Source organism: Galendromus occidentalis, unplaced genomic scaffold (assembly GCF_000255335.2).
Source record: "Galendromus occidentalis unplaced genomic scaffold, Mocc_1.1 scf7180000077533, whole genome shotgun sequence".
NCBI lineage: Eukaryota > Metazoa > Arthropoda > Arachnida > Mesostigmata > Phytoseiidae > Galendromus > Galendromus occidentalis.
Window position 1 is genome coordinate 325,036 of NW_003805521.1, and position 286,658 is coordinate 611,693.

At 51.8% G+C, this 286,658-nt stretch overlaps 9 protein-coding genes across 9 annotated transcripts; 3 read left to right on the forward strand and 6 right to left on the reverse strand.

Moving 5' to 3' along the window:
* The first annotated feature begins 7,289 nt into the window (after window positions 1–7,289).
* On the forward strand, window positions 7,290–25,562 carry LOC100903292 (GRAM domain-containing protein 4). The gene is made up of 10 exons (XM_029112902.1): window positions 7,290–7,359; window positions 7,856–8,044; window positions 15,643–15,865; window positions 17,106–17,299; window positions 17,415–17,542; window positions 17,763–17,788; window positions 18,468–18,766; window positions 19,415–19,679; window positions 24,919–25,195; window positions 25,322–25,562. Exons 2-10 carry the CDS (start codon window positions 7,907–7,909, stop codon window positions 25,560–25,562), a joined length of 1,791 nt encoding a protein of 596 aa, XP_028968735.1. The 5' UTR covers window positions 7,290–7,359; window positions 7,856–7,906.
* Window positions 25,563–26,272: 710 nt separating this feature from the next.
* LOC100898438 (angiotensin-converting enzyme) lies at window positions 26,273–31,637 on the reverse strand. The gene is made up of 6 exons (XM_003748499.2): window positions 31,517–31,637; window positions 29,410–29,577; window positions 28,841–29,269; window positions 28,463–28,649; window positions 27,225–27,858; window positions 26,273–27,106 (listed from the first exon to the last, which is right to left on the reverse strand). The coding sequence occupies exons 1-6, from the start codon at window positions 31,625–31,627 to the stop codon at window positions 26,689–26,691; spliced, it is 1,947 nt and encodes a 648-aa protein (XP_003748547.1). The 5' UTR covers window positions 31,628–31,637; the 3' UTR covers window positions 26,273–26,688.
* Window positions 31,638–35,959: 4,322 nt separating this feature from the next.
* Window positions 35,960–39,578, reverse strand: LOC100903435 (ecdysone 20-monooxygenase). The gene is made up of 7 exons (XM_003748529.2): window positions 39,295–39,578; window positions 39,004–39,178; window positions 38,729–38,846; window positions 37,660–37,849; window positions 37,005–37,263; window positions 36,687–36,830; window positions 35,960–36,519 (listed from the first exon to the last, which is right to left on the reverse strand). The coding sequence occupies exons 1-7, from the start codon at window positions 39,576–39,578 to the stop codon at window positions 36,241–36,243; spliced, it is 1,449 nt and encodes a 482-aa protein (XP_003748577.1). The 3' UTR covers window positions 35,960–36,240.
* An 807-nt stretch (window positions 39,579–40,385) lies between these two features.
* Window positions 40,386–42,812, reverse strand: LOC100903578 (52 kDa repressor of the inhibitor of the protein kinase-like). The gene has a single exon (XM_003748530.2). It carries the CDS (start codon window positions 42,810–42,812, stop codon window positions 40,386–40,388), a length of 2,427 nt encoding a protein of 808 aa, XP_003748578.1.
* A 5,265-nt stretch (window positions 42,813–48,077) lies between these two features.
* Window positions 48,078–49,230, forward strand: Smn (survival motor neuron). Its single transcript, XM_003748531.2, has one exon. The coding sequence runs from the start codon at window positions 48,190–48,192 to the stop codon at window positions 49,066–49,068; it is 879 nt and encodes a 292-aa protein (XP_003748579.1). The 5' UTR covers window positions 48,078–48,189; the 3' UTR covers window positions 49,069–49,230.
* Window positions 49,231–49,617: 387 nt separating this feature from the next.
* LOC100898578 (cuticle protein 10.9) lies at window positions 49,618–51,310 on the reverse strand. The gene is made up of 3 exons (XM_003748500.1): window positions 51,241–51,310; window positions 50,102–50,351; window positions 49,618–49,858 (listed from the first exon to the last, which is right to left on the reverse strand). Exons 1-3 carry the CDS (start codon window positions 51,247–51,249, stop codon window positions 49,722–49,724), a joined length of 396 nt encoding a protein of 131 aa, XP_003748548.1. The 5' UTR covers window positions 51,250–51,310; the 3' UTR covers window positions 49,618–49,721.
* A 9,526-nt stretch (window positions 51,311–60,836) lies between these two features.
* Window positions 60,837–153,014, reverse strand: KCNQ (KCNQ potassium channel). The gene is made up of 11 exons (XM_029112903.1): window positions 152,743–153,014; window positions 89,611–89,828; window positions 86,700–86,903; window positions 76,668–76,883; window positions 76,007–76,181; window positions 74,395–74,466; window positions 73,220–73,446; window positions 68,032–68,196; window positions 66,325–66,768; window positions 65,990–66,054; window positions 60,837–61,193 (listed from the first exon to the last, which is right to left on the reverse strand). Exons 1-11 carry the CDS (start codon window positions 153,012–153,014, stop codon window positions 60,837–60,839), a joined length of 2,415 nt encoding a protein of 804 aa, XP_028968736.1.
* Window positions 153,015–180,200: 27,186 nt separating this feature from the next.
* Window positions 180,201–186,433, reverse strand: LOC100904010 (allatostatin-A receptor-like). The gene is made up of 6 exons (XM_029112904.1): window positions 186,226–186,433; window positions 183,308–183,535; window positions 182,150–182,226; window positions 181,873–182,058; window positions 180,594–180,751; window positions 180,201–180,366 (listed from the first exon to the last, which is right to left on the reverse strand). The coding sequence occupies exons 1-6, from the start codon at window positions 186,323–186,325 to the stop codon at window positions 180,201–180,203; spliced, it is 915 nt and encodes a 304-aa protein (XP_028968737.1). The 5' UTR covers window positions 186,326–186,433.
* An 89,870-nt stretch (window positions 186,434–276,303) lies between these two features.
* Window positions 276,304–278,589, forward strand: LOC100898721 (uncharacterized). Its single transcript, XM_003748501.1, has 7 exons — window positions 276,304–276,390; window positions 276,514–276,696; window positions 276,912–277,001; window positions 277,129–277,227; window positions 277,330–277,430; window positions 277,527–277,739; window positions 277,850–278,589. The coding sequence occupies exons 1-7, from the start codon at window positions 276,366–276,368 to the stop codon at window positions 278,147–278,149; spliced, it is 1,011 nt and encodes a 336-aa protein (XP_003748549.1). The 5' UTR covers window positions 276,304–276,365; the 3' UTR covers window positions 278,150–278,589.
* Window positions 278,590–286,658: the final 8,069 nt, after the last annotated feature.

Consider the following 286,658-nt stretch of genomic DNA (forward strand, 5'->3'; position numbering starts at 1 on the left):
AACCACAGTTCGCCAGTCACCTGGACGGTCGGTCGACCGAGTGTGCAACAAACGGACGTCACACGGTTTCTTCTCAAATGACGTGGTTCTGCCGCCGCCGCCGCCGCTGCTGCGGCTCTTGATGGAACGAAGCAGCGAGCGACTTGCAGATAGAGGCAGCGGCATATAATCTGCGAGAAATTCTCCCGACCACAGCCGAATCCCGCCTCGCACTGACGTAAGCGAACGATATCAAATTGATCGACCGAGAGATTTAGGACAAAATAAGAATATACCAGAGGCTTGACTCGCTTTGAAGAAGCGCGTCGGCAGTCAGACTCCACGATCATGCCGACCCGCGCGCGGGAACTCATGGGAATCCGAATCCTCGGATATGAATCGCGTGCTCGGTAGAAAGAGGAAATAAATTTTGCATGGCCAATCTTCTGAAAACTGAAACCACAGCGGACTCTCGCTGATGTTGTCTTTTCTGGGATAGAGCGTTGCTTCCCGTCTTGCGCTATCGTCGACGCTGTCACCAGGTCTCAAGATAAGTTCGCAGCAGCCCCCGAAGTGAAGAAATCGAGAATCGCCATTCTCTCCGTGGATTTCTTTCAACAATGGGAGGAGCAATCCACATGATCCGGTTTCGAGTTTTTTTGAAGAGTACGGGGAGCAGACGAGTATCTTGTGATGATCCAGAATCGATGGCAGCCATGGATGATCTTTCGAATCGCTCAGTCGGCTCACCCCTGGTCCGGCAGGGGAGATTCCTCCGGGTAAACATACTACTATCATGCATTCATCGTCGGTCGAAGTTGCCCACGGTGGGCTGGTCAACCACGTAGGTAGAGATGGAAAACACGATAAATGACCCGTTTCGTGTGTTGTGTAATAGGCAACATGCTGGACATCCGCTGTCTTGACTGAAAAATTCACCCCGCTCGCTCGTTCATTCGGATTGGGTGATCGACGTCGCTCACGAGGGCTGGGGTTAAAGTGCCAAATGCATCTGAATTCAGCAGGACCCAGCAGAAAACTAAATGAATGACATGCGGCGCAGATCTCGGTCGATTCTCGATGGACTAGAATTCTACTGTTGCGCTGACCTTCCACTCGAGGAAGAACGTTATCGCCAATCCTTATCTACTGTCAACGTTCGGCGGCATCTAGCACTCTCTGACGGAATATTTTGGCTCCGAGCGGTTGCCTCGTATCAGGCTCCACGGCCACATCCGGCCGTTCGGTAATTCCGTCCGCAGCTACTCTTCAGAGGAGCCCCATCGGGAATATACAATCCCACAATTTCGCTACGACTTCATTTATTGATCTAGTCCCAGTTTATCTCGTTTCCGATCGGAAGTAGTTTCCCGACCTCCTATCTGAATGTTTCAGGATTATCAATGCTTTACCAAGCACAATCACCGGAGTTCAAGTTTATAAGTCCTCACCGCATGTTGGGTTCCTCCAAGATGAGATGCTTGCGTGTGGATGGTTTCCAAATGAGGATGACTAGCGGAAGATTCAGGATCGTAGACGTGTATCGGATCGTGTGCAATGCAACCCAGACGGTATTTTCCCTCAGACTGAAACTGAGCGAGTGTGCGTGGCTTCCGTACGGCGATTCAGTCGAATCAGTCCGGCAGGAATAGTAGTTTCAGTTCTCGATTTTTAAGCGATCGAGATCAGTGCGCGGTCATCCGCCCGCCTCGCCCTACCGGAGGTTCATTTAGGAATTCTAAGTGCGCTCTTGGCATCGCTTCGAGAGCAATGCTTCTCAGCCTCAAACCTGACATCAAGGTCCCGTTGCACAATGAAAACAATCTACGCTGATATCTCAAGAAGGATGCTTGGCCAGAAGAATCGGCACTCAGCATTGACGACCAACGCCGGGAAGATATTGAGTCCGCCTGTATACACGCGGAGATGGAACAACGAACTTATTGAGGCTGAGCCTCCCGCAATGGAGTATCTCTCTCGCCTTGATAGAGCTCAACTTACGAAAAAGGAGATCTCGTTCCATTTTGGCAGCTCGTCTTTTCGTTCAGGCTCTTGATGTTTTTCTCTGAGGCTACCCGGCGACAATTCTTGGCGCGCGACTCTATATTTGTCTGAGCTCGCTTCAAAAATAGAAACTGTCGCACAAACTATCTTGAAACACACTCGCTGATGGATATCGTACTGTGTTTTCTCAGCCGATGACGAGCCGCGGGTCACGTAGACTGATCGTATTCACGGATTGTTGCCTCGATGAGGCTCGCGAACGGAACGCCGTTCTTCTGTGGTGCGCAATTGATCTCAACCCGGTCCGCGGCGGCTGCAGCAGCGTCGCGCTGCGTCGATGGCAGATCCCGTCGATCTTCGTGAACGACAGCGTGTATGTTTCTGCGAGCGAGAATGGAGAAGACGTCGGGAGAAATTCGCTGGAATCGAATGGTGGGAGTTCTAAGCGTCGCAGGGTTCAGTCGGCCGCCGGTCTTCGGGGCCAGAGCTCCACTCACGAAGATCGTTTTCGAGGGAAGCATCTGCTCCTAAGGGAGCAGATCACTACGCGGTGCTTCTTCAGAAAGAATTAGGGCTATTTTCGACTTTTGACGCTGGAATACACTACTTGAGCCCCGCGCTGCGTAGTGATTGTCCGGTCAGAAATCAAGGATCTGTGTGGGAAGTCCACTCGCTTGTCTGCATCGATTAGAAACTGTGGGTGTATCATTCGCAGCGTTAAGACTGAAACTCTCCGGCAGGAATCGATCCGGATCCAGCAGGGAGCATGTATGCAAATTTTGAGTTTGAATTCGAGATGGTTCATTGGTTACGGAACGTAGCGGCGCCGCCGGAGACGATGTGCGGCAATCGTCCGGTGGAGATGGAACAAAGATTCAACTTCTATGTCTAGGTCACTGAAGGTCAGACGACATCAAGGATCACGGCTGAAGATCCTACGGCGGAACCGACAGAATCGGTGGGAGACGCTTTCAGGGCTTTCTTAGTACCGGCTGGAGATCTTCTTGTTTCGTGTTGCACAGAATTGTAATTGATCTACGAGTAATATTACCAAGAGAGTGCTCGCTGTCGGTTCTGTACGGGACACGTTTTCGAGCTCTTTTCTTTGGACGTCTCGCATTAGACCCGGTTAGGTTCCCGTCCCTCAACGTGTCTCCGACCAGATTACTCATCGAATATAAGCGACAATTCTTCCGGAATGTGCGTCGATAAGTGCAGGATATCCTTTCTCGTCGGAGAGGGCCTCCTCCGCGAGAAGCAGGAAATCCGAGATGTTGCTTTTCGTCAGTCCGATCGGAAATCGGCACCGCCGAAGTTTCCGGGACAGAAGTCAATGACTCGACGCAGACTGCCAGCTTTCCAGATATACATACATCGGAGCTCAGATATGAATTAATCAAAAACAATTTGCTCAGGGAATCAAGGCTCCCGGATCTGTCCAACAAGGCTCGGGTCTCGTGACTGACATCACCTCCGATTCTGGGCGGAAAAAATCCCAAAAAAAACAGAATTGATCTTGTCCCGTGTGGGGCGCATCATATACACCGGAATCGTACTTGAGCTTGTGAACTCAGAAATTCGAACACGAAAATTGGTCAAGAAGTAGGACAAGTGGAAGCGCTTCACCACGTAACGTTTTTCGTGAGGGCGCGGGTCACTCCGCGGGATACCCGGCCCCGTGGTACCTCGGTGACTGCTTCGACACTTCTCTTCTCCGCATCGAAGCGGATGGAACGTCCTTGCGTGCCGAGCTACGAGTACAAGGTTTAGTTCCGGAAAACCTTTTGCGGGAACTTGAGAAGTTCAAACGTACGATGATTCATGATCCGACAGATAATTTGACACTGACGCCCCTGCCCCCACGGGTTCCCTCACGTGATTTACGCCCTCTCACACTCACGATCCGAAGTTTTCGACACCGTGTACAATGAGACGTATGAACTGCGGACGCGCCGTGTACAAGTGCAGTTCTCAAACCAGAAAGCGTGATTCGTGATTTGCCAACATTCAGTGTTTCTGTTGATGGCAGAGAGATTCTTTTTTCCGGATTTATACCCTCCCAGTGAAAGAGACACATCATGGAAGAAATTCCGTGCCAAAATTTACAAATCTTGGATCAAATTTTGCGGACTTCGGGTATGTACCGACTCTCGGCAATAATCCGCCATAGCATCAACATGGGCTCTGATCGGTTCGGTCCTCGTTCCGATGATTGAGAGTTCAGCCTGCTGAGACTGGAAGCACGCATCCGTTTGCAAGAGCGTCGCTCGCCCGAGAGGGCTACTTTGGCATCTAAGGTCTCGTCGCACTTGCCGATTATATCCTGTTGCTCACGCGGCGAAACCGTGCATCTACCTTGATGAGCGAGTACATGAGGGACATTCCCTCAAGGTCTGATTGATCCTTGGAGCTCCGAATAACCTCATCAGGCCCGTTTGGGCTGGATGAGATAATTCGATATTGATATTCCCCTCGGGGGGAGGGGGGGGCACGCAAAAGATCCCCGGAAGTCTGCAGATGGCTGTGCTTCCAACTATGAGTTCTTAAACCAAGAGTCTGCTGCGGAGACAAAGATCGCTGAGTTCCAACATCGGATTCCGTGGAAGCTACTGACGTCCGCGAATCCCGCGGTAGGGAGAACGCGTTGATGCACTTGACCTTCCATGTATCAAGAGTGCGATCCGACTTCACGCGAAAACGGCCGATCACCCCTGTGGAATTCTATGTTCGACCGAGTAGTAATCTTCCGCCATTGTCAATTTCGCGAGACAGCTTTATTCATGAGTCGGTTACATTCATTGGATACATACACATATCGAGCGTGAAGTCTCCGCGCCGCATAATCTATGCCGAAAAGATGGATTCCACAAAAAGAAAAAACGGGGAGAATGTTGTGTTGCGGCTCGCTCGGAGTTTTGAACTGCTCGGTGCAGACACTCGTCCCGTCGCTCGCCATATACCAAAAATAAAATCGCTTCCCGAGTTTTAGATCTCTAATGACGCGGATTTCTGTAAATCGGGTAGCAGAAAGCTAGCGGAACGGATCTTCGGATGCGTCTTCGCCCGTTACGCAATGAGTGTACAGATATACCTCCACATCCGAACAGAAAAACAAGCAAATGCCATAATTACCTCCACGATCGAAAGCGCTTCGCAGCACCGCATCACGTACTGGTGATGGCTAAATACGTAAGGTATTCTCTCTCAGGTTCTAGCCGTCAGTCTACTGGTAACGCGTGGTGAGGACCTCTTCAGAGATCGTGATTATGCATACCTGACCTGGGTTTCGACTTGGGCCGCTCTGTGACGACACAGGTTCTCCTCAAGGCCGCACTCCGTCGGTCTGAGTCAGTCGCCTTCGTGCCTGATTTGCATCCTCCATGTTCTATCTTTTCGGCTTCATTCGCCCTCTCCTAGGTCAGTGTAGACACTTCGCTTCTCTTCTGAAGTCTCCAAGAGCGATAGCGACCGTTGATCCAGCAGAAGTCTACGTCTTTGTGGGAGATCCCGACGGAAGGAGGAAAACCGAACAAGCGTCACCGAAGGGAGTGATTCACCGTTTTTACGCGGTCATGAAATTCACGGACAGACGCGAAGTCTCCCGTGAGGCTTGGTCCCTGGGGCCTCCGTCTACAGTACGAGTCGACCATCAATCATATCTTATTTCTATCCTTAAAACGATCAATCGCCTTTCCTGATGATCGACAAACTCTGTCACCATTGGGCCTCTGCGGGTCAATCGCTTCGTTGACTCAGAGACAATCATTCCAGGGAACGCAAGTCCCATTCAGAGATCACTCCCCCTCGGTCTCGACGAATGTGATTGAGCAAATTCAGATGATTCCCCCATCAATATACGATACTATTGAAATCGCGTCTGCTGCCACCGTGTTTCTTCCGCAGACGGGCATGGAATCCCCTCCGTAAACGGGACGATTCACTGGGGACGCCTGGTCAGCGGCGATCCATGATTAAAGAAAAGATCCATCTTCGTTTTCCGTGCTTTTTCGGCTATGAGTCTCGAGCCACAATGACGTCGCCAGGTATGATGATGTCGGTGTGGTTCTGAAAAATTTCTGTGTCGAATGAAGCGTGATCCGGGCTCTTACCAGAAGATCAACTTTCCTCAGCATCACTGTAACCGATATCCTCGCGCACTTAAGGCTAATTCTTCTAGCTGGTCGTTGTTTCAAAAATTATGTTCCTCCTGATTCCATGGTAGGCCTGCCCAGCAACAGAGCGCTTCTGCCGCCACCCTGAACTGCCTGTTCCGACTTAATTAATTTCTTGAACCTCGCTCCGAAGGGTCGTAGGAGGCTGATGAACTGCGACATACGAGTTTGTGTAAAAATCAAGAGCATCCTGTTTCCTGTTCCTCCGAGAGAACGCAGACTCTGCTTGTGGAGATCAATTTCTGCTTCCGCTCTCGAGGAGTGTATATTCCCACCGACCTGAGGGAAAGAGCACTCGATTATGCGCTTTCCCGGACTGACTTCATGGGATGATTCCTACACCAAACATCCGGACCCTCTTTGAATAGATGAGGGAATCGCGCAGTGTGGCTAAGGGATCTCGATCCAAGACTCTCGAACGAAAAAAATCACAATGGGGTATATCGGGTCAACTCTGGGATAAGCGAATCCGGTGCATCTGGGTATATGACATATTTATATACATATATGGTGCTCAGTGTGTCAACAGCGTAATTTCGGCATGCCTTGGCAACGGGTTGGTGGCTCCAGCGGAACCGACGATTCCCTAGATGAACCCCTCATGCAGGTCACCTGCAGACTGAGTCCGTCGCTATCTCGCGACCTCAGCTGACTCCTTGACGCCTCCCACGAGGCACCTGATACGGAAGATAAGACGGAAAAGGCGACGGAGAGTGACGTTCCCTGGTTTGGGTAGGGGAAATATACCGTCGGCTCACAGAGTACCAAAGGAAGGGAACAAGGATACAACAAAAAATACGGGAATCGGACCAGAAACGAGGAAAACCGAAACCGCGCTTTCCCCATTGACCAGACGATGCATCGCCATCGCTATCGAACACTCACCACTCTTTGTCCCTCCCAGTCAATTTCACGCAGGTTTTTACGCACGTGCGACATACTCAGAAGTGCAGAAGTTCTCCGAAGCTAGAGACCCAGTCCGATCTCGTCCGGAGGCTCGTGCGTTTACTTGCGATGTTCTAGTATCGAATGAGGCAAGGAGTGGGAGTCGCTGAAATTCGACGAGAGTCGAGGAGACTCGGACTGCTGTGAATCAATCATTATCTGACTTTCGTAATCCGAGTACAGTCGGTGTTCCACCGCGACGAATGAGTCACCCGAGCCACCATTGCCTGTGCGGACCAGATTCAGCTTATCGCTGCCGGTAAGAATTTCGTTCGATCGAATCGCCTCTCAGAATCGTTGACGGGTCTCTGACAGAGTTGTATCTGATAGATTTGTGGGTCCCGAAATTTCTAGAGAGGCCGAAGGGTGCGGCGGATCAAGGCGACCCTCGGTCATCCTCCATATCATGTTCCCTCTCATACCATCTTATTGGCATAGGCGGATTTTCTGGAGACTTAGTCAAAACTCGGTGTGTGTTCCATCACGTTGGCGTTTCGTCAAGGGGAACCGTGATGAATTCATGCATCTTCTGTTGGGGTTGGGAGATGATCATCTCCGAGAGGTCCGAAAACGGCGCTCCGAGTCTACCGCAATCTATCAGTGCTGATGGTCCTTTATGGAAGCGTTCTGTAGGATGTATAGGGCCAGGGAGGGACTTGATGTATCGTTTCTCAGACGCCCGACCGGCTCTGAAAGAGTGAGCCTTCTACGCTTCTTCATTCATTCCAAGTCAAGCTAAATAATTCTGATTGCAGTCGAGTCCAATAATTCACACGAGATTCTTCACGTAATCGGGGGCAATACTGATGTACTCAATCATGGAGGATCGTAGAAGATTGAACAACGAGCCAACGCGCAGTGAGGCCGAATCGCGTTCCGGGGGGGAATGTGTCCGTGCGGGATATCGATTCCCTTTCAAAATATCGTCTTCTTTCGGAACTCAGGTAACATGAGACTTGAGCCGTCTTTCTAACAATATCTGTTAGTAATGGCGACAGCGTCGCGCCACGCCTCCTCTACGGAGCCGGAAGTGGACGAAAAGCTTCCGAGGGTCTCCGATTCTCGACTCGACAACCTCGAGCTGATTGCGCGGAAGAAAATTTAGTGAGCCATCTCAGTGAAGGCCAGACGATCTTGTAAGTTTTTTCCTTCGATTACTTTTGCTTTCGGACCATATTCCGGTTGAAACGGTCGATTCCTCGACTCTCGGGTCGAAGTTAGGCCGCAAATGAGTGTGAGTTGTCTTGCTTCGAGTCCACGATATTCGAAAAATAGCCCCTGTCGTTGGAGCATTGAGACCTGGATTATCCTCTGCAAAATTACCGGCACCCGGATTTTCCCGCTTCTCAGATAGGAAATCCTGGATCCAAGAAATCGAAACATGACGCTTCCGAGTTTTCTTATGAATTCTGTTGCTTTGGATTCCCCGGCGACATCATGAGCGTTCATGATTACGTTCTATCCGTTTCTGTACAATGACACATATGAATATAGTTCGCAGCGGAATCAGATAAACTTCGGAGCGTGGCGAACGCTAAACCAGATAAAGAGCCTGATTGATGTATAGTACAGCAGCGCCTCCGTTTCGTTCCGGGAATCTTGAGGTCGATGTCGGGATTTCTCATAATAAGTCTGACTCACTGACACATAGCATCGAGCTCTTCGTACGGAGTTCGAAAGGTCCTGTTCGCAGAAATTGTTGTTGAGCCAGGAATCAACAGACCGAGAAAGCCCTCTCGAGCCATTTCCCTTTGCTTCGCGTCGAGGAGTAGCGACTTCATGGGCGTCAAAAAATTCGAGCGAGATCTATTCGATGTCAGCAGAATCTGCTCATGCAGGTGCCTAGCAGCAGCTTTCTCGCTTATTCCCTGAGGGAGTCAGAAAGGGCGAGAACAGGTCCCCGTTCGAGCCCATGGGATGCTTGGGTCGGTGTCACTCGATTCATGGGATGCCGCAAAGTAGGGCTCAGGTACTCTGGGGGCAAGATGTCCGAACCTCGAGACGGAGCCGATTCGACACACAGCAAGAAATGTCCCCCGCCTCTATCAGCCCTCGAGAGCGTCTGTGGAGGGAACATCTGGAATAAGCGGCAAGGGGAGAGAATCCGCGTGTCAAAAGAAATCAGGCTCTGGAAAAGATCGTTTTCGGTCGCACGTCAGAAGCGACATGGAGCCTCTGAGAAGCACAAACAAGTCGAAAACACGGGATCGGGTTGAGAGCAAGAAGAAACCGTGAGCCGATAAGTCAGAGAGATAATGATGCACATCGATCCAGCGGGCGAGTCAGACGAAGTCAAGCAATTCGAGGATGCTCAGAACAGCACCGAAGTCGGCGCCGATCGCTATGACGTCGGCATAGACGTGGATCGGTCGTGGACGAGTTCCAGCGGCGTCCGTTTCTGTGGCTTCCGATGATTTTCTGCGGACTTCATCTGTTGAGCAAATCTGTCTGCTCTTTCGCCCGCTTCCCTGCATGCCTTCTTGTTCACTCGCTCCTCCGCTCGCTCACTTGCTCGCACAAATCCATCGGCGGGAGAAAAATCGAAGAACAAGACGAAGAAGACGAAATCGAGGTAGGAGAGAATCCATCAGAAGATTTTTAGAAACACGCACATCCAGTGCTCACAATCACTGGAGCCGACTCATTCACTCCACATCGCGCACAGCTGGCCGGCTCGTGAGCGCGCGGTAGTGTACGGCAGAGTGCTCGACTGGGATTTGTGTGCTGTGCTTTCGGTCATTCGTTCGTCGTCCGTGCGTCGGTGTGTATGATTCTTCGCGCTGGATGCGCTCTCTTCTGCCCTTGTGAGTTCAGCCAGAAGTGAACTGTGAGTCTGACGGCTGGAACGAGTGGACATCGACAGCGGTAGCCCTCCACTGCCGTCAAACACCATGCATTTCGTGAGAAGCGTCATGTCGTAGGAGGATCTAGACAGCGAGCCGATGATTTGTTGACACCGAATCCGGCAAACGTCCATCGAGGAAAGAACTTGAGGATACTCTCTGAAGGATTAAGGTGACACACGCTGTCCGCGAGATGTTCGAAGCCGCGCGGAAGAAGCCGAATGTTAGGAAAATGCCGAGAGGTCGGAGGGATTCTCAACCGGTGCTGGAGCTCCACCCTCAACGTCAAGCGGCGGAAACACTGGTGAGCTTTAGGAACGAAGAAAAAATTCTATCAGACTCGACATGCCTGCTTCGTAGGCTCCGTTCGGTCTCTGACGCCGAAGGAACTTGAAATGCACTCCGGTGTTTTTTCGCTTTTCGGTCCCGCATGAGAAAAATCATCCACTATCGTGTTTTTTTTGCGGCTGGATGTCTGCGAAAAAAATTGATGGGCTCGAAAAACTTCTTCCTCTCATCTTGCACTCTCATATTGAAATTGCACCTCTGACGCATGATGTCAGTGGCGGCGTATCGTCCGGAAGACGGCGCTGATGGGATCGTACGCTGCCGGATCGTCTCCCGAAGCGATTCGCGATTCATCTAAGTAAGATTTATCTCTATTTATTTATCTCGGCTCAAAGTGTTTTTTTTCCTCTATGAAGCTTGAGAAAGCGTGATAATTAATCGCATCGGGCGGAAACGCGTACAGGTACTCAGAGGGCGAATCAAAAAATTTAATCTGAGTAGTCTCCCCTGAGAACACACTCAAGTGACCGAGAAGGTTTCACGGCGCAAGGCTCCCAATTTCGGACATATCTCCAGTAATCTCAGCTCACGCAATACACGTGAAGATTAGGATGTCGCCAGAATCGTGGGCGATCAACACGCAGGTCTTCCACTGTTCCAAATCGCGTCCGTCGACTCCAGAATTGTTTGCGACTGGATCGAACGTACGATGGAGGGCAGGATACGACTAACAAAGTTGCGGCAACGATCGGACCATTGCAGAGCTCGACGATTCTCGTTCGGACAACAGAAACGGATTAGGCTGATCATGAGATATGCGGAGAATAATGTTTTGTCGGAACACAGACGGGCGGCGCAGAGAGGTTGTGACGAAGCAGACAACGAAACAGCGTCTGAAGTTCAATTGTGCATATTATCTTCCATCCGAGAAGCATCGCTCCCATGCGCGCTGATTATGGAGCTGATAAAGTTCCAGGTGTTCTCCGCGCTTCTTGATGAGCATGACGTGCATCATCGTCGTTTTTCCAGAATGGGCTTCGGTTCTCCCATCACAAGCTCCGCGCTGTGACTCAGCTCTAATTCTCGTAAATACACATCCGTTCCATGAGAACCGGTTTTTGCGATTCTGGACCTGTTTTCTGATCCCAGTCAGACGGTTCGGAAAAAAACCGCTGAAGAGTACCGATTTACTGAACCCCTGAATGTCGTTCTTGGCCGGAGATCGTCGCCACACTTCACCCGGAGCGCCGGTGTTTACAGCGCGGAGCGCAGTCGATGCTCGCTGAATCAGGGAATTCCTCAACATTTTCGGATAATGGTGGAACGGAAGAAGATATACCCCGCGTGAAGTCCAGGGAATACCGTATTTCGGTCACATACTTCCAGGTCACAGCAGTGCGTACTGTCCCGAATCGCTCGGTCCTGTCCGGCCGCGAGAGGGATGAAACTGGAAGGGGTCGAAAAATTTCTCGGTGCAGGGATTCCCCCACCAGAATTTTCATTAAGAAGTCCTCACCGCATTTTCTCGATCAGAGCTTGCCCAGAAGTCAGAAGGAGAAGACCAAGAATCGGGGAGAGATACAACTTGCAGCAGAGTGGAACCGTCAAGCTTCTGGATCTTTTCCTTGAATGGAGAATCATCTCGTAAGCTCGGCATTCAATTAAGGGGCCGTTCTCCCCTTCCAGAGCTAGGGAACTAGTGGTGTGAAGTTCCAATATGTCGCTGACCGGGTGGCTTGAGGACACAACGCTCTCGACCGGGCGAGTGCGTTCCGTTTCCGCCGGATGACCTTACGAATGACCCGAATTTTGTGAGAGGTCGCGGAGCTTCCCGTGTGCCCATTGTATATTTCTTCAGTCCACCGGACGAATGACTCGCCCATTTCCAAGCAGGATGCAGCTTTCAGAAAGACGGTAATTGCGGCCTCGGTCTTCTTACAGAGGAGGAAAACTCTCTGTACGAAAGACTGGGTTCTTCATCTGACATCATCTCGGATGAGATGCTGCAAAGTCTCGTCCGATTTGACATCGTCGGATGGATCATCGCAGGCTCTGTCGCTCTCAGTTTCTCCATCGCGCTCCTCCTGTAAGATTTGAGGGTTTCGCGGTCGGCCACAACGGCAAGTAAATATTCTTCCATCCTTTCCTCTCACCGAGGAATGACGCGTGCATAAGTTTCTGCCTATCGACTCCGTTTTGGCGACTCAGCCAACCAGTAGGTAGTTCGGCTATCGGGCTGGTCCCCTTCCCCCCTATAGTCGACTCGGTTTGTTATAGCTGAGAGAGTGAGTACTGGAAACTTTAAGGTTATATTAAGTGAAGTGTCCTGGGTTCCTCCGAATAGAGCTGAGACCGGCACTACGAGCAGTATGTGGAGCCGATCCGCCGACGAACTCGATATTTTCGTGACAGTTTTGTGGAAGTGCTTGTCAGACGCGTCTTAGAGACGAACAGAATTTCAATACAGGCCACCCAGCTCCCTCGAAGCTACGATGAGACGCTAAAGTCGCTCTCCGATGGAAAACCGGTAATTAACCACAAATTCCTTATGGATCAACACTTCAATAGAGTAATTTCGTGCCTAAGTAGCTATGAGGTTTCATGCGAGACGAGGTCCGCGGCCCCTGCATAGCGCGCGACAGCGGAGATTGACAAGCGGAACGATCACAGCATGAGCAGGAACGTGTGCGGGACGAACGCGCTCAGTGAAGGCGCCAATAAGAGCAGCGTTCACGAATGTGAGCGGATAATCGTTTCCTGTAGACCATTAGTCGTATAGAGTCTCGAGAGCTTCCGATCATCCACCAGAGATGTTGAGTAACTCTCAGGTCTGGCCGCTCAGCCGACGAAATGCCTTCCGCAGATAAGCGGTGTCGTGATCACATACCAACGTATACGCCTGATGCCAATAAGACCGTTGATCCACCTCGGATTCGATTCGCTGAATTTCTGGCTACCTGAATGTCGCAGCTCGCTTATTCATGAGCTTCAGTCACTCGACGGGTTCAGATATACTGCAAGATTTCCGTCTCTCTAGAAATTCAGACACCGTGTCTCTATGCAGCTACCGAGCGAGCGTGTTTATTTAGATCGGCTCCATGTTTTATTTTTGAAAATGGCTGCCGGAAAACTGTATTACGATACGTTACGTAGACTCATCGACGTCGTCGGCAGACCTTGATGCCAGGCCGTCGACAACGACCACGACGACACAATCGCGACGGACGGGTTCGCCGACGGAAAACGTCTTTTGATCCGAAGCCCGCTTCCGTTGTTGTGAATTCGCCGCCAGCCCATTGCAGAAGAATATTCTAAGGGAGCAATTGGAAGATGTTCCCGAAGCTCATTAAAATGACGAATGATTGCGTCGTCAACGAGAATAGTCTCGGTGACGTAGATTCTATGGAAAAAGTCTTTTGGAGACGCATCATTGGAAAATACCTCAAACCCTCCTCAGGAATTTCCGATAGGGCTCAATCGCCGACAATCGTTTTCAACCCCAGAACGAATCGGATCGAAATGGATCCATTGTTCCATTCATTGGTCCTAGCTTTGATCGCTCCGCGAGAATGACCTAACAAGCTCCACTGAGGAAGTTTTTTTGTGAAATTATGCGCGCAACTTACGTTCAGAAAACTTGATCGGCTGAAAAATACTGGACGTACCGGACTGAAGACAAATGCAAGGCATTCGCTATGGTTGATCTGTCGTGGGAAATTCCGCTCGACCATTGGCTGTCATACATAAGTGATAGATCCATTCCGGGATGGAAAATCATGGCAGTTTTAGACAGCATTCAGGTAATCGTTCATCGATTCTACAGGAGAGACTATGTCGTCGAGAACTCCTCCCATGAAGGCACGCGAATGTCGAAAGATGCATCGTTCGAATTGCGATAAATTGGTCATTCTCCCAAATAATTCCCAGAGTCGGGCCCTAAGGATCGGTGATGGATAGAATCTCTATTTCGTTCGATCGACGACTTGATCGTTGGGCGAAATCGTCCGATTCGTTGGCAAGCGAGATTGAGCCTCACAGTACTCGATGCTTGAGTTCAAGCATGCTCCGTGTCTGGGGCTGACTGAGTGAATGAATGCCTACACGAGGGATTGAACATGGGCGGAATATTCATCGTTTTTCCGTTCCGTGCTCTCATGATTCGCTGCTCTCTGTGCGGATACGCTGGATTCATGCCGCGCTAATATTCCAATGCGGGTTTATAATCGCCTTGAACGACACCTGTATGTCAATACGGCGTCCATCGATGGGAATCGGAAAGTCACTCGGTCGAGGAAAATGGTTTCACTCGAACCCCGACTTACGAGCTCAAATAATTTGAGCGGACCTTAAGTAAATCGAATCGGAATTCACTTCAGAAACCCTAGCTAAGGATGATACCTAATCCGTTCCGAACAAAGAGAGGCCCCGCCGGAATCGATGCAATGTCGATGATACACGGCTTAATCCGTTCAGGGTTTCTCGCTTCGAATCAGGAAATCCATCCGAACCTACAAATGCTATCATACATGCTTGCCGGTTTTGTTTTCCGATTATCGCTCGCAAAGAATTCGATGGGCCGATTCCACTGAATGTACCTTCCATACTTTCTCTGATAGAAATCCCTGACCGAGCAGAAAAAGGTTCGCAGGTCTCCATCAATTTACCATAAATACCTATGGCCGCCCTTTCGACGCTTTCCCATCGAAAGTACCTATTTAGGTTGTTCCGCGCCTAAGTAGCCTTTCTGAGCCACCTAGAAGCTGAATTCCGGGGAAATTTAGGGTCTACGAACGGATTCGGCGAAGAATAGGGTCGGCGAATCCATGCTCTAGGAGCACATCTTGCTCCTGATAGAATCCGACACTCCGCCTAGACGTCAATTTTTTTCCTCGATAATGCTACCTACCAGACCGGCCTCGATCACTAACCGATGGGACTCCGGAAGACCACGTAGATTCCTCATCAAACGGCACTGGCGAACGGTTTGACGCGGCGTTTGACCTGCCTATCACGCCTGTGTCGCCTAGTTTCGGCGCCCATTCCAGGGTATTTCAGTGTCTCTTCGTCTGCCACTTTCGGCATTTTTCAGTGCCTGATCTCCCGAGCTCTAAACATAACATAACATAACATAACATAACATAACATAACATAACATAACATAACATAACATAACATAACATAACATAACATAACATAACATAACATAACATAACATAACATAACATAACATAACATAACATAACATAACATAACATAACATAACATAACATAACGTAAATGGTCAAATGCTCAAATAAATCTATATATATAAGGCCTGGCTTGACTGTTTCGAGAGGCGGAAGACCGGAGTATTACCTCAAAGCCAAGACGAGATGCGGAATCGATATAACTTAGATTTTCTTCTTCCACAGCTGGCCGTGCCTCTCCTCATCGGAAGAAATGTGTCGTGCCCTGACCTCACTCAGGAGTTCGAGAAGGAACTCCAGCTCGAGGAAATGAATAAATTGGCGAACACTAGGCATTTGCAACCCCCGACGCTGAACACAGACTTCGGCTCGATGGAAAGTTTCATCAACTCGGATGATGAAACTATTTCATCCTTCTCCATAAAGGACTTCAGCAGAAGCTCTTCCGGTGAGTTCTCACGGAAGGATCATGGCTAGGCTAGTCGTTGCGATCAGAAGCTAGGAATTGAGCTCGAGATATCTGTTCTCGGCCATGCCGTTTAGATAGATGCTTCCCGCCGATTCCTCCTGGAGTAAGTCGGAGACACGAGCTGATTCCGCAATCTCCTTCCCGAAAAATTCCAATTAGCTTGAAACGAAAAGTCTTTAGCGGAGATCCTAAAGTCCCATTGCCGGGGTGACACGCCTTCACACTCGAGCAAGGTCGAGGTGCTCAGTGGGTAAGCCAGTGAGAGGAGAGAGTCTCCGAGTATTACTCATCCCTGTCGCGGCCAAACGGAAGCACACTTTTCGCCGATTCAAAAACGGCTCCGCGAATCGTGATGACGACGGTGGGATGCAGTCCAATGGATACATACATTTGCGTCAAGCTCGTAAGTTATTTCGAAAAGGCCTTTCTTGATCGGCGACGAACGACTCCCGGAGCTCCGCGAACATCAGGAACATTTTTGATGGCGAAGCCTGGTGTTTGGGAACCTCCTGGAATCGAGCCCCAACGTCGGATAGCCCCGAGGGCCATCCCATGCTTCCGCGGAGCGATGAGCACTTTCTCAGCGCGAACATCACCGGGATCGACTCGTTCCCGATGTATTGTTTCTCGAAGAGCCTGGTTTGGGCAATATTAGGACCCGCGAATGTATTTCTCAAGCTGCGGCGTAAATCGGCGCCCGAGGCGAAAATCGGGGATTGCGCTCCTTCTCAAGATTTGCATCTCTGAGTTTCATTTCACATGCGCATCCCTCTAGAAACGTGCTGTTATCCACATGGTCGGGTTGGGCTTATCAATCCCCATATTCTGACGGTTGCTTCATCGACAGTCCTCTTGAGGTAATCGCCTCTCGACGATAATCGAGGAGAAAGTTCAACGCTATGTAGCGTCGGATGTCCGCTAAGCTCAATTAAGGCTGGCGATGCTCTTGAATCAGCCAAGTTTATGTAGTTGAGTGAGTTTTCCGGGTTGAGTCGCGCAGATTTTGCGGACGGGCCACATCGCATAAGATTTCTGTTTTTCGTCAGGCGGTCGTTCGTCACGGCTGTCGCGTAGATATTCACACACTTTCCGTCATTCGGCGTAATGGAAGGCGATGTAGAGATCGTTTAGAAATGCCTCGAAACTATGTCGGATACAGAATCATCGAGCATGAAAGCAAATACCGAAGCCTCGTCTTGAGATTGTGGCTTTCTTACAGAGTTAAGTATCCGCAAACTCGGCAATGAGAACGCTGCTCTTAGAACGTCCTTCCGCGGGCGGCGAGGTTCGCAGCCAAACGCGATTCCTCAACAGTCATCACCACCGAGGATTACCGTCAGCGATCACTCAGTTTTCCACAATGAGCGGGGCATTGATATCATCGACACGAACTCGGCGAACCATGCAAAGCTCGTAAGTACCACAGTTTCAGAGGTGTACGTCCCGGGCCCTCCGTCCACACATCATTTGGGGTCCATACGGAGAAACCGATAGTAAATCCCCCGTCAACTCTCGTTTCGACCTCTAGCTTTGGAAGCTCAGCAAGCTCGCGAAGAGATGGTTCAATCAGCTCAAAGAAGACTTCTCCGAAATCAGACCCTTCGAGATCAAGGATCGACCTCTGTTCGAGTACGAAGACTCGTTTTCGATCAAATAGTGAGTCCTCGCCTCTCATTGGAAGTTTTCATTGGGAGATGTTCCTTACGAAATTCTGTGGGGCTCACAATGCATCTTCCACCGGCCGCTTTTCCCCGCTGAGAAAAACAATGCATCACGAGTATCCGCTGGAGCTTCTGATTTGTGGGAAAGAAAAGCAGGGATTCGAGACGACGCGATCGCGACTGGTTTGAATTATTGTCTGAATTTGACTTTTCAGCACAACGGACGCACTCAACCGTTTCGGTAAGTGGCCTTGGATCACGTCAGGACGAAACAGAATAGTCTCTCTCTCACACTGCGCTACCACTACACCACGAAGCGACGTACGGCTGTACGAGACCACAACCCCGCCTAAACGGGATTCCTGGCTGTAACGGGAGCCAGCAGGCCATTCTCCTATAGAGACGATTTCTTCACTTTTCGGGATTACCAATCAATCTTTGAAGTATGATTCGAATGCTCCGATGCTGAATCTGACCTCCCGGCCTTGACAGAGGACGCGGGGACAGTAAAGACCCGTAGAATCACTGCGCACATGGTTGCACCCAATAACCTTGGGGTTTCGATCCCCAAGGCCTGACCTAGGACGTACGGCTCTCACGTCTGATGAATGCTCTATCGCGTTCATTCGTGGACCTTCCCACTCCTATGCTCTCTCAGCAACATTATGTCGATAGTGGATGGAGGCCACCACTGAAAGAATCCCTGAGTACCTGGAAAGGATGAGTCGGATGCCGAGAAAACGAGCTCGCTGGTCAGAAAATCGGTTTTCTGGGAGAGGATTCCCAATATGGGATTTGGGTCCTGACGTTGGGGAAGCCTCGGTCGGAATCATCACGAGCGGAGATGCTCAGCGGATCACTGAGGACCAACGTTGACAATATCGGAGACGAAAACTGTGAAGCTCCTCGTTTTGTTTCAGATGATATTTTTGCTGCGCTCGTCGACGGCCCCTTGAGAGATGGCTACAACGAGTATTTAAAGATCACGCAGTGGGTGCTGCCCATCCAGACGATGTTGACGCTCCTCGTTCTGCTGCACTCGCTCTGGACGGAATACATAGTCACACTGATTCTAATCGCCGTAGCCGTATCGTTGATACGGAACTATCTCATTGAAAAGGGTTGGATCTTCGAGAAGGACCGACTCAGCTTCGAGGCCAGGCGGCGGCCGAATGCCGTTCGCTTGACAAATCTTCTCCAGCTAAATATGAGGGTTACAGTAAGTAAAAAATAATCAAGCCTATTCGAACTCCGGGATGAAAACTGACAATCGGGGAGCGTGGCAAAATGGGCGGATCGATTCACCATGCAGAAACCTTTGGATGTTCGTTCGTATACAGAAGTTTTGGAGGATGGAGATGATCGTATTAGCAAGAAAAGTAGAAAAAGCGCTCCACGGAATTTCGAGCAGCCGTCGTAGAAGTTTCCCGAGAATTGAGTTTTCATTCCGATTATATGCTTATGCCTCAGGGGATCTGTTTGCCTCGACAACCTGTCTCATGGAGTTCCTGACCTCCTGACAGCGAGACGGGGATCATCCAGCATCGAACGGCTACTAGACTGACCCGATTTTCTTTTCTAAATATAGAGGTCTATTGATTCGTTCGTTGGTCGGCCCATCTTCTCTACCTGTCCTCCAGACTTCCATCTGTGTCTGGGCATCTCCATGAAGCATATCATTTTCTGATAATCACCTCCGATCAGGGCGCTCCTGGCATGAAATTCGGCAGGATTGCTAGCACAAATCGGCGGCCGTTCCCGTCGAAATTCTTGCTCCCCGATGCGTTAGAAATGCTCCCGCGACTCAGAATACGAAACCGAAATGAGACCCAGAGGCTAACTGGAACTTCTCCTTCTCAATACTCAGGTGTCTCTACACATGCTAACGGACTGTATGGACAAGGTTTTGGCTTTATGGACCTGGAAGCGACCCACGATAACGGCTAGCCTCTTACTCGTATTGACGTTGAGCAGCGCGGTTTCGGTGTTCGTTCCAGCAGCGTTCCTCTGTAAATTCGCTGGAACGGCTCTCATCTTGAAGATCTTCATCCTAGATTACATATTCTTCCGTTTCCCGAGGGTTCGAGCGAAGTACGACCTGCTTTACATATGGTACAACGAGCTTCCCACAGGTGAGTGCTAGATGAGCTCCGAAATTTCCCATCACCACCAGATTCACGACATCGACCCTGCACGATGTGCAATATTAGGAGATGGAGAGATATCACAGATCTCGCTGATCGCGGGTCTGAATCCATGCTCCTGGTTCTGTCAGCCCGAAAGACTAGGCAGGAGATGTTTCTCCCCCCTCCCGTGAATATGAGGAACATGACTCCCAAGTATCAGGAAACGTCAGCGGACGTTCTTTACATGTACGGCTCATCGCCATCCAGCTCGGCTACCCTAATGAATCACCGAGACGTTCCAACTGCAATTATCTAGGACAGCATGTGGTGAGCATTGGACAGGCACGACGACCGATCACAAGCGGACTTAATGATGTAGTGATCGGTTCGATCTTGAGCATGGGATGTTTTTATTCTCATGTCCATTACTCGTCAAGAGATATCTGGAATCATTCCTGACATTCGGGTCTGTACAATTATATGTGTACATGCATCGGAATTCTTTATACATACGCATGCGCAGTGGCGTACTGTGGCAAAGTGGCGCCCGGGGCGGATCTCGAGAATGGCACTTCTTGTCGAGAATTCCCTCCCCGAATTCCTCCTGAAGCGGAATCCTCCTGGAAACTTGCGTGTGCCCGCTTGCCCCGAGCGGGAACGGCACCCAGAAGATTGCGTCCTCGAATCCTATTTAGAAGGCGATTAATATACGGGAGCTCCGGGAGTTTTGTCGTTGCCACCACCGAAAACGGCGCCCCTGAGATTGGTTGGTTGTGCCGCTGCGCATGCGGAGGCAATAGAACCTTTCAGCGTGTAACATTCTGAGGGAACAAGTGCGCAGAGATCGAAAATCAACAGAGTAGTATCTTGTTCACAGGGAACGTTGTTTTTCCTGCCAGAACTTCGTAACGAACTCGATTCTTGTAAATGTCCGCAGCTATCCGATTGGTTTTCTTCCTTTTCTCCAAGCTGTTCTGCTTCTTGGGCTTCTGTTTCTTCCGGCCATTGCTGCAGTGGCGACCGCCGTCCGAGCCGAGCAGGATCTTGCTCTTGTCTAATTTGAGCTTCTGGTGCGGCGGTAACAGACTGACATACTGCTCGAAAATTTTATCCCGATCGTAACGTTGCGTCTTGATGTGAGCAACTTTTTCGAGTCGCGATCTGGATCGTCTCTTGACGCCCTTACAATGAACGTCAAAAGCCTCTTGCAGGGTCATGTGGTGTCGAGGTTGTGCGCTGTTCAAAAGAATTTCCCAAGCGATTCCGCGTTCCTCCGAACGCGATCGTGGGATTGGCGCGACGTTCTGGTCCGAAACTGTCGTTTCGCGATCGGGTCTGTCTTCTTTCCCGAACTTCAGGACTTCTGTCAGAGGCTCGTCATGCCCGACGCCTTTGTCGCTCGTGTCGGGCATGGAATCTTCCGAAGAGTAGTCCATGGTGTTATCCTCGAGAGAGCCGCCTCGTGGTCGACGTCTGAACTGTTTAAAAATATTCGTTCGCTGCTCTGCTGTCCTACACTCGGCGAAAAGCGGAACGGTGCGACTCGGGAACTGCGAAGCCATTTCCCACAGAACCCCAATGGGCTCGATGCGGAACATCGTCTGACTCTGAGAGTCCCTAAATAAAGGACCGGACACTTCGGAAACGACTTCCCTCTTCGAGCTGGTGTGAGAATTTATGTCGTTACAGCTCCAGCTCATTTTGAGAGCTTCCACCGGAGAAGCTCTTTTCAGCTTCAGAGAAGCCCCGTACAGCGATTGAGTCATTTCTGATGGCGGAGAGGAGCCGAGTCCGAGTGTTCTGGGTACTCGACGGCGCGAGCTCTGAACCTTCGTTTCCACCTCGGTCTCTGAGATCCTATTCAGTTCCTGCTTCGAGTTTTCCTGCGTAATTCCATTTGATGAGCCCTGGAATTCTCCTTCTGAAGATCTTCCGCTCACTTCGGCCAGGGCAGAAGGTCTTGCTTGATTGAGACGCGGAAGTTCTAGGAGGTTTCCATTCGGCTCTGAAGCCTCCGGCTCTGATTTCCGCGTATCTGAGGAGACGCCCGCTCGCAGTCCTCCATCCACCGCTGATTCCGTTGGATCAGTCGAACCTTCGAAACTCACGCTACTGAGGGCTTTGATAATTTCGTTGATGACTTTGGCCTTCGACTGGGCCGAACCGAGTTCACGACACGAGCTGGAGCTGATGGACGACACGCTGTCACTGCGAGTTAAACTATTCGGAGAGTTCAGTCCACTGGAGTCCCTCGCCGAGTCCACGCGTTCGGCCCGAATCTCAAAACACAGATGACAATTGGTGGGCACAATAATTTCCTCGTCCACACTGCTCTCAATCAGTTTGGTCGCTGCACATGACTCTCCCTCATTTGCATTGAGCTTGTCGAGGTTGTCCGGGATGATGTCCGTCGTTATCATGCTCGTTGCCGTCATGACGATTTCCTCGCTCGGAGAGAAAGTCATCGCGGACTTCAGGAGATTCACCTTCGTTTCCCGCTGCAGGGCGGATGCGGATTCAACTTCGGTACTGATGTCGTGAACGCTCTTGGATCTCCCGACAAGGGGCTTCTGATCTAGACGTCTGCGTCCTCTTGCCGTACCGATCGGCCGAACTTTCTGTTGGTAACAGATATTCTTGCTGAACAGTCTAGTCGGGAGCGATCTCACCCGACCAGGAATCGCACTGTCATCTCGAGTGATCTTCTCGATTCGATTCGGCGGCATGACTCGAGCTCGGATACTGCCATTGAGAATTTCACCAACTTCGAATATAGGTCGCTTGTATCTCTCCAGTCTGACGTCGTGATCCAAGCTCATCCAGTGGACAGAGGTGTCGTTCAACGGCGTCTGCGTAACGTTGTGAGACAGATCGTCGTCTGTTCTATCGTTGTCCATATTTGCCGAAGATTCTGCTTCCGTAAAGATCCAACTCGCTCACTTCCTGCGGCTGTCACTGGCTTGTTCGATTGGTGGACCAAGGGATTGTTCGGAAACTCCGAATTGTCACTTGCTCGGAATCATTGGCTGCTAGGTACTTCGACCAGAGTCCCCTCCAGAGCTGGACTGAGACCTCAGCCAGTCAGTCGACAAACTGGTCTCTAGTAAACACGAGCCCTCCGCTCAGAGCCCGCTGGCCTCTCTCAGCACGACAGTGCGTAAGTCGCGGCACCGCAGTCACTGTTCTGGGTTTATTTTTACCCTGAGTTCATCCTTACCAAACGGAAACGCAGACAGCTGGACACGGACGACAACGATAGCTCTCCCCGAGGATCCTTTGTCCGACCGTTATACTCTCTCGGCCTTCCAGGGAGGGAGATTCAGGCATAAATTCGAGAGTAGGCGAGCCCGCTCGCTCGAGCGAATCGTTTCGAAACGAGATATAAACCACCGAGCGGAGCTGCATTCGGAAAGAAACGAGAATGGGTACTCCGATCCCGTCAGTCCAGAACGTTCCGCCACGCGCAATTCCTTATAGAGGAAGAGTGCCTTCAGGAACCATATCCTGAGAAAACCAGGAAATTTGTCCAGACATCGAATTTCATGCGAAAAGAAGGTCGTCCAGTCAATGAGAGTGCATGCCGAGGATCATAATCTCGATCGGTACGCTTACGCCTGTTTTCTTCGAGCACCCAGGGCGTGAGGCGGTGAGGACGTTTGGAAAGGGTCGTGACACGAATCCTGTACTCAGTCAACGAGTCCACATAGCTTTGGTCGAGTTGAAACATCTACGGTGGTCGTAAGGGTTCTTTCACTGCGGAATTCCGCCATGAGAGTGAATTCACTGATTCCATCTTATCGGAACGAATGACGAACGAATTCCAGAACTTTTTCGGAACGAGTCGAATTATTCTCTCTGCAAAAAATCTTTCCAAGGAGCGATTCCAATCCGTCGCAATCGATTATTCATTATTGCTTGAATGGAATCAGTGGGAGCAGACCAATTCCCGGAAATCTCTCGACTCGAGAGCCTGGGCTATGGCATTGATGGCTACTCCGGTCTGACTTGATATCAAAAATCAGTCGGTTCCGACACTCGTCTATTCAATTGATTCCCCGAATCTCATAGTTCTGTCCTCGGGGCCCCGATTCTCGAGCCCAGGGTCGTCAAGCAGAAGCTAACCCTTGAGCAGGCCATCATGGATCTCTCATCGCATATAGGGGGCTCGGGAGAAAGGATCGCTTGCCAACATGTCCTCGACGAAGATACGTTAGTTTCGAGGTCGGAGGCGCTCTCGAGGTCGTCACGCGGCATCATACAGCTCTGTCAAGGTTTTCCCAAGGCCACATTCAGGACACAATCCGTGACTCTTTTTTTCCGTGGAGTGCTCATTGTCAACACCGATTCCGCATTCGCGCATACGTGGGGCGTGACACGAGCCATAAATCAGGGCCCTGACAGGATGTAATAGGTTCTCTACATGACGAAGCTCGATGGTTCGAGAGGAAGGGATGGGTAGTCGCCGACGACATGGAGGATCTCGGGTCAAGATCACGGCTTGTCTGATTCCTTTACCCGATCTGGCATCGCCTTCGTGTGCAACTACCCCACGATCGGGCGTACAAGATTCATGAGCTGTCCGCTGAAAGATGAATCCCAGGTTTCCCTCGCACCGACGGGTGGTCGAGTGGTTAGCGCGTTCGTCACTACTCGTGCAAACGTGCGTTTCACTTCGTGAAATGCCGCAACGACGCCGCTCGCGCGGGAGGCGGTGTGGGTTCGATCCCTGCTGCCGGAAAAATATGCAGGTACTCGTTAAACCTTGGCTGTGTGGATCAGCCCGAAAACGGGTTCCCTCGCAGGCAGAGGCGCGCACAGGCGTGGGGGGGGCAAGGGGGCCATGGCCCCTACCAAAATTCTTCGGTTTCAATGCTGAAGTATGGACCCCGAGAAGGCGCGTCATCATTTTTGGTCGTCTGGCCCCCTCCAAAACTCCAGTTGCCCCCCCCGGAAAAAAATCCTGTGCGCGCCCCTGCTCGCAGGTACCCTCCTCCGCCGTTACTGTTGTGGTAACGAGAAAAATCAGGGATTCGAGACTTCCATTACTCATCCTAAATTACTCGATTACCTATTTCTTCCGCCACGCTTAACGTGGCTAACAATGACACACATCCACCTCCGTGAGCGACTTGTCCCCTTCTGATCCCACGGCTGGCGAATGCGAGTGAAAGAGATCCGCGAGTGGTCGGAGTGTGGCGTCCGATCCGTGATGGAAATAATCCTAAGCCATGTCTTCCCCCTGCAGGCAAAGATCTGGAGCGTCAACAGAAGTTCCACAACTCATTGAAGCTCTCGAAAAGTTCCAACGATCTCAGTTCGATCCGATCATCCTTCGATCCATCGGTCCTCAGAAAGTTGGAAGAGAAACTGAGCAATCTTTTCGAGTTGAGTCATATTGAAAGGCTCGTGACCGGTTGGGAGCTCGGGAAGAGATGCACCATGATCAACAAGGAGAAGGCTCTCACCGGCGCGTTCAAGAGCGGAAGGATATTCCTAACGGAACAGCACTTGCTATTCATGAGGTTCGTATGAGGGAACACCGTCTGCATCCCGGATTCCTTTGGCGCTTCTTCCCTCGTCTCTCCCGACTCTGATCCCGGAGCATGCCCGGAATGAGCCGATCGTCTCATTGCGTTTTTTCTGAACAGGTACAAAACGCATTCGCCGAAGAACGTCGCCATCGCGTTCGAGCACATCCTCCGAGTGGAAAAATCCAAGCACTCTGGCTGGTTACCAGGCGACGCGCAAACGCTACAAATTTTCACCGATAATGGCGGCGTGTACACCCTCGGCGCCCTCGGTGACAGGGACGAGGTGTACCGTGAAATCTCCGAGCACGCCGCGCAGCATTCCTACAAACGAAAATTACGGCAACGCGCCGGGACCTGAAAGGATCGGAGACGTCGATGCTATATATGTAGGACCGTGCCGGGGTTCGACAGTCAGATGCCCATGCGCGGGCTGCATCAAGTCACCGGGCGATTTGTGAATATTTAGAATGTGATAGGTAACGATACATTTACTTCGAGCGAATCACTGTATTTGCAACAACTCTCAAATCTAGGTCTGTGATCAAGCGTCTGTAACCGGCCCTGTATCCGTCCCGGATGTGCCGTCGATGTAAATACACGATCCATATATCCATGGATTACAGCGATGAATTGAGTTTTTTCTTCGTTATCCAAAGGCTCTTATCATGATGAAAATTCTTGAACGTGAGGTGAGAATGCCTCCGAATGAGTTCCGGGGGCTCCAAGACCCATGGAAATCTGAAATTCTGACACCTTGGTTTCGGAGCGTCGAGCTTCTCAATAGCTGATGTAGTGAGGGAGAGACCGATTACTGAAGCCGCGGACGCATTCCGAGCTTTCCTAGAGGCGCTGGTTTTGATGTTCCGTCGATTCGAGGAAAATATCGGGTACATTTGTCGGAGAGGACAATGGAATGCAGACCTTGAGGTCCCAGGAGCTCAAGGCCAAGCTGGAGAGCGGATAGGGAAGACAATTTGGCGAGTAGCACAGGATCCGGCAGCCAGAAGATTGAGCAGGCGATGGAAGAAACTACGAGAGATTCGAGTAAACGCATGACGCAGTCGGCTCAAACCATGTTACCGAACGGCACCTTTATTAGAACTCGTTGACATTCATCTGATTCGATTTTGCTGCGAAAACACTCATCCGCAGACTCCGGTTTCCCGTCTCTAGTGAAAACGCCCACCAGGTCAGATTGAATCCCTCAATGATATGGAACTTCAATCGACCCACACCTTTTAGGTTCGCAGAGCAAACCTACGGATATTTCGTAATTTTAATCTATTTCGAAAAGTTTTCTTTCACGGTCAGCGTCCTCTTTCCCTATGAGCTCTCTCCCGCCGAATTGAGATTTCTAGTTCCCAGTCGGTTGCGAAGACGCCAACTGGGTCCTTGAGGTCGCTAATCACGAATCGCCATTCACTGATGTTCAGGGAGACTGCATCGACTATCACAAGCCCCTATGTACAGACAAGTCGTGCGACTCACGGAGTCGGACAGACCGTGGCATCATTCGACTTCCAACCCACGAAATTGTTCGCGTTGTATTTGACCAGCCAGTCATGGAGCGGTTGGAAATACCTCATAATGGGACGAGCGTCCATTTTGCCGGTTCTGCCCCCGGTAATGGCTCTGAGCGCTTCAGGCCAAGGACGAGACGAGCCCAATTTGAGCATATCACCCATGAGGGCTCCGGCTTTTTTCGACCGGTAAAAATCGCATTCGTGGAGGGGACCCCGATGGCCGGAAGCGTCACAGAGAGCTTCGTAGAACTGGAATTGCAGGATGTTTGCGACGAAATATCGGATGTAGGGAGTGCCTGAAGAGATGTGGTACTTCGAAGCAGGGTCGAAGTCCTCGTTGGTGCGACGGACTCCCGGACAGTATCCCGCGTACTCGAGGCTGTGAATAAATTCGCTCGATGTCAGGAGTTCCCTCATTCTTTCAAATTCTTAATCCTCGGAAGTTATCTATGTATACGTATATATCGATCGCTCGAAGCAACCGCGTTCATACTCACTGTAATTTCCACCATTCGTCGTTGAGTTTGGTTTTGTCGTACTTTCCACGATAGACGTTCCATCTGAAAAGGTCGAAGAAGTACGCCGACGGCAAAATCGCGATCTTGTCGGTGGCGATTTTCAGCAGATAATTGATCGTATCTTCCTCGGTCATCTCGCTTTCCTCGAGGAATCCGATGGCACGGAGATGTTTTGGCGTTGACACCGACAGTGCGAGTGTATCACCGACAGCCTCATGGAAGCCGGGATTGGCTCCGGCTTGGAAGTACGAGGGTTGCTCTCGGTACTGTAAATAGTACTCAACGTGGCCCATTTCGTGATGGGCGACGATCATGTCGCTCATTTTGATTGCGGTGCATTGCTTGATTCTGACGAGATCGGTTCCGCAGCCGTCCCAGGCGCTCGCATGACAAACGAGCTCGCGACCATCGTTAGGCTTCTCGAGTATGGATCGATTCCAAAACTCCTGAGGCATCGGTTTCAGTCCCAGTGAGGTGAAGAACTCTTCGGAGAGCTTGAAGATGTCCCTCGCCGTCATGTTTCTTTTGACCATTTTCTCGGTCACGTCCAATGTTGGTCGACCCTTGTATGGCTCAATGTTTTTGATCGCGATATGCTGTGCGTGGATATGGCCTGAAATCGGAGAGTGGTGATTTCGTTTTGCGTGATTCCGGCAGGGCGCCCGGCAAGAGTCGTAAACGCTTGCGAATCAAAATCGCTGGGAAAAGTTGCTGTCCTGCTCCCCAACCGCGCAAGGCCGCGAGGAGGGGCTGAAACATTCTTGGAACGCGGTGGTCGAATTTACTGACAGCAGTGGAACGGGCAACCGTCAACAATAGGGTTCTTTTTTCAGAGCACTGTGAGCAGGAACTATTAACGAAAATCCCGATAGGAATGCTCGGAGCGTGTCGCTACCTCCTGTACAGAAGATACCGATCGATATTTGTGGCTTCTATTCCCTGGACGAGAGTTTCCTCAGAATCCTCCGTCCCCGGTCCTACACCACTTTTTTGAGCATGTATTACGCTAAAAACATCGATCGACGTCTTCTCGACTCGACGCAGGAGCTTAGCGACGAATCCGAGGGAGGGCGATTCGCTGCCGCTCCTCTTTTGGCCTATTGCGATCGATCGAGTAGGAGATACGGCCCCTAAATCGCAAGAGTCTCCGAGAAACCGGAGCATTACTTCGTCTGGCGTGTGGATGGCGAGTTTCTGCCACTTATCATGGGACTCACCCAGAAGATGCGCGGGAATGGGGCCGTCCGGTCTAATTTTGCCGGGGTACTTTTCGATGAGTTTTGATCTGACGTATGCATGGAGTTGTTGATAGAGAGGAGTGAGAGTCCGCCACAGTTCCTCGAGGTCTTTCTCGAAATCAGGGGATTCCTCGGTGTATATGTCCAACAAGTCCTCAGTGAAGTCCTGTACACGCGGAGAAGCGGAAAAATCGCTGACTTAGAATCAGTCTCAGTTCTTCTCGATTCATGGCGTGCTTCCGTCGCATATCATTGCACCCTACCGGGCAAGCGTATCGACTGTCACCGGATTGACCGATGCGAGTATTCATATTCCCCGCGGGAATCGCTAGATTTATTCAGCAGAAAGATTCTCACTTTCAACCCGTTCGCACGAGATGCCTCATTGAGCATGTCGACCGATCGGATCCATTTTTCTTTGACAGGTTTTCCGGCCTTCTCTCGAAATTGCGACCAGACGTGGAGGAGCTCATCGTAATTGTTCGAGTTCTCGAGGATATTCTTGATCTCAGGCTCGAGACTCAGAGTGCAATCTTCAGGCTTGATATCGGCTTTGCCCGAGGCGTCGTACGGACAGACTTTTGCTTTCGCGTGATTGGCTTCCATCTCTTGGCGGAGCTGAATCAGTTCCGCCGCTTTCTCCTTGGGGAGAGCAGCGACACCAAGATTGGTGAGCTGTTTGAACACTCGGCGGAGATTCGCGTCGCGGAAATCCTTCCATTTGAACTTCAAAGCTTCACGACCTTTCTTGCCTCCGAACTCGACCTGCTTCTCCGCCCACTCAGCCTGGAACGACGAACGAAACCTTTCAATGATGCGAGGAAATTACAGGAAAATCGATGGGGCCTCATTGTGAACGAGCTCCCTTGACGAGAGAAGCGGAGGCTGACATCTCCGATTGCCTGTGAGACGCTCGGATTATTTACCGCTTTCTTGGCGTTGTAGTCGGTGATGTTACTCGCTTGGTTCCAGGCAGCCTCGGTGTTTGCCAAACACAGAGGCAGCTGATCGCGCTCATAAGCCTCTAACCATTGACGGGCCGATTCTTCGTCGGAGTTCCGGGTATCGTTGTTTTGTCCATTTTCACAGTCAGGCTGGGGAAAGAATATTCATTTTGAATTATTTTATCATTCATGACTTATTTTATTATTCCGTTTCGGATGAGTCGAGGATCTCTCCATTTCATCATCATGTACTGGAAGACGCTCATTGCGCACGAGGGATCCACGGAATAAGTAATTCAATCTCTCAGAAGGCTACGCGGCGAAATAGGTCGTGTGTCGCGTTCAGGCCGGGATCCATGTACGCGTCGTTTATAGAGATCGTTATGCTTATTCACCATCGTCCGACAAGAATGGACATGTTCGAATGGTCACGAAACTATAGTTCGAGATCAGAGATTAGCACCTAGTCGTTTGTCTTCCACGACCGTAACTGAGCGCGGTCTCGGAGCGACCGAACTTATGCAGCATGTCCGTCGGTGTGAATCGATTAGTCAGGTGATCGCAGGTCCGAATCATAATTCCCTTCCATCTATCCCATCCTTCTCGACTATTCATGAGAGCATCGGACGAACTAAGAGGAATAAATTCAGAAGTTTGAATTTCTTTCGCGGAGAGACCCACTCAATTCGACTCGAATCGCGCTGGATCGTGCGAAACCTCCACCGCGTTCCTCCTCAGGAGTTGATCTCTAAGCCTATCCCCCAGAGTCATTCCCCTGCCCAGTCCGCGAGGAACGTGATATCTAGTGCGAGCAATTATATTATCGGTCTCTGCGCGGAAATCCAATCTCACCTCCTACGGACTCATTGAGAAGCTCCGTCGAGTCTCGTTGTCAGAGGATTCGGCGGTCTTCAATCGACAAATCTGACATATATGTTCGCGCTCCTTTCATCTCCCCAAGGCAGAGGATGGATTCTTCCGCTCAGCGGACGCGAAGCTCCGAGGCCGGTGCTCCGTTCCGGTGCTCCCCTACGAAACCGAAATCCGGCATTCTGGTGACATTCTCGAACTGGACTCCTGTCGTTCATTGTCGTTCGATTCTTGTCCGATTATTATGCATCGTGTGTCAAGTGCAATGCATTTGATTATAATCGATGAAAACTACAGATCGTCGTCAGCGTCAATTGAGAGCTTCCAGTCGATTGAGGAATCGCTCGAGGTCGGCACCGTCGCTGATGAAAATGTCCGGGAGTTGGCGAACGGTGAAACCTCTTGCGTAAGAGAGACTACCCGCCAGCCAGCTACTCTCACTGTCGGACATCAATGACAAGATTCACTTGGCCGTTCATTCAGCTGTTCGCGTGACTTTCCGCCGGTTGCATCGCGCGGCCCTTTGTTGATTGCACGTCATGCCCAACCGCGTACCGCGCTTTTACGGAGCCAGAAAGCCATAGAAACAGGACTGGCCACGAGCGATCTCTAGATTATGGCCTCCTAAACAATCGAGTACTAATTTCGCTTCCTCACATGATCCAGTGAAGCTGGTCCAGCTCCAGACGCTCTCGAGAGGAATCCGACCCAATGCAAGAATCCCGACTCCAAGAACGTCGAGAAGAAGAGATTTACACGATATCCCGAATCGGGAGTCATCTGCGGAGTATTCCGGCTTCTCTCAACGTGCGTAGACACAGAAGAATGAGATTCATCTCGTGCTCCCTCGAGGAAGGATGATCGGGTTAGACCCCGCGAACCGACTCTGTGGCTCATCAAATAGGGAAGCTGACAGCTTCTGGAGTTTTTCTGTCACAGCAGGACTCCACAAGGAAGAGATCCTCTTTTTGAACACACCACAGGAGAGATCCGATCAATCAACGAGTCCGATCGGAATTTAGGATCCTGGCGCCGATGTTCATATGTACCTATCGATGTGTACCGAGAAAGATTGAGACAACTCATAAACGAAGTGTTCAACTCCGACAGCCTCACTGTTCCGTTACTCTGAACAGTACAACTTATCCATTTCCGACCCCTCGACTGGCAGATGATTAGAGTCTAACAGCCGAGACGGTCGTCGAGGGGATTCACTCACATTTGTCGAGGCTTTCTGCTCACGGATGCGGTTTCCTGAAGCACAAGTTCCCAACACAAGTACCACCAAGACGACGAACCGGCGACTCGTAGGCGCCAATGAGCAGCGCATCTCGAAACATTGGATTCGACGATCGTGTTCTGGTGTGGCTTTATAGACGGCGCCTCGGGGAGAGGGGAAAGGAACACTCGTCGCTGGTCGCGTCGAGCGATGCAAACGAAAGCAGCTTCAAACAAATAAATGCTCCGATCCGGATAAATAGACGGTGTTTGCTTGCTAGCTTTCCCACCGAAGTTTGTCTTGCTCGTTCGATCACTCCCGTGCGAGATGTTTTGTATAACATCGTGTTCCGCGTGACAAAATCCGGGCATTGCACCGTTGCATCCGTGTGGTCTATCTCTCCGGAACAATGATACTCAAGTTGCACATTCCAAGCGCAAGCGTCGAGATCGAGTGAGCTAGGGGTGATCGGAAGCTTTCCCTGACGCGGAAGATGTTCCCGAACAGTTTTTTCCCCCAGGGCTCCCTCTTGGTGGAGCTCCGAGAAATTAAGATTGTCCGGACTGCATCGGTCAGCCCAGGAGATTCAGTCATCATCGAAGAAGTATTGTACACGAACTCACCTGAGGCCTCTTCGGCCGAATCCAGGATATTCCGAGGTCAGAGGCTGCACATTATGTCGCTAAACGAGAGCGTATACTTAATCCATCATTCGCTCCAACCGCGCCTAAGCAGAAGTCAACCTCTCCAACTCGTGCACGGAAACTTGGACGCGCCTACGGCTTGACCATGCCACCGACAAGGCTCGACTTGAGGCCATCCGTCGATGCCGTCAACTGAAGCATCGCACTTTCGGACGCTGATCTGGACGAGTCGAAGGCAGACAGACCTCGCTGGAAAACATGAGGACACCTGCTCAGGAGTCTTGACGAAAGTTCAGTATTACGTTCTCTCGCGTCGATTCGAAGAAACTTGTCGAATGATCGGAGCGCTCATGGAAGATGAATGTGGTCTCGAGGGAATTCATCTGCGAAACGTCAGAAGAATCGCGGGGCCATCAAGACATTTCAGATAGTCCGGGGCTCCCCTCATAAACTCCTTGTGGAACCCCCAATGATAGCGAGTTGTAGCGAGCAGTGAAAAAACTGAAATCTACTACAATGCACCTGAGTTCCGCGAGGAGTATTGTCGATGACGGAGGGTCGCAGGCGGATGATCCCGGAGAGCCCAATGAGGAGGGATGCGAACATCAGGTGTCAACGAGAGGAAGGAGCTAGTGGAGTTCTGATACGCGTAAGCATGCGGATGATTGGCTTCCCGAGCGAGTATGATCTGGAGGCGAAGAAGCGGATCGAGGAGCTAGACCCGCGCTTTAGGTTTGCTGTGGGTCAATAAACTATCAAACACGAGGCACAAGGCTTTGTTGAAAGAAGCATTCGGATATGTATACCTTCTTCAGCAGAAGGATCTTTGAGAATGACGGAGCACCAACTGATCGCATGAGCAGGGGAATTATGCAATCGAAAAATAATATCCCGTGAGACCTGGAACCTTTAACAAGCACGTCTCGTCAGAAGGTCGCTCATGCTTCCTTCGACTCATATTTGCTTGGGGTCAACGCTCGAGCTATTCGTATCTAGACCCAACCCCAGGCTTCTGCTCGTCCCGGGGCTAAGCCTTTGGATGCAGCAGAAAAAATATCGGACTGTCGAAAATCTGTGGCATGAATCCTCGGCACGTCATATCCTGATGACATAAGTCCTTAGATTTCTCGCCTTCCACAGAACTCGGGAGCCGGAGCTCGCGATTCCATGGCAGCTCTGGCCTCATCCTGTCGCTGACAGCGATTCGAGACGGATAATAAAGAAAAAAATTCTCCTGAGCCTGTTTTGCCGTCATTGTCGAACCGGATCCGTTGTTTCATTCATCGGAACGAGTTCATTGACTTTTGCAAGAGCTTTCTCTTCCTCGTGAAGACCCGTTCTTCGCAGATACCGTCCGATGGGGGCGTTCGTTCCCTGGAAACCTGCCTCCTACACCTGTGGAACTATCTGTCCGCGACTTCCAAGCGTCGTCCGACTCCCGCCGTGCTTCCATCCAAATTTCGGATGGTAAAGATTTCCACATGATCTGACCAGACGATGGCTTTCATTCCCCAACACAGAACCGATCCCACTCGTTAGCTGCAGATGACTGAGATTCTCACCAGAACGCTTCTGCCAGAACCGGCTGGCAGGACACACAAAATATAAAAACACAGGATGATGACCCTTCCCTCCATGGATGAGAATGACGCTTGCATCTACACGTTGAAAGGGCTCTGTTATCCATGCAGGAGCCGGGCTCCGGAGAGTGGTGGAAAAACGAAGAAGCAACCGTTCCAACGAAAACCCGTGAGAATGTTCCACTTCTACGTATTCATCGAATAAATGGACTTGTTACTTCAGCGCGAGGAGGCTTCTCTAATCTGATCATGCTTCCATGGCTGACCAGAGTCGGATTCCCTGTAATGGAACACGAGGGCGACCAGCAGGTCATTTCTCGTTCAATTCTCGTGAAGAGCAGTCTCAAAAGTTTCCTCCGAAATCGAATCAGTGGCAAGTCACGCCAGCCATGCCCTGGAATGAAGACCGACAGCCTTATCGGGGAAAATTTCCTCGTCTAGAAAGGCCTTCTTCGAGGTTCTCAACTTTGATGATTAGAGTTTTCAGAATTCATCTGAACCATCGGATGTATTCTGATGTACGTCGATCATTCGATCGCGGTTCGTGTTCTTGACACAATGAGGCTACGACGATGTGCAAAATCAGTTTTCCTCTTGCGAAGCTCCCGCTTCGATCTGCTGATTGCTTAATACAACCAAGAAGCGCCGAATTTTCCACGATCAGTCTCTGTCTGAACAAGCACATTTCAATAAGATCGTATCACGAAAGTCGCTGACAGGGCTCAATTCTCGCATCCATTTAATTATTCACTCACGCATGCGAGGTCGGATCGCCTTAGTCGCTTCGGAATCACATCCTGAGTGGAACTCAAGTTTTTTTTTCTGGCAAGATACCGGAAGTCATTTGAATGAATTCGCATTCGACATCGGTTACGAGTCCTTTGGCATCCAAATCATATCGACGAGTACGGCGGATCCGTTTCTGACAGTCCTATGCGGAATCAAATTCCGATGGATTGTTTCCGTAGTTCGAGATCGTTCGACAGTGACGTCACAGTCGGCGTCAGCAGCCGCTGACCGAGAGGACTATGTGCACAAGAGATAAGAGATTGGGCCGAAAGGTGAGCGATGGACGCTTTTCTCCGACAGGATCTTCCCCCTCGAAATGTTGTGACTGATGGCTGATGAGTTGATGAGGATGAGCTTTCGATCTGCGCTACTGATATACTCCGGATCACCGATTCGTTTGCACTTCCTGGCGTCAGGATCCGTTTCTTGCGAAATTCATCGGCTTGGAAAGTCCTATTCTATCTGACGACCGCTTACAGACTTCGGAGGTATACTCCTGCCGGGGTCACTACTTCCCCATGGAACATTCGTACGGTTTCTCTCCCCTGTGCAGCCCCTCATGAGGAACGTGCGAGCACTCGGCAGTCGTCCCCAATAATTCGTCAAAGCGGGAAGCTTCCTTCCAGTATGTTCTGGCTGAAAAATCACTGGGACTTCGCTTGGAGCAGAGAATCACTTGGATTTTCTACAAGCATGACGTCTCCGTCTTGCGTGGGATGGTGCGTGGCTCAAGAGATGACTCTCCCTCTTGAATGTGGAAGATCTTTTTTCGAAGACTGAGTGTCGGAGCAGTTAGAGAACTGGCGGGAGCCGTGGAACATGCTTGAGGTTCTCTTCCGCTACCAAGTGTGGAGATGCGTCTCCAGACAACTCGCTGCGATAATCTTCCGTCATAAACCGATACGCGGACTTCTCCATATGTTCTTGTCGGATGGTGGGGGAAACGGGCCGTGCCATTGCCAACGCGAGGGTTCATTCATTCCCGAGCTCCCATTTGACCATTGGCACGGATTTATCCTTCCACGGCGATACAGAGAGCGAACAAATGCACCTACCGCTAGTTCCGGGCTCGATTTCTGGCTTTGACTTGAGTTCGAGCGCTCATAAGCAAGCTCGGTAGCGATCTCCGCTAGGCTGGGATGGCGCAAGGGACGGCTGCGTTCGAGAGCTTCCCACCCCATACGTCTATTTGTCTCCATTTTCTAGTTGTTTTTAAGTTCAAGAACACATTCTTCTTCTTACAGCGACGACGGGACTCAGAGGCAGCGGTCGACGGATGGAGAGTGGGGTTATTTGCAAATATCCAGTGTGAGATGCTTCGCTCACGACTTACCACACCTCAGAGTTCTTCACGACGCTACGAGCTTCCATGCCCTGGGAGAGGAATATTTATTGTATAAGGTCTCCACCGAGGAAAAATTGAGCAAGTCTTGAAAGTGACCCTTGTTCTGGTCGATCAGAATCAACTCGTCAGTGAGAAATGCGCTTCAACAAAATGTTGTACGTTTGATCGTTGGGCTTCCAAATACATCCGAGAAATGCATGGACTGGATTCATAGCAAGCTGGACGTATCTCGGGAGCTCCTCCGACTAGTTGCGCGTCAGCCCAAGCTCAAGTCCGGCTATTCTCAGAACGCTATCCGGAGACGGAAATACGATTGAGAGACCTTGGCGGAGCAACAGTGGGGAGACTCTCGAGTAACGATCCGCTTCAATCAGGACCATCGTTGCCGCGGGGTTGGATTTCGATTGGTACTTCTCCTTCAGGGGCTATGACGAAAATACATTTCACCGGGATTTGTTCCATGGGACTGGATATTTCGAATTTCTTGAGGAGTGATGCGACAGCAGAACACATCTCCAGCTCAGCGAAGTGGCGGCCTGGGCACATCCTAGCTCCGAAGCCGAACGGCAGGAGTGCGAAGGGGAACTGCGGTCTTCCGTCGAGCCAACGCTCCGGTATGAACTCTGACGCTCGATGGAACGTTTCCTAGAAGAGATCACGTTTATTGGTCTTGTTCTCGACTTTTTTTGCAAACAGCTCGAGTCGGTCAGATCACCATGTTCCTTGAATTCCGTAGGAATTGTGTTTCAATCGGATTCAAGCTCCTCAACTAGTCCGCCTCGTAGAAGGGGCACGATGCCCATGAGACTCACCTCGTTTCTACACGCTATCAAAGAATTGGCGAACACAGCTGTCCCCGCGGGCACATGGTAATCACAGAGCACGGTGTCTTCTGGTAGTACTCTCATCACTCCAGGCACCGTTGGCGAGATACGGAAGGTCTCCTTCATACACGCCTATCGGTTCAAAGAGCCTTCAATCATTTCCATTGCGAACGTTTTTGACAAGAAATCGAGAGTGATCAAGCAAGGAGAAGTCCGGAGCTATCGGCTCGACGGAGTTCCTCCCCGGTCTCACGAAAGCGAACAGATACGGTTCTACCGTGGGATACCAAGGATTTGGATGCTGACCTTCAGGTAGGGATCCGTTGCAGGAATCGGCGCGTTCCGGAGCGTCCGCACCAACTTGTCTTGGACCCTCTTATTTATTGCGATTTGGTGGATGAGGAAAGCCATCGACTGGGTTATCGTGAAAACACCCCCGACAATGAAATCCATTGCCGTCAACTGGACATCCTTCCAATCAAAATTCGGCAAAGTTGTCAGGGCTCTTAGAACACGGCTCTGTGATTCAGTTGCCGAAGCCTCTCTCAGAAAATCCTCGGTGATCCTGCAAGGGAAAAACAATGACATATATGAATGAATTGATCCCCGGGAGAGTATAAGTGTCACGTCTCCACTGCGCTGTCGACCCTCCGTAACTCCAGTAGCACCTGAGGGCGACTCTGTCCTCCGGAGGGTGGGGATTAGGGAGGTATCGGAATCGGGATTGCGATAAGGCTCAAAGTACAGCAAAATTATGGTATCCGCCAATCTCGTGGGTGGTGGAGAGAAATCTCTTGGAGATTTCCAGCATGATTCAATCGACTCAGGGAGCTTTCTGAAGGAGACAGTTATCCGATCACCTCCCGGGTTACTTAACCAGGAAACGGGGAGTCGGCAAGAGCATCACAATGGTTTCGACCAATCGGAAATGGATCGAAACTAATCAATCGCGTCATCTTACCTATAGACCGTTTCTTCCGCCTTGCAAAAATCGAGGTATGGTTTTGTTGGGACTTTTTTCCATAAGGGACTTCCATAGTATAACTTTTGATAACACTCGAAGAGGTCCTTGGTTGCCTGGACCATTTCTCTGGCTCGCGGATTACCTTCGAAGCATCCTAATCGCTTCTCCAGGCAAAGCGCGAATATCGCTGTGGAGGTAATGGAGAGCTTGTTTAGAAGAAGGACTAAGAACTCGGGCTCTCAGGGCCCTTTTCGTCCTCATTATACGAGATTGAGGTCAGGATTGACACGTTCCGAGTCTTTCAGACTCTTGGGTCAGAAGCCTCCCTGCAGAAACACGGTGCTCTCGCTCTGCGAAGCCATTCGGCTTGGTCTGTGAAGATGAAACGCCGCGGTATGGTTCTGTATCGTCAGTGCCCCCCGTTTTCCCCGCCGAGTGGTCTGGAAAATCTACTTGGTAGCCCTGCCTGTCGTTCTTCATGGATACAGCAGTTCGTTTCCGAGCTTAATTCCACAGCCGGCTTGCGGCGAAAGACAGCTTAAAGCACACGCGCAGTTTCCGCCATTGCATGATATTCGTCGGGGGAAGGTATCTGCAGGAATATTCCAATTAAGGCTGACCTTGATTGAACTTCCTGGAAGCCGAGGAGTAGCCCTCTGAGGGAAGGATATCCGCAGCTTTTGAGATGCTCGGAAGCAACAAAGGGGCTCCTTTTCTTCTCAAGCGGGTTTTTCTGACACGGCCTTGGAACGGATTCCAAGAGAAAGTCGGCGGGCAGTAGATTTCTGCGTCTGATGTTGAGCGATTTTCATCCCCACGATGAGAACTCGTTCTCTCGATTTTGCTCCCACTGTGCGCTTCCCGGGGGGCGCAGATCTTCGGACGTTTCATAATCACGGCATATGCGGAGGATCTCGTGCGATGTAGTAATTTGTGATTCAGTGGCGCGTCTCGTGAGGGTACGGAAGCAGGGCCTACGAAGCTCTGAATCACGCATCTGGAGTAGCCTCGATTAAGCTTCAAGGACTACACAGGGCTTCAAGTCCTACGTCGGGTAAAAACTTACACTCAAGAGCCAGCATATAGAGCAATTCTTGGATATCAGCGACGACGCCGTCCTGTGCGCTTTCTTGGAGATGGCGAACCCAGTCATCGCAAATTTCCGTCTGTATGTCCAGCATGTCCTGCAATTTAATCATGGACCGGTAAACGGAAGCCCTGAACATTTTTTCGGAAGCACCGAGGGAAACACCTCTGGCTCATGGATCAAGGATTGATCCAATGGCATGAAGTTCAGTAGGGGAATCATTGCAGGCCTAAAACTTGGGCAGGAAAACTGACCTTTGTGTGTATCGCGCTCATTTGCCGAAGAACCGGCGCGAGAGCGAGCCTCATGGAACGCCATTCCTCACCGAGAGCATTACTCAATCCCACTCCTGAGTATTTTTCGGGGTGCTCTCGCCGGTATTTGCAAACGAATTCGTTCGGAGGACGGATCGGACAAGATCCTTGAGATCTGGAGCAGAAAATTCGTATTGACCGCGCGCAGTCTCTCGGACGAATCGAAGGGATCGGTCGAATCACACCCGGATCGGGTCGGGCACCGTTGAAACGTCTGGGAAAGTTATTCACCTGAACAAAGCTGGAAAAGATTCCGCGTGGAAGAGATGCACGACAGGTCTCCGATACTGGTATTCTTCTTTACAGATTGGGCCGTACTTCAAGAGCTTGTGTTCGAAAGCTTTGTGTAGTTGGAAGAGATCCTGTTTCTGACCCCAATACTGCCAGTTGGTCCCGACCAAGGGGAACGACGGCCATGGTCCGGGAATCTCGCTGAACAACGATAGAGAAGAAATTTTTATCGTCAATCCGTGGGTTCGACCGTCTCTTTGCTTGTCAATCTCCTGTGCATTCATCGACACAAGATAGTTTCACGCTGGCGGTCGCGGGGATATATTCGAGCTGCTGCGTCGGGAAATTTCTCGTGACCCTCTTCAGATTGATTCGTAACCTAAGCTTCGTTCCGACACGACGGATCAAACTCGACACCCTTCTGTGCTTCCTCGTTTGGACTCTCCTTCCTCTCCTTCTCGGATTCGAGGTCGAAATGAAATTCGAAGCTCAGTTTTGATTGACCTTATGGGATGCGTAGGCTTCTCCGAGCTGAGCGGGGTTAACATTGAGAGCCCCTGGTTCGCTCGGGCAGCGTCAATTCACAAAACGCTCATCCGTGCGGGAGCTGTGAACCGCGTTGACCACACGGCTTCCCGCGGCTTCAAGTGAGTCGTATTCTGCTCTGATGCACGTCGTCATGTGATTGCTAGCGCGACACCATCTGCGTTTTTCCTTGGAGATCCTTAATTTGTGGCGAAAAGATCGTCGAGAGACGGTCGGAAGACCGGGATCATCCCCCCAGGGGCGGATCCAGGATTTTCTCTCGGGGGGGGCCAAAGCCCCGTCTGGTCGTGGATGGATGAGTTGGGAGCATATTATTTAAACTTTAATAGCTTAATATAACTTTAGGAGTTTATATTATGAACTGCTTCCCGAGCAGCACATTTATTCGGTCATATGGCTCGACTGTTCAAGTTTCACTCAGCCCTAGAACTAGATTCATCCAGTCAAGCTGGATTCACGCATTACAATCACGTGAAATGAAGTTTAACTTATATGGCACAACGATCAGGTGATAAAAAGCGAGCACAAAGCTTCGCTCGATTCAGCTACAAGACAAAATCTAGCTTCCTCGCATTCGAAGCTAAGGAGTCGATGACCTCCTCGGGATCGACGTCGATGCCCCGTAGGATGCTCATCGAGGCTAATCCATTCAGGCGAGCCTCGCCCATCACAGATCTCAAATACGTCTTCAGCAATCTAAGACTGCTGAAAGTACGTTCTGCGGAAGCGGTGGTTACTGGGTATGTAGCGAGTATTCTCAAGAGGATATTGATTTTGGGAAAATCAGCTGCGGGGCAGTGATTCAGTGCATCTATGGCGCTTGCAGGCACTCCGTTTTGCGGGACTTCCATCCACTTCGCGCGCCACCTTTCGAATTCGGCTTTTGCGACGTTAACACTACAGCTTAGATCGGACTCGTAAAACTCGATCGCTGGATGCAGATCCGTGACAGAGCTTCTCACTGCAAATTTGGGTATCAAACACTGGACCTTCAGGGCGCCCTGTCTCGCATCCGCGAACAGTGAGATAAACCCATCGATCAAGCTGTCGAGGTACGGAATGTAACTCGTCACTCGAAAATACTCTTCACTTGAATCTGCGGGATGATTCTCCCTGTTGAGCTGTCTTTCACATATGCGTGGCATTCTGATATCAATTTCGAGGGAGTCGCAAACCTCTGTAACCTCTGCCAAAATTTGTTGGAATCCATCGATCGCAGCTTCTCGCCTCCGCCTCAAGACAAGGAGTACGTTGTCCACTAAGTCAAGTGCCGCGAAAATATCAAGCTCCTTCGCTTGAAGTTTCACGGACAAGGGCAAAAAAAGAGATGAGAAACTCTCGATGATGAATAAAGACGTCACGAACTGGCATTTACAAATCGCGCTCAGAAGTTCGTAGGAGCGAGCTCCGGTTTCACCAACTTCTTGCTCCAGCTCCAGCAACGACTGCACGATCGGTATAAGAAGCTCCTTGAAAGCTATGAAAGCCTGGTGGCTCTCCACCCAACGCGTCATACACAATGTTTTGAGTCTCTTTTTTCTGGAATTCGATGAGTTCGAGCGTTCGATCTGATCTTGTAGAATTCTCGTTCGTTTTGAAGAGTTCGAAAAGAATGCACATACATTCGCCACTGAGCCAGCTACCAATCGGATCGCGGCGAGCTCGCTGGAGTGCACCAAAGCCAAATTCAAACAATGAGACGCACAATGGAAGTAGAGCGCTTGAGGAACGACGGCTTTTATCTCGGCTTGCGCACCCTTGTTTGACCCTCTCATCGCACTACAGCCATCATAACCCTGACCTCTGAGGTTCCGGATGTCTAGTCCTTCTTCTTGAAGAACACCGAGTATGCTGCGGGCCAACCCAGACCCTGTCTTCTCTTCCACATCAGAAAATTTGAGGAAGACTTCTTTGACAACGTGCTGATTATCTTCGCCGCCAACATAACGAAGACACACGGTCAGTTGATCGGTCTTCCCCACGTCCCTCGATTCGTCAGCTAGCACGGCGAAGAACTTGGCGACCTTGACCTCGGCGACAATTCTCCGTCGTATGATCTTCCCAATCGTTGAGATGATCTCGTTTTGGAACGTATGACTAACGTATGTCGCGTTCTTCTTGGCGCTGTTGAGGTGTTCTTCCAGAAGCCGATCCCCGGCATCGAGTCGATACCGCAACAGAGCTCTGAAGTTGCCGTCATTATTATTTCCGTCGACGGCGCTAAGAGACCCATCATCTCTGTGACCTCGAAGTGGTATATTTTGCTTCCCGCAGAGAAGAATCGTTCTGATTATAGGTACCAATCCTTGTCGATTCTTCTTCACCTGCTCTTCTCGTGCGGCTAACAATCGGTTCCTGAGGTCGTGGCCGACCTTATCGTTGTACCAATCGAGGAATTTCTCAGCTTTTCCTTTAGCCTCGCAATGATATTGGCAACGCTCATGGTTCTTCAGAATATCCAAGGCCTTCTTATACTTGTTGAGAGGTTTCGCGACCAGAACACCGAGGAAGTTGGGCCCTCTCTGATCCGACGTTTCTCTCGCAAACAGGACGCAGTATTTGCAGAAAGCCCCTCCGCCATGCATTTCGCTATAGGCTAACCACGGCCATTTCACGAGATAATGATGCTGGAAAGCACGAGTGCGAGTCGACTCCAGAACTTTCGGGAACTGATAGTGCTCATCGGGTTTCCAGCAATCTGTCAGCGCTTTGAACCGCTCCTCCTCCGTCAAAGGAGCATGTAGAGAGGAACTCTTCCGAACGAAGCGGCCAATATCCATGGGATCGAATGCCAACCGCGGCTTCTTCACGGCCGGAGACGCATTCGAATCGCACTCGTCCAAGGTTTCAATTATAGGCGGAGATTCCGCTCCGTCTTGTTGAGTCGAGGACGTCTGTAGGTCTCCCTCGGCCACAGTTCCCGGTTCCGTGGAGAAGAAATTTGTGAGCTTTCTTGTCTCTTCATCTTTCATCACGATGAATTCGAACACTGATTTCGCTTTGGACCGCAGATAACGCGAGGTGCGTGTCTTGAACGTAAACACAATTTTAGATGTCGTCGTTGCACATAGGTGTGAGTCTGCGGGGCTCTTCTCGGACGCGAAAGTTATCGATTCAAAGGATATATGAAGCTTTCCGGGGCAGACTGCCGGAATTGGTCGTCAATTGAGACCATTCTCAACCGATATAGTATGTATACCTTAGGCTCTCGGGGGGGGCCATGGCCCCCTTGGCCCCCCCCCTGGATCCGCCACTGCATCCCCCGTAGAGACCACCGCGAGATGATAGAAAACGTCTTTCTAGATTTGGGAAGATTCGTGGGACCGCTGGAGATTCCGCGTCTCGGGCTACTTTTTCTCCGATAGGGAATGTCTCTTCTAGTCGTGTTTGGTCGTTTCCTTGGAAAGTAAACACCATTCTCAAGACATGATCGGAACCCATTCCTTCTTGACAACGACTTCTATTTCTTCTCTCGTGTCCTTCCCTCGCGAGCCAAAGGCGCCGACGCCAGCCAACAAAACCCGAATTTTCCAAGTACATCCGAAACCGAAGGAAACCGTACCCGCTCATTACCGTCTCCGCTGCTTTCTAAGTCTGGATTTCAAGCTTGCATTTGTTCGATTCTGTGAGTCGAGCATCGGTGATGAGCGACGCCCTGAATTCTCTCCTTCGAAAAACCATCCCACTCATTCGAAATGACATCAGAGGCGTTTCTCTCCCGGTTAAGCCTACGATCGGAGGCTCCGATTTCTCCACAGTAACTTGGGACCTCCATTTGGGGAGATCGGATGCCTCGGTATACGGATCTCTGGGACCGAGACCATTCCTGTTTCCTTTGTCACGTCGCATATCGCAGTATGAGGCAGGCTAAATCAGAGGTCGAATTATCGGGACTCCGGTGATTGAATCGAATGGGACATCGACTCATGGAGGAATCCCGTGATCATTCTGTTCGAAAGACGCGGTATATGTCCTCGTCTCGGAAACCGAGGTAAGAGAGACAGTCTTCCCTTCGCCTCATTCTTGGAAAAAGCACTGGAACGCGTTGGAAGCTGGCGTCTTCTCGTCAGACTAGATGAGAATCCGAGGGAGGCTCGATTTTGCTACCGATGCAAACACACCATCAGACACGGCGGAGGCTCTACCAGCAACAAAGATGACCTTCGGCCGAACTCGAGTGTTTTGGGAAGTTCTCCTTGAGACGCTCGCTTCCACTCAACAAGCTGGAAGACCTTGGAGTCTCGTGAACGGCGTCGTCTTGCCAGAAATCGGGTCTTCCCGACCTTGTTCATGAAAGCTCAGCCGGCCCGCTTTCGATGCATCAGTTGGACCATTATGTCTTTCGGAGGGTCCAATGGGCCTACAGAAGAGAAGATGAGCTTTGTTCTACCATGAGCGAAGCATTCTCTCCTTGTGGCTTGAGATATTGTAAATTTCCGAGCATTTAATGTTGACGTTCCGTTCCCTCTAGCCGTTACGATCGGGGACGTTGAAAGCCTGTGAAGAACTCACACGCAATCGAGCCTTTACAGAGCAGAGTAAGGTTGAATGGACCGCGAGAGTTTGGTTTGAAAGTCCCCAGAGAGGCCCTGGGAGATCTCCCTAGAAGTAAGAGCTGAGCGGACGTCAAGCGCGAATGTTGTCGCTGGTTCTGGCTGTTCGTATCGGAAAGCTCAGATTCAGCTGATTAGAGCGAGTGAAACATCACTGGATGCTCTGATGACATCATCATAAACAACGAATCCCGACGATTCTGAAAAAATATCGATCACCGGAGCGGCGGCGGGTTCTGGCCAGCACCCTGGCTCGCTCTGTTGCCAGGTGCGCTCAGTTGCGGAGCATCGGCATTGCGGCTCCAGCCAACGGCACAATCAAGAGCATTGGAACAGCGCGCGGCTTAGAACCACTGCGGCGATAACGGTGATGCATCGTGTCGATAGTGCATAGAGACTCCGCGGGGCAAGGTGGATGCCCTGCGTCTGACTCGATCACAGGAGTGGCGTAGCAAAACCTGCGTCTAGCGAAAGACCGAAGATTTCTCCGGCAGTCCCCAACGACTGAAAAAAAGCCTCCAGCCAGAAAATTTGATCATTTTTTGAAAGTGGAAGTGGGGCAAAACCCAAGCGACGATGAATACACGGTGGGAATGTTCGGTCACGATGAGGAAAAGCCGAAATGGAGTCGGCTTTCACTATTCCTCGGTGAAGTTCATCCTTAGGTGAAACACGCGGTGTCGACTACAGCTAGGCCCCTAGTCGACACTGCGTTCTTTCCGCGTCGCCCAAGCCCGATGAAATGCGACATCGGATCTAAGGAAACCCTGGGGTGGGTGTGTCTCCCGACGGCGAGAGCGGGACCGGCCCGGGATCGTCAAAGTTCTCAGAACGCGGAGCAGCTGTGTCTGTCCAGGGAGACATTTCTGGAATTATTTTCCCATCGGCATCTTCGGTGCTCTTGACTCGGATGAGCGATCTAGCGGCTCACTCCAAGCTTCATGAACCCGAGACAGCCGCCCTTCGAAATTCTGGTACAGAGAAACTCGATTTCTTAAACCGAGAGTCACCCGATCACCAGCTTCAATGTCGGGGAGATCAGACAGGAAAAAAAGAGATTCCATCATCAGAGCTTATCTGGGCTCGGATAACTTTGAGAAGGAACATCGGTATCTTAGAGGTGCCCGTGTTCTCCACACCGGCCGAATTTTCACTAGCTCTGACATTCCGTCCGTTCGAGACTTCCCGATAATTGGAAATTTTCCCCGTGAAATTGGGAGATCGAGTAGCCTCCACCGTGTGTTCAGTCGCGATAATTCCCGGGAGATCTGCAGTTCGCTCGAGCTCGAGGAGGACGAAAGAAGGGCTAGCTGAGGGATTTCATAGAACGGCTGCCCCTCCACAAGAATCGAGGCCCGCGGACAAAGAGCGTCTACGGAGGACTCTGCGGTGACGAAATGTTTCTTCGCATTTGGCGGATCAAAATCCTCGATTACGCTCCCCGTCTATGGAAAACTCGCTTGCATAAGTGTAGATTGCGGATTCACATTTTCAGAACAAGAACCTCTTCACGAGGCTTAATCTCTTTGTAATTTTACTGTCGTCGTGTTTTTTCGGCTCACTCGTTCGTTCACCGCGTTCCCTCACAGTGGATAGCAACAGAGCGAGGTTTGATGCCTCCGGGCTCGTGACACTGACCCGCCGGATTCGAGTTGGGAGAGAGGGAGAAATTCAAGGGCTCTGAGCGCGCTAAAGAAGGGCAAAGCTGAAACGTTTCTCGATTCTCCACGTACCTGAAAGGCCGAATTTTCCGGATACACGCACTCTGAACAGTTTTGAGTGCTTTGAATGTAACCGTCATGATCACTGATATCCGGGGTTTCGGACGATTTCGCAAGTGTCACCGGTTTTGCGGCTGGGGAATGCTGGGCTGTGAGTTGGTGTCGGTACGATTCTCGGTCTGCGCGAAGCCGCAGGCGTATATCCAGGTTTTCGGACGAAATGACGGGTCTGAACGAGATGAGGGAACGAGCGCGAAGAAAGTTTCAGAAGATATTTTCTGCTTCGGCTGCGTCCCGGACCGGTGTTCAAATGGTTCTGGCGGACGGAGGCGCCACTGACTCCGGAAGAGGCGGACGGGCCCGGGCCGTTCGCAAATGTCTGAGACGTCTCAGGGCACCGATTGTACTGGTATTAGTCGGAGTGTTTTCTGTTTTCGTCGCTAAAGTTTCAATGGGAGCCGGAGAAGAATGTTCGCTCATCACCACAAGGAGGCGGATGAGCCGAGATGTGGACGATGGGGAAAAACCGGCGGTCGTAGCACGAACTGCACTGGCAGTCGCTCGGATACGGCGTTGCAGAAAAGCAGCTCGGCGAGTCGGCAAGCAATCAGTGGACAGGTGTCGAAGGTTATCCGACGAAATTAACACAGAGCTCTTCGCAACTCCCGTCACGGCGACCACCACACGCCAGCATGGCTCACATGTACTGGATGGATGGCAGAGAGCGGAGGGAGGAGCCCCTTGGAGCCCTAGGAGAGGGCGCATCACACTGTCGAGGCTACGACAGTGTGTGAGAGCGACCAAGGAAGCGAGCGAGTGAGTGAGCGAGTCGGAGACATCTGTCTCCAAGAGGATTTCAGAGAAAGCAATCTCAGTCACGCCGTCTCGAAGACCATTCACTCACTACTTCATTCATTCAGCCACCCGGCCGGTCGGTCGGTTTGTCGGAAGGGGCTAGCCAGTACCTGCATGGCTCGCAGGCTGGCATGCCGGACAACCGGCTTCTATTGTGTGCGGCCGAATCCGCTGGCTTTCTTCACCCGGTGTCCGGCAGAAGGTTCCGGCTTCGGATCCAAACGGCTGATGCCGGCGCATGCATCGCCACCACATGAGCCAGCGAGGGATATCGCGGAGAGCCTCATACCTGAAATTATTTCGGAGCAATAGCCGGTGCATGCAGCCGCAGCGCCCATAGGGAAAAGGAAAATCTGGGACTTTTCTCCCGTCACGAGAAATCGTCCGGCTTCCGACGGAGGGAGCCGAATTTCGCCGAGATCCTTGCCGATGAGAAGTTCGCGTTTCTGTACAAGATGAGGATCGCCCAGCGAGTCGTTAGAATGAGCGGATCTCCCGAAGGGCGACCAGTTTCGATGGAACGAGGAGTGATGTTATCACGCTGAGATTCATTTTCGCTTCTATCGACGATTACGAGGGACCTTCATGAGAGCATTAGTGTTGAAACCGGATGGTATCCGCCGCTTGCCGGCATCTCGACTTTCGCGGAGCGATACCAAAAAGCGCCCATCTTCCGTACGCGAGCGGCGGCGAAGATAAGGTCTCTCCTTTCGGTCTTGACGAGCTCCTCTGGGAAATCAGCGCCCTTCGTTGGTAAGATCTTTCTCGAGCGAGGGGAAAAGATGTGAACAGCACGAAGTGCACGTATACGTAGAACTTATGAGCGAAGCTGATTCGGGGCCCTGAATCCCCCGTGACGTCTCGTGGCGAGCATCGTCAGAGACCCGGAAATCAAGACCCTGCAAGAGCTTCACGCGGTCAGCATCGGGTCGACGGAAAGGTCCTTCCCGAGCTCCCAGAGGATTCGAAGCGGAGGAACAGGGTCCATCCTACTAACGCATGTGATCACCTGTCGCGCATTTTCCCGCCAAAATTCGAATCGTGCCCTCCCTCATCACACGTTCGAAAAATCGAGCGCAGTGGCAACAGCGCTACCTCTGCCAAAATAACAACAGGAATTTCACGCGCGAGTGTCACGAATCACGAAACACGCGTGCGCTCGAGGAAGCTGAGGACTCGTTCTCCACCCCTTCGGCTCAATCCCCGCTCGGCCTTCCGTCATGTCCTCGTCAACATCATCGGATCCCGAAGACAGCGTTGGGGAAGTGGTTTACAGTAAAAGTGCCGGAGTCGGAGACCAGGCCGACGATTGGGACGATACCGCTCTGATCGAAGCCTACGATGCCGCATTGGGCGGGCTGGAGCACGAGTTAGAGAAACGGAAAGCGCGCACGTCAACTCAAAAAGCTTCTTGTTCCTCACGAGGAGCACCAGCATGCCAGACTAAATGGAGCAAGGGCCAGTTCTGCAAAGCGCAGTATTCCGTCGACCAGCAGTGGTATGAAGCGAAGATCATCGCGCTTGACGGTGCTCATTGCATTGTGCAGTACTTGGGCTACATGGATCACGAGAGGCAGCCATTGAGTGCTTTAAGATCGTCGGGCGGCCGAAAACAGCGTCAAATCCAGATGAAGTCTGTCCCGTGTGAGGAAGAAGGCGACTCCGAGGCATCGCCGGAGGAGGAGATCGCTGACGATCATTCCGCCAAATCGGGAGGGAGTGCTTCAACGACGAAAAAAAATCCCTGCGACAAATCGTCCAAGTCACGGCAGCGAGAACGCCAAGAGGAGCAACTTGGACATCTCCTTCATCTGCAGAATCAGCATCAGCGCTACGCTGCGGCTGGGGCGAACCAACCAAAATTTTCCTCGTCGACACAGGCCCCGAAAACGTCCAAGGATTCCACTAGGAAACGCAGCTCCCACGAGTCGTCAATGCCCTCAGTGATTGCTTTCCCCCCGCCACCCCCACCTTTCCCGCCGGGAGTCGATGAGATATGCGAGGGCGATGAAGCCCTGGCCGCTATGCTGATTTCTTGGTACATATCGGGCTACCATACGGGCTACTATACGGCTGTGAGAAACCAGTCCAAAGGCTGATATAAAGATTCGGCCGCTGGCTGCTTATTCATGGTCTGAGGTGTCCAGACTGATATTATACAAGTTCTGAAGCGGATGAAATCGACGTTCATTTCCACGGTTGGGTGATCTCATCTCAGTTCTGTTCGCGAAACCAATCGCTTCCGCGGGTGAATAAATCGAAATCCACACGGATTCGGTCTCATTGTTTTTTCGATGGCCGGGAAAAATTTCGTCCAATGAGTTCTGGACTCCACCAGCGGTTGAGCTGCAGTGCTTCCAAGACCTGCCTATTTCAATGACCAGTGGGCGCGATTACATCTACGTAGTTTTATTGTGAATTATATTTGCCGATGGATCAATTATGGTAGGTTTACAGTGAGAGCTCTTTGCAACTTCTCAGAAGTTCTGCTCGCCATAATTTTTTTTGGATGAGGAGAGACCCTGAGCATCACTTATACCAAAGCGCGGATGTTGAGAGGACTCATTGGCCCACCTTAGTACGGGAATGAGCCCTCCTACGTCTAGCCTCACAGCCTCATCGGTGTCCCTCTCGGGGCTCTTGCCATTCTGACCGACACTGTTGATGCTCATGTCACCGAATCTGACTCGAATCTTTCACTTGAGGCAGCAACTTATCATTATTAGGGCTCGTTCCCCGGGGTCGCAAGAATTCAGCGAGAATGCACCGGCCGGAATCCTTGTGGTGCTTTCACGATGGTTGCGATCATTTCCGATCCAGCAGCAGCTTCAGCACCGGTGGGAGCGGAGGATTGTATCGTCACGTCGGCCGGATTCTTCGACTCAGTTCCTGAAATTGAGCGTATCAGAATTCGCTCGCGGATATCACGTATGAAAGATTTCGATTCCTAGCTCCCAGCACAACGGAAGAAACGGAGCGATGCTGCACCAGTTACCAGGCACAAAAGCTGTGATGTAGTGCTCCGTGTATAGGCATCCCGCGTTCCGCCCTCAGGTCTCTCATTTCGAGCGAGTCTTCAGGCTCCTGCTCTAGATCGCGGACGGGGTATTCTTGCTGACAAGACATGCTCACCTTGCTCATTAGTGATCACATCGGCATGGAAACCACTCTCATCAGCCCAGTACGTTACAGTTCGCATGCGTCCGTCCGCTAACTGGAGGCTGTAACTCCCCTGAACTCTACCGCTCCCGTCTCCAGATTCCTCGTGGCTGGATGATCCCTCCTTATCTTGCGAGGAGTAATTGAACTGGTAGGGTTCCGGTTTGGCATCGTTGTCCTGCGCAAGAACGCAGATCGCCAGCGATGAGAGTACGAACAAAGGCTGCAACGCGCCACAAAATATTAGTTACGCATCGGGGAGCGAGCGGTTCTGGAGAAAGAAATCCACCTCTGGATCGAGATCCGGACTCCGAGTATTCGGACCCTCAGGTTATCCGATATTCCCATCGCAATTCAGCTGATTCGGCCGTTGCGATCGCTACACGCTACCACGGTAGATCCCGGGAAGATTTGCCGCACTGAACCTCCAGGACTTCGAGAAGTCCGAGATGGTCTTCCGGCCCCCTGAGAAGTAGGCTATGTCGTCCTCAACGATGAATTGGTGCTTATTCATATCGATTGAGTATCCACACCGAGGGATGTTCCGATATTCCGCGCCCCCTCGCCTCTGTATGCATACCCTGCGTGGCAGCAGAGTCACCGTGTACTTGAAGCACCGCAGATATTTTGGGCTCATCATATTCGAGCCACTTGTGCCATCGGTTCCTCATCTGTGAAGTTCTCGACTTTTCGAGAAAGGAATAGAGGCAGTTGCGGACAACTCAACTTTGATTCATGTTCCCTCCAGACATCAAGACAATCTGGCATCGTGCCCGAGAAGTCATTTGTGATTGTAGTGAATGGAATCGATCCCAGAGGTGATCACCGAGGGTTGAACGTTCTTTTCCGACCCAATGACTTTCGATGCGAGCCTTGCGCGACGACAGTGGTGTTACTCTCCTCTCCAGCGAAAATGATAATCGGCAGTGACTGCCCAATTGGCAATGACAGAATCTCGACTCGACGAGTCTAGAAGGAATCGCACTCGAAAAAAGCTCTTCGCTGCGGGCGATATCCCGTCTATCGAAGGGATCTCCCGCTTCGAAGGTACGGATTTTCACTGAATCTTACGAGGTCGAGTAGAAGCGCAGAAACAAGACTGGATAACTTACCCTGAACATGATGCTCACTCAGTGTTCTCAAGGGATGTCTCCTTGGAGAAGTCTAAGTCTGACTCGTCCTGATGGCTCGACGCATTTTATGCTCGACGACATTCCGAGAGAGAAGTCGAATGACGTAGAGAGAGGGCAGGCATCCCCGTGTTTCCGAAGCCAAAAGAAAATGGTCGGACGAGTCTGAGACTCACGAAGGTACACCATCAAGCTGTCAAGAAGACATGAAGAGAGGAGGCAGCTCAACTTTCTGATCAGTCGAATTCCTCAGGAGAAGATGAAGTTTACCCCGAAAGCGATTTGGCGGTCGGTGAACGAGCTCCCTGATCGTGCGAAGGCTTCAGGCAGCGGAGGAGAAGATTTCGCTTCTGAGGCAAAGCTCCAGAGGAGTTAAGTTCTGCTACGGTGGTGCCGCCGCTTCATATTCCTCCTACTGAAAACTATTCTCAGATAACAATCGAGGTCCGGGGACCCCCAATATTCATCCGCAATCGGGTGAATCGCCAGGAGCGACACTGAGAAGGAACTCCAGATTCTCATGACTCGGTTGGCGCGAGTCCACAGGGGGGATATACGAAGACTGTGCTTTGTCGTGATCTAGCTGCAGCAACCCTTCCCCTTGTTTGCAGAAGCATAATGAGCATCAGTCATTCTTACTGCTCATATTCAGTGCTCCAACAAAGTTCAATTTGAGAGAGCAACATCCCGAACGTTGCGATTCCCTCGCCCCGGTACTACATACGTACCTACGGGATCAAATAGATTGAGATCGCAGCGGAGGCAAATTCACCTACGACTCGACTGGAAAGCCCGCAGATCTTTCGCATCGAGCCGCTAGAGACATATATGAAATCTCAAAGGCTCTCGATACCGACTTACGAAATTCTTCGACCCTGGTTCCATGAGGTAACGGAGACGTAAGAAAATTCGGGAAACATGGGGAATCGCAAGCGAAATGCAAGGAATCTCCGTCGGGATTCGAGATGAGCGGCAATCATTAGAGCAGCGAGTTATTCAACGCTGGAGAGGAGCGGAAAATGCGGGATCTCGTCATGAGGCTCGATTCGGATTCGCTCTCGTTAATTGTCTCCAATTCCAGAAACCGCGGAGTCGTGCTCAGGAAAGAGTCGAGGTGCGCTGATAGAAGCGAGAGAAGGGAAATTCCATCAGGAGCTCCAATAAAGTAGAAATTCTGCTAATTCCCGAATACTGATCGCCAGTCGCGTGAGCCCGATGATCCGCGGAAATCACCTCTTCTTCGATCCCGACTTTTGGAGAACGGAGTCTATCACTATGGTCTGATCTCGCCTCAATTCGTCCGCTGAGGCCCTCACCCCGACGCGAAATCGTAGCGAAACTGCAGCTCCTTCGGAGGCGGTTACTACTCGTGTCGAAGTCATATTCCCTACTCCCTCTCTCCCCTCGATGCCTCAACTGCGTCAGCAGAAAGCGTCACAGAAAATATTTCCGCCAGCGTTGCCGAAAGCGATTCCTGTCCGATTTTCGCCGGGCTCTCCGTCGCTACAGAACAACAAGCAGAAGTATGATTGTCGCTCGTGGTTGCACACGAAACCCAGGAAGCGCAGCGCATCCCGGAGGAATCTCCAATTATGGAAGGCACCGACCCATTATCACGTAATTCTCCTCATTCTCTCATGCGTTCACCTCCGGAGTCGGTCGGTTCTAACCCCGATCGTTCCGATATCCGCACCCACCAACTGTAATCGGCAAGGTCCATCAACTTCGCTCCGATAGGCCCGGAATGCCCTCAGATCGATGAATTCTCAGAAAGGCGCGAATCAAGAAATTCGGGTAGGTCATGGATACAAGACTCGCCGATCATACAGACGTTGTATATAGACAGGAACATATACTGTTCGATCATGGTGGTATTCATTCCCCCGGATGAGTCCATGCTGAAGTTTGCGGATGCTGGAAGGCTCGCTCAGGCAGCCGCTCGATATGGGGACTATCCAGTCACCAGCAGATTCCAAGGATGCAATAAGTGACCGTGATTTTCCCGAGCCTTCTCAGGGTCCGTCCTCGCCATTTCTCCAGAGCTTCCCGCAAATCGATCCTCTCAGATCCTTGACGTCATTCCGAATTCTTCAGAAGCGGTTCGCGGTTTCCGAGCCGAGTTGTGATATCGAATGACTCGCGCTACTGTAGCCGCGAAACCGATCCGATCTAGCGTTTTCACGTGTTATACCCCAGGAGGATTCACCATCAGCCTGAGCCGAATGGTTCGTACTGACTTCGTGGTAGGCATACATTGCCAGACTTGAGTTCGATGAAGTTACTCCTTTCTCCGAGCTAAAACTGGTACAGTAAAAGCTCGTTACTACGAACACGAAGGGACCGACGAAACTGGTTCGTTGTACCGAGTTTTCGCTGTAACGAATGCCGCTCAAAACTATCCCTATGGCGAACTGGCCAAAGGAGGAGAAATTCCTTGTTCGTTGTACCGAGAAATTCGTTGTAATGGGGGTCGTTATAACGAGCTTTTACTGTAATTGTGGCCACAAAGGAGCTCAGCATGGGCGCGCAGTTCGAGCTCACTGAGACCAAGCGGAAGGATTTCGAGCCTGGGTATTTTTTGCGCAAGGGTCCGAATCGTGCTGAGCAGGAAGGAAGTCGAGAGTGGGGCTGCGCATCCCAGAAGCCCGAATCGAAAAGTCCAGTAGGAACGGCTCTCTTGGCCCCTTGGGCACGCCTCTACTTGCTAGGAGAGTAGCATGGAATAATCTGAACTCATGCAAGAAGTGATTCATCCTTAACCAATCATACGTCGATAACTCGAGATGCCAATTGCATCTGAGGCATCATCTCCCGCTGATGAATGTCGGATGGGGAACACAAAGGTCAGAGACGGCGGTAAAAAATTTCCCCTTGACTAGATGCTTGCCCAGCATCGAAAATTGAAGCTTAACGAGCCTTCTCCGCCTGGTTCACTCCTGAATCATACCTAGGATGCTCTATGGGGGAAGTCATGAAAGGCCGCTGGTAGGATGGGGAGCTACGATTCTGCGACTCGCCCTCAGTCAGACTCGACGGCAGCTTTTTCCCGTGAGACGGGGAAGGGTTTATATCCGCTAGGGTCCTTGCTCAAAAGTTCACAATGAGAACTTTCGCTCTGAAAAGCTTGCTCAACACGAGATAATTATAATTAGGCGCGTTTCTCCCCTCACCCAAGAGCCACAAATTCGGGAAGAGCAACGTGAATGAATCGGCGGGGAACGATGAGTCCATTGTTGTTCCCGTCCCCTTCCTCGTTGATTGTTTTCGTGATGACTTCCACAGGATGGCAGGACCTGCTCCGAATGAGATATGCTGCACGGATTGAGGGAAAAGCGAGACAGCGGAGCAGGGCTCGCGAAGGATTATCCACATGTACCCTCGAATATTCACTTGCGAAGTCTTACGTTTTGGAGTCAGATTCCGGGCGTGGAAGCTGGAAGCTGGGGCAACAATGTGTCTGTGCCGTGAGTAGGTTTCCTCCGATGTTCATGGTTATCATCGAAGCGCTTCCGCTGGGAAATTCATCGGCTCCATGAAAGAATCGCCAAGACCTAAGACCCTGACGTGACCCATTCGGGAAACTGAGCTCGCTCACTACAGCATACGTGAACGGATTCTCTTCGATTCCAACCCGTCCTCCGGCGACACATCCAAGAATATTCCCCCAAATCGAATTGTGTCAATCGAGATGAGGCTATGGTTGGCACGGATTGTGATTGCAGAGCCCGGGTGAATTCATAGGCTTTGATAGCACTGCTCATATTTGTTTATAGTTTATCCCCCTCTAGTTTTTCCCCTCCTTATTATTTCCCCCTCTAAGGCTTCCAAGGACCACATCCGACGGAGATGGAGAATACGCCGCGAGAGGCTAGAGAGAGAAAATACATAGACCGCCCCTCCCGAAAAAATCCTGGATACGCCACTGGTAGCCACTGATAGCTCAGAGAGTAATTGAGTCTCAATGAGAATCGTGCGTGCAGCGATAAATTCAGGGATACCCGGTTCATGGCGCTCATGCGAGCCTATGGACTCAGTACTGACAACGTGCGTGAATTTCTTCGGTCTACACCTGCTGCCCGAGATGCGGGGTCCCAGAGAGAGATCGCATCTGTGAGGTGTAAATCGAAGGCAATTCGACCGATGAGGGCGCGTTTCGAGCTCCGACCCAGGCTCGACCCTCACTCCACCGTGTAGAACCTCAGACGGATGAGCGGTATAATCCAGTAAGGGGGCCTTTGGGGCGGTAATCATTGGAGACTGAATTCTCCTCATGGATTTGTAAAGGATTGTCTCTCGGGGGCTCCATCCTACGCGGGAAACATCGGGACAGACTCAGGAAGCTCAACGAATCTCCATTCCGATGCGAACTCCCAAATCGCATTGGTGTCTTCCGATGTCCCCGAAAGTATCCCCCGTGTATTTCTCGAAGGAAGGGAAATGCGAACTTAATATCGGGAAATCGTCCGGCCATGCCGGGAAGCATCGGGGAGGCGAGGAGAGGATTCAGGACCTGAAGGCTCTTATTCGATGAATCCGACCTGGAACGCTGCGACGGTTTCTGGAATTAAATCTCGCTCATCAGGGACGACTTCCATCGAAATTTCAGGGGATTTTATTACATTGTTGAGGTTGGGGGATGCAAGAAATCAATGTTTGGATTCGTTCTGGATTCAATTATCGACAACGATTGTAATTTCAGACGAGCACTATGAAGCAATCAAGAAACGAGGAGCACTATCCCTACTGGCTCCGGGGAAAATCGACACGTTGTCTGACTCAAGAGCGACGGTGGCAATGCGTACTTATAAGATGATGAGATCAATTCTCTTAGCAAAACGAAAGTTCTCCCGAGATTTAGAGATTTCATATCTCCCGAATTCCGAGTTTTCCCCTGCCGGGAAAGCAACTCAGCTCACCGGGGTTTCCGAAGAACAGGTCAACTATTGTGAGTGCACCTTAGCGCGCGAATGTTAGCGAGGCTCCTCTGCCAACTGTCGGAACTTTCAAAACTTTAGTTTTCTTCTTATTCCTTGATGAGAAGTCAATTTCGAATTCATAGATCGTTTCGAGTGGGCTCAACATCTCGGTAAGAAACATGTGACAAGGGTGGCAGAGGACTGTATTGCTCTCGGCCACATACATTGTTGGAGTAACATTAGTCTCGATAATAAACTCTAAAAACTCCTCCACTTAAATCTAGGAATATTTCAAGTCCTTCATTCACTCAGAATATGAAAGTAAGTATGCTCTGTAGATGGCGTCGTAGTCATTTCGTGTATCGACTTTAGGTGAATTTGCAGTTGAGTTGTTGCCGTCTCCATATGAAGATGAAACTATGGAACTTCTTTTCAGTCAGAACAGCGTCACACCGACCACGTTGCCAATCTCATACTTTCTCTCCCCTCCCAACTAAGTGGATGATATAACGTTCAGAGGTATTTCGTAACCGTCATCCGGGAAGCATCTTTTCTTCCTATATGTATGGCGATAGAAACAAATTATTTATCTGCGGAGCAACAATCGATAGAAAAACAGCGCGAAAACCTCGGGAAATACACCGCCAGGAGCCGACATTACCGAGCTCTAAGGTATGCGAACTGTCTGGTGGCATCCCATTATAAGTAGGCAAATAGTCCATCTATTAATCGGATATATTTACAGAGACTCGTATGACTCGAGACTGATTCTTCCTCGTGGGGGCATTGGGGCTTATTGTTTCCTGCGACTTGGGGAATCGGCGCGTATCAAAAAATCGATGAAGAAGCAGACATCTCATCCACTCGGATATAGCGACCAGCGATCCTCACCGGCGCTCCCCTCGCGGGATATTTCGGGCTATGGTCCAGAAGAGCACACCTGACGTGAGACGCTCCTAGTCGGCTTCAAATCATCGATGATTATGAGCTCAAAAAAGCACGCCGCCTCGAATCAACGTCGGAATTCGCTTTTGGGTGGTGGTGGCATTGACGACATCGTACCGTATATAATTATTTGAATATCGATCTAGGGCATCATACTCAGGCATGTGTGTATGTAGGTAATCAGACAACAAGTATTTTTTAACGTGTAAATACAGTCATACGTTCATCTTGACGGTTTTTCGTCTCCTTTCAGAGGTCATAAAAAACTTTACTCCTTGCTGTGAGCTACCACGGTAGCAAAAAGACTCTCGAAAACTGAGACAACAAACACCCCGACCCTGCAGAATGAATAATACAACTATCCATTAGAAGTATCTCTTATATCTGTCGCTGGTTACGGGGTGCTCGCTGGTTTGTGGTGGTTGTTCATGGTGTAGCTCTCTTCTTCGTAACTCATACAGAGTCTTCGAGCATTCATCATCCAAATCATTGTCGGGTCTGGTGAGTTCGATTACGGGTCCATCGAATTTTAGAGATCACCCTCTCGCTACTTCCGTCTCGAACTAACCGAAACGTTTGCTTTCCTGCTTAGTACGTTATTCCGGCTGTGTATCATAATGCTTTAAGCACAAAATAAACGTAGGCTACATTTTTTTTGATCTTCGTCAGAATGTAAAAATCTGACCGCCTTATAGACTTCGAAACTGTTGAAATCGTTGTTGTTGCAGTAGGTGTGATTCTCGAAATATTTGCTCTGCCTGGTCGATTCGTTCCCGCTTTTCCAATAATTGTCATTGGGTTCTCTAAACTCTCCCAGAGAGCAGCACAGTTGCCCTGGTCCTTGATGATGATGATATACAATTGAAACGAAAAAAGGTCCGCACTGGTTCAGCCCCGAGGTGGCCTTTCTGAACCCCGTCTGTTCGGTTCTCTGTCTTCGACCCGCATTCCGAAATCGATCAATTCCTGAATAATGCCGATAAATTGACTCGAGGAGCCAGCGATCTCGCTTCCAAGAAAACTCGAGCGTTAAGAAGTGAGGTCTAGACTACCAACATTCGGTCCTCTCAAGAGGCCGACAATGCATGTCGATCGAGACGTCGGCTGCGGAATCCTTCCCAGCCGTATACTTTGGAATGTGATTCTCGCACGGAAACCGTTAGCGGTTTCTATCCGATGAATTTAGGAAAGAAAAACTTCTCGATACGAGGCTACCCGATGATCTACGAGTGAAATCCTGAAAGCTCTAAGAGAACTTCATAGAAGGCTGTCGAAGACAGCGATGGGTGTTCGATGGGATGCCGTAACACTGACATGGGAGTACGCTCCCACCAGGTTTCCATTTGATTCTTCATCCGTACCATGATTATCGAAACTGGGTATCTAGCGATTTCTGACTCTGAAGGTAGAGTCGTGCAGAGATGTATACGATTTATCGAGACGGTTGACGTTGATGTTGAGCTTAGTTCACCCATCAATAGGAATCCTTCGAGTTCGTAGAACTCAAGGTCGAAATCCACCTCGGGGGAGCAGAAGCATCTCTCATGCCGGCTTTGTCTCCGATCAAGAGGACGAGCGCATACCAAATTCTCGGAGTTATCATCTCGTTTGTCGGGTGGTTCATTCGCGCTTGTTACTTGGTATCATCGCCTTTCGATCCGGTTCAGTTCAGTTCGACGTTCTTAAGCTTATTTGACGTGTTCATGATGTGGCGAAACAACGCCGCGTCCCCTTCACAGAGGATCCCAGCTGCACAGCTATTCTAGATCACGATCTGGTTTTCCCTCCTGAATTCTTTTCAAATCCCGTCCGGGTAGCTGATTGGTTGTTGTTGTAGTTCTCATGTACGATGCTGAAACGTCGTGTGGATTCATCTTTCAGCCAGCTGATGTTGAGTTCATTTTGGGTTCGGTGTTCGTTTAAGTCCTCGACTACTCTGCCGGGTGTGTCTTTATCGCAATCTTATCGCTCCTCGAAGCATTCATTGTCCGATCATTTCGAAATAACTCAGGAGAACGCTCAATGTATAACTGACTGTCGAGATCGAAATAAAATAGAAATTTCGTACTCGTAGCAGATGCTGCTGTTTTCGCTGCGGCTGCCGTAATTGCGGTCATTGTATCCGGTAGGATTCCAACTCCACGAATACAACTAACTAAAGCGACAGACGGTACGACTCGTCAGGCATTCGATCACGATCATCACGAATTATTCTCGTTTGATTGATTTCTCTGCAAGCGATTTTAAGAATCCAGAAGTTTGCGTCTGAGATCTGTATGCTTGTTTCTTGGCTCTGTTTTAGGTACATACAAGATAAATAGAGGATGGAAAACTTTTAACTGAGACGAATTTTTGGGGCAGCCGTCTCTCAGAAGACAGCTCCCGTGGGCCACTGCAGGCGCCTAGGTGCTGTGAGAAGGTCCTACATCGGTTCATTCACTTGTTGTTCGGAATCGCGTCAGCTGTACTGGTTTAGCACAAGGTATATCGATACTTCTGATACCTTGAGCCGCTCGTGATTTTGTAATATTCCTCAGGCCTCGGCTTCTGAATCTCTCAGCAAGGTATAGCTTGCTCGTCAGCTTCCTCCCTTCCGCTGGCGAGCTTTCACATAGTAGCTCCCTTTCCTACTCATATTATTTTGTGCAGATTGGTTTCGGCTAAGGCAGGGAAAAACGGCTTCTCCCTCGGACAGTATTCTTTCTTGGTCTCAGTGCGAGCATCAGATTTGTCGACTTGTTATCCCACTTGAAGCATGAGGTTCGACGGGTGGGCGCAGCACTTTTTCTTCTCGAGAGAAATTTCCCATTTCTCTCACTTTGTACGAGTGATCGCTTGTTGTGTGTGGACATTACGTTTTTTCTCCATCTAGTCGTCCCTTGTCGCCGTCATGGTCGGTGGTGGTGTTTCCGTCGCAGCTCTCCGGATGCGGAACTTCATCTATGATTGAGCACCTGCATCTCGGAGTCTTCCTTCCTTTGGGCTTCTATTCACAGATTCACAACACTGTTCGAAGTTGATGCTTGCCTGCTTCCTCAGGATCAAGTCCTCCGGCAAGGTCACAGGTCTCGCTTTCTGCTCGGAAATGAGTGAGACTTTTCCTGTCGCGCTCGTGACCCTCCGATGCGGAGGGTCGATTCCTATCGTGACGCGCTCTTGGGGCGAGAATGAGAATTCATTCTCTTACGTTCCCGCATCGCTCGGGAAATTCATTGACATCTAACCTGATGAAGATTCCCGATTCATTATCGCCGGGCTTGACAATCTTGAGTCCGCATGACCAAGCTAAGGCACCCACCCCTATAAGAGAAAGGGCTCTTCAGGGAGGCAGCAGCGGCTTCCCATGTGGACAAGGAGCCGGTACGTATGGTGCGTTTCCTGGACAACGCCAAAGCGAAGGGCAGTCGGTCGCGGCAGCTTTGATTTTTTATCGAGAGCTGTCCATCGTCATCGTCGCCGCCGCCGGCACTGCTACTCGTGTCGACGACACCTTCTGGATGTGCATCGACTTCACAATCGAGTTGGCCGTGGGCATTGCACCCGTCCGAACATCGAAACGGAAACGCGCCGCGGACGTCGCACAACGTACGTTGTGACTGCCACAGCTGCGTTCGTATCTGTTGACGCTGCTGCAGTTGTTGCCGTCGACGTCATTGCTGTTATCGCCGTCGAAGTTGCTGTTGTCGCTGCTGCAGTTGACGGCGTCATCGTCGGCCGTCATATGTGGAACGTGTGCAAAGTTGGCCGGAGAAGAGTCGCCGTTTCGCGGACGCTCACCCGTACCACCGAGGGCTTCTGCTCGGTTTGTTCGTTGGCCGCTTGCTCTGTTGAGCCTTGGTTGCAGCTGTGAGGTTCAACGGTGTTTGGCGAGTCTCTCTTCTTAGAACTTCGTGAAGATTTTGGCGATTTTGAGCTGCTCTTCGGCGTCTTGATGAGGGCTGCTGCTTCATCGGCTTCGTCTCCGCCTTCGATGGCCATCTCCTCTTCAAATGAATCGTCGATGGCGGTTCTTTCAGACTCCAGTGAGCTGTCGCCTGTTGCCACTCGAATTGCAGGAACCGGCTTGGCTTCGACCTGCAAAATGGAGGAGCACGTGAAGGACAAGAAGCTCAAGATCGTGGTGCTCAGCTACGGGCTTCGGTAATTTCGCTTGTCAGAGCGCGCTCAAGACGACGGGAGTATCTACATCTTCTGATTTCGTCAAGAAGCCTGGGCTAAATCTCGATACCGTGGGGAGATTTTCCGGTTTAGTTCTCCGCGAAGAACATCGTCATCAGAAAGCCGCTCGGAATCGCCCTCGAATCCTTCCCAGAAGTCCTCCGCCTGCTGATTTTCTTGCTTATTCCCCCATCTGCGATCTATCTGACCGTCCTTCATTTCAACCTCTTGTTCCTTCAATACTTCCCCCACTGTCTGCGGACCTCCGTTGAAATGCAAATTCTCAAGCAGATGCTTCCGCCCGGCTTAACTTCGGATCAAATAAGAGACTCATAAAAACTTTGTCGACCTGTGCTTCATATTCTCCGCATGATATCATCACTCTGCTGGGCCCCCGACCGAGACGCGGAGATTCCGTGATCTGCGGGAAGACGACGCACAGGGTCGCGGAATGCGTGAGCTTAGCATTCACGCGGGTTATCCGAGCGTGTCATTCCAGTGGGATCGTTTCCGGAACTCCTCCTCCCTCACGGCGAGAGTCCCCGAAGGATATTTCAATCAAGTCGGTCGTGGTCTCTTCAGATGACGCATCGCCTCTATCGAAGCCTATCGCCGATGAATTCTGGAATCCAGCGAATAAGCGAAGGCCTTAGCACGTTCGCTTCCATAGGAATCCCATAGTTTTCATCGGAGATGTGTATGGAGAGATTCGTTGCGGAATCTTTAAATTCCGGACAGGGGGAACCGGAGGCGTGAGTCAGGGCACGTTAGTCCCAAAGTCGCTGCCCCTATCAGACTTTCATTCGAGAGTCGGTGACACCTCAAGCGATTCGAAACAAGCTTTCAAGTCGCTTCTCGACTGAGCCTTGGAGCTGACGAGCTCGATAGCAGCGAACGCGTGGCGGCCGTGATTTGTTCGTTCATGCTCTCGCGAGCGTGGAAGGTGGAGGGGGGCAGGAAGAGTTTGTCAGAGTTTAAATTGTATTCTGGCTTCGGACCTGATTTGCATTCATTACATGGGGATTCAATCTAGGACACAGGTCTGATTGGAGCGCTACGGAGTTGTTTAGGAAGTCCGGAGGGAACTTTTTGTTTTTTACCGCTCCTCTCGCATAGACCTTCGGGTCTTCGAGTCCTGGCGCGGACGCATCTGGATTCCCCCCTTTCAGCTCTCCTAGCTCTCGTCTTGCTGCCCGGATGGCTTTGACAGAGTCCTTCCCGAGTTCGGGAACTTTACCATTAATTCCCCCCTTCCCGCTCCGGCATTCCGAACGCTGAATGCAGAAGCACTTCCGTTATTCACTTCTTACGAAGTCGACTTGACTGGCTACCGACAGGAACGACTCGAGTGACGTTGCTCGTTACTGGCCTGCCTCCGAGAATTCCCTCGTTCAATTCTTGCTCATCACTACTCGAGGCGTCGGAAGAAGTCGTTGACGTCAAGAGCGGGACAGAGGGCCGGTTTCGCGCTCTCGTGGAGCTCTACGATCCTCTGGATCTGCTTTCATGTTCCTCAGCAAGGCAGAATAACGACTTCCCGAAAGAAAGGAGCACGGTTCGATGATGACGTTTGAAGCGAAGATTGAGTGTGGAAGACTACATTCCGTGAGAGTACGTCAGTAAAGTTGCAGACAGCGGGCGGCTACATTTAAGGGAAACGTTTTCGCAGAAAGCTACGGTGACGACGCCAAGGACGGGCTTCGGGCGGTAGGAGTCAGGACACGATCGAGGCTGGAGGATATAGGTTACCAGGCATGACACAAACGACAGGAATACTACTCCAAGCTGAGCTCACAACTATTTCGGGAATTTTAGATGTTCCAGGATTGATCTTAGCGGAGGAAAGGATGTCTCTACAGTTCCGACAGCGAGCTCAAGAGTGATGCGATCCGTGTCGCATTCTGATCTGTGGACGACAATCCTCATTCAAGGGGGAATCCCTCCGACTGAGAGCAGCTCCAGGACTTGGGAATTGAAGAAAGTTCAGGCTTTCTCGGGGGATCGCTCTCGACTTCAAGATCCATAGCGCTTTGGGTGACACAGTTCGCAAATGCACACCTCGAAACTCAGAAACTGAGAGATACATAATCGGGTAATGGGAGGCAGCTACACGGATTTCGGCTCACCTATGTCATACTACAGTCTCGAACTCGTAATTCGGACTTTCGGATTTGGAAACATTGTCTATATCACCTGAAACGCCTTCTGAGATATCTAGAAAGAAAGAGAGAGAGAAAAAGAGAATGATAATCATCGTCATCATGATTATGAGCATCATAAGGACAGTGGGTGAATAAAGTTATTCGAGCTGACCGAAAAATATCACGAAGCGAGAAAGTCTAGGATCATGTGGATAATGGCATACTTCATGGTCAGACCCGACAAAAAACAATTTGACCTCAAAAAGATCTGCCAAAAAATTGAGCTGCATCAGCTCTGATTCAGAACGCCCGCACCGAGACTTCTAGCTAATAACGCCCTCGCAAAAATAGTTCGGTCGACGCCGAGCGTCACATCAGTTTCCACCTCTCCGATGGCCCTTCGGATTTCATGCCGGACTCACTACGCGGATCCCATCGTGAGGGAGACGGTTAAAATAGGTCAGGGTGTGTTTCTGGTCTTGGCGGCATCTCGACTAATAAACAGCATGAGACGAACCGCTTTCGAAAAGAGGGAAATTTCTCGCGGGAATCCTGTGGAAAAACCTTCCGCGGTCCGGAGGCGGAAGCAGGCTTAAGGCGAAGGATGAGACGAAAGTCCTAGGGTTGAGTTAATTCAATCAAGTGTAATATACATCATTCGAATCAAAAGGGAGAAGGCGTTTCATTCGATTTGTCTATGCGATAGTGAGCTGGGCCTAGGAGAGGAGTCTGTGAGGGGTCATGGAAGAATGAAGATGGCAAGAACAGCGAGAACGTAATCGGTCTCGGTCGGAACAGTTCACGAAAATCGGGGTTTCAATCAATCTTCCGGAAACCTCTAGAAAAAATCATCCAACAAGAGAAGCAGTGGGCCTTTGACTCAAATATCGAGAGCTCGTAGCGTCGCATGGAAAACTTATGGCGGTGGAGTAGAAACATTCTCAAAAAAAGCACGGGAACATTCTAAGCGAAAATCGTTCGACGTGTCGAAGCATCAATCGATCAGTGGTACTAAGGAAAATAACGCTCCAACTTTCCGGCGGACGACAAGGGCCTCGAAGGTTCTCGAGACCGTAAAAGGAAGCCTCAAGAGCGCTTCACGCGGCTTGTTCGTGGTGTGACGACAACGACGGCAATGACAACAACAAGGAAAAAAGGTCCCTCTCGCCTCAACTTCTAATGATATTCAACATCTCCCATCCCGTGTCCGGTCGCCGTTGCAACCAACATCACATTCGCGCGTCGAGGTCGTCATTTCCTCGTTAAACAAGGTGTGAGTATCGGCATGTATTCTCACAAGTCGTCTCTGGCCAGGGTTTGGTAAACACGACGAGAGTGCCTCAAAAGCACGTCGAGAACAGAACTAGCGAAGGCGTCGCAGAGAGGAGTAGCTCGAGAGTCGAAAGTCGTGAAAGGAAGCATTCGATTACCGTGAGCGAACCTCAGGGAGGGGGGCGGAATAATCATTCCAAAGGCAGACCATGCCAGCCATTACTCGGGAAAAGAAGGCTGAAGGATGAATTTGATTGGTTCACGTCGCCGCGTCAAGTTATAACTCTCAGCTACGTATGTTTTCGGATTGCTTTGAGAGGCAGAATTCATGTCGGTAAGTCGTACGTGATTTCGGGCAACTCATCCGAGAATTCTGATGCAGGAATGAGACGAAGAATGAGAGCAGTCCGAGAGAAAAATGAATGACGTCTTCTTTCCTTCAGACACGCTTCCTTCTCTGTCTTGGACCACCGCGCCGAATCGAAGTCGCGGAAAACCGCTATCGGATCCCGATCTGCGCAATGATCGAGGCCATATTCCCGGGAACCTTCAGGGAATCGACTCTCCTCCAGGAAGATCGACATCGTAATCTAAGTTTGTTGGCAAGAAAATTATTCGATAGAGCCCATCGAGCTTCCGCCGATCATCCATCCGAGCAAGAATGATAAAGTGCTATCCGGCGACAGAGATGGAGCAATCGAAAATAACAAAAAAACTGGAAAAAATCACCCAATATCGCGAGGTCTGCGCAGAACCACTGCCATGGACCGCCCCTTCCGATCCCCAGGAAGGGTTTCGAATCATACGGGAGAGGCCCTGGAGGGATATTCGTAAAGGATCGATCTAGGGAAACATTCGAAGCTCGTCTACCGAACGACTATCTGTAATCATACCTCCATACGTACATACTGCATATCGAGCTCAAAAAAATAACTCATCTCAGAGATTATCAGTCCGCTCTCAATCAATATATAGTATGCAGCCAAATATTGCCACGGGTCCACAAGTCTGCCATCGGAATCGTCAGAGTACCTTCGATCTCACTCAACAGACAAGATCTGAGAACCTGTGCCTAGGCACAGTCGGTTTCGGAGCGAGTCGGGCTCAAAAATGTCTTGGGAATTCGGGACGCGTGGCAAAGAGAGTTTCAAACGAACCATCTACGTCTAATACGAGCAACCCCGCATCAACATCGATCAGGTGAAACTCCCTTTCCGAAACATGACATGTCCTGCTCATCATTCGGTCAATGTAGTAATTAAGAGAAAATCGAAAAGCATAAAAAGCCAACAAACATACCGTTGGTGGTGATGCTTGAGGTGACGAGGGAGAATCTGAGGTCTGCAGGAGAGACTGAGGAATCACTGGGGGAGACGGGGAGGCCGAGGAACCAATCGTGGATTGGCCCAAGGAACTCGTTTGGGGTGGATAAGAAGGGTAATGAGCGGGAGTTTCTGTTTGAGTATCCTGTAGTTCCGCTAGATGACGAGAGGGGGGAGGGGGAGCAGGACGGGAAGGATCGGGGAGCTGAGGATGATGGTATTGGTGGTGGTGCGAAGGGATTGAGGAGGATAACGGATTGGGAATCGGAGTGGGTGGTGAGTGGGGGGGAGGAGGACTGGATAAGGGAATACCGCTACTGCTATCGAATGCCATCGGAGGGGGACCACCGCCGCCACCGCCATCACCGCCGCTAGAACTGGCTCCTCCCGGCCCACCAGCCGCTGGTGGAGGTGGGGGGGAAGATGTAGCCATGGGCGGAGGAGTAACCGATCTTTGCGAGGGCGCAATAGAGGGGGCTATCGATGGAGGAGGAGGGGGAGGAGGCCCACCGTGTAGTAAACGAGACATTCGAGGGGGAACTGGCTGAACCGGGCCCCGACGATCCTCCATGTACATCTCCAACAGCTGGTCGAGCTTCGACTCGATATCCTCGACAGAGCGTTCGACTTTGACGATGCGCGACGCCAGAGACTGCTTTGAGTCGTAAACATCCTTTGCTTTGGATCCTGCTTTTCCAAGAATCAAGTCGAGTCGCGCCTGAATGTTCTTTGTCCGACCCAACAGGTCCACGTGGCCTGGAATTATGAAGCACACTCGTTTTGATGCTGTTTTTTTTCTATTATTCTTCCATTCAAGGAGTTTTAGGTCTAAGGTCTGTGAGTGATTGGGAAAGTATTTCGAAAGACGGACTCGTGTACCATCTTCTCGAAGGAAAGCAATAATTATCCCATCAGCTGAGACTCGAGGCTTGCGGCTTTATCGTGTGAGAGGTTTCCAGATCCGCCTCGTGGGTGGAAAGGGGAAACGAGAATAGAATCGACTAGATACATCTGCTCGCGATGCGGTCCAGGTCAAGTGGTGAGAAAGGTACCGCGCTCCGTAAGGTAACCCAGAACAAATCCCTCTGGGAGCGTCCAATAACTGTAGTGTGGCGGGGCACCAGCGCGAAGATCGTCGCGTCGTGACTGTCCGTCCAACAATTTTCCAATTCAACACAGATGTCGCACGCGTTCATTTCCGGCCCGGAGCTGCATTTCATCTATGGTGGTCCCCGGCGGAGCGGCGAGCTCCTCGAAGCTCGAAAAACTTGTATGGTATCCTTGCCGGACACGCTTTCTACCCTCTTTCGACGGGGTGCTTTTCTCCAGTGCAGTGAGAGATAATTTCCGGTAGCCGAGGGAGGAAAGTCCATGACCGAAGGAAAAGCCCGGGTTTTCGCGGGTTCTCGGATGCTTCATCATGCGGCTCGCTTTGGAGAACAAGAACTTCTCCTCTAACCTTCGACATTTCGAGACGACGCACGATACGTGCCCTGGCTGTCCGGAAGCTACTGTTACTGCAATCTCCGTTGTTGAGCTACGAGCTAGGGAGCAGTTCGCGCCCTTACTCTCACGTTCGGGACAGACTTGCGCGGAGGCGGAGGATCTCGTCGTAGACCCGTGTCTCGAATGAACTCGGGACTTTGGTTTCGGACAGTCTTCCGCCGGCTCACTCGCCCCGTTTTCCTCTCCCGGCCGGGCATGCTGAGCTCTCAGGTGGAAGGAGGAGGGCCGAGCGGTCTGCCGGATTCTCGCTCCGAGGAAGGTGGACGACGGGATGTTCCGCCCTGAGCCGGGGGCCATGCATGGTTTTCGCGAGAATGAACGTCTCCGGAAAGATTTTCTGATTTCACCTGCAGAGTTTCTTTCTGGGAGCCGTTTCAGCCCCGAAAGATCCGCGGCACAGCGTTTCGGATTTCATGATCGAACATCGCAGGGATCAGACGCTGGGATATCGGGAGAGAACGCGCCCTCAGAAGCCCTGAAAGACCCACGAACAAGCCGACGTCTTTGACTCACCTGCCGAATATTGTTCGATGACGTCTTTTACGTCGTACGGTTTCAATGCCTCCTTGAACTTTCTTCTCGAGACAAAGTACTTGATCTTCCTTAGCGCTCTTATTGCGTTTTTGTGCTGCTTCGTGAGTACAGTTAACTTCGGCTGAGTTTCCTCTGCTTCTTCGTCTGAAAATATCGTACAAGCCTCATGAGTTGCTCGCCTCGTTCCCTCATGCGGGACACGGGAGACGCGTGTCCGCTTCCCTCGCTCGTGTGAGGTGAGCCATCAGAGCACAAACTCGAATGGTTGTGAGAAGTCGTGATACGAAGAGAGGAATTCAAATGATTAATTGATCAGTCAGTCAAGCATTTCGACGCAAACAATCAGTTTCCTCCCTAGTGCCTCTAGGTGATATCACGAGAGGTGCGAACTTTGTGGAAGCCATTCAGTTTCGGGCGAGTTGTCCGTTGCGGTGACCTTCGTTCGAAGGAGTCGCGAGAAGCGTCAAGCTGAAGAGGGAGAGAGACAGCACGCAAGAGAAGAGAGGCCACGGCTCTCGGACCGAATTCATTGAAACCCAGCTTCGCGGTTTATGGATGCAAAGCAGGTGGTTGGCGGCCCTCGGGAAGGACCTCATTAATCAACATAATGGAGCAGTATAGTGATTCGCTCGAGTTCGCTACAAGAGGGAGATCGGATTTTTGAGCTGTCCCGATCCCGTTTTTTCCCGGGGTCAGTGTGCTCGGCCTCGCCTCAGCAGCTTTGGATCGGCGGCAGTCGAAGCCCCAGCACTGAAAGAGATCACTGTTCTAAAACAATGTGCTCTCCTGATCGCTGTGTTGCGCAATTTCGGTGTCATTCACTTGAGAGTGATGATTCGCTTTCACGATGAGGGTCGCATAACTCTCTCGGAATGGTCCATCGCAGGTTTCAGCCACTCAGCACTAGACGAGCCTCTCCAAATAATCCTATTGCTTCCGACCACTATTCGTCAGTCTTACGACTTCGATTAGAAACTCCGAAAATACCGATGATTATAATGAAGAATTGGACAGCCATGGTTGTCACCGGAGGGTCACAGGTATTCCTGTGACCTATCTGGGAAGATGTCAAATTTCTAGGCAAGGATTTCCTACGGGCAACAACAACAGGGATAACGGAGACGCAATAACAGCAGCACCAACGTGGCAATGTGGCCCCAAGTAAAGACTACGACAAAAAATACACTCATTCGCTTAGAATTGAAATTAACCGGGTCTGGTCAGGAGTTGGAGACAATCGCGGCGGGTCTGCGCTCAAACTGAATTAAAGAGGATTACAGCTACATCGACATCTACGACAGCGCTTACTTGAGCGTTATAGTGAGAACAACAACGAAAACATCAATCACAACCACGACATCAGTAATCTCTGCCATAGGAAATTGAGGTTTCGCAGGAAATCGCTGGTTCTTACCAATAATCACAATGTCGATACTTGGCGGGGAGGTCTCTGCCTCTGAAACATAACGACTCGGCTGACTCAACATCATCACAATCTCGGGAGTGAGACTGATTTATTTTCCCGAAGTAGTAGATTCTCAAATCCAAACATTGTCTTCGTGGCAGGTCATTGACTCTGATCGATGACACACGGCCTCGAGATAATTTATTCTTCCCTTGCGTTGACCGTTAGCAGGAAGGAACACAGGTCTTCTCTAACAACTCGCATCTATCCTACTCATCGGTGACACGGAATGATCGAACGCCTTCAGACTGAGTTGAATCAATTATTTTTCGGAGTCAGGGTAAGTCACAGAGAAGGATTCGGCGGTTGTAACATGTTTGTTGACGGGGCACAAAGCTCGAGACGCCTTACAATTGTGCGGGATGTCGGCTCTCTCCCCATACGTTCCGAAATGAATCCCCCTGCGGGGACCTACCATTCCCCCTGAGAGCTCAAGTCACCAATGGAAGTCTAACGACTGGACCCAAACGAAATACGGGAAGGGAGACTTCGACTGGATTTTCCCGGCGCCCACGTATTCCAGCCACCGAGGGGCGGGCTGAGCACTCATCGTGCTCCGGAAAGTCATCTCCGGATCGATATGGGAGCCACAGGATACTGGAATCGATCGATCGTAAGAATTGATTGATTGATCGAACGATTTACAGTGGATCGCACAGACAGGTCGTTGGGGTCACGAGCAGACGGACGAACGGACGGACGCACGCACGCACGCACTACTGAAAGGCAACTGTTACGACGAGCGTGGTGGATGCGGCGGTGGCGTGGGTTAGCTGCTGCCATAATGCCCCCGGTCGGTTCCGAAGCAATCAAGCTTCCATTGGTTCGCTGCAGCGACTGCGTTTGGCTTTGCTTACCATCGACCACCTGCATCGTTGGAGTTGTTGGTCTCGACCGCCTGGTGCTCAACGTTCGGAGCACTCTGGCTGCCAAACTACACGGTTTACAAGATAATGGGGTGTGGAATGGATCTGAAAGAACATTTTCGCTGACCCTCTATCATTATAGAGACAACTTGGAAGCCGAAAGCATCGAAGCCAGTTGCTGATAAAAAAGATAACTGCTGTCAGTCCCGGTCGACGTTCCTCCTCCGACCGACAAGAGCACGACAATTACTATCCCGAGTGTTACGATCGCTTCGGATGGCTTCTAGTATGGTAGTGATTAGCGATCACGATCGCTTAGATTCGAAAGCATCGTGTCTGACGGTGACCGGGAATGGTTCTGAGACCTCTCGCGGAGCTCCCACCCTCACCGAGCCGACAACCACCACGCGTGTCGAAGTGAGCCTTCCATGACTGAGCGATGGATCCTGCGGCTTGATGACCTGCGAAAGGACCGGGTGGGTACCCACCAGCAGCCGATGGTATCGGAAGGGGAAGCTCTTCGAACGAACGAGGTTTTCGAGCCTCTAACCGCGAGGTTGAATTTTCATTTGTAGAAACAAATCCCGATCTCCCTCGGGCACACAGCCTCCGACATCGGGAACGGAGTGACTACGGAAAATGCTCCCTCAGTAGACGAGTGAGGCGTTTCAGATCGCGCAACCATGTTCTGTGCAAAGCGGTGCAGCACGCCGACGTGAGATTTCTATCTAGAGAACGAGATATCGGGATAGGTAGCGCGAGGAGCTGATTCCAAGTCGTGATACGGACCATGACGGCTCGGCCGCTGAGCGAAGGAGGAGCTTCCGGATTCTCGGGGAACACGCAGCTCGTGCAGAGGCACTCGTATGTCCTTTGTACATTCATAAACGGTCTTTGAGAACGTTCAGCTCCCGACTGATTTGCATCTAGAATGCGAACCCGTTCAATACGTTCGAACGCGTTTAACACGGGTTCCGAGGCGAATCAGCCGGCGAGCTCCTTGAAGGTGAGCTTCAATGTCAAGCCTGAACGTCGGTGACAGGCTACATGCGTGAGACAATACATCGACGGATCGATTTCCGACGACGACCACCACTTCCGTCGTGTATCGGTGTGAACGACAAGACAATCACTCAGTCAGTCAGTCAGTCAGTCAGTCTATTGAAGGAGCTTGTTGAGTAAGGACAGCCAGGAAAGAACAGAGAAAGGAATAGAGAGGTATGCGGCAGTCGACTCTCTGTCAGTGACGCAGGGTTTTTCGTGTCGCGGGGATCGGGACGTCGTCCACGGTGATCGAGTAGAAAAGATAGGATGTGGGGTTGCGGGTGTTCTCTTTCGGCTGTTGTGATTCGCACAGGAGAGACAGGAGAGCGGTCTAGAGTCACACAGCGATTTGCGAAGTGTTGCGACGAAAATTCATCATCAACGCAATTTCACCTGTTTCTGCAGACGACCTGAGGCCCGGAGAAAGTGCAAGAAATGGAGGATGCACAAACTCCTTCTGGAGCAACATACAAAGGCCATATGGGGTCGTTTCGTCGTCAACGCTGCAGTCTAGAAAACAGATTTTTTCGTCATGTTAGATCGATGCAGCCGCCCGCATCTCCGACAGTAGGATAGGAGTCGCATTTGCTCGAGATCGCGGCGAAATTACGATTGCGTTTGGTATGCCTCAGCACCGTATTCTCCGGTTTCGGCGATAGTGTTTGAGGCTGGGATTGTGTTTGAAGCGGGAGACAATCGCAAACGAGAGCTCAAGTCTCGAGGAAGAGGGAGACGGACGGGGAGGACTTAGCGGGAGGCATCACGGGGGGGGCGAGGAATCAAGAGACGTTCATTCTCCGCATATCGCGACGGGGCAGGAGGGTATGGGGGTCGAAGGCCATCATTCCGTTCGTTCCTTGGCGCATTCATTCGACGAGCGATCCATCCATCGCTCGGCTAACCAAATCGATCACAGGGAATAATCTCCTCAAACTATTATAATTGGGTTGAAGTTTTCGGCGGGGACTTTGCTCCAGAGGCACGAGTAGCAGAATGGAGCGAAATGGAGAAGGGATAATGAACCGCGCGCATGGATTCCGCATCTGTCGACGAACTTGGAGTTTGTTTGCCTCCGATCAGGCAAGTATGGGAACCTCGACCGAAAGCAGCCCTCGTCTTGTGGGAATCTTCCTTGGAGTCAGATCGGGCAATCGTTTTCTGTGTTGAAAGCCCGACTTTCGAGATAATCAGCATATCTTCGCATCTCCGATAGGGATGCTGAGCGACGCGAAGCGAGCTCTAGGACTTCACACGTACGGGAAACGCTGGATTCGAAAGGAATTTTACGGTCGGGTCGACACGAATAGAGAGTCGTGACGTTCCTTTAGGAGCGGACGGAGTCATAAATAACCGGCGAATGCAAACCGTTGTCGTCGACGGTGTTGTCAATCGGGATTCATAGACGGTCTATAAAGCGACGGTAACCCGCATCGGTCTGATTTGCTCACCGCTAGATTAGGCTAGAAGGATATACGATATTCGCCGCAGTTTCAATTGAACAGTACGGTGCTACAACTGTCACGGCGAGACTTCAAGACTAGGGTCACAAACACCACAGAGCCGGATTTGATTACATCGATTGGGGGCCCGTAGGGTTCTCCCTGCCCTCAGAAAACTCGTCGATGTGGCGGCAGGTCCTACGGATCGAGTTTCGAGCCCGCGGTGTCGACACTATATATTTAGGGAAGCGGCTTGTAGGTTTGTTTCGTTCGGAATAAGTTCCGCGTTCCTAGTTCATGAATATCGTCCCTAGAAGAGCAAGATTCAATCCGAATGAAAATTCCGAACTTACCGTCCGAATTTCGCTTAGACGCAGAATCCGATATAGCGTCGGTTTCGTGGCTATAACTAGTTGGCGGCAGTCGGGACGGGGCGCAAGACTCGCCTGAAGTGTCATGAGGTCCCGTCCTCGACAGCGGGGAGTGTGGCAAGTGGGAACCGTGTTGGGGATGGTGACGGCCTCTTCGAATTGTCGACAGCCGCGAGACGAAGGACGTGTTGTGCTTGAATCTGTCCGTCCTCGTGGAAAATTCAAAGTTAGTCAACTGTTCCGCAGAGCCGGCTCCGGGGCTGATTGCGTCTATATGCCCAAGCGGCACACTAATAATCAAAAATATCGGACTCGATGATCGCTGACGCGTCTTGAGCGGGAGCCTAGCAGTGGAAGAACTCGGTGTGGGAGACCTCAAGGAATCCTGGATGCCCCACGTGATGAGCTACCGAAGAGGCCACTGAGCTACTTGACCAAACATAAATGAATGAACGCTTCGATTGATCACTAGCCATATGTCACGACAGTAATCATTCGAGGCGTTTCGAGTCACCTGCTCAACAGGCCTTGGCTGATTGAGCAAATCAATCTCTTTCCTTGAATTTCTCATCCTTCCTTGAACTTCCTCGAACTACAGAGTGCCCAAGTTTTCTCGCTCGAAACATCATGATCAAGCAGGAAGAGCGGACTGGAGAGGTGAGGGTCACGAATTTCGCGACGTGAGCTCGACTCATATCCATGCAATGTCCGAGTCTCTTGGAAGATAATTGACGATACCGATCGAGGAAGACGGAAACAAGTGCGAGCAGACGCCTAACGATTATAACATGATAAATGAGAAAAGCTTCTTGTGCGTAGTATAGATTTCAGTTCTCAAAGCTCACTACTCAAGCGCATCCGAATCGACGCCGACAGATTTTTCGAGACCGGGCAGCTCGATGGAGGAGATGAAAGATGCTGGTTACTTGGGCGTTGGGGGAAATAGCAACTGCCTCGAGAGATACGTCCGGAGGAACAAGAAGTAGTGCGATGTGAGGGGAGTTCTCAGGAATGGAATAGAGTCGAGCGGGAATCGATTCCTCTGGAGTGACGAAGCCCATGAGCTGGGGATCGCGGGTAGTGTTTCAGTGGAACACGACAAACTTTCTTCAAGAAATTAAGCGGATGCGAGGAGAAGCTTTGGGGAAGACACTTACAGATTTGGACCCGCCTTTGGGGGCAGATCGAGTCGATCTCTTCTTGTCTTTGATTGAGTGAATGAACCATATCTGTGGGCATAACGTGACGAAGTGGTGAGTGCTCTCCGGTGCCGTAGGCTCGCAGTGAGATAGATCTAGGTCGTTCGTTCGATAAAGAATAGCGCAGACCAGAGGGGATGTCAAGAAGAAGAGTTTCGAACAGAACTTCGCCTCGACGAACTCAGCTATAACTTTTCTAATGATTGGATTCAGAGTGTTCGAGGTTCAAGTGCTGGAAAGAGTGCTGGCACATTTCCTCTTTGTAGTTCTAATTCACGAGAGTAAACCGAATGAAATCGACTGAATCTCCGTTCCGAAATGAGGGAGATTGCCATTGCCGAACATCAGACAAAACAGACCTCCTCCCGACCCTTCTCTCCGACCGTCGGGAAAGTTCAATTCGCTGACCAACGCCCGAGAACTCTGATTCGATGGAGGTCCGAAGCGCACATGTTCCCACTTTGTAAGCTCATTTTCCCTCCGCCCCTGCGGATTTTATCGAAATGGAATTTCGTGGTCAGTTCCACCAGCTTCCCCGATCGAGCGATTTCCGAACCTAAGTGATCACTCGAAGGAAGTCGAGTCTCTCGCCCCATTGTCCTCGGGTAAATGAAAAAGACAGCGATGAGAGGCTACGGGAGTTTCCATTATCGCCAATCGCTCTGCAAGCTATTCCCCCCTCCCCCACCTCTGAGTAAATTGTACGCTGGTCCATTCGATAAATGGAGAACTAGCGAAGTCTCTCATCCGAGGCGCCGCTCGGCTTGATTCTGATTCGAAGAGAGAGACATAGGGGCCGCTTGAGCTCCTTGACGTCTCTAATTCGGCGCTTGCGAATAAGAGCCCGCGCATATATGTACGTGTACTCGCGAGATCAACGGATCCGCTCAATCAGACGGGAAACGAATGTCGCCTAGCCGCAGCCCACTTGTCGTCCGTTGGGTGGAGTTCTTCCAACATTACATGGAAAGGTCGGGCTCTGTAAAAGTGATTACTGTCCGGGGTCAGTGGCGGGAGAGGGAGAAGACACCCGAGAAGCGACTCGTCTCGGAACGAATCCGAATGGAAACTCCGTCCTGTTCGCTCGTACCCGATTCACGAATCCTTCCCGCAGTTGGAACGAGCGGCAATATTCTTGCCTCTCGAATTTCCGAGAGCTGAAGAATGAGGTCTGAGGTCAGGGGGTAAAGAGGGACCATTCTCGTCCGGGTCGAAACCTCTAAATATTCCAACCCGGGCGAGAGACTCGATCAGCTCTCGTGGAGACGAAAACTTTCAAAAGAGTTGGGCTAGTATTTGGTCTCGACGATCTGTCTCGCTCGGGACTCGGGATTCTGTTGGGAAAGTAACTTTGTGCTGGAGCTCGGCCGATTATTCAATCTATATGAGTCGCCGAGCTTCCCGGATTAACATCGATTTGGATTATCGGACTGCTTGATCAAGTCAATTAGTCGAAATTCTAGGTGCGCGCAGATGGTTCCATGATGATGCGGAGGCTGTATAATCTCTGGGCTGGTAGGCAAGATTAGAGAAACTTCGCCCATAGTCGATCTAAATTAACGATACTCACGTGGGTGGACTGGGCAGGGGGACCTGGTGGATCTTCCATGTAGCTACGGACATGGAGTTCTCATCGGCTGCGTAACACCTCCAAAGACATTGAATTAGAGTAGCTGCGGGGACCCGCCGACGAATCATGTGTTTCTGCCGTTGCTGTTGCTGAACTTTCAGGGCGAACCCGGAACCTGTTCGAAATTCAACAGGAACGTAATTTAATCCGAGTCCTCGGAAACGAGCTTCCTCCATTGAATTGGTTCCGAAGCCTCATTGAGAGAATCTCAGCGGTGATCGAGGATTGTATACGCAGCGCTTTTCGGTAGGGAACCCCCCGATGAGAGGAACAAGATCCTTCGAGAGGTCGGGACCGACTCTTCTTTAATCGAGGATGAGCTCAATCGACGACCTCACATCTTTAGAGCCCGACGTGTAGAGATTATGGTTCCTCGCCCCCGCATGAGCGGTCTCCACGTCCTCTTCGAAGATTTCGGCCGTCTAGAGCGGCCTTGGAGCCCTAATAGCCGTAATTAGGCGTCTGAATCGAGCATGGTGCGGATATGGTCCACCTCTGAGACTGACAACCTTTGACCGCGAGCTCGAGACGGAACGCAACGTTTCGGAAAAACACTATCATTTCACTTCAGCACTAGCAAACACATTTCAGCATCACTCACCTAAAATTCCGGCAGGGAGGGCGAAAAACGAGATGCCCATAAGCGCACAGCACGATGCTATCAGCTTTCCGGGCCACGTGACGGGGACAGTGTCTCCGTATCCTACAGTACACAGTGTGATTACACCCCACCAGAGAGCGTCCGCAAAATTGCCAAACTTTGTTTTGTTCACTTCTTTTTCGGCAAGGTATACCAAAAACGAGCTAAAAATCAATCCTGAAAGGAAAAAAATCAGTGAATGAAGGACGTCCCGATACTTCGAGCATTCGGAAGGATTCCCGAAAAGCATGAGAACTCGGACCGGGGATTTCGATTGTATGAGTGAAACTTGAATGATTCGCAGTGTGTCCCGCGCTACTTGACCGAGAGGAGCACCCAGACCGTACCGAGTCTCATCCTCCCATAGAGGAAATTTTCGGGTCTGAACTTCGCACACCCGTAAGAAGACGAAGATTCGCGACGACATCATTGGATGAGAAGTACCGAGGCTTCAGGGAACCTGCATTTTCTCCGATGTGAATCGGCGAGGACCTCAAGCTCATCCTATTTTCGGAGTTGTCCCATGAATTAAAAGCAGTTGCCTACAATTTGTTGCGACACGAAAGAATTCCCCCACCATCGTTTCCTTTCCTCGAAAAAATTCGTCTCTCGACACTTTGGGGAGGTCGTAGCCGTCCGCTCGGCTCTCCAGCAAGAGAGGTCGATCGATCCAGTAGATCAGGATGTAGGCGCCCCATAGCAGACTCCTTGTCGCACGATCGGGCGCTGCAAATTTGATTGCTAGGACTTGGAAGATGTTGCACAGTGAGCGAGCACCATTCTTCTTTCCACCGTTCCCACGTCCGACGTGCGCTCAGCAAATGCACGGAGTGGAAATTCCCCTGCTGCCGGCACTCAAGCCGCGCCACGAAGTGTTTTCTAGACGGCTCCAACAAACAATTTCTCGAGTTCCTGCATGCGAGGCCAGCCGACGATATGCGCGGGAACGGATACGTCGATCGCGAGCTCACCTACTCGATCAAGCGATCGATTGAATCGGAGCTCCATTGACTCGTCGACCGGAGGGAGATGATACATCGCTGTTGCCTACACTTCGCACGTGAGTCAATGAAGTCAAGGGAACGTGTAACGTCCCCAAGGCTCTCCGGTGGACTTTGAGGCGACCTTCTCGCTGGGTTTCTCGGGGGCCACGTCGCAGGCTTTCCATCTCGATCTCGTTCGTAAGTCTTTCGACATCGAGGGTTTCGCTGTCGATGAAAAAGCTCCGATGGAACCGAGGATTCTCCTTTTCGGCAGCGGTGAGATTTCCTCGACCCCGTCGCCTGCTTGATGAGACCCGAAGCAGGCTTCGATTCACGGCGACATCGGTGTGCGCTGGAGAGGGCTTCGACAACTCGCTTCGTCATCGACGACTTCTTGGCAGGAAACATATTGCTCTACGGTTCGGCTTGATTGACGGCAAAGCCGATCTTGGACAACACACTGGACTCTCACAAGGTATTAACACATGCCGCTCTCAATAAATCATCGGATGATTGTTCAGCTCGGGGAGAGCACGGATCTACTACTGATTCCGTCGGTGATTTTTCCAAGTCACTCACAAAGGCCGCTAAACAAACACGGGACATCCCTTTAATATGACCGGAGGAGCGAACATTATCCTACACGAGAAAAGATTCGCCCTCGAACCGGTGTTTCCCGTTCTCTCAGCTCATCATGCCGTCGTTTCCATCATCGCACACGAGCATTACATTTCCACCGACAGCCAACCACTGAGGGCGAGCCGGCCGGAATAGGACGTGCCTTGGCAGTTCACAGGGCCGGCGACAAAACCGGCCCACGATTTCCTTAGCGATGGCGGAGCCGAGCCCTAAATTACAGGAAGCCTCGACGACGAAAGCATGAAAAATACCATCACTGGTTCCGGGAAACCTGCATTCGGACTTATCGGAATATCCAGACGCGTCCCTGGTACTCTCAGAGGAATCGATGTAAGGGCTCCCGAGAGGGCTCTAGCTCGAGTCGTTCTGAGGAAATGCAGCGCGATCAAAAACAAACGAACACCACGGTTGAAAGCGAAATTCCCGCGACACTCATCGCGAGCAGGTGAGCGACATAAAGGCCGTCGAGCCAAGTCGACGGAGGGAGATGAGAAACAAATGTTTGACCAGTTTTCAGGGCCCAGAGCAGCGCTGCCGATCATGGCGGCACCGCATAGGCAAATGCAGTTTCACGCTTCGGTTCAGGCGTTCGCTTCAAATGACCGCCGCTGCGACGAACGTTTCAGAGCGTCTTTGACCGGCGATGTGAAAACGCAGCCGGGAAGTTTCTTTCTGCTCCACAGCTCAGTCCTGCGCGTTCACAGCGAGCTGTCGGTGAAAAACTCTCGGAGTGCACATCACCCGAGCCCGGGAGTTTCGCTTATGCGAAATTCGACCCGCAAGCGAGCGTCGGTCCCCGCCGGCGCGCCGGACCCTCCACCGTGATTGTCTCGAGCAATTAGAGATGATCGGTGCAAGTCCGACTCCAGAGAGACACATCGCTGGCGATTTGAGATGGCACCACGGAGGAGTGCGGCTTTCCGACGCCGTCGACTCGATTCCCTGCCGAAGCTCAGTCTCATGTTTCTCTCGAAGTGAAAAAACATACGCAACGTACTAATGGAAGCCCGATACCATTCGTTCACCGATCGACCGACTGAGAGGCGGAACATTTGAAACAGAGAGAGGAGCCATCCATCTCAAATGGATAGCTAGATAAAGATTACTTGCGATAACCGAGTTTCGCTTGATGAGACTGCACAGCCACGAGCCTAGTGCCCGACAGCGGAAGGCTTTCAACGGATCCCAGTATCTCCGTCGCTTCTGGAGCATTCCCGCAGCCCTTGGAGGCGACAATCGTTTCCCGAGAAATCCTTGGAATCAGTGGGCGAGCGTCATCGAGACCGCTGCCACAAGGAATAGCACCGACGACCGTTCCTTTGTTTCTCTCTTAGACCGCTCTGTGGAAGCGGACCGTCTGTTCTAAATGAGAGAAGATCGAATCGGCTGCTCAGTCCCCAGCTGAAGAGAAATCGTTGCGCATTTCGGCAAAAGTCAAGCCGAAATCCGGGTCTCCCATTGTTACGCAGTCTCCGAGCTGTTGCTCAGAGAACGACACGCAACTTCCGCGCACCCTCCATATCTTCGGCCAGACGTGGGATGAGATTTGTTGTTGCCCAAGCAGCACATTTCCCCATATCGCGACGTGGGTAAACACCGGTATCTGCTTCGGAGTGGGTGAAAGTAGGGGGAAAACCGCCGTTTATCGTGGTGGAAGTTTTCTTCGGCATTGTGCGGCAAGCATTCAAATCTGACCCGGCGTCTAGTCAATCAATCCTGTTGCTCATACCTCGCGCAATAAGGCGGAGGTCGACAACAGCAGGAAGTAAGTCGGAAGTGCTCTGCCCGTCGTACATGATTGGTCCCGGGTAGGTCGAGAGATTCACGCCTGCAATTCGATCTCCGAGGTTGCTCGAAAGTGTTTTCCGCCGGGTGGGGACGTCTAGTCGACAGCAGTCAATAGGCAGTCAATCGTCATAGAAACGTCAGAGTCGAAGCTCGAGGTCGTCGGCTTGAGCAGATCGTGCCACAGCTATAGGAGTGAGTTTCCAAAGTATTGAGGGGGACCAGGAAAACTAGAGCAGACGAAGTTCTCAGACGAAATCATTGGAGGCGACTCGTGTATTCATTTCCGGTTCCCGATTGGGAATCCGTCATGTTTCCTCCCTAGGAGATGTATCGATTCCGATGGAGTATGCGAAGGTCATGTTACCAGTTTGAGAAACAGCGACGAACTCCCGAGTCTCCTCGAGAGTGAAGCATTCCGAGCGATCGCTTGAAATTTTATTCCGAGAAACCGGAACGCCTCCAAGGGCTCAAAGACTCAAAATCAAGGAGCTCATCCCCAGCTGCAATCAGAGCAGTCATGCGGGGGAACTTTGTGCACCGAGACAATAAAGACACGTTTAGCATTATCTTCATCGAGCAGATGCCGCGCTCGTCAGCAGCTTCTTCTCAAGCTCCGCTCGAATAATAAGACTCACGCGAGCTCCCACGCCTCCTCTGTCGCCTCTGCGTGAAAAGCCTCGTGATTTCCGCGGGGGGTCCACGTGGCTAGATCATCCTCTTGATCCTCACAAGTTTCTGTGGCGAGAGAAAACCGTCTTCGGTGATAAACGTCGAGGAAGAAAGGAATCCAGCGGAGCAACGTTTGCTCGAGCCCATCGGCTGATGGTGCTCCTCAGTATCATTTGCTGGCGCACACATTCGGGCGGTATCTCCACGATGCCTTCGGGCGTGCATTCCGCGCTTTTGTCTTGGCCGCGAATTTGCCTGCTCGATTTCTCGGAAGTCGAATCGGTGATAATGTATTCGACCGACCTCAGACGGACTGAACGGCAATGTCTTCTGGCTCCTGCACTTGAGAGCAGAAGCCAGAAAGGTGGTAGTAGAGTTCCCTGCTCTCGACTGCCGACAAGAGAGCGTCACTCGAGGTCGTCGAGAATCGTCCGATGGCTTTCGCACGAGTGGAACTCGAAAATTTCGTTATCGCTAAGCTTTTCGCGACTCGCCAACATCCTTGTTCGTCGTGGGACGACAGAGAGCGAGTCGAGCGCTCGATTCGGAGCTGCTCACTCGGTTTTGTAGACGGAAGGTGGCCACAGCTTGCTGAAGAGCATCCGTTCTCGTTAGGTGACTTCCGTTTCCGCTTTCCACCTCATTGCACCGATGGCTCTCCGCCGACGGTGGTGGCTTGTTTGGCTAACGTGGCCGTCTGCCTAGCTAACGGTTCTTAGTCGGTCGTTTCGTTTCGCTGCGGAGTCACATTAGCTTTTGAATGTAACCCATGACGCGGCAATGCACGGCCGATGTTGACGCAAGAATAGGCAGCCACCTGCGCTTCGTTTAGCCTGCATCACACCTTCGAGCTCCTCTTAGAAACTTCATTTTCCTGGTCGGTGTGTCCCGGTGATTTCCCTCAGAGATTGAGCTTGCAGGAGTTTCGCTCATTCACTTGTTGCGGGAAACGATACCGTTGGGAGTCGACCGCTCGTTGAGGGCTCGGGAACCAGCGGAACTCAGCCAGGTCGCCACTAAATCATAGCGATGAGCGGGAATCAGAAACTCTCCCGGGGAACTTCCCTGGAGTGTGTGGCTCATGGTGGAAGGAGGTTTTTCGGGCTTGTTAATTTCTCTCCAGTTTGCTAGTTTAATCTCCACGGAAGTTGCCACGGCGATCCGAGACTCCACTCGACTCAGGAGCGAGCATTTCCTCCGCATATTTCCTCAAAGTTGGTTGACGCCGAACTGAAACTCGGTCGCAAGCTCTGACGGCAGTCGACTTCGCCAGCTTCCCCGCCTCCGAGAGGGACCCAGCCCGAAGAAGTCAGTCGGAGTTCTTCCGGGATCCGTGAGCCCGCCAGCTTGCATCGAGAGGCGGGCGAGGGGCAAACGAAAGGAGACTTCATGAGTGTACGAGAAAGAATATGAGGAATTCGGGCTCCCTCTACGTAATCGGTTTCCGCCGTCCGCCGACGGGGAATGTCTCGGAGTTTCTTAGCTGGAATCTGCGCAAATTTTTCTCCCGTGTCTACGGCTGCGTCCGCTGCCCGTACCGGGCGAAGGCTATCACGGTGTCGTAGTAACGAAGTTTCATAGAATGCGGGAGCTCTACTCTCTCTTGGTGTGGGAGTTTGTCGACGGTCGCTCAGCGCGTCGACTTGACATGTTGCTGCAAAGCACCGCTGTCTGAGTTAACGAGATGGGGCAGCTGACTCCTCTCCAGTCCGAGTAACTTCAAGCCGTCTCGAATACGCCATGAGATAATGAGTGCGGTGAGCTCAGTCTCAAGGGATTTCAAATTGTCAACAGGAAACCCGCGAAAAACGAGTGAATGACTTAATCGATGAAGTGACAGTGAACGGAAGAGAAAATGTTTTCTCCGCGAATCGGAGACCTCCGTATCTGGACTAATGGCGGATCGCCGGGATTGGTTCTTTGTCGTTGTTTGCCAGCAAGCTGCCAATCTCACCGATTCAGACGCAATTCTCCGCGTGCTATTCCGACTTAAATTTCCCGCTTCGCAATGCGGAAGGGGCTTCGGGTGTGTACCGCGAGCCGTCTCCGGACGGTCGCCCTTCCGCTCGATGTATCGACCGATCGAATACTTGATTGACAAAGCCCAGCTTGCTCACAATGAGCGTCTAGTGGAATCCCGCGGAGGTTACTCCATCGTTAATTGGGAAGCGTCTCTGGCGGGGATTTGTTTCTCTATCCGTCAGAAGAGACGCATTGTTCTGCGAGACCCGACCTGTGCGATCGCTCAGGAACCTTCCGCTGCCTCAGCTGAGTCGGGGTAAACTTCGCAAGAGTGGCCGAGAAAAGTGAAACCGATTTCGCAGTTGCGCTCCGCAGGGAGACCCGATGCATTCCGGTTCCGAATGGAAAAGCCCAGTGGGAGAACGACCTCAGGCTTTGAGTAGTTGAGCAACGTTCCTGATAGGATCATTCGTCATTTCATTTGCTGTCTCGTCCTCGATGGGAGACGAAAGTTTTCAGCCCGGCTTCCAGACGCTTTGTTCTTCAATTAGGTTGTTTTTTTCCCGGTCAACGCGGTGGGTCCCGACCGAGAAAAAACGAATTCACCAAGCGTCCGCTTTGTCTGGCCGAGCCTTGTGCGAGCGCTCTCAGCTCTGTAGCGACTTAATACGAGACCTATGAAACGCACGCGGCGAACACACTGGTCGACATGAGCACGGACCGTTCGTCTATGTAAACATATTCAGGGCGGTGAGGAAGGCGCTGAGGGACGTCAAAAATGCAGTGATCACGTGACTGGAGCAAAGGTCAAAACACAGTCGGATCACTTGAAATCCTTCCCCTTTGGTACGCGTACCCGTGTGAGATCCGCATTCGTTGACTCGGGCGACGTCGACCGGCGTACGAAGGAACTCTCAAAACTAGACCAAGCACATTCACGTGAACAACTCCCGAGAGACATCCGGAACGGACGTATGTATGTTGTTTCATTTGGTGGAAGTCGATTCTTCTGGACGGCGGGCGAGCTTTCCCGCCGGAAGACAAGGGATTGCAGGGATCGAGAGGACAAAAATTCACGAATGAATCGCGATCCGGTGGGGAACAGGAACACGGGCCCCTAATGATAACGTCAAGGAGAGAGGAGCGACCCGTAGTTGCTCTGCGTATCGATGGCAGGGGGCTTCTCCGCTTTACGTTACTGTCGTATACGGTTTCTCAGCGAACCCGAACACTTCCCATCGAGTTCGTATCCACGGGTCTACTGGGTACGCTTTGTTCTCTTTGAACGTAATCGCTGCTCCTCTCGTTCAGTGAGCTAATTGAACCGAAGGAGGGAGACGGAGTTTGCATACGAAACGATCTTTATCCGCTTTCCACAGCAGGTGCGAACGACATCGAATCATTGAGCTCAACTGTGTCTCACTCAGCTTTTCGCGGAGCCAGCGACAGCCGCCGCGCCGCCTGGACTCGTATCGCCTGTCTGCGGCGTTCGATCAATCCTGCCCCGCGTAAGCGGCGGAACGAATCGACGGATATGCTTTCCGAGGCGAATCACTGGACGGGCGAGCCTTCAGGAGCCTTCGCGCCCAGCACGCGATCGCGAGCAGATTCCATCAGCCTCGGAACAATGCTTCAGGCTAGAAGTCCATCGTCCGTCTCGAGTCTCCGGTTTCGCTCTCTTTTCCTCCTGTCAGCTCTCCAACAGGGCGCATCGGGATTGTCGGCGAGACACGCGGCGTCTCGCTCGCGGCAAACCGGAGCCGAGTCGATGGTCTCGTTCCGAACAGATCTTAAAACACGTAAGAGCAGGGGTGCGGGGTTAACAATGAAACGCACATATAGTAAAATGAAAGAATTGTTTTTCAAGCGGAAAACGGAGTCTGAGCAGCTCTAGGCGAGCGAGCGAGGTTGCCGAACCGCATCCCGCATCTTTTATCCGGAAGGAGGCTCGGAATGGAACAGACGTCCAACGAATCCTCCATGTAGTGAAGAATTCGGCACGTGGCCGAGAAGGTCGCAAGTCGCGAGTCCTCCAAATATTCGCGGTGGAAAGAAGTTCTGCGGGGCGACGGGTGAGTCATAAAGAAAATAGAATTCCCGAGAAAGTTCTCGAAAAGTTTTATTGTTTTCCTCTCTGGTCTTGCCACGATCGTTCCGATTCGTCGCATCGTCCAAGAACATTCACGAGTTCACTTCACGTAGCGATGTTACGACAAACTCGACACAGAGCAGGAAAGGGTCGACAAATGCCCTTGTCGAACGACGTACGACGTCGACTCTGCGATCTCGACAAGGACCCCGAGGAGCTGCGCGACTGCTTGGGCGTACTGCACTCAAATTCATTGATGTCATCCTTCACTTGTTTCTCGGAATGGGGGGCATCGTGAAGTATGACTGCAGGGACGCTTTCATCGTTCGGGAGACGACGCAAATTCATATGAACAACACTCTGGAGATCAGACGCCGCAGCGGTGAATTTCTTCGGATGAATCATGGCAGTGCTCCGAAGGTTCATCTGGGTTGCTTGTGGAAAACTCTCCAAAGAAAGTTATCCGTACCCGAGAAGTTTAAACAGGGGGTGACCATAGCTCAGATGGCTTTCAACGGTTCCGGCCCGAGCGCTCTCCGGAACCTTGGTCAGGTCACCACAACGAGGGTCAGAGAGAAGGCGGAGGGGACCCGTGTTTCGGCGATAATTCTACTGCCGAGCGAACATATCGACGAGTCGTTGCCCTCTGCCTTTTTCCATCGGAACTGACTTCATCAACGGGGACGAGCTCTCGATGAGCGGTCATCAGAAGCTCATCGCGATTTCATCGTGTGTTGTGAGTTCGGCGGAATAACAATAGCCTCACCGCCGACCTACTCCAACTGAGGGAGAAGTATTATGGAAGTCCCCTATCTGCTTATCCCGACGATGCGTCGCGAGGCTTCGCGTGTCCGGCGTAGCGGGAAGTCGGTCGCCGCTCGGTCAGCGGGGTGAGTAAAGTGGCGTCTCTCGACTAGTGCTGGCGATTCAATTACGATGCGAGCCGTACTACTCAAGCTGAATATGTAAGCCGAGTGTTTATGTATCATCTCATCATCAGCGCGCGCAGGGTGTGGTCACCGGCTTGACAAATGGAAACGACCCCCGGGCCCATTATAGTTGTTGCTCTCAACAAACAGCAAACAATCCGATGGTCGAAGAAGAGCCGAGAGGGTTTTTTGTCCCCTATGGGAGATCACCAGCAGCAGCTCCGAGCTCCCTCCGTCGACCTCGACATAGACAGCGCGATGGCGGGCAAACATATAGCCAGACCGACATACGGATGGATCATGTCGTAACCGAGCCTCTCCGTAGCATGAAGATTAATCTAAGTCCCTCTGCCGTAGAGGGTGATCAACGGGAATATGAGGCCAGGGCCCAGTACTGCGTGTTCGATCCTTATTGCGTCGTCTTCGTAAGTTCCATCGAGGAGATGAAGAAACGATGCTCTGAATGTGAACACGATGTCTCTCGGTCCGTCTCCCACGCATCGCAAGCATGTATTTTCGAACTTCTGCTTCCATCAGTCGAGCTGGATCTCGCTTTCGAATTCCTCCAGCCCTCTAGACGAGAGACGGAACCGACTTGGTGATACTGAGCGTCAAATGAATATCCGAAGCGGGACCTACATACACATACGCGGAAATCGCATCCGAACCATAAAACTACGTTATCTATGAAAACGTATGGAGCGTTGACGCGAATTGCACGCCTTCGCTCAGTATTCACGAGCACCCGTCGCTCGCCATGCAGGTTAGCGAGCGAAGTCGTTGTGGATGTCGACGTCGCCTGCCGCAAGGGCAGCCATGATAGCTGTCCTTGCAGCGAAGTCCGCAGTGCACGTATTCGGCTGGTGACGCGGTATGATGATGATGACTGCATCGGTAGCGGTCTAGCTTGTTTCTAAGCCTCCACTCCACTTACCCAAAAAGCCGATGTACAAAGTGGTGATGAGCTCCTGACGATGGGCGTACACCACGGATCCGAGGAGCTTCCACGTTCCTCCTCGACGATCCATTCGAACCATACGAAGAATTTGGAAGAAACGCAAACCTCGAAGAGCGGAGGCTGCGAATTTTTGTGTCCCAAGAGCCAAAACAACTATCGATGCCACAATAACAACGATATCTGCAAAATTGAAGAGGAAACAATAATTCGTTAGCACTTAGCTCCAATTTGCAGCTCTGTAAGGGGAGAATCAATTCATGTCAAAATTAACTTCTTGATGGAAATGAGGTCGAGTCTGGTGACAAATCAACTAGTCTCTGAATGGGGTCCACACAGGGCAGAGGGAGCAAACATATGAATACGTTCGATGGGTCGGCTCCCAAACTCATACAGATTCCCAAGTTCCTACACTCGACGATCCGCTTGACCAATCGGTGTGGATTCCGTTCGGCCTTTCTTCCCCGCTCGTGGGCTCGCGGCAAGCTTGTCGTCTTCCCGAAGTATCCAAATGGTTCAGAGCTCGTGGCCAGGTCATGAGGAGGGTCATGCTTGAGGCCAGATGTCAAGTCAGCTCTTGCCGCGGATCCTGGTCCCGAGATATCGGTGCTCAACGTTTCCGGACAAATATCGTCGCGGCATCCCGGGAAGCGACTGAGTTCCTGTGTCGTCTTTAGACCTGGCCTTGGAATACGACTCGACATCCAATTAGAACCCAAACGATTATCCGATTCGATGCGCGCTCTCCCCAAAATGGACCAGCACAAGTCAGCAATTGTAATCTTACGCTGATTCCTCAACTGACTTCCTTATCAATGGCAAGAGCCTTTCAATTCCCATCAGCTTCTTACGAGAACTCAGAACAATGCCGGTCTCTTGATGAAATAGGTGGATAACGGGCTGCACCATTGTCCGAGACATCCAGAAGGCGCAGTTCTTCCTCGTGTGCCGTCCGAAGACGGGAATCCGAGGAAGAACTCAGAGTCTCGCTGGAGCTAGTCGAGAACGAGCTGAACGCGAATACGCCGACCGGCGGTAGGAGGACCGGATCGAGCTTCTCGGCGGGAAGGGATGAGCCGCCCTGGTCCACGGGGCAATCCTCAGAGGTCTGAGCCTGCGAGACAGCCATGACGAGCAATATACGTCATATATGTACATACAGCGCCCGACTCGGAGAATAACTCACATTAGACCGCAGTCGAGATACCGAAGCGACGATAGCACGAACATGAGATAGCCATCAAGTCTTATATGGACTTCGGCAATCTCCGGGCTTTATGGAGCAGAAGACTGCTTCGGGGAGCCGTTCGAGATTTATCTCCTCTGATGATTCGAAACGCTCATGATGACATCGTCCCGAGCAGAGTTTAGTTGACAGTTGTCCCGGAGCCGAGCGGAATCTCGAGTCTCCAGGGCTTCGATAGCCGTATGCTGATGAGTTGTAGGAACGACTTCTGCTCTTTTCTGCGAGGCTCAGCTATCCGAACGTGGGCCGTTCTCAGTTGGGGACTCGCTCCGATATTCGCCAATCGAGTCATAGGAAAGTACGATGAATACAAGAGTACGTCATCTACCGGCTCATCGGCAACAGGCATTGGCTTGCTTTGATCGGAGGATCCCTGTCCGACTCTTGTTTGTTCCCTTTTCCCTTTTTATCTTTCGCTCGTAGCCGTGCTCGGTCGCTCGTTCGCTCGTTTCGACGAATGACGTTTGTCTCGGAGCCAGAGGATCGTAATGAAAAGTAGACGGCACGTATCTCGCATAGCTATGCTCCGCCGGCCGTTGCCGGAGCGGCAGAGGTAAACAAGGAAGAGCAATCCCATTAGGAAGCCCTGTTCTATCCATCCGTTCAGCTCGTTCGCTCGGGCGCTCTTCCCGTTCATCGGTAGGTACGTCCATTAGCTTCGTCGTCTTTTGGCTTGTTTCGCACTCGAAATTTAATCGTCTTACGACCAACTCAATCCCACGGAAGGCCTTCCCGAGTCGAGGAGTACACGTAGACGACGGCCTCGAGGCCTCCCACTGACTGAATCGGTTGGCCATCAGCATACGTTCACCCCAATCGGGTTTCAAGTGTATCGAAGTGAACTTCTGACCCGAGCGGCATCAGCAAAAGGTCTGTTCGCTAGTCCCGTTGAGATGCGCGTCTGCTGCGATGTTGAGTGTAGTGAGCATTTGATAGAGATGGCGGAATGTTTTATTAGCAACGTTGATACATTATTTATATGGTTTTTCTCCGAAGATTGAGCCCGAACAAGCTTCCCGCCGGCGGTCGATTGCGAGGAGGCCTCCCGCTCCGTCCGCCGAATCGAGCAGTGCACTTCTTCTCCGTGCAGGCGCATGCACGTACACCGGAGGGAGCGGGCGTCTTCACATGAGCAAACATACCCTCCAGAACGAATGCCCTACGACTCGTTATACAAGTTGTTGTTGCCCATCATGCCCCTGGGCTCACGGTCGCTGCGCAACGATGTTCTCTCAGGTGTCGGGCTCTTTTCGCGCGCCTGAAGGACTTCCGAAGAATAGCAGCTGAGCGACCTCATCGCTGATGAGCGAACTCTTAAGGAATCGAGTATTCCCCATTCCCCTTGGGAACGTAACCACCCCCCCCGCTCACGCATGGGCAGGTGTGGGAGTTTTTCCGGACTGAGCCATACCGACTCAGGTTCACGTCACGAGTGGATCACCGATGAGGCAATGCTTCCGGAGCGCGTCCAAGGAACAAAAATTCACCTCCGTGGAACTAAATCCGAGACCCCCGATTCCTCCTCAATGACAAGGATCGACCCCTCCTGCGCCCCACCCCTTCAGAGATAGGATGAAAGGGAAAGGGAAGTACTTCTTCGCTAGATGATCGATATCTACGTGAGAATGTCCAATAGAGACTTACCGATTATACAAAAAGGACTTCTTAAAAAGCGAAGTCGTCCCCACCATCCTTGGTATCTTGAGCGGCATCCGGCCGACCATAATCGGCAGAAAAATTCTATCGTGAACCAAACCACCATGACAATCTCCATCTGCAGTAGGATGTAACTCGCCTTTGCTTCGTACGTGTCGATCGTTGCGAACACGCTCAAAATTAGACAGGCGAAGACCATGCAGAACCTGAAAATGGGAAAAAAAGTACATTAAGTACAAGTCTCCAGTGCGCGGCTCGGATCTATGAAGTGAGAAGCTTCTGGGTGCGGGTTCCTCCAGCCCCCTCCCCTCGGAGAAGCATCAAGCGCCTGCGGAGGCGAATATTCGAGAGTCGGCACCAAGCACCGAGTGAATTTTCACGCCACGCCGGTGCTCAACGATCGAGTCGAGCCGTTCTCTCCACCTCGTCCCCGCCTGCAAGGTCTTTGGGCCGACTCCATAGATCGACGTCATCGTTAGGTCCATATATATTTACGATCTTCCGATGTTCTCACTCAGCGGTGTGCTGTTGGCAGAACTCTCCAGGATTTTAGCATATACGATGCGGCGTCGATGACAACGAGCGGACGAAAGGAACGACGAAGACAGATAGGACACGGGGAGAAGAGAGGCATAACAGGACGGAACAGGATAGGGCAAGGCCTGCCTGACCGGACGTTGAGAGTCGCTATCATAAATCGAGTAACGTCATAAAAGCTTTGCTCGCCAACCGGCCGACCAACCTACCTGCCCATCGACCAGCAAGCCGGTCAGCCCCCAAGCAACTTGGCGAACGACCTCGACATTTTCTTCAACGGGAGGACAGCCTTCTTAGGGGATCGACCGACTCGGTTCAGGCAAGAATTTAGGGTCGAGGAGTATCGCAGACGATGTCGTCAAAAATTACGGTGCTTCGTTGTGGACATGGCCTCCTGTCCAGCAGCCGTCGTCAGCAAAGCCTCCCTCCTTCCCGGTGGTGCTGATGCCGGTGCCGCAGCAGATGCCACTTGGCTCGCGTGACCTGATCTTCTCTAAATCGTCCAGACTTGCCGCTAAATCCCGCTTCAAGGTCAAAAAAGACGTCTTTCCAGACGTAGGCTCTCCCGTCGGCGGAGTGTTGTCGTCGCGTCCCTACCCAACCGCGTCCGGAATGGGGAAGAATAAGGATTTCTTCTGGAATAGCATGTCCGGATCAGGAGCAAGTAGAGCGGATCCACCGGCATGTCAGATGGCTCCTCAGGTCAACTCGGTACGAACCAATGGTAGGAGGACAAGGATGCAGAATGGGAGACGCGGATGGTTTCGTCCGAGGTCAGCCGTTGGAAAACTCGGTTGCTTTGTTGGAACCCGACTACTGATATATGACCGACAGCGGAAAGTCTTAAAGCAGAGCATCACATTCAACTCACGTTGGAGCGGGGAAAGAAGAAAAATACATAGTGTAGGCCTCGAGGAGATTCCATGAATCTGTTGCCGCTACTCCGTGTCTGTCCCCGCCGAGAACCCTAGCGCAACATAAACTGCCCGTGAGCGCTTCGCCAGTCCTAAGAATATAGATTCAGTGGATATCTTCCGACTGTAGGAGGACGGTGGGGAAAACCGACGGAACGTTGGGAGCCGAGTTAACGGAAGTGAAAATCGAGCCGCTGTCGTCACAGCACCGGTCGAAAATGATGTCTCGTCTTGATACAGCCAGACCCGCGAAGCAGTGTCTAGAAATTGAGAAATCCATACTCTGCGATTCTGATTCGATGGGAGAGCGTGAATAATGTTCCCCGTCGGCCGATCATGAGTCATAAGGCGAAGTCGATGATTTTTATCCCCGTTCTTCTGTTGCTTCTTCCCCGTATCCATTTTCTTTTCCTCTCGGAGAGTTCCACCACCCGAGGCTCCCTCAAAGTTGGCACAACCGATTTTTATGGAGCGTTTTGGCTCGTCTGCCTAAACTCATTATGTCACGCTGCCACGTTCTGCATGCGTCGACGGTATCGGTGGAGAAATTCCTCCCCGAGCCTCTAGCAGCTGTGGACGCCATAGCCACACGCATACCGACCGACTGAGAGGAAGACAGCCATATACTTTGATCACAGGCTGCAGACGGCATGCTCAGTCGAGGTGTTTTCAGCGATGCTTCGTCTCGGTCGCAGCAACAACAAACTTCCCGGCTGTCATGAAGATGACACGTCTTCATCAGGTCCCTGCTTTGATACAACACAGTTATGTCTCCAGCCGACTTTGATTGCATGCTTGTACAAATACACCCCCAGCTATAACCAATAGCTGCCGATCACCATAGTATCTTTGCCTCATTTGCGAACTTATCAGGGATAATTTCTCCTCTTGACTCTTCCCCGAGTTCTATTTCCCCGGCGCGACGCATTGAAGTGCGGACTACTGCGTGCCGGTCGCGGGATGCAACATTCCGAAGATTACCGCCAACACATGGGCACAAGATTTCCGAGGCTTGTCCTCCCACATTCGGATATTCTCATCTTGGAGGAATGGGATGAAATCCAAGGACGGGGGAAGGTCTATACAAGAGAGTCCGCCGCCCGAATTCAGGAGAAATGAGCTGTCAACGCGTTGCTAGCGGGGTTTTAGCCGCTGTTCGAGAAGGAATGGATCTCGTCAGGCGGGGCCGTATCGCTCGTCGGGAACCGCGGCGGAGCTCCGCTGCGGACCTGTTGCGTGGTTCCGTCACCGGCCGTTCGGTCTCGTCTTCGGTCTCCGCGGGGAGGGGGTGCTGTGGCCGCCACCGAAAACCAACTCCGTGCCGTAGTCGGCGAATGACCGAGTGACGGTGCGAAGGAAAGGAAGTGTAAGACAGAACGGTCTAACGAGGCCGTCCGCGGGCTCTCAGTCAGCTGCCCACAAGAAGCCGGAAGGGAGGGAGATCCCGGAGAACTCCTCGATTCTCGAGGAGCTCGTACGCTCAGGGGATTCCACGGCGCTTCGCGTCGAGCACGTTCAATGCTACTCAAGTTCACGTATCAGCGACTAACCCTTCACTGATCGTGTAAGAAGTCGAAGGAATTGGCGCAAATTGATGAGCGGTCACCGAGGGAAAACGCATGAGGGCGGGAGCTGGTCCGGAGCCTCTGCTCGATCGTTGCTCGTCTTGGGTCTCGTAGGTCGAGCGGGAACATGAACATCCGATCTCGCCATCTGTTCCATTGCTAGGGCGATCCAGATGAATCCCTCGCTCCCTAAAAAGACGACGGGATCGACTCGGAAACCGAGAGCTTTCACGCCGTCTCCGTACAGCCCTCCCTAGGCGCTACAGAAAGCGCCGAGCATGGAGAAGTGTCACAACCAGATGCTGCCCGATCTAGTTTACGGCAGGGAACATTCTCTTTGCGGTCACGCCGGCCGGCCGTCGCGTCGGTCAAACAGACGAGCAAGGGTTCCGAGAACACTCCAATGTCGAGTGCATGGTGACCAGAATCTCGTTTTGTTGTGTTCGCCGCATGTGAATGACGATATCAAATGCTTTCGCGCCAGAACTCTGGCGCAGACGCCAGTGCTAAGAGTGACGTGACGCAATTCTGTGAAATGTATCGTATACGTATGTAGACACATTTTCGTACATATATATGATTGTGTACCCTTACTTTACATCTGAAGAGCATAAAAGTGATCCCGTGATGCCGAAATTCCCGTCGCTTTCGTCTCTCTCCATGTGTTCGTGAGAGCTCGCGGATTCCAAGCCTAATCAAGGTCGAGTCGGAACCCCCGGAAGTACGAACGGTTGGATTTCGAGCCTCGGTCCGCTTCCTTAGGCGTTGGGTTCCGCGGCATAGGCTCTCCGGGCACCCGGAAAGAGAGTCACTCAGTCATCAGACTGCATGAGTCCCCTGTGTCTCGGGAGAAGATTCTAAATATTTTGAAACAAACAGAGCAGCTGGATACAGAGCAAGATCCTGAAGAGCCGCGGGGGAAAAAAGGAAGAGCTATAAGCTTTCACTCAGTCGACTAGAAGGGACGACAGCCACGAGAGCGATTCAGAAGTCTCGTCTACGACTCTCGAGAGTGAAGAGACGAGCAAATGATTGCGACAGCCTCACTTCCCCCCTCTTCCGCCCTAGCCGCGCTCACTGTTCCGTCTTTCTCGTACTCCTTTCGGTTTTCCCCCGCTCCAGCTCGTGTTGCTCTTCATATATGTCCGACACGCGCTCAATCTTTTCTCCTTACGTCGCACTCAAGCGAACAGGGCTCTATTGGAGCTAGTAGTCTGCTCCGGCGATCGTAAGTCCACCACTGACAGACGGGAGATTTGTCTTTCAGGGCTTGACAGCTGAGTTATTGAAACGAACTAAAAAGTCTATGTTCGTCTTGTACGTGCTCACGTTTCCCTCACAAGTCCCGCGGCTGCTCCTCCGCGAGAGAATTTCCTGTCCTCCCGCCTAGCGGAGTCATCGCCTCCTTGATAAATATCGAGAGGTGGGAAATCGATCGCTCGGCGCGACTTTCGCCCGATAGTGAATTTGACCGCGTATGGGAATAGTTCGCTGAATGCTCTTTTCATGGAACCCATGAGCCGACCCCGAAATCTCGACTCCAATATCGTCCAACCCTCGGCAGCTGCTTCCGCTTTCCTTTTACCCCATTCCGTCGGAACACGAGGCTACTGGGCTGCGTCGAAAAGGCCACTTGGCCGAACTCTCAGGGAAAGTTAACTTTGTCCGAATTGTCGAACTAGGTACGATCGTCGTACCATCGTTTTGCCAAGGACGGACGGCGACGGCTCTACGCGGTCGCGGATCTTGAGGGTTGCGATCTTACGGTCACAATACGCCGCGTATCTGGAAGGTGTATTGTTCCCGTATGGTGTTACTCCGATTAAATTATCGACTCTCCGTGGAGAAGATATCGAAGAGAACTGATTTCTCTCGGCTGGTTCGTCAAGGAAGGCCGCACGAGGATCCCGATCGGACATGTGATCGAGGAGGCGAGTCGATGAGTCTCAGGCGGTCCCCGTTGATCGCGGAAAACTTTAGACCGAACTCCTCGCTCGAGAAATCCGTCGTCGAACACGGGAAACCATACAAAGTGAATCGTGTGCATGAGCCCCAGCTTGTCAACGCAAGCCCGTAGGAGTCTATGTCGCCGGGAAAGGCCGCCGAGTCTAGCTGAGGGCGTGATAGGATTAGCTGGTAAGAGCGCCAAAGTTTCTGAAAATGTCAACTCAGACGAGAGGCAGCGAGCCAGGTGGAGCGTTGCAGCCGGAGAATCGTACAGCAAGACTGCCAAGAAAAAGGATTGACGAAGTTAGCCAGTAAACAAACACAAAAGACCTTAATGAAATTCCTCCCAGCACACGATAGAATTTTCCGTCACCGCATCGATAGACTCGCGTCAGGGAGTTGCGAGTGGAGAGTTTCGGTCGAGCTCTCCCTCGGCCGCATCGAATTCTATCGGCTGGTCTCCGACCCGAAATTCGGGATTGTTGTTTGATGAATTCTCCACACGCCGCCGCTGCAGGGCGAAGGACCGTTGAGTGAGAACCGTCTAATCGAAAACTTCAAACAAGTCGTATGACGGATCCCTTCGTCACGTCAAAAACAGGACAGGTCGACAACTTTCCCAGCTCTTGCATTCAGGTAATACGTCGATGGAGAACAAGAGCGTGGCATCCGGAGAAGCGGTTCAGGAGAGAGGAAGAAGCTCTCAGGGGGAAAACAAATCGATGTCGGCGCTCGCTCGTGAAATCTGGCAAAGAAAAAACAAACCAGAAAGCGAGAGAGCCGACCAGGGGCTTTCCTTCAGGATTTGCGTCCTGGAGCGTTCCGTCGGAGAGGCTCTTAGGAATGAGCGAGATGAATAATAAATCCCTCCGATGTACCGAGAAGGGGAACGTACATATGTATAGTCATTCTCTCTGGGCGCATGCCCCGGATGAGCCGAACTCGGGGGGCAAGAAAAATAATGATCTGTGGAGAACTCATTCTTCCCCGGACACATTCCGAATTCGTTTTCTACCCGTTCTTCCAAAGCAAAAGATCTGATTTTGAGCCTGACTAGGAAATTAGCTCTGTTTCACTCGCTCTGAGATGAACTGCCAGCGATTTGAAACGATTGTTCACACTTCCAAGATGCTGAAATTAGGAGAATGAGATTCATGCGGCGCGGCGGTGCGGTCTACCCAGACCCAGACCGTCTTCACGCCTCCCGCCAATCCCAGGATGCCATATCGGCGTTGTCTAGCAGTACTGTTCGTTATCTCAGGCGGCGAGCGAGCGTAGAAAGAAAACAAAAACTCAATGGCGTGAGAAAAAGAGGTCGCCGGAAATGTGGGCGCTCCGACCCTCAATATGACGAGGTGGAGGAAAGGGCGAACCCGAGCGGGAGCATACGAGCGGTAGCAGATTTCCACAACTATGCGGAAGTCCGCGGCAAGCTATGGTGCCGAAGGCATCGCGACCACGGACTGGACGGTGAGAGGACGTAATGGAACTGTGCCGCTCCCACGATAAGAACGCAGGCTGCCGTTTGCCCTGGGCAATCATTAACAACTCTAGCTTATTCACAACCGATGCAGGCAGTCGCCGCAGTTCTTCTACCCGATGTACCAAGATTCGCTCATCGATAAAGGAACAGTCAATATACATGCTACACGCCTGTAGAGTCATTCGGTCCAGAGCCAGCTGCCAGCCTCGATTCTTCTCCTGAGTACTTTCGCTTTTCGGAAAAACTTTCGCGAAAACTCGCACAGAAGACTCAATGCGGACACGCACTCGCGAAAAACATCTCATCCAAAAGCCCACTTCTCGTTAAGCTTCCGCTCCTGAACCTCATCGACAGCATCGTCATGAACTATGAGGAAACGAGGTCACTGAGTTGCTGCCATCGCCATCGGGGGAGTATTCTCGGTTAATAGCGGAAGCTGACTGTTGCTCCCGATCCCTCATTCCTCGGAGCCCTTCGTTTCTTATACTTAATGTTCCGGAGAAATCGTGATGAAACATTAAGAAAAAGGTATAACATCCGGTATCGGGATTTCCCTCAATGCGGGTCCGCTTCCTGGACTTAGTGAGAGAGTAGAGGACTCGACGACATCCCCGGCGTTCTGAGCTAGCCTTTGACGCTCCCAGGAAGTTCTCGCCTCACAGTAAGTCCATACAGTGTTGGAATTACGCGCGGGTACTCACGCGGAAAAGGTCACTAGCGAGCGATGTTTTTTTAGAGTGATATTTTTTCTGGATTTCCTGGTACATTCTCCAGAGGCCTCTCGAGCTCACCGCTTCTGGCGGAAGCTCTGAAAGGTTTCTAGCTTTGTGAGAGGTCTGCAAGCGAAATCTCTCGCATCATAGAGGAGGACGATCGTGCAGCGAATTTCGACTCCGAACTTTGGGAGGAAAAGGGAGACCCTGCTTCGACGAGCCCCAATAACTTTTCGGCGCTACATGGGAACTTACGGGAAGCCAAGAACTCCTGGTCGGTCCTAAAGCTCCGATCCGAAGGAGACCCGGAACTTTTTCTACTACACGAGGAAATCGGCAAGCGAACACGCGAAAGATCAAGCGGTGGATTTCAAAAAGTCTCTAGCCGTCTACGTTCTCCCCGTGTCACCAGGTGAGGTTGATGGATATTCCGGGATCTCGTGACATGGTGATAAACTGAACATGAATTGTTCAGGTCCCATACACGAGTCCCACGCATCGGACTCGAGAGAGACCTTTGTCTTTGGGATTACCACGAGACAATGGCTTCATCCGTTCCTCGTGCAGAGCGCAATATTCTGAATAGAGTGGAAGCCCACAATGGAGTAACATGAGACTTTTTGAGGCCGGATTCCCCGGCTGAGAGCGATGATGACGGTCTTCACGTGGTCCGTTCTCCCAATCGAACATCCGCCTACGTATTCGCGTGAGCCGTCGTCGTAACGCGAAAGTTCCATGAAATTTCAGTCTATCGGCCGCCATATTTTCAGGAGGGCGTTCGGCTGACGAATGACCATTCATCTCGCTCCACGTATAATCCATGAGCATAAGGTGTCAATTCCGAGCGTTTCTTCTCCGACAGAGACGAGCGGCTTCCACGCCTCCAGCTTCAGATCGATGGAATAGATTTCCACTCGCGTAGGCACATGTGTATGGTCGTACGTACCTCCACGTCGATCAGATGCGAAGCTCTCCAGACTGGGGGGATCGCTTGCTCGCGTTCTCGAACAATAATTGATCACCTTCGGAATGATCCCACGCTTCGCTCGGCCTCGACTTCTGCCTTCAAGGTCCTCCGTCGATGAGGGGAGGCTCCTCGAGTGCGAAAAAATCTGCGGGCCGTCTCGGATTTCCGTCCAACTTCTCTCCCGATGAGAATTACTTGACGAGCTTGGTCGTCGCATCATCGAAGGACTGCGATACAATTCACCGTCTCGAACCGAGCGACAGTTGTGCAATTATTAGAGGGCCATAGACAGGCATTCGGCAAGACTCTAAGGACGCCAGCTCGACGTCACCTTGTAACAGAAAGCTTAACACTGGACCTGGGGAGCAATCGAGCCCTCAGATGGAGCGCAGAATGAGCTCAGCGAGAAATTAGGCGCTCCAGTATGAACTCCACAGCAAATCACTCGTACCGACCTCAAGCTGGTGCGGCGGCGTAACTCGCCGTAGGACAGATTCCAAAGTGAGCATCCATAACGCTAGTCCGGGGCATTTTTGAGAGACAACGGTACCCTATGTCACTCGGAAGAATAGCCGAAGGGAATGAGCCTAGAGAGCGAACGTCAACGCATATCGCTGCCCGCGAAAGAAGAAAGAGGAAATCTGTAGCCAGCTGGTCGGTTTCTCCGTCTTTTCATCGACAGCCCAGATGATGGCTCGCGTGGATGCCTGTACTGTCGGAGCGTAATCCCGAGTGGAGACGTCCGTACAGAACAACGATACGGTCGGTTTCAGTATACAGATATCATCCGAGGGAATCGCGGGGCTTGCATCCTCGTCCTTTCCTTCGGCCACTTGTGCGCCCAGTTAATCAGTCGCTTGTCGAATGGAATACGGCTACGGAGCTATAAAGAGTCTCGTCCGAGATCAGTGGCGCCCATTCTGTGCTCAGTGGCCGGCGGCGAGCACAATGCGATCAGGCATTCATGGGGAACATTGCCTAGCCGTTCGCCCGACCTACGTACATACGTCGCTATAGTACTGCGACGTCTTTCCGCTCCGAATGCCGCAACTTATCCTGGTATTGCGTTCGAAGTATTGCACATCACTCCGATGATTGCCGATCCGTTTCCCGGTCGTGCCGGAGACATCGAAAGCCCGAGTCGCAATCTTATTGCGAAAATTGGTGTTCATTATCTACTTGCTTTATTGGTCTGGAATTCCCTCCTGAACGTCGTTGATGAGTTCTTTGCACAAATCCTCGAATCAATCGGTGGATTCTCAGACAGAACTCCATCCCATCTGGCTTGTTTACAGCGGTGGACGGCTGGGGGAATCCCTCCGGGATTCGTTTCTGGAGGAGACGAGCACTCCATTGTGATACAAACGGAGATTGATCGAGCGAGCCGCCGGACGACCGGATCGTATAGTCGAAGACCGAGTCATATCGAGAGGAAAAATTAGGACGAATGGAAACGGACGATGCGACTCGTTCTAGAAGTGGGAGCGTGATTGGCGGATCCGCACAGCCGCGGCTAGGGATCACGTCGTCCCACTCGCAGCACAGATGGAAGTCGAAGGAATTGTCGCCTACATCTCTGCCGCCGATGCGACGTCGGTCGAGCTCCTGTTCATTGATTAGGAGCAGACCCTTGTGGCGAGGGCAGTCACGTATACAATACCCTGGAACTTATGAGACCGTTGGGCAGTAAACGATCCTCCCACCAAGCCGCATGGATACTTTCGACCGAATGAGCGTCTGGGCTGACACTCGATCTCCAGCAGTACGTTCGAAACCCATCCGATTCCATGAGGGATGAACTTCTCGCTCTGATCGCTCCCGACCCCAGGTTCGCGAGCCGGGCTTTTTGCTGCTCGAATGGTAGTATTCCATTCCAAATCGAAAATCTCCTCTTTACCGTCTAACCTCGTACGGAGACGCTTGAAATCTTCCGACGACTTGATTCTGATCGCGAAGAGGGATCTCTGGTATGGGAATCAAGAAGCAATCGATCGGAAGGAGCGAAAGACAGCTGTTCCATAGATGAGCCTATCTCTCGAAATTTCCCTCCTAACCGTCTGTTCCGTAGTGATCGCCAGTCTCAAGTTCAGTGAGCCGACTCATCCGGTGGCCCATCGGATCCCCTTCTGAAGCGAGAGAACTAGTTCCGGAAGTTGAGCGTCTATCCCTTTTCGCCTGACAGACCTCTAGATAGTCTCGAGAGACTCTGAAGCGAAGAACCTAAGTTACCTCTCGCCCCCCTCCCCCCTCAAGTCGTCTTGGCATCCTCCTCCTCCCTTAGAGCCCGAGTTCAATGAGCTTCGCACCCATTATTCTGCTGGTTGCACTTTCGAACTTGTTGTGCCCTGGACCCGGGCAGAGTTTCGTGAAAGAAAGATGGCTGACTATCAGTTTCTACCCGGAGTTTTTCCATCGAGGTATTCCGAGGGATCGGAACGATTGCGATTCGAGTCGGACATCACGACAGCACCAGAGCAGGGTCTTCCCATGCCCGAACCCATTTGGAGCGTCTCCGCGTCGAATCGTTATGTATGAGGCGTTCCTCTGATTGAGATCCCCGGTGCGTTCCCGGCGAGAATTATTTCGGAGCTTTCTTTCAAATAAAGAGTTCCTCTCTCGAAAGCTCTGCGTCGCTCATTCATCAGGGAAACTTGAGAGTCAGACGAGCTACCGGAGCAAAGTATCAGATAAAAAAGGTTGGCGGAAGATGGACGAGGGAATGGCTTGCGCATGGCAGACCGCAACGTGCCAGGGTCCGACGGCGGAAGGGCTCTGTCTTTTTGACGTTTTCCGAAGGAGCGTTTAGTCGAAGTGAACGTTTCAACCTCCTGCGACTCCAAGGAGTCCGAATTCGTGCAAATAGGAGGGAGGGCAATGATCGGCGACTATCCTCGATACCCTGCGAGAGCTCACGGAGACTCTTCCGTCCCGATCGACCAAAATTCGCTCATGCAACACCGTGCAAATCCAGTGACATCGCCTATTCGGTTCCATTGCAATTCGTTCAGGGAACGGCAGCCGGAGCTTGCGTTCGATGAATATACTCGTCTTCACGCAGGGGAATTCATGAGGACAAGATGCTCAGCTTGGCCTCCGCGCCTCATTCCTCAATACAGGAACCGCACGGAGGGGATTACCAGAGAGGAATAGAAATCCGCCCTCTGGATTCAGGAAAGGCGCATACCGCCAATCTCGCGGAGACGCCTCCGTGCCTTCTTAGGGGGGAAACTCAATCAGGCTGGATGTATCGTTCACACGCATGGGACTCCTTTGAGGGGTTCGTCCGTGAGGATTCGGAATCGTTTCCAGCACAAGGAAGTCGGAGCTCAGCTAAGGTGCATCTGTAAGAATCCTCCTCGAGTCTTTGAAAGTGTGCGGAAGATGTCATCAAGGCTTCGAAACGCGAGCGACATAGGAAAACCGAACGGTTCCCCCCTGATCCGGTATTGTCATCGTCGCCGGTCAGAAAAGGTCGTGCCCTCCCCACGCCATCTTGTGCAGAGACCAACAAGAGCCACACAGGTGTCGCCGAGCAGCGATTACACATGGAGCCGATTAGGCAGTACAGAGCTCCTAATGAGAAGTCGGGAGAATGACGGTGTCAAGATATTGCAGTGCTCGTTTTGTTCGTTCGCAGTGAAATATTTTCCAATTTACCGCCTCGCTAGAGAATTCCCTCCCCCCGAGTCTCACCGCGGTAAGTGCGCGCACACGCCCTCGTCTCCGCCTTGCCTACTCCATTCCGAAGTAGACATCTTCCTTCGTCCGCGCGTTCGCCCGCCCTCCCGATCCGCAATCTAAGCGACTGAGAGTTGAAACTCCATGCCGTGCTCATATTCAAGTTGTCAGACAGTCGGCCTTGCCTGCTCTCTGTCAGTCGAACGGCTCTCCGGGCGATCACGGGGAGCCTACCAAATGAATTCCGGAATCCAATCACTCGCTCTATTCCTTGGTTAGGAGGGGGCAGCCACTGGACTGCCCCGGCCAGATGATCAGAAGTCGTGATGATCGTATCGTTGACGATTCCAGGGCTTCGGCGTCGATGAGAGTTCGCATAATAACCAAGATCAAATATCGCGATCGATCCCGCGCCAAAGAGTCCGAGGGACACGGGAGAGTCCGAGGGACACGGGAGAGTCCGAGGGACACGGGAGAGTCCGGCGGCAAATGTATCGGGCTTCCGTCCCGACGTGACCGACATCTTGGAGTGAGAATCGTGTGAACAGAGCGATTCCATCTCAAAATTGATGGGGCAATTTTTATCTTTCCAGTTAGGCGACGCAGCTTGTGTGTCAAACCCTCATTCTCGAACGAAAGCCATGAAGGAAACTCGGAATCCACAGCGAAAAGAGGTACACATTTTTTGACGTTCCGACAGTTTTTTCGGGGGGGGGGGGCCGGAAGGCACGCGCCTGAAATGCCATCCCCTGATATACGACTGGCCATAAGGGGAGACATGCCGGCGCCGACTTGGGGTCTACTACGGAGAAGTAGAATCCTTATCCTCTCGGCACTACGGCGGGCGGCTTGACCTCCGACGTTGTTTGTACGATCTGAGCGGGGAGCTTATTGGGAAAAAGCGACGGACAACTACACGAGAGCACAACTCCAACTAAATACGGTCTGTAGTCCCTTAATCGTCGGGGGCGAAGGCAGTCAATGAATTAGGGGGAGGGCGATCTGAACGAGCGTTTGATGCAAATTCTATCGACGGAAACTTGGCCGGTCGGCTAGCCCTCCTCTACGATCGTCCTTCCCTTCCGACTCGAGCCTGCTAAGCGTCAGCGAAGAGAGCGTGAGGCGAAGCTTGAACTGGCGGACAATTCCTGGAGTTGATTGATATCCTATCGGCGAGGACCCGAAGCGGACAATTTCAGCCGTTCGAGGAGGGGTGTCCAGATTCCGGAGAATCCGACCGTTTCGGGAAACTTCAGCTCACAAGGAGTTGATGGCGAGCTCCCTGGAGCGAAGCCTTGAAGATGGATCCGTTTTACACAAGAACTACCTTTCCTCAGAGCTCAAACTCACGCTCCTGCAGGTCACTCAGGAGGAAGACCAGACCATACATTTGGCGGTGACGCCCTCATTCGGAGTCTCTCGCTAAGAGCTTTGCCTGGCGAGAGTGAGGACGCTTGATACTTAGCGCGCTCAGTGCTGATTTCTTGGACCGAAAAAATGTAATCAAGGGCTGAATGACCTGGTTGGGGAGAAGGGAGCAGTACATTCGGCTTACAAGAAAAAACGACAGTCCTGCGGAAGACTTTACAGCTCAAGTACGGATAAACTGTTCCGAGGGTTTCAAGTGCGGCTACGCGAGATGGGACCGTCACTCCACTTCCCGCATTTCCGACATATGATTTTTGAAATGTGAGCCCTTCCTTCCGCTTCCTCGAAGTGGCCTGAGACCTTCGAGGAGTCAGATCAGGAGTCATGTCGAATCTGAACGATTCCAGCAGAGGCCACGGATGACGGAACCGATGACGAGTTTCCGATGTCGAAGTCTAATTATTATCGAGGTCGAAGGAATCGGACAAAGTCGCTAATGACTCTTGGAGCCCATTGGATCCAATTGGGGACTGACTCTTGTTGAGCGTCGATACGTAGGCTCGGGCAGAATTTTCCCAGGGGATCATCCATGGGACCTCCCGGATGATTTTGCGCTCCGCGACAATCCGCTGAGGCCGAGAATCGAGATTTTAAATAGGCTCACCGACATAGGAAGACCAGAGAGGTGTCAGAAAAATAGATGGATTGCACTGGTTGCTCTGCACCGCTCCCCCGTTAATCTATCCATACCTGTGTTCGACCGACTTGCCGGCGCGGGGAGTCGTTTTTTGCACACCGGCGGCCCAGATAGGAAGATCGATACTCCTCCGGCAGATGCATTACCTCTCAGACTCCGCTTGTTCTCGACGTGTCTCTGATTTCTCCCTGGCGAGGAGCTACAATCTCGGGGATTCTGATCGAAGGTCAAGCGGCGAGTGATATCCGATGTTTTCGCATTCACTCGGCAAGATCCTCTCAGTGCTACGATGAGAGGGATGGAAAATGTTCATTGCGATATGGAGAGTGATAAACACAAAGTACTGCTCGAGGTATCCGAAGTTCACCTCGCTCTCGGCGAGGCGAAATAACCGCACCTTTCACCCGCGACCCCACGTGGCGGAGTCAGCTATTGCGGAAGAGCTCTTTATAGGAGTCGTTTAAGAGCTCCCCGCGGCTATCTAGACGAATTGAGCAATTTACAGGGGACGGTTGGTGAACTCGGACGAGCTGACGATCCATTTTTTTTCACTTTCTGCCATCTTCCTCCAACATTTCCTGAACCCTCTGATCCGCTGGATGTCGACTCCAGTACGGCGAGAAACTTCAGAAATTGTCCACGCGGAAGGTCTTCCAAGGAAAGAAGCCGGAATGGGCGCACGTCCGGTGAGGATAAACGTTATCTCTCAGCGCGGCTTTCCCAAGTCAGACTCGGCCTCAACAGAAAAATCGATATCTTCACCTCTCCGCTGCTCTATTCCGAGAGTCGGGCGAAACTCCTCGGCGGAATTCGAGCCCAGAGCGCATCCTCGTGAAGTGAGAGAATCGATTGAGACATTACGTGATATACATTCAGGGAGACGTCAGGGGAACGATCGAAGGAACACGGCCTAATCGTATCTGTAGCGCGAAAACATCAAGCGAAGTCGCCACGACCTCTGTTCGGAGGCTGTCGGAGTATGCTGACATCCATAGTTTGTTCGGGAGAAGTCGAAATGTTGGAGGATTCGGAGGCTCGTCCGCTTCAGTGTGTATTTTTCGGCGGGGATAGATTCTCTAGGCTTCCGGATGTCACTCAAGCGAAATGTTGCATCATTCATTGAGAGCGTTTTGACGTGAGAAAGTTTCCGATTTCGCCCAAGGTCCTGATCACGAGTATTTGGCGACGTATGAGATCCCGCTCCATGCCAGCGAGAGCATTCATGCAATGGCGGAGCGGGACGAAGCAGCGCGCATGGCGAATTGTGTTGGCGCGTTCCCCCCCGGAGAATCCATGTCTTCCGAATCCATTCAACATAAATTCCATAAATGGCGACGCTTGACGGGAATTTACGCCACTGTATTCATGCAATAAACATCGACGTCACCGAGGACTTGAATGAGTTATAGGGGGACGAGTACACGCAATTCAACGGTTGCGCAAATCTGTAGTGGGAAAAATTCGAAATTCCATCGCAGAACACGACTGCCTCTCCTGACAGTGACCGTGGTTCTGATTGTTTCGCAAATTCGGCCTCGTTCGATGTGACGCATGAAATGAGCTATTCATGGTCCGCTACCCGCAGAAGGAACCTGTCTCGATCTCATGAAGTCGTTGCGGCTCCACTCCGCGTTCCCATCCCGCGCGAGTCTCGATTTGTTCTCCTGTGGACCCATCGTCGATGCCGCCGCATTTTTCTTTCCTCGGTAAAGAGAGCCTGTGGCCGAAACAGGAATGCGAAAAGCTGGTTCGACCCTCTTTGGAAGCTATCAGCGACTACCAATTTCTAAATGGAAGCCCTTGACATGTCGCGTGACTCTGCGGTCACGCTGCACCGATCCGCACTGCACGCGGACCTATAGCGATAGCGTCGTCTTTCAGTCGGACATTCGAGAGCAGAAGCATGTCCTCGGCAGAGGACAATCGTTTGGCAGAGGCCCGGATCGCCTGACATCGATTCGAGCCAAACAGCGACGGACGACGCAAGAAAACATCGTCTTCGCATTCTGCCTGCGAGGATTCGGCTTCCGGAAGTCCGCCTGCCTCCACCGTCCGCGTTTTCCCCGGAAGGAATGCCGATTATAGAGAGCGACGTGAACAACAACAAACAGAACGAACGGATCAGATAGGGGAAAAAAGATGGCGAATCGCTCAAAGCAGAGTCCGAAAGGTCGCGTGGCGGCTCAAACCACAGAAAGCTTTCAGTGTCGTCCACTGATCTTCCTCCTGCGTGAGCGAGCTCGCCGCCGGCCGGAGAGCGATGGTATCCTGAACCATCAAAGATCTGTGGACCCACCATCAATAGCGGGAGGTTTCCTTGGAGGTTTTCGAGTAGCCTCGCCTTGTAGTATTCCCGAATCCATGCCAGGAGTATTTTTGAAGTCAGATCTTCATCGATCTACGTGAACAAAATCTTGGAATACCGATTGGGGCGACGAAATAAATATAATGATCATTATTATTATTCGTCCACATTGGGTCCGGCCGTCCAAGGGGCGTGGCTTCAGAAGTGCTTGCGACTTGCGTCGGACCGGAAGCAGCGGGGGCGCTCTGAAGTGAGAGGCAGTAGCATACCCAGGGCAGAGGCCAAGGGGCCGAGCCCCCTCTTTCCCCGAAAACTTCCGGTCGCAATACTGGAGCATGGGCCGCGTCATCGTTTCCAAGTCATGCATTCCCCCCTCAAAATCCGATCTTTCCCCCACCCCGCCTCCGAAAAAGCTGAGCACGCCCCTGAGGAGAGGTGGACGAACGGAGAGAGACGCAAAGTTCGAAAGCAGGAAGTATGAAGCGAAAAATTGGGCTGACTCTACTCTGCATTTGGCACTCGTTTGCTCTTGTTGGTGCAATATTAACTATCGCGGGCTTTGTCATCTGTAGCCATCTGCGCGTTCGGTTGACCATCACCATATAAATTGTTACAAGTCTTCTGAGGGTTAGACGCGGGAGGTTTTGATGAGACGTGGGAACGGAGGCGGCGGACAGGAAAAAGAGCCGGACGAGCGAGTGCAAGATCGCCAAGGAAATAAGAAGGTCAGGTCTGTTCTTGACGCTGAGAAGTTCTTCCTGAACTTTGTGATGCCTCTCAGCTCTCCGAAGCGGAGCACAATTCAAAGCTCGTTGAGTGTCGAGCACTCGGCGCCCGCAGCCTTCGACAGAGCCGAGTCATTGAACGAGTGAATACCTGTGTTCAAGCGTCTGCTCCCCAGCCTTACGGGACTGATTCCAAAAACGGAGAACTGCCACCTCGCCAGACCCCGTGGAGTCGCGACGGAAAGGTCATCATCTGTTGAGCGAGTATCTTTGAGAGCATAACTCGCGGCATATCAAGGCGCGGACCGAGCGATCTCGTGTCTCTGGCGAGAGATATGAGGGAGGTCTAAAAACTGGGTTATCCTGACGGTGGAGGGGGGAGGATGAAAGGGACTCAATTACTTCGATGTGGGTTGCAGGAAACCTCGAAAACTTCATTGACAGCGCGGACAGCCAGCTCGAGCCGCCGCGCCGAAAAGGGGAGGAGACGGCGCCGACGAAGGCAAAGCTCGTCTCCGAATATTCGACGGAAGAGAGGAGTGAGAACTTCTCCCCTCCAAATAAGGGATCCTTTATAGTCCTCTCATTTGTCCGACGCTCCTGTTCTCCGCTGACCAAAGGTTCTGGCTCAGCAGTGTAACCTGCTGTAGATCTTCACGGAACCGCTCCTGGCTCGGGGTTTCTTCTCTTTTCGCCGTGCTGCTCACCTTTTTCCGCTTCGTTACACCTAACGGGATCCTCACACCGCAGCTTCGATAGTTTCCCACGTACTGTGACTCAGTTGCCCACCAGAAATTTATTCGAAGGATTCGAGCTTTTGCCTACCCGTCGCTAACATCGAGTCTCCTTCCAGACGCGTACAGTGCGGGACCTAAGTCTTGTTTTCCTCATTCGATTCGATTCGATGGTAGCATGTGGCGGACGGTCTGTATTACAGAAAGGAACTCCCATTGAATCGTAATTGATATCGTCTCAAGCAGACGCCGCGCCCCATCAACAACGTCAGCTCGAATCAACACCAGACGTCAGCTGATCCCGCCTGCTTTCGCCGGCTGCGGGTGCGAACCCGGCTAGAGTGGAGCCGCGATACATCCTCAGCTATAATGAAAAGCGGTCAAAGACTCCAGGGCCTCTAAGGTGCATCCGACAAAAGCAATTCTCTTTCTCCCTCTGTATAATGCCCCGACGGGGACGACGAGGAGAAGATAGGTCGACTGGTCGATCGTCACCGGCAGGGGGTTGACTTAGTCGTTGAAGACGAAGGGAAAACTAATCGTTGCGTCTTATCATCGACGCTCGTTCGCGTGGCCGATGCCAACTTCGGGATGTGTTTATCGCCATGAGTCGCTCCGGTCTGCGGGAGGGCTCCGGAAGCGTTCGTGTTGCAGGAGTTTATTGCATTTCGGTGCTCATTCTGGCACCAGCCGGGCCTATTGTGAGTGCCATCCAGGGACGCTCATGAGGTTCGAATTCCGGAGTTCTGATTTTTCCGAATGTAGGGTTTCTCAAAAGAATAATATTACGTCTAAGTAACTTAAATCGCCCCGTATTCAAGTATTCGGCGAGTGAACGATACATTTTCCTCATAAAGGCGCATTGCGTCCTAGAAGTGTTCCCGGTTCTGTTCCTCCGATTTTCAAGAGCCAGGAACTTCTATTTCTCGTCGATATCCCAGTCGAAAGACTCGTCATCGGCTCGGACTCGGACCCGTCCTCAACTATGGACCCTCGGGATGAGATAAAGGCAAAATCTGATCATTCAGAGGCACTCGGGACTAACAGCCCCGGGAGACTGATCCGGAGATCGGAGCTATCCGCGCCGATCCTTTCGTCGACTGGATCTCGCTGCTCGTGTGGCGTTTCACATGAATCGTAGCAGCTATTTCCTGAATACCTCGAGGGGATGATGCCTCGCGATATCCCTGTGGATGCCGGAACGTGTCTGTGGAAGCTCCAGCTATGTAGTAGGAGGCGTCCCCCTGTACGAGGCAGGCTCGGTGAGTATATGTGTCACGCGCGGACACCGGAAGGCTCGCCGCTCTTTCGAGGTGAACTCTCAAGTCGTATGATGTATGAGAAGGGAAACTCCACCTTTCGTTGATAGGGAACTCTCGATGTCCGCCCTCAGACTCGAAAACAGGATCGCCAGAGGCCACTAGATACGTTTGACTCCATTCTGTCAGAGCTTTTGGTTGAATTGTGCTGTTTTCACATCAGCGTATTGAAGCATGCAAGCGAGATAATCATCATTATTAAAAAACTTTTTCGGCTTTCTAAGAATCGGTCCACGTCAGAATCCGGACGCAAGGTGTAATCTGACGTCTAAAATCACCGAACAATGCCGATGTTGAGACAATTTTCTCTCATGTCAGAGGATTCGTGCAGGATCAGCGGATTGAGTTCGACAGCTTCCTAAATAGAGTGGCAGAACGCATTCCTGTAGCCTGTAGACAAACCTCGAAACCCAGAATACATATGTAGCAGAGCCAGAGAAATTTCTGTTCGAATGATCTGATTTTCTGATCCTCGCTCATCGAAGAATGGCCACGCGACGGATGCGTGGTGAGTGTTCGAAAAAGAGCCGGAATAAGTCAGTCTGGTGATGACGGTGAACTTACGCTAGCCAAGAGTCGACTCAGCACAAACTAGAGACATGGGCACCCGCAGACAGCACCAGCAGGAGCTTCTGCTCGCGCTGAACCCATAGGGCAGAATTCGATGGAGACGGAAAACGGCTATGAACTTTTCGCTGACTGCCCCGATTGCCGGATGAGAATCGCCGACCTCTACTCGAGGCTCGTGCTAGTCCGCAATCGACATCCAGGAATCAAGCGCGAGTCCCACCCCGAGGAGCTCGAGCAAACACTGAATAGTGACACTCGTCGACGGGTTGATGTCTGCGAGTCTTCGGTCGAATGAAAATGAATCCTCGCTCCCGAACGTTCCCTCATCCAAGGGAACTAATTGCGGAAGCCGTCCAAGAGAATCTTGAAGGGACAAGATTCCGTGAGACTGGCGGTTCGGGAGCTTCAGCCAGGAAACAGGGTAGCAGTGCGGGAGTGAATACCGTTGACTCCCCCTCGAGCGTCAGGGTGCATTCGGTGCACGTCTGCTATGTACGTACATCTAATTAAGTGAGCATATCTCGCTTCTCTCTCGAGTTGTGGTCGCCGAATTAGCACTGGCTTCCACGCGTTCCGACCCGTTCCCGAACACCCGGTCTCAATATACTCGGGGCACTGGTTTTCCGGCAGAGGAAGGTCTATGGGACCCATCCAGACGGATGGGCTAACGGATACCCTGGAGGATATCCTCACGGATATCTTTACGGATACCCCAAGGGACACCACAACAGACGCTCCGACGCCGGGAAGAGTCGGCCGAGCTGATTTTAATGTTTTGTTGCTAAGCCTCGGAGTCGCACGATTTCAGTCCAAGTCAAACTTCAAACTTCGGATCGAGTTCTATGGTGTCGAAGCTCTTGCCTGATCCTCTCCGAAGAGTTCCTCCTCACCCAGTCAGGGCATGAGCTTTATTTCAATTTCGATATTCAGCTAGGAGCCATTTCTTCCAATGTTTTTTGACCTTGCGCTGACCTTTCCTCCCTCCTAGTGTCTCAGGGAAAAATGATGGTGGAGCAGAATTCTCGATTTTACGGAGTCCGCGGAGTTTGCCGTAGGCACTGTCGACGTCATCGAATGGGAATAAAAGCTCTTATTCAGCATATCGCGGTGAAGCGGCACTTCACTCTTTTTCCCAATTTTCATCCGGCTCGGAGCAGTTCCTTGTTACCGTGCATTGCCATTTGCTGCCGACCGACAAGGCGGGGCAGACATTGTCACCCCTCTGACAATCCCACCGGAAACCTGTCGAGGCGTCTGGACCGGACGAAGCCGAGCCTGCTCTCATTGAGAGACCCCGTTTCCCTGCCGGTCTGAATTTTCCCGGTCAGCCGGACGACTAGTATTTAGTCGCTAATGAACTTGAAACTCGGACGTGGAACGCGTTGACTGTGCAGCTTGGAGGGTTGGATACTCAATACTCCTCATGAGAGTCGAACCCGAATACCAATGGAGTCTTTTGAATTGTCGCTCCGGAATCGAAACAGCTCGGAGGGCAGCAGAATCTGTACTCGGACTAGTGTAAGCCGAAATTCCCCGTCTTTCGAATGCAGAAGAACATCGCTCCCCGATTCATTCCGAACGCGGGACCGCCTCCAAAGTCTTCGACTGTGCTCGGGACCCCTTGCGATACCATTTCAGAGGGGCTTGTCGCAGGCTTCGCCAGACAAAGGATAGACCCCGCTCTTTTTTGTCGAATACGCCCGCTCATAACAGCCCACTCTCTTTAGCTAGAAGCTCTATCACGTTATGGCAGGTTCATGTCCTTTTGAGTTATATCGATTATATTTTTCCGAAGGATCACGAGAACATTCATTTTTTTGCCGACCTTCGGGACCCCAGAGAACGGGATTCGCTACCCCCGGGGGTCCCAGGACCCCTTCCGGAAGCTCCTTCTGTAGTGTTTCTTTGGGCTGGACGAATATTCGTCAAGGAAATAACCGCAACCTGGTCCGATCACGGCGGAGCAAATCCGCAGGAGCAGCAGGTAATACGTGAAATCCCTGATCGATCTCTCCGGTGGCAGCGGAAGATTAGAAGTTGCTCCGCTGCTCGGTGAATCGGTGGGCTGATCCGGCCGGCGATGTTCTTTGTTCACTCGGAACGTCCGATCGATCTCCGTTGGTTTAGTCTGTCGTTTCTTAGCGGCCAGTCACACCGAGCCTTATACAGAAGGAATAGACCGGTCACTCAGAGCTCGGATTCAACCTCGTCCGCGATAACAGACGGGCCGCCCGGATAGAAGACTGAACTCAGCCGTTCGACTGTCTGCGGCTCGTCCCCTAACGCGATCACTTCGGTCGAGGAAATCGCTCCTATCCGTGTCTCGGAGACACATTAAAACAGAATACGGTGCCGAGGGATTCTTCTTCACCGTTGCGGAGGGCGACCGAACGAGCGAGCGAGCGGAGAAACGAACGAATGCGCTCACTATTCCACTGCTGATACCTAGTAGCTCTATCTGTCTGAGTACCTACTCTTTTACGCGTAGGAAGCTCCCAGGGAGTAAAGTGCGTAATTCGACCTCTAAGCTCCTTGTTATGCCTGGCGACTTTCGTGTATTGTGTATGTAGGCGTTGCATATTCATGAGCCAGCTATTTTCAATTGCTCGTTTTCTCCAATCCCTCTGACCGAGCCACTCTCCCCTAAGCTGCGAAGTTCCTATCCGCTCGAATCATCTCGTTGTCGGATTACCGCTCCCTCCACTCGGCTTCCGAACTACCCACATTTCAGACTGGAATGGCAGCAGTTTGGGGCACCCCGAGGGGTCCGGATGACCGCAAAGTGAATTCCGACCCTTGTGTTCCAAGACGAGCAACTCCAACTCTTAATTATTATTCTGACGCTCTCTCACAGCAACTCTGGCTTATTGGGAACGCGTACTGCACGTTTTCCGCTGCTCGCATAGCCTGACAAAGTTCACTTTTTGTATCGGAGACGGCAGCTCTCAGACAAGCAGACAGCTTGACACAGAGCGTGAGATGCCCGGAAACTCTACCTGAGCAACAATGCACTTATAATCGATTAAATACGGTGCGACCCACAACGCGTCCGTGTCAGTCGGAATACGTGCTGTGTATGAAGGATGTCCTATTCATCGAAAATAAGAGACTCTGTTGCTTCTGTGCGACTGTTTTGACAAAACACGTTATTGGCATTCAGCGCTCCGGGGTACGGTTCCCAGAACAAGCATCATCACGTATTTATGAGGCGACTGAGCCATCGCTCCCCAGTGGACCGCGAAATCTCCAACCAAGAGTCTCCCGCTGTCGTTCCCGTGTTTTTCTTGAAGTTGGACCGCGGAAGACGGCCGTCTGATGGACTTCAGCTTTTACAAACACTCCAGCGAAAGCGTCGAAGACGACTCGAGGAACGCGGGATCAACGAAGAGGAGCAACTCTCCAGTGGGAAGGATTCCTTTCGTCGCTCGAAACAACTCGACACATTGGGAAGTCGCTCCCCAGAAGCGCCTCTCCAAATCGACTCTTGGAACTTCCTCGAGAAAAGCAATTCTGTCGCGGCTTCTCTGAGCGCAAACTCCTTCAGGGATCGGGTATTCATGCCGTGGATATGGGATTACCGTGCCGTACGTTCTACAAACGGTGCACAGAGAAAGGACTTCCCCACGTTGCAGAGATCATTGAGGATTTATTCAGCCGAATCCGCCCGATTTCCCGAGTTTACACTTCGAGCTTACGGAATTCGTAGTCCCTACTCGCGTCGGGGATGTCCAGGGAAAAGTTGACGAACCCCGCTCTTCCGCTGATTCCCTATCCTCTTCCACGTACGGATGTCATCCCTCAATCTTCGTGGCAGCTCGTGAGAGAGGAAAAATTTCCATTTTGAATATTGCTGATATATTTGTTGATTAGGTAGTCGGGGCCGACTTGGATCGCATTCTTCCGAAGGACCGTAGTCCGTTCGCTGGGATCCGCGAAATTATGCCTACTCGGAAATCCTCAACGGTGGAGAGAAATCTTTCTGTTCTCCCCGATTAACGTCGCGACGTTCCCACACAGCGAATCAAAATGCCGAAACGAAGCTACGTACGGAGTCGGGAGTTTTCGCGTGACGTTTTCGAAGCCGAGAAAACATTCCCAGCCATGGAGCGGACATGTGCGATTCGCTACAGCGGGCCAAAGAAGGGAAATCGACGTAGCTGTTTTCTTTTAATGCTGTTGCTGCTTCCTCGACACCGCGTTTTCGTGGAGAGCAGCAAGACCCAGCGAAAGCCAACTTTGGAATACCCTGAAAAGCTTCCCGCTCGACCTTCCGACGCTGCCGGAGTTGTGAGCCGAGCTCGAATTTTAAGCTGGGGTTCGCGCTCCGCGTAAGTTTGTCGGCATTACAATGCCAACTCCGGTGGGTCCTCTGAGAGCAGCGCGGCTCAGAGACGCGCACTTTTGGCTCGGGTGGGGCTCGAGCTAATCATTTGATTGCTGAGGGCTGGGCATGAGGGAAAGCTGTTGTCGCAGTTCCAGCGAGGCAGCCCGCTGCTTCGCTCGCCTACCTGCCGGCTCGGCTGCTGGCCCGAGCAACGCGCAACTGGCAGAGTGGGAACCTATCGGCTGAATCAGCGCGAACAGCCTAGACAAGGTCGTCCATAAATCAAGGCGAGCGAACGAGCGAGCAGGCGTCATTTTTCAGGTCAGAGATCGATCAGTTCCAGATAGACGTCGTCATAGATTTCCGCTGTCATAGCGCCGACTTTTGAACAAACAGTCGGCAATCGCCGCCTGAAGAGGGACTACCATCCCGAGGGCCCCGAGACTGGGACGTGTCCGACGCGTTGAATAATGCACTTACAATATTGAGGTGGCTGGCGAGGTTCGCAGAGGCGCCGCATGAAACATTCTCGTTAGTGGTGCCCGTCACCACGGTTGTATGTTGGATTTGCGTCCCGGACGATATTAGGGATTACAGGCACTAATTTCCAAGCTTCTACGTCTCGCGTTCCCTGTTCTTACGCGAACTCTCATTCCCGCGAAGAGAACGAACGAGCAGCCGCGCGTAAAAGCGTCGGAGCCACCGAATGATTGTCGTAAAAGCAAACTCCAAAGTGTGGACTCCCAGACAAAGGTATTCACAATCGGACTCGCCTTCGTTATCGGCCTTTCGTATGTGAAATTCTCGCATTTTCCGACAATAGCATTTGTCATTCGTATGCGACACGAACGTAAGGAACCTATTGTCGGCAGACGCGCATTTTATCTCGTTCTCAATCGGCTTTCTCAACCCACCAAAGTGGGAGATGTCTGAAGGGAGGGGAATTCGCCGGAGACATAGGTTCTGTCCATGAAAGAACGGGCGGGTCGACGCGGGGAAAAGGAAAAAAAATATCCTCCCTGTTCCCTCGAGCTGAGCATCTGTCGTCGATCGGGGCAAACGGGAAGTGAGCGAGAGACGTTATACGTGAAAAAAGTCCCGTCGCTCTCGTTGATTCCCGACAAGCGGAATTAGTTGAGAGGGAGCAGCTTTTGAGCGAATCGCGAATAGCAGCAACCGCCGCTGCTGCTTTTGAAAAGATTTCGAGCAGATTTTTGAAAAGACACCGAGCAGCAACCGAGCGGATGGGTGTCATGGCTTTTTGAACGTGACCCCAAGGAGCCTTGTCGAAACGAGAACTTTCCGTGCAGCAAGCGTCCCGCGTGCAATTACGCCGGACAAGTCTCAAGGCGGGTCAGATGACCGTGCAACAAGCTCGACTTAAACGACTCGCCAACGATGGAGCAGAGAGTGACTCGTATTTAAAACGTCCTGCGTGCCTCCCACGCTGGTTGATCACCGGGAGCAACGATCCCACTTTCCGAAGAGAGCTCGTGACCCGTGTCGCATGCACACCAGCATGACAATCAGAGAGTGGGCGATGAGTCTTTCGAAATTCAAATCAAAATCCGCCTCGAATATTGTGTCCAGATCAGTGGGAGGCATGAACCTATCGGTCGGAACAGGTCCCTGATTCGCGAGCCGGAAGGACATCGATACTCGATCTCGTGTTCCAGATGATTGGCCCCTCAGCTCAGAGCGACAGTCCTCCATGATCACCTGTTCGGGCTCCGCTGCTACGGAGACGGCACTGCTATGGCTGTTCGTAGCCTCCCCTCGGAGAGTTCGGTCCGATGATGGAGACGACCTTCTCAGTGTCTCGGCACGAACATACCGGAATAAAGAAGCGGGACGCTCGACCTCGAAAAACAAGAGCAATGGATTTGACAAAATTGGAATATTTCAAGTCACGGCCATCTGCGTCGCCGAGCAACGACACCAAGCGTGGTCTGGTTGTATATCGAGAGGGAAACTGCGCAAGATTGGACGAGCCTCTCAGAAAACGAGTTGAATGTGCAAAACATTCGGGACAGCTCCATCGCAGTCCCACTGAGCGGGATCCCGCTGGCGATTCCCGCCGAGCGAGATCAGAATCGAGGAAAGGTTCTCATGACCGGAATAGAGAATAGTGACCCGAGGACATACGATTGAATCCCAGCGTTTTCTCTGAAAGGGAGGGCGGAGAGCTCTCGAAGACGGCGCGTCGGAGTCAAAACCCCGGTAGATCATTCCTGAAAACCAGGCCGAGGAATCCTCGAGACTAATCTGAACAAAAGTCTTTCACGAATCAGTTGTTTTGCGAACATGAGATTTGATGGAATCCGCCGCGTATTTGCCCTATGTCATTTTTCGACGCATCGAACATGGAACGTATGCAAAACTCCGTTGGTAAGTCGAGAGGCCCCGCATGGTCTTCATTCGGGGACGACCGCGTTCTCGAACGAGAGCATTCCGTTCCTCAGAAAAGGTTTCCAGAGAATTTCCTAAGGGGAGGCCTCAACGATGACACCGACGGGGAGCAAGCGAAACAGAGTCGACGCGACGGATGTCTCAGGCGAAACTAGCCGGTCACCACTCGTGAGTGAATGGGACAACTCCTCGAGCAACAAAACGCACTCGATGCTTGTATGTTTGTGGTGTGCATCAGCTTGGAAACATTATTTACCTTGCTCCCGTTGGATTCCTACCGGAGAGAGAGTGGTTGTCGGATCGGCGCTGACAATCGACGCTTCACCGTTCCCCAGCAACTCACGAGCTGAACGATCTCTCACCGAAAAATAGACGGACGGTGCTGGCAAATATCCTGACGCAACGAGTCACCAATCGAGCCTGCATGGTCCGAAATCGAAGTTCCTTGCCCGAGATATTAGTCGCTTCAATATTGGATGGGAGTCCCGCCAGAATCGGATGAGAGACGTAATATTCCACGATATATCGAGGGAGGGTTTCCCCAGTCAAGCCGGAGTCTCCAATTAGCTCTGATACGACGAATGTCGGAGCTGTCACCGTCGACTCGTCTGATCCTGACTCCTCTCCGGAGCCTGGTTTAGGTGTCACACATATTTCCTTGGGATATGACTCGCATCGGAATCATTCCACGCGACTCACAGCTCTTTTCCAGAATGCTCGTTCTGCTATATCGATCGCGGGAGCCAGAAGTCCCATTGCGGCAGTACAGAGAATCATCTAATTGAGGCAGAGATCTCACCCAGCAGCATGGACGATTATGAGGTCGCGGCAATGATTTCGTTCAATTATTATCGGCACTAGAGAATATCTTGCGAGGAAGCACGGAGTGATTTCCGATCAGATGCTCCTCGTCCTGCCAGAGCCGGATCTTCTAAGGCGATGGGACAGGTTTGAAACCGCCCAAGTACTCGTTCCGGCCGCGTTCCAATGTCCTCAGGGGCACGGAACGAGGAAATTCACTTTGGTGGGACATCGAGTTTAATTCGAGTCATCATCCGTCGAGCAGTAACAGCTGGTGCGCTCCTAAAAACCCCTATCTGAGAGGTTGGCCGTCCTTAGTGCAGTTTGACTTGAATCCTTCAACTCTTTCGGTCGGGGCTTTCCCTCGATTATATTCCGCTATTCCGCTCATTCATGGGAGCGAGCGGAAATAACTCGGAGGAATCGAATGGATATGTCGGTAGACTTGACGCATGAGCGGCGCCCCATACGTCCTTTCTCGGTGGATTTCCCGTAAATTCCCCATACGCTGTTTCGCGTCGCAGCAGCCGCGATCGGCCACTAATCACTGTCGTTCAACCTCCCGAAATCTAGCAAAGAGGTCAGAGAAGCTAGGCAAACAAGTTTCGCCGAGACAAGGGAGCTCAAACCCGGAGCCAAAATTTGAATTGGCATCTTGGGCCGGCTCGAATCTTCCCGCAGCAGCAGCGGGACGCAATCACGTTGCTATCAATTCTTCGTTGTGGATCCGCTTGGCGAACCCCGAGGGATTTGCTTTGGACCGGAGGCCCGGAAAACCAGCCCCGCAGTTCCGAGAAGGAGAACGAGTGCTTTCGGGGCAATGTCGATTTGGGGGCGGCGGGAGCTGTCAATCCGATCGGTCCTACAGGAATCCGCCGGGGAGGACGACTTTCGTTCCTCTTGTACAGAAGAGCACCACTACAAAAGAGTTACAAGGACACCTTTCACTCAATCACTCACTGAGCCCGACAGTACCGATGGCTGACCGGCAGGCCAGCGAGGAATAGCCGAAACTGGCATTCGTTCGCATGTAATATGCTTTCTGTCGGAGCAGGGGATGATGTCGTGCCGCGAGATGACAGCGTCCTACCTCTCCCAATCGCACCCGCCGTCGTCAGTCTCTTCTGTCTTGCATTCATTGCCGGATAGCAACGCCTCAGCTGGGATACGCGCCCATGGTCGAGGATTCTCCAATGCGATCGCCCCTCCCAATCGGAGAGGGAGCTCGGGGACAGACCGAAGAGACGCAGAAGCGTTCCCGGGAGTTGACGGAAGGGAAAAACATGGGCAAGCCCATATACATAAAATTTTGTACGGGATATCTTGAAGACAAACTCGACCGCTCTTCGGGGGTGGGATGGGGAATCCCAACAACGATAATATTCTCGGAGACAAACACAAAGCCTACGAGTCGCCCGAATTTGAGTCTTGGTCTTTGCACCAAGCGACTACTCAAAAGCGTATTTGATGTTTCTCACCGACGATACTGCGTTCGTAGACTCAGCTCGGTATCTGAATGAAAAATGGATTCAAATCTCGAGCGTATACCCACCGAGTCGATCCGCTTGCGAGCTGTCAGACACACGAAAACGAAAGATAAATAGAAGTACGGGACAGTCTGAGACGAAGAAAGGAGAGCTCTCCGTGGCCTCCGGCCTACCTGAGGAGGCAGATGGCACGAACGGAATAACGTCAGATCAACACCGATCGCAGTGAAGCACCGAACGGAGGTTCGGTCAAGCTCGTCATCGGAATTATTGCTAGCTTATGCGGAATGGGAGCTAATCCCGGTAGATTAAGGCCCAAACTGTATCCACAAGGAATTAATGGTACGGAGAAGCTCGCGTGTCTGTTCATACGCGACTTGCGATATCCAGTGAAGGGCGTGAACGACGGCACGCATCGAGTCACTTATCTACCCTCACTCAGCTAGATAGTGCACTCAGACAGGCAGTCGTAACGGAACAATGGATCACTTACCTGCAAGGGGAAAGAATCGTGTTAGAATACTAACGCTTCCTCCTCACATCACACGCGTAGATTAACATGACGGGAATTACTTTGCGGGTCTATTTCTCCTTTTCGGACGGCTCCGCGGACGTGGAGTCTCCGCATCCTCTACGCATACGAGGAGCAAAACTATGTGGGACAAGCGGCAATGATATGGTGGACCACGTGTCCACTTCAGCATCCTGAACGCGTGGAAAATGCGAAGCTGTCCATGTTTTCATTATTGCTGTTCCCGCTACTCGAGCGAATTATCCGCTTTTCGTGGCTCGTTTGCCTCGAATGGAGCCGTGGAATGCGAACAAAATTGCGACCCATTCCCGTATTGAAACTCACGTCGCGGAACGGATGATGTTCTTCTCTCACAGAGTGCTGCTCGGACAAACATCGAGAAGTGTTTCACCGGAGTTTCATATCCGGTAGCTTGTTCGAAACGGAAGGGAAACAATTTCCCCAGATCAGGCTCCAGGAAATACCATCCGAGGAGCGTGTCCGAACTTGACCCGATCCCCCCGAGACTGTGACCTCTCCTCAGAAAGTCCTGTTCTCGCAAACGAAGCTGAACGCGTGTTTCGGCATCGTCACGAGAGCGCCAGTACTTCGTTCGGGAAGACAGCTGCCGGTCGAACAGTTCTTCTATCGCTCGGAAGCAGGTACACGATGACACACATGGCGAGAGGCCTGGGCGTCCCCTATATATGCATAAACGCTTCCCGCCAATTTAATTTCTCCATCTTCTCCGAGGCTAGCTGTCGGCAACGGAAGCTATATCGAAGATCAATACTCATCCTCGGCTGACCGGCTGCTCGACGACGGACTCCGGCGCCGCCGTCGAGAATATTTCGGCGGTACTTCCGAATCCGCGATAGGTATCTGATTTCTATTAAATCTGTCTGCTTCTAAAGCGAAAAATTTTGGATACTCCATTCTGTAGGGCCCTCAAAAAAGAAATATTCTCCTGCCCTGTCGCGCGAATCGTTTAGAAAGGTGAGGATTGCAATCGCAATTATTCATATTCCGCGCGCGTCGCAAGACCGTGATAATCATCGAGACTCGCCACCTCAATCTCTCTCATGACGTTTTCCGGGTTTTTCATCCTCCTTTGCTGGTATTCCTTCCTTTCTCGCCTGGTTTCTTTGCCTGGCTTAGCCCTATCATTCCATCATATGATGAATTGTTGCACATATCCGGCTATAAATCCACGATGTCGATACACGTATCGATCTCCATTCCAGTTCCGATTCGGTTCCTGATATGGCGTCAGGCGACCGCGGCCTCTTCAGAGGAATAGTGACGCAATCCTCACCTCAGGCGTTGTGCTGGCGCGTCAGCCGCCGAACGTCGAAGTTTGAGCGTTTGCGGAATCTCAGGGCCGTATCGCTGAATCGCGAATATGGCAGAGTTAGCCGAACAGGAAAATTCGTCTGGCACGGTGTCGTGCCTTGTTGCTCGGGTAACTTTCACTGAGCGTCGCCCAAGTACGCCGGTCTCAAGCGATAAGCGGAGTTCGCAGTTTCCATGTTAGCCAGTGAGCAGCTGTCCGACGAACTCGCGGAACGGAGAAGCCTGCCACGCTCGTCTGCCTATTTGGCAGCCGGTCAGAGCCGGTCTAATCCAATTTAAGACGAGGCCGGTCAAGATATTTCGTTTCTTGCGCGCTCCGACGTATTTGAATAATTCCACGAATTCTGACGGCGTTGCCAAACTTAGTCTCGATGTTTCCATCTTCCCCCCTCGTACGCACGAGTCTGTTCCGCGGCAAAGCATGCAGGCGAGTAGTGGCTCGCCTGGCGTTCAAAATAACTTGTGACTCCGGGAGGGGGGTCAAGCTGAGTTCGACGGGAGTGGGCAAGTCAGCGATGCGGCATCCTGAATACGAGATCGTGGAAACCGAAACTCGCTCACGTGAATGCGCTGCGCTGTGTGACCGCGATTTCCCCGTGCGAATGATGCACCTAGAAGAGATGCGCTCCGCAAAGGATACGAGTGAGCTGGAAAAGGGTCGCCAACTGTTTCGAGATCCGACTCCCAGACAAGGAAGTCTCGCTCCGACCTTCGATCGCGGTCTGTTCTTCGCCCGACTCAACCATTTCGAAATTCTCGGCTCTGTCGGCTCTGAAAGACAACCTTAGCCTGGATTGCAAAGGTTATACTCCTTCCGTCCCATAATTGATTCGGATCAAGAAGAAACGGGAGTTTCGACTCCACTGGAGCCGAGGAGCTGCCAAGGACCGTCAACCCGTACAAGGAGGGCTCTCGCATTAGAAAAATTATTCATGCGCTCGCTAATAATGCAGATCACTCCGCATGCCGTTGATGGGATCGTGAATATCAGGAAAAATATGGGGTCAGCGGTTTCGAGCAGAAAAACCGAGCCAGCGACAGCCGGACGAATTTTCGCAGGCATCGTAACGCGATGATTCCGACGGAGCGGCAAGTTGAAGCGGATTGATCCGAGCTCTAGCCGAATGCCCGTTAGGATGACGAATAATTTAGCTGTTCCTCAGCAGGCACGCGGCTCACGAAGCTCACCGCGTCGACAGATCGAGGTAAGGACAGACTCTAGGAAAAATCGTCCAGGTACGGAGGTTCCTTCGCAGACTCAACTTGCTGAGAGTGAGAATGACGTCTGAGTGAGTAACCGATGATCGAGAAACCGGTCGACAGTTTATCGCTTCAGAAAAAAATCATCATCCGACAAAAGAACTACCGTGTTTGCGGGGTAGACGATGGGTTGAGGCAAACGACGTTCTCGACGATATAATCCCAAAAGCGTAACGCACTGGAACAGGGTCGTCCGTCTTCGAAACCTCATCGAGGGAGTGTACGAGCAGCACTTTGACTTAGTTATGGGAATGGCCAAGATTTTCGCATCGCTTGCGTGGAAGATTCGGCTAAGCCCGAATCGACGACACATCCAAGGTTCTTCCCGCTGTCGCGGCTGCTGCTCGTGTTTCGTTGTCGGGGACGGCGACGTCTAGCAATCCTGACTGAAGAGCTCCCTAGAGAGATGGTGTTTGCGAGCAGCAAAGCGTCGGCGTTGTCGTCGCAGTCGGATGCCGCTGCCACTTCCTGCAAGGCATATTCAAACGACCTCTTCTGCTGCCAGGAGAATTTCACGCGCTCAACCAACTGGCTGAGCCGGTTACATATCATTCTTACGATCGGATGCACGACCGAATTGCATGGACGCTCCCATCTGGGGGCTCGGATTTGCCTCTTGTGGATTGACGCGAGGGCTTGAGGAGTAACTCAGGATTAGGGAGTAACACATCATCGCATCCGAAGCGTGAAACTAGATGTTGTTTGTGGTCCTGTTCTCGGGCTATCGGTGTTATTGATTGTCTGCTTGACAATGTTTATTCGCAGTTATGTGGATTCCGCTTTGTGTGCATTGTCGCTCCGCGTCAGTCGTTCTTGTCGTCGTCGACGCCGGCGCCTTCCTCGGGGAGTTCACAAAAGGACTGAATAGTCCTCGAGGACTCGACTGCACGGAAAAGGTTTTATGCTCGGTTCCAATGAAACGCTCCGTTGCTTCCACAGGATCGCTCGACCTCGTCCGAATCCCCTCTGAATCTTCGGCCCGCTCTCTCACATATTTCTTCTCACTGCCATGGCCTCTCCTACATTCCCCGGCTCATGTGGTTTTTCTTCAATACATCACGGGGAATACGGACTTATTTGAATCGTTTATTTTCGAAACATCGTAACTCCACTCTGGAAAAACACCCAAAAACAATCTTCCCCCTGTAGTTTATCCCACAGGATACCGATCCTGGCTTGTGGGGCCATTTTCGAAAGCTCTTGGTGAGAGCTTTCAGAAAAAAAATATAACACCGCCCTCCCTCTCCTTCTGTGGCTAAACGCGGAGAAATGAGTCTTTGGAGTTACGATGTTTTGAAAATAAACTTTTTTTCAAAACTCAGGAATCTTTATCTCGCCGTAAAAACGTCCAGGATCATCGTAGGAGGCTGTTTTTTTTTCAAAATGTAGCCCAGGTCCTCAGCTTTCCAACGAGGCGCCGCACGACCCTATAGCTCCATTCAATCAAAAGTTACGGGCACTTTAAGAATGGACCACTCCCCATAGACTTAACATTGACACGGAATTTTACAGGACGGGTTTTCCCTTCCCTCAAAAACATTGTAGAAACGTCCAGAATCATTGTAGGAGGCTTGTTTTTTTTTCAAAATGAAGCCCAGGTCCTCAGCTTTCCAACGAGGCGCCGCACGACCCTATAGCTCCATTCAATCAAAAGTTACGGGCGTTTTAAGAATGGACCAATCCCCATAGACTTAACATTGACCTCCGATCTGCAAAATGACTTCTCTCCCATCATGCTGTAGGAGAATATACTGAAGATGAGAACGGATTGAATGAGAGAAAGAACGCACCAATCAATGAAGGAAAACTGAAGTTTATTCATTTAGCCCTCGGAATCATACTCCGAATCATCACCCAAGTCCAGATCGGCTCTGGATGCGAGTTCATCGTAGAACTCCTGGTATGGCTCTGGGATGAACTTGCGGAGGCTCTGAATGTCCGCAAGTTTTCGTTTTTTGATGGACACCCCTCTCTCTCCATATAAAGATGTCGTAGGGAGTGCCGGGGGCACAGCCGTCTTGGCCAGCAGGAATGTGATCCCCAAGCATCAAGCATCTCCGCTGTGAAAGTCGGTCGGGTGTCCATGCCTTTCGGTTCCCCCAATGCGCGCCTCGCGACTCGCGATGGCTTTTCAAATCACCCGCCATTCGAGAAAGAAATCATTGGCGTTTGAATCAATGTTAAGTCTATGGGGATTGGTCCATTCTTAAAACGCCCGTAACTTTTGATCGAATGGAGCTATAGGGTCGTGCGGCGCCTCGTTGGAAAGCTGAGGACCTGCGCTTCATTTTGAAGAAAAAAACCGCCTCCTACGATGATTCTGGACGTTTCTACAATGTTTTTGAGGGAAGGGAAAAACCCGTCCTGGAAAATTCCGTGTCAATGTTAAGTCTATGGGGAGTGGTCCATTCTTGAAACGCCCGTAACTTTTGATTGAATGGAGCTATAGGGTCGTGCGGCGCCTCGTTGGAAAGCTGAGGACCTGGGCTACATTTTGAAAAAAAAACAGCCTCCTACGACGATCCTGGACGTTTTTACGGCGAGATAAAGATTCCTGAGTTTTGAAAAAAAGTTTATTTTCAAAACATCGTAACTCCAAAGACTCATTTCTCCGCGTGTAGCCACAGAAGGAGAGGGAGGGCGGTGTTATATCTTTTTTCTGAAAGCTCTCACCAAGAGCTTTCGAAAATGGCCCCACAAGCCAGGATCGGTATCCTGTGGGATAAACTACAGGGGGAAGATTGTTTTTGGGTGTTTTTCCAGAGTGGAGTTACGATGTTTCGAAAATAAACGATTCATTTAGGAGGGAAATCAGGGCGAAGATAGGGTCATCATCGCGAAGGTGTAGAGCTCTGCGATCAGATGCGACCGTTGGGAACGACCAACATACTGCTCGATATTCCATCGAGGGGAAAGCTGCAGCTTTCCATAGCGGGCAAGCTAATCTGCGGATAGAAAACAAGCCACGTGACGACACACCTTGATTAGCCGTTGGAGTGTGGGCTTGCTATCGCCACAAAGGCTGAATGGGTCCTTCGGAAACAACGAGCGACTACAGCCGACCACAACGAACCGCTTGCCGGATATAGGCAGCTACATGAAATAGGAATTTTCCCGACTACGGCACGTGATCCGATACTTTGTGGGCCCACCGACCCGTGACCCAGCTGGCTCACTCCTGGCTGTGCACATTGGAGAGACGTTTGCCACTGTCGTTATCCGTCTCAATGTGAAGCCATAGAAACCCTCGAAGTTGCTTACGTAGGAACTAACAAGTGCAGCAGCCAGGGGCGGATTCCTTCGCAGCTTGTGAGCTCTACACGTCCATGCACAGTGAGCCCTTGATCATCCGGTTGTTTGTCGAAAAACCTACCCACATGCCCCTCTCGAACATCTAACTCTGTAGAAGCTCATCGTTATGGGACGTCCCGATTCCCGGTGGGAATTCCCGGGAATTTGATTCAGTTAAGGACTTGAGGGTCGTGGGAGAAGCTCAAGCTCCCAAAATTATATTCATAAGGATGAAGACTGCGACAATAGCTCTGAGTGCGGCCGAAGGGAGTGCGACACCTAATTCCCGCAGTTTGCGCGTTTGGTTGGGGGGAAAGTAAAAGTAATGCCATGAACCATAAAAAGTGAAACAGCTCGACACTCCTCTACCGGGATCAGCGCCGTCCTGAAATGAAACTTAGCGTTCCATGACTTTCGGCCAGGGCGAGGAGGAGAGCACCGAGTCGAGGCTTCACCCAGCCGAGTAGCGTAACCTGCATTGCAATCGTCCGGCCGTTCATTGTCGTTGGCTATCTTCCTGCACTATCGGAGCTCAGTGAATTGTTCTCTCACGAAGCAAATCACGAAATTTCGGACAAGTTCGTGACATACCAGCGAAATGCATCCGAGCGGACCGCGGACACGGCCTACCTCACCGAGCAAGCGAGCGAGCAGCGAACCCACCGGTTTGCGTGTGGGCGCGATGACCAACTTCGAGCGTAGCAGCTCGCGACCGACCGACCGAGCCAACAAGCGCACTTCTTTCCACTTATGCGTGGATAGAGATCGTGAGACTGTCACGGGCCATAAATCCTTTCGGGTTAACGCTCTGGACTTCAGTCCTCCAGTGCCTCTCCCCAGACCGACGATGAACCTCGCGTTCATTGGTGTTTCCATCGCAATGATACAGCCCAGAGCTTTCTGCGCCGTTATCCCCGCTGACAACAATCGCTGAGCTCCTTCAGTAGGATACGATCGTCGTTCTCCACGCTTGGATATCCCGCTGCTGCCATCGACTTCGCTCCAGAGCACTAGATGAGACAGAAGCGTGCAGAAGCGATGCACGGGCCGGATGACACACACATGATACGGGCCACTACGACAGCAGCAACGATATCCGGTCGAATTATAACCGCAGGGCTTACGTGACCGAAATGCGGCCTTACGTATTGGGAGATAATTCTGATTATCATTTTTCTCTAGTCCGATGCGTTTGACAGGAGCAATTATTACGATCGGAACAAGCAATCTGTGACAGGCTCGTGGATCTTGTGGAGTGAGACATATACGGGGCTTTTGTCGAAAATGGTGTTCCAGTCCGTGGCGGGAGGGGAACCGGAGATTCTCAGCCGTTCGGGAGAGACTGAATAGAAAACTAATTCGGATCGCCAGCGGCTTCTCGACGCTGCCCGATGACGAGTTTATTCCGTATTACTTGGTGAGACCTAATCGTGTTTTTATCTTCCAGAGAACGTATCGATCCAGATGTCATCACTGGACTACGAGTCGATCTCGTCGCGCACCAAAATCTGAGTTCGCGCACAGACCTGTCTCGGTGCGATTGCCGCTTGGAGAATAAGCCATGCCAAGAATCTTGGGAGGGAAAATTTTCCAATCACGTCGCGCAACTTCGATTCGATTGAGGGGTGGGGTTTGACTGTCGACATACAAAAATCATCAGAAGACGACGTCTACGTGTTCTCCGCCGGAACGGCGCCGGTGCGGCGTGACTCCGGTACCGTGAATGTTCTCCTTGCTCGATTCTCCCGCTTTATGAGTTGTTTCCAGACGACTGGTTACAAATCTGTGCTCAGCCCGAATCGTGCCTCCCTCTAATAAACAATTATAAACTCGAAATCTGTTCCATACGCTACTCGTCCGCGCATCCCCAACCCGCTGCATCGCGTATTTACAATGGTAGCGGAAGCTCTTGAAATTCCTTTCAGATGTCGAGTATTTTCCGGAGCGCGCTCGTGTGAGGCTGGTTCCCAGCTCTCCCATCCGCAAAACATCGCATATTCGAATTTGTTCGAGCATCGATCCGGTAAGCAGTCACAGTCACGATACGAAACGGTAGTGATGCGGCCAACGGTCAATTTGTGCGGCTTTAAAGAGGGCGGAAAGTTCATAGCGGAGACGGGTTACGCAACCGCAACCTTGTCCCCGTCCATAAAAAATGTCGGCTCTCGCCCTCTCCGCAAAGTTCTGTGTGCGTCCGCCTCTCAAGCGGAAAACAACATCCCTGTCCGCCTGCCCCGATGGGGTATTTAGGAGATCGTAGGTGAAGGTGGAGTGCTCAGAAATTACGCCTGGGTAGCGATACTCCTTTTCCGAGAAGCCACAATAGCTGTAGCTGACGCGCTCGGCGTAAGGAGAGAAAAGAGAATTCGCCTGCGTCTATCACTGAGGTGTACTTCTACTTAAGTCTGTTTTTAGAGAGATGGAGCGAGGAGCGGCACAGAAGAGCTCACTGCAATAATGTCTCTGGCTCGCCGCTGGTCGTTGAGCGAAACCATTAGAAAAGCCGCTCGACCTTTAGCCCTCTTGCCACGGGGCTGGTGAAAAGCCGTCGCCGCGGCTGCCGCCGTCATCATCGTCAATGAATGGAGTATGTATTTCCCTCCTCTGATAAAATGCACCCAGGATCTGGTCGAGTCCGGCTCGGGTGTGAAGACTCCATGATGCATTCGTCGAAATTGCTCTCCTCAAGAGCAGTAGGCGGAATCGAGGAACTCCAGATGGACAAGGCCAGCAGCAAAAACACGCGGACTCGGTGTGACCTGAGAGCTCTCGCTCTGACTGACGGAGACCGAGAATCTAAATCGAGAAACACCAGACATCTCGGAGCGATACCGCCTGCGATCTGTCGCGGAGCATGATCATCGTCCCGCTTCGCGGTGTGGGATGTCCTTCGGGACTCACACTCGGGTGGGCGAGGTTAGCAGTGTAGGAATCATTTCTCGGGGCGATGAGAATCCATTCGATATACGTCGCATAAGTCAGCTGATACGGACCGAATGCAGCTTGTGGTACGAGCGGTAGAATTCAAAGTTCCCTGAGAGGTAAAGCTCAAGAAGTCTTCGTAAGCTTTCCGCTTCCGACCATTCATTCATCAAAAGCCAAGGCAGTGCTTTGAGAAAGCATCCCGTGTGTTGGCTCTTCCATTTCTTTACCGCTCCGCACCCTCAACCTCCGCTGTTGACAAATCACGAACAGAGTTTCTTCTCGAAAACTTTGGATATCGCACCGCACCACAAGGCTTCCTTTTCTCGCGAATGAGGAAGCATGGCTCTTCGCCTGGCAAAGTTTTCAAGTCTCAATCCGCTCTCTCAGGTGGAGAGAGCGTGGAGCCGCAAGAAATGCAGAATCACGGAAGTTTTTGCTCGGATCGCCATTGCCGCTCAAGGAGGTTAGCGGCGCGGGGGGGGGGGTAATTCGTTAAGATGTCCAATCCAATATGTCTGAAACAATAAAGCCCGTAATGATGACACTATCGCGACCGGGCAGACAAGTGGACATGTTTGGAGTCGGGAGAAAAGAGGCGGTGAGGGCGGTAGCGGCGACCTTGCGGAGTGTCTACGACTCCGTGTAATTATTCTTTCCGTGGGACGGGGAGGAGACAGCCGCGCGAGCGGATGGTCGCTCGCCTCGGATGCCCCCGCAGCTGTTTTTACGCTGAGTCCCTGAGGGCAAGTTGAAACCAGTAATCACGTATGCGCACTCGGAAAAACCTCGCAACACTGTCTCCGACTTCTCGTATGGATCCCGGAACATTCGATGCCAGGATTCGGAGCTCGGATCGTCGATACACGAAAAATATCGGGACAGGATCGCGGCAAATGGTGGAGCCTGTTCCTCCGCTTCGATATGACGACCCTCAGAAGAGGAATATAATATCTAATCCTCTCGTCGTCGGCGTGGTATCCACTCCTGCATCCCGATCGACGGACAGTCGATAAAAGGCTTCGCAGATAGGGAGCTGTGGGCTACATCCGCGGCGCCGGGGAGCATCGTTGAAGATGAATGCAGCCACGTCGATCTGACAGGATCCCGTTTGCCCGGAGCTCGCGCAGCGAGCTGGCCGCCGGAACAGATTTGATCGCGGTCGGTTGAGACATTCGTTTCTTGGCGTCCGGCTTCGAACACGAACCCCCCAATCGGAGCAAACGGAACCGGTTGAGATATACGATTTCAAGCAAGCGACATAGTTCATTGGCGCCTGAAGGAATGTGAAGCAATGTCAACGGTCGGAAAGAGTCACCTGCGAGGACTCGCCATGCCCTTCTCGGAAGGATGATTCGGTTTCAGAGACCTCCAGAAGGCATCGTCTCCCACTCTCTCACTCACTGTCTCATTCTTTCCCGATTCATTCGCTGTGTGGCTACACGGCCTCTGTCCGTTTCTATTGGCGAAGCGGTAGAGTCGGCACCACCACCGGCAGGCAAATGCCATATTGCTATTAATAAGTCCATGACAGACCGAAATATTTTCGAGCTCGGCGAACTAGAAGGCCCGATTGATTCGCCGGGTGGAACGCCCGAGGACATTCCTGCCCTTCGCGATGCGGAAGAACTGAACAAGAGAAGAAATATTCTCCCGAGGAAGAAGAACCAGCTTGGAATCCGAAAGTTTTCGGATAGCAATTCACCAATCCGGTGCTCAAAATGACTCCTGGAAGAATTACATGTCTCCATCCCTACATCGACAGTCCTCTCGTTCCCGACAAGTATCCCCGAAGTTTCTATTTCCCCTTCCTGTCATCGCGAACATTCGGAAAGTACTCCCGAAAAATTCTGAACACCGGCGACGCTCTTGAGTGAGAGCGACGAGTGCCTGCGACATAGAAGCAAGACCCGAGCGGGATCCCTTCCCGGAATATGTAAGTCGAAAGATTCGACTCCGCCTCGCGGAATTCGCATTCTCGAAAGATGTCTCGCGACGTCCACTCACAATAATTCGACTGCGATGCGCTCGGAATACCGCGCGATCTTCAATCTAGACTACAAGAATGCCGGAGCTTCGCAATTTTCATATTTTCCCGAGAGCACAGCCGTGTTGTCAGACCAGGATTCTCCTGTCGGTCGAGAGACATCGAAGAAACAGTGCGGTGGCGAGTGCCGACTCATCGAGCATCTGAGATGAGCTCGGTGTTGTAAATCATGCGTCTCGCTATTGCTCAGACTGAATCTCTCGAAGACCTGCTGCTGTTCACTCGGGCGAACCTGTGGGGCTTCAAAAGGAGAAATTCTTTGAACATTCGAGCTCAAGATGGATCGGCCCCAAGTGGCTCACTTGACCTTTGACTGGCCGATCCATTGCAGGGGCGCGGAGAGAAATTATTTTTATTGTTCACGGAGCTGCGGATCGGAAGCCTCTCAGGAGTAGGTATTATATAACCCTACGATGGACTTGAGCGATTTTCTGTTCGTCAGCAAGCTTCAACCCACTCTGGCTGCGAGCTTCTCCCGATTGTCTTTGACAGTTGTTCGGATCGATGTTTAGGTTGATCTCGATGTAAGAGATTAAGGTCGAGGCCCCGAACGCGACAGCGGCATCGACAGCAGCAGAAAGCCGACCATGGAGTGAAGCTTGGCGTGCCTCATTTCATAGCTTATTGCGCTTTGTCATGGCGTCGTATAATTAGTCGGCGTGGCAGGGACAGATAAAACGTCTATAAAATGCGATGCCATCGGTGCTGCCGCATGCATTCACAAGCTCTAGATCCAGGTTTCTCGGGCCAGTAGAGCTCCGCTACGACCGAGAACAGCAAAAACAACGGAACCAAAGGAAACGAGAGTCATCGAGATAGCGGAAGTGAGGCTATTCGGTGGCTTAGGTACAAGCTTATGCTTCGAAGGGGTCACAGACCATTACTCCCCCGCAACACCGAACGATCTATACGGATGTCCAATGTCCAGGATGTGTGTTGCTCCTTTAGCCTGACCTACTCGCCACTGAGACCGAAGAACAGGGAGCGCTGTCGGAGAAAGACTTCAGGAGAGGAGCAGCTCGTTGAACATCGAAACAACTTGGTGATATTCCAGAAGCGGAACCCGATGATTCCGGTGCGATTCTCAGCAGAGCGAAGGACTGACGGCCGGTGTCTGTGGACCGAAGCGACGCAACGACGACGGATGGAGGAATGCCAAATAAAGCTACGGCTCGTGTGATAAAGCAGAAAGGCAGACGTATTCGTGGAATGAGGATCATGAGTTGCGGAGGAAAGAATTCGATTCGAGTGCGCGGCGAACCCACTGAGATTCTCTGGGCTCTAATGGAAACAACATCGGTTCCCTCGTGCCGGCGAATCCAACTTCTCTTCTGGCTGCCTCATATAACATGCCACTATCTCGCAGACCGATAATGAATCAAAAGCGAATATAGTCGATGGAGAAACAACAAGAAAACGGGAAAACGAGGGCAGCTTGAATAAGTGTTGGCGAGTCGACTCTCTTTCCGCGTTTCTCCGAAGCCCGCGGAGCGTGCTTGCGAATTCTGCGTGAGGATAGGTTCTAATGGTATTCGATTCCTTCACCGAGAGCTTTCCAGCTGAGCCACGCCTTCCGCACCTGGCGCTGTTCCCAAGGAAAGACTTTAGTTCGGATAAAGTCATTGGATTTAGATCGGGTTCGAGCAAGGCTAGTGATACAGTTGCTCATCAAGCACATCGTGAGAATTCTCCGCGGAGAGACCGAGACGAGATTCTTTTTCCCGTTTCCCTCGTTGAGACCCATGATTCTTCTCCGTTCGCCAATCCAGGGAGGACTTACGCTCGAAATCCCCGACCTGAATATCCCCGCTCGACATTGTTGAAAGTTGAGGTAGCAGCGACATTGAGCTGTAGAGACTTGGCGGCAGGATTCGTAGCACCCTGCGGTCGTCTGTTGATTCTAGGAGTTCGAGCGCGCTCTGTTCGCCCACCATGAAGTTCTAGAGATTTCTTAACACGATAGAGCAAGTTTCAACATCAAACATTACGGAGTTCCCTCAACGGCTTCGACCGAATCCCGACATCGCAGCAGCTTGGCGAGCAACTTCGAAACCTCAGCCTTGAGTTGCCGACGCCTTCAGGAAACTTGCGAGGGAAGGAAACTTCCCAAAACTTCCTGCCCCCGCTGAAAAATCTCAAGACGGCGATTGTTCATTCTGAGACGAGGTCATTGATTCTCTTCCATTCGGGATTAAGCTCATGATACCATATCTTTATCAAGGATGATACAGCTCTCCATCAGAGAAATAACTGGTTATTCAATCCGATCGTCTCTGCCGAGGCTCGAGAGTCAGCGGATTTCCTGAAGTTCGAACCCATTGCTCGTCAAGCAACTTGGTGGGGATCCTACGCTAGACGGTCTCGATCCCGCGGCCACGGGATTGGGATCGCTCTACTCGGCACTTCCTCCCGTGTCACATTGAACGAGGTAGCTATTATGCTAGCTAATTTCCGGCAAAATGGATCGTAATGTCTCGGCTGAGCCTCCCTCCTGCGAGGATAGCGAAGGCCGTGATTGGATTGCAAGAAATGAAAATCGGTACAGAAACTCTGTTACTGCGTATGACGCTTGAGGACTACTCCCAAGTTGCGTCTTCCGGGTAGTTACTGCCTTGCGAGCAAGGATCGCTGCAAGTGAAAGATAGCACACAAACTCTGTCTGGAGTCAGTTTGGAGAGCGAACGCTCGTTTGCAATATCTCTAGGGAGGAAAAAGCTCTCCGCCAGAGCAGCACAGAACGCGAGGGGCTGAAAGCCCGCCTAGGCTCAAAGTTGATCATCGCCAGCCGGGTAGCGTTCCCGAACATTAAACTCAACAACACTGGTTTTCCCCGTCGGTTCACTGCTGGAAGAGACTTAATTTACCAGATACTCGAGTCGATGTCGCAGCCGCCAGCCGGAATTCTCCCATTGACGGGCGGTCCGGCAAGGGAGCGGGTGAACAATTTTTCCGAGATTGGGTCGTCTATTCCGTCGTCAAGTGCTACTCCCGAAAGCGAGGAGAAACCATAGAGATTAGCAAACGGAGGATGCCGGGAAACGGCAGGGAGGAATGACTCGAGAGTTTCTCTGAGTGAGACCATCAGGCGTAAGTGATCCGCAACGCAGTTGTAGCTCAAAGTCGCTCGTAAGTCCTCAGGGCGTTCGCTTGCTGAGATGCTACGTTCCGATTGTCGAGCAGATTCATGTGGCGGCTCTCGAACAGAGATCCTTGTCGAGATAAGCGGCTTGGTCGCTCGATGGCCCATGCAGGGCTATATAATGACTGATTTAACAGTCATTGAGAAGAGTCTCCGATCAGAAACTCCGGACGAGATAGCAGAGATCACTCTCAGCTCTGGATCCGAATGCCTTGTCACTCTCGTCTCCGCGCACCGACCGTGGCGTGGCTTCCATCTTCCGGGGCAATACTTGTATCATCGAAATCCCGAGCAGCAAATAGGAAGCTCTTTCGTTTCATATCTCTTTTCGACGATATCCGAAAGAGGGAACGCACGGAAGGCTGAGATGCGATGCCAATTGATTGTGAGACAACTGCGATCTTGCTGGCGCTACAATGTCAGGCCTCAGTCAGCTCAAAAATGAGGAATGTGGAAGACGTCTCCAACTTCGAGAACGTCTGCCGATGTCGTTCACAATGGAATCCCGCTGTTCGCTCCCGGGATTCCTGGGAGGAAGAAGGGGGTCCCGGACGGAGAATCGAGCAGAAATGAGGAGCCTTCAAAGCGCTCAAGGTGCGGCGGGTTTCCAATACAGCCGGAAATTATTGCTCTACTCTCTTGAAGTCTCCGATTCCGGAGTCATCCCCGCATCTCTGACGTCTCAAATCCGCCAGACCCCGGTCGACACGACTAGAGCCATCAAGCTCATGACTTCGTTCGGTCGCGAATGCATCTCATTGGAATCGCAGTTCTTGCATGAAATAGTGAAGTTTGTCCCCTAAATAATGCTGTGAGTGTTCCACAGAAGTTTCGTGACTCTTTACAAACTAAGGTCTTCGAGCAGCAGTGATTGATGACGAAGAAGCCTCGTCGGCTGCCCAGACAACAAACGTCGACGGACAAGCCCACCGACCGATTGGCTAGTTGTGCAGCGGTTTCGAGACTGAAAAACCGGTGTCGGCTTCGGCGGAAGAATATCTGCCATTCGACTCGATGTCGGAAACGCGAGTCAGAGAGCAACGGGCGCAACGGCCCAAAAACCGTCGAGCGGATAGCATGGCACACAATCGAAGTAGAATGCTCAATGGATCCATCGCAGTCGAGCGAAACGTTCAGATCGCCCGACTCATGTGGATCAGCGACATGGTTTTCAAGGCAAGCATCTCTTTGTAGAATTCTGCTCGAAGACGGTAAGGAACTCAAGGGCGAATCGCTGAGAGCGGAAGTGATGGAGAAGTTTTTAAGTTCTCGCTACCATTGAGCAACAATTTTGTGAGTACTCGGGATGATAGCTAACAAGTCGGGCGTCTCTGAGCAGGCCGGAAGCCAAGCACTCAAGAATTGGAAAGAAACAAGTCCGTCGGCTCATTTCATCCGAACACAGCCTACAGAGACAAGAATGGCAGCGGCTGCGGAACGAGGAGGAGGGGGGAGCGGGACGGGATAAGAACACTTCAGGAATGTTTGCCTGCACGGGATCGTGTTATGTACAGCATGCCGACAAGCCGCAGAGTATCTGGCATGCGCTATTGGGCCATCGGATGGAACATATCTCGCCCTGTTCTCCTGCTCTGCAGCATAGGTGTGTTGACAGGAGTGGATGCAAGGGATCCGATGACGGCTACGGTGGGGCCGATTGTTGATGCTTGACCCACAACGCGTTGGGAGTGTCTGCCCGATGACGGCGAATCGTGATTGACTCATGCATCAACACCATCGGCCACGAAACCGTCCAATTACGGTGCAGAATGACACGGTCCAAGCGAGCCGCGCGTCCCTGCCTGGGCCTATGCAGATGTAGGTACATAAGACATTCGCTGAGGAAAGAGTGATTGGTCACGGATCCTGATATTTTCGGAGAGGCCGTCCGGAACGACCGCGATCTTGGGACGAACATGAATATGTATCTACACATTTCTTCCATCGGTGCTCTCGGTTGTCGGCTTCGACGAGAGAGACGTCTCGCGGGAGTGAAGCGTGAGGGATTCGCTGTGATAGGCAGAATTGAATTGACAACCCGCACCGCGGCGAAGTCTCGGCTCCTAGCCGGCTCTACGTCGATTTCAGGATGAACGACCTCCGCCGAACATGTGCCGCCGAATTCGATTCCAAAACCAAACTGCAAATAGATTGCTTTCGCAGAGGCTCTCTTCTCGGCTCTAGGTTGTTTGCTCTGATTGATGAAGATCCATTTATCAATATGGATATCGCCACCAGCCAAAACACTATGGATGGCAGACGCGGAGCAAGAAACCAGTCTCCTTCACGAAGCCACACGGAGCGTGGAAACACCGAGAGAGCGATCGAATAGCCGCCTGCCTGCTCGCCCGGGTGAGTGGCTCTGTCTCAATACTCTGTTGAACAGACGGAGTAGTTTGCACGCCGGTCCCGCAACAGACGGAGGTTATGAATCGGAAGCAGGAATGGCGCTACCGCGACGTATTGAGGGAACAGACGGAGGCAAACACCTCGAACAACTTCAGGCGCGGCCTCCCCCAGCTCCTCTGGCTCAACACCGACTTGGAAGGCGACGGGATGTGGGTCGAATCTGATTCATCTTCCTCGTTTTATAAATCACTCTTCCGGGACTATGAACGGCTGCGGCAAACCAAACAGTGGTCAGTTGTTGCTGCGAGGACCGCCGCGCCTCAGCGGCTCATGGTGCTCAGGAAACATAAGCTTTTTCAATCGATGCCGCATTGTGTAAATTCGAGCGACTCACTCAGGAGCAAGACATCGCGAGTTGGAAGATTCAATAAGTCATGCACATGGGGCAAAACAGACCGACGGGAGACTCGAGAACGCGTTTGACCGGGGAAAAATCCTGGAGCGTCGCAACGGAACACAAAACATCGACCATGACGACCGACGGTTTCCGGCCGCGACCGCGGAGGAATAGACCGGTGAGGGAGGACGCGCGAGCTATAAATACATGAGCCGTTTATGGTTTGCCCATAGGTTGTTATTCGCTTCGCGAGTCGGTAGGTTCTCTGTCAGGTCAGAATTATGCTTTGTCAGATCTCGCCGGTGGAAACGCTTCACCGACCGATCGAGGACAGACATCACTCTGTTTGACGGCTAGAAGGTCGGCTTGATATCGGTCGGGCGAAGATGTTTCGAAACTGTCCACTTGTCGGAGTCCTTGGGGAAGAATCGCTGACCAGACTATTGGATCCGACAACGACAAGTTGATTACAGTTTCCGGAATCAGGGGATCGTACGAGATGAGCCCCTCCCGACGAAGAATTTCGAAACGTAAGCTTCGAGATCGGTCGCAATTTATTCCGGGCCTCGCATCGAGCGTCAAATTCTCAATCAGAGGCAGCTCTCTCTGGGATGATCGGCGGTTTCGAATCCCCGCAGCTCAGAGAGGGGGCTCATTTCAGCTCATGCATTCTGGAGGAGGAGGAAGCGGCGGCTTTCCGCTGATTCAGTGTACCGCAACGTATTGGAACTCTCCAATCCGGATTAGTTTCGGTGGAATTAGTCCGATACCGCTTGTGGCAGCATTTTTCCACTCCTACGTCTCGCTCCCTGCTTTTGATATCCGGTGCGTGCTCGACGATCGGAGTGCATCTTCATGCCGCAAGAATAAATCAAACCGGAATAGCATGAGATGTAGAGCGAGAGCATCCCGAACTCAAGCATCGAGACGAGACGGCACCGAGCGGAGCGTCGTCGGGTCAATCCACGAGAAATTTGATTTTGCCCCTCGTGATACATTGATTCTCCCGCGCTGGAATGATTTTGCGCTCGCGTGAGTCGTACTCGAAGCGAGCGGTTTCGACTCGGTCGGTTTCTTTCGGTTCCCGAATGGATGGGGAGAATCTCATCAGAGATGCTATTGAGAGAAGCATACTCCTCAAATGATGAGCTCCGCCGCTGTTATTTCTCCTCGAGAGAAGGGAATATAGGGCCCGTCTTTTTTTCTTGAGCCCGCTCGGACCCGAGCGCGTTGATAGTGATCAACACGACCTCCCTCCATTAAATTCAAGCGAGACCACGTTAAGAAAGAGTCTACATCTTCGAGGCTGTTTGCCCCTACCCCAATAAGAAGTTACGGCATCGACGCGATGCCTCGCTATTTCGATGAGCTCTTCGGATTTGCCGAGATTCGTATTCCAAACGAGGACTCGACTCGGGATGGCAGATTGGGAACACTCAGATTTCCATCTCGGAGTAGCCCATTCTGATGGGACGCGGGTGGTCTACCAGGACCGCAAAGGGGTCGATCGAGTCCCCACTCAGATATCGATCCCGCGGACGCCCTCACAATTCCTTCGTTTATCGATACGTGTTCAGATTGAGGTGATGACGGCGATCGCGTGCGCGGAAATCTCAGGGAGATCAAGATGCCTCTCGTTCCAGGATTGATTTTGGTGCCGTGCATGCAGCCTCCGCTCTCGTCGTCGCCATGAGGAAGAATGGAAGAAATTACCTCGCCATTCTAGCAGAAGAACAGGTTCATCGAGACTAGGGTATTGCAACCGATGTCTACCGCCCTGCTTCTAATATAGAACTACCAGGTACTATTCTTTGGTTCTTCCTGTCCTTTGTCATCTCAGGATGCTATTCTACGCCATGCCGCTCGGATAAATGCCTCGGGACAGGACGTTCCTGCTCCGTCCCGAACTCCTAGTCCGGTCGCTTGACATGGCCCTGCTTTGACCGATTCCTTCATCTAGTGGCCTCGAGGGAGTCGTTGGTACACTGACTGAGTGATAGAGTGAATGATGCCTCGGCGAATCAGAGAAATACGGACAGGACTGGGGAAACACTCTGAGTGAGCGAAATGCAGCGTAGGGAGAGCCAGACGAGCGTTCAAGCGAGAAAGATGGATACCGCATAAACGAGCCCACTGGCTGCGAACAGAGGCCTATAGAAAGTTTCTCATCGCCGAGGTAATAACCATCTGATATTCGGTCGAACACATCCCCCACGGGGAAACTCGAACAGCTCCTTCCGCGTAAAATCTCGCTCCTCCCTGGCCGATTCCAATCGGGAAGCAAGGCTCAGATGATGGGAGTTCCGCTGGAAGGCAACGCAGAAAACGTCCGCCCGAGATGCTCGAGATCAACCCCTCATCGTAGACGTGTAACTTTCCGCACGTGCTCGTAAACGCTTCTCCATGCATCTTTCTGATGTCTCGTGCACAAGCCAACCGGAACTTTCTATCACGCGACTATTCCACCGCATTCAATGCGCAGAATCTCAGACAGATGTTTCCCAAGTAAAATGACAGCCGTCTCCCGGAGTTTTGATTTGGCACACTCGTCGGAGCGCAGTGTTACCATCAAAGCCAGCAATCCATCAAGCGCGGGATGCCTTTGAAGAAAAAAACGCTACGCGGTCGTCTCTCGTCCCTGTGGAGAGGGGTTTCCTGCTCACAGTCCTGTGGAATAATTGGAAATAATACCTACTCCACGTGTCGGATGAGCTCCGGAATCCCCGATGAGAGTTCTTCCGAATTCCGTCTGAGATGACGGATTAATGTCCGACCGTGTACTCGAGAAGTAGAATAGTAGAGCGATGAAAGGATGTGCAAGGGGTGGTCGTCGGGTGGCCGACTGCTCTCGGCAGCACAGCAGGGAGACTCTTGAATGTCAAATAGGCGGGCCTATTGTGCAATACAATCTCGAAAGTCGGACCGGCGGCAGGCAGCCCTTATTTCAAAGCTTCCGGGACTTTGTGCTCGGTGGCATCAGCGTTCCGTTCGGTTGTGCTTGTGGAATTTCAATTTTGGGATTGCAATGCTTCCATTCATTATGGTTGTTATTATTTTCCCTGCCACCGATGCTGCCCTTTGTTGGTGAAAATATGATCCAGCCTAATACGCGAGTTCACGAAGTTTTTTAGCTTTGTTAGAAGCTCGGGGGGCTTTCCACAAATATGTACTTCTTATGGATCGCCAAAGTTTTCAAGTTCCCATGCTCTTCGAGCGATTCTAGACCTTTCTCACGTCAAGGAGAAAACTCGATTGAAATTTCGAATTCGACGAGCTAGTCTTTCGGCGAACGTCGAGGTGGACCCATTCTCGACTAGTAGGATGCATTGATGCCTGTAGGAACGGATGGTCGGTTCGAGTACTTTTCGAAATACAGGTCACGATAGTCGACCGCACGAGCGCTGGTCCGTTGTGGATGATCCCTCGAATTTGCTTGGTCGGAGTAGTTTCACTCCGAGCTCTGACGGCGAAGCGATCACCCATAGCCCATAGATGGATAGATCGAATTTTTTGTCCGGACTGACCTCGCCCGAAAACTCGCTATCTTACACTATGGAGGTTTCTACGGAATCGTTTGGTCGGCGAATTCCGTCGCGGACGTATTCCGCCTACGATCGTCGATTTGTGTTCTGTATTTAGGATTTTTTCGGGCTCAGTCCTGGTGTGAGCAAAGCGACGTTACGCTTGAGCTCCCGTAACCAATGTCATTACAATGAAACGTGCCATACATTAGAGAATTCGAATCGTGACCCACATATCTGAATCATGAGGGAAAAAACAATGAAATAAGCGTCCGACCAAACGTTTCAGAATCGCAATAGACGTTGGGAAATAACCTTTGTATTTCGCATGGAGAGGGAACGTTCGTATTCCGGATTTTAAGCCGTCCGAGATTACGTGACTTCGGTGCTGTATCTTGAGCGGAGTATCAGCATAAGTCGAAAGGTCGAATCCTCGCTGCTTTTTCCATTCTTCCGGCGCTCCTCGCCCGAGTTTGAGCTCAGAAACATGACTTGACCCGTTTCGCAACAACCCCCAAAATCCTCGTGATGAATTGCGTCTGACAATGCGACGAGTCCCGCCGTCGCGTCGTGAGATTCCTGAGTGATTCTACGCTCTTTCACTACACGCCAGCTTCACATATTCTTCCTAAACTCTATGCTCCAGGCAGTTCATCATGAACTACTATGAGAATGTCATCAGGAGCGCAGCCGGAAACTCCGCGAGACTGCCTCGCTTCTGCCGCGCGTATGCGTCCTCCCGAAACGGTGCGCAGACTGCCGTCGGCCTCGATGTCGACGTCGGTGGGCTGAAAGTTCCATAGCCGCCCATCTGACTTCCTTCTCCATGTTCCAGGGCTTCCTTCTCTCGATAGTGACACTTGCAACCGTTGTACCCTCCAATAATTTTCTATGGATCGCGTTGCCTTTCCCGATAGCATGGTCGAGCCTTTTTCCACTTCAGTGTGAGCAATCGACGCAAACCAAGAGTACGTCGGACGCTTTATCGTGAGCGCTTTCGAATCGAGTATCGGTTGGCTGTGAGCGATCCTGTTGCCAGAGCTGAGCCTCTCGAATGGATGGAAACGATTTCCGCTTGTTGTTCCCCTCGCACAGGGTTCTGTTTTGCTTCCGCAAGCGATCCGCGATTCAGTCGCGGAGCGATCCGATGCAACTCAAACAACGATATCTCTGAAGGTCCCCAACCCTTGCAACAATGTCGCCAATTGCTTCTGAAAAGACATCGTTGTCGCTGTGCCAAACCCCATTTCTGTGGCTTGAGGTTTCCTTACGAGTTCACAAAGTTCTCTTTCCGCTCTCCATTACGGATCCGTGGCGTCGGCTTCTGTTGCGAGAGCCCCTCCCAGGGGATGCTTTTGTCACCGCTAGGCGAAGCTCGTTCCCAAAACAACGATTTGAATCCTCGAGCACCGGCGTTAGCGTTATTTTTTCGCTGAGGAGCCCTCACTCGACTCGGGCTGTGAGCCCGCAAGGTAAGCTCGCGCCCGGCTTGCTCGCGAGTGTATTGTAAATTCATAACGCGAACTCTAGGAGCTGTTTCCTGAGCAAAGCAATAGGCGCATATGGGAGCGCTCCGTCGCGAATGCGGATTCTCGTTAGGAGCGAGCCAGCGCTAAAAATGTGCCCGCAGCGGAGAGTTTCCGATCCCGCCGCTTCCCGAGTCGTTTCACCGATATACTGCGTGTTCACTAGGTATAGAGCTCTCGAACGGGCTCGCTCGGGAAACCCCACGAAAACGCCACCCTAATTTATAAGCAGTCAAGTCAGCCGTATTCAGGTCTCTCGTCGCTCGTTCCTTCCCCGATTCGAGGTCTCGGACAGACGGTTGGATTGACGGTCGGAGAGAGCGTCTCGCTTCGATGCTACTGACTAAGTCAGTCCTGATCCGCAATCCACCTGTTGTGTTTTCGATGCCATGAGTTCTGTCGGCCGATGAAGTTTCCAGCCGTCCGGCGTCAGGCGAGGAAACGAACACAGCAGGCAGGCACGCACGCAGAGATTTCGCCATCTTTTCTTATACTCTGCGAGCCCAGTTTTAAGCGGTCGGTGGCGGAACAGAAACTCCTTCAGCCTCAGCAGGTCGAGTATTTTTCACTCGCACAAAAAGCCCGCTGTCACGGCGAATGCGCAGCACGTACTTGTCGTACATCAGACGCTGTAGGACGGTGGAGATGTTGTTGTTCGGAGGGAAAAATGAGATTTCTAGTGTCTGGCTGAAATTATTCGAGCAGACCGTATCAGCATGGTACGTGTTGAACCGAGAATAATCATCAATCTCGTTGGTTGCCGTTTCTCGCGAGCTTCCTTTTTTGTCCTGGGGGTTGAGGGAATCAGGCTTCGAGCTCCGTGGTCGAGGGGTCAATTTTTTTCCTCGGCCGGAGCTCGCGAATTTCAAGGATCGACCTGCAGAAAAATTCCCAACCAAACAATGCAAGACACTCGCGATATTCTCCTAAGAGCCGGAGGAACTCATGAAGAGAATACGTAGCCTGTTCGTTCGCCCAACCGAAGCGGCTGCCACCTCGCTTGCCCTTTCTCTCGATAGATTTGGAACCGAGTCATTCGACGAACACGGGAGAGCAGCCGATCGATCGCGCTGCGCACTCCGATCGAGGTGGTCACTAATCGCTCCAATTCCCGGAGCTGCAAACGAGTCAATTATTATCCAATATTGCCCGCTTTAATTATGATAGTGACGAGTCGATTCCTGAAACTGGTCGTGGACTTCGTTCCGGCTGATGAGCGGCCCCCGCGCCCCTCACAGATGACTCATGGATATTGAGTTCTCAGTTGGCTCGGTTATCCAGATCCTATAAGTAGGCGAAATTCACGCGGTCCCATCGAGAGTCTTTTCAAGAGGATTCCCTGCGCGTCGTCGAGACGAACGTCGTGGCGAATCTGTATTCGACAAAAGACTGCCACGTTTCAGCTACCATCATTAGCGGTAGAGCTTTCATCACAGTCGCGGCCAGGATTTATGGCAAGTCTGGCGTTCTCATGCTCGCGTAGCCATTCTTTCCGAGGGACATCCCCCTGACGTGAACGGACGATTCCCCTTCCCATCGAAATCCCTCCCGTCGTTTCAGACACCGCGGCATCTGCCATGCAGCGCCCGGCCTTCCAACGTCGTCTTGCGACCGGACGAGGACACACGACGGCCGGCCGGGAGGAGGTTGACACTCTAAACCCTGATCTACAACGACCACCATAAATCTGGCCTAATTACGCTTTTGTGGCTGAGCGAGCTCCTTCCCTCCATTCTCGTCGGGTATCGTTTGGATTCGTGCGGTCGAACGCGGGATCCTTCATACACGGGGCGCTACAATTTTTCTGCCGAACCTCCGGGACCTACAAAGCACCGGGGGATCTGCGGACGGGGGATTTCTCACCCTATCGGAAATTGCGAACGACTACCGGAACAGGTTCGCCGTTCGAAGCCCATCTCGCTGAATGCCTCCGGTCGACTTTGAAGCTATCCGGTGCGTCGGATATTACGGGTATATTTCGAATGGTGATGATGATGAGGATATTATTGGCTTGGTCATGACCTCGATCGCTTTTCGTATCGAACATCAACCATCGACGACTCAAATCTGCTCCCCAAGGAGCGCCACCACTCGATCGCGCAATCTCGAGCGCTATCTCGTCGTGAGCTCGCCGCGGTCATCGAGCGATTGGTGTTGTTACACTTTGTTAATACACTCCGGCAGAATTGCCCACGGTCACTCGATGGCGACGGCCTACCACGCGATTCCAGCGGGAGCTGAGCGCTCGGCTGAATCGACTGAGGGCCGATCTTCCGGCCGGCAGCGTTTGAGGTGCGTTTATGACAGGCGCAGGCGGATGGGGCTTCGATCTTCATCAATCACTTCGACGACGAGTATTTACGCGCATTGCCTTCGAGCATGTCCTCGTCTCCAACGTCGTCCTCCTCTTTTCACCTTTCGCTGAAAGGACGATCACTCCAGATTGCCATGATCGCCGTGAAGTGTCGCTAAAAGTCGATGACGCCATTAATGACTCCCGTACCGTTCGTAATTTATTTACGTTCGTGATCGTGAATGATATGGATGATGCGGAAATCCACAGTGGCCTAACTTTATGGACGATTTTGATAGCAACGATGCGCCTCTCCGAACGAACGCGGTGAATGTGCCGCGGTGTCGCTCTTCATTTCCGTCTGCTGAGTGAGATTCTCCGCTCTGCGGGGAGCATGTTTTCGCGATGTTTTCCGCTTCCAACGCAAGAACGGATCGAGATCCACATTCCCCGACGAGTTCCGCACGACGCCACTTTCCGTCCTATGGGCAAGGGCAACGGCCGAAAACACGATGAGACTTCTGCCATTGGACAATTCATTGATGTCCGTCAACTTCATGAAGCGGAGTCTGCGGCTCCCAAATGAAGGCTCCCTTCCGCGCCCAGGCTCCTAGTGTGTGTTTTGCTCTGACAATGATTAAATGGAGGACGCCAGGCGTATGAAACGGCTCGTTTCCGAAGGATGACGCCGCTCGGGATTAGCAAGTCACTTCTTGTATTTGTTCGCTCGCGAAGATCCGTCAACGCGGAACTCGTCGTCGACCAGCTGATTATTTGAGCAGTCGAACGCGCCCGCGACGTATCCCAACGATCTCGAATTTCCCTTCCGGCCTGTTCTCGGGGTTTCTATTAATATCAACCGTGCGTAATCGGAAACTAAATACGCCGCACCCCTATGCGCAGCACTCTGAGTTACAATTGGACCAACTCAAGCGCAAACGAACGGAATCAAGTCAAAGTAATAAAAGCACCTGTCGCTCGCCAGAAAAGATAGCGAGGCCGAACGAAGCGGAATTCCGACTCGAACCGACGGAGCTCGAGGTCCGATTCCACTGCCAGGAGTCGCCAAGACGCACGCTGCCCCACAATCACTTAAGGAGGACGTCCGATCGCCTTTCCCCTGTCATGAGCTTCTCGCAGACTTCTGCTCTCAGAAAAATGAGGATAAGTGGAGCGAGAGGCCTAGGCGCCCGAAATCGCAGAGAGGATCTGAATTCGGTTGTTATTCAGTTACGAAGTCGAGAACACAGAGTGGGTCCATTTTCGTTGGCTTCACCGTTCTACGGCGGGACCCTTCTCTGCTCTTCCTTTATTTACGGACGCCGCGCCATCGACTGTGGAATAATAAAATCGCATGAAGACAGTGCCGGATGATGTACGATGTCTACGATTTGTGAGCTCTTCCGCAGCGACTCCCGACAGGGCGGCGGAGCGGCCTGGGCGCTCGTTCCGAAGGGCGGAACGCAGACTCGAAGTCTCAACAAACACTCATCAAAAGATTTCCACCCGAATCGCTATCTCGGTTTCTGTCTCTACGGGGACGAGGCGGTCCATTCTGAACAGTGGAATGATTTCTAAGTCGGCGATGCGTGCGCTTGCCTTTCAAGCTTACGATTCCACGACGGGCAAGCAGGCTCGAATTTATTTATTTGTCGAAGGTATCGTCATCGAGTGTTCTTGTGACGGGCTCTCCCACACGCAACTCGGAGAACTTCGCGGCAGGATGTGTGTGATGTAACGGATGAGTTCGCTTTCGAACCACAAGCCCGACCTACGGATCCCCTTAGAGTTCTCTCCGGAAACTCTTGATTCTTCCATCAATGAGCTTCGGCAATGAATCAAACTCCCTTCAATGAGCTTCGGCAATGAATAAAACATGTGATCAGTGCCGAATAAATCGAGTTTTCATGGAATCATCTTGATCCACCGTTTCTTTTCTTCTACGCGACCGTCTTCTTTGACGAGTGCACGGTCAAAGGCAGAAAATTCTTAAAATTCTCAACAACAGGAGCATGCAGATAAATTGTGATAATGAGATTTGCCCACTGAAAGCTCGTAATCCAGCGACTCGAGCGTTGCGCATACGTATTTCGAAATTATCGCTCTTCCCTGTGGGAAGAGTAGACCCGGTTCCCAGCTCTGACGCACAGCAGACTGGGGAATGAGCAAAAAGCCCGAGAATTCCTCTTTTAGTGAGAATATGATTAGACAGTCTGAGATTCGAGGACGAGGGATCAAACTAGGTATTCAGACTTACTCCCAGATACGAATTCCATAAGTGCTCGTCCTCATCCTGTTCCCAGGACGGTTTCCTGCCTACGACTTATTAACTCCTCGTTTCTTGTCTCTTCCGAATTCAGGAGTTTGAGATCACTGCGCGCTGAGTGGACGTGCTCTCAAGGACGTCTCGTCATACTTCTGTGGGGATCCCGCTCCAAACGAGTATTCCGGACAGATAGCTTCAACCCCCAGTGCCAGGACTCAGCGAGATGAGAAACTGTCGTTCAGCACAACGATATGGGGCCTTTTGATGCCATATCGCTGTAATCGTTCAGGTGCGAACACTATTCATACGGCGACTAGGTTTTCGATCCATCCCACACGCGCTTTATCTTCTCCATGACCACGTGACAATGCGTCGCCGGAGACGCCTGTCACGTATTATACTCGTGTATTGGGTGTCGGTCAGAGGACTCGCCGTTGCTCGCCTTCAGCGAGAGTGGACGACCGCCGACAGATGGCTTTGATGTTGGAGCAAACATTGGAACTTTCTACGTCGGGTCGCTTGTTTGTTTGCTCACCGGCTATCGAACTAGTCGAGACATCGCACTTCGGAGAATGAACCTGACGAGAGACGCCGACGATGGGGCGCGTCTGATAGATAGCGGTAGGAAGTGTGGCAGAGGGAACCACTTCCGGGAGAAGAACCGATGAACGATGCATCGACGTGTTAAGCACTCTCCTTTGTTGGGGCGACGAAGCGCCTTGAATACAAAAGATCTTCGTGCTCCATCTCTCTCTCGGCAGAACGGAAACGGGTCCGGAATGGCACGCGGGAAGGGGAATTATTGTCGTTTCCAAAGTGAGTGGGCCGAGTGATAATTGTGGACAAAGTCCTCGCCTATCTGAGAAGAGGAACGAAGCAGCTCAGGAGTCCGGCCAAGCATGGCAACGCTGAAATGTCGATAGCGCCGTCTAGTTCCAGTCATGTTCCGACGGATAACTAGCCGGATAGCCTGACTGACAGAGCCAAGGGATCCGATTCGGGAAGCCGGGGTCATCTTCAAAGTCGATACTAAGTAATCCATCAGCGCGATCAGGACCAAAGCTCTCAGCCAAGCTTGTCACGGCTGGGCTTGTTCGGCTCCGACAACATTGGATGAGTGTGCGTTGTTGGAGCGCGCGAAGAATCAATGCGGCACAGAGCTTTGTTTGTCGCTCATGTCAGTCACCAGAACCGAACGGCGACATCCGGTGTCAACCACCCGGATCCCTCCGGTCGGGATTCCGGTACGGGATAATTTGTTCCGATGCTCGGCGGAGATTCATTCCCTCCGAGAGCCGGTTTTAGGAATCCCCGCTCCTTCCCAAAATTAAATTTAGCTCTCGGAGCACCTCCGCGCCATTTATCATTTCGGCGTAGGGGAGCTAATAGAGTGCCGACCCATTTTCCGACGAGTCTTCGACGATATTTAGAATATAGATTCCTTCGCTCGCGGTCTCTGGAGGGGGTCTCGGGAGCATCGGTCGTCTCCTGACTAGCGCTGCCGGGAACAACTGGCGAAAAGGCGAACGAAGCGAGCGGAGGAAAGATAAGGAATGTGGTAAAAGACGTAAATTGCTACCTCAACGAACAGATAACAGACAGCAGCTTTTGCGTTGATTGCTGTTCTCTTCCACGAGACGTCCGAGAGACATCATAAGATACACGGACGTCTCAGGGAACAGTCGGAAAGCTCTGCTCGCCTTCTCATCTGGTCGTGTCCAACGTTTTTAGTCCCACTTCCTCCGCTGACGTCCTGGCTGGCGATAACAGAGTATCTTCCCACAATAATGATTCATTATCGCGTAATTGAAAGTACCAGAGGTTTTTAGTCTGGTAGGTTTTGTCTTTCCACGTACGAGCAATTGGACCGAGGACGCTGGAGAAAGCCGCCGGAAGGAGCCTCGTTACGCGGGTTGCGGCAAGGGCAAACCCTAGTACGAGACTTTTGCATTGAAGATCCGTTTCCGGGGCCGACGACGCACGTGACAAGCAGCATTATGTGTCGGGAGTTTTTTTTTAACCGCGGCTTCTGACTTTTGTCACTTTATCCCGCAATATCCACGACACTTTGCGGGAAATAAAGTCGACACTCCCCCGCGCTTCGTGGCCACGTTGCTCTCTCATATTTTGTCTCTTTCTGACTCTCTCGCTCTTTCTTCAGGTGATCTAAATCCACCTGCGGAAAATTGATTCGACTGAGCACGCAACAACGCCTCATGGATAACTGCTCCCTTCGAAGCATGGCTATTCGACCGTTCGCTCGTCCTCCGGCCAGCCCGGAGCGGTCTTAGGGAACCAGTTGACGTGAAAGGTTGCGGTCGGACTTTCGGCCGGTCGGTCGGTCGCGTGGTCGCTTGCTGGGTCGAGTCGGACTCGCAGCCAACGTAGGTACATATGCAGCGAAAGTCGCAAGTAGCTTTGCTCAGTCAGTAGTCTTTATCACTGAGCACGAGATGTTCGACCTCAGTTCTATTGCATATCGATCGTCGCCGACGTATGAGAAGAAAGTGGGTACTTCGTTGTTCTGCGACACGTTCCGCTTGGTCGCCGAGTGAGTTTATTCCTCGCAGCGCTGCATACGGGGCCGCATAACAGATTGCCAAGATAAACAGCCGGTCTCGATCCGGAAAGCAGGCGACGTCGACTGACCCTCGTGCCAATGACCAAGCGCCTAGGTGCCTGGTGACATCGATCGGGGGAGAAGTTGGGGGATTCCCTCCCAGGATGAGTTTTCGCGACGTTTTATTCAAATCTCTGAGACTGTGATGATCTTTCCTCCACTCTCGCCTCCCCAACGCCGTCCGGACGACCGATCGCGATATTTGCACAGAGAATTCACTCGACTTGAGAATCCAGAGCGACGCTAGACGTCTACTGGCCTCGTGACTCTTTCCTCACTCTAGCGAGGGCGGCCCCAATAATCGATAAGGAAAGCTGCCGGAAGCTCTCAAATCGGAATGGTCGAACCCTTGTGGTTTCCCTGTTGCCTCGCCCAATTGTGCTCGTTGGCTTTTTCTTTGTAATCTAATCCTTTGTAGCCTCCATGAGTACGAGGATGAAGAGGAGGGCGACGGGTGAGTGTGTGAGAAGACAGACTTCATCTCAATAGTCAGTTCGCCAATAAATCAATAAAGGATTACTCTCCAATCTGCCGCCCGAAGTGGTCTCTTCAGCGAGGATGAAAGAGGCGGTGACGGGACGCTGAAAGCAGAGAAACTCCCGTCGACGTCGAGAAAGCCGCTTCATGAGCAACCCTCCGACGATGAGCAACAAGAGCATCACAAGAAGATGATTGAAAGCACCGACAGCGTCGATCGACCGAAGAGGATAATCACGCGCGCGAAAATTATCGTCATCGCCATGCTTCCCCTCGAAGTCACTGGTCCCTCGCTCTGGTCGCGATCATATTCCTCGTCACTGAGCTCTCGAGTTTTGATCATAATTAGGAGCGTCCCGACCGCGATCACGAGACAACGGCTCGCGTAAAGGGAAACTCTATCTCTCAGACGGCGAAGATTAGGTCCGGTCACAACACTTCCCGCTTCAATTAGTTGGCTCGGCCCGGAGCTCCCAACGTTAGCAAATCGGCGAGCGGTATTCCACGCGCTGTTCACCCCCGACCCCCTTCCTTGCCGCGAGCGCTCAGCCGACTTGACGCCAGAGCGACGCTGCTCTCCCATGTCATGTCTCGTGTTGTTCTACCGCGACGTCTCGAATGTCTCGGAGCCAAGAACAGTGCCGGTCGAGCATCTCAGATGACGCGTGCATTTGCTGATCAATAGCATCACGAGTTGTGCAGAACGTCGACTTGACAAAACGTCAGGCGTCAGTCTCCGCCGCTGCGAGCGATCATCGTGGCCGCCGCGGACGCTGAGCGAGGTTCCGGCCCGCGTTCTGTGAGCCCAGCCCGAGTGCGAGCTCAGCAGCAGCACCCTTTTTCCAGGACGAGCGGCAGCACGGGGAGCTCTCCACATTCCACTTAAGTGAGACCGTGAGTCTCTTCGCTCCGTGCGAGTGTGGTATGCTAAGCTCTCGGAGGTATTACATCAACGAACCCCGTGGACCTAAATCCGGAAAGTTCCGAACACGACTGCGGGTCCCGTGATTTGTCGCCGTTCAACGCTGACGAAAAAGGCTGTGGAACTAGGCAGCGCGGATTCGATCCGGCCTGTCCACCGATCGAGACTCCAGAGGATTTCAAGCCGTCCGAGCGAAAAAGAGCGGCTTTGACCGCGGGTAATTTCCTTTTCCTCTACGAAAAAGGATTTCCTTCCCTTCCCCCATGTTCCTCCTCGATCTCCGCGAGCGTTCGGACGCATTCCTGGGACGTCGAGCTCGTGAGGGTAGATTCCGCGCCTGGCCTACTCCCAGCAGCGCTACTGTGCGCATGTATTGCATGTTCGTGCAATGATTATGCCGGAGACACACAAGCTGAGCACTGAACAAACGCATTCCCGCGTTCCCGTATTCTGTCGTCATGACTGGCTACCGGCAGCTCGAACAGGAGCACGAGCAATAGCGACGACAAGGGGTCAATCGATTCTCGGCTCAATAGTCGAGGGAGCCTCGCGACCTCAGCATTTTTCCTACGATTGCTGCTGCCTCAGAAGCTCGGGCGGACAACAGAGGTCCAGGGAGGGAAAGGCCACTGTACCCGTGTCGTTTCGAGCCACCGGGCACCCTCGATCACGCATCAAGGGAGCGGGTCAATGAAAAAATCGTCCCTAGCTCGTATTACGTCAAGGAACAGACACGAGCACACATCAGAATAGACAAGCAAGCGATCTGCGTCCCATTCAAGCGACGACAATCGGTCGCATGGGGATCCCCGAACAATGGAAGCGGGCTGGGACTTGTGTCGGTGGACGTTATTCCTCTGTGGAACGCAGTCTTTCCATAATCTCTCTTCGAGTGAAGTCCCCGGAGGTGATCCGGAGCTGTTCAGCGTTGCTGGAACAGGATTCATTACATTCACACTGTCCCAACGAGCAGGGTGACTAGCGAGAGTGAACGAGCGAAGCCTGACAGGGGTCAGAGGACACGTGACGACTGGCCCGCAATTTGTCCCCATGTCACAGAAATGAGCACCGTTTTCGTCGACGTTGGGCTTTTCGGGGTTGATCACGCGACTCCCTATGCTCACGGAAACGTGGCGGAACGCACGAGAGGGAACGTGTGGAACGACGTCTGAAGGATTCGATCGGAGTTTTCCCTGATTGTTTTGCATTCGTTCAGGCGGTGTTTGCTTCTTCGCTCATCCGCTTGTTCGCCTTGAGATCGACACCGGGGCACTTTGGAATAATTCATTCTATCTCCAGGATAGAGAGAGAGATTCTCATCCAGAATCAAGATTCGAAGACAAGATGCTCCGAGCGTTGTGCGGAAACCGACGAGCCAGCACTCCGACTATGGTACACGAGACGGCGACGGTGTGAAACCTGCTATTCGAACTCGGAACTCTGCACGAGAATGGAGAACCCGGAGGGGTCTCGTGGCCCGGTCGAGCCGTGACGAGCATCACAAACGTGACCCGACGCTCTCAGATAAAAATTCTCATTCAATCTCACTCCCGCGATCCTCCTCGCGCTGTACAAATGTTGAACCGTAAGCTAGGGACTGACCCATCGTGGAGTTCGGGACTGACCCAATAAGCTCCAATGTCAGCATGTGACTCTCCTCTTACAGGAGAGTCGTAAATGAACGCTTGTACACCCGGTTTAGGGCTAGTCCCGAATCAAGACCGTATCCGATGACCATGTAGAGCAATTGTGGAACTTCAGTGACAAATCCAGAGAGGCTAGTCGCTTTTTGTGATGCCGTCTCTTTTCGCTGTTTTCTCTCAACACAAATCCCTGCTCAGCGAGCGGCGCCGTCGGGGTAATAACAGCCAACATGAGATCCACCCATTTCTCTTGAGCTCCAGAATTACTATCATTGCTGATACATTTCTTTCTCGAACTTCTAAATAACTCGAGATCTCAGGATGGAGCCTCTCGTCTTTGCGGGTATGCCAGATCGAAACTCCCGAAGATATCCTCACCGGCTGAGCGGTCCGTTAGACCTCTGTTCTCCGCCTTGGCGTCTCGCTTTCGTCGTGAATTATTACCGTGAAGGAGCGTCGTCAGTCGAGAGGACTGATCACGAAAATTCGCGGATCATTTCCGTCGAACGAAACAGGGCACGAGATCGACGAGAGAGGAAACAGTGTACAGTGTCACCATAGGGAACATCGAGTTCAGGAAGGGTGTCTATAGTTCCTTCGCTAGCGTACAATCTTTCTATCTCTGTCAGCTGTGCTAATTTCATTGCCGGGAGAGTCCTGAGAGAATTTTCGCGGGATTTTTCCTCATACTTCCCCTTATTCCGCTGATTCTGATAGATGGACGTCGGGTATGAGTAACAGCGAAAATGTATCATGAAAGAAGACATGTCATAAGAATAGCTGAACAGGTTGGCGGCATTGTGACACGGAGAATAAATCCGCGTGTGATTCTTGTGCTCTTGCCCGACATCAACGCGGAGTACAACTCTTTCACCGCTTCTCGTCGACTCCGCATGGGTATGAATGGGTGAAAAATTGATGGCGTGCTAACTTTGTTAAGGCCGGCGTTATAGACTCAGTGCGCTCGCTGGCGGCCTTCCGACGCGAGGAGCTCGGAGTTGCGCGAAGACGTTCGACGTCTTTTGTGTTCGTCGTTGAAGAGCGCGTCCGGTCCGTGGAATGGTGCTCGCGAGGAAGGCTGCGGATGAAGCGGTGCCGAAGTACACCGACTAACGAAACCTTCGGCTGACGAGGTAAATTCTTGTATGGACTGCACGTCTTGTAGGGAGGACGCAGAAATTCAAGGGACGGCAACGTCTCGGAGGAGTAACGAGCCACTATATTGACGAGTCTCGAACAAGGAGCGCTCAAATAGGCTCGGAAACAGCGCTTATAGGTTTTGGCTAATAGCAGTCATCCTGCCATCACTCAACTCTCGGTATCCGGGCAGCCGTCGAGGGCGCGCGAGGAGATGGAGCGGTGCGGGGAGAAAGCGGGAGATCCGGACGTCATTTGCGTAATTCCCTAATTTGTATTGGTGTCCTTCTTTCTCTTTCATCGTTGCCTTTTTTCCGCGATGGCCGAACGGCCAGCCGCCGCCGTCGTCATCATCAGCAGCCGCAGCAGCGGGACTGCCGGAACCGCGACCCTGACCATGATAACAAGCCTCTCCGCGAATACAAAGAAGCTAACGCCGCCAATATTCCGAGAATTTTCGAAATCCGCTCCGACAAGCCGATTGGACGACCGGAAGTAATTTTCATGCAGCGAAACTGTTTCGGAGTCCTCTATCTGGGGGTCGAAGGTTCGCGACCTTCGGACAAGCGTAAGACCTCGTGACGAAGGACGAAGAGAACTCGTTGGGAATCTCAGAGAGAGGTCATCGGTCAAAGCATAGATCTTGTTATAGATGGAGCTTCGACCGGGTCGGGAGAATCGGCAGTTTTATTTTTGCGGTTTGGCTTACGGGAACTGGCTCCGACCGCGTAGAGAGCAGGAATTCCCCGTCTGCCGATGGACGAATAAATACGAATTTATAAAAATGGGCTTTTTGACAATCCCACAATCCCGCTGCAAATCGTTCGAGGTCGTAGATCAACTACCTAGCCTACGTGGGGGAGGAGAAAAAATGCATAAGTAAGATCAAGAGGAGGCACTCACACGCATAGATGGTAGAGAATGGCTCTCCATCCTCGAGGTCGTTCTAAGAAGTTATGTAGATAGAGTTGTCGTTTTCGAGTTCTAGCGTCATAGCTTACACCAGGGCGGTGCTTCTGGTTGGCGCAGATTCGTCGGCTTGCATTGGGCTCCTCCAAGCTGGGAGTATTCTGGGGCGAGACAGTTGTGGTCTCTATGCGACCCAACTCTAGCTGTTGGGCCGCCAACTGGGTGTGCTGTTCTGTTGACGCGGTACTCCACCATCGCGAACTCATCTTATTGCACCGCTGGATGCCATAGATATCGGGCACACACAAAGTATCGTTGCCGGCAATCACTACCACACTATTACACGCCGGTCCTCTGCTGCCATCTCCTGCTGCTGCTGCTGCACTGCTGGCACTTCCCTTGACGACGACAACACCACCGCGGCCGCTACTTTCACCACCGTAGCCGCCGCCCGCGCTGCCGCCGCCGCCGCTACCACCTCCACTACTTCCAGCACCACTTCTCCTCCTTGGAGCTCGTGTTCTTCTGTTGCCGCTACCGTGGTCTTCGGTGTCGGTGACACCAACACCTGCAGTGGATTTTGCTCCAGTGCTGCCCGATTCTCGATCCAGCTGTCGCGGGTGCTGCGGCTCCTGCTGCTGCTGTTGCGACTGCCGCACATCCAGCACCCCAGCAACGCTCTCCTCTACGGGGGACCCTGGCGGCACGACGTTGCCACGTTTGCCAACCTCCTCGGTGCGAACGAGGAGATCGAACTCGATTCTCTCAGAACCACCGCAGTCGATTCGATGAACTTAGTGAGTAGACAATCGAGTTCGTCGTCGTTGTTGTCGTTGTCGTCGTCTTCCTCTTCCTTCGGGCTTCCTGCGATCGGCAGTGCCCCTTTCCACCGGACACCACAGTTCACTGTAATCGGCCAGGTGTTCGTCAAATGAGGGTGAAAAAAAATTGCGAGTGTTCTTGTTCCTCCTCTCCTTATGACTGTTTCGTCGGAGTCGCCTGTCAACAGGATTCGAACGCCCGCTTGCCCTCCGGATCGACCCACCGGACACGGTCTTTATTTGCCGTTCGGCTTTTTCTCATTACGTCGCTGCGTCTGTTTATCTCTTCGTTCATTTTCTTTCTCCGAGGAACCAAGTCAGTTCTTCGGATCGCCCGAGTTCCTCATCTGTTGACTTATGTCAATACTCGGAACCCTCCATGATAATTGCAATGAGTTCAGAGCTGCGAACGAACGAGGCTGCCACAAGGAGAAAAGCAGGAAGCCTTTAAATCGCCCGCTCTGAAACCGATGTTTCGGGTTGGGACGACAAACCCTGCGGTTTGTGAGCACACTAATGACATTTTTGCTCACGTCTCATAGAGATCCCCGCAATGTTTTCGACAACGATATAAATAGGGTGAGAGACTCGCATCCGAAACCCTATATCGGTGCCAACCATAGATCTCAATCGGAAAATGTATGGAGAACAGTTTCGCGCAATGGATCTGATGGAGCCGAACAAATGGAGCCTCATGTGTTTTGCTCTAGGACCTCATTCTGGGAAGGCGAGCGGAAGACCGACGGGTCAGCGGCTGGTCGGCGTCGACGAGTAGAGTCGAAGTTCTGCCAACGTCCCAGTGACCCTCTCGTTTAGAACGAAAATTCAATAAAAACATCCCGGTCGGAGCTCAGCGGGCGTTCAGGTCCTGCCGGCATTCGGCATCGAGGTGGACTAGCTCTTACCAGATCGGGGGAATGGTAGCTTCTTGCTTGTTCTGATTTGTACGGGCACGACCCCTCTGTTTCTACGAAAACGACGCCGAAAACTTCATTAGAGCACTTCGAAAACTTTTCCTCCTGTCGCGCCTATCGCGTTCGCGCTTCACCTTCACCCGGCGTCGGCGAACTCATTCGTACTGCCTCATCGTTTCAGTTTCCGCCTCATGACGGAGAAATGTTGGGGGTCGGCCACGATGAAGAAGCTTCATAGAACAAGGAACTTTTTGAACTCGATAGGGAACCCCTCATTTGGGAACATTGAGCCGATGAGAAGTCGTTTGCCGACTGGTTTTTGTTTTGTGCCGTGTACGCATGTTCGGATCAGATTTTAGGTGTGTGTTTTCATTTCCTCTTGTCACGGCAGAGGCGAGGCAATAAAGAGAATGAAATGTCGTCTAGTGGGGAGAGGGGAAGTGTTTGGTTTGTTTTCACTGAAGTCGGAACTTTCACATCAACACCTTCGGTCGAGCCTCCGGCTCGTAGGTCGCACTGGCATCGGAGGTGGAGAATCGTCGATACTTCAGCTTGGGGCAGTGCCGGTATTTTATGATGAGGAAGGTGAAGGTGAGGTGAACTGAAGTCGTAAGTATCCTCGGAACATCCAACTGATATCTCCTCACTCCGACTCTGAACTAAACTCCTAGCAGTTCTTCCAGCGAGCTCGCGCGCTGAAGTTCCCTGTTCGCGGAGCGCCCTCTACCCTGAGAACGTTCCCAGAGGCCCGTGGCGCCGTCTCGCGCTTCTTTCCGTAGACTTCCATAGAAGAAAGGCATGCCCTTTACCACAACAACAGCACCGTCGCCGGCCTCCGTAAGATCGTCGAACACAAACCCTCGTGTTCTCAGGCCACGTGTTCGGCGTTGATACGGCCCCGACTTCTCGGAGGCTCCGGCGACGGGAACAATATTCGAGGAAGGATATCCTTTTCGAGAACGATTTCCAAACACGTTGGAGTGAAAATATCGTAACGGACTCGGCTGAATGCTCCGGCCGTCCCCCTCCATGCTAGAGGAAATTCATTTTTTATGAAACAATGATTGTCACGGATGTTGAAAGTGAAGCGCCGCCGACGGAAACTTAAGATACGGACCCTTCCCGGCATGAAGCACTTCATGCCCACTGCATGTAACAGGATTGCTTCTCGTTCTTGTCCGCATATCGATTCGTCCTGATCTCCGGGCTCGCTCTCATCCCGAGCTAGGTGGTCTGAAGGTAATCGTGTCCTTCTATGAACAGCTCCTCTCGAATCCGCCTCCGCTCACGAGCGACACGAGCTCCCGAGCCGGAGGGGAATAATACGGGCGAGAAATTCGAGCGGAAGAGTTCCTTCATTATTCCCCGTCCACCACTCTCAGCCTCGAGTGCTCCATTCGCCACGCCGACGTGACGATCCAGAAGGATACTTATTGTCAACAACGACGTCGACGATACTCGACTCGCAGCCCTTCAATCCGTTACGATCGAGAAGCCCCCTGCCCCTCTTATCCGGAGACAGGTCCCACGAATCGCCGGATCATATGACTTTTCAACCCCCTCTCCTCGCAGGTCACGCCCGGGCACAAGGCGTCCGGAAGGCAAACAGCGTCGAGGACGACTTCGATTACCCTCGGTCGACGCTTTTCTCTATATGGCGCAGGTCACGGCTGCTGAGGACGTTGCGTCGCGGAGTTGTTCCTTCTAACAGCACTTCGGGGACCCTCTCACCCAGTCAGTCAGTCACTAACTCATGTCCTGCGTTTGTGACCTAGATTTCCGAGTATGACGTCGTGGCTTGCCTCTCCGTACGGACCAGCACACAACGGCCGGCGACCGTGCGAGTCACGATGCTGAGTTTCTCAGAGACGGACCAGGGGGCGCTACGCAGTCTCCGGCCGGACCGCCGTTCGGCCATGACTGACTGACTAACTGACTGGGCGATAATACTTATTCAAAAGCACTATAACGACGAAAACTGAGTGAGACGGAGCTGTATGGCGGCCGACGCGCTCACTTAGTCTCCGGGGGACGTCGTTCTCATAATCGAGTCTGATGTCACATGTGTCCTACACACGCAACCTGAAGGAAAGAGATTCCGGAGCGCATAGCGGACCGTGAATCAGTCACGCCGGTCAGTATCGTTCGAGTAGGTACGTCGAAACAAGCTCTGTTTCGACGAGACTTCGATGGATAATGCTCGCGACCTTTCCGAACTCCGGTAATTGCGAGCTCGTCAGAAAGTGTTCGAGGGAATGAGGTTGCGAACGTTCCGGGCCGGCGTCCGGAGCTGGGGATTGGTCGGACTAGCTCCCGACAAGGACGGATGTACCCCGATTTTCCTGGATCCACGTTCGCTGCTCGGAAGAAATGTTGAGATTTTGGGCGATTGTCCTCCGGAGTCCTTTCGCTATCGAATATGTACCTGACCCCACTGGGAATTTTTCTTCCGAAAAGTCTCCTAGCCCTTTCCGATGGATGATTTCTGATCTTCTGAAACGATTTCATTAGGAGCTCTTCCCAATCGAGCACCTGCCCTTGCGGGCTCCGGACTCTTAGCGATCCCCGATCGCTCGCAGCGAAGAGTAGAAGTTGCAAGTCAGCACTCATGATCAGAGTTTACGCACTCCGCCCGAATGACCATTCAGCCGTCTCTCCGGTATATCGATTCGTGAGATCAGCCAGGGCTGTGTGGACGCACTCGACTCGGAGAAATCATTCACGATCACCTCAACACACGAAAAGAGGGTATGCGGCAAGTCGGCAGACTCGCACCCTCATAAATGCACGCGTTATAAGCTTAACTTCGGTTTGTTTATGATGTGTTCATTAGAAAAGCTGGAAAGCCTCGACAATCAATCAGAAACTCCGTCCCTTTCATGGAACCTCCACAGGTCTCTTATGGGTAGAGTTGCGATATGAGAGGACACGTCCTCTTTTGTCCGCTTCGACCGCTTTTTGGGGTTTCCTCGGGAATGTCCGCTTTCCGGAATTTTCGAGGAGATACCGCTAGATTCGATGATAAAGATTGAATTTCTGCGCCATTTTTTCGCCGAGGCAACCGAGGTCTAGGCTGCACAAGCGTGTGCCAGAGGCGCCGGGGGCTGGGTCGGAAATTTTCTTCTCACTCAGCAAATTGTCTCTGAGCGATCGTTAGGGCATCGAAGTTCAGTCGATTGTTGCTTATTAGGAAAATGCTTAGAGAGTCGAATCAATTCCATGGAAAGGGCAAAAAACATGGAATAGAGTGTCCGCTTTTGATGTCCGCTTTCCGACCCGATGTCCGCGCGGACATCGTCCTTTTCTCAGGAAAGAAATGTCCTCTCATATCGCAACTCTACTTATGGGCCAAGTGGATGAAGTTCAACCGGAATCGAGAGAGAGAATCAATTTTATGACGGAGCATGACTGAACTCGGAGGATTCTCGAGCGGCATGTTTGCCGCTCGGCAATCGGCTGAATATTCTGCCCGAAGTCCTTCCGGCGAAGAATCAGCAATTTCCTCTTTGACCTCGATATACGTAATTTGTTAGTCCACGCCGGCTTGCCGTCTCGTCCATCCGTCCGTAAATATGGGACCGAAGCGAACGCTACCTGACGGACGAACGGGCAAGTAGCCGGCCGAGCGGAGGGACGATGGCCAGCCTGCCGACCGGCCGGCCACGGGGGCCTTCGCTCGAGCAATTTCGATCATGGAAAAATCTCCTCCATCCCATCCCTTGGGCTTTGGGCTTCTTCTCCCTGAAGCCGTCAGGAAGTTGTCTCGATATCATCGACACCAACTCTTATGAATGAATGATGGCCATCATCGCGATCATTCTCTGGCCTTTGTTCATATTTCAGCGGCGGGAAAACACGGCCCGAGTGTGGCCAAGGCGCGAAAAACTCGCCCGACGGAGGCGTTGATGTTCGATGGCAGCAGCGAGATTTGTGGTTCCCCGTGTTATTTGCTGTCCGTCTTGCCAGCCCGCTTGATGATCTGCTGTAGTACTTGAAAACCTCCCTTGACCCAGTGGGAGGAGAGGAGTTCAGTGTTTATTCGATTCGACGGCCGAAAGCATCCATCACACAACAACTATTAAACGTTGCTCCGAACAGCTTTGTTCCTTTGCCTACCTGCCTGGTCGCCCGCCCGAGTGTTCGGCCGGCGCGAGTCTGCCTCGCCGTCTGCCGGTCTGTCTATGGCCGGCAGATCGGTCGGTCGGCCGGCCGGCTAGTCAGCCAGAGAACCAAGCGAAACTCGAAGCAACAACTTGAATACCTACCACACCCGCGAGAAGCAAGCTTGTCGACTTGCGTCTCCAAGGCAGAATTGGTGGCGCGAGCTATCTATCGGCTGAAGCCACAATTGATGACAGAGTCGTGCGCTCCGGGCAACCGTGCAACGACGAATGAGGACGAACAAGCAAATCGATCTTAGTCCGATGGATCGATGGACGATTCCACAGAACACTGGGAGAAGCATCGAGACCACATATATCGAATCAGTATCGTTCTCTCACGTTGATGATTTGCAGAGGGACCGGACGAGGAGGAAACTCTTGGATAGGAGTTATGCATTGTTGACAGAGTGAGACAGATGTGAGCATTCTTTGAATCGTTATCGTCTGCTGGGTATAATCCAATCATCGAGGAATTTTATCAGATCTACGCGAAAATGTCAGCTGTCGAAGGACGGGAATGCTCCGGAACGTAACGAGCAAAGGCTGATGATCTAGAGTTCTCGCGTCTCGATAGAGCGGAGAACCTACATCGATCGGAATGCGCTTGAGCATTTCCTTTTTCCGAAATTTCCGGATCACCCTGCAAACATTGGAGCACTTGATGACGGTCCATTGAGTCGACCGTGAAGGTAACAAAATTCCGTGATGGGTAATCACGAGAAACATATTCGAGGTTTCTGGACTGGATTTCCTGCGGGTATTCCGAGGGGGATTTTTTTTCTCACGCGGCTACTCGAACCAGAGGCATGGCGTTCGGGTTACGGTGCAGGCAGGAATTCTTTCAGTATCCAACGATGGAGCCCGATAACAGACGGAAGGCGTCGGACGGCTAAAAGGTCGGGAAAACTAAATTTCGAAACGTGATCGAATGTGTCGATAAGCTCTAATGCATGACGTCACAACACACTACAGACGAATCCGTCTTAGTGAGCGACAATCACCTAAAACACGACAAACCGAATGAGCTGCGGCAAGTAAACCGACATCAATTCAAAATTGACCTTTCGCCGCGAGCACTCGAAACATCGATCGAATGACATTCCTAGAGGATCTCGGACGTATGCTCGCTCCCGCGCACATACGCAAGCAGCTCCGACGCTAGCTGGCGAGTGCAATCATCCACGCAATGGGAATCGACTGGTTGACTCGAGCTCGATACATCCGTAAACGGAGATGTTTTCCTGTCACATTAGCATCCTTAGGATTGTCGCAGAATAATTGCTATACGGCTACGTGGATTCTTCTTCCACCGTATCGTTTTACTTCCTTGAACTCCACGACGGATGGCGACGGACGCGTGGACATCCGAACTCCGTTCACTGAAGGCGTTCTGCCTCCGAATTCTCTCTCTTTCAATGTCCACGCTCTCCGCCAATGTCTCCGTCCCGCTAATATCCCCGATGGAACGCGACGCGACGGCGCGTTTCTCCGAGATGTTCCTTCACGATACCTCGGATCGCATCCAGGTTGAGCGTTCGCCTGATCGGATGAGAACGCCTCGGAATGCACTCTATTCCGAGTGTTATCCGCTCGAGATGAGTGCAACGAGTTACATAAAAATGGAATCGATGCGGGTTGACTAACATCTACATAGCAATTCCCCCTCGACCGAAATAGCCTGTCTGGAGCGAGCCGTGATTTCACCAGCCGACACTGAGCTTCTGTGGCGACGCGGGAATGTCATTTTGATCGTGACTTATGTAATATCCTTCCGAGCTTCTACCTGGCATGGTCTTGAATTCAACGACGCATCCGAGCAAAAATCGCGCTCCAATAAAGTACATTGATTTATCCCTCCGAGCGAATCCGAGACATACAATTTGTCAACAAGCTCTTTGAAGCCCGGGAGTCTCCCGCGACCCACGATTCGATCCTGTTCTCGCGTCACGAACGCTTTGGCTTTTCGCGCGATACGTTTCATCTAAGGCGTTGGATGACTTCGCTCGCCTGGTACCTAATTAAATTGTTGCTGACAGAGATCGCATCGTCGAGTGCGGCCCTGTCAGACCGAACTCTATTCTTCACGCGGCCTGTCGTCTGCCGAGGAGCAGAATCGTTCGGGAGACAGATTGATTCTATGCACTTACTCTTCCGATTTCAAACAAAGGGTAATTTAGAAAAGGATATCTCGGTGTTTGTTCAAATCGTGTAACTGGCCGCTAGCGCTGCCTATGATCCGACTCATTGTCCAACAGGGAGCTGAGAAATGGGAAGAAACATCGCCCGCTCGTCTAGCCGCTACTGGAGCCGCCATTGTACGCCGGAGGCACTCGTCACCGAGCGCCAGCCCTTGTTCAATTATTGATGACGCTCCTATTGATTTCCGCTTCGTGCGGTCGTTTTTCGGACAGAACTAAACCACCTGTAACACCTGACCACATCTGTTGGGGGACCGAAGAGTTTTTGACTGCTTCATCGGCTGCTCGGCAAGAAAACGACAATCGCAAGCAAGGCAGTTCGAGACGTCGGGTAACCGACCCCTCCCTGTGACGTGACGACTCTTCAAGGAGCTATCCCGTTTCTCACTGATCGGTCACGCGATGTCGGCTGTTCTCACTTCCATCGTCGGCTTCTCCCGCTTTCCTCTTCCCGAGTTTCCTGACCGAGCGCGTGAACCATCGACGACTCACTTAGTTACGTCAGCGTTCCCCAATGAGATGAGCCGAGCGAGTCATCGCGGAAGTTGCGGACGTTTCGGTGGAAGATGCTCTCGATCGGTACGAGATGACAGTCGTTCGACCTGAAGGACAATCGTGAAGGGATCCTCTCAATCCCGACGGTGCCCCAGACGTGAGCTCAGTCCTCGTTTCGGGTCTTGCGCCTCGATCGGCGATGTTAATTTTGATCATCGAAGTCTGTGACAAACCACTGAGTCAATGCATTCAACCTGCAACGCCCCTCAACAACCCTCATGTATCGTATACTCGCATATCGTATAGGTATTCTTCCTTTTCCGGTGGGACGGGCCCGAGAGTAATGGAAAGGGTCTGTCTAGACGCACAGCGAGCGCATGCTACGAAAAAAATTATCTGCGCCTTTCGAAGCCAGAGAGACGATGCGGAGCTCAAAACTCTGTTCGGGTTCACATCCGGTCACCGAGAGCTGACAGCTAAATGTCACGGCTCTCTTCTCGTTTTCCCCGAGAAGCCGCGAAAACTCTCGGAAGTATGCCAGAGCTCTCCCTTCAAAACAAGCCAACAGGTGGTTGAGGAAGATATCCGTGAAGCATCGCGGCGAAATGCGCTAATAAGCCCGTCGGCGACTAGAACTATGATGAACGCGGCTACGAAACGAAAATATCCTAGATCGACGTGCTCGGCGAGAACGGATACCACGATACGAGCCGTGCGTAGGATCACCTTTCAGAGATACGCCATTTCTCGCTCGGAAAGGCTATCGTTCCGGCCGCGATGTTTTTCCCCGGTTCCTTGCTCTATCGCAGGTCTTGAGGAACGAAGAGGGAGGAGTAGGAAAACTGCTTGAAATGGGCTTCCCGGCATCCGTCAAGTTTTTTGCTCTTCGGAGAGGCCATCTCATTACCATCGTTCGACTTCTCTCCCGATCCAGCATCACTCAACTAGGAAAAAAATCCAACCTCTTCGAACCCGCTGCCATCCTAGATGAGGAGGTACTCGAGGGGAGCTTTCCTTGGATAATTCTCTCCCTCGATTCAAGCCTTTCAAGAAACTTTGATGTTCCCATCCGGGTTTTGATTTTTCATTTTTTTATTCTCGAGCGTTGTGGTCAGCGTTGGAGTCCTCTATCCAGGAACACGACCGGATTGAGCGATTCGCGTTTGGATTGATGCTGATAGCAGACGTCCTTCCGAGGCGAAGCATATCTTCCGTCGTGGCGGGAGATGACCTCGGAGCGTGTGGCTCACACGAAGACGGTCATGTGAGAATCCAATAATGAAGGCCGAGATGACGTCCGGTCACGAGCTCAGAATATGGACGAACCTCGTCACGGCGGATCAATGCATGAAGACAATCAGTCAACAGTCACTTCCCCGAGAAACGGATTCCTGGCATAGTTGAGAATCAAGTCCGGAGCCAAAGTCACGCGAGGATGTTCGAGACGGGGGTTCTTCTGGGATCATCTTCACGGCAAAACGGAAGCTGAAGTTGAGTCCGAATTCCCCTCTTATCGAACATTCTCGTCTTGGATCCTTGGACTCCTCAGGGATTTTTATTCTACCACCCTACCAACGATAAGGCTCCCAACGGGCCGTCCTATGGCTTAAGATAGAACAGACTCTTGACGCAGTTCCACATCCTACACTGCTCCATCTTAGTGTCCCGCCTCACGATCATAAAAGATTAGATAATATCCTGAAGATGTATCAACGGGGACGTTCCATGAGCATGTTGCTCGAATGGCTCTCAACGTCGCGCAGGCGTATCAAAGTTCGCATTCATATGTGAGGGCAAAATCAGATCCGTATGTCCTCCGCAAATAGGACCCGCTATCTCACCGATCGGTCTAGAACACAGAGGCGGGAATCTTTTCGTATCTTGAGTGAAATCTCGATCACAGACGCGACCCATGCCGGCAGAGAGAGAATAAGCGTGAAGTCGCGTGAACTCCAAAAAAGATCCTGATCACAGCTTGCCAACAGACGATTTCCGTTATTAAACTTTGAATACATATACGCTCTACTCTATATGTTCCTCGGCGATGCATGAGATCCATATCATATGGAGTACCCTCCCTCATCGATGGGTAAGTCCCCCAAATGGAGCTTCGGAGTTTCAGCTCGTGGAGTTTGAATGTTTATTGGCTGAACGAAACAATGTCCGGTGGCTCCTCGCTCCCCCGCGATGAACCAGCTCGTTTGTGTTGCGGGTGGAATTTGAAAATGATGAAGAAGCTCATTGGTCGTTGCAACGTTGACAGAGAGGGTTATCGGTTACGTTGGGTATCAAGTAACGATACTGTCAAATCAGCGTCAAGAGAGCTCCAAGGGTTTGAGAAATAAGGCTCGTTCTTTTCCTCGAGCTTCCCTCACCCGTCTAAGCTGGATGAGGTCGTCGGCCCACTGTAAGTCATCGCACCTTCTATCGCCCAGAGATAATTGGGATTTGAGGATCCCTGACCGGGGATCTTCTTGTTCAAATCGACTACGAACCCGCGACCTCGTGACTCATGGCAGAGTCGAAACGGGCATGGGAATCCGCTGGTGATGGTCAGAATTCTCGGAATATTCAGCCCTTCGGTCCGGGCTTCTGATATCGATTATGAAGCTCCAATCATACGTGAGCTACCATGAGCGATTAGGCAGAGGTAGGGTAGAAGGCGGCCGAAGAATTTTCGGGAAAGTTCAGGCGCTTGATCAAGGTTTCCTCGAACTCAATGAGGAAAAACTCTCCCTCGGTGGATTCTCCCAGAGGGCACGAAGTAGGAGGGCTCGTCAGAAGACAAGGGAGCGTATCGGCTCGTTCTCATGATACTTAGTCTCGGCACTCGCGCCCACGATCTCATGGATGCTTCTATCGAACCATGATAATAGCCCGTGATCTGGACAGATTCCACCCATTCATGCGAGCTTCCAGCCATATTCAGGAGCCACAACGCTCAGTACGCAAGTCTCTTTCGACCTAGAGGGGCGCAGTGACTCACGGCTCCAATATGTTCGTAATACGTCTTTGGAAATTTCCAGCATGCTCCCGGCGGTCATCCGGCGTAAGATTGCTCGGACGGGCGCGGGAGCTTCGCCCCGTGCTTCTGCTTACGGTAAGGGCTTCGGCTGGACCACGATCTCAATTTTCATTCGCCCCCCGCGAGAACAATCACGGGGAAGGAAAGATATGAATCAGGAATCTGACTTTTCGACTGATTTTGGAGCTCGCAAAGATATTCTTTCAAGATAGGCTCCGCCTATCATCACTTGATTAGCGTTCCTGAGTCCGAAACTGTTGCAACGGCCTCTGTGTTTTTTATGCGAAGCGAAGAGCTTCAAAATCTAGAATCTACGAGAGTCCGCGAATTCTCCCTGCCGATGACGCTTCCACGGTCGCATCGATTTCTTGGAGCTGATTTTCAATTAGCCAAACGCGACCTGGTCGGCTAAAGGAGGATTTCTTGCTCTCGTGACTACGAAGTTGGTTCAGTTCTTGTGTCACTCCTATGGTACCACTCGGCTCGGACGGATTCGGTGGTCGCTCGCGAGTGTCGTGGAGTGACCCTTGATCGATAAAAAATAACTGAGCAAATGAAGTCTTGGCGTGATAACTTGCTGTTCCGAAGACAGCTCTATTCTCCTCTCACTGTTACCGTTCGGAGTGCGGCTCCATTTGGGTTTGCCATGCCTTTTTCGAGTTTCCATTCGATAGATATCGCTCGGGCTCTCTACTGAAGTTCAGAGTTGAAGGGGATAACATTCCATGATATCCGTGATTTCCTCCCGAACAATCAGTCCTCGATGCAAGCCTATGACGTATTAATGTGCGCGCTTGGATGCATCCATCGATTATCTGATCGAGTTGACCTATGTATTTCTGGCGCTCGGATTTGGTTGAGCTCTCCGTTTTAGAGGCCAATTCATCTACATTCATAGACACTGGGCTTTATATAGGACTCGTCGTCGGTCAAGTGCTCAGTCAATCAGCTGGTCTGACGGTGCGCCCGTCCCACGCATGAGCCGAGGTGAGCGTATGATAAAAAAAATCACCCTCTTTCACGGGTTGTCAGCCGTTGTTCCCTGACTCGGACACTCGACTGTGTTCGCGCTCTTGCAACAACCGTCGCGAATCCTCTCTCAGAGAATATTCGCATGATATTTCGGAGCTTGCATGTGGACGCAAGGAAGTTTGCCTGCTAAATTTAGAAACTCCGACGAGCTCCTAGGCGGAACCAATCAATGATGATGAGCAAGATTCAACGATCAATCGCATCGATACTTTTCTCGCGATGAATCCGTGCACACGTCGCGCGACTTCACATCGGGTGGTGAACGGACAGCTGCACAGAATTCGAATATTGTTCAACTGAGAATAGAAGAGGGCCGAGGCTTGGCACCGGGCTCGTGCCAAGGTTGACATTGTCAATCAGATTTCCTCGGTTTCGTGTCGGAAATCCATTCTACGGACCTACTGTTTTCACAGTGGCTGCTCGAGCAATCTGATCTCCGTGTCATTTGCTTTTCTCTGCCCAGCAGCCTTTTTCGGAGGAGGCCTGCTCGACCGTCGCCGTGCTGACAAAATTCCGCGATTTCCCTCCCGATTTTTCATCGCTCATATCCGGCGCGTCTCTCCCTTAGGTCGGAAAGCCTCGGAAACCGCAGACCGAGTGCATTCAATAGCCAGGCTCAACTGGGATTCTCGCATCGCGTCGTTTGGCGAGTGGTTGACGCATTGCGAAGCTCGAGTCGCCGGAGTCAACCATGCTCAACGGTCGATTCACGAAGATTCGGGACACGTCGGAAGATTTTCAACGTCGTCGCTCAACCGGACACACCTCGTACGGGTAGAATCGATTCCTGAACCCCGGAGGTCGATGAGAAATCCGGGGTGAGAAAATGTTTGGACGTGTACCTGCACTTAAGTGGAACTGTAGAAAGATCCGTCCATCGTGTCGACGGAACTTTTAATCCCAAGTGAGACGTTGTCAAAAGACTCTCGAAAATGCTCCACCCTGCACAGCCGCGGAAGCGGCAGGAGGGGAGGTGCAGGGTATTAAATAAAGGGAAAAATAAAAGCAATTCGATGGCGGCGTTCGATTCTCGACGCAAACCATGGGAAGTTCGTGGGCTTCCACAGCCTTTCCGACCTTATCTGTCGCTCGTTTTGAGGCTTCTCCTGTTTGGGTCTTGGATGTCTCTTGTTTGGAAATCGTTTTCTCTCGATGCCGGCTGACACCCGGGGATCTACGCGCCGAGAACACAGAAAGCAAGAAAGATCTGTTTGGCTATTTACAACCTTGCTTGAAAGATATGTCGTTTATGACACTCCAGGGCGCTGCAGCAGCAGCAGCTAGTTCGTCAGATCGCTGCTGTTGAAAAGAAGGCGGCCAAGCAATCAGCCGAGCCCACCGACCAGAGATCGGGTAGCAGACGCTTTTAGATTTCCCCGCGCGCCGTCGATCTGATCGGCCTTCGAGCTTTGGCGGCGCTGTGGATGATTAGAGCTTCTACTCGTTCAATTGATCTCTGGTGAGAGCTCAGCAAGTGTTTTACCTCCAGCTGGTGCATAACTCTATCTCTACGCGTACATCGATACGATCGCCGTTGCGACATCTCATTCTTCGCGCACTTTTTCCAGCGACCTGGGGTAATTTTCTTCATGGGAGAATTCGTGGCCGCGCAGAGGCCATCTCTCGATCATCCATGCTCCCGAGCAAGTCTTGAACCATCTGCCTCTGATGCTGCTGCGAGACGAGGATCAGCAGGAGAGGGATGAGCACAAATCCTCAGGGCTCGTAAATCGTAGATCATAGGGAACCGATGGTCGCAAGCCCGCTTCTCGATCAGTCTCGCTCTTCGATATGGGCTGAATGAATAAAAGTGAGTCGCGCGTCACAATGAAACAGTCTACGGCTCGGATAGGAGCGTGTATCGATCCGTGTATGTGCTACAGTGAATCAATCCCCACGGGAGTTTTTGGAGTGTTGGAAGGAGCTCGCAGACCACTGACGTGGTGCAGTTTGCGAGACGCCAGTCACGAATAAACGGCTCAATCACGAGTCACTCAATCCTCAGCAAAAAAGCAGAATTTCGCTATCCCGCAGATCATCATTGAATTTTGGTCACCGGACGCGTAATTCTTTCTTTTCTTTTCTCCAATGTATAGGTACAACCAAGAGTGCCGACGTGTAGGGAGCGGTCCTACGAGACAGATCCTGCCGGCATCAGGGGGATGAGCGGACCCGCTATCGCATTCAGCGACCGGGGCTCCAAGCCCCTCTGGGTCACCTCGAATCGCGTATTCACCGATCCTTCGGAGGAACTTGCATAGACCCCATCGAAAGCGTTGAAATCGACTGCAGATGCCCACCCCCTCCCCCCTCGAAATCTCATTTGGTCCCTTCCGATGGCGGTCATGCGCAAATGGAAAGCCCGTTCGATTTCTGAGCCCATCGATCCGAATCTCTGCATGTGTCTGGCTCTGCGTGATTTCACTCATCGTTTATTTTTTCATCCGAACAATCATGAGTCGACCTGTTCATTCATTGGTGGCGCATCAGAACGTATATCTCGATGAGGATAATAAAAGTAATGACATACATTAGAGCCTGCAGCAAGGGGAAAGGAGGCTGTTCCTGTCGCAGTGTGGCTCTCACCCGATCGATGGATGCACCTTGGACTTGTTCTGAGTTCCGACGAGCCAGCCGACAAAGCTGCCTTTAAAGTCTCAAAGCATAAGTCACGAGTATTTCCTTTGATCGTGACGAAGAGCTCGAAACGGATAAGGATTATGAATACGACCCTCCCAAAATGCGGATGGGTGCTGAGTGGGGGGATGTGAGTTTAAGTAGAACCTTAATCCTCGCCATGATTCCAGCGAGAGCTAAATTTCGCTTTGGGGAAGTCGCCTGGTGGTTGCTGAATGTACGTCGGTAATTTGTACGTCTGAGCTTCATTTCGAGTGCACGTCCGCTGGAATGATGTGTCAGCCTTAAAGCCGTCGGGCAGGTGGGAAATTTTGGTTTCACGCTGATGGAGCAGGTCAGGTTACAAACCTGCCTGCCTGAGCCGGTCTATCCGTCCTCTCGACTGCATGGAATAGCGAAATCCAGCTCAATACACCCCGTAAGTAACCTTAGACGGTACCGACGAATGGCCGAGATGATAATTCAAGCATCGATTACCAAGAATCGAGAGTTGAATCGTTTTCGGGTAGACATCTTTCTTTTGTCTCCCAGCCTCAGAACGTACAGCATCTCGGGTAAAGCCTGTGCCGTATTTCAGGAACGCGGTTCGCTTCGAGTGATCCACTCGTTCGCCAACAACATCGTCGACCGGGGCATCGATCCAAACGTCCAAACCTATTTACCGAACTACTGGCAACCAATATCGGCTCTCATATTGTACCGATCCTAGAGAGCCCACGGTGTTCTGTTTTTTGGGGACGCTCTCCGGATGCTTGCATCCGAGTTCCCCCCGACGGGGGGAACGCATAAAGTGAAGGAGCAATCACACATGTATCATTCCATATGGATCATAGAGGCTGAGCCGAGAGACTTCGGTCCGTAGGAAAACCCCAGCGAGGGATATTCTTGTAGTTCGTCCCCGAGGCAGGAGTGAGTCTCAACGGGTGGGGAATTTCCCGGGAGCAAAAACTAGGAGAGTCAACATTTTCAAAAACTCTAATTTCTTGCACCTCGAGCGTGAATCTCCACGAGCAGGCGTGACATTCTCTCCACCAATCGAAAGCCGCCGACAGATGGGTGGAAAGATTCCATACTCTTTCCATCTCAAGAACCGCGAGTGAAATCACCAGAGTCGGGATTTAGGAATTAGGGCAACGCGACGTATTTAGCATAATCGATCTCTTACAACATATTTCCCTCCTCGAGAAGAACGCTGATTCAGTGATCACTGGAACTATCTGGAAAATTAAGGAATCGTAGAACGAGGTACTCACATGAGTATGTGATACGATGCTGCTTTGTATCCACGCGGCCTCTCTAGAAAATTGTACCAAAATGCTTGGCGCTTGCGATAGGCTGCATCTGATGCCCTGCCGGGGTGTCCTTTAATGGGTTTTCCAAGAAGAGATGTCCTCGATGGCACAGAGGTCGAATGTAACGACAGCATGCTTGTGTTGTTTTTACTGCTGGCGTTTCGCGGCCCTCCAGCCTCGAGACGGGCCAGCTCCATGTCGGTGAAGGCCATCATCACAGATATCTGGGCAGATTGATGAGCGATTTATTGATGATGATGATGAATCCAACGATTCGTTTATACGCTCGCTCGCCCTCCCTGGTCGAGAGAAATATTCGCTACCGGATTAGAGGCGCTGCACGACTCGTTTCAACGCACGCTGGTCGATGCTTATTTTATGGTCGCTACTTGATTTCCTGGTTTCCGTAGTCGTAGGTATCCGTCGGCTTATTATTCTTTATTTTGAATGATGACAACCCCGTCCGCTTTCCTGTTCCGCTCGATCGGGGGCTTCGTTCCAAGCAAGCACAGAAGCAGAGAGTGAGCGCGCTCGCTGCCGCTTGTTCAGTAAGGACGCTGCGGCCGCTGCTGTTGCTATCGTTTTCAACTCTCCAGAGCCATACTCGAGCGCGACGGAGCGCTGTCAGGATTGAATTACAATTATCGATGTTCTTATTGCTGTAGTAGTTGTCGTCGTCGTCCTCGTCGACGGCGACTTCTCCGACGTCTCCTTTTGTTTCGTTGATGTCGTTGTCCGTAGAGATCGTGCTACTTGCGTTCCTGTCTTCAATTTGGATTTGATTGAGAGATTTGGTCGTTGCTTGCCTTGTTTCCCTCGACCTCGGAGTCTGGTCGCTAGCTCTTCCTTCTTCTGTAGCTGCTGCTTCTGCTGAGGGTCGAAGGGACGCTTCGAATGTGAGAGATTCCTTATCATTACCAATGTGTCTGTTCTTACGTGATGACTCTAAGACCACCTGCTTCGTGTTCGACCAACGCTAAATGATGATTTAGTTTGTCGCCTCTTTCGCTCTTCTTGCTTTAGGAGATGATGAATCATGATTTTGCATGGAAGTTTGCGACGAGTTCCAATTCGGTCTCCGGGGACACGGTCGCATCGTCGGGCTGGAACAGTTTCCGGTGGGAGGTCTTCATGACGAACAATTCTCCCTCTCCGCGAATCGGTCGAGATCAACTTCTGACCATCAATCAGTTGGACAGTCAATTAGTTGACCACTCAACATTTCAATCGATCAGAATCGTCGGCGTCGTCGTCGTCGTCGTTACTGATGTTGCAGTTCGACCGGACAGCTCAAACGATGCTGGTGATAGCGGCAGCGGTACGTTTCGTTTTCGTCCTTCTTCTCCAGCGAACGAAATCACCGATCGGAACGACGGTGGTCGAAGAAAATTTCGTGCCGAACCGAATACCGGTCCTCCCGCCGACCAGAGTTCGTAGCGAGGAGGAGGAGAATAATAATCAGAAATCGATGCTGGATCGAGAATAACGCGCGGACAATTAGGTAACGCTGTCGTCGCTGTGGTATACGGCGGTTGCGGCGGTCGGGGCATCGCGTGCCCCTGAGCCGAGAGTGATCGTCTCAATATTTTTAGTCTTTCGAGGGACTCGTCGTAAGGTTTCTTGCTCGTCAACAGTAAGACCCTGCAGTTCACGACAACGTGATGGTGAACACCGGAGGGAATCGTCGTTGCTTAGGTTCAGCTCACAGCGGCGGTAGTTTTCGGTAGTTTTCGTTGTAGTAGTTGAAGTTCATAGACGAAGTAGAAGATTTGAAGGGTAGAAGGCTTGAAGTAATTGCTGCTGCTGTCGGTGTTGCTCTCGATGTTTCTGCACTCGTTGCTGTGATTTGTACGGACCGGCGTTCGAATGACGCCGAACTTCTTGCTCTGGATGCTCGGAATTTTTATTCCCGAGCCCTCGCGACCGATGCCGGCCTTTTGCGTTGCTTCAACTGACTGAAAACCGCTGCATTCGGACGATCTCAACGAGATTTCGGGTGGGTACGGCGCGCTTTTCACAGAATCGGCGTCTAATCGTCGTGTATTGATCACGTCCTACAAGTAGTGACCCGTCGAAGACGACGGCTTTGGCGTGGTGGGCGAAGCATTCATTTGAGCTTCGGCAGCGGACTCCGTAGCGAGGACTCTCAATCGAAGAAAGGCTTGCGGCACTGTGCGCCCGATTCGCGTTACGTCCCTGGAAGTTGATGATGGATGCGATCCGAACAGACGGGGAGAGCGGCCGACGGAAGGAACCTCTTGAGGCCGTTCCTCGCTAACGCCAGCTGCTGCTCGATCGGGAATCCTCGCACAGCGGTCAGGAAGCGCAACGTGAGATTACGCGAAGCCGGAAATCGAGAGTTCGGCGAAAGAGCGACGAAAAAATTGATCGGCCGGTTGAGACGTAATGAATGAATAAATGCGGGACTAACGAAGTTCTAAGTATGAGCTCGGGGAGAGGTGTTCTCAGGCACGCCAGATCGACTCTACGTTTCGAAGATTCCACAGTCTCCAAGCTAACACATGCAGCACAGCGTAAACGTTGACAGCTCCAAGCGTAAGTCGATCGATCGAGGCGCTAGAACGTGCCCTCAGTACGGAATGCGCAACGTTCAACGCTCTGTCTGTCGAGAGTTTCCCGTAGAATACACTGCTCGATAACATCGCTCGAGTCTTCTTCCAACCACATTTTCCACTTCACTTATCACCAAAGTCCACTCAAATACACATCCACTCACTCACGATCACTTCAGCAAAGTACACGAGCACGGGATAATTGATGATTCTGTTGGATGAGCGATTTACGATGAATCTAATGATGACTTGTCGTCGGCTATCCTCGCACCATGAGAAGGAGTCCACACGCGAAAACGAACATTCGAAGAGCCGCTACGAAGCCCGAGTGAATTCACAGACGGGACCGTCACGGTCCCTAGATAGCAGAGCCTTCAAAACTTCACCTATCACCTGTGACCGAAGGTCCCTCCCTGGTGTTGCTCAAGAGTTCGCCGCTCACCGATGCGAACAAACCAGGAATATTCACTCGATATTCATCACGAAAAACAACTAGCTCTGCACCTGCTTGATCCGCTCTCACATCGCGTATCGTTCCTCGTGGTCGCTCTCAGACAGGCGGAACGCGCCGCATTTTCTCCGACACTCGCTCACCGGGTGTATTTTCTGCTGAAGATCGCGCTCCACTCCTTTCCCGACATTCGACTCGTGTGCTTCGATCGCCAGGCCGTATTCGTAGCTCTGACGTTCTGATTTCCGACAGTCGTAGACAATGTTCGACTGGCCGTATGGCGAGGAAGCGGACCGGCGCGCGGTGCGTGCGTCAGTCAGTCAGTCAGGAAGGCAACTCGAGCAGTCAGGCAAGCGAGAGCTTCTGGCCGGTAGACTCATGGTAGTGGCCGCATCTGCAGAGGATCTGGCCACTTCCTGAGCAGCCGGCGAGACTCTTGGTAGACTCTCTCGCACTCTCTCACTGTCACCGGCAGTCGCGGCGGACGCAGCGGCCGATGATTCAGAACCAGCTGATAATCGGGAAAAATTTGAGACTGCGTTTCCGAGCGGAGTTACCGTTGCGGTCTTCGGTTGGTCGGCGGAGCCCCTTCGCGGCAGGTGAAATATTCGTCTTTATTGCAGGAGGGATTCTTCGCGGGATCTTTTGCTATTCCGAACGAAGTTGTCTCCAAGCCCCACGTTTTTTTTCCTCGAGCACGCACTCGCGCAATTTATCGCTTCGGGCCCACGTTCACCTATATCCTCTCACGGATTGCGGGGGCTTCAACGGAACCGCGTTGAGTTCCCGAGCTGAGTCCCGGTCGAGCTCATCCAGTGTCGTCGGCTTCAGGTTTCGATATGGATCATCGAGCTCTGCTTCTTTTGGCCGCTCGGAGTCTTATGACGCTCGGAATAGGTCCGGAGTCAGATTGTTGGCCGCGATTTGCGACTGCGTCGAAATAGCCGATGGGGGTCAGAGTTAGAACTTTGAGGTTTCCTCTGTGCACCCATCCACACTTCCTAGACCTCCTGTTGAGCTCTCTGCGGTAATCGCTGCAGATTGACCTCATCGGTCGGATGACACTGGATCCTCGTGAATTGCGGCACCTCTCCCAGGACCGACGGCCTGGGAGCTACGCTTGACGACTGCCAACAACATCCACAGCGATACCGCAGATGATCGGTGCTCTGGGCTCTGCGTCAGGAAATGTGGCCGCGCTAAGATTCCGGAGTCGACGGACTACGTTTGATTGGCGGAGACAGAGGCTTATGAGATGGAGCGCGAATTTCCTCCGGGGCTCGAGCTCGCCAGCCTCATGCAGAATAGCAAGCACACGTGTATGAATATCCGACGATCCGTTGAGTAGCGAATTGCACAAAAGCGGATTCCTCCTTAGAACAAATAGCTTCGTCTGGCTTTCTGACGCATTTTGTTTTCTCTCGTCGTCGGCCGCTTTTCCTGCTCACGCGACCACCGCAGCAACGGCGACCGCACTGAAGGCGCTCCACGTAACTCGCCTGCGGTGTTCGTATGGTCGCGAGGGCTCTCAAGTGCCGTTTCTGCGGCCGAGGCGACTGGAATCAACGAGATTCGACGTCGTCGTCGTTGCCGCTGCCGTCGTTGTTGTCGTCGTCGCCGTCGTGAGTCGAGGTGGAGAGGGACCTACTCTGAGGGTTGTCTTGGCGACTTGGACCTCACTAAGTAGCCGGCCGGCAGTTTCCGTACCTACGAGCCTGAGCTCGGTCCAGTGTCGGCCATCCGAGCGCCCAGACGTTTGCTTGTGAGCTGGCCCGCCTGCCCACCCATCGGTCCGTACGTCCGCCCGGCCGGCCTGCTGGCGTGTCTGTCCGCTTGTCTGTCGGCAAGCAAGAAGCGAGCGCAGCGGTGATACAGATAGCTCCCGTGAGCGAGAGACTCACGCTTGCGGGAGCTTGCTTGAGCTTCATTGATTTCCACCTTTGCCTCCCCTTCGGCGGACCTCCACGACCACTCCCCAGCATTCGACTCGTGAGAGAAAGACGTCACATGTCATATCGAATTTAGGTAATAATGTCTACCGGAAGAGCCACGCGGTAGACGTTCCCCAACGGTGGACGGGAAAGATTCCACCGGCTGGACGAACGACCCGTTTCACCGAATGAAAAAGAGACTCCAATTACGATGGTACGACGTCACCGGAAGCCGGGTTGTGGAATCGATACCAGCTCACTTTGAAAATTAGGATACGTACGCTTGGCTACTCGTTGAAAATCGACACTCTTGTAAATCACTGGTGGGTCACAGGCACGCCGCTCTCCTGCTCGGATTCTCGGAGGGGGGGGGGGGATTCCGCGTTCTCTTCGATCCTGGATTCAGGGCCATATCGATCCACGGAAATCAGATCGTTCTCTCGCCTCCCACACCTCCCTCCTGGGGTCGCCGCGCCGATCGCGAACTTACTGTCGAGAAAATTGTATAATTCCCATCTCACTCCCTCTCAACTCTTTGACGACGCGTCTCTGAACTTCACTGAACACGTCACGTCGCTCGCTGCCAACATCTCTTGACTGTGCGCCTGGATCATGAGAACCTTCATCGTGAAAAACCCAGCGGTGTACTTGAAACTGTATCGCTCGGCGAGCGACGCTCGCATGTTATCCCGATTCTTGGCGATGGATGTGTTATCTGGAACCCTTTGAGAAAGCTGGATCTTGAGCTCCAGGAGATTATCCAGCGCAGGTTTGTACGGCAGGTCAGACATAGGTGTGGCTAAGCCGCGACGCCTTCGAACTTTGTAATGTCAATGAATTACTCGAAAAATGTGATATCGATTACCTCAGGCGAATCGTCAAGCTAGAAAAATCATCGACGAATCATTTACGCTCCACTCGAGAAAATCGAGGTTTTGTGTTCTATCCGAAACAAAATGCGCGTCCCAAGCTGGTCAACCACATATGCCCTTGGAGAATCATTTCTGTGATTGTGTTCAATGACCTTCCCCCATCTATTCAGAAATAATATGAATAAATGTGTGTCACATCAAACTCGAATTAATGAGCTTCCGTTGGGACAACTCGTTCGAGAGTTCCGCCATCGGCGGAGCATGGACTTATCGATTGCTTGGCTCCTAGAGATCCGGCCCCTCTCAAAAGGGTAGAGAGAAATCCAACTCCGCGATGCCACTGCGAAATGCTCGTGGTCCGTCAGAGGCACTCACGACGAACTGCTCCACCTTTCAATCGGAACGGGGACGATTTCGATAGGCCCGGAATAAATCTCCCCATTATTGAATTCTAATCTTGAACTCGCGTGAGCTTTCGAGAATAGAAAATAATTTAGCGAGCGATACTTCCAGGTATTAGCCGCACGGCACGATGCATACCCTCGACGTCGGGGATGGTATTCAAATCTTGTGTAGTATATGCGTGCACAAACAGTGGGATCTCCATGATCGGACAACGATCTTTTTCCTGGGGAATGTGTCTCGGATAACGAGCCTTATTCCGTCTGAGGAACGGATTTTGCGTTTCCTCCTGGAACAATCTTTGCTCGGGAGGCGGAACTAAAGCGTTCGAGCCTGCTTCATTATGCCCTCTATCAGACTCGTGAATTCTTCACTCGGATGGCAGCGGCGGAACCACCGACGAAAAAAGTTTTGGATAGCAAACTTTTCGGTCGGCGAACGGCTGACGGCTTCAATTGATCGACCGAGGTCTCACTGCGTAAACCATAGCGGATGCGGTAACTTGGAACTTTGTTCCGGCTGAGAGGTGGGAATCCTGTGATTGATTGGTTATGGCTCGAGCATTGGATCCTGGCAATCGTCTCAGGTTCCTTTGAATGGAATAACAAACCCGGCATTTCCAACCTTCCCCACCCGAGCTGAGTCATCGATTCTTGCTCTTCCACTCCTCTATTATCTCAAACCACATCAAAAACGAGGAGCTCCGCCGGTATTAGGCTCCCGTCCCATGCCTCTTTCTCATGAGGATCGCTTACTCGCGAGGGCCTTCCATTCCGTGGAGGGAAATTGTCGAATGAAGACGAAGTACTTGTCTCTCGCATACGGTGTGGAGATTGAGAGCTCCAAACACCTCTGTGCGAGTTGAGGTCTGTGTTGAACGAGCGTGTGGTCTGTACTCGCTGGAGGGACAACGACTTCCCTCTCTGAAAACTACACTTCTCCCGAGATCCCCGGTTCTCCTTCATCGACGCCTCGTCCATTCTGTCTGAGCATTATTCTCTCAGATGGAATAATTCCCGGTTGAGGTTGGAACTTGAACGACACCAGGTTCCGGAGCCGATTGCGGGGAAGAGAGCTTTTCTGCCAGACCGTGTCATCACTCGATCTAGACTTTGCACTTTATTCCAAGAAGGAAACGGTGGTAGCAAGAACAGAGGCGTGCCCAGGGGAGAAGGACTATCGGAAGATCTCTTTCCGGCCCATAGGATTCTATGTTGAGGCTCATCATCATCGGTGCTTGGTTCACACCAAGACAATAGCCCTGATTCTCTTCAGAAAAAAATCCTGGCGGAGCGTCTGAGCAAGAATGCTTTGAATTGTATAGAGGCGATTAAGAGAGCTCTTCTTTCCGACGACAAAATCCTCGGGGGTTACCTCTGCCCTGCAGAGCTAATCGGAATGGTGCCCGTAGAAAAGCGCGACGAACATGCATTCCCTCCTCTGAGGAGTCATCTTGAGAGATGCAGTCGTTCTGCAGTCATTTCATCGGAAGGATGCATGAAGCGCAGCAGCGTGATGCCTTCGAGGATCAGAATGTCCCCTGACGGCGTCACAGGCGCTTATCCGATCAACAAATGTAACTTTCTCTTCATCATGGACCCGGATCGATCCGTATCTGCTCAGATTCGAGGGCTGTCGACCCGTTGCGAGAGCGGTCTGGACTGTAAAGATGATGAAAGCAACGCTGATTTCCCTCACGAGAAGAATCCGGGGGGCGGAAACCGGAAGTCGAATCTACTGAGCTTCGCTTTAGGTCGGAATGCAAAGCTCATTTCGCTTCCTGACCCACTTGTGTCTATTATTGAAGTAGTCGGAGAAGTCGTTCCGACTTATTATCAGCGAGATCTCTCGCGTCGCTCCCAGCTCGGCAGGTCCTACGGAAGACTCTCAAGGTCTCATGGTGTTCCGATTTCTGTACTGTATATGGCGATCCCTGAGGGGAGACTGACACTTTCATATTTCAGTGCTATTGCCCGGAGTGTTTGCATAGGCTCAGGACAGGAAACTCCAGATGCACAGCGATAGGATCAATGTGCTGCCGCGGCCACAAAAAAAAACGTCGACGCCGCATGCGGTGGCCGGATTGCGTGCTGTGCGAATCTGGTTTTGGCGGCAGAAGAGCAGACAAAAGAGGAGGGACAGTCCGGTGCTGAGTACAGTGATTCCCCAAAAGTCTATCGAGGTAGCTCCTCGGAACAACCACTCGCACCTGAGTATTCAATTACAGACACGCCACTTGCATGTATGCGGAGGGCTCTACGGAGTACACAGTGTTGAAGACATTCCGGGCGACCGCGTCGGAGAGACACGGAATAATCTTCGGATTCCTGGAGAATGCGCCATAGGCTCCGCTTCATGGGATTCTATTGGGCATCGACTCCGTCGGAGATGGGGGCTGTAGTTATGCCGATGACTGTGATCCGGTGGTACATGGTTGAAGTCTTCCCTCATCTCCGAGCCCCAATAAGTGGCGGCGACGTCGGCTGGGATTCAATATGTTTCAGCTAAGAAGCCGGGTCTTAAAGCCTGCCTCTGTACTCCGTGAATCATCCTTGTCATCGGCTGTCACCGGCATTGAGGACAGATGCGGAAGGTAACGACAAGTTTATTGGCAAGTCTTGGGGACAAACTTGGGACTCCTCGTATGTACAAATACAAATAACAAATATTTAGCATCAAATCGTCATTCCATCATTTACAGAACGGGAAAGAACCCATGATATCCACGAACGGTTTTGTGTCGAAACCTGATCAGGACCCTTGGAAGCAGGGGGGAAAAGCAGAATTTCGAGGCGGGTTCGTGGAACTAGTCAGTGATTATTTCAAAGAGTGCTTAATGCAATCTAAACGAACTGAGTATCTCCGGCGGATCACATGGGCTTCCCGGGAAGACGGCTCGTGTTTGACCTCTTCCCCGAAAGTTCCGTTTGGAGCTCGTTTTACATACAATACACGGGGAATCCTCTGACGAGATTTTCATTCGCAAATTGCTTGTTCAGAATGAATCTCCCCATCATGGGCTCACTTAGGCAAATCTGGAGATTCGTCAAATAGTCATGGCTTCATAATTATGGCATATTTACTCAGTGAACAATTCAAGGTTTTCCAGTAGCTTCGGCTGGAATCTCTCATCGAGTTTCCACAACATATATAGGTGATCTCCATGAAGACTTTTTACAGCATTGTATAACGTCTCGTTTTGGGCTGTGAATCCTTCCCTGCCCATTGGCACTTGACGATACGTGTCGTAGATGAGTCGTAGATCATCCGTATGTGAAGGTATCATTGCCTTCTCACGCTCGGAGAAAACTCTCTTTATCGGTCGCGGAACGTCCCGATCGTGACCGAATCCAAAGTCGCGACCGATCGGGGTCGAATCACTGGCAGAGCGATCCACAGAACACCGTTCATATTCAAGTTCTGGCTAATCATTTATATATATACATATAAATCGGATTTGCGAAATAACAGGGGATGACTGTCAGAAAGTCGCCCCCATCGAGACACCGTCTGATGTTCAATGATCAGAGCTGGCAGTCGTGAACGGCGAGGTCCCGGGAACTATTGGTCTTTCGCAGCACCCATGCACTCCGCATGAGAATCACCATGGAAAGCCGTGCGAGTTCACGGCGTTCGACGCGGGCCACGCAGAATTTCCTGTCCAATCGATGATACAGCATGAATTGGCTGGCGTCCGAGCTCCTGCGATGGAATCCCAGTCGCCATAACATGTGTGGGTAAGGAATTACGTCGGCAACACATAAGTAGACAAGAGTCGAGAAGGAGAGTCCCGCGTCGAATCTTCACGTTTCGTGATTCCGGATGCTACTGATCCAGCGGGAAACCATATTTTTCTTCTTCTTGAGTTGCCCGGGGATAATCTCTGGCCTGTGAGCTAAGCCGTGTCGCGGAGCATCGAGCTCAGCCAAAGAGGAATCACGGCTCAGGAGACTCTTCCTGCAGCGTCAGTCGATACGGACGATGTCTCGGGGTCTCTTTCCGAAGTTGACACGGGCTAATCCAGATGTAAATACATGTATGTACAAAGACCCCTCGACAAAGACCGATAGAGACCATTGGTTCCACAAATTGAACGGCTTTTCAACAGGCTTTCAAACACACGCCCACACAAACATTCGTGGATCGTGTCCCCCTATGAGGGGCAATTCCGGTACAACCCCAACCGGGAAGAAGAATAGTAATACGAACACGATATTTACATTCTCTGTGTAGGCTTACATACATCTAGTCACCGATCCCCTCTCCAAAGAAGGGAGTCTCGCCCTACCGAAATCGGCTGCTGATGATGTTGCACCTATGGTTCGTAGATGCCTGATCAACTGATCATCCCACGATTGATTGTACTCGATAATATTGATTATTATTTCACATCGAAGTCATGATGTTCCCAAGTCCCTAATCCGATCATCGCCCGATGATCATTGTCGAGACAGGGCTCAGGCTCGCGATACCAGCAGAGTCCGAGAGGATGCTGCGAATTCTAGAGCCCGGGAGGCTTTATATCTCCTATGCTCGGACGTCTAAACCTGCTCACCACCGGCCTCATGGCAAACAACAGTTACAATTTCTCCTTTTGGAGCTATTCGTGTGCGAGAGGTCTGAAGTCTGACCTCTGAAGTCGGCGATCACAAGATATCACTAATTATCTGACTGTGAGTGGCTAATGTGGTCGTCCCATTCTTGTGACCGTTCGTTGTGGTGACCATGGAGCCGCGAGGATTCACACAGTGCTGGTTTCCATGGTGCTGTGGTCCGATAGGCGCCTCCCGCGCCCCGCAAAGAATCAGCTTTCTGTAAAGATGTGCCTATTAGGAAAAGAACGCGTTGGTTCCATGGATACACTCATTCAACGCCTGCGGCCACAACATGTTTTCATCAATCACCAGCTGCATAAGAATCTGTTTCAGAAATTTGAAGGGCAACTCATCTACACAATCCGTCATTACTTCGAACTCTCTCGATTCTGATCAATCACTGAGTGAGTCACGGTCGTACAAATGCGGCTCACTACAACTCACCTGAATGCCTTGCGGAAGTTCTCGGAAAGGAATGCGTAGAGGATCGGGTTCAGACAAGAATTAGTATAGGCCAGTATCTGCGAGCAGATTTGAAGGATCAGCAGGATCATATTAGACGCCACGTTGATCATCTGCATGCTTTTTAGGAAGAGGATGACCTGAAAAAAAGGAGCAATAAGGATGAGGAAGGTTATTATTTTACCGCTTCCCCGACAGGATAGGGAATCAATCAGAGCTGATGGCATTTGAGAAGATCTCATTCGTCCTCGGAATTTAGCCTCTCCTCTTGAGCATTCTTCTTCCTCGGAAGTTTGCCCGGAGATAACCGTTCATAGCTAGGTAGCTTTGTTCTACGCTGGGCGACACGTGTCTCGTTGATCCTTTCGTTCATGAGCCTCGATAATCATACAAGAATTCCACTCGCCGAGACTAGTCTCGCTCCTCATCGACGTTCAGGGCGTAGCCGGAATCCATGTGCCCCGGTGGATTCAGATCCCGTCGCCCGATGCATTCAGCTGGATGGGGACGAGCATTGCATCATTCCTCGCCACTGGGGTCGATCCCAAGGGGAGATCCCGGTGGAGAGGCCAGACCTCGTGCAAGCAGCGCAAAGCCCGGTATGGAGCCACCGAGCGTGTTGAGGAGTGACTCAACGTCGAGAAGTCTGCGCTTCTCTCCAACGGCGCCGGACGCGCCGAGTGCCCATGAAGACCATGTAGACGGCCTGTACCGATGCTCACGCATTCGGGAACTGGAGGGAGACCCCAATCACAATGAACGGACGGGGGATCTCATCCAATCGAGGAGATAGAATGAACCTCCCTACAGGTCCATCACGCATCGATTCTTCTACAGGTAATGAAGTCACTCACGAGCACGGCGACCATGCGGGAAAGAGACTGATAAAAAATAGCATTGCTCCTCAGACGCTACTAGATCAAGGGATTCTGTCCGAGCAGTGCACTCATTCCGTGTAATAGAATCTCGACTGAAGCCGCCTCTCCGGTCGGCCGGTCGTGAGCTTTCCGGAGTCCGAGAAGATGAATTCGTTCCCATGAGCAAGCCCGCTTGCGTAGTATGAGGCTGCCCTTGCGTGGAGCTTCCGTGAGGGTATTCTCGATTTATCCAGCGAGACATCTCGCGCTCGCGTCTGGTCAGTGCCGGCTGAGATCCGCTCGAGAATTAACGACATGGGAGTTCTGCTGGGAGCGCAAATATCCCCCACGCCGAAGGATATGAAATTTTCCCGAGGAATAAAGATTCTTAGCTTTCTGCTCACCTGAATCGGAGCCCAGCACACAGCGAATGTCACAACGACGACCACCACCAGTCTTGTGACACGACGACGACTTCGCACACTCTCAGCGGAGCTTCGCGCCCGCAGCCACAATCGATTGAGCATTAGAACGTACAGAACGAAAATGACCGTCAGTGGAGCGAAGAACGATGTGAGCGAGAAAACGACCTGTGAAGAAAGTCTGTTGAACGCATGGCAAATCTCAGGTGGACTTCGATCATGAGTTGTTGTCTATGTGAAGGAAGCGAGCGTGACTCACCTGATAGAGGTTGTGATCGTAATTATCCATGTCGAAGGTACAATAGACCTCGGACGGGTTCCGTACCTCGTTAGTACCTACGGGACAAAATACAAGTTATCAAGTCTTGATTTTCCATCCTTCCCATTACTATGCTGAGGGACTACAACACTCCGGCAAAAAAAAAGTTATCGTCCCCAGAGTCTGTCGCGATGGAGTGCTTGCCCAGCGTCACGCTGGGCCCTTGGACCGGTTTTGAGCTCCTGACGACGCTTCCCTTCCGGACACCGTTATGATAGCGATAGCCGAAATAAACTACCGCGCGGATCTCGTTTGATAGTTCTCTAGGATGCTGGAATGGCAATGACTCCCTAGGATGACCTGCCCGTATATTTTAGGACCGTGGTCAGCGAAATTCGATGTTGCGAGTCCCACCAAACATGCAATAACGATCTCTCAATCCGAAGCGGTCCTCTTGCATGAGGCCAACCGTCAACCGACTCCATGAGGCGGGCTCCCCTTTCCTCTATTCGTTTTCGGCTTGGGTCAACGAACATCGGATGGTTCATCCGATGGTATCTTTCGTCAAGAGACAACACGTTTGACGATTCCTATAGAGGAAACGAGCACGAAGTCGGCTCGGCAAGTCTGTAGAATCGTCGAAACTCTTTTGATCGAAATATCGTCTCTCAGGAATTGTCGTCAAGAGGGATTGCCGGTCGGAAGCGCCGCCGCGAGGCAACAAAAGCAGTGCTTAGCAAACTTTTCCCCCCGTGTTTCCTCAAGGCAAACACTCTTTTCTTCACAATTCCCCCGCATACCCAAGCAGGGTATCCGTGGAAGCATCAATGACGCCGGGCGCATCGGAATTTCAATGCGAGTCTCCGGATTTATTCGCTCGATCATTCGTGTCAAATGGATTATGATACAACAGTGAGACATCGTCTGTTCTCGGAAAACAGAGAATCCCTCCCAGTCCCCGAGAATTGGCTAGCGAAGCGAAATCCTCGCCTCGAAATATCGAACCCGTCAGATGGAGACGACACATTGGCTGTAAATACGTGAATTATCGTACGAGGTCAAGTTGAATGGTCGACGTCCAGCACTTGTGTGCATAGGATTGTGTGGGGACAGGGCTGAGAGGAAGTAATTTGAAAAAAATTGAAGAAGCCGTCTTACCGTGAATGAAGGCGACCGGAAGGCATATGATGAGGATGATGACCCATAAAGCGGCACACGCGATGAGTGAATTGCGTTCTACCCTCAACTGCATTGAAGTGATTGGGTGCACCACCGCTAAGTATCGGTCAATTGACATCAGCACCAACGTGTATATGCTCGCGTAAGCGCAGACGTTGATGAAGTATTGTACGGTTCGACACCAGACATCTCCGAAAGGCCAGAAACCTGGAATAAAAAATTCTTCGTCAGATCATCTCCGCATAAGAGTCTTCATTGCCAGGTCGTAAGGAAGATCGCGTATCGTGTTCCTGCCGGCCCGAACTCCTCCACCCCCAGGTCGAGCGCTCGAATTCCGCAGAACTCCGCAGCGACGAGAGAAATTATGAAAAGCTCTGAAGCCTTTCATCCGGCACTGAGAAGCGCATCCGAGCAGGAGCAGGACCGCTGTGCGACGCACTCAAGGGATGCTGTTTACGTTCTTTGGATGTCGAGAGTGTCGCCCTCCGCTTTCTTAGTTGGATCGAGGAGCCGCGGTCTTTCGAGGGTTTCGAGGCTGCCGAATTTCAATATGATCAAGTTTGCGAGCTTGTGGTCAGGCATAGCCCTGACACGACAACTCGTCGTTCACTCCAAGACCAGCAGGTTAAATCAGTATCCATGCTGTCCGAGGTTCCCGGAAACAGCAATCACAGAGACCAGGCGGATATGATTATGTACATGGATGGCTCAGTACCATCTCAGATAAGGTGCCCGCCAGATTCTTCAACCGCCACGGGAGGTGTGTATCAACGCTTTGTGTAGCTGCGAATTCCGGGAATTCACATCAATGGCGTACATGAGCGAGTGCGATCATTCACGTCCGAGCGGAGTGCGCTCGGGTCTGCTGAATCGCTCCTAATTTGCTACAACATAGCTCTCGTGAGGCATCAAAGCCTTGAGAAGATTGTGACCTCTTCTAATCGGACCATGAAACGCCCATAGACAGTTGGTGATCTCCACTTCGGGAAGGCGGTCGTAGAGCTCGAACGCTCTCCGAGCGTCTGACTTGCGATGACAGTATCCCCGATTCTCATAATTCCGCACCCGGTGACTCGCAGCGAGCTTTTTCGGGCAGGAAGCAGCGGAATGAGCCGAGAACAGGTAGGGAGACTCCAATCGGAAAAAGAGACTATGACTTGACCTCAGAGAGGCCTCTACGGAATGACCTCGGTCTCATCAATCGTCGGCTCCTTCATCGGCGGGGAACAACTGTGTCTCCAAGGAAAGGACCCTGTCCTATCTCGAGTCGTCAGAAGAGGCACCAGGTATTTTATACCCCACTTGTCCGAGTTCAATCCGGATCCGGGTATATGTAGGTAATATAAGAGATTCGCCGCCACTCTGATCGCTAGCAGGACTCGCCAGAGGAACGCGCTTGGGCAGTCGAAGGAAGATATGGCTACGAGCGAACGCGTCCAGCGCGACAGATTTCAAGTGTATTTCGATCCCGTGGTAGGACTCATTTTCGGGTTTGGATCATACTATTGTCATCGCGGGGACCAAAACTCTGCGTGCAGCTTGTCTCTGGGGGAAGCCTGTCAATGCGAGAAACCCGGAGGGCCTAGGCGTTTTCCTCTCGAAACCGTAGAATCAGAGTCACCCCACTTCCCACCTACGATTCATTTTTACTGAAAATAATATCCGAACTGCGAGGTGCACGCTCTGTTCAAAACACAACTGCCGAGGAGAACCGGTCAACTCGATCCCGGGAGAGGGGACGGATCGCGAGAACATTTGCCTTGGACAAGATCTGTCAGGACAAGGGGTCCAATGTTCTTCCTTCATCGGGAGAACGAGATAGCCCTGGGGATTTGCTTGAATCGTTTGAAAACATTCTCTCCTCGACAGTAACTGTTCGGATTCTATTACAAGAGGGCGCGGAAAGCCCTGCGCTCCGTACATACCTATGCGAAACCCCGAATCGATCCGGCGAGCGGCCTTTGTTCGTAGTCCGCGGGGATGAATCCGCTCCCAAACCACCCTTCTGTGTTCCTCTTGACCGCTGCAGACTTTTAACTGTATTCGTGTATTTCCCTGTCGCCTGTTCTCTTCATGAGATATTGACGATCGCTTTTGCGATCCCCGCTCCACTAATTGTCTCCTCCGCATTGTAGGCGGCTCGCATTGTACATATTTCTTTGAACTGTAGAGAAAGAATATTCTTCAATCTCTACCGCAGCGAGTGTGGGATCAGAGAAGACAGACTTCCCCGGGTCAAGTCTCCGACGGAGAATACGCAGGTCGCACGACTGTATTTTGTCGGATGGAGTATCCTTGCTATCTATGGCGAGGCAGACTGAAGAGATTACGATGCCTGGTATTCATGAGTCCGGAAGAGAAATGAAGATCCTGATAAACACATCGGGTTCTGCCTTGCGCGCGGGGTCGCGTAGAGCGTCTTGGGGCATAGGACGCTACCGACAGCGTTGCCCGGAGAGTTCTATGCTGAGGTAAGGAATCGTAGGGACAGTGCTTCCTAATCCTAGTAGAACCCAGCCGGGAGAACAGAGCAGGTATGACACTTCAGTATACGCATAAAGCCAGAAGATGACTTCGGAACAAGCAAAACGACGTGAAATGAGGAGATATTTCGAGAGTCCCCCGAAATAATCGAATTGGTCAGCGGCCTCCGCATGACGCTCATAAGGTTTTCAGTGAGTTCTTTAACGATTTCATACGCAACGTTCCGATCACGAAACTCGTTGATCGAGGAAAAACCGCAGTCTAATCTATTCTAATTCATTTAAGTCTCTGTGGACGAAACTCTTGGAGGCAGGAATGGTCAAACGGATCAATCTATTTGTTTTTAATTCAACTTCCCAGATTTGCTGAACCCAACCACGTGGAACTCGCAGCCTTAGGGCTTTGAAACTTACCGATCCCGTAGTCTGTCGCTGTGAAAGGTACGCAAAAAACAATGAATAGCAAGTCTGCGATTGCTAGGTTGATGATGAGGATGTTGGTCGTTGATCTCATCTGGGGGTTGCACGCCACGACCAGAACGACGAGAGCGTTGCCAACGAGGCCCACGACGGCTATCAGCCCGAATAACCAAGGAACAACTATCTCAACGAACACTGGATTTATTTCGGCTTGTCCGGGATCCGACACACCTGGAAAAAAGATCATTCCATTAGCGGAAATCAATGACCGGCACATCCGACCTTCCGGATTCATCCACGAGTCATCATGGAGCTCTGTCGATTGAGCCATATTGGGAATCTCGAAGCCTCCGGAGAGCAATGTGATCCGACAGTAACAAAAGCTCTCTCATAAGAATCGACTCACAAAGTTTGAGCTCCGGGCCCGGTACGATTTCTTTCCGAATCGGCCGTCGACCGGAGCTGAAGACATTGCGAGCGAGAAGCATTGATGGAGCGTAACAGCCGGGGTCTGTTCGAGTGAACGCGTGTGTGATTGCAACAATACATATTGCGGGAACGAACGAGAGCGAGAGCCCGGAGAGGTGATGCGGAATGTCAGAAATTGCGATGTGGGAAGCAATGCATCTGCTCGAAACGCCTCTTCACCGTGGTCTACAGTCTCGGTGTTTATCTCCCCGAGAAGCGCACCGATCCTACGATAATTGACAGTTGGTTCCGCGGTCGCGGCTCGGCCGACTTACGCGGTCCACCTGGTCGTTGTGGCGTCGGCAGATGGTCTCTCCCGAGCGACCGAGTCACGTCGAGCGTACCTCGGACGTCTGTGCTTAGCTCTTGTAATTGCATCGCAACACAGCCAGATCCGGCAGGGGTGGGGGCTCGACTCGATTTTCGGATTCCTCGAAATCAGATCAGAATTGTCGGCATTACTCTGAAGGTTCTACAGGTTCCACCTGCAGGCGGAGAAAAGGCACAATGGCGTCGGTCGGCCAGAGCTGCGACTGCGGGGCCACGTCGAAGTAACTGCGAACAGAGTGCGAGAGAGTGGAACATGTGCTTGTTGGCGTCGACCGCCGACTATTAAGTTCCGAACGATTCGCCATGGAAACCGCGGACTGTAGACGGATTCTCTCCTCGAATGGAAGATCAGAATACGCCCATTGCAAACTCAATCTCCGTCGGTCGTTCGGAGTAGATGAACGTCTCGGTTTCTCGCTTGTTCAGACGACACTTATGTTCCCGAGTCTGGCTCATATAAGTCTGGTGTCGTCGTCGCTGGCCGTATTTAATACCTCCTCGGACTCGCCTCCCTCCCCGCAATCCGATCCTCGACTTCGCTGCACGCAGGTCTGGAATCGTTGGCGAGGGGTGCCGAGGTGCGAACCCTCTAATACGACTAGCACTCAGTCGGCTGTTTTCTCCGACGCCGGTGAATCCGAAGGTCTCGACAGACAGATCCTGATAGGTCTCGCACCGGGGATACGGAAGCGCGGATGTTCAGAAATTTTATCTACGCCCCGGAGGGATCCGCTCGCCCATGGCTGTAGTGCGAGCCGCTCGCGAATTGGATTCGTTCTGCGGGATTTGCTGAGAGCCTCGTTCAGATCAATAGAGCGAGAAAATCGGGTCTGGAATTGCGTTTCAAAAGGACGCGAACTCGACCCGTATAGGTCATTCTTGTCGAGCAGCATCGACGAGGGCCTCGCGTGCCACGTCGATCCCCATACAACATCTCGGGGGCATGGCAAGGTCACGGATTCCGTATGATAAGCTCGTCAATCGGAGTTGCTACGGGACTCGTATCAAAAGAGGAGTGTGGAGCGTTTCGAACCAATCCACGTGGACCGCTCGGCCTGTGACTCTACAGGTTGGGTTCAATGCAACCTGTTGAGACCTTGTTTACTTTTCCCTCAAAATTCTGATCCACGGTAGAGATGTGTCTGCATGGGTCCCATCGGTAATCTCCGAGCGGAGACTCAATCCGAGCCGGATTGGAAGAGCGACCAAGATCCTTCGAGAATCAGAGATACGGCATTCGTGAACGTTGATAGTCTTACTCGTCGAGGAAGGGTTCACCCTAATGGAGAAGACTCCGGAAGATCACACCGTCCAGAAGGGTCATCACACAGACGGTATCTCGAGCCGGCTTGGCGAGGCGTCCATTCATCGGAATGGTCGAAAGTGTCAACATTGGAGAGAAGCGAATGGTCGGAAAGTTTCGCCTTGGACAATGTTTGCAAAAGAGTTCCCTCCGTCCGCTTTTGACATTGTACCGCAGTGGCCTAGGGCATCTGGATTCGAGTATCATTAGAAGCGGACGCCAGCCGAACCCGAGGCTGCAGAGCCTGCTCTCCCCGCTTGATAAGTTTCCGCAGAAAGCTCAACACGATAGTAAGCCGCGTATTCTCGTCCAGAGACTGAAAACAGCAAAGGCGCGGCGTCGCGATTATGGATCCACACCTTTAGAAGCTTCGCTCGTCGGATGAGTGTCAATTCCGCTACATCCCCAAACACGAGAACTGGACTCCGAGAAAACCCTCCCGGACCCGCTTCGTGTGTATGGGATTCCCGGTATTGTGAGCCATCCGAGAGTCCCCTCAGGTGATCGCATCATCAAGGTCTCTCATCTCTCCCTCCCTTAAGGGTTTTTCCGAACGTTCATCGTTGGCGTTTCGATTCCAACGGATTTCCTTTCCGGAGGCCGTAGATTCCCCCGGCAAACAGCAGAAAAGAGTTTCGGAGATCTCCGTCACCCCAGATGATTATTCTATGACTGTATTTAAGGTTTCAGCAGCACAAGAAGCTTTCGCAATGCCTCCGCAGTATCTTTTCATTCCGGATAGTGAAGGCGACGTGCGCTGCGACCACTGGTATTGGAGGATTCAAATTTTCTCAGTGTCGTTCGAATATTCGTCTCGGGGCAGGCCCGAATTCGGCACTCGAGGGAGGAATTTCTACGATGTAGGCTAGGATCAGCTCCCGAGTTCGAAATCTCATTTCTGCAAGCGTATTCTCCGTGAGACGCACAAAACTCGGAGCATACAGAGTAAGTGAGCACCGATTCCCCCGACTTCAGATTATGAACGCTTTGAAGCAGGGATTTTCGAGTTACACTCGAACATCCAGCTCCCCTTCCATGCTCTTCAAAGGGAGTATCCAGTATCATGGGAATTCCTTGTTGATGCGTTAAGGTAGGGAGAGTGACTTCGACATCCGACAGGAATAGCGATTCATGAGCTCGGAGTCTAAATGTCTGGGATGTACAGCCTCTAGCCTGGGCGATGGGGCACCTCAAATGGCAAGTCGCTTTCCACGACCCCGCTTGGTGCTCTTTGTTCCCGAGGAGCTTTGAATTCCGAACTCTGAACCAAGATAATTACGTATGGATACTGAGAACGCTGCAGCGCCGCATGGAAGGGGCTGCGAATATCGGTTCGCGTGACTTTGCTCCAGGACGGCTACCCTCGTCTCGTAGCCGCCTTCAGAGCATCGGATCGTGAGATCGTGTATAGTTTCAGTCGCTTTCGCAATGGAAAATTCCAATTAGCTTGACACAGCTGCCCTCGAATCGATTGCATAGGACTTTGAGCAATTGCGTCCATATTTCCCGCGAGCACGGCTGGCGCTTTTCCGGACTATTTTGGCAGCCGGCATAGCGTATCTCCATCCAATCGTTTGATCTATCCAAGTATCCATAGGGCAGAAGGTCCCAAACCCCGTTCATGTGAGGAGCGCTGGGCGATACCTGATCTGCACACGCGTCCTACTCATTGGGAACGCGGATAGACTCTCGGCGAAGGATCCTTGTACGAAGTCGCCATTGATCTCGCACCTGTTCCAAGTGTCTCGTTCCCCGAGAGCATGCAACCGGAGCCAATTGACCACGCACGTTTTTCGCCTCGCTTTCTGCAAGGTCTGCGACAAACGGGTATACTTGCTGTCGAAGCTGTGCTGGAGGAGTGGCCGAGGAAGCGAGTCGGCGACACGAACGGAGGTGATCGATTTCCGAAATCCATCTTGTCGACACTCGTTGGTGTTGACTGATACCTAGTGCCGGCTCGCGACTGCACCGCGTGAAGGATCGGAGAGACTTGTTCGAGCTGACCGTTCGCAGGAGCGAACTGATGGAATATCCCCGGCGAGAGCCCGCTCTGAACTACGGAGCGTATACGGGTCAGCGAAACGGGATTCTCTACGGGGTTGGACGTCTCCTCCCTACCGCTTGATCCCGGTCAGGCCGTATCAGACGTCACTCTTCTCGTTTCATCGAGCCGAGGCGCGGAAAAAATTGCACAATCTTCATTTGAACGAGACCGTTGAGCTCGAGAGGGGAATCTTATTGTGCCAACGTGACAGAGATGCCATACGACGAGGACTCCGAACCGTCTTCCACCAGTGGGAGGTGTCGACCAGGAAAACGGAACGAAAAGCACGTACTTCCACCGAAACATCGACCAACGAAGCACATTCGAACAAGCATGCGTCACCAGGCGCGTCTATTCCTCTAGAGCGAACACCCGCTGTCGACCCGAGCGCCATCTTGTAAACGCTCGGGACTTTTCCGCAGGTGTCAACGACAGATCTCGCGTTTTCGGTCGCGATCATGCGCCCCGATAGCCGAGATCTATTTCCGAGTGCGCTCCGGCGCATCTTCCCCAAAGCGCGCGAGCGTAGTTATCTACTCGTCGAACGTGTTCGCTGCTGTTTGGCATGGGAATGAGCGAGACGGTTGGGAGGGATTGGGGCCGCCCTCACTGATAGGCGAGCAGACAACGGCTGCACCGTTGAGAAAGATCAAAGACGCCCACGTCTCTCGGTGATTTGGCGCGGCGAGTCGGCTGGCCCCGGTACGATGCCTATGAATAAATCTCTATCAGCTCGGATCGCCCTCCGGCGGCAGCGAAGCGGTGTTGATACCGCAGACTTCTGTCTACAACTTGCTGCCCCGTGCGTCTCCCGCAATCGAGCGATCTATCGATCGGCTGGTCGAACGACGGATCAGACACGCCGGCTCTACGGATTTCTGGCGAGTGAGTTCGAAATCAATTTCTGGTATGAGTCCGTCGCAAAACATCACGTAAGGCCTTCTGGGAGGAAATGGAACTCGAGTATCTCACGTCTCCGGAAGATCGGGACAGTATACGACTCAAGCGTTGCAAAACCCACACGCCGGAGGCTCGGAACATTTCGACATTGGAACCATTCCCGTAAATGATTCCCAGTTGAGACATCTTCTGCGAGAGATGTCGGGGGGGGGGGGGGCTACGAAAATGTACGTCTCCACCATCCTGATGGGTGTGACATGCCACGACTGTCGACGCGATCTCGTATGCTGCCGGGTTCCAATTCTTGTTGTCGCGGCGTTTCCCTTCTCACAAGACATGGGACTGACTCTACGATTATACGCGCATTGTCCGTACAAATGTACGTCGATGCATAGGAGAATATCAACACAGTTGGGAGACGAAGCAAGTCTGAGTGGATCTTTCCTCCCCGAATCCAATGGGGAACTTCCCGAATTTCCTTATCTTGATAGTGGCCTCTGTTGAACTATGATTCCGGTGATGACGCATCATCAATCATCAGATGTTGCAGCACGTCATCGGTGATAAGAGGTTCCTCCACGACAATCAGGTCGGTGTTCGTAAAACGGCGCTTTATTGGTTCGTCCTGCGGTTCGTTAGCACGCTCGTCAAACGACACAGCCTTTCGCTGCGTGGATTCATCATTTCCATCGGATTCAGCTGTTTACGAGTGACTTTACGGCGGCTTTTAAGGCACCCGAACGCCGGGAAGTAGAGCGAAGCGAGTAACGGATCCTGGAGGTCTCGGGTAGGAGGTATGTCTCCCGGAAGCATCTCACTGAGTGAGACGAATTGTTGCGCTCAGGGGATATGGGTTTGTGCGAAGATCATAAACAAGTACCGTATTTTCACGTGCAGACGGGTCTCCGGAAGGCTGTTGAGCGCCTACACGGGAACGAACGCATGAAACTTCTTGGACTACATAATGACCTCAGAACTCCAGCGACCGACGAAGCCCACACGGGCTCCGTGGCGACTCGTCCTCACAGAACTCGCAATCCTCTCGAGGGCCGACACCGAATAGGATGGCAGACTGTAGAAACAGATGCCCGAATGTATGTAGTATCCGCTGAAACACCGAGACTTTCGGAATTGTCCTCATTTATCGGAGCCGAGAACGAGGGCCAAGCGATAGCCGGACAAAGCGTCGGCGTCCTTCCGAGGAGGGAGACGAGGCTGCGACCCGCTCCGGAGCTCATGGCTGCCCCAAAGGAGGGCCGGGAGCCGAAGGGTCTAACTCGTAGGGATCTCCGAATCGTTCACATCGAGCCCCATCTCGGAAATTCAGATACACGAACCGAGGAACGATCAAGGAAGGTGTTGGAAATAGGAGCGGAGGGGCGTCGCGTCGAGACCTATCGTGGCTTATCACGAGCCACGCGATATTCCTCATGGCTCCCAAACCCCGGGGTCCTCTTATAACGGGAGCTCTAAATTTCCCCTCCGCGATTTCGAAAGTCACGACGCGCGAAGTTGCTTCCCCCGATAGCAGATCTCGTGGTGTCATCCTCCCATCGGGGCGGATGGTTGATCGAACAAGCAGAGGGATCGACAATTTTGAATGACTCCTCGCGAATTCCTGCTCTTACGGTCGCTCAAGACAAGCTCTTAGCTTCCTTGAGCGAGATGCTGTCCAAGACTCTACTTCGGGCATTGATAGGACATGATGCAGTGAGATCAAAGACATGACCTGTCGTGATTCGTGACACATGTCACGTCTCGCGAAATAGATGATCAATTCCGATTATCCGAGTGAACGAGCCACAAAAGAAGCGACGAGCTCTGATGCACCCACGATATCCCATGCGGACGATGCAATACGGCTTACGGTGACAATGCCTCGTGACAAATTAGCGAGTCCGAATCCCCGATCGACAGTCCGAATGAAGGTCAAACCTCGTTTCTCTTTTCTCCGTGATGGCCATCCATCAGGGTTAAACTCGCCGTCAACGGCAGATGAAAGAAGTTCTCGAGTCCTCGTTCCATCTTCCATTTTTCTTCTACTTGATCCTTCGTACCATCGTTCATCGTTTAGTCCGCTGCTCTCTTCATTCCCGGACACCGCGTTGCAATTCTCCGAACTTATTTGAGCTGAACAATACTGCGTCGGTCCGGGGCTGTTAAGTTGCTGTCTTCTGTCTTCTCGCTGATTAGTTTGCATTAAAATGCTTCGGGTGCGGAGAGGAACACGGTTTTCCTTCTCCCGGGCCAGACGTGCACCCTTATTGTTCCCTCGAGTGATAATGAATATCTGGCTCTGCTTCCTCGGGAATCCCTCTCACCATCGACGGTCGCTGATTGCGAGTCTGGATGAATATCGAGAACGAATGTAGAATCCTCGAGCAAGGATAGCAGCGCTCTCGAGCCCCGATGGAAGTGTTCGCGTGCGTATAAATTGGCACCTCGTAACGCAATCAGAATTCTTTGGAAGACTGCATTGTTGGGCGAAGGATCCCGGAAAGGAACCGAGAATCGCTCTGACATGATTCGCTTGTGAGAGGAATCCGAACTCTGTCTGGATCGATGTCGCCGCCAAAGTCTTAGAAGATTTTCCAACAGAACGATTTCCCCGAGAAACACAGCCTGGAGCAGCTAAAATCCGATCTCGAGAGTTTCGTTCGGCGGGCTGAAGTCTCGACTGCGATATCCGCTTCAGACGGAAACAGCCCCCAGCGTCCCGTGTCCGTTTCACTAGATTCGTACAGATGTCGAAAATGAGTTATATCAATGACGGAGAGTCCCGGAAAGAACGGCCGAGCATACGAGTGACAAAGTTTCATCGCAGCAGACCGCGATCACATTAATATCCGCGAGTAAATAGCAGACCCATGAGAAAGCACGCCGCGTCGTTGAGTCGGCCGACAGACCGCAAAGATACCACCGAGGGATTTTCCCCATTCCTTCTCGTCATAGTAATGCTCGGTCGGCAGCCAGACCGACCGACCCAGCCACCGCCAGCGTGTTGGCCTGAATCACGTTCCCTCGGAAATCACCGACTGAAGTCTCCTCATACATAATCACATGGACGATGCCGGCCGACCAAATAAGATCATGACTTAGTCAGTCAGTCTCAGCGAGAGGGATTCCGTACGGATGTAATAACATCAGGCTCAAGCCACTCATTTGACAGAATATCGATTTCAGCCAGAAGAAAAATTATTTTCCCGGATCCCGATCTCGACCCCTTCGAATATTTTTCAGCGTCCTCCTCCTGTTCTACGCAGCGCTACGATCGTCGATATCGCGCCCGTGCTTCCATCGTGTTTCCCAAAGAATTGGCCGCAAAAATACACGAACTTACGAAAGCCTCATCCCGCGTCTAATCCCCGACCAGCTTGCCCTCGCGAAAGGCAAGAACCGGGCAGAGATCGGATGACGGAAGGAGAACGGTAGTTTCTCCTTCCACCTCCAGCTGAGTTTTTCGCTCTCTGTTCCAATCTCGAAGGCTCGCAAGCCGTTTCTTTGTTGTTACTTGCGCCTCTACACCGTCGGCGCCGGCTTCGGTTCCAACAAAAAGAGTCATTCCACGGAGGTGGGTCTGCCGTTCGTCTAATATCCTTGTCTTACGACTATCGTATTTCTCCCGCGTACTGGGTTTTTAGTGATCCTCGCTTCATTCCATCGCCTGTGAGATCGCAATCTCATTTACTCTTCCCTCAGTGAATTCACCGCTCATCGGATTCCAGTGAGCTCGTTCGCGCCCACGATTCGGTGTTGTGGGGCGCGAGAACGCGGGAGTCAGACACGCTAGAATTTGCGAGCGTCAGGGATTTGTTGACGGGGCCAGAACTGTTCAGCTGTTTTTGGTCGCAACGAATTCGCGAAAGTCGCTTCCGCGAGCCTTTATTTTGCGAGGGAGGATCATGATGTCATGGGGTCTGAATCAGCTTGTCTGCGGAGCTAATTATTTCCAACGAGCGTCTCCATTGCCGCGTGAACGGTTTGTCTTCCTTCTCTCGCCCCGAATCCCGATGGTTTTCAATAATCTGGAGGATAGCCCACTAAATACCTTCTCTCACCCTTCCCATTCCAGTGCTCGATAATCCCATTCGGCCACGCTGAGCAGTCCATCGCCGACGGATCCCACCGGGAAATCAGATCCCAGATGACCTTGATGATCCATCGTTTTTTTTCCAAATTTCCAGGTGACAGACTCGGCACGTCCTCGAAAAGTCGACAAGCGAGGGTGACAGTTTCGCGAATCCGAACTGATCGATGGTACATGTACAACGCAACAGTGAGAGGGAGGATTCATGTCCGTTTCCCGCCGGCTTCTCCTTGCTGACGACTATGATTTCCGGACAGATCGAGACGTCGGTACGTAAGATACGACGATGACTTGACATCGTTCGTCGGGACTATGTGCATAGACATTCCTCTGCCGGGCAGCGAGGCTGCACTTACATGTCGGGTTTCATATATCTTCGAAAATGGGCGCTCGCGAGTCAAAAATGTCATCGCCGCTTTGCGAGGGAATCTCCGTCTAATTGCCGAGCAAGAAATCCGAAACGTGCTCGTGGGAAGCTTCCCCGGGACGATTTGCCTCGTAAGTACTGACGTACATCGTTTTCCATTCCTCGCATCGGACTCAAGCGATTTGGATCGCTGTCCCAGTAGCGGCACAGCACTGACGAAGGAAGAGCGACGTCTCTTTCAATCGTGGTCATGGCTAAGAGTGCCCAAAATAATCGGCGCCGGCGAGCAAAATGAGTAGTGAGAATCACTTAATGCGGGAGAATAGTACGGAGCCTGTCTCGGCAGCAGTCAAGAAGAAAAATTATTTCGGGGACCTGTCTTCATTCGTCATCGCTTCCAGACATACGGACCAAAGAATGCTGGAGGAAATCGTTTTCCACCCACGGATGGGGATTTTGGCCAGGAGGGGGTGGGGGGTTGTGAATGGAGAGCGACGGGAAAGGCCATTGTGTCCGAGCGAATAGTTGTAGTTCATGTGGTTCACGTGGCTGCATCGATGGTCGCGGAGCTCCATTGACATGCCTCAAGCCAACATTATGATTGTCTGGACTTCCAACGCCGGTAATTAAGACCGTCATCCTCGCCTAATCACCCATCATCGCTCCGGTGACCGTTCCGTGTGCGCCGGGGGCGAGTCACCAGCTCCGAGGACGAGCACGGACAGGAGCAATAGGTTAAAGCCGACTTCAGGACTCGGCGAAAATGAAAACGTCCGGCATCGACGATTCGAAACGTTGTGTTTGATTTCCGCGTAGCTTCAAAGCGGGCGCGCAGAACTAATTTTCTAATTCCCTCGGGGAAACGGCAGGCGGCCGCGCGAGCAGGAAATTCGAACCGCTGCCGTAAGGGTCGCGGCACCGCACGACTGACTCTCCGCTGAGGCTCGGAATGATATTTTCCTCGGGCAGCAGCGGCGAGGCCGGCCGTGGAGAGCGATGGGAAATTCATTGACTCATTCGAGAGGACGCCGGCACTTCATACGAGCATTAAACCATGTTTTATTGAGACGCGGAGAGCTGTAAATGACCGGCTATAATTTGGCATTCCGACTCCGATGCCGCATGTTCTCATCTAGGCGGGCTGAGTATATGGTTTCTATCCGACAGGTCTCGGGGGAAAAAACCGAGACCGGTCGGCTTCCCTTCGATCTCATTAAGCTCCCGGAAGATTCGCCTACCGACATTGGTAGCTAAACACTCGCTTGAGCGATGAGCGTGAAATTAGTGCGTCTCGCTCAAAGCGTCTGTCGATAAGTGGAACACGGGCCCCTCGGCCATGACGGAGTCCGTGACGACGTCTGAGACTGAGAGGAGAGCCGGGAAAAGGTGACGGCAAAAGCAAGCGGCACGGCACGCGATGCGAATAAGGCCCGGAAGTCACGTCTCGAACTTCCGAGCGGTGTGAGGACCATTATGGTTCAAACTGTGGGCCTCGGAGGTTTCTCCAGAGAAGAGCCGAGCATTCATATCGCCAGACACGACGATGAAAAGGCGAGTAATCTTGGTGAAAGGTTTCGGGTCTCGGATCCTCAACGTCTTGTATCCGATGCACGACCTGGCAGGTTGTCCGCCATGTACCAAGAGCCTTCTGATCCGCGAACCCGGGTCGGTTGAGGACGCATATCTGCAGGAACATCCCGATGCATGTTCGGGCCATCCCGTCGATGCTCCCGAAATCAGCTGTCTCGGGCTGAAAGCTACAGGTGGCCTCAAGCCCCATGAGGCTCCAGCCGTGGAGGGAAACTTCGCCGACTTGACTACGCCGACGGCCACCTGCTGCGTTATGGTGGACTGACGCCTTTCAGAAAATTGGATCACACGGAAATTCGTCCATCCGAGCCTAATAGAATCCAGCTAGAGCCGGAGGAAAGGAACCCCGTCGCTTGATTTCTCTCTACGCGGCAGGCGGGAGTCGATCACGAAACATGAGATTCGAACCAACTAATGGAATCTCACAATACGAAGCGCGGAATAAACAGCTCGGGAAGCTCCGATCCAGCCTACGTGGATGGGCGCGCGCTTGGGGAACTTCCGCAGTCAGCCACTGTATGGATCGCTAGACGGGGAACGGAACGGAATATCCGGGGAAAAGCGTCGGGACAGCGACACCGGCTTCGAGGAGTGCGGCGATCCGGCAAAGAGGCAGTCCTATGTTTGAGCGCACGCGTGTACTGTTGCTAAAGTCTGTCAACGTCAGCGGTCTGGCCGTGGTGAGAAGTCTGAAGTAAACGACGATTGCGGTTCGCTTCCCTCAGTCTGCGGCTCTGAGCTGGCTCGACTCTGTTTCTCCGGGCAATGGACACCGATCCTCTCCTACTGGCGGTGATTACAGCCCGTGTCGAGTTCAAATCAGAATGGGGGAGGGGTGAAGGGGGCTGGGGCCGTAGGCTCTAGGGTGGATATTTTCAAAAGAGATATTCTCATGCCGCTCCGGCTCTCGCGTCTGATCTCACGCATAACGCACCGCAGGGACTGCGGATTGTTTTGACTACGGATCGATCTGTAGGGAACATGTTCCCCCAACGGGATGTTGTGGGGATGTCGACGCGTACAGGAGCAGGACTGGATGTCAATGATCGGAAGTCGGAAAAATCGGATTTGGTTTTCAATATTCGTTCGGGACCATTCGAGAGGATTGAATAGAATTCCGAGCGTTCGCGTTCGACTACGCGGCCGAGCAACCAACATCGAATTCCGCTCTGGGTGAATGAGGGCGGAAAAAATCAGAAGGCGTTGTGGAGAATGCGTCGCTTTGTGAGATTTTTCCAGGACTCTAATCAATCTCGTCCCACAGACCCGAACCAGTGGAGGACGACGGGCCTTGATCCAATTGTAGGAATCGCCGAATGCGTTCAGCTGGCCGCTCACGAGCCCCGACGGAAGAACTCCTTTAGAACTGTATTGAATGCGTTGTTTGTTGTCGGCCCTTGAAATACGAGACGCGAGAGAATACTCCCGAATCACGTCCGTTCGGATCCTAGCCCGGGAAGCCCGTGAATAGCGTTTCAATCCACGCTCGGAGGTGGGCTCGAAATGACGGAATTACCCTGACAGTCCTGAATGATACGTATCGTGAAGGGCTCCGACATGCCGACTCATCTGGGCAAATGTGAGGACGGGCTCAACGACGCAGGAACAAATGTTCAATGGCACATGAGCTTGATGGTCATTTCTGGCGTTTTGCTATCGCGCGTCGACGGTTGCTCCCGCATGGGAATGGCCTGCGGGCAAAGTGGGATTTTTAGAAGGTCCATCGTTTGTCTAGACATTCTCGCTACACTGACTCGGACTTTCGACTCGTTAGGCGGAGAAGCTCTTCAAACAACTAGGGACTCGTCTCCGCCTCAACTTCTGTAATTTCTTTCACTTAGACCGTATCTGCTCTCACTCCGAATCTGACGGAGAACAGAATCATTAAATAGCCGACGGAAGGAAAAACCGAGGGGAAAAGCGTCGAGAGAGTATCCATTGAGTGCCTAGACCGGGCGGCTAACGAAGAGCAGCCGGGATATTTTCTCTTCCATGGTCTCGAATAGTTCAGTCAGGCCCGAGTCTTGCGCTCCCCGACATTACGAATTAACTCTTCTCTCTCTCGCTCTGCCAAGTTCGTTCCAGAACGTGCCTCTCGTAATTGGGCGCCGACTTGGTCAACGATTCTGAATCGTAGCGCCGTTTGGACAGACGAGAGGAAACATCGATCAAGGAACAGTTTCACGCTTGGAATCGAAATAGATGAAGGAATAGAAGGACAATACGACTCGGATTGGATTCCCGATATACGGATCGTCGTAACGAATTTCATCCTCCTGAAGGGGAACGATTTTTTGCCTTGTACCGGGCTCGCCGACGAGGGTCTCTCTGGACGGGGGCGATCGCAAAAAAAGAATCCCTCTGGGAAGAGGAGATGTGGGATCTCGGACGAGAATTTCAAGTGAGAAATTGGATATTGAAGCCTTTTCCGAATAGCCGGAACGTACTGGAAGCAGGCGAACACCCCTCGCCGACTTACTTTCCTCGTTCGAAGGAGATTCCGGGACTATTTGTTTTCAGAGTTTCCCGCAGAATCGGGACCGGATTTTGTCTGTCCGCCCCTCGAGGACCCGTGGCTTCACTCAGAGAGGAGGAGCGCGTCGAAGGCTGGACAATTAAAGACCTGCGCAAACTTGATGAAAAAAAGGAATGGTGACCCGCGCTCATGATCGTCCGGAGGAAGGAGGAGGAGATATCCGGGGAAGGAGTCGAGATATTCGGGTCTGAGCAGTCTGTTCCTCACGGGCTCGAGCATGAAGCTTCAGCATTCGATGATCTCCTGGCATGCGGAGCTCACGGGTGATTCGGTCAGAGAGGGGAAAAACAGCGCCGATGGCGGGAGCTGGGAACCCACCGTGCGAGACACTCAGCTGGTCAAACATCTGGGGAGAGCTCATTCGGTAGCGCGAGAGAGACGGCGTTGTATTTACAGCAGGAACCATACATGTATGTATGTATGTATGAGCAGCAGGAACCTCTCTTCCAGGCTCATCGACGAATCGTATAGGGATCAAACGGGACCGTGAGTGCACGATTTCGAGCGCTATTGTCTGCGCCTAAGTACTACGAGTGTTCGCTGGCATGTGGCTAATGAAGCGGTTCGTTTTAATGCGCGTGCTCATATTGAAGTCGGCGCCGTGCTCGTCGTCGCTCCCCTCTCGAGACCAGCCCAGGACCCTAGAAGTCGCCTTCTTATTCGAGCACACACTCTATGCTGGCTCCTTTCCTTCTGGCCCGCTGCGGAGGGAACACTTGAGCGTCGCTGAATGCTTGTGCAAACTCCGGACGCGGTACTTCTGAATAAGAATGCCCGTGTTCGTCGTAGTTCACGAAGAACGCATTCTCCTATGGAACAGGTTTTGAGTATCCTGTGCGCACTCAGTCGGTTCGGATTCAACAATCGTTGACGGCAAACAGATGTGAATGTCTTCGGAAGAAAAAGACGGCACAAGGTCGACGGAACACCCGTACGTCGCCGTCGTGGACTAAGCGGTAGCCTAGCAGGTGCCCGTGGGACGATTCGAGCTCCGAGAATCTGGAGAAAGCTATTCCTCTCAGGAATCAGCGGATGTACACAGGTACAAGGCAGTCGACGGATATCACTTCATCACGCACCCAACCAATCCGACCGGGAATCGCAGCCAAAACTCATCGATACCTCGATACACGCTTGGGCTAAATAAGACGAGATGAGACGCTTAATTCCACGCAGCCCGCCGTCGAGTGAGGGATTCCGTTGTGAGCCGATTGCGCGAAATTCAATCCCAGCTGAACGAGGGGCTCAGGAATGGCAAGAAATTCGCGGGAGGTGTGAGTGCACACAACTGAGAGAAAGAAGTCTCCGATCCCCCCTCGGAGGAAGCCCGCCGGAGCGGAAAAGCGGAACGTAAGCCTCCAGCGACGGCTGCATAGCAACAGGTTGGATAATTTTCTGAGGACTCACTTCGTTACCGATGGTAAGCCAGTACATAGCAACTCCTCGCATGAGCACAATGCGGCAGCGGTGCAACAGGATAGCGACGAAATAATACGAGCGAGGCAATTCCTGGAGACGTGAGAGTAGTTATGATTGAGCACAAACAGAGGTCTCCAGAGACGTTCTGATTCCCGTGAAATACGAGGAATTCGTGGGATGAAGGCGGCGCTCATTTCGGAGCGATGGAATCATGTTCGCTAATACCCGCAGCTCTGATCGCGACGCAGGGACAATGCAGCTTGAAGAGCGGGGCTATTTTTAGAGTGAAGAGGTATTCCTCACGAGTATTCGAGAAAAACTCTGAGGGAGCACCCGAATAGTGAAAAACGAAAGGAGATTCACTGCTTTCCCAGAGTCATAGAAGACAATCAGAGCAAGGCTTGAGCGTCTCACACCGCCCGGAAGGTAAAGCTTCCAGAGCCTCCAAGCTGCGATGGAAAATCCAATTTATCGATCCTCGACGGCGACTGCAGAGCTTTCTAACTCCCATGTCCATTTGTCCATTCGCGAAACGAAGCGTCAAGATCGAAATCTCCGGGATTCGAGGGATCCAGTGTTCTAGATGAAGAAGGGCGTCGATCTCAGAAGACCCGGAACGTCGTCTGGGAGCTTTCGTCAAGGACTCTGAAGCGGAAGTTTCGACGGAAGACTGCGTCCGATGTCCCGCAACTATATGGAACTTTTGCTTGAAAGTAGTGGAGCCAGATTGACCGCACTGTGGCCGAAGGAAGGCGTCTCCATGAGCTTCTCCTTGAGCGACGGAAAATTCACAGTTGGAGGTGGACATCACAGTTAGAGAGCGACGTATTCCCGACCATTGGAGCGATTTCTCGGATTTCCATCGACTCTGGAGCTCGCGGTTGCGGCAAATTCGTCGACATGAGACGACTACGGAACTTCTGCTATATAATTCAATCAGAATATTCACGGTGTATAATTTTCGATTTCGTCGCCGCCTTCCTGAGATACTATTAAGATTCACGGGAGCGACAAAGATTATGACTTCATCCGACAATTCTTTGGCCTCCCAATGCTCCGCTTTTATCAGTGACAGCCCGTCGATCGGGAATAGCCCGACCATTTACCCCGTACAAGAACAGCGGCAAGGAGCCCGGTCGCCCAGTCTGGCATCTTTAGTGAATTTGGTGGTCGGATAAATTCATAGACTATGCTGAATACTCACACAAACGGTGACCCGAATCCTCTCCCTCAGAAGGGTCTGCCTGTCAGGGACTGCCTGTCTTCCAAATTCTGTCGGTCTTTTCCTTCTGTGCTCTAAAACCTGCCCAGCTATTCGGGGCTACCCTTATATTAAAGTATTAACGCTATACGGAATAAGGCCCGGGCGAGCGGGATTAATTTCGCTGCGAAAACTGACAGATAAATCTGAATGAGCCGTATCGATCAGAAAGGTATGAGTCTCCTTTTCAGAGGACGATCCGAGGACACAACACTTGAAATCGATTCACTGATGATTTGAATCGATTTCGATCACGATTCATGATCGAAACACAGTTAAATCAGCTTGGATCGGAACTTTTTTTTCTTTTCAAAGATCCCTTACAACTGGAATACAATCGAACCAAGATGATAAATTCCACGAACTCCAGCTATCATTGTCCAACTTCTCGTCTCTTCGCCCGCCTCCATCGATGAAGAGTCATCCAACAATCCAGCGCAGCCCCCGTCACTCACTCTTTAAATCCGAACTGAACGTGCACCCGCGTTTCGTTCTCCCTCTGAGCCTCGACTTGTCCTTGCCCACACTGTAAATGGGTCGCTCTCCCTCGAAGACCGGCTACGCTCTTTTATTGACTTCTTCCATTCAAAATGTGGTCAAAGTAGTCCCGGGGGAGCGGGAGGACTTCTTCCCTCCCTTACGGGGATCGAGATTGAATTCTTGGAGCGTCCCATCGGAGTTCCATGGTTCCACGCATAGCTGGTGTCCCGGCATCAACAGTGAGGGCTAACTTTTCTTGTTTGGTTTTCTCGCTCCGTTGGCCGATATATTTGAATATTTCGGTCTTTGATCCAGACGACGTCGCGACGCTCGCCTACGCGATGTACGCCCGCGTGACCTCTCGGGACACCATGAGAGAGGATCGGGGTCTTGAATATTCTTCTGCGTCGTCATCCGCTCGAGGGAATGTCACTGACTGAGAGAATGCAGCACTCCCGGATAACAATATTCTCGGAGAAACGTTTCCAACGGATCGACCCATCGGTACCGGAGAATCATCAGAAGCAGCTCTCCTTTTATTGCTCCGCTACGGGCGCTCATTTTGCGTACAAATCAAATGTTTGTTTCACCAGGGCGCGACGGAGCTCGCAGCTAGATCCGCTCGACTAAGAGCAGCTAGACTAATTGCGTAAAGAGTGTGTGTCAGGAGGGTCTACCGAGTCATTGAATGTGAAGGAACGAGCCATACGGTGACCAAACATGTCTGTAACGGAAGCGTGTCCCACGAAGAAACTTTGCTTTCAGAGTACGACTCGCTCGAGAGAGGGATACCGTGGAGGAATTCCATGATGCTGTTCCCGTCTCGACCACCGCGAATCACCTGTGAGAATTACGATCGCTATCATCGTGCACTGGAGTTGGAAAGGACTTTCTCAGACGTGCGGGGACCACCGAAACCGGTTGCTCATGCCACCCAGTGGCGCTTTTGGGGGAAAACGATTTTTCATCCAAGGACAAGGACTCTCCGCGACACCGTTTTTATGTTGTAATTCTGCGGTGCATTAGGTCGGGTGTAGGAGCTCGAATGCTCAACATAAAAGCTCCTCGCTCCCGAGAGGAGCAGGAGGAGCGACACATGTCTGCCGCTTTTGAGCACGGCCACCGAGCACGAGATGCACACCCACCCATCAGACACGGCATTTAGAGCTCATCCAAAGAGCAGGGCGCATGCAAGGTGATACTGCCGGCCATATGCTGGCTCGTGGCCCCTGGAAAACATGGGAACTACCGACGTCGGGTGTCGGCGCGTGTGATCTCTTCTCGGAATCGAGCATACGTACGAAGATATATACGTCTGCCCAAGTTGAATCATCATCGGAGTTCCTCGAGTCACGCTGCCGGGATTCTCGGGTTCGGGGCCTGCCGAACCCCCCGACCACGTGTACCGGGTGGTCCCTAAGTCGATTCTTTACTACTATTCGCGGTATTCTCGGAAGAGCAGAGTTTTGAAGAAGAAGTGGTGGAGACATCATTTTCGGATGAAAAATCGAAAATAAGGCTAGGTCCTCCTTCACGTTTTTCTTCTAAACCCAGCCGTCTTCGAGGGAGAGAATCAGGAAAAAAAAGGACGCTTCTTCTTCCTCCATAGGGAAAAATCGAGTGGCTCATGGAACGGCGATGAGCCAGGGACTTGGGGACTGAGGGATCTTGGACTTCGATCACGCCGCTCAAACAGGCACTCATTTGAGCTGATCTCATTTTTTTTTTAGTTTCGGAGTCGAGCCCCCACCTTGGCATTCCAGACAAACTCGTAGGCCGCCCATCGTGGCTCTCGAGAGAGCTACAGCGCTCCGATAGTCGGAATGACGTCCCATATTCCTCTCATCTTCGAGGAAGGGTTATCTGACATCTCGAAAGGCCGCCGAACGTCTTCCGCGGAAGCTCAATTGCAAACTTTAGACACACGATGCATCTCGGCTCATTTAGCTAATAAGTTTCTTTTTGATTGCAACTTCCCAGGCCTGCGAGTCCCTCCGGAAAGAATAAGGGAAGGCACTCACGAGCCGTGCCTCAACACAACCGTCTTTGCGCCCTCACAATGATGCTTGTCAGAGCGCTCTCGGAAATTCCAACGTACGCTTCACTTATTCGACGAGGAATGGAGATCTCCGCCAGGATAATTGTTTCCGTATCTTCGAACGCGTTGGGTTCGGGAGCAGAGCCGAGGCTTAGACCGAGAGGAACGGGAGATCGCTATCTTTTCCACGAACTTTCCAATAAGGAACCACTCTTCAAAGGGAAACTTGTGGCACTGCTTTTCGGCTCCTTCAAAATTTTCTCTCCGGCAACTTCCGGAGGAACTCTTGAAGAAGTGCTTCGACTGTGCGGGGAACGCGTGATAGCCGTCTTCTCCCGCCTGGGTCAGGCGAATCTAGGCGCAACTCGAACGAAAGATGCATAAAATATTCTTCGGACCATCAGTGAGCCTTGGCGGCTTGCAGTCCCACCGCCCGTCACGCCTACCTGTCACGGGTAATTATCGGCAGACTGCAGACGACAGACTGCTCTCGTGGGATCTGTCATACACGCAGTACGTCGCTTTTTTTGATACTGTCAGAACGATGGGAGCTCATGGCAACCTCGACTTCCCGGCTTGTCCGAGCATCGTACAAAAAATCTATCATAAAAAAATGGGGAGCAGAGAATACAAAGCTACTGTGAGAGCACGATCACGGACTGCGAAATTCTGGGACAAGCGCGAATCGAGATCCTGAGACGGGAGAATTGACCTTCGAGCCCCGTCCCACTCATGGGGAGTGGAAAAATCAACTCGGCAGCGAGAATTTCAATCATTTCACAAAATCTCCAGACGCTCGGCGTACCGTCCGGAAACCTTGATACGCTTGTCCGACGCTCTCACTCAAACTAGTTCCGACTTTCAGCCAAAAATAGAAGTCTTCCAAGGTAGACCTCGAGAGGCTCTTAACTTCGCTCAGCGAAGTTCGAAATGCATTCTGTGAAATCGTTGAAGTTCTCAAATGCATTTTGTCCGAGCGGAAACCTCTTGTCGCCTCCGAACTCCGACCTCGCCCTCCCTGTCTTCTAGCTCTGTCTCAATTGAGTGCCACTGGCGCCGGCTAAAAACAACCGCTGACTCTCGCCATTGCCCTGCTGGCGCCTACCGTTCGCTGTTTTTCCGAGCTTTCAATCACTCCGTTCCTCCCTCTATAAACTCTTTGAATGGCCAAGTAGTTATTCGAGGGCCATGAATAATTCGCGCGGAATTATTCGACATCGCGTCTGTTGATCAAGGTTTCGTCAGGCGCGAAATGCGGAACGCATACCAACAAGGACATTCTGGAAACCTGAACTCGGCGCCCGCAAGTCTCGAAGTCGCAGAGGCCGTCGAAGTGCCGACGCCTTCGGAGTCTCATTCAATTAATTACACTCCACTGGCTCCGAATAAGAGCGCGTCGAGCAGGTGTCGCATTCCGATTGCGAAATCTAAGACAAATAATACTTCGGAGATACGCTCTCGAGTTTTAAGTGGCCCCACACGGGACATACAGTCATTGATTGAATTTTATTGGATCGCTCAGTGCGAATGACAAACTAGCCAGGCTCCGATGCACGGCTTGAGGATTCGAATCCTTCTTTGAACGCGGTGTTTATCCGTTCTTTAGAATTTGGGATGAGTATTTGCTGTGGCGGCTGCAGGTTGCGAATCGGATTTCGCCGTCGAGGAAATCACCGGGAGCCACCTGTACTCCGAGCGTAAACAATAGAATCGCGCTGCGTGTTCGGCGTGGAGAATGAGAAGATGGATCTCTGTCCCAGCGTCAGAGTCGTTCTCCCGCTCGGATTCCCGCGGAGCGACTTTTTTTTCCGAAATTTCCGTATAATTTTTCATCGTCACCGCGTAGTGGGATTTGGCTTCGTAGCTGGCCATGAATCTCCCTTCGGAAATTGATGACTTTGTAGGTCGGCGAATTCAGATGAGAAATTCCCAGAGTAAGAACTCCCCGTCCACGGCGGGCTCCTTCGCGACCCCATCGTTCTCGGTGCGAACGAACTGATTTCTGTTACAAGACCTCCGGGATTTCCCCTCGTCTTTTGCGAATTAGTTTCCCACCTTTGAAATTATTCCGCATCGCTTCTCTCGAAGAACAAAAGCCGGGCGGGAGCCGTTCGGGGCGAGAGGTCACCCCGAATAATCCAGAGACTCTGTCGTTTCTCTTCCCCGCTGGAGAATGAAATAGGCCTAATCTGTTTTAGGACTTCGGAAAGTAACGATCGATTTTGTAATCCCGATTTGGACACGTCGCGACGGAAAGCGATTCCGCGATGGCCCCCTCAACGATGGTCCCACCCTACTTTGTATTCCCAAGGTCAGAGGGACACACAGAGTCCGAGCCGTTCCCGGAAATACTTCGTTCGCCTCTCCCGATGAACCTCCTGAATCGGCCAGTGATCAGCATTGTTCGATCCCTACAGAGGAACCTCAGAGAATAGCACCAGCTTGGCTTGGTTGTGTTGAATCAATGCTTCAAGCTCGAGAAAGGCTTCGTGCCTCGGGGTGATCCTTCTCCGGAAAATCAGGAGTCGAGTCGCAGTTTTACCGAAGAACATCCATCTTGAAGGGATCTCCCCTGAGCTGGACCGAATTCTCCATCTTTCGGAGCAAGCAAAACTGCATCATCGAGCCCTTGAAAGCTCCTCGGCCGGAGCCCTTCCGTGGACCGGAAACTCGGCTCATCTTTGCAACTTGAGGCTCGACTCTCAGTCAATAAACGACACAAAATCTTTTTGCCCGACGAAAAAGAGGCCCTGATCGAGAGCTCCTATGGAATAGAAACCTTATAGGCGAGAAACCGGAGCGCGTCCCTCGTACTCAGTGTCGGAAGACCGCCATCGTCGACGCTGGGTTCCGGAACTCGCTGTATTGAGCTCGAAACCCACACAGCACTCCACGCGCTCGACGAGAGATACTGCACCGGAAGCACGGAGAGGAGCGCAAAATAATTCCTCTTGCGTGTGCACCTCGGCCTTTTCAGCTCAACAGATAAGTATTCGAGGGTGTATTGATCAGAATCTCTCGAATCTTCGCCGTCGCAGACACGTACATACGCGCGGCCGGCGCTCGAAATTCAATCTGGAGCGTTTTCTCCCCGTTGCTGTCACTCGCGTCTGACGACTACGCGACGTAGGCCAGCCCCTCCGGAACGCTTTTAGGGAGTTCTTCTGTCAAGCAGACAAGCCGCGTAGTCTACACCACCGATATCATATTTCTGCGCTTCGAACTCACTCACATTCACTCGGACGGTCGCTGAGAGATATGTTCACTCGTCTAGCCAGAATTGCAGATGTTTTAGGAGCGAAACTCGGCGCCGTCTCTGACGTCATCTGTCGCAAACAGAATAAACAACAGAGTTTCGGGGTCAATATGCTGCCCGCCCCGATACATATGCGAGCTACACTGGTGGATCACGTGTCCTGCGAGGAGACACTGATTCCGGCAGACGTGTCGAGGGTACTTTCCATGTTCAGCGAGGCCCCCTCCGCGGATAAATTAATCTCGAGCACCCGAAAGATGCGAAACCCGTCAGACCTTGAGATGAGAATGTCGAGCCGAGTCCCGATAAGGAACCCAGAGAGCGGTACCGCATCGGATTTTCTCCGAACGCGTCTCTGGAGAGAAGAGAACAGTCAAGCGGAAAAGGAATCGCTCGCGAACCTCAATGTCACGATTTTCGGTACTGTCTCTGGCACCGACAATGATTCGAATAGAACTGTATCGGAGACCCGCCAGATCTTTGGCTCTGGAAGCGTATCTCAAGAGGACACGAGTTGAGCCTTCTCCCTGCAGGCACCGGAAGAAAAATCAGTCATTCGAATTTATCGAACCACGAGGATTCGATATTTTCCCACGGATCCTGTGGGATCGGGGAACAAACGCTCACTGTTGATCGGCGCAGACGGCCGTCCCCGCTGTAGGAACTGCCACGCGGAACGGTATTCGCTGGAGCCACAGCGAAGGCGCTTCTCGACCTTGACTCTCTCTCCGTAGAAGACAAGCCACCTTGCCCAACGGCATACCACAGAGACGGGAAATACCTACTCGAAAGACTTCTATTCTGGGTAAGATGAGCTGATGAAGTCTCTCGCTTGATTGCTACCACAGGTATTCTTGGGCGTAACCGTAGGCTACTGAATTAGCGGCAGGAATCTAGGCGGGTTTCATGCTCGAGAACAGGATCCCTTTTCCGAGCGGTGACGATCTCCTCCTGAGCCGCGAAGTCGTCGTGGCTCCTCCTCCCGCCACGATTCCATGCTTTTGATACGATTGACAGAATTTCAGATTGGACGGTTCGAACACCGAAGAATGGAGAACGGCGACTCCACAAAAAGTAAGACAGGGAAACGATCTCACCGCATAACTAGAACTTCCCCGGACAAGTCCGCGACACCACAGTTTCTCTATTGCGCTCGGAGCATCAACGTGAATGATACGAGGAGGAAAGCGAAAAATTGCCTCATTTTCCAATTCTTCACAGAATGGGCCGTTTCCTTCTCAAGTAGACAATATCCACTCGATTGCAAGAATAATTCGTTTGGATTGCCCGCTCCGATTGTTCGGCTATTGATACACGAACCATAACAAAGAAATAAAGCCTAACGAATAGCGGTATCCGATGAGAGCGGCATCCTCCCAGGCGGTATATGTACATATAAGTCCTGACAACGGGGAGAGCATGCGGGTGACTTTTTATCGTATCGTATTACATCTGCTTCGGTAGGATATTGTTGACATCTGCGTCACTGGCTTTTGCAGAAATCCTACACTCGCGAAGCTTCTATCAACAAACCAGACCGCAATCGGACCGGGTTTTCCATTCACGTCTCACTAGCTCGGCCGTGGCGGGGGGCTTCTCGACGTGGTCCCCGAGATGTTCGATATTTTCTCCACCGCATCGGACTCCCCAATCGAGACACCGAATTTGTTACTCTCATGCTAGTGAAGACGCTTCTGACCGGATCACCGCGAGGAGGAACCTGATGAGCGCTTGACTGAGTCTCAATTATGCTTGTTCGAAGGGTCTCGAGGAGTTTTGGAGTCACCTCGAAATATGTCCACCTGTTGACATTGTGACCCAACTGATCGGAGCTCTTGAGGATTTGTGGTGCCGCTGGATTCGATCTTCAGAGGAGCCCTTCACTTACAGCCGTGGAAACTTCGGCGCTGCGGGCACAACCTTGCTGAACGATTTTTGAGAGAACACAGGTTTGCCCCGGACGCGTGAACTTCTCGATAGTACCTGAAGGGTATGATATATCCTGCGCCGATGCTTCTCGACAAACTGTAAGCTCGATGCCCTCGGCAGGCCTGGGGCCTCAGGCTTCTTTCCTCGCTGAGAATCAACAAATATAAGGACTCGAGCTAGGAAAATCGTTCTCCGTTGTATATTGATACAATATCAGCAGCAGCTTGTTATTGACTCCGATCAGCTGCCGGTAGCAAGTAGGCATTTATTTATTCCTGGGCCGATCAACCTTTCTCGAGCTCCCCTTCGGAGAGGTATCGTGGACGCAGATCAGCCGGGAACCCTCTCCAGCGACTAGAATTGAGACGTTCGTGAAAAAATCCTTTCTAATATTCAACAGAAAATTTCACGAAACAACTCGTGGAGTCCTCTTCGCTGGAAGGAGCCCCCCATGGTGATATCCGTCGGCAATGGCGCCCGCGCAGGTGGTCTTGCTCCCTCGTGCCAATGCGCGTTTGCGATCAAGCAGCTCGGCGCATTGAGCACGCGATCAGACCTTTCTCGCCGGTGCGAGTGTTACTTTCAACGGATGGAATTTCTTCTCCTCCTCGAAAGAAGGAAGATCGATTACCGACGAATGAAGAATGTCCGACTCTCGCCTGGGAGTCCGCGTAGGCAAAGAGAAATTCCCCGGAGCTGCCGCTCGACGTAGGGAGCCCGTAGGGCAGATGTCTCGACAACGCGGAATATGGACCCGGCGCCGGGGATCAAGTAGTGTTCAAAAATGGAACGAGTCCCAAAAGGGATGGGAGCTCAACTCTCTCACCTGCCATTCGTTTCAAAGAATCGGCGGTCGCGAAGTCTCGTAACTGGTGCTGGGCCTTCTGCATTCGCCTTCGTCCTCGTTATGAGAGCCTAAGTAGAGGCACCGAGGCGAAACGAAAGCACAAAATGGAACAGCGGAATGTGTCGGCTGCTCGCCCGACAGGTATTCCTGGGATGTTTCTTGGGAAACGATTCACAAATGTTCGTGACACATTGAATGGCTGGGAAGAAAATGACCTGATTACGAACGACCGAGAGATTGATTGTAGGGAGCAGGTCCTCCGTTCCGGTTTCGCGGGGACCGATGTAATCTACTCGGCCCCATAGTTATCAATCTACTATTGGATTGGATAGAGGTTTCTGGGTCTGATCGAGACTTCTTACCCATCATAGTTTCACGCTCAGCGAAGTTCCCCGTATTGATCTATTCCCGGTCATTCACCGTCCGCAAGAAGCAAGAATCATACTCACCGTTCGCTACATCTCCGGCAGCTGTCGTAGACATGTCTTGAAGGTAAACTTCAGGACTCGTCATGTTCGTTCGGGGCGGTGTCCTGCTCAAGCCAGCGCCAGAGTTGTTCCTGAAAAGAGGAAAGTCTCTTGAGTGACTCGTACTCTCGGATTTCTGCCGAATCAACCAGAGAAGTTCTTAGAGGAAATCAACGTTCACCGATCATGCGGACGACTGTGAGGAAGACTCCGCATTCGCGTTCTTGTCCCATTACTCGGCCTTCTGCAGACTGCCCCCCGTCACGCTTCTCCCTCTGAGTATACGAGTTGCCCGAGCTGTCCTGTACAGCGATCAACAATGAATGACAAGGGTAAGAGCTGACGGCTCTCCCGATGCGGACCCTTCCCGGCTCCGCCTTTCCCCGCTACTCCCTTCAGGGGACAGACTTTTTTTTGCAATAGAAATCTTGAGCACCTCCGCTCCAAGTCTGGAAGACATCATCCTGTTCCTCCGTGGATGTCGAGAGTCGAGATCCGAATGCATGAGAATCCGGAGGAATGGCCGAAGTTTCTCTTCGGCAGCGACGTAGGTCTGGCAAAGATTCCTCCCTTGAGCAGACTTTTCGCAGCTCCTGTTCCGGGCTGCCGACAAAGGCGGATGGGAGTGCGAGCGGGCGAGCCGCAGGCCGGGCAAACGAGCAAGGGAGCCGTGTCTGAAAAACACGACTCCGACGTTTTTTCCTCCTCTGTTCGCTTAAGCAGCGACGCAAAACAAGCAACAAGGCTTCCTTGCAGCTACCGAGACACCACTTTCACGCGTCGGAAGCGCTCCGGATGCCCGCAGGCTGCTTCGGAGCGCAATGACACAGCGGCGGCGGAACGGCCGCAATCTCACAGAGGTGCCAAGACTGCCGACCCGGGTCGCGGGCCGGCGCAGTGTCGTCCTCGATATAATCTCCCTGCCCGCATCAATCCCACGAGCGCTGAATTTCGGGAAGGTATCCCGATGCAATTAGTAATCGCACGGGACGCTCCTCTCTCAAAGGAAGAGCTGCCAGGAACTATCGCAAGATAATGAGAGTTTACTGCCAGTCGACGTTTTCCAGTGAATTCCACAGATGAAAGAGGTAGGTTCTCAGGCAAAGAAAGGGTCGAACTATGTCCGTGTCTGGACCTCTCGATTTGATTCGCATCGAGCTGCGAGCGGGGAGCTTCTCTCCGCCGCGGATGAGAGAGGAAACCGGTGGGAGTCGACACATTCCAGACTCCGATACGATCCTTCGCTCGGGAGCTCGTCCATGAAATGGCGCCGCCTGTGAGACTCGCGAATCCTACATCCGGATTTTTCATTTGTTCCCAGGAGATTCTGAACCCTCCTTTTTATCGTCGCTCTCGTCAACACTTCGAGAGTGCTTCGACGAGCGTTTCGACGAACTCGGAAATACAGCGACGCGAGCCAGACAGCGCCTTTCCACTCACCATTATTTCTCTATGGGGAACGAGGAATTCTTGTCGGGGAATTCCACTCAGTCAGTGTCTTGGACTGGAAGCACGCCGATGCGTAGATCGGAGTCACGATCACTGCAGAGGACCGGATATCACCCTCGGGTATGATAGGACCTTTCATTGCCGAGTACGCATCGACATTAACGTGATCTGATCCCATAAACGTATTCCGAATATGAACATTTCCGTCCACAGTAAAGATACGGATGACAGCTGGCCGGAGCCTGAATGAGTTCCCATCTGGATCAATAGCCCGTTCGCGCAATCAGATTTGAGAGTTCTTGACCATTCGCGACGAGTATCCCCAAAGTGGGTACGATCGCCTTCAGTAATTTGAGGATTTCTACTTACACTCACGCGGGTAGGATTCAGATTTTACGTGGAAAGAGTACCCTTGGGAAGACTGCATGCGAATCGACTTATGAATGCGGCGATCCGATCAGTCAACGAGCGACCGTCCGCGAGATTCCCATCGCCCTCTTATTGACAATGAATAGCTCCCAGGGCTCCCGGAGTCACGAGCATAAGAGACGACACGCAGACAAAGACGTGGCAGGAGAGAGACGGTGGCATAGCATGAGCGTCAGAGCCCCTTGGATATGCGAATATCTTCCTTTACGTGTCTGTCACGTGTCTCCTGACCACAGTCCGACGCGACGTGGTCCACGCATTTCGTACGTAATCTCCCGGGAAGAGAACGAATGAACGGAATGGATGATAAACTTGGACTTAGGAGACCTCCCTAGTGCTCGCGATGTCAGAAACTGTTATCACAGAGCGGATTCCGCGGCGTTTCGCGCTCCGGATAAGGGCTGGGTTCGTCTTACGTGCACGAATCAGGGAAATCTGGGCCTCCTTCACGGTCTCGGGAGAATGGGGATCCTCCCACGATCTTGCTTTCTCAAAGTGAAAAGTAAGAATTATAACATGTTATCAGTTATAATAATCGACGTTATCGCTAAAGGAGGAATCTCGTGCTTTGCGCTGTTCTGAAGTTCAAATTGGAGCAGACTGAAAATACCGAGGGCAGGACAAGTTTTCTAATTTCGCCCCCGGGGAATGACGAATTTCGTCGAACCACCGACAGAACGTCATTGATATTTGACCTCTTCCTATGAGGCCTGCCCCGGAAAGCCAGACGGGGAAAATCGAGGCGAGTGTTACAGATTTCCGGCGGCCTCCTCCAGCCCCGGGAGAGCAGAAGTTCAGCCTCTCCGAACTTTTTTCCCACTCGCATTAAGAGAAACAGATGGTCGCGGGAGTTCCCTGAACTTCAGCTATTGCGACCGCGATCGAACTACGTATATGAGGAGATGGCGTTCGTGCAGCTCTACGGATATTGCGGACTTCTCTGAATAGAATTTGAAGACATCATTGCCTCGGTGGCGAATCGGAGTTTCTATTTTATGGGCTGCTCGGGCAAAGTTGGCCGTCCCGACCAGACACCGCTTCGGGTTACAACAGCTTATCTCGTCTGTCGAGTACAACTCTGATAGCCACGATCGCTTGAACCCTGTCCGTGAAGTACGGGTTTTACGGTCGCTTCTGACCTCCGGGCTTCGCGAGAGACGTGCATGTCTGCGTGACCGACAGAGTGCAACAGCGTACCGCTCTGAACCGAGTGGTCTCTGAGTGAGGCTTCGCGTGACCCGAGCCAGGAGCCCACTTGTGATGAACTTTACTTCTTTTCTTTTCTGCTTCCAGCGTATCTGTCTATCGATCGGGGAAGGAACACGCGAAGAGAATGGAAAAAGAAACGGTAATTGAAATATCGTACTCGCAGCGGTGGCGATCCCTTCCTGGGCAGACGGAGGGAAGACACGAGCTGATCGCCGAATTCCATTGCGTGAAGTTCTCCCCCGACGAAAACACAGCAGCGGCATGATCGTCTACCTTCATTAGAATAATTGCGCGTCAGAGTTGGCGCGTAAGTGATATTGGCCGAGTTAGCGCCTCGTTGAGACTATCGGCTGTGACAATGAGCGTCCTGAATTAATGGATTCACCTCTGAAGATCACAACTGACAGAGAAAGCCCAAGAGGTTTGAATATCGTTCCCATCCGAATAATCCTGTGCAGGAAAATATTATTAATCAGCCTGAGCCGTGCGAATTCCACTCGACTGGAAATCCCCCCGAAGAAGCAACCGAAGTGGAGACCTGAGCCTCCGAGAGGAAACGGGGAGGAGCGGGGATCCAGAGAGCAAGATCGTGGGAGCCACTTATCCCATGGATACAATTTTTAGAATCCCTGTCATCTTGACTTGACCCTGAATTATCTCCCCCTGATTGACCGTTAGTTCCCAATATCGGGCCCGGGATGCTGCCGCTCTAGCTCTTCGGAGAACCGCGGCTCCGAAAGGAAGACCATTAGAGGGGAGACGCGTCTGACGAGAACGAGCGACCTTGGTGAAGGCAAATTGGACACATTGTGATTGTAGGTTTGACGACTGGGTCGTTGCTTCAGAAGACCGTTGGAGCAGGTCAATCAGTCTCGACCAACACGCTCAGCCGAGAGGAAAACTGCATCGAACCCTTCCGTTCCCTCCTTCAAAGCGTAGAATACTCTGTCCGGCTAGCGATGCATCAATCAAGGCTCATTTGCAAGTGACCGCAAGTCTCGGGAAGCATCTGTCGACTCCATTTTCGACTGGACGCGTTCCCCGATTCTGGAACTCCCCTCCGCCGTTCGAATGGGAAGCCAACTTTCGCCGTGGTCGTCCTTGGACTGTTTTCGACGAGCGAGGAACAGGTCCTTAGGGATATTTCTTCCAGTTTCGCATTGTGTCATGAGTCTAAATCGGATTTGAGTAGCTCCGAGAAGAAGACGTCGAAGGCTTCAGACTCGCGTGAGTTCCGAGAGCGTACGCAGCGGCTGCTCTGTCATCTTTCACAAGACGCTGAAAATCTCGACGACTGCGATGACGGCGAAGAAGAGGGGAACGAAAACAGAAGCGCATCGTGCATCACTCACGCATCGTCGACTCCAGATGATGCTCGCCATCACGGAATCGCATCATCGCCATGATATATTGGGACGGACTATTGCAGAGATACCGTGTTGACAAGATGTACATTAGCTGTTTGCAGGGGGAATGAATACGAATGGGGGACCCCGTGTACAAGGATCCGAGGGCAACATGTTGCGCAAACGGAGACTTCCAGCAATTTCAGCGAAAGGATGACTCGGTGAGAGGGTAGCCCTTCGTTCGGGTGAGGAAATCGTTTTCTCTCAGAAGAGCGAAAGTCGCAGGACTAGAATTCTTCGATGGTCTCCGTCTCCAGTCAGGGGATGTGGCCTTCCTTGGTATATTCGGTTCATCCAAGGGGAACCGCTGGCCGAAGAGCGTACGAGTTGCCGCAAAGTATAATACTTCTTCAAATTGGGGCTCTCTATCAGCGATGTAACGAGCACCAACGAGCTGCCAGCCCCATCGAGCTCGCATACTCGCGCGCTCGGCAAAAAAATGTAGATATTCCGCATGGATACGATGTTCAGTTAAGATACCTACTTTGCGTGTTGCCTCGCCGAGACGGCACGCCCTGGGTTGGGATCGTTCGGCAGAGAGCTCTTTACGAACTCTCAGAGGCTCAAGAAATCCCGGAGCATTTTGTACTATAATACGATTTGGCTCGCTCGCTTGTGGAACAGATAAGATTAGAGCGTTCCAGCGAAGTTCCTTATTGCGGACTGGAGCAAGAGAGGCACCATTCTCGCTCCCCTTCCGGCAGCGGCTGCGCGGCGCCTTTCCGGAATTGTTGCCGCATTGCTTTAGAACGGCGCGGCGTCCTGGAGAGGAAGCTCTCTCAGCCAGCACGATTCCCTTTCGTGCAGTATAATTCAGGTATCTGCGGAGGACCCCTCCAGCAATAAAGTTTCCCAATTTTCACCATCCGAGGACGCCTTCGCTCCAATAATGCGGAATTTCCGGTTCTCGTCAAAGGATAATCTAGCTCAACTCGTAATCGAACCCCAGGCGGCTTCATTCGAGCGACCGATTGTGGTTTCAGCTATTTGTAGTTCGCATGCCCGCTCGCGCTGACAACTTCGACCTCCGATCGCGCGGGACGTCCAATCTGATGGGTGGCTGCGTCTCGCGGGAACCCCACGGAATGCTCCAGACGAACCTGATACAACCGAGCGTTGTATTTCCCCCGTAGCCCCAAGGTTTCCAATTCCGAGATCTCCAGACGATTGCCGGAGCTGATTCCTTAGGACACGGCTGCCCGACTTTCGATACTCGATGCGACATGGGCCGTAGCGCAGAGGCTGCGGAAAGGCCTGACGCGAGATGAATGACGCATGCGATCCGATAAAAGATAACGAGGAGAACGACGTGGATTGATAGGGCTCGGGATTTTCATTGCCGGTGTAATTTTTCGCTTTCCATGGCAAGGCTGAGAAGAAAGAGCCAACCGCTGAACGGTTGCGCTCCGTCGGAAAGGCTCTCCTAATAATGAGCGTTCCGCCTCTCTCACAAGTCTCACTGCGATATCACGCTGAGGAAGCTATAATCGAAAACGGGAATCAGCCTGATATCCCTTCCGCCGTTTGGTGCTGATACAATAAGCAGACATGCTGACGCTCGCTCAAATACCTCGCGGTGCCGCCGCCCCAATCACAGAAATCAGCGCTCAACAAAAGAAAGAGACGGCGAATCCAGAATGATGGATTCCTTTCCTTCCCGACACGCGTTGATGATGACAGGAGGGAGAGAACGCGATACCCTCTCCTGGGGAGTGTGTTGGCCGGGAAGTCCCATCGACATTTGTCTCGAAGATTGAGGGCCATTCCGGACTTTCGATTGCTCAAGTCCTTACAAGTTGCCAACTCTTCTGCACAATGTAGTCGGGCGGCGGACAAAAGGCTCCTGAGAGCCAATGGTGAATCGAGTCTGAGCCATTGTCTTCGATCGACGTCGCTCCGTAAACAACACAAATCATCTGCCGGTCGAGAGGTTCGGAATCTCCCCGGGATAGGGAAACTTGCCTCTATGGAGGGGACCCGTCGAAGGCGGGAACAATGTTGCAATAAACCTCCTAATCTCTCCTAACAATCTCTTATCTCGCATAGATCCTTCTCAGAATTTGAGGCAGCTTCAAAGTCTGATTGGGCTCGATTTTCCCGAATGATCCAGTTCATTGAGCGAGCTTCGTGTTCAAGACACTGGCGCAGCAGGTGCCTGATCGGGAAGTTCGCAGAGTTGATCACAGATCGCTTTCTGCTTTTATCATCACATAGAAGGATGGGCCTCAGATTGGGGACGATCAAATACGGATTGGAGCATCCGGCCCCCTAGAACTCAAGAGCTCTGAAAGCTCGTGAGTTGAGAGAGTTCAAAGTAGGGTTGGCAGATACCCCGCCGCGATATTCGGGGGACACATTCAATCCTTTTCTGAATTGTATCATGCGACTCGAAGTCTTACGGGCAATCCGTTCAGCATCGGGTGGGGTGAAGAAAGTAAGGAGGCTGAAATATCCGAAATTGGGTGACCTGGCAAGGTAAACGGCACCTCCTCTGGAAGACGACTTCGGCCGTACGATCATCGCCAAGGACTCGAAGGATATTACACACGCTCCTCGTCGAATCTCATCCGGCGCTATTGCTCCGATCCTGCGTCTCCGGGAAAGGAAGAGAGCAGTATAAGTACGGTGACACCATGCCAGTACATTTTCTTCGATGAAGGTTTCCGATTCCGTTATCGCTAACGGCGTGGCGATATTTCCGCACCATTTCCGCCGCCCCTTCCGAGCCAGAGAATCCCGTGTCGTGAGCTTGACTAATTATTATCATAGGCTGCATCTTTCAAATATATTCTACGCATGATGTTCCGACAGTGCGAGCTCGGTGGATTGAATGCATCTTCCTAGAATCGTCTGGTGAAGCTCTCCGCATCAGGGTCAGTTCTGGAGCGCCTTTCGAATGCATTCAACATGAGCGCGCTTAATGACCATTCCTAATCAGCAAGAAGTGTAGGGCCGGATGTAGAATGCAAAAGAATAACAAAAAACAGGACGCAGATTTTTGCACGATCAAAAGGATCCGGAAACAAGTCGTTAGTCCCTTGTGTTCCTGGAATGAAGGAACGTTTCACATCCTGGACAGATTACCAGAAAACACACGGTTCAAACTTTGTTGTTATGCTGCTGCTGATCATCGTTCTCGCTCGGGGCTGGAATGCATTTTGCTTCATCGTTTCTGCAAGTCGTTCCAACCCTTCATATTGGCCGTGATTTGGATACGGGGGGATGGTCATTTGAATACCGAAAGATCCGCGACCATTCTAGAGTTTCCCATTCTTCCCGAAGCAAATTTTGATCGATTGCGTGTATGCAGACGAAGCTCAATAGCTCTCCTGCTTGACTGGCTCGGACATCTGATAACGGCGGTTAAAGGCTGATCTGATGCTTCGAATGAGGACTCCGGGGAGCAACAGCTCATTACTCGTTCTCATGACTTGTGAAAACACAGATGCCAACCGTGAGGACAGATAGCCCCCGGGGTGTTCCTTGGATACAGGTCTGGGACGGATCGGAGACAGAGTTCCGACTGCGCTATCAAAGGATTTGCTACGTCACTGTTGTGGACTTCCGAGCCGAGGAACGTTAGTGAGGGGCACTATCAAAATCTTAATCTTTTCAATTCAATAAAATTTTAGGAGGAACTTCGTATGAAATCGGCTCGAGCTAGAGCGGGAAACTTGCTCTACAGCTGACGCGCACAGCTCGCATAGAATGTCCCGATCGGAAGAAAATGAGAATTTCTTCAACTGAGCAAAACGGGAAGTTTCTTGACGGACGAAAGAACTTTCTGACTCTAGGAACTGCTGCTGTAAGCTTCGGCGCTGAAGCAGCGTCGAGCCAATTCGCAGTCCGACTGGATTAACACGAACACATCCGTCTCCGCTCCAATGAGACTGACTGTCACCCCGCGCTTTCCAATCACTCAAACTCTATGTCTCAATACACCACCAGCTGCCAGAGGTTTCTAGCTAAGAAATCCACACTGTGGCGCCAGTAAGCAAGCTTTGTTCCGAGCCCGATTGGAACATCGACGAGAGGTCTCTCGCGACCGTGCCTCTCGGAAAGGGAATTCTATTGCCGGTCAGGACCGTCAAGCTCGTATATTCGAGAGAATGAACTAGCGGGCTTCTCTCACCAGATTGTTTGAGAAAGCCGAGAAACGCAGCATAGCTTCCTTAACCCCGACCATTCTGGCAAAGGAGGTCCAGGATCATCCTGATGGGCATGCCTTCTTTTTGGCTTTGGCCATCGCAAACTAACCCCCGCCCCCTCCTCGTTCATCCTTCGTCCCAAACAACGTACCTAGAATCCTCCGCTGCTCGGAGACCGAAGAGTCGACAGATTTTCGTCGTGTCGGAGACTCGTCATCGGGATGGATTGTGGTCCGGAACGAGACGGTACCCGAGACGTCAGCGGGGCAAGACCGACTGCGAAATGCAAGTCATGGTACCGAGGCGGGCATTGAAAATTAAAATCTGGCGAGTTGTCGTCCCAATCGTCAGCTTTAGGGTACAACATACATCCCAATCGGGACCTTTCTGGAGAGATCCGTCTCGTTGGGGTGCGCCGAACCGGCTACTCCGAAGTGGCCCGTCCCTGGCAAATATCGCTGGACGGATTGCTAGGTCTAGGGACTTTCGGCAAATATTTTCCGTCGTCGCCGAAGCCAGAATGGCGGGCCCCAGCATAGTTCCCCGGTGACATTGAGCTCATATTGCTATTGATAGCTCCAGGAGCATGGTCGCGTCGATATCGACGCTAACACTATCCACGATTCACGGGACTCTCTCGAATGAGACTCTTGTGAGTAGAAACTGACACGAAATCAAGCATCTACCCCCAAAGCTCTTCCGTGCCCTCGAATTCGATCCAGTTTTCGGCGCCTGACTTCGGTATTATTCTCCTATGGGAGTCCTCGGTCGGTAGATAAATCCAATGTAGTAAGGAATCGACAGCAAATTGTGCTTACCTTAAGACAACGCCGGACAACGATGGTCCTGGGTCTACTCGCGCTCAAAAAACGCTCTAACCCGGGACATTTTTCTGATTCGTCTGCAGGGCGGACCTAGCGGAATCAGGCTGAGTCGCTCTCGTAAATAACTCGTCGATTTTGAGAGAAATATTTTACGATGCTATAAAAACTAATCCCTCAATCGCTCGGAGGCAAAGCAAACGGCGTCGATCAGATAAGTTCGCCGGGATTCTTGTCGTCACAACTAAGGGCTCCCAATGTTTCATCGTAGGCCGGAGGACGCCGCGCAAGTATCACAGAAATAAATCCTTGCCGAGTCGCCCCACTTCGATTTGGGCGGCAAAGTCCGCAAGATCTCTGAAGGATTTCCTCGTTCAGGATGTGGTCAGGCAGTGAAAAAAAATTGGCGACTGGGCCTGCTGCCTACAGATTTGAAACCGAAGCGTGGAGATGGGCGGCTCGTCCATTTGCCTCCATGCCGTCTATAAGATTTTCACGCCAGGCGCGGAGCTTCGCTGCGAATCGCGCGGTCACAGTTCTGAGGGGAGTCAACAAGCTCGCGATCCGCTCGAAGAACACACGTGTGAGTCGATGCGATTTTCTTATTTGGGATGGAACAGTTCTGCGTGTTCACGTCCTTCCGTGCATCCGAAGTTGGGTTGTCGGATTAGCGCCGCTTGACACCCCCCGCGGCTAGGGGATCCTGAGTGACGGGGACGTCTTATCGGACGAATTCCTGACGGAAACCCTGACGGAAACCCTGACGGAAAGTCTCACGGAAACCCCTGCGGACAGCCTCGTGGGAATCTTCACGGGAGCATTCGCACTGACACTGGCGCAAACCCCAACGGAGGCGTCGACGGATACTCAAACGACGTGGAGAGAGAATCGGGCCGCCGCGGGCTGCTCCGTGACCCCGATAATCGCACGACTGCAGCACACTGCCGAGAGAATGGAACGGGCATTCTGGATTCTCCGGAATCGTTCGGACCGTCGATTATTTTCCCCCGGAAGCTTCACTACAACAATGAGTTCTATCTCGAGTTGGAGACGGGATCGGAGCGTCGCGGAAGCGGATATTAGGTGAGCTTCAATCAAGTATGATTATTATTCGACTTCTTTGGCGAACAACGAAAACTCCGCCCGATGATAAAAGCGCTTTTTCATGATTAGCTCTATCTCCTCTGCGAACGCTCCGCTCTCCTTCGGTCGGATTTTGCGCTCCTTGTCGCGCTGCTTGCAGTTTCTGCTTTCGCCGTTGCTATTGCAGACGACGTGTAACCTTGTTTGCCAGAGTATGTCTCGCTGTTCTTGTAAATGGTCCTCCGTGCGCCAGAGAGGCTCTTTGTCTGACAAAACACGAGGAAGTCCGAACGCACGCACACTCGCTCGCTCACCGTGTTCGAGGAGGGGTCTTTTAAGGTAAGGCATCCTGCGAATTTTCATTTTCTTCGTGCACGCGAGGGACGTATGATTTGTTGATACGCGCATCGTCGCCGAAACAACTTCGGAATCGCTGCGAGTACAATCTCGTGAAGGGAAATGAGGGATGCGACGAGTAGAGCTGATGAGAATGCACTCAGAATCTATGTTCAAGACGTCTCGCCTGCTCCATCAGCGGATCTCAACAGACTCGAGGAGGACCAGCCGCTCGCAATTTTCTTCTTGGAGCCGTAGTATCACTCTCTCATCACGGATCTGACACATGCTGCTCCCCATGACGAAAAATTGAGATATATTGCTGAGTCAACAAAACTGATCGAGGTACAGATGAGCCTCTTCGCTCCTCGTCGACGTCATCTGTCGTTCCCGGAATTTCAACTCGGAAACGACGGAGATAATGGAGCAGACAGGAGTCTCGATTAGTGGTTCCCATGGCCGCTCTCCTTGGGGGATCCCCCATGAGTTTACGCGGGGAACTCGGAGCGTTCGGTCATCGCGGCTCTTTTCTTTCTATTTTCGCCCAACGCTTCCTTCCGATTCTGAGGGCATCCTCTCGGGAATGAGTAGGAATGAGGACTTACGAAAATAGACGTGCAGCTTCCATTAGATTCGAACTCGCTGTCTGTGGAGCGAAGTTTTTCTTCCAACTGATTCCACAATCTTATTTACCCAACCCCAGGTTCAACCAACGACAAAATCATGATCAGTGAGGGGAAACAGGATTGTCATCAAATATCATATCCATAGGTGGTTTTCTTGGAGATTCCGTTCGAAGAGCATTTTGATATTAGCTATTATTCATTCATGAATCATTCATGACTTCAGCAGGAGCGGTCTATTCCTCTGACTAAGAGAAAACAGCTTGGGATATAGGCGAACCTGCGCATACCATATTCGCTCAACATGCTCCTGCCACTGCAGCCAAGTTTCATTCCCCCTGACCTCGAGCACTTTTGAAATCGATCCCCATGAAGGGATATCATTCTTGCGTTCGTACTCGCATCCCGCTCGATTGAAGTAGACTATAAATACCTGTCGATATTATGGAACCGACAATGACTCGCCGATGCTCCTCGTTTTCGACCCTGATTCTGCGATCAACGTTCTGGATGCGTATTTTCGCTCAATTAATCATGGATCTCCGGGGGCTCACAGGATCGAATCATTGCTCGCGCCGTATTTCCAAACTCGAGGCGGATCACAACGTCGAGAGTTCCGTCTACGCTAGCCGGAGCTCCAGCATAGTATTCAGGGCTCCGAATGATATGCATACACACTTGCTCACTGGCTCCGTGCGAGATGCATTCTCACAACTGTCCCCGTCGTCGATGGGAAATTATTTACGCAGGCATTTGCCTGATTGTAGTCTGTTGTTTCCCCGACTTACAACTCTCCGTGGTCTATTCCATATCCATCTAATGTTCCACTCGTCAGCCACGCCATCTTCCAAAAGTCGACGCGCTACCCTCACACAAGGACCGAGTCTTCCCTCCATCAGGGAAACTGTCGACTTGAAGTGTTCGTGAAGTTGACGGGAAATCTAAGCGGGTTCCATCGGCTATTCCGCTAGTGACATTTTCCTTCCTGATACATCGATCAGCTCCCAATTCCTGGGACAGGGAGTGCGTGCCGCGGACACTGACCACGCATCGTCTAACCGCTGGCCACCGGCTTCACTTGGTAATGATGATAGTCGATTCCAGTGCGGAGCCGACAGCGTCCAGCATACGATCTAGGTCCCATTCCAGATAATGTTCTATTATGCCTCCTTATCCACTCAGCCTCTGGGGGTGGAAGAGCCATTCAGATCGTTTGATGGGCTCGACTGATCGCGTTCTAGGAAGGAGCCGCTTCCTGACTCGAACGCTCCTCATGCGATACTTACTGTTGTTAGCGCTTACCCCGGAGCGATCTTCAGTTATTCCGGAGCTCCCCCGAAGGCTCATCTCCGCCGGAATCTCGAGGTCGTTGGATATTAGAGCGGAAATCGAGGAGGACTTTCGAAATTTCCTAATGCTTCCTTGACCCCATCCAACGGAACTGAAGCGGGCTGGAATCGTCCGACCTCGACTCGCCAGAATGAAGGAGAGAATCAGCTTGAGTTCCCGAAAGCCATTCGCTTGCTTTGATTGTTCTTGTGACATGAGCACGTTCCGTCTGAGCCGATAATCTCTCTCTCTTTCCTCCATCATACGTTTAGTCTTCTACGACGTAATTCCGGTGGTCCTTGCGTAATCGCCTTGATACTTTCGCCAACGTCTCGAGCGACACGTTCATCGTGTTGAGCGATGTTACCCCTGGGACTTCCATGGAGTGCGTTCCGTTTCTCCCACCTCGGTCTGTCCGTGCGAGTGAATGACTTTTCGAAAGACCGAGTGAAAAGCAATACTCCAACGAGCTCGATCTATCACTGTGAGCGAAGAAATTCCCAGCGAGCTACGAGCAAGCGCGAAGGTCAAAGGTACGAGATAGACGCAAGGAAAAATGGAAGGTCTCTGGAAAGTTAGACTCAGCCAAAGTTGTTGACGGTGACTCGAGGGGTTTCGAAACGACACGTCGCTGTTTGCTGAAGGAGCTCACGGAGGTCGTCGCCCGACTGATATTTCTTTGTTCCGGCGAATCGCCCACGTCGGAGTCGCGCAGTAGGCTTCTCAATCAAATTCCAAAATGGCCTCATACAGACAGCTCCGAACACTGAGAATCATGCTGTCAACGGTATTTCATTCGAAGCTTCCCCGGAGAGGAATGAAACGGATGACCTCGTTAGGCTTCTCGTACACAGTACGTGGGTGGCTGCTTCTGTGGCAGGGAGATCCTCTGTGCTGGGAATAAGACCCCATCAGCCGAACACTTCATAATGACCGAGGTGCTCCGAGGGAAATCATCCTTGGATTCGAGGAGCAACACCGAAGAAATTGTGGAACACGCGGAGCATCCCGCAGGAACATCTGAGGAAGAGGACCAGCATACAGCCCAGCCCTTTCCTGGCTCCAAAGTTCGTTCTACGGCGCGTCCTCCGAATTCGTTCGGGGAACAGCTGTTTTTGATTGCTTCGGAGCTCCGGCTCTACTCCGCGAATAAATTCAGCGAGGCAAAAACTGACTTCATAAGCTCGATCGAATGATCTTCCGATGGAGAGTAGAGCAAGCCGGTCGTGTCAAAGGAGAACTCAAGTTCTCGAGCCTGCGCCGTCGTCCGAACGGCTTCCCGGCTCCGACGTTCCCGGGACGAATCATGAGGAATCCTGCATGTCTGCATTACACCGCTCGAACGGAGTCGGAATTCTCTCGGATAGCAGCTTATTTTCGAGATTCCGCCTGTCGGAGTGTTCTCGGTGATGTTCTTGCGGACGGAACCATTCCGAACCACTCTTGAGAGTCTCGTTAGAGGAATGACAGGCGGAAATCGTTCCGAATGGGGCGATTTCACCGCGTATAAGCTTTTCAGACGGCTGAAAATTCGATCAAGTTCCAGAATTCAGGTCCGCTACCGAAGCGTAACGATTCACTTCATCTAGTTAGTTGGAACCTACTCAGCCCGTTGTTCGACGGAATAATCCGACAGAGTGAAGCTTCCCGGAGTCCAATCATCCTTTGCGGAGAAAAAAGAACTCGAACGATGATTCTCTAGCTTTCCGCCGGGCTTTGCAGTTCCTGCTTGTTAGTTTGTTGGTATGTCTGGTATTCTGCTAGTTCCCGATTCTGCAAGCCCGGGGATTAGCTCTGGATACAGCAACATTCAGAGCTTTCGAACGACGTTCTCGAAGCTCGATTGAGATGAGCCGGTGACACCATTGTCAGTGGAATTTGCGCATACGTTTCTCTGTTCACTCTGACTTCATCGTCAATAAATTCACGCTACCGAGCCGGCGCATACGGGTTAGCGAACTCAAAGCCCGCGACTCCGAGAAAACCTAAATTAGGAGTCAGCTGCTGGTAGTTTGACCCGTTCCCTGATCATCGAGCGGGGTCGTTACCTGTCGTCAAGACTGGCGACGAGTCCACCGATTGAAAGCCGAGTCGCGATCCGCGTCGATGGAGGGTTCGTTCTGCGAATGTCGACTCGGGCCATCTCGGAATTTCTCCTTTACTGCATGAATAGCAGCTGTATCTTCCTTCGCAGATCCCCGTAATCGCCCGATTCGTTGATGCTCGCTGCTGATCCCCAGTTGCCGGCGCCACGCCATGTAGGTGCATTTGGAGGATCGTGGTCTATCCTGGTAGGATTCAGACGCATAAAACGAACAACTTCGCCGAGTGGAAGCGAATATTTCCGATACGTCCACTGACTCCTAGTCTTCAAGTGGGGAAAACTCTGCACCGGATCATTAATGCTCATATCCGCAGCTCCGAAACATCATGTGGTTGATCGATGCCGGAGAGGATATTAGGCCAAGCCTCTCAAAGATGAAAAATGAAACCCCTGGCGATGATTGTCCGGCACTCGCGGGAAATATCTCGTTCTGCCAGAGCTATATCCCTATCCGAGCAGAGTCCTCCTCGGAATGGCCTCGTGGACCCAGATATTCGGTTGGACATCGCTGGAGTGAATGAATGGATATCGCTGGGTGGACAATGCTCATGTACGCTACACCGCCAGCCAAGATCTCGTCCGTGGGAGCCTACCTGGACTCATACTCGAGGTGGTTGCCTGTAGGGGGCAGACGGTGACCCTAGTTCGGAAATATTCTCTGGGAGCGAAGCTGAGAGTGGGCTCGTGGAGGAAATTCTCCCTGAAACTCTCGATAAGCTCCCCGATAGCTAAATCCCATTGTTCGTTCACCTTTGAGCTCGGAAGTCGAAGAGAAGATCGGATCGAGTTTCTCATTTCTGCATTCCAGCCGAGGGTCCCAGATCCGAGCTCAACACGTCCAATTCTCAGCTCTTAGCCGAAATTCCCCCTCTCTGTCAGTGCAGCAGAGTGGGAGGAGAGCGATTAGAGGTGTTGATCTAGCTCCGGATTTGATTAGATCAATTGACTCGATAAACGAGTTTTGCTTGTTCTCCGCGCTGAACGACTCCGCCGCGTTGCCCTCGGCATCGAATTCCAAAAAAAAGGTCCGCGGTTCTCGTGGTCACGATTCTGATTCCGCAGATTACCATCGATTTCGCGGCTGAACTCCCGCCGGGATCGGCGGCGGTCCCGGTCGGCCTTACGAGAGGCAAGGCTTATATGCACCAATCGCTGGCCTCGGAATGCGGAGTTCAGGGAAATCCGTCAGCAGAAACGTCGAGTCGAGAGACGCTGTGGCTCGCATTCGATCACATTCACAAAGAGCTCTTGATTGTTCGGGTGCATCCTCGAGGGAGAATGGGGCTAGTTCCCGTCAGACTCCGAGTCTCGGAGCCGACTTGGGAGACGAGGACAGCTAAGCGTTTTGCGAGATTTTCGGTCTCATCGGATCGTAAATACTCGAGCTGACAGGAGTGGATCGAAAGCGAATGACTCATCGGGATACGTCTCAGCGTCAAACCCGTTCCGATCATCGTTCTCTTCGCCATACTGGGAAAGCGGAACATCCTAAATATTTTCACTGATCCCACCGAATGTGTCGGATTCCCGATTCGGGAATCGAGGAATGCATTTGGAGACACGGGGCTCGCTCGAGCAGTCTTCAGGAAAGCTTCATCCCTACCTCCGGAAAATTACAAGATTCCGCGTCTCCGGATAAAACTCTCGCTCGTGGGAATAACAAGCTTGGATCTCCGGATGCTCCCGATCGTGGAGAAGGTTGGTACGAAGCAGCCGACCCTCACAGCGCTCGCTGGTATAATAATAACAATATTGGACTGAGTTAGGGGAGCGGCGATGACTTAACAAGATCAGACCGGAGCTCGCTTGCGTCATGCCTCTCGGAGCTCCGAGCGGTGAGAGCTCGCGACTGTTCGCATCTTGATATGACACCTCGTTCGAGTAATTCTCTCCGAATCGCGCTCAATACGTCGGACTACATTCACGTCCCACTGAGTTCCTGGTGGCATTCTCTGTCAACCATGGTGTCCCTTCAGGGGATTAAATCCTCCGGGACGCGAATAAATATGCTCTGCCGCGAGGGCTATCGCTCTATAGGCGTGAGATGACCGTTGACACATCTGAATTGGCGTGCCAATCTTTTTCATCCCATGGCTTGCTCCCGGGCGCTCCATAATCCTATCTCCGCAAAAAACGCTGCCCATGAATTCGTTGACGGATTTCGTATTCGCGAGCTCTCTCGAGGCTGAGTGCAAGGGTGAACCTTCCGGAGAGCTCTTGAGGCAGGATTCAACGCTCATGGGAGAAAAAACCGATGGGCGAACAAGACTTCGGCGTGGAACTCACCTAATTCCATGGTGGTCGACCCCGCCTGGAATTATCGACTGCGTGCGCTCCAAGGCAAATGCAAGGTTTCGCTGAAAACTTTCCTGTTTTAGAGTTAATTATTAAGCGGGGCGAGGCTCATGAAACGAGACCTGGTCGATTCAGTTGCGGAACGAAGCCGCTTGTAAATTTTTTCGAAGTTTCCCCTCTGGCGCACGCAGCCGAGCACGGGGGAAGGACAGGGCAAACAGAGACAAGCATTTCGGTGGATGAGGCCGTGCGAAGAGGTGTCGGACGTGCACCGATAAAAACATTCCCGTTTTTCTCGCACAGTCTCATGCATCATATTTCGATTTGGCAGTGATGAAACTTGGGCTAGCCGTCAGCGTACTTGCGAGTCGTTGTCGGGGACCCAGCCGCATCACGCGCTGTCTGCATCCATAATATTATGTACATACAATATCTCCGGCCCCTTAGTCAGAGACAGACGGTCTCTGCCTTCCGTTTTTCGTTCCCCCTGGAATTTCGGGATTTATCGTTGGAGGGAACCCTACGCACATAAGCTCCACTCTCCTGTCGTTTCGGAGTCTCCGAATTTGTTCCCAACTTCCCGTGCACCCTCGCGACAACGGAACAAATTGACGGGTTTATTTTTAAATGTCTCCGATCATTTGGCTCTCCGGTATCCAGTTTCAGGGCAGTCTGAGCGCGACTCGTATGAGAAGAAGTCAACGATCGAGCGAGGTTTCGGAGCCCAGGAGATCAAGGCTGAGATTTTCCAAGGCCGAAACAGGCCCTGGCTCCCGAGTGCTTCGAGGGTATTGATATGTTCCCGGAACTGATCGGGAAGGCTCCAGAACTCAGCTCTGACACGAAGCGGTCAATATTGACGATCTCACTTTTTCACCGCTCACGTTTCTGTATCCCGAAGCATGTGAGGACGTACGACGCGGCGTCCAGAAGTCGGTTCGTTCCGTTCCTAAGAGCGGTCTTCCATGATGACAGCACCAGGAGCCCCGCGCGGTCGTGAGCGCCAACAAGGTTGGTGTATCAGACTCTCCATGGGGCGTCCATCGACCTATCGATACTCTTCTTCCCCTATTTTCATCTCTCGATACGTCGAAATTCAGTTTCGTATTTCTTCGTATCTTTCTTGAGCGCTGACCTTAAACCGCTCGAGGGAATTTGTGATGGGATTTGGGATACCTAAAAGCATGCGGAGACAGCCAGAAGCGTATCAAAGCTCCGGGTCACGAAGTGGTCTGCCCCGGGCATTATCGCTCCGGGAGGATCACAGAACCCGTTGCAGACTAATCGAGAGTAATTTGACTCATCTCCCACGAATTTTCTTGTTGCCTCGAAGAAAAATGGCTCTCAATTTAAAAACCGTCCGATGAGTGCATGTCGCGCGTAGACCCTCTGCTCGTCGCGAGATCTCGATTCTGTGTTGGACACCTCGCCCTATTTGTGGGTGAATAGTGTGGATGATGAATGACTACGACTTGCTTCCTACCTCCTACCCTCCTCTAATCCCACAAATCCTACTGATCGTCCTCTGTATCAATACTGAATCTTTTCGAGTCGCTGTTTTGCCCATCACGATAAAGCTCGGATAGCTTCTAGCTATTCAGTCACATACACATTCGTGATCGGGTTGCATCTCGGAAGTCCGCAAACCTGCGGTCTTGAAAATCCTCAGCCTTCCCGCTAGAGATATGGCAGCCTCAACTCTGGTCTCTAATTGTTGGAAATTGGACCGTCCTGACCGCGGTTGACATTGTTCCTTGCCCGCCAGGTGCCTCGTTTGCGCGCTTTAGACAGAATCTGATATTTGCTCGCCGGAGTTTCGGCGAAAATTACGCGTCGAGCTAGCCACTAACGCACGCCCTGATCTTCCGCCATTATATTATCCTCAATCATGACGGTGCGGGGCGGGGTGTCTCATATGAATTCTTTTGACAGTGACCGCACGCACTACCTTGACCGCATCCGGTTTGTTGCCGTCGCGGGTTCGCCCGGTTCAGTCGGCTTAGCGTCCGGGATTTGAATATGCACCTTTCAATCAATCCTTCGAGCTAGCAGGACGTGGAGCTGGCCGCGGAAAGCCGCTTAATTTGATGCCGAGTCGGGAGAAGGCCAGTATTCTCATAGGAGAGAGAAGCGACGAATGAAATTATCGCGGTGTCACAGGTTTATTGCCTCTGACTCATCAGGAGCAGAGTGTGACGTACCATCTCCTTCCACTTCGAATGCTCTAAGCTTTTAATGGGAGGACGAACACGGAAAAGCTCTCGAAGCAGCCATAACAGTCGATGCCCGACGTGTGTGGCCCTAGCACGAACTTTCGGCGAATATCTTCAAGATTTTCCGGCGGGAGAAAACTCTTAGCGAGAGGGTCATGGCAGAGTCTAGTTTTGTATCGTTTCCAATGCGGAGGTTCTGTCCCGATTACGAAGACCGTACGGAAATTCAGTATCCTATGGAGGAGCCACGTCATGTTCAGAATATCATAGGGATTCATTCTCTCGCACCCATCGCAGGAAAATTCATTTGGACGTTAAGCCCGGTTCAGGATGCGCGTGCGTCCTTTCATCATAAATTCGTGAAGTCTCTCTCATAAGGTGAGAGGCGGAAGCCAAGCCAATTCTTCTTTACTACTACTAGCTACGCCATGCCATGAGCGACCGTACCTTCTGGCGGTATACAGCACTCGAGAGACATGTACGCGAGTCCAGATGGAAGCACGGAGCGAAAGACCGTGGAGAAGCCGAGCGTCCGGTCCAGGAGAATCTGTGTTCCCTCGCTAACATCAGCTGAGGTCAGTCTTCCGCTACCTAGTACTGGTGGTTCGTTTTCTTCGGTCCGACGCAGTTGTCCGTCATCTCGAGCCCCGAGGGATGCCATTCGCTCAGGACCTTCCGCTTGTTCTCTCTTACTCCGCCGCTGCATTCAATTAGGCTGGTGTTTGTTGCTTTTACTCCGCCTTAATACTTCGTGGAAGCCAGTGTCATAGATTCGCTCAATCCCACGATTCTCATCCCTGCTATTCTTCGAGTGAGCCACAGGCTTCATTGGGACTCTGGCACGAATTGTGTTTATCCTATTTATCCTATATGATCCTGCCCTATCCTTTTGCCGACATTGGCCATTAACCTTCCAGCAGCTCGCGTATCGAATCGGCTCAGAGATTATGTCCGGATCGAGCGAGAAGGGCATGCGTGGTTCCTTGATTCGCCTAATGACCAGATAGACGCTCCCCGTAATATGTACTGGAGCAAGTCGTCAACAGGCATACCGTTCTCTCACGCGAGTCATGTGACCTCAATGCGCAGGTAGGAATCCACGACCGTCTCCGGCTTTTGTCAGTTCCGCGACTGCCCGTACTATTCCTAGTCTACTGTCTATGGCTGCAGGGCTCGGGCCTCGGTCATAAGTAGGTACAGGCGTTAGCGTATGTTCGATCGAGCTCCTAGCGCAGCAATCAATCGACTCGTTCGAGGAAAGTTTGCGACAAATACCGCGGCAAAGTTTTTTCCGGAGTCCTCTAAATTTTTCTGTCGAGGTGAGCTAGCCCGGCGAGAACAACTTTGATCTCCTTAGCATGAGGGCATCCGTGCACCTTTTCGAACAGTTTGATCCTGATGCCCGAAAATCGGCGGACCGTAGCGGGATCGGACCCGGAAAAACCTCAGACGTCGCATCCCCCGGCTATTACTTTGACCAGACTACTTGTTCCCTCGGTCAATGGAGGTTGGCTGAGAATGCGATGCACAGAGACAGACGCAGACTGAGAAGACCGTTCGATTCAAGCTTCACGCCGGGGGTTTCGAAAGATCTTTCGGTTCCCTGCGTGAAAAGGATCGCATAATTCTCTTTTCTGAGTCTAGGGCTATGATTAACTTTGCGTCCGCATCCATTTTGAATAGAGATCCTCAGAATCGGGATGCCATCTCAGAGTATACCCATTATTGCAACGACAGGATGTGTCAGCATCTCCCGTCGATGCATGGAACCGGTCGTCCGCCTAACGTTCAGATAGATAGCTATTGATCATTCACACGTTTCTTGAACTTGTTCGGGCTGCGCAGCTCACCACCTGCCGGGAGCAGATTCCATGTATCCGAGTCATATCATCTTGAATAGATGCACCGGAGAAGTAAGACTTGGAAGCCACTTTGCGAGACGGTTGACTATAATGCGCGAGAGAATTGAGCCAAATCGGGATCAGAGAATGCACGGGATCGGGTCGGGGAGCTGCACCTTTCAGAGCATACTTCCTACGGTCAATATCGCAGAATCGAGCCTTCCGAGACCTCATTCGCAGCCACGCGCCGTAGACGATCGACTGGAGCGTCCCCGCGAGCCTTGCAAACTTCCTCCACGCTGCGAAGTATCTGCGCAGTATCTCCCGACGAAGCCCCACGAGAGAAAGTGACATCATCCGGTATTACAAAAGCATACCACCGTCTGATGAAATGCATTCACGAGGAAGCAGATGGAGGAGGGTCTCAGCTAGCTACGGGAGACGAAATATCTAAAAAGGTGATCTCAAGAAGTTGCTGACGATGCTGCAGTGGGTTCGCGCGCATCGAAAATCAATTCCTACTTTAGAAACGGAATTCCGTGACGGAGGGATATTGATCAGGCGAGAGGAATCGGTAGAGCGAGCTGAATCAGAAGACAGCGGAAGGATGAGCGGCTTCATGCAGAACAGCGAGGAGAGAATTTTCTGCATGCTCTGCGTCGTGAGATTCTGCGCCTGCATGCGTCTAATGCTGACCAACACACCTCAGCTGGAATCCGGAAATTGAAGCAAGCTCGAAACCGAGCCGGGTCAAAGGCTGAGGATTTCGATGCGAGAGCGAACGAACCCATTCAGTTGGTAAATCAATTGATTTTCAGTCATGGCGGAGTTTCCCTGTACCCAATTGTACAAATCGGAAGTGTTCCGTACGGTATCTGTTCAGAGTTCAGGGCTCTGTGTGGTTGTATTGACAAGGTCTCGAGACGGGCGAAGATTCGCTGTGAATCGTCTTGCCGGGCCGGACCCTTATCGTTTTCATTCCAGACTCTCCGCAGTATCGAGGAATGTGTCAATAAGCATTGCCCCGTCTTCGTGTGGGTGCTGGACGAAAACTGCTTTTCACATCTTGTTCGGAAATTGCGATTCCTCCTCATGGACATCCCGATCTGGGGAATATTTTGCGCGTGTGACAGCGACGACGGAGAGAGAAGCCATGAATGCATATCGAGTTCCAAGATCGCAGCCTTCGCTTCGGGTCTCGCGGATGCTCGGTCGCGGAAGGATCAATTGATCTCAATCGATCTAACCACCCGTCTCGTATCTTTCGAGGACCGCTGAAATTATTGAGATATTCATCGGTATACTAATGAGCCTGCGATGAGTTCACTCATATCATCTGAGTACATCCATGGTTCATCTTGCAGTAGACACACTCGGGGAGGTCGATTCCCAGACCGATAGGTCGAACCGTCCGGTCGTCGATGGGATTCCGATTTTTCCGAGCTCAACTCGCTCCCCGCTTCGGTCGAATCGCAAGCTCGTCTCCGGAAAAACGCATACGTGCAAGAACGCCATGTGCATGCCTTGTGAGACAACGGAAGCACCAAAACGGCTCCGCTCAATAAAACGCTTCCTCCGAAAGTTCACAGTCTTCGCCGTCCTGCAGCCAAAGTTCTCCTTCTCTCCCTTCGAACACGACCTTCCCTGCAATCTTCTCTTGCTCTGGGAGCCGAACTTAGTCCCCCAGTGACGTTCGCCGCTGCTCGCCCGCTGAGTTCCGCTGTTCGTATATTCGTCGGTTTTCGCTGGACACTTCCAATATTTCATCCTTGTCGTTGTCAGCTCCGGAGGGAGATCTCTCCCGCTTTCCTCGACGTGCTCAGTGGGACGCAACACTCTCAAACTTCCATCCGATGTTACATCGAATAGCTGTCTCATCCCGTTTTTGAGTCCAGCGGCTTCACTCACGGATTTCGATTATCAGCTCTTTTTTATCATCTCGCATTGAGCACTTTTCATTATCATCTCGTATATCAGGCAATCAAGAATCGCTAAGCTCCTCCATCATTGCCTGATAAATAAATTCAGGAACTGAGGAAACGAGCGACGGGGCTACCCTCCTTCCGGAAGAAGCCTCGCGCGCGAATATCCGGCGCGTATCCGCGGAGTAAAACGTCGGATCCCGTTCAGCGTGTTCGAGTGAAAAACTGACTTTGTAGCGACAGGATTTCCCGAGCTGCGAGTTGGGTGACTTCGATTCAACCTCACGGATAATCTGACCGATGGATTTTTTAACAGACTCGGAAAGTATATTCCGAGCTTCGACGCGCTCTCTCGAAGCCAACAGGCCAAATCGAGGCGCCAACCAGAAACGTAGTTTACGCAGTTCCATCCTGGAATTCTTCCTGGTCTATTCCAGCTACATAGGTTAGGAGGGGAATCCGCCGACTCAATTACTGCGATCCTCGCGCAAAGAGCTGTAATCATCAGAGAACAATTGAATGAAATCAATTCGTGGGTTCAAGGACCGGCTCCCTCGTTGTTCGGCCGTCTCTGGCGCTAAAATCGTCCTCATTGAGGCTTCTGTTATTCCCTTTGCTGCAGCGACTGCTGTTTTCCTCCTTTTGCGTAGCCGACCTTGAACTGTTGCACTCTGGATAGACGTCGTAAACATTTGAGGATCTGGCAGCTAAAGGCGAAATCAAGCATCACGAGGCGAAACTCGAAGATGGCGGCGGGTCGGCGATCCGGATATCAGTTGATCCCGAATTCGGGGAAAGATCGTACCCAGTGAATCGTTCGAAGATACGATATAAGAACTCCATGAGCTGCCGCAGCCCTCGTCCATCACTGGCTTTGTATTTCGCACGCTAACGGGAATTTCGGATATACGCAGGGAAGGCACGGAATCATGCGGTTCGGCAGCTCGTTCCCTCCCGTCGTTAATGCCGTGCATCCTCGGACAGAAGGATGCAAATTCAGGGCTCGCATATCATGCGAGGAATTCCCGGGTGCTAGTGGCTCTCGATCGTTTCGCATTCTTCCGGTCCCGGGAAATGCAACGAGCTCATTTTCTGAACTTCTGTAAGGCGAGACGAAATCGCAAACTCATAGACGGCTTGTTCCGTACAAAGGAGTGCGTTATGGTGATCCTGAACGAATGGTGAGTCTCAGACTCCTCAAGGCTTGGCTCCACTGCACAGAATACCTTCGCTACGACGTCTGTCGGACCAGTGGTCGAACAAGATTTCTTCTGTCATCGAGTGCCATGAGGTTTTCCGGAGGAACGAAACTCACGAATGTAGATCACGTCGACCTGTATTCGGTTTTTCCTCCTAGAAAAGCGCCCAGGGAAGCGATCGGAGAAGCAGGCCTCGTGTCTCCTGTCGCCGCGCCATGGGATCGTAGCAGAGAAGCCCGAAAAGCCTGGGAACGTCCCGTAGAGACGAAGGCTTAAAGAATCGTTGCGCAAGTCGATTGACTCGCAATCATTGGCCTCAGACGCTCGGGCGCTCATTCGCTTTCCGCGAAAGTAATTTTTTCAGTCAAAAAGCTTGCATGTCTTGGAGGGCGAAAAGCTTGCAGCTCTTCCTTCGCGGGATTCTCCTGTCATCGTGTGCTTCAGTGGGAGTTTTGACGCTTCACAAAGAAGCTTTGTTTCCAACTACTTCCTTCCACGCAGCTCTTGCGCTCGACGGGGCGATTTTTTCCCGATTCTCGGAGGACCGCGTGGATCCTGTGATAAAATAACAATCTCCTCGAGCATCAAAATAAAGTTTGTCAACCCAAAACGTTTGTTTTCCCTCCCCGAATCAGATGTTTTGGACGAGACGTCGTGTATGAATACTCTGACAAGATTCTCTTCCAAATTATGATACAGAGGAATAGAATATTATTTTCCTATAATTTATGATGGAGAAAATTGTCTCGCAGAGTTGCCAACCGCAGCGGAGCCCACGAAGTCTTTCTGCGGACCTAAGTGCTCGTTGGCCCGGGATGTCCCTCGCATAGACATCCGTATATCAGACGCGAATGCCCATCGTCATCGTCCACGAGAGAATGTCCAGGAGCTACGTAGAAGCACGCAAGGCAAGTTTCGTGACCTTGGCATTGATTGAAGGTGTCAAATAAGAGGCCGCGTGAACATCAGCGATTTTTTTTCTGAATGCGTGACCGGTGTCGGGAGCCCGAGCATAGCGAATCCTGCCCCCCTTGTGCCCCATTTTTCATTGCTTCCTGCGAAGCCATGGAGATAAATCGGAAAGCGAACGCGGAATCCAACAAATCGAGAGACGTCTTTTCTCGCCGATACGGATTCGAAAGCAATCTCCGCTTCGGATCGAGGCGGAAACCATGTCTGATGCCTGGTGACAATGCGGGAGCGAGGAGAGGCAAAACGCGATCTCCGTAAGAGCGTACTGCTCGCCGCTAAAGGACCGTCCCCGACTCATACGCATATCTCGTGACAACCATTCACAAAGAAAGCAACTCATAAAAGCCGACGCCAACGACTGCTCCACGCACTGAGGAGCTGTTCGGAGCCCCTACCGGAGAGAGAAGAAAACCTTTTCTCGAGAGTGTTGTGACTTCGGAGGCTCGAGTAGCTCCGAGTCGGAGCAGTACAACTTGGGCGGTGCGCCATGATAATAGGAACGTTTCCGCAGTCGTTGGCTTGTTCGCTTTGGGCTCGCTGGGGGAAGGGTTTTCGACGGAACCCTCTTATGGTGGCCGCATGTTACGCTAGCTTCCTATCTGACTCAATCCATTGAGCGCGTTATCGTGGTGGCAGTGCTGTCTGTGCTCCTCGTCGTCTTGTTGCTGTTACACTCCGGAAACAAGAAAATTGTTTTCTTCTGATTTGAGCAGATTCGCAAGGTCGCTGCATGGTCTCTCCGGTCGTACTCATTCGACTGTTCCTTCTTCTCTCCCATTCTGGTGTTTGAAACCAGTGATGCTTGCCGCACGAGGGTTTGTTTGCATGCGCGCTCGCTCCGGCGCGGCGTTTATGTGCGCTTTCGGTCTGCTTGCACAAAGCGCGCAAAGTGAATCGTTTCCTGTTTATGACTCCTACGCTGGAATTCTCCTCTGGCCACTCGAACGACTCGCTCAGTCACTCGCTCAGCAGAAGAAAAAAGCGATCTCGTATGCAGGTCTCCGAAATATAGACGAACGTTCAGAGTGAGCTCAACGGGGGAAGGGAGGAGAGGGGGGGGGGAAAGGAGGGGAGACGGAAGCGCTCGGAATCCTGTGATAACTCAAAACCACTCTCTGCGCGATCAGCCGTCACGCCGACGAACGAATGTGCCGCTTTATTCAACGGAGACCGGAACGACGACGACGCGGAAATGAAAATTTTCTACTTTTTTCCCCGAAGTTTCGACCATGTATGTAAGTCAAACCCATTGCGAATGCATCCGGTACAAACATGAGGAGGCGAGCTTTTGACGGAGGGGGATGATCGCCGCTCCGCAAACCAGAGCCCCGGAAGCGCTCAAAAAACGGGACGGGCGAGCGAGCGTTGAATTCAGTCAACTTATACCATTTAGGTGTGCTGCTCGGCCGACTTTTCCCGGCTCCGTCAACTGGCTCTAGTGCCGAATGCTGTTAGCTCTCTTTTGTGAAATCTCCATGAGTTAGCCGCTCGAGAGCTCTCGTCGCGTAGTTTTTCTGACGGTTTCGGAACGTGAGGTTTTTCAGATTTCGTAAAACATGCTCGCCGGGACTTCGTGCGCATATTGTGTCCTTGTTGAATTCGCGAAAGGAAAATGGGTCGCGACGAGCGTGCCCGGGCCGCGCACAATAACTTCCTTCGAATCACGTGCGAAAACATCTTCCGAGTATTATTGTGCTGTGACCTCTGTGGGGCGGGCACTGATTCGGAACTTTTGTCCGAGTCGGCAGCGAAGCCGGCCCCGGACTCTGTGCCGAATCTTTTGTCAAAGGCTCATAGTCGACGACACGACGCATGGTTCGTTTGTCGGCGCCCGCCGAAGATTTATGTCCATTAATACCCGGAGTACCGCTCCGCGACACGGAGCTCTGCTCTGTATCAGCGAACACAAATTAACAGCTCACCACACCGAGCGGAGTATTGCGTTTTCATTCTACGTCTATTTCTCTATTTACGTACGCAGCGAGGGCGAAGTTCAATAACCGCCGAGTACGCATGCCCACGCAATTCGCTAACGAAAATTCTCAGAAGACCTCTGATGCGGGCTGGGAGCCTCCGCGATACGGAGGGGGAACGGGGGTCGAGTGGTTTAAGTAGCAAGTCAGAGTTGAATGAAGAGCTTCCCATCGCACATTCGCACCGCAATGACCAATTACTTCGGCGGCTCGCGTGGACTGAATGTGAGAACCTGCGGTTCTGTGCCCCCCTTCTCGGGGCATCGATGCGGTAGGTGCGCTGGTCGCGGCCTTGGGGTCCGAAGTGACAGGGCGGACGGCACTCGCTTCTGATAGCTTCTGCGCTCGGTTGCGCTGAAGGCGCTTGGTGTTCTCTGTCCCGGAATCTGGTCACGAATTCGATCGGTCAAATTAATCGAACGAAATTTGAAGTTCATCGGACGACCGCTCCAGCTGACTTCGGCCATGACAAGTCTGCGTCATGTCTGTGGACGCTCTGGACTCCCGCGACCTGAAAGGAGCTGTCGGCGGACTGGTGAGCCGCTCAGTCATCTCAATTCGTATTCCGAAAACGGAGTTCCTCTTTTCCAATTTCTGCAAGTGAATTACGGAGGATGCCAAGGATGGACGAGCGCCCGAGCACCTAGTACTTGATCGTCTTTGGAAAAACTCCGGCACCGGCTCAGCGCCGACGAAATCGGTCAAAGCAACCGTCTGGAGCTCATCAAGGGGAGTCAGGAACTTGAATACATATCGTGGGACGAAGCGTACGATGATGGACGATCCATTTAGGGAGGGGTGAGAAAGCATCCGCATAGAGGACACGAAAACGAGCATATCCAGTGGTTCTTTTATTTTTGCTCGGTACATAAGAGGTTCTTCATGACGAGTTCGGAAGACTGAGAGCCGCTCCCGAAGAAGTAACTCCGATGTCCTGGCGGAAACACAGTTCAATAAGCGAGTTGATACTCGTAAGTAAATATTAAGATTGAGCGGGAAAACCGCGGGGTGAGCGAATGCGGACGTCTTGGCTGTGCGCCGTTCCTGAGCTGAGTGTACCATGCTCAAAATAGCGTCCACCGCCCTCGACCGCTTCACGTTTACGCTGTGATTAGCGAGTCGGCTGTGCATGCGATGGAGTGAATTGCGCACGAGTTTCGAACAACGCAGATGAAGACCCCTTTCAAACCCCGTTCTGGCAGTTCTCCTTCGGGCTTCCTGAAGAGTTCAAGTCCTCCATCCGGAACAACGAGTAATAGTGATTGTCGCTACGACTCCGCAAGCGGAGTTTGAGCTTTTTGCGAAGGTCGATAGAAGGAAGAACTTCTGGACGGCGACGAGCGACCTCTCGACCGGAGTCCAAGCGGTCCACTCAGCTCTGCGTAAAAGCAGATGGGATCCGACTCTGCGCATATTTGATCGATAACGATGATGACTCGCCGGCTCCCGTCGTGGACCGAGGTTGGCGGAAGCTTAAGCCTTTCTGTTTCGCAATCTTCCAGACTCGACGAGCCGCCGCCCCCACCTCCTTCCCCTTCGTCGTTCCCCTTTCTCGCCCGGAACGGCCCATGAGCGGACGTGAAAGGTGTTACTTGGCTTACGCTATATACGTACTCTCCTCCGACGTGTCTGCCGGCCTTACTTTATCGACAGGTCGACGATGCCTGCTGACCTCAGTTTAAGGTAGCCATTGGCTGAGTGTCGTCATCAAGAAAGCCAACCGCTACTTTGCTTTGAGCTGAGTGAGCGAACGAGAGAAATACGGTAGGACGCACAAAGCTTCGTGGAAAGCTGGTCGCCTGTCCACTTGCCCTAAGGCGCTTCTGATTCATCAGAGTTAACGAGTACTCGTTTCATCAGCACCTGTAAGCGCTCGTTCACTTCAACTGCGCTCTTCTCTCAGCCACAGAAGCAGCTGCTCCACCACTTCAGCAGCAGAAAGCCCGAGCGCACTTTACGGCTCATCTCGAAGTGTGGAATAAGATTTCACGCCACGCCAGACACATGTCGGGTGGAAATGGACCTCCCAACCAAACAACGGACGGCAGTGGAGAAAGGAGAACGGTGAAGACCGTGCGAACTCAATGAGGGATTGAACCTTCCGCCGTTCAAGGATGATCGAAACAGGCGCTCTGGACCCCTTCTTTCAGGGACGTATTCACTCCTACGTCACTTCTGGATCAAATTCCCCGTGTCAAAGGGATCCCTGATTGAGCCAGAAATTTTCGTCGTGGGGATGATCTCTGCTCGGCTTGATCTTCGCTTATCCGCATGCGATTCTGGCTTCGGTCGGGCTGAGAAATATCGACCCCCTCCCCCTCTCCCCTAATGAGGGGTTCATACTTTCAAGGTCAACGTCATCTCAGTGGGAGTCGAATCTCGCCGGCCTCTCCGTCATCATTGTTCCTGTTATTGGAGTGTTGCGGAGTCTGATCAGTGGCAAATGGGAAAGTCTCGAAAGTGGGAGAATAATAGAGTTTGCTCAGCGGGTTCCTCCCGGAGCGAATAACCGTCGACAGCAGCAGCGAGATCATGAAGGTGAAGGGACGACTTCGAGACAAAAAAATCCGTCTTGTTTTCTCTCTGCATCAACCGAAAACTTTGACCCTCAATTTTCCCGTCTTCCTCTCTCCCCCTCTCCTCGCTTCTATCCTTCTTCTGTATCTCTCCGGGGCCCGCAACCGCATATACATCCATCGAAGGGGTTATCTCGAGGAAAGATTATGGTCGAAGAAACTGAAAGACAACATGTACTTGGGACGTACACGCTCGAGGAACACCCTCCGAAGGGTTTTGAGAATGCTGCGTTCCGGAGAAGACCCTTCGGTGCATCCCGACGATTCTCAGTTTTCCGCTCAACGCATGCCCTCATTGGGAACGTAATGAGAATGCGGAGCTCGCCTTTTGTTATCGTCCTATGAGCTCTGATGTCAAAAGCACGCTTCCAGGGAATCGGAGTGAAGCAGCCCAAGAAAATTGCCTCGTTGAAATCGGCGCTTATTCGGGGCTCAAGATTCACGGGAACGGAACGAGAAGCGCGGAGAAATCCACAGTTGCAGGATCATCGAATTCCGTGCATTATCCCGACTTTCGTGAATAAAGGCCGTCAGTACTTTCCGAGCCCAACAATGACAGGGCGGCAGTTTCGAAAGCGGGATCCTCCGTTGACACTTACTTGGAAAGAGTCGCGATGACGACATCCACCACCGTTCAGATGAATGGGTTCATCCGGAAAATGAAACAAGTGGTTGAGGGATTCTCGTGGAGTATTCCCTGCCGCGCACGTGGGATCGAGCAGTGTTCAGTTTATTGATCGGTGCTCGTTCCAAACACAATTCACTTGAGAGGACAGTAACTCTTTACACTTGACAGGTGACCGGTTCGTTTAAGTTTGGGATTGCCAGATGACTTCCTTCCAACTCACTGTCTTGTACTCATGACATGCCGTCCTGCCGGCCTGTTTGCCCGCTTACCCGCCAGCCTGCCCACTCGCGCGTCTCTCAGGATATCTGGGAGAGGGACTCTACGACCGTAGCGCCTCCAACAGAGTTCACAGGAGTTTTGCTGCTACTGAAGTTTGCATGGTCCCTATGCCACTTAGTTCATCAGACTGAATGGATAAAACTGCAGCCACAACGCTTCATTCTGAAACGGCAAACAAACTCCGTAGATAGATGGATGGTCCGAAACGAGGGAAAAGAACGGCCTCATCGACTCCGATGGCATCCCGTGATCGTGTATCTTTTCATAGATCGGGCTCTCCCTCTCAGCAGAACCCTTAGTGGGGACTGGGAAAAATGCGGACAGCTTTCCGGCTCGCGGAGACAGCCCGTCACTCGGCCCGGCGGCGTGACGGTTCTCGGCCATTGGTGCCGGATCAATATCAATTTTGTTATTCCCAGAGTCGTTAATCCATCAAGCTCGGCAGGGAGAGAAAACAGTACGGAAGTATGAGGAGGGCGGGCGCATTCAGAACACTCAAGGCGGGGGAGATCTGTATAGTGCTCAGGAAAGTCCCGATTGATCGAGCGGAGCTTCACAGTCGACTCCAACATTTCGCAATCGGAGGGGGCTCGAAACCTAGGCACTCCGGTACTCGAGATACGTGAAATCGACCCTTGAGTGACCCGGTTTGGAATTCTTCTCCTGCATCCCCGGTGAGTGAGTGGCTGATGCTACGAGCGGCGAGACTGGAAAATTATCAATCGGTCCTTCTTCACCGTCGGAATAAACGGTGAAGGCATCGAAGTCGAGCCTTGCTGAGGGGATATGATTTACTCGCGGAGTTGAAATTCTCAAGGGGGGGGCGGCGGTCGGAAATCTCGACCTGCATCGGGAGGGTTCCGTACCGAACGACGGCGCGGTGTTCGGAGCAGCTTCGGGGGGGCACGATGAAAGAGCTTCCGAAGAGCCACTTCTCGTGTAACCCGGGGGTTGTTTTTCTTGAAAAGCGTCGTCGCTTATCGGAGCGGATTTGGATGAGAAGGATTCCGGAAAATGCCAGCCAGTGGCGTTATCTCCCTCGGAGACGGCTGCGGGAAACTTTTTGGAGCTAGACAGGATCCGCTTGGGCGAAACATAAACGCGGAAATGACCCGTGGTTCAGGGAGAGGGAAAATCTTTAGCTGATTCTTCGGCTCATCGGAGCTATCTCTCTAGGACGGATCGAAGTATATCCTCGAAGTCTATCCCGCAAAGTCTCCCTTGTGTTTTGCTACTGTGAGCTAGCAGAGGAAGAAAAATTTGAAATCTTGTTGCTCCATGTGGCGGGACCTTCGCCGATCCCTTCAATTGAGCGGATTTCAGGGCTCGCCAGCTCCGAGACGACCTCAACGTTCCGAGTTTTCGCTCGGCCTCATGACCCAGCAGGAGTAGAACACACGTGGTGCTCCGAATCTGGCATTCGTTCGTTCGCGGACCAAAACCGGCCCGCGGACTCGACCCTGGCGCCCAGTTTTTCGCCCCGGTCGAAGATGAATGAATGTTGTCAAGCCTAAGAATAGAGATCGATTATTATCACTCCATGGAAGCGTTATTTGCTTCACATCCTCCCATTTAGCCCGCTCTCGCTCATCTCTGAAGCCCTTCATCCGAATCGAGTCTTTTTATCGTTGGTTTTTCCCCGTCAACTCTCCCGCATCCATCTTCCGTCCCGACGCCGAAGACGCATCGACGACGTGACGTCGGGACACAGATAGGAATGTTTTCGGCCCAGGGAGAAAACAAGCCATTCTCTCTGTGGTGGGCGTGATGATGGCGAACGAATTGAGTTGATTTAGCGGATTCTTACGTACAACGGATGCCCAGCTGCTGCTCGGGAATCGACTCCGGTCTGAGCTCTTGGAAACGTTCATACAAAGGTCGAGAAGTCGTTTTAGGTGCAACATTCGATATTACCTATTCTGTGTCATTTGCACCCATCAAGTTCCTCTCAACGGAAATGGTCTCGCATCAACAGCAGAAGCAGTGGCGAAGCCGGCCGAATCGATTCTGGAAGCCGGATACATCTCCCGACGACTCGGCTGCTCTTTCGTCTCCATACATCACTTCTCTGTTTAATTTGCTCTCTGGATGATGACATGGCTATCACCTCGTAGGACCCACGACCGCCTCGAGCTCGGCTCTAACAGTCGCTTATTCTGGCAGTGACTCCTCTCGAACTCATGGGAGACTTTCCATCGCAGCGACGTCCATGACGACAGTCGCTCCCCGCCGCCCACTCGATCGGTCACTGAATGTTCCGCGAGAGGGAGGAAGACGATTCAAAAAACACTCGAGGCGAGCGTTCTTTGCTTTTTTTTCGGAAAGTCGCTATCCGATGAGACTTCGAGCAAGACCCGTAGGTTGAGGCCGCTGCGAAACAAGAGCCCTCGTCCTCTTTTTCTGCCAAAACGAGGTTCCTTGAGCCGGTAGACACACGGGCAGTTGTGAAAGTTTATTCTCTTTACGTTTCGAATTCCCCCACCGTTGCCGACGCCAAGCTCTAGTGGCAATATTCTGCGATAAGAACAAAACCAATGCCTTGTGTGAGGGAGGCCAGCCGTAAAGCCTGTCTTTCTCTATGAGCGTAATAATAAGAAGCGTATAAGACCGGGCATTTATAAACCAACGCGATCGGTGTGTTAATGACGTAGCTTACGAGGGTTCTAAAAATCTCGTGTTCTATGTATGTACGTATATGAGTTGGGAGCGTGGCTGTCATTCGAACGGGCGGGCGGGTGTTCCGATCTGTTGATTCGCGAAGGACAGAACAATTGTGAGATTACAGGTAATTGCTCTGTATGGATGGGTATTTTGGCGAGAGTTGATGTGATTATGAGCTTCCTATTAGTTCTGGATCTAATGGAAGCTCTGTTAGTCTTCATTACAGAGAGACCTTTCGCCCATGATCGGGCCATGTATCTTTCTCTGCTTTCTGGCTCATTCCGTTCTCTCCTAGGCCAGTTCCGGTAATCATAAACGTCATCTTCATAGTCCTTAGGTTCTGGATGATTCCTGGATGATGGAGTACCACGTCCTGCTGATTGGGATGAGTGCCGAGCAATGTCGACGACGGTGGCGCGGTGCGAATCGCGAGTCCGAGATCTGTGCGGCAGAGGAAAGGGAGCCTTCGGTTGGAAAAGGAAAATCTGCCGGGTCACTTACCGTGCGGATGTTGATCGCTGCGGCAATCAAAATATTGATATGGCGATCGGTTCCTACTCTGGAAAATAATCAAAATGTGCTTTGGAGGAGCTCACTCGGTATGTGACTTGCAATTTCCCAAGACGACCGACTACGTCACAGCTGAGCGTACGCGGCTCACGAGAGCACCGTATGAGGTCTTCGGGGAAAAAACTTGGCAATCTCCGATAGAGATTCCTGAACGGCCTCGAAGCCACGCCCGTTGAGCTGAATCAACAACACATTCTCGATCTTTCTGAACTCTCGTTGGCTCTCTCGTTCTCAGACTCCGAAAAAGTCGCTCCGCTCGCAAACAGACAAATGATGCTTATGGAAAGCCGTGAGTCCCGAGAACCGTAATCCAGTATGCGCCCTGGACTTTTTCTTTTTCCCCGACGATTTTCAGCCGAAGGATCCGACTACATGCGATGGAAGGATGCAATATGTACGCGTCATAGTATTCCACGGATTTTGCCGTAGCGGGATCGCGTGAGGGGGAGTTGTGGTTGCCACCCTGCCCTCATTGCTTGAGATAATTTCCGGGAGATTCTCCGAAATACGAAAGGTGCGGGCATAAATACGGGATGAGAATCACTCATGCAGATTTGAGGCGAAGCACTACCTGGCAAACGGACGAGCTGCAGACCATGACAAGCAGGGCCACAGCTCAAAACCACGAGACTAGTGTTTATACGCACAATCAGCGAATCAATCAGCGGGGTAGAAGCGGCATCGGTAAACACATCTACCCAAGAGAATAAATCGCGGAATCATTTCTGAACTCTCCAAGGTGACCTCCGACGGGAGCCGTCTTGTGACGCGGATTGAGTCGTTGTCTATATCATGAGAGCGATTCGTCGGATGCCCCCATCGATGATATTCCAACTCTGTAATCTCCTGAACTGGATAGGAATCCCGGCCGCAGCTCCTCTAGGAAGCACATCGATCTCTTCCCTTCCCCTGGTGACCCTATTCCCCTCAGTCGATGAGTAGAGACAATCGAGACTGTCAGGCACTGAGAATTAGACGGGGATAGACGCGCTAAAAGTCCGGGCGAATGCGTCCGATCCAGCGACCACATCTTGATGACTCAACTATCTTGAATCGGTGTTGGCCAGCTAGCCGGGTTAACTGAAGGCGTCCTCGTATCGGTTCGCAAGGTGTTCCATATTATTTGCACCCTGTCAAAGTCCCACCAATATACGTATCGACATCGAGCAACTCGACGTCGGAAAACCTCGGAGCCGAAAGTCATCGGCCAATAGGGCGCCGGAGACTTGTATGGCCTCACTTTACCTATCAGCGGAGTGTCGCCGACCGATTGCCGCTCGAATGGATCAATGATTCACCTGTTGCCAATCTAGCCTCCTTAGTCAGCCCGGCACGTACGAACTATACCGTTGAAGCATTCTGACACTTGCAGGCGTCTGACAGAATCCCGATTGACAATGAGCTGTCAGATTCCGATACACAAACCGGACCTAGGAGAACTTGCGTTTTCGGCCAGACTCGAGAAGCCAGAGCAGCCGTATTGTCCGGGACTCCGTCGGATCCGTGCGTTCGGTGACGAGAATACATTGAGCTAGAAAATCTAATTACTTAAAGTTCGTGTGCCGGTAAGCAAACAGAGTCGTCTGTACGCAGATCGGTCTCATGTCTGATTACGAGTTTTGATGCATGATGAATATATTGCTGCTGACGACCGTGAATGAATGGGCGCGAACCCGATCCGAGGCCGATGGCAGGTCCTACTTTTTCCCGTATTCGACATTTTAATCCGCGAGCTAACGACGCACGCCGAATTAGCAACGCATCGGTCAAAGCTCGGGGAGTGATTTGCATGGGAAAAATGGGGAGCAGCGTACCGATGGTGCGGAAATTCTCTGCGATCGTGTTCGAAACGGAGATTTTTGGGAGGGAACGGAGAACACCTCCCATACGATGGGAGAGAAAAGCACTCCAGGATTCCGCTGCCCAGTTTCCGAGGACTCGGGGCGTTGTCTCATTCCGACAGGACAATCACGCCAGGTCGCTCGTGTCCACTGCCGCGCCGCGCTGGAGAATCACCGTCCTCTTTGATGCTCCAAAGGGGAGCGAACGGATGAAGGATTAATGTCGCGAAAACGAAAATGACCGGGGCTTCACGATGGCGGCGCGTGGAGACGAACGGTGCTTCACCGGAGGGTAGACGACAGGGGAAATAAAAATTCTCCGTAGGCTCGAATCCGAATATATCCAGGAGCGCCTGTGTGCTCCTTTGGCGGTCTTCACGATGTCTTCCCGGCGTAAAGAGGGGGTATTTTCGAGGGAATTAATTCGATTGTATCCCTCATGTCAATGTAGAGGACCAGGCTCGAGCAGTGCATTCGAAGAATGCGTTGCTGCATTGTACATGAATTCCCATGATCAAATTTAGGCGGTGCTTGAACTCGGTCGAGCGCTTGCTTCAGAGCCCAGAGTGTTGTCGACCTCGGCTATCCTGTTCGGAGGAACATCGTCGCCGAGCAGGGAAATGTCATCAACCTCCGTCGTTTCACTTTGTTGTTGCCCTCTTCGCTTTACTAAAGGCGGCACGTAACGCAATTATAGAGCGTCTTGAGTTTTGGAAGATGAGTCCCTACTGAGCGATTTTTGTCTGCATTTTGAGAAAAATGGAGAGGAAAACCCACCATGATTCCTTGGAAGAGACCCTTCGAAAAAAGAATCGCGTCACGTCCCACGTGAATCCCGTATGGCCCTCGTCGTGTCACAGGTAATTCAATGAATTATGGAGTTCTCGTCTCTCTTTTCGCCCGTTAGTATGAATGGTGTCTCACTTTCCCTCCCCTTCTCCTTCGGCTGCAGAGCCCCGGTGGGCGTCTTCGTCACACAGAATTCGGGTGCCTGTTGAGCAGAGTTCGAGCAGACTTTGAGCAGGACTTTCAAAAATACGATGTCTTCATCTAGTTATCATAATAGGAGCTTTGAAGAAGAAATCGCTCTGCCGGTCGCTTGTTCGCTTTCCAAAGTTCATCGGCTTGCCCCCCATCACAAAAGCTTCCGTCGGCTCGATCGGCAGCGGCTGCGCGATCAGCTGAGCGTGTCAAATGCGAGGATCAAAGAGTTGTCAGCGTAGATACCGCGGGACGAGGAGCCTCTCCGCCACGATTTCGCATTTGTAGGATTCCTATGGACTGAATAACTCGACAGATTCCGCGAGTCCAGCCAAGCCTGAGGCGAAGTCTCAAGAGCGTCACGGTGCCCCTTTGACTCAAGCCAGTCACGCGGAAGAGCTCACGTTAGTATCCGTGTACCGAACGGAAGGCCTTCTGCAACGGCAGAGGCTTATCCAGTGTCTAATCGTTTCTCGACTCAACGCCCATTTGACGGAGAAATCGGGCGACCGTACGCTCAGTGGAATCCGATCAAAATTTATTCTTCTAGGTGCTCGTTGATTATTGTTCATCAGTCACAAGTGGAGACCAGTGGAATTTTTCCTCGAGCCAGTAATCCGGAGGGGTGATGAAAAAAAAGATCTCGAAGCAGGTGAGAGTCCCTCTCCTTCATGTAGCGGATAAGCGGATGCCATTATGGAATTCTTCCCTCGGATATTCGCGAGTTGGAACAGGCTCGGGAAATAGGTTCGATTACGCGAACGGCTCAGACGGGTTTCGCGATTTTTCCCCGTTTGAAAGCAGCGGATTCCAGGATGTGTTTCTGACGGCTCGCTCGGAAACACAAACGGCGGTGTTTAACACAAGATTCTAGCGCGCGGCTGTTTCGCCGCAGGAGACCTTCGAGCCTCGACGTCGGCCGCGTAGTCAGTAGTTGGGTGCTGTTCCAGATCTGAGGCGATGATGACAAGAAACCCTCGGCCGATGACGTGGCGGTCCCCTCAGCTTCCATGGTAGAACTATCGCCTTTTTCGCATCAGATCCTGATCGGCTGGGGAAAATAGAAAGTATCCAAATGTTGTACTATGCCCAGCTAGGCGAACGGAAGGCGGAGGGAGAAGGCCAACGAAGAGCTTTCAGATGACGTGTTCACGCATTCACGTAGACCGTTGACTGCAGAATTCGCGGACCCAGGTTCAGAGCTCAGACTGCGCTCAGTGAGGAACAGCTTACTCGCTCCATATTGAATCACGGCCCGAAGCGACCAAGGATGTTTGTAGTTCCTTGCCGCTGGAGCTCATGAAAGTGACCTTGATTCAAAAAAGTTCCTACGTTCGTTGAGCTCCATAAAGAAGAAAGAACCGCTGGCTGTGAACATTTCCGCGAGCTGTGCGACACCCACCATGCCGCGGTCGGGAGTTCTGTCGAGCTGTTCCGGTAGCTTGGCACAACACCGGCAGCCTCGTCCTCAAGTTGATACTGACTCCTCGGGGGGGAGAATTACTCATTTCAGGAGTCATGGAATGTCAGCAGCTTTTAGGCTCAGCTGGAGATGTGGAGACTGCTGACGCAGGCTGCGATCCGACGTAAGACGCTCTCGAACATAGGGGTAAGAACAACGACAAGTCAGTCGGGTATGAGGGGCGTCTCAGCATTCGAAGCGCGGGAAATTCCCGACGTCCGCCACGAAGTCCAGCTCCCTTGCAGCGGGCTGAGGAATCGGGGAACATCGAAGCGGGATCCTTGTCGATAGAGATCATCCGGAATCCTACTTTCGACCTAAGTGAGAATTTTGGGAGGTCGGAACGCTACTTTGATTTGTGCGGGGAATGAGGAATCTAGCGAGCACACCCTGACTGTGCTACGTGACTTGGCCCCAGGAACAGACAAAAACTCCATATGATTCGGCTATTCGCCTTTCAATCAGTCACAATGCGGCTTTGCGCGACCGGCATCCTGACCAACAGCTGCTGACGGGCGGTGTATGGTCGCGGACTATTCCACGTTGCCGAAGCTCGACGTTGGGAATAATTGGTGATGGAATTCCTGTTTCGTCATTGGATACCTAGCTCGTGATTCGGGATCGGATTCGTAATGTACCGAGCAGAGTTCCGCGGTTTGCATTCCTTTTAAGCCTCGAGCTGTAGCGGTCCGGCAATCTTCCCGAGATAGCGCCGGAGCTCGTCATGCGAGCCAAGAAAATATTCCACGCTTCACGTGTTTTCTCGGAAGAAGTTTCTCGCTGAAACTTCGTTGAAATTTGATATCCAGCGCATGGTTACTCGGAGCTGCGCGAGTCGAAAGTCGAAGGAATTCCTCTACTTCTCACGGATGGAGAGGTTCCGCTCGTCGGCCGAATCCTCTCTCTCTCGGGGTACACGTGCGTCGGCGTCGCTCGAAGCGGCATCTGCGTTTGTGCGTGGCTAGATACACCGCAGCTTCCTACTGATTACTCGGCGAGAGATCGAGCAAGGAAGCGACGGGAAAATGGATCCTCCCTGGGAGATGAGGTCGCGCCACGCAAGGAGGATGAGTCTCTCGGTATTTTTTCGGGGACGATCTATGAAGCTTAGGACCGTCCCACGCCCCTTACTCAGTGAATCTTCCTGTTGGGCGAACGCAGACGGTTTTGAGCTCCTCTCATAATGAATCCGTTCCGCTTGGGGCACGGAATCATCGTGGGCGTCACGTCCATAGGCCCCATAATCGAATCGTCAATCTTTCGCCTACAGCGGGAACGAGTCAGACGTCAAGTTTCTCTCATAGCGGGAGCACCGGGAGCAGAGGCGCTTGCGGCGACGATTCGTTTGAGTCCGAAACGATTCCCGCACGGCCGCGCTAAAACGCTAGTTGGGAGCAAAATCCTCGAGTTGATGGGGATTCCTCAGCACACTCTCTCTATTTTATTCGATACAGGCTCCGATTCCTCGGTGCATTCGCGGCGAATTGGCCTCTCGATTATCATCACGTCGCCGTCAGCAGGAGGGCTCCGTTGCCCAAGCTCGTCATTTTTTTCGCAACTCTCGCGTACACTCAAAAAGACCATCTCCTCTTGCTGTCGTCCGAAAAGTCTCCTGAGTCAGTCAGTCAGCACGCCAGTCTGTCCGTCGATCAGACACAAAGGAACGATGTGGTGAAAGTGAGTCGAGTTCCGCTTCCTCTTTCCGCTTCCCCTTGTCGTCCTGACTTCGAATGGTGCAAGAATCGCTTCCGACCGTGGTAGGTATTTCCCTCATCTATTGACATTTGACGGAGATTCCGATAGAGGAGCCGACAGCTGGCAGACGGAGTTTCAACGTAGCGTGAAATTCACGACGCTCTTTGCGTAATCTGCCCAGTGGAGCATCTCGCTTGAGATCCGGCTTCAGGTTCAATGAGCTTCTCATAAGCGGACGAGACCGTAATGCCTCCCGATGCCGGTGCAGAACCTCAGATTAGCGTCGTGGTAGTGGGGCTCATCGTACGCTTTGTGGTGATTTTCCTCCTCAACCGACGACTCCTGGACGACGATACTTCGTCTGCAATCGAGACCGCAGTCCACTGCCGCCGGTCCAGCTGGGAACAGACCTCAATCTCATACGTTGGTGGTTTCACGGAAAGCGAGAATTGCACTCGGATTACACCGCTGACGACATGGGGTCACAATTTACATGTCAAAGGTTTCTTTCCTGCTCTCGAGTTGGTACTTGTCGTCAAGGAGCATCATCACCTTGGACACTCGTCAACTCTCTGGTCTCGACAATACCCTCTCCTCGAGAGTTTTTTGCTATGCGTTGAAGCACACGAACACTCGGCTGGTTTTTCAAGACCCCTCGAGTTGACTCTCGTCTGACAGTAGCACCATCACCGGCTCAATCTTATTCGGCGGGAAGTTATCAAGGAACGCGTCTCCCCCACCAGAGTCCCCGAGCTCTTTCTGGCGTCGGATTTCAATTTAGATGTCGTCTTGAATGAGACTCCTCATCACGGTGCAGCTCCACATGCTTCAGAAATAGTCTGACAACCACTCAGAGTCCACGTGGCCAGAAGTTTTCGTCGCAATTCCGAAGATACTCGTGTTTATGACCGAAGGAGGGCGGGGAGTCAGGGTTCTGAAACGTTTCCTGATAAATAATCATACCGTTCCCGTATTGGTTTAATTTGTGGCGAAGACGGACTCGGGTGCACGACATCACGCGCGCTAATTCACATCGGGAAGAAGTGTAGGCCTCGAAAGCCAAGCTCTTTGAAGGTCCTGGAGTCGTGGCTTTTGTGGAGGTATTCGCAGAATCGCGTCCATCGCCCAGAACCCAGATCATCATGAGGGGAGGACGAGCCCGACCTCGCGCTTCTAGTCAGTGATGAAGCCAACCTGGGAACGCGGTTCCATTTCCGCTGGGATCGACGAATAAATCCGTCTCAGTAGCTTCTTTGCCGCTCAATGATATCGCCAGATTCCTTAGCGGGCTCCGATCGGTCCTCTTGGGGAGGTCAGTATTCAAGAAATCCCGGCCAATATTTTCCTGGATTTTCTGTCGGGAAGACGATTTCGGAGTCGACTCTCGAGTCATACTCTGGTCTATATTCCATCGCAGTTGTTCAATAATTTCTTGTGCCTCCGACGAGCTCGAATAGGTGGATCAGCATCGTGAACTATGTGTAGGATTTCTTGAGGGCTTCAATCTCCTTCCAGGATCGAGGAAATTCCAAAGTCGGCTCTCGAGGCACTCGCCCGGGCTCGAGAGGTGGGTCGGATTCGTTCGAGATCGGGGATCCGCGCAGTGGGAGTCCCAGTCGTCAGGACATGAACACCTCGAGGGAGCGGTGCAAGACAGGATAGAACGATTTTATCCCAAGGGGGACGGAGCAAGGAACCGCAGTCTCTCAGCTCCGAGTCGTCGCTGTGCCGAAATGAGTCGAAACCAGAATCTCGAACTCGAATTCACGGAGGAGATTAACGCGCGCGAGAGGACTTTTTACGGCAGCTTCTCAGGCTGCAGTCGAATTCGATACAGGGAGACGAGGCGAGCTCTGCCCGAGACCTCGAGCCAGCTCCCGAGTTCTTCGCTAAACCTCATTGCTCATTGCAGACGCCGACTACATCCGCGAGAGCTATAATTGGAAGAACCATTCGATCAGAGGGGCTTTTGAATGAAATTCTTGAGAAACCCACGAACCAACCTTGCGGAGCTCCGAGGACCTAAGACTGATTTCGGTGGGTGGCGTCGCGGACTGTCAATGAGAATCTCGACGGACAAGTACCGCACTTATAAGACCAGTTTCAGTTGCGGTGGGTTCTCGCATCGCGGCAGGTCGGAGGACGCTATCGTCTGCTCAAGAGGAAGATTCCTTCACTTATCATGAGTCGACTTGTCGAGGAGTCTCCTAGAGAGGAAAGAGAGCACAGCGATCAGGAACGAGAAAAACTTTCTCGCCGCTCCTAGTGATTTCCCGTCGAGTTGAGTGATAATTCCATGGATTTCCCAATATAGGAGCCTCGTGATGCTGGGCCTCGTCCACCGCTCCTCTAGTCCTGAATCGCGTACGATGGAACGTTTGTTGGACTTCTGAAGAGGTGGTCTCAGCGACCACATCGCTGTCATACGCTTCTGTGTACATAGGCTTCTCATGGCGCTGATTTGATTTCAACGAAGCTAATCCCTCAGCAAACTAACTTCGTTCGTCCAGTATATAGACAGAGGAGCTACGCGCTGGGACCTTTCCCAACACTTAATATCGACCACTCCGCTAATCCGGCCCTGGAAATCTGTGTCGCAATTGCTCAATACTTGAGCCCTTCTCGGGAGCTTTCCCTCACCTTGCTGGCAAGCGACTCCCAGCAGACTCGCTTATCTCGATTTCCTAGCGTTTTTCCGTGCCAGTGGCCGCCACCATGTTTGACGCCAGACGGAGAATTTCGACATCGACTTCCCGGATCTCGACCTCCGTAGGGGACTCGAGAGAGACCGCTGGAAAGAAGGAGACTGTGTCTGAAGTTTCCACGATACGAGCCCAGAGAGTTCATCACTACTCGAGCAAACCTCTCGACGGGAGAGTCTCCCGATTTTGTCACTTTCTTCCGTGTCCTCACTGTTCGACGCGATGTCATACTGAGGTCTCGTAAATAAAGATCCGACGGCGAACAGACAGGTTGACGTGGCGCCCGAGGCTCATATTCGAAGTGAGATCTTGAAGGAATTTTTTAGGGTCGACTGAGAGGAACGTTCAATCCGTCAGAATGCCCCGGCGGGCGAACGCTTGCGCTTGCCGTTCGTATTCGAAGGCTGATGCGATCCGTGGCAATCTGAGCTTGGATCTCAGACTTAGAATAAGAATGGGAAAGGATTCCCCAGAATCTCTCGATTCATTATCACAGATCGTGGGGGAAACGATCTGTCAACGATCTCTACTCTGTATTCGAAAATCGAGGGCCCAAACGGGGGGTTTTATTTTCAAGCTTCTGCGTCGAGGGAAAAAGCGAATGCGAAATATGAGGCTGTGAGATATGAGGCGTATCCAGAAGGGGGGGAAGCGATGAAGCGATCGTCCCTCCCTAGCGCGTTTCTTCCGCCTATACTACCCATGTTAAAAGAATGCTTGAAAGAAACCGCCATTACTCGACATCAGTTCGCTCATACGCCTCCGTGCTGGAGCTGTGGAAGCCTATGAGCGAAGCATTCGATCATGGAACAGCTTTCCGGATCAGACATTTTCGAAGCGAAGACCTCCGAGTACGATAAGCTACGTTTCTGTTTGAGTTCGTTTGCCGTATGAATCCGGCCGTGTTTGCCGTGCGCGGCACATGCCTTCGAAAGCTCAAAGGCCAAGCTTGCGAAAAGCTTGAATACGACCCTTAATGCTCCCCCGAGGAGGATGAGCTGCCGGGCCTTGAGGGAGCAGCCGACTCCCTATCTCGGGAACCGCGATCCGCGCGGATGTTCGACGGTAGGAGCCTTGAAATTTCACGCAGCAAGCACTCGACTTATATAAGTTGACTTTTGGAGTGGGTTTTCGAAGCTGCGTAAGCTCGAAAACACGCTGCGTAGCGTCACGTCGCAGATCCACCTCTGGCATCGGTCTTGCGTAAAAAGTCTTTTGAACCCCCGTGATTTTTCCATCAATCATGTAAACTCATCAGAGAGCTTCAATGTCTCGCACTATTTCGACGCAGCTCGTCTTGCTCGTTTTCGCATCCCCGTGGTCAATATCCTGGATTCTCTCGCATGTTGCGCGGCGAGCACGATGGACCATCGATGCCCGTGAAGTATAGGGCTCTCCCAGAGGAATCTCAAGTTCCTCGATAGCGAAGGCAAGGCGGATCGCTATCAGTTCTCCGACGAAAACATCGGTTGTATAGCAGCAGAGCGTAAGACAGCAATCTTCGTGCGGCTCAGCTTATCGCATGAGGGTCGTTAATGGTACGAGAGGAGGATTCAAAGCGGGAAGTCCATTGCACCGATGAGGAAAACAACAAGAACCCTACCGTAGCGATGAGCGACCGAGTGTCCCGATGCATTTGCGTTCTCCGTAGGAGGCGGTTTATATGTTTTTCCTCCGGCGGAATCTCGACTGGCCGATCGTTATCTGCAGATGGGCCCCCGATCATCAAGGGAATCGACCGTCCGCAGGCTCCATTGAACCATTCTCAGTGAATTCTACGAAGTCTGCCCCATGCTTATCCAGAGCGGATTCCAGCTTGCCCTCGATGAGATACCTAGACTCCCGGAAGGTTTATTAAGGCGCACCGTTTCCGGAAAGGAAGGAGCGTCACGTCGGTCTTTTTCCACAGCGAGACAGACGACGATCCAATATGGACCCGAAATCATTTTGCCCGAATGTGAAACCTCCGTAGTCATTTGAAGCAGCGAGCTGGGGAGTCGTCTCGAGACGATTGATCCTTCGGGGAGTTTTCGCTCTTCGAATCACTCCCGCTCCGTGGAAAGATAATCGTGTAATGCCGCACTGGAGAAATAAATTGTACGATGCGGATATCCAGTGGTTTGAACCCGGCAGCTGGCTACTCTGGGGAGGGCATACGGATCCCTTAGACAGTATATCCTTCGAGCCATGGTTTCCTCAAGCTCAGTGACTGACCCTCGCGCCACATGCACCTTGCGATAGGACCGGAGGCGCGCGACGGGGGGAGAAAAAGTCTTCCTCTTGGCTGAGCCAGAGCGAACCCGGAGAACTATTCCTTCCGTCAGCCGAACCGAGAAGATAAGCGGATGCTCGGAGTGAGACCATTCGATTAGAAGCCGTAAGAAGCCGAGAGGACGTCATTGTCATTAGTAATCAGCTGGTTGCTGTGCTCTTCAAGTCGACTGAGGATAATCATCGAGTTGTTTTGCTATGAAGCGAAAAAAGAACACAGGTGTCCGGAAGAGGGGCTGTGCAATTGATCGGGAAGTGTTTTATGGCAGGCATCATGCCATGAATGCGAGGAATCATTAAGGAGTAGAAAATGATTGGTGGCCTCGAGCAGATTCGGACGTCCGCGGAAGACCCCGAAAGTTCTCTATAGTCTTGGAAACTTGAGCTCGTCATCAGCATGACGCAAGCATTCTCGAGAAAGGAAGCCGAACCTCATCATTGAAGATGCCAGAGTCAATTATTCATAGCGCAAAAAAAATCGTCTGGCGACCCAGACAGAGAATTCACTTCCAAGTCTTCTGGACTCTGGACACGACATCTCCTGCTAGAGGCTTTCCTAGCTTGCCGCGTAGTTGGCTAGGATTTTTGTCCCTCAGATTACGGTCTCTCGGGGATTTGGAAGGCAATGCTAAGTTGCTGTATACGTTTGTGGGGAGGCATTATATTTGTTATCCATCGATCCCCATGAAATTGTGAGAAAGTCTGAAGCTTGGGTGCTGATAGTTTCTCTGTAAAAATCCGGGCACGTCGTCCACAGTTCTAGGCTGGTCGCGAATAGTCGTTCCCACAAATCTTCTCCGCATGACTACTCCAGAGACGCTCACTCGCTCGACGAAACCTCCGCGACCGCCTTGTCCGAAGCTTCCGACTTCACATGGTCAGGAGATACCGCCGAGCAGACCATCATCTGAGCAATCGATATCCTGAGGTATCGATCCCCCAGACACTTGTTCTCCGCCGGCAAGACGCAGATGAGAATCCGTTTAACTAACTGAGCTAAGCCCGCGATTGAGATAAGAAGCAGAAAAAGAGAAACATAGCAACAGATTTAGTGTCACAGACATCCTATGCTCGTCGTTGAAGGTCAATGACGCAAGCCTCTGATTAGGATCTGCGTCCCATGTCGCTCATGCAAGCGAAATCCGATCTGCTAAGGTCAAGTTTCGGGCAGCAACATAACGAGAGACGCCGGGAAAACTGTTCGTGGAGTTTCGCAAATCATAACGGAGCATTCGACATGAGTGAGCATCGGAAAAACTAATACGGCCGTTCCGAAAGTCAACTTTCTTCTATCATTTAATAATTTAATCGACACAGTTAGCAATCGTCTCCGTTCGTTAAGCGCGTTCGGGGTCTCATTGACGTCTACCCCGGGATGGATGAGCTTATCGTCATTAGACGGTGTGCTCTGTCCGGGATAGACTCAGCACTTTCATCGTTCGCCACCTGTTCGTTTTTTCGCAGGCACCCTTCTCTCGGCTCTTGCCCAAGTATTGACTCAACGCTCTTGAGTATATCCATGTATATTTCGGAGCCGTGGAGCGGCGACTCGGCACCGCTAGACTCTCCACACATGCGATCGCTCTTGGTGCGCTTGCTCCGGAGGCGGTCGCTACGAGTGCGCTTGCTATGAGTCGGCTCGCTGTCAGTGTATTGCCCGACGTTTTCCCACCTCTCGTGACAGTCATTTCTCGTTTTCTCTCCCCGTCTTCACCGTATTGCTCGATATACCATTTCGCCGCTCTTCCCCTACCCAAATACACGCTTTGCCCACTTCCCCGTGATCTCGGGCTTCCTTGTCCCCGTACGTTCCGAATTCCCCATCGTCCCGTATTCCTGGTCTCCGGTTTTCCATTCCCCCGTCCCCCTGATCATGTCTCCGGATGTCATCGAAGCTCTGCCTAATCGAGAGAGCCGTTTTTCGCGAATTTAAAACCTAGGGCTGCTCCAGGAGAGACAGTTCAGGGATCATTCTCCAGCCTACTCGAGGCCTCTTTGAGGAGCGGGGAATTTTTGGGTCTGATCTTCATGGTCACAGGGTACATTGACTTTGCCTCCTCTCGTACGAATGACAGCCCCCGGACAGAGACAAACTGAAATGGTGATTCAATTAAATTTAATGGCGATGTCCATACTGCTATATCGAATTCCGGATTCGACTGGTGGTCATTATTTGTGGCAGGTTCGGATTCCTGAGATCGATCACCAGAGCGGCTGTCAACCTGAGCTCCCGTAATTGTCCACGACGTATTGAAGATCAGAAATCGTTTTCATCAGACAAACTGCCTGAGAAGAGAATCACATCCCGCCGTAATTCTCGATTCAGCCGGCTCCGAAGACGTCTCAAAGATGATTCCGGACGACAAGTGGAGCCGACTTAATCTCGAACTACCTGATTAGCATCGATCAACGTTTCTGGGCACACACGGTCGACAAGCGCGTGGCTTCGATTGCCGAAGAGCGGAGAATTCGGATGCGGGAGACAAGGTATTTCTTCTTGTCGTGGATGGATGATTTCATTTCAGTCGGAAAATACTCTATTCAGTTCTCACCACGTAATATGATTCTTCCGGTCGTCTACATACATCCTGTTCCGATATGGCGCCCGCTATCGTGAGAATTCCATGTATAGTATGGTTGCTCATCGGATAGAGCGCTCGGAATGACATTGACGCTTCGATCGAGGTCGTCGATCCTCTTGTTGCCTTCCTAGCCGTCGTCCAACTAATGTCTTACAGCTGTTCCCGGAGGCTGTTCTCGTTGGTTAAAATTGTTCGACGGACATTCTATCCCTTGAGAAGAAGACTGACCGCCCCTTAGCGGAAAATTTCCCGTCCAATTTGCAGCGGCAGGCTTTTACGCTGCGGCTCAAATTAAGATAGCTAGGAGTGGATGTCCACGTTTCCGTGACGTTCAACCACCAAAATTTCTAGATAAAGGCTGTCCCGCAAGTCTATCCTGCCTCTCTCGAAGGAGCTCTGCCCGCAAGGAATTTCTTCTCGCCGCTCCTGAATTTAGATTTGGTAGCGACGATGTAATGTCTGGTTGTGTTTACGGTGGCGTAATCGAACCAGATCTCTAATTCCAAGGTTAAGCCGATGGGTAGTTGTCGCAACTCACGAGAGAGGGATGCCGCACGCCAAGGATTACGAGCTATTACGAATTGACGATTATAGAGTGTAGGCATGAGTGTAGACACTCGCAATTCCAAGCCTAGACATGTCATAATCTGACGAGGAGATGTGCGATTATGGTCGGACGACCCATGTCCGGTCTCGTCGCGACGAGCTTGCTATGGCAACAGCGATCTGACGCGGCAATGTGGTCGAGCTGTTTTGAGTTTGCTCGGATGCTCCCTCAACGACTCCGGCAATGAAGGCCCCACGAACTAATCACGGTTCTGTCATGAGAAAAAAAAGTGTGGCTCCTTATAAGCATATATGCAGGAGTGTCCTCGTAAGTGTATGTAACAGCATCGCCATAGCTTCGCCAGCACGTCTGTCCCATCCCCGGAGTCTTCGAGCGTCCAGCTGTTGTCGTGAGACGGTGGGCTATATGCAAAACTCAGCCTAAACAAATCCTATTTCGTAGATGAGACCTTCTGCGGACGCCTAATAAAAGAAGAATGCGGGTTCCAGGCGTCTTGTCAAGCCAATCGATGTGATTTCAAAATCGAGTGGGCCGTATTCTTATTTGATGAATCGTTTCAGTCGCTTGACTATATCAGCTCGCAGATATTTCTCAGACGATCGTATCAACGATGGGTGCGACCGCGGGAGAGTTTTTGAGGAGAGAACTTGGACGATCTGATGAGAGGCCTCACCTCGGGAGCATCCGGTCGCTCAGAGATCCAACCCGGGATTTTCAACTGGTCGCCATCGCTCTCGATGGAAGGGACTTTCCATGCTTCAGGGCTGTGCAGGAATCGAAATAATCGGGTTTCATCATTCTTCATAATTGTCTCCGGAGTCCGAACAGGTGAGGGTCGGCGCATTCTGTGACGTCGTCTCCGGGATATTCGATTCTCGATCCGTTCTAGATTCCGATTCCTAGAATTCCGAATCGGCGCAGGCACACGAGGGCTATCCAGAGGGTCACTCGAGAGGTCCACGGGAGAGCTGCTCCTCCAAAAATGGTCGTAACCACCAGGAAGGTCGTACCAAGTCTCGACGGAGCTCGTATCACTCACTAATATGATACAACATGCGCATACCGATAAGGAGTTCACCTCTCGTTGAGAGAGTTGACATGACCCGGGACCGGGACTTGTCACATGAGCAGTGCGTCATCGCAGAGGGTGGATCCTCCTCTCGGGTACCGGATCGAGGCTCTCTGCTGAGCAGAAGATGGGAGTTGCAGAGGAGTCAATGACTGTTCCTTCAGCGACTTCCTCCCGACTCGCTCGAAGCGTTTCATCAGAGGTCCGCGAATGATGACGAAGATGAATTATTGAGAGAGTTCTGAGGCACTTGTCAAGAGCTGTGAATTCCCGAGGTGAGGAAGTTCGGGTGCTCAGCCACACTTAGTTCCGAAAACTTTCCAGCGCACGATGGGCTGGAAAGAGGATCGCTCCGAGGTAATGGCGATCTCTAAAGCGTCTCCATCACTCCACTCGCTCAGGAGACGAAATGAAATGATCCCACGATAAGAACTTCAATCACGGTTGCTAAGCGAACACTGCGCCCCGAGAATTCCAACTCTTCTTACCGATCACGGGGTCACCGTCGGAAGTTCGGAAATTACCCGACTAGCAAGACCCTGACCACAGACTGAATGAGCGGGGAACCAGAAGAGCCAGACTCTAGCATTCTGTCAGATTTCTATGACCGAACCTATTTAGCCGAGCGAGCCCTAGGCAAAAGCTGACGATCCCCGGAGCCAAGCGCATGTATTGTGAGCTGTGCCCGCCTCGGGGAATAGAAACGACTTCTTCCTCTCCTCGAGAGAATGAGAGAAAGAAAAGACGCTTCGGTGTTCAGAGACTCAAGCGATGTGATAGAGTTCAGCTCGGGAGCGGCAAACAAGAGAGCTGAGCAGTCAAACAGACCATTCAACCAACAATAGCTCCCACCTGAGCATTGAAGACCCTAGGTCTAAGCTGCGGGTTGACGAAGCTCACTTTCGATTGGAATTATTCTCGTCTCGAAAACGGGAGGACGCCGTTTGAGTCACTCCGTAGCAGCGTCTCCCTAGACGGTTCGTAGACTTCGTCTTTTGTTTCCGGGCGTTAAACCTGCCGCTCGGATGCGCAGATGCTCCCGCGAGACGCTGATGGATACGAGCCGTTGTTGACGTTTTGAGGATGGGTGCCGCATTATTCACGAGATTTCGGCTGCGGACTCTCTCTGCGTGTCAGCTGCGATTCTCTCTTCACTTCCGTTGCATTGTTTCGGTGTCTGAGTCCCTCTATTCCGACTCTGCATCATCAAGCTGCCCTGGAGATCCGCAACATGAACGAAAATTTCACCAAGATCCTGATGGAGGAGAATAAACCCGGTAGTACCTGGTTCCTTCACATGAGCTCGAGATGGAAGTTCAGAAGGGCGACGTTCCTGAACTTCGCCGAAATATGTGCGGGGAGCGGCTTGAGATCATTGCGGCATCCGGAAGTCGGATCCGAGCGCGATGGATGTCTCGGAGCGAAGCCGACGGTCCTCGCTCGACAATGTTCTGAGTGAGATTATCCTATCACAGCTTGCTTGTGTGGGTCGAACGAAGGCGACCTTGATGTAACAAAGCTATCGCGTGTCCCGCAAGAAAGGCGACACTCATTCAGTGTCACCAAGGCTGAACGCTGCGAGAGCTGAACGCCTTTCTTCCCGTCCTGCCGTGACAGCTTCGTCGGGATAATGTTCATCTTAATTATATTGTCTCTCGTCGTTTCTCTCCTTGTGGTGGTCAAACCCCGACTCCAGGCGTTGCTCCCGAGTCCGTACCGAGAGAGCCCCGATGAAAAGCGTCCTTATTACTTATTATCGCAAATTCTCGTCGTCCGCACCGGAAATGAGGCCGAAATCATATTTACACCAATAATGGGACGGAGGGTTGCATCTCGGTCCTTGCGTGATCGGCCCGAATCGGAGCTCGAATGGACACGTCGTCGATTTCCTCTACTGATGAGGAGTGTCGCAAGGCTTCGGGGAGGAGCCCATGCACCAAACGTTGGCGTCAAACTGTGCAACCCGTTCTCAGAGGTATATATTATGACCATTCCAACGAAAATGAACGAGCCCGGGAGCGCAAGCCGAGGCTCTCTCTGCAGCTCGAGCGCACTGACGCAGTCGAAGCGAGGAGATGAGGAGTCCTTCCACTCGGTCGGGTACCTTATGACCTCGAGGGATTCTTGAGAAATACTCACCTTGCATAGGTGTTTTTCAGTCAGCACTCGAGGAATATATTATGTGCATATATCCCGACGTCCCTCCGGAGTATTCTGAGAACTTCGACAGGCCGCCGCGATATTCCTTCCAGCCCTCGAAAAGGGTGTCTGACCTGCATTATTCTTCTTTGGGGCCTCAGTGGAGACTTGACCCAATCGCGATGATTCTCAACAGAACCGTTGGGGAATGAATCGACTTCGTTCCTCTCTCTCTGTTTCTGAGGGGGCTCCTGAGCTCTGAGAACGTTCCTGAGACGCTTCTCAGCCCCCTCTCCCACCCTAGCCCGCGATTCAATAACTAAACGCAGGAATCAAATCCGGTCCTTTCTCAGGAGAGCCTGTCCATACGGACAAGTTCCAATATTTCTCCTCCTCGCCCGCGGAAAGCCACGCGCCGACACTGCTCCCAGACGCCCGATACGCTCGCAGTCGACTCACGTCCTCGCGGGGCTGCTCCGTCCCGAAGCAAAGTGAGACGTTGTTGCTGCGGAAACGAAAAATGGATTCTTTGCTGGGCGTTCGGTGTCAGGCATCAATCGAGGAGCGGGAATTCGGCGCATAGCTTTGAAAGTCCCACGCGAATGCTGGAGAAGTCGGAGGAGGAGCTTTCGGAGCTCTACCGTGCCAATTTATCAAAAACAAATGGAGTTCTGGGAACGGCGACATGCGCGATCCCCTCTGGGACTCGGCATCCGTCATCGTGAGAAGACCAAAAAGTGGAGCCCGTTCCAGTCCGATCCCCATGGAGTCTCTTGTGCGGGGGAGGGGGACTCTCACGGCACTGGTGACAGAACACCGAGTTCGCTATTTCCTTCCGATTTTACTCGAATACGAATCACGACGTCGACTCAGTAATCGGAAGGAGTGCATACAAGGTGGGGCAGCATAAATTCCTTATTATGATCTACTCATGAAATCCCAAACTGAGAAGACTAGTGGGGTTCTGTTTGCGGCAGTAGCGTTTGCAGGATTTCTCTTGAGGGGGAGGGGGCAAGATCGGATCTCCGCATGGGGCTGAAATCCAATATTGCGATTCGCTCCAATACAACACCATCACGCAGGCATCGTCTCGGAGGAGGCTATAGACCCCTTAGCCCCCTCGAGCGTACGCTCCTGGTTTGTCGCAGAATGACCAGGAATATTTTCCATTTCGACAAAGATTTCCTCCGCTCCGATATATCCAAGCTGGCGGGGGAAATTAGCGCGATAAAGAATGAAGTCAAGAATTAGAAACGAAAGGGGGGGTGATCTCATCTCAGTCGATTTCGTCATTGTCGACGAGCTTGGATGTTGTTCTCCGCGGTAAGACTCTTCGCTTCACCAACTCGCGAGCTCTTGTCCGTCAGCTCGGGGATGTGGGACTTGAGGGAATCTCCCCCGGAATGGTAAGTCCTCTTGTTCATTCTGCCGCACACAGGACTTCGCTCGCCCCCTCGGTTCGGATTTCATGAGCAGATCAAAATGGGGAATTTGCACTGCACAAGAAGCCGATCGATCATGTTTCGTCCAGGCTCAAGAGCTTGTCGAGGTCCCGTTCGAATCCGGTATGGGTCGGGCCCAATGTCTGACCGACTGGCTGGCTGGCCGGCCGACTGGCTGACTGTGATTTGTTCAGTGCTGTGAATTAATCACCGTATTCATCACTATGTACGCGACGAGCAATCATGCAAAAACATCTCGAGCCCTGACATCGCGACGAGAGTTCAGCGTCGCAGCTGGCGAGATCCCTCGCTCTCCACGGCCTGCCGAACGCTCGCGAGTGAGCCGCTTGTCGTTTCGAGTGGAATTCATTCCGAGGCACCTCGTTGAGTCTGGTTGAGTGTGATTTCCGCCTATGCTGGAAGCGCGGCGCCGGATATTGCAGAGTCGGACTCTGCAAGCAAGAAGTCACTCCGTCAGACAAAGGGGCAATGAGTTGGTAAGCTTCACGTATCGTCAGCAAATTCAGAGTTTACTGCTCTCGGATCGCTATTCTCGTCTTCGACTTGAGAGAAATGTAGTAGTTGTCAGCACTCTCCCAGAGATGGAATCCTTGGGGAAGCAAAATTTCCGCCACGGTATCCCTGAACGACAGCAACTCCGACAGAATTTCGGGATTATGGGGTCTCGAAGAGCGGCAGCCATGAGCTTCGTTAGGACCATCAGGAGCTCTATCACATGCGTGGCCCTCTATCGGTCGTGTCCGTGGCGGAGACGACCGAGTGACGCGTGAATAGGCGTTCGGATACTCTTACAGGGATGATGCTCACGGTCGTTAGGAGCTACATGTCTCGATATCTTATCATGGGCTCAGGCTGAACGAGGTGGATCTAGGTGCTTCTCTTGGATGGTCCGTAGGGTCTGTTCACGCTCGGCTGTTCGCAGGTATGCTCTCGCTGAGCGTTCGACAAAAGCTTGGATTCGGCCATTTTGGAGCTAGAAACTTTTTTCAAGAGTTTCGGCTTCGCGAGTCCTTCAGAGAGTATACGCTTCTCTGATGGAACGAATGGAACAGTGGAACAGCCTCGAAGGAATCAGCTTGGATGTTGCACTTTCTCTCATGTATCGCTGCGAGCCATCCCCTCGTGTGATCTGGTAGAGAGCAGTAGCTCTGCGTTATGCCGGCCCAGTCTTTCTTATAGGGAGATTTGGACTCTTGAGGAACAGCCGAGTGTTTGTCCGCTTCGCCCGCTATGCTAGCCTCCCCATAAAGGGAGTTCCCTAAAGATGTTTTCGCATAGAAATACTGAGCGGGGTTGGACTCTCCTCCCGGTCCTTGCCTTTCTCGTGATCATCAGTTCCCGAGATGAACTCGCTCGGAACCCTCGCAGTCCGTGCTCCGCGAGCGTTTTGAGCGTTGGAAAGCATCACTGGAATCGACTTCTCTTACTCAGAGACTTAGAGGTGACCTCGACGTTTTTATTCCCATATCCGTTGAACACCACGGTGGAGATTCAGTTCTCCCAGAGAGTTGGAAAACGGTCAACGTGGAAAATCTCTTGGAAAGCTTTTTATAGACTCTAAAGTGGCGGTCCGGAGGCCGTACGGCGAGCAGTAGGGACAAGATTTACGGTGAGGATTTTTATTTTGTAATACGGGATTTGACTCGATTCTAGTTCGTTCTCTGCGCCGGGAGGCGATTGCACCATGGCCTCTCATTTTATTCTCTCGGACTGAGCCGGTGAATAGAGGACGAAATGGTGTCCCAATCGAGCTCAGGGAAACTATCGTACGATATCAAGCTCCGGCTCTAGTCTCTGCTGAGGATTTCCGGGTGCGCTCGCTCCCTCTTCCTCCATGCCGTATAAGGCAGGGATCAAGGTGATATGTGAGGTCTTGCCAAGGCAGCGCAGTGCTCGATCGGTAGTTCCCCGACGAGAGAGTATCCGAGGGTCCGAAAATTAAATCTGCAGTCAGTCGCGAGCGAAGGTGGAGCTGAATCGATGATCTTTAGAGAATGAGGCATTTCCCACACAAAGGCTCGGAGTACTCTCCGCATCGTCGGAGCCCGATGCCCCCATTGGATCCGCGTTGTCCATGGCCGGCTCTGCGTCGGTTTCGGCGCTAAGGTGTCCATTGAGGCGCGCGCTCAACCATGAAACAGGAAGTCGTTCCTCTCGACACGTGCTCCTGAGCGGCGGAAGATGAGCCTGCGAGTGAACGGGAGACAGCCGAAAATCGAGAAAACAGGATGACGGCTACTTACATGGAACTAAACGAATTCCGATTCTTGTGATGTCGCTGCCGGAGGTCATCTCGTAGCTCCCCGACCCGGGAAGTAGCGTTGAAGTGCGCGACGCAGCGATCTATCCGGCCGTCCATTCGAAGAGCCGCTTGCCTGCATGTTTGTTTGTCCTACTTGTTTATGCGTATGTATATATGTATGCCCCTGGATTGACACGTTGACGCGCACGCTAACGAGAAACGCGGTATTCGATGGTTATTTGGCTTTGAGCGACGGGAACGGATGACGCGGGCAACGGAACACCAAACGAGATGCTCCGTCGCAGCAATAGCTGCGCGGAAATCTGAGTTCGCGTCTTTCATATTGGGTTACGCTTTGGAAGATCCCGTATCGCGAAAAGAGCCGCGTTATGTGGTCAGAGGGCCATGTCGACGAGAGTTGCCGGAAGAGCATCGATAGATATGTGCCAATATCAGAGGAGCTCTCACTTCACCCTCGGGGTCAACAACAATAATTGAGTTGAGCAGCAGATATCCTGACATCCGGAGACGCGACAGTATTGTCGGGGAAGAACCTTTCAACGTCCTAGGGTATTTTCAGTCTGATATACTCGCGAATTTTCTGGGGCGCGCTTGTATGCCAGAAATCACTTCCACTCCTGGAATCTGCGACCTCCTTCGCGCCGTGGACGGCTCGATGCACTCGAAGCCTTCTTCCCACACATTCTCTATCTCCTCCCGAATTGAGATCTTATCCCAAAACCCGAATTCCTAAAGTTCAAAAGAGTTCCCCAGTGCAATGGTGTCTGATGCAAGGAGACATCGGATGTGACGTCTCTGGAACTGAGGCCGCTGCAGGAGACTCGACAGAAAAGAAGGTCGATGCGAGCCCGCCGAACATAACATGTTCGTGTTGAGAGGTTTCCTAGAATTTTTTTTGCGCGATCCGCGGCGATCGACTTCGCCGGAGAGGAACTCAGGCTCCCTTCGCTCCATGTCCGCTGCGGCTTCCGAATAGGCAATCAACGAAAATTTCCTCAGATGCCGATAGCCGGGAGCGAGGAGGGGGTGTCTGCGTTACCGGTCTAATTTGAGATCGATCGGCTCCGGGCATCGGTCGTCGCGGAATTTTCTGCTTTGCGCTCCATTTTTTTCTGGCCCCAGTTTCTCAGGTTGCGAGCGATGGAAGTATTTCTGCCATCGTCGGATCCCCGGCGAGCCCCCACACACGGTGAAACAACCTTTGAAGTCGCAGCTTTTCGGAGAGACGAAGCGACTACTCAAAGAGTGTTTGTTGCGAGGAAGAAAGAGCCGGATTGGATCGTTCCTCATTGAGAGGAAATTTTACGAGCATCGTGCCGCCGCGCGTCCTCCGTCTCTTTCGCGCGACCACTCCATGCGGCCAGCGTGATGCGGAAGATTCCGTTCTGCCGACGCACGGAGGACCTCCGCAAGTAAATCCTAAGGTCTGCTTTACGAGTCGGGATATATCCGTGAGCTCGCCTGCTAGAAAGCCTGCGGTATATTGTTCATATTATGGAGAATCCCTCAAGTCGCTGCGGCAATCACTCAGCGCCGCGGCTCGGGCTTGCGAAGCGATCCCGTTGCCAGTCGCAGGGCTTGGAGCGATGCAAAATACCGTTAGATCGAAGACAGGAAATTTTTCTCAACGGCGTCCCGGTGGCATTTAGCGCAGGATGCCGGATGCGGAACCGACGGAAAATGCAAATCTATGCAAGAATGCATAGGCCGTCGAGCGGAGGCTTCACGGCGGCCTTGACAAACTTTCTGAAAAGTCGGATAGGTCCGGAGACAATTCAATGCCCACATTTTCGTTCCAATATATAATTGGGCGGAACAAATTGTCCCTTGAGAGGATACCCGACAGTGGATTCGACAACAGACAGCTCGTTCTCGTCGATGTATCCCACAAGCCTCGCACCGATCCAATAGGCGGACGGAGGCAACGTATGTATTTTCTTTTCAGGGAAATGCATGCAAGAGTCAGGAGTGCATGACGACGGTCGATGCCACGCAACCGGCGCCTTCGTTCCCATGTTGTTAGAATTCAATTTGAGAGCACCGCTCCCAAAAATTGAACATCCTCCCTCCAAGTTCTGCGAACGGACCTAATATCCTGTTTGAATTCATTGAACTTCGTTAAGCAGAATCGCTCGCTCGTTCGCTCGATGACGCTAACAACAGTCGATTCGATTGGATTTCACGGTTTTCGGAGATGAAATTCACCACTCAGCCATGATCGAAATAGCATATTGGAAACGCTCCCCCCGGGCGCGCGCAATTAGATTTTTATGCATCACAAACTCGTCGACCCTTGGACGACATATTCCGTTTTTTTTTTGAGTCTCTTCCTATAGCCGCGACATCGCGACTCGGTGTTCAACTCCAGTTTTCCCTTCTCTGCTGAATCTCGGGCCGTTCCGTCGGCCTTGTTATTTGTCAACGAGTGCGACGATTTTTTTCGCCTCGAATCATTTAATTTTCATGGGCTGGTCCTCGGATACTTCTCTGACAATTCCGGCAGAAGTTATCGGAGTCGCACACGGATGCTCCTTCATTCCCCAAACAATTTACGCAACGAAACAGTGTGCAGTTATATCGGTAGTCCATTAGATACGTCCCAACGTGTCCGTATCGTAAATCATTCTTCCAAAAACGACCGCCCGTCCCGCTGATGACTTGTGAGTAGAATGTGTGGAGTCCCTGGCCTCTCCGCACTGTTACTCATAAGTTCCTTTATTCCGAGGGAGGTGCCGGATTGTCACGCCGAAGGGTTTCAGATAGTCTTTCGAAGCAGATTAGTAGGGAGGATCTCTGCTGAGTGTACTCGTAGACTGCAACGTGAGATTCGGCTCCTAACCGTGTCCCGGCAACCTACAGAACAAAAACGGCTGCCATGAGATTTCTAAGTCCTCCATTCCGGAAACGGATAATGCTCCGAAACCCTCCCTGCTTTCCGTCCCAGAATAGAATATTGCGGTAATCCTGTCCTTTGCGGGAAGGAAGAGGGGGGAGTCTTCCGTTCTCTACCCTCGATTCCTCCCCGTCGTACCGCTGAAGAGCGCTGATTCACTGAATATTCCTCTCCGCAATATCCCTGAGACCGGTTTTCGGCGGGTGCAGCGTGGCATGAGGATCGTGCTAGAGATGCTTGTTCCTCAAGGTTACGTGGGCGGTCCCCAGAGAGCGTCTTAGCAAAGCTCGCTCAGGCTCTCCACATATCCTCTGGGATGAGCTCGAGAATTGAGAAACCCGACAGCAATGGTCAGTGAAAAGCTCAGGGAATAGTTTCGACTCGCATTTGTATTGCGGCCGTTCCTCTCTCCCGACATCTGTTGATGCGGGTAAGCCCGGGCAGCCGGCACCTGCGGCCGGCGTGCTCTGAACAGCAAAGAGGAGCGTAGGAGAAGAGGCAGGCATTACTTTTCCGAACTCCAGCGCCGGCATGTGCACATTCTCATTCAATAGCACTCGATTCTTCGTTGATACCATATTCTGAGCCGCTTCTCCCACCGAGGCATCGCTCTTGCTAGCCGAACGACAGGCCGGCCTCCCTCGGGAAGAAAAACAATGAGGAAAAACCTCACAAACGTCAGGGAGGAACACTTCGAGAAGGAGCGGCGTGCTCGCAACTGACAGCGTCAGACCCTCTCTGTGAGGCTCTGCCGTTCGCTTGAGTACGTGCGTGTAGAAATTAGCATTGATAACATCCAAAGTTGAGAGGAAACTTTTGACGTCTTTTGTCCGGCGCTCCCACAGACCGCGATCCGAGAGAACTAATTGATCCGGCCGACAACAGATCCTAGCTGTGAACATTATCAGACCAAAGTATTGCTCTTGTTCGTCGTTTCTCATGAAAATGACCGATGAGAACCGTTTCCCAACCGATCACCTCAATGATTGGACCAGGCTAGAAGCCTGCAGCCTCTGTCACTGTGGAACAGTGAAAATCTCCATGGAGCTCTGGCTGCTTTTCGGGTGAGCCTCCGACCCTCGATATGAGCTCTGCGTGAGGAGAGAACGAGAAACATTCCCCCAAGCTCAGGGACAGCTCACTTCCCGAACACCGCCGCGCCGGAGTCACAAGTGGAGCGTATTTGAGCCTGTCCCACAGCCGAGTAACAACATTGGGCGGCAGAAGGAAGAAGTCAGTGGAGCAGGGTAGTCATCGGCGATGTAGGTTAAACGGTGTGGAAACTCGATGCAAGTAGTGATTGTGTTCTATTATCTGCTGCTGTTGTTGTCGGTACTGCCCAGGATTTACATATCATAGGCTTTGAGCGTTCCTGTGTCTCTTCGGTCTCTTGTTCGGCCCTCCTTTCCATCGTGGTGATAGCCGTCATCATCGTCAGTGGCTTCGACCGAGGCACATATCTCGCTATCTCACGAAGTCCGGGGGGCAAGAGCATAGGGCTAGAGAAGGAGCCGCCCAGCGTTTTTGCGTTGGATATGGACGCGAGGAGAGAGACTGCAAGGATTCAAGATGGAGGCAACGAATATCGCTGTCGTTCGAAACCCGGTCTCCGTTATTGAATCCTCGGGTTCGCGGGATCGGCGAATATTCATTCGAACTGCTTGCGCTGGCGTGCCGGAATCAGCTCCCTGCTTCAGAATTCAATCGTTAGGTCATCCTGGCTCCGGGAAGTTGGAGGACCGGAAGTAGGCCACCATAGAAGAGACCACAAAGGTGACCAGGTGACCACAAACTTCCTCGGTGTATTCTTTACGGCTTGGATTCGTGTCGAGTTTTCGGACCAAATATCTCCGCGCTAAGGATCGATCCGACTCCGCTGCCGAGGATTCGCTGTACGCGAGGATTCCCGCGATGCTCTGCAGGTTTCCGACTCCGTGCGATTACTACGATGGACAGATTCTCAGTATCGAACGATGAGACTCGAGTCACTCCAATTTCCGAGAGGAATCAATCTCGAGCTCGCTGTCAGTCGCAGGCCTCGAGCTCAGCCGCACGGAAGGAGGAACCTGATTGGGGAGTGATCGAGTAATTCATAAAAAAACAACTCAGAAAAAATCTTCAAATCTGCGGCGATCGTGAGCAATGGAAGGAGTCGTCGTTTCTCCTGCGTTTCATCTTTCATGCTAGCCGTTCTCGAATATTCCCCCAGTGGCAGGACGAGCTCTTCTCTTCCCTGCACCGCTTGCCGCTCGAGGATCCCGTACGAGGGAAAGAGAGGGGAAACGTCAAGGTACGACTACGGGTATTTGTCCCGTCGTTTGCTCATGGCTGGCCACGAGGAGAATCAACGAGCTACGTACATGCAGCCGATAAATTTCCCCCGAGATCCGAGTTGTACTTGAGATTATTGCAATCAACCACAGTGGCTCCATTGAACTCTTCGGGGACTATGATATTACGGAACGCTCCCCTTGAAGTTGCCTCCCTCCGATCAGCCGCATAACCCTCGACAGGCGTCGCGAGCCTAATATCCCGTTGATGGGATGCGAAGGATGCTCCCTCATACTACAGAGGCCATCTGGACCTTTCCGCATAATCTGCGCGAGCCGCTATCGAAACCGAGTTCGAACGGTCCGTCTAGAATCACCGAAAATCACTCTTTTCCGACGACTTCACGAGAACGTGAACATTCTGATGCTCTTTCCTCCCTGTCGAGGTATGGAGTGTCTTGTCCCCTGTGAGCCGCTCTATCTCGTGGTGTTAGTCCCACGTTCGAGTCTGACGAGGGCATCGAGGCAAACCAGGAGCGGAAACCGCGAACCGACTCGGAGGAGGAAATCTGTGATTTCTAAGCGCTACCTGCTGTGATTTGAGCGTGTTTTAGCATCGTTCGGAAGTTCGGCGATGCATGACGCTTTTCCCCATCGCACGTCCCGCTTCAAGAAGGGTGGGAATCACGTCGCGGCTTGTGGCACTTCCTCCGGCAGCTGCCCTCCGTCCAGCTCGACTGACGTCTCGACAGAAAATTGCATGCGTCCTCATACTTGCCTTGATAACCCTGGGGTCACTTCAATTCCGGCGAGTCGATCCGGTTCCGGATCGGAATTCGCTCCCTCGAAGGCGAACGCTTTCGCTCGATTGCATTTCGTCAAAGCATCGCTGACCTCACGCGCAAACCGGCGCTGCAGTGACTCTGATATTCAAATACAAGTGCAACCCGAGTTGCTGGGGGCGATTCGCAACCGCTTTTGCGCGATCAGCTACGACGCCATATCATCTGAGACCATCGGCAGGAAGAGTTTTCATGAATGATTCCTCAATGAGCGAGCTACCCGAATTCGAATATTTCCATATACATGACTCCGCTGGTGATCACTGCTGCTGATACGAGCGAGAAAGCACTCGGCCTTGATGGCCAAGCCCTCCGGATCGAAGACCTTCCGAGCCCTCGATGTTGGCTCCCTTTCGCGTAGGGGGATTGGGGCTGCGAGTCAAATCGGAGAAATATGACTTCTCTCTCAGGAATTCTAGCTAACCCTGTCTGTTTCTTTTCCTCTATAGACTCGGAGAGCGAAAAAACCTCCATGGGGAGGGAGCGAAGAGCTCCCGCAGGATGAGTCTCAACCAGAAAGCGTTTTGAGAATATTTGAGGATGTCGAGCCCTATTCCACTCGAACACTGATCCGCCGGCTGGACACGATGATTCACAAGAGGGAGTTGTCCCATGAGGACTCGGTATTCTTAAGATCTCGAGTGTATTTCTATCGCTTGTTCGGCTGGTTTCCTCGAGGGAGGAGGGAATCGTTGACCGAATATTCTCCAGGAGGACACCGTTCGCCCTCTATCTTACTCCTAGGGCAGGAAATACTTTCGAAACTTCTCAAGAGCTACACTGAGGGTTTCCCATATTGAATTTAACGGATCCGCTGGCTCTCACCTCAAGACCTACTCTCAAAGAACCCTCTGGCTTCTCGAACAGCACGCAAGCTACGAATGGCTGAGTGCTCGGCTTTCAACAAGAACAAAGCGATCGCTCAACATTTTAAACTCCACTTCGACACTCGGGATCTCGACTCGTGAGAGCTGCAGCGGAACGAGGGGGATCTTGTCGCCCTGACAAAAAGTGCGATCTGAGAATTCCGGAGGATGGTTCAAATGCGAAATTAGCATAGTATTGACGGAACGCCGGATAGCTCGGCGACAACTCAAAGAGGATTTCTTCCTCGCGGATTCCTCTTCTTCCTCCTGTCATTCCGTTCCGGGATAACTTCCAACCTGAGCACCAACAAATGAATCAACGTCGGTCTCGGCCTAGACCTCGGGTCTGGAGGCGAGTCTAAGTCCTTGATGCCTAATATTCCGCGAAGTTTTGTGAGCGTATCAATTTTCTGAACACTCATCGGGGTGATCGAGGGGCGCGTGCTGATAACGTGGTCGAGAAGACGCGACGAGCCGGTTCTCGGTAAAAGCTGTCACGTTGATGCACGGCTCCGAATTCCTGAATTCCCTAGGCACGCGACCTTTCACGATCCTTGACAACATCTTCCCGAGACTTTAACAAACTCATTGGAAAGTGAGCGAGACCGGACGATGGTGTGGAGTAGGCACGTCACCATGCGAAGATTCCCGGCTCGGCTCCGTATTCAACACTTGAGATATTCCATTCAAATGCAAATTCCATCGCTTGGAGCGCGTTCCCCTCCCTCCCTAACAATGTCAGTATGCCGAAGCAAGGCCTGTGTCTCCGATCTGTGCGAGTAGCAATGCGATAGGCCACAACGTCGTTGAATGGGACTGGACATTCAGGCGCAGGACATTGAATTCGAGCAGACCGGACGAATGAAGGCCGTATCGTTCCGACCTCGACTTTTCCCGAAAGAGAATCTATTATTTGATATCTCCGCTGGGCTGAGTCCGTATTCCGTGACAGGAGATGCAGCGTCGGCGTCGTCTTGTCTGCCTCAACGTGACGGGGAATCCCCATTAGTCCGATTTACATATTGAAAGAGCAAGAGCTGGATAGGTTGGGTGATGATGTGAGGAGACTCGTGGATTCCCTCGAGAAAGTCGTGACCATCGGATTTTGAGAACGCACGATGAGACCTCCTCGGTATAGAGAGGATAGTTGTGCGCTTCAGTATCATCGACGAGCGGGCGATATATTCGCTCCTTCCCTATCGATGGTGATAGGGAGACAGCAGGCGTAACTCCTGAATACTTACGCTAGAGTCTCCAAGCTTATTAAACGTAGCGTAGAAAGTTTGCGAACGACGCTCGGTCGAAACCTTCGAGTTAATACAGCGGCGGAAGGTTGTTTCATCGACTTCGTCTAGCCTCCCGAAGAGGAGCCTCAGACGAGTAAGGAGGGCTATCACCGAGCTCAGTGTCTCGTAATCTTATAAGGACTGATGAGCAGTCAGATGAGATACCTATCGGTGACGATGCATTAGAAAGCGGATCATCGCATACGAAGCGTTTGGTTTTGCATGGGTCCTGACAGAGAGGAATGTATCATCTTGACATGACTTCCCTCACACCCATTATCCCTTCTGATAATCGCCCGCGAAAATTGATTTCTACGAATCACCGGCGAGAATTATTGGTGTCCTTGAGCCTTGCCCTCATCGCGAGAGACATTCTCTCGGAATCCCAATATTTTCAGCGGATACTGGGATCGTATTCGTTCCCACGCCGCCAGGACGGAGCTGAGCACGTGCGACGAAGGAGATGAGCTGATTCAATCAGTCCCTGATTGTGATCGTTGGACATGCGACAAAAATTTGATTACTTTGATAACTCGAGGTCCTTTCCGGGAACTTCGTGAGCTAGCTCATGTTCCCAAGTGCCCACGCACTCCGGGCTCCAGACACTTGCTATCGGAAGGCCATCGACAGAGAGGTACGTATACTTGGAATCCCTCACTGCACGCTTGAGATTCTAGTGAAACGCTGCCCAATTGATATGCATGCTCATATGCTCATATTCAGTGACGGGTGACAGTTCTCATTGAATTCAGGATACTTTCTCAAAATCTTCCCCCAAGGTTTGGTCGCCTTGGTCCGCGCAGTGGGCTGTGACCTCTCTTTCCTTTGGTGGAAATTGTTTCCCCAGATCTCCGAGCGATGGTTCGTTCATGTAAGTCGTCTCTGCCGTATGTAAATCTGCCGTGTTGGAGCGCTGAACTACGCATGTCCCGCTTCCGGGGCTCGAATCGATCGGATCTCGCATCGAATAGCTGACAACTCTAGTCATAGTTCTGTGAGACAACTCGTGGGATAGACCCGCCTTGTGAATGTCTCGGACATCTTTGAAACACTGGCGAAGAGACTTGCAGACATCGTGATATTCTTGACAGACGATTGTCTCCCCGCCCGTCCCTCCTAGAAAGGACTGAAGCGCGAGATGGTCTCAAGATACAGCCGGGGTGGGTTGTATCGAGAAAATGTATTCGATAAACTCGTCGAGTGCGACGCCCTTCTTCCGAAGCAGCGCGGCTCCTCATAGCCAGCGGAACGTTCATAGTACGACCAGAGGGTTTGTCAGATATCTGTTGATTGAGGACAGTCTCGCCGAAGATTCCATCTTGAGAGTTCAGGGGACGAAAAACAATCCCCGTCTCCGATCTTGAACAAGGCGTCTGAGCGTGGATCATCCCACACGGCGGCACCTATTCGCTCCGTCCTTCGACGGCAGCTGGATCAGCAAGGCACGTGCATGCAATACCTCGTGTGCGACGCCGGTTGTGCACCGAACACATGTCGTCTTGATCCTCAGTTCACTACTCCGCTCCTGTCGAATTCTTGGAACGAAAATAACCATGGAAAACACCCGCTTCCTCACAGGTACAGTTTCGACATTGCCCACTATGGGAACGCGCTAGAGCTCTCGAGGATCTCGAATTTCAAAGCACTGAGGATGTAGTTGCCGAGAACTTCTAAGAACGCGGAGCTTCGTCTTGAGATCAGCGATCGAAGAAACGAGTGATTTGGTTGAGACGAAAGATGAGAACGTCTCTAGCGAAGGTGCGATAGCCGGCGAGATCAGTCCGCCGAAAAATGATCTCATCGATCTCGAAGCGGAGGCTGGAACTGTGAAGGCTCGGAGACCGCGCGCCGTGGATCAATTTTTCGCCAGTCAAAAACAATTCGGTGAGCTATCTGTTTTACCCTCATCGGCTGGAGTTTTCGTAGGACTTTCGGGGAGATGAAACTCCGCCAGAAGTTTCCTATCCGATTAGCGTCCTACGCAATTCTGATTCGTTCCACTCCGAGCATTCGACTGGTCGTGGGAGAGAATGGAGTTCGATGATGCGACATTCGGCGAGAACGATCCCGCTCTAATGGAGTTGTTTTCATTCCTGAAGACATGCTGTCCCCCATCAAGTCGAAACCTGTCTGTGAAGCGACGACCGATCCCACTCAAGAATCCCTCGAGTTGAAGCTAGAAGGCAGTGGTGAGTCTCAGTCAATGAGAATCTGAGATGACTTCACGGGGCGAAGACCCTAAGTATTTGTCACAATCAGAACATATTGAAGTTCAAGCTCGAAGCCCGCAAAGAAAGTTCTTGTATTCATTCCCAGATTTTCTCAGTCGTCCCCAGTACCAGACACAATGCGTCCAGCCGAACGATTCGACGATAACAATGAAAGACACGTCCTTGGACAACCTCCTCATACAGGGTCCGCTGCTGCAGTCGGACCGGAGTTCGGCATCGTTTCGGTATTTTTCATTTCCGAAATCAAGGTGCTGAAAGAGAGAGATTCATTTTCTTCCCTCTACAGACCAACCGGAGGCTGAGGACCCTACGGACGATGTGAAGCAAGGCACCGCTGCTCTCGATAACCTGTCCCGCAAACGACTCCAGAACGAGATGGAACCCGCGGTGAGCTTTTCCCCATTAGGATCTGCATTCCGGCTCGATGACATATTCCCTCATGCGCTTCTCGACATTCTCGCGACTTGAGACCTGATATTCAAGGTGTTCGATGTGCCTCGGGCGACGAAAATACTTCACCGAGAGGAGTCGGCTGTGCCGGAGTTCAAAGAGAACGCACAGCCTATACTGAAATTCTCGAGTGAGACCGATAAACTCTTCAAACTAGAAGCTGTGGCCGTTGGTGAACAAGACGGACCCAGGGAGACGCTCGGTGAAGGAAAATCCAGCGACTGGAAGAAATCATCGGACGAAGAGGTTACCTCCAGTCTTGTTGCAGAATCGGTCCGAGGAAGGGGCGGGCGTCGTTTGAATTCGGCCTTTCTAAGACGTCAATTTCGAACGATAACTTACTTTTCCTTTGACAGACTGCCGGAGGATGCGAAGGAGTGCAGGGACGGAAGGATGGAGACAGTGACGTTGACCCGAACATTCCCGACGTTGCCGAGAACGAAAACGCTCCGAACCAAGGATTTAACATGACACTTGACATGACCTTGAGAAGTTCCGGAGGGATTGCTTTCGCGTCAGGACTCTTTCTCGCTATTGATGAAGCCTTGGACCCCCTCGTCGGAGTTTTCGTTCCCCACGGGAGACGTCGCCGAGGCGCCAACATCGTTGCGGTTTGCATCCCGATAGTTCTTGCCATCTATTTCTTGTTCTTCTGACGGTATTCGGCCGTGATTTGGTAGCGGGCCTGAGAAATTCGGGAGAAGGACAAATCGCCATTTTAGAGTCGTCCAGCGACGAGTACAGATCTAGTTTTTCCATCTAGAAGGCATGTTAGCAGAAGGCGTAGTTAAAGGGCGCACAAGGCGAGTAGAGCTAGGGGCGAATTCTCGAAGAGCCGCGGGATGAGCGGAGGCTAATCAGCGTAAAAGGAGAAAGACTTGAGGACGATACCGGGATGAAGCATCTCTGCTTGCTCTGCTCGATAAGATAAAATGAGACCTGCTCCGAGTTCGGCTGGTCTCAAAAATAGTTTCTGACCGATAAAAAGTAGAACAATCGAATAAATGATCACGAGCTCTTAGAACCAAGGAAAGGATCGGCCTCTTTCCGATACATCCCCTCTAGAGAGCTCTCCCGACACAAAAAAAACACCTCTCAGACTCTCTTTTCTCTCAAAATAATATTCTGCGGAAGGATGATTCAGGTTCGTCCAGTTCTGGTCAGTCGCTGGCTGCAGAGATGCCGAACATCGAGCGAGCGATGGAATTCCCTCGACGGAGTCGAGTTCCCGCGGTCTACCGGTCTCGACGAGCCCGATGTGACGAGCACCGAGGAACGTCAAGTCGACCAGAGCAGAATCAGAGCCATTGACCAAGATGACGAATCGGTGAAGGGCTCCGGCGCGTTGGAGACATCCTGCATGAAATACTGTCGTATTGTGCCGTGTCATAACCACGGCGTTCGTCGAGCGCTCATGCCACGGAAATTCAAGTCACGTTCCCCTCAACTGCCGTAACAAATTAGTGTCCCGCCCCCCCTTCCTCATGTATGCGAGTTTTCTTCTGCTTGCACTGGAGAAAAATAGTCGCGGGAACGAGTAATGGCTTCACTACCCGACTATAGAAGGAGTTTGGAAAAGACGTTAAGGGCGTCGTATTCTGGGAAATCTTCAGAAAGTCGCCCACGCGAATCACTGCAAAAGTTTGGGTGGTGGAACAGACGACAAAGTATGACTGCAAGCTATTCCGGGAGCCGGCTCGCCACGCGACTGACTGACTGACTGGCGACATCCATCCTTGGATTATGCGAGGGATTTCGGGAAGTTTGCTTGAAAACGTTACTCAAAATGTCCGAATAATCACTCGAATGTGATGCTGAAGCGGGCACCGGTCCAGGCTATATTTAGACAACTGTGATGCCATGAGTCGAGCCAGCTGGATTCGAGCTCGGATTTCCGGCTGATAATCCTCGAGATCAGTCATATCGGATCAACATGCTCGCTCTTCGTGGTGACAATGGTACGTAAACATGGTAGGAAAGTAGAACGATGTTTATCTCATTCGGTTCATCGTCGACGCAGGAAGCGCCTCAGGAGATTTGGAACGCATCGTCGCTATTTTCACGCTAGGATAAAGATTCCCAAAGGTTTCCAAGGATACAGCGAGACTCTGCATGCCCTCGGGGCGCATGAAATATTCTCGAATTTTTCGGGGCATCCGGATCCGTTCACGATGGCGAGGTTCTTGAAAATGGCCTGGGATGAGGAAATAGTTCTCTCCCTTTACGGATGCGCTCGCTCGAAGGATCTCCGAATCGCCCAAGGAAAGCGCGACCTTCACACCGTTTGAATACGTTCGGGAGACGCTGCGACGATCGATATCCTCGATACCACTCAGATGGGTTGACCCGTCGTGCAGCGAGCCCTCCGTTCGGAAATTGAGCCCGATTGAGCGGCTCGATCTAGGCACGAGAGGAACGGAGTGTAAGACAGATTTCCAGTGAACTCGAGACACCTCCTCGGACAACTAACCGGTTATTGGTTTTCGATAGAGAGGAGCGACTATCAGCTGTATCAGACACAACACTCCAGACTGGAGATCGCTCGATGAATTCGGGCGTTCCTCCCATGACGCGAGTGAAGATATAGCCGGGAAACTCCAAATGAGAAGAAAAGGCTGAATGACACACACGGGGAGCTGACATTAGGGGCGACATTCAGGAGGGAGTATCGAAGGACTCGGCGGGGATACTTTCGGCTCGGAGCCGACCCGAGGCTACGCGAAATACCGTGAAGTTTAAAGTCCCGGTAATATTCCGCTTCTCAGTCGCTCCCTTCTGCAAGTTTCCCTCCGTAGGGATGCGAAATACTTCCTCCGTGATATTGACGGAACATGGGGATCCCTCGAGGATTCCCCGCTCGGGACTTGCATGACTTCACTTTCGTTGGGGAAATCGAGTTCGACGATTGCGGACGAACGAAAATGTCGTCGCTTCCCATCTCGAAGCATCTATAAGCAGCCCCGCGAGGCGGACCGCTCCCTTACTCGCAAGCAGCATCCATCGGCTCATATGCGAAGATCGCTCCACGAGCCTCAAGTCCAGGGGAGAAATCCTACAAGGCTCCTGAAACGGTCTTCGACTTTTCCGGAGACCATTGTTCCGCTTGCGGTCGATCGGGGACTCGCAATGCAAGTGACCGCATGGGTCGAATACGTGTCTCAAGATCTCTTCGGCGGAAATCACTCTTCCCTGGCAAGGCGATTCCCCCATGGACAGCTCTGGGAACAGCCTCGCGTCGAAACGTTTTATGGTCGCACCGCAAAGCAATTCTTGATACCGACCGTTCGCAAATCGAGGAGGAATCCGAGAAAAATGGCTGTCGTTTCTCTATCTCTATGAGATCAGATATCGCCTCAATGAGAAATGCTGAGAAATCTTACATTCGCACGAAGGAAGGATCAGTCTCCTCCCAGGCAGCATGCAGCCGAAGCGTCGTATTGCTTCTGCAGAGCTCTGCGCGAACGCTTTCCACAGAAGCGCGAAAATCCCTATCAGACAAGTGCAGGCTGACTCAGCGGTTTCCATGATTGCTGGAGACTTTGTTAAGAAGCGATAAGATTTGAACGATTCTCCGCACGTCCTGCCTGACCTCCCCATCAGCACTCTCAGAGCCCAACGAGAAGATAGGAAATATCGGCAATCACGTTCCGTTAGAAGCGACTTCCATAGCATTAGATGCATGCGTGGAGTGGGTTCCGTCACCGAGAGACATCTCATCTTCGCATAGATTACTGGGAAAAGTTCTCAGGCAATACCTTCTCAGGCTGCTCTAGCCCGCGAGGCTTCAAAAGAAATCACTCAACACAAAGGTGGGTCTGAGCTGCGAGCTACATCGATGCTACACTTCAGAAACCTCAGCAGGAACTCCTCTACATCAGCTGTTCTTCTTCGTCAACTGCACGGATGCCTACCTATCGGAAGATCATCTCAAGAAATGTCCGGAACTCCAGATGCCAGAAATACTCACTCAAGATGGTTCCTATTTCTGAGCTCTTCAAATGCTCGTCTAGGGGATCGAGGATCGTGCTTCGAAGACCCGGCGTTGGAGCGACTTCATGCCGATCCTTCAGACAAGATGCTAGTTCACTAGTTGTGGCTCACGGAAAATACCAGATGAATGAGAATTCCGGACAGGCCACGGACGAGGTTTCTTGGTGACTGCCGTCTCTAGCTCTATGTCACTACGACTCGAGAAGCGCTCGGATTCGGATCTTCACGCTGCACGTCTTGAAGCTTCATACGCTAATCCCCTCATTCCGGGAACATGACTCGCAGAGGTGAGTCTCATCCTGCACCTCGACGGAGACACCGCGAGCGCTGAGACCATCAACTGCTCATTCGGCGACTCACTCACGGGGAGTCGAGGATATGAATCATAGTATTTCTTGAAAGGTGACGAGGATTGATTGACGAGGGGGATGTCGAGTATTGATTTCGACGGAATCGATAGACTCGGTATCTTCGCTCCCTAGCGACTATCGAGCGCAGTGCCCCCTGAGCCTACCCCGGGATCTCCACGTGAAAGCTTGGAATATTCTGCGAGCTCGAATCTCGGGATTCCTTTGAGAGATTTCGACGTAGCTCCTCTCAATCCACTCATGAAGCATGCCTCATCGGTAGAGCGAGCCCGAATATATTGCGCTCCACAAGACATGCTCTCAATGAGCCCAGAGAGACAGAGGATCATTCTTGCCTCTATGCTCAGTAGCTTTGGAAGCATGAGGAGAACTTTTATTTCTACGCGAATGGAGATGCAGGTAGAAGATCACCTGCTCCACGAGCGCGAAAATCTGAATTTTCGAGTCCTCCCGCGTACGACGCCTGGAATCCCATCTGAGCTATTCCTGAGAGACGTTTCTTCGAGGACACCCTTCCCCGCAACTGAAGCCTCCCCAGATAACTTCTGGCTCCGCACTCCAATTAATCGTCGATGATGGCATGGTAGCGATTCGTGTCTTCCATTCCCGCTCACCGTATGGCTCCGTCGGCACGCCGCGACGCAATGCTCGTCCGAGCCGTTTCCTCCTCGCTCTGGTGGCGCTGAACGGCGCTCCTGCCGAAAATAGTTCACACGATTGCTGCGCGATCTCGCAGATAAGTTGAGTAGCAATGTTTTTCGATTGACGAGGGTGATCTTATTGGCCGGTTCGTCTAGAATGTATTGTTGAAGCCTTCGACTCGGCAGTGATTTCTCCTTACCCGTCATAGACTCACAGATGATCACTCGGAGCTCTTGATATAACTCTCCAGGCAAACAAGTACCAAGTACACAATCACGAGAACACTGAACGAGAGAGCGAGAATCTGCTGACCCTGTTTCGTCCGTCGTATCTCGGATTCTCGTGTCTGAAATGATGGTGGAGTATAGACTTTCTCGGAGCTCCTCTAAATGTCGAGAACGATGCCGACTTTTGCTCCTCACCTTCGCTCCTTGTAATCCGCCCAGACGCAAAGAAGTTACGCAGAATATGGCGATGTATGAAGTACAACCTAAGAGCCACACGTCGACCCACTACACAGAAAAAAACTTGTTGTTGAAAAAAATATGCTCAGCAGCTGAGGCCGAGCAAAGTCATGATTCAAGGTCCAACTAACTGTGCCTGATCTGGTGGGCGGCATTTGGTCCTTGACGTCATTATGCACGGTGTAGAAAGCGAGGAGCACCACTACAGACATATTCACCCTCTGCAGGGTTGCTTCACGAGTCAGGGCCAGCGTCAAAGAGCTCACGAAAACCAGGATGATTGAAGGTACGAAAATGCTCAGGAAAGCGTTGGCGATCCCGCGGCTGAACTTGAACGTTGCGATGATCGAATCTCCCGGGTCGGCTGATCGATCCGCTCGGTAGGAGACTCGGAGGGTATTGGCCAACAGGTTGGGATTCCGCACGAAAGCTGGTTTCGAGAAGTTCGCGACCCTGAATCGCACCCGGTCCGGCCCGTAGGCGACTGGGGGAGGGACATAAAAATCCTCGATAATAATCGCTGTTTCAATCCCTGGCTCTAGAATCATCCTGTATGAAACTCCGATGCCACCCACAGCTCCTCAAACGAAGTTCGCAGTTGTGACTGTCGATCGGATAGCCAGTCAGATCCGTAGGACAGGCGACTTTGGCGACGAACCTTGAGGGGTCGATGGGAGTAGAATCACTGAAGCGACACAAAATTGGTGAGGGAATCCTGAAGTATGTCCTCGATTCTTACTTACTTGACCACGTACTTCCCGACGCAATGACCAGTCGAGGTATCATCGATGAGATTCGTGAGCTCGAGATAATCAGTTCTCAAGAGCGGATTCATGAAATGAACATCGAAAGCTTCTTCGAGATACAAGTCCGGTACCCAGACCCGATTTACCTGCGGACAGGACGTACCCTGGGCTGAGTTAGGAATGGGCATGTAGGGATGTCCCAAACGAATCGTACGGTTTGCTTCCGATTCTCGACTACATGCTCACACTCTCGCCAGGTATCGATATCGTATTGCCGAAGCTAGGTCTCGATATCCACATTCGCTCCCCCATCAGGAAGTATTGCTCGCAGACTTCCCTCGGGACCTTATACCGAAGACGAACCATCAAGCCTAGGGAGAATGTCTGTAACCCAAAAACTCCGTCTTGATTCGGAATCGGGAAACAAGGTCTCCGAGATTCGATTCCGAAAATCGACGTACTGGAAAAAGCCGGAAGAAGCAGATTCGTGGAGTAGCTTACGGATTCTCAAGAAACTCACGGATGTTATCAAGTCGATGTCATCGATGAACCACACAAATGTTGTCACGTTGACTTGGAGCGGCTGACCGTCGCCTTCGAGGAATGATTCAAATCCGAACTCTCGGTTCGGAACGCTCGCCAAGACTTGAAGGGAAGCTCAAGCAGACTTACCGGTCTCTGTTGGGTTCAGCGGTTTCGTATACCGCAGACAGGACACGATCGATATACAGTTGCAGAGACTCAGTAAATACTCTCCTATTTACTCTCCTAAATATTTCCATGATGCTCCGGTGTTCTGAAATGTTGCTCCCGCTCCCCACCAGCTCTTGAATCGATCTGCGAAAGCGTGAGTAGATCGCCTCGCCGAAACGCTTCCAATATTGTGGACGTTATTCCCCGATCAAGCATATTGAGACTTTGTGATTAGCACTATTCACAGTCTGATCGAGACTCCTGCAGCGAATCGTTGGCTCAAACTCGATGACTCGAATAACGTACGTAGGTACAATCATCCAACAGCTGCCGATGAGCCAGTCACTGCTGCTCAGATTCGGGATCTACCAGTGCGGAGATCGATCTCACCGTCACGCTACCGATCTAGGGCCCAAGCAAACACGGGAGGTCCCTCCGAGGGCAAACCTAGGGAAAATCTGCATGGCTATCCAGCAAGGTACCCCATATCCGTGAAAGGGGGGTTCGTTGGGATTACAGGGCTTCTTCGGCCCCGATCATTGTTGTAATCATCTTCGGAATGACTTACAGATGCGGCTGACGGATGTGCGATATCAAGGGGCGATTCAAGTCAAAGGGTGCCACACCGCATCGCAAGGGGAGCCCCGAAGATATGCTCCCGTTGTGTCAGAAGTAAGAACACGGGAGGGCGAGACTCTCCTCCCGATCTGGAATGCGACTGGGAGATCTCCGGACACCTCGGCAGCCATGCCATTCCCGACCCGTGGATAAACGATGTTCTGAGATCGGATGATTTCTGGGGAGACCCTCTGTGTACTATATCTTCGGGCCGATTTCCAAGAAATCCGAGTCGATCGATAAGCCGGCCCTCGGCAAGACTTTGATAGGGTTTCTTTCCATCCAGAAAACCGTCGGGACGTTCGAGGGACCGGAAGAATCTCCGGAATTAGGGAGAGAAAAAGGCGAAGGGTTCGGTTTGACGACGCGTTTTCCTTTATTCTGTTCATTTTTCTTCCTATGCATGAATGATTCACGTATTGTTGTGTATTAGCGGCAAATGATTCCTCAGACTTCGGTGTACACTTACAGAGAGATAGCTGTCTAGTGAAGGAGCCGCATTGAATTCCGCGGTCAACTTCCCGTCACGACTGTTTTCTGATTCGTCCTCTTGAGATAAACTCTTCTGTATAGTAAGGTAGTTCAAGTGAAAATTCAACTCAAAACACACAGGAGCAAAATCGTGAAATCCACTGTGACAACGTCAAGCCCTCAATTCTCGAAAAGTTTGTTGTTGGGCAATCTTTGGCAAATCGGGAAATTGTATTTTCGAAACGGTTGCGATTGTTGTAAACTTGTCTGGAAGTTTTGTATCGTCTGGGACGGCTGCGGTTTCGTCGATCTCTCTCATGTCAGATGGAAGTAAAGTTTCTGAGATCGGGACGAAAAGAATCGTCAGCTCCGCTCGGATGCTCGCAGGTCTTCGGTGACTGAATAATACTGGCAAATGGAAACGAGCGGCTTTGTATTCCACGTCGGCGTGTCAGTCTCATGAAAGTCGACTCAGTCTCTGACTGGGTGAGTCCATCCATCCATCGTTTTCGTATATGACTTTTGTCTCGTTCATTTTTTGTCTCTGTCTCGTTGCACTCGTTCGAATGCAGCGGAAATTGGATTTACTTTCCAGTTTGCTTGTTTTCGGAAATCTCGGAAATGTCAACTTGTCATTGGTCAGTGATAAATTCCACCGGAGGGCACACGGTGAATGAATAGCACACCGCACAACCCTTCTTTGCTAGGTCGGCCAAGTCTTGCTGACGAAATCAATAGCTGTTGTTGTCATGGCTGACGTTCTAGGTGTTCTTGTGAATGTAGCAACGATAATCGATATCGCGTCGTCTTTCTCCTCGACGTTCAGGAGGAATTCCTTTGTAGTAGCAGCAGCAGCAACAGCAATGGTAGTCGTACATAGTAATGGTTGTACATGAACTTCGCCAAATCGTCGTGCACCCGACTAGGCCAGCACTGACAAAGCGGGGCTGTACCCTCCAAGCAAGAAACATACGTGAAAATTGTGCACGTCACCCTCTACGTATAAAGCGAGGGGAGCGGTGCGGGGCCGCTGTAGGCTGAGGCGACACTAGAGTTTGGAATCGGGGAATTTTCAATGTCCTTTTTGCGTTCTCCGGCTTCTCCGTTTTTTCATCCTTCCTTCTCCAATCGTTGTGGGGTGAGGCGCAGACTGGAACAACTAGTGTCTCAGTT

Coding starts and splice junctions, on each gene's coding strand:
- LOC100903292 (XM_029112902.1), top strand. CDS start 7,907: ATGTACTCAATCATGGAGGATCGTAGAAGATTGAACAACGAGCCAACG. Junction 17,300..17,414: donor CGGCGAACCATGCAAAGCTC/GTAAGTACCACA, acceptor TTCGACCTCTAG/CTTTGGAAGCTCAGCAAGCT. Junction 19,680..24,918: donor GTACAACGAGCTTCCCACAG/GTGAGTGCTAGA, acceptor TTCCCCCTGCAG/GCAAAGATCTGGAGCGTCAA.
- LOC100898438 (XM_003748499.2), bottom strand. CDS start 31,627: ATGCGCTGCTCATTGGCGCCTACGAGTCGCCGGTTCGTCGTCTTGGTG. Junction 29,270..29,409: donor ACTACAACGCCAAGAAAGCG/GTAAATAATCCG, acceptor TCGTCGTTCCAG/GCTGAGTGGGCGGAGAAGCA. Junction 27,107..27,224: donor GACGAATGGTGGAAATTACA/GTGAGTATGAAC, acceptor ATTTATTCACAG/CCTCGAGTACGCGGGATACT.
- LOC100903435 (XM_003748529.2), bottom strand. CDS start 39,578: ATGAATGCACAGGAGATTGACAAGCAAAGAGACGGTCGAACCCACGGA. Junction 39,179..39,294: donor TCTTTTCCAGCTTTGTTCAG/GTGAATAACTTT, acceptor TTTCTGCTCCAG/ATCTCAAGGATCTTGTCCGA. Junction 37,264..37,659: donor GCGGAAGAAACGGTCTATAG/GTAAGATGACGC, acceptor TTTCCCTTGCAG/GATCACCGAGGATTTTCTGA.
- LOC100903578 (XM_003748530.2), bottom strand. CDS start 42,812: ATGAAAGATGAAGAGACAAGAAAGCTCACAAATTTCTTCTCCACGGAA.
- Smn (XM_003748531.2), top strand. CDS start 48,190: ATGTCCTCGTCAACATCATCGGATCCCGAAGACAGCGTTGGGGAAGTG.
- LOC100898578 (XM_003748500.1), bottom strand. Junction 49,859..50,101: donor TGTGATCACTAATGAGCAAG/GTGAGCATGTCT, acceptor GCTCAATTTCAG/GAACTGAGTCGAAGAATCCG.
- KCNQ (XM_029112903.1), bottom strand. CDS start 153,014: ATGAGTTCGCGATGGTGGAGTACCGCGTCAACAGAACAGCACACCCAG. Junction 89,829..152,742: donor ATTCTCTACCATCTATGCGT/GTGAGTGCCTCC, acceptor TCCCATTTTCAG/GTTCTGCATGGTCTTCGCCT. Junction 66,055..66,324: donor GGCATTCGATAGCAGTAGCG/GTATTCCCTTAT, acceptor CGTCTCCCCCAG/TGATTCCTCAGTCTCTCCTG.
- LOC100904010 (XM_029112904.1), bottom strand. CDS start 186,325: ATGAGATCAACGACCAACATCCTCATCATCAACCTAGCAATCGCAGAC. Junction 180,752..181,872: donor TGTGCTGGGCTCCGATTCAG/GTGAGCAGAAAG, acceptor CCTTTTTTTCAG/GTCATCCTCTTCCTAAAAAG. Junction 180,367..180,593: donor AACTTCCGCAAGGCATTCAG/GTGAGTTGTAGT, acceptor ACATCTTTACAG/AAAGCTGATTCTTTGCGGGG.
- LOC100898721 (XM_003748501.1), top strand. CDS start 276,366: ATGGAAAACACCCGCTTCCTCACAG. Junction 276,391..276,513: donor AAACACCCGCTTCCTCACAG/GTACAGTTTCGA, acceptor TCTTGAGATCAG/CGATCGAAGAAACGAGTGAT. Junction 277,431..277,526: donor AGAACGAGATGGAACCCGCG/GTGAGCTTTTCC, acceptor CTGATATTCAAG/GTGTTCGATGTGCCTCGGGC.